Here is a 288358-nt window from a genome sequence, read left to right on the forward strand (position 1 = left end):
AAGTTTAAAGGGGATAAAACAATCACCACCATCAATAGGGACTAATCAATTCCAACTCGAAAAGACCACTTGACTACGACTTACAATTTAAGGGTTTTATTACAAAGCCAAAAATACCTGAACATACAAGCACCTCATAACGAGGTTGAAAAAATACATGGGCACTAATACGAAATTCATTCTACTGACTAACCTAATTCGGTGCAAAGTAATAAGAATAAGCAATTTTAGGAAAATTAAACAAGCAACAATTGCTCCAATATCCAAATTAGTCTTCATCAGTTTTACAGAAAGGAAAAATAATCGGTTAATTGTGTCCCTATTTTAGCGCTAAGATGACATCCCTACATAGCATCTCTCAGGTAAGATTGAGAAAAGGTGTTAGCTCCTGAAGACTTCCTACGAAGTATACTCACGTTGGAAAGGGCCATAAGTCAAAGCTAAGTCTTCATACTAAGAATCGATCCCTTCTCTTACCCTCCTAACAGCTCACTGCTCTCATCTGCCCTCTCTGCCTCGTCTGATTCTCCTCCCCGGGGCACTGTCCATAATACAAAATGATCAACTCAAAGAACACGCCCCGAAACACCTCCTTTGGATGGACATCTTCGGCAGATTGATTTTCCACAAACTTGCGCTTCGTTCAAGAACGATTGAGTTGTCCTTGGGTCCCAGACTTCTCCAGCGAGCATCCAACTATCAAATCCCACTGTAACATTGTAACAGGTCTTCTCCATACCTAACTCCTAAAACAAAGAGCATGAGTCTAACTAACGAGGAAAATGTCCTTGCACCTTCAACGGAAAGCATGTGAACAAATCAACCTTGCATGTACAAATCTGCTGACTACATTAAACTGGGACCCTTCCCAAGGAAAAATACATTTCAGGCCTACTCAATTTTGCTAACATTAGAAAGCACAGACAGGCTTTTCATTGCAAAACGCAAATTTTCATTTCAGGCCTTTACGCACGATTAATAAACATTGCAATTATAAGTACTACATTTCTTCAACTTAAGGCAAAGTTAGTCATGTCTTCACGTGCAGACTTTTATAGTGCACGTCTAAATATAATGCATTACAGTACCCACAAACTGATTCGTTAAGCACTTGCAATAGCAATTACATTTAAATGTTGTTTACACTTTTCTACTAACACAAAGTAATTTCCGAGTTTTGCACATACATTATTCGTTATTACATCCACATTTTCTAATGATTAATAATTAGTTCAACCCAAGATTACATATGGATGTGGACTACCAGTGGTTATGATGCACCCCTACAAATTACAGAATACCATGACGCTCTATCAAATGCACATTGGACTGAACACTGTGACAGAACGTATCAGTCATATTACATTACTTGGACTTCTATTCTTTGGTATGTTTGTTAATTTTTGGCTTTTTCCTTTTCTTGTTCCGCTAGTGGTAGCCCTTCCAGGTGAGTGTGTCATTTTAGTAAGTGCAGTAAACCGCAGAGGAATGTCTCCAGAGCAAGATCTGCTGGGAGTAAAAATACAAAGAGGTGGCAAAGCAAACAAATTGTGTGAAAGATAAATCGAAAACAAACGTAACAAAAGCCAAATTAGCTTTCTCAAAATCATTACAAGTGGTCCCTAAACATTTCGTTCCCCTTCCACCTAATTGGTTTCAGAAAATAGTCCGGGTACCATAAAACAACAGCCAAATTGCTCGTAATTACATTTAATCTGCCATGCTAGTGTGCTGAATAGACAAATGATAACCAGCGCCGTGCAAAACATATGAGCCGAAAATTAACTAACAACAAAGATGGCCGCTCCATTGACAGCTCTGTATCTGTTTAATTGCTTGTAAAGTGCGCTCACGCGCAGCACACACATACTACTACCTAAGCAGCGCAAACCCCGCCCAAAGAGCCCGTTATTATATCCAATAAAAGTGTAATTGAAAATAATAAAAACTGCACGTATGCATGAAAAAAAAATCATATATAAAGCACAACAAATGTGATAGTCAGACACTGGAGTACAGTGATCTAATCTACGACTTTATAAAGACATGCTGTTTACGCCATATCAGCTGGGTTCGATGGATTATAAAAGCGTATTGAAATCTTTCCCAATATTTTATTTAATGGAGTACATCATTATGTTAGTAAGTATTCCTCACTATATAGCACAGCAAAAAAGAAGAAACGATTGAGTTAAACAAGACTAATGCTGCATGAAAAATTCTAATGAAGGGATTTGCACAGTTTCTGCTGCTGTATCAGGCAAAACAAATTCCACTTCTGGATGGAGAACTGTCCAGATAACTAAGATAACATAACTACATCCCCCGTACTGCACTTTTCACTGAGGAATGCTTCAGTTACTTTCTGGTAATTGCAATACTCTTATTTTATTTATTTATTTATTTTAAAAGTTTTATATAGCGCTAGCTTGACACGTGGGTATCAGAGCGCTTCACATATACAGAGGAGAAAAAGGTTGCATTACATAGCATGATCTAAGGAAGCAAAAAAATAAAATATATAATCAAAAGCATAAGAATTAGGCAAAACCAGTGAGAGATAAAGGTTGCATTATATAGCATAAACCAAGGAAGCAAGAGGAATATAAGTACTCCTAGTCCTTATTTCACTTTAATTAATTACAGTGTGAAGCATCTGAGCCTCAGACACACCAATCATTTCCAAACTTCCCCATAAAACCATCTCCCTCCTCACCACATGCTGTTTTAGTGTTTCATGCCACATAATAGAATTGGCCTGGAGTAACAACGAGGGGTAGAGGGAATTTATTAACTGAATGAGATAAGGACCCCGAGTAATGCAGTCACTGGTAAGTAATAGAAGCCTTACCTCCTCGTCTCTCTCGCTTCAATTAATTACATTGTGAATTTTAAAAAAAAACAGAATAACTGTAGGTCACTGCTCAAAACATTTTAAGTGACACTACTTCTCTTACTGTTCAGTCTATAGAAGAAAGAACTTTCAATCCAAAAACATCCTGTACATATACTTTTTGCATTATTCTAAAATGCTTAACAAATGTAGAGGGAGGAACCCACAATGGTGCCTTGCAAATTCCCAAAAGTGGTGAATCACCCTACACCACTGCTAACGCTGCTGACATCCCTCTGGTTGACCAGCCTTGAATTTTAAAGGGAACAGGAAACCTTCACTCTTTGAACGCCTGAGTTATTAAAGAGCAAATCTATCTACTATGACTCAGAGATTTTGGTTTCAATCCTCTTTGAGCTGTTCCAAAATTAACAAAAAGAGAGGAGGGGCCTCCAAACTCCAAGACTGTGTTCAGATAGATACACACAGCCCTTCTGACATCCAGAAAGTGATTTTTAATAAAGCAGTGAGCCTGACCATTAAAACTTTCTCCACTTAGGACTCCACTGACTTTTTTTAAGAACACCCCACTACGCTCACTATTGCACTCCTTATAGGCCCCTCACACCCACACACCCGTTGGCCTCGGAATAGAAGATCTCCGCTAAAGTGCAGCTTCACTCGCTGCCCGACGGGCATTGCACCGCCAGCCTGCCGTAGGAGCAGGATACCAATGATGACGCTGGACGGTCATCGGCTGGGACAACAGTTGTGGTCCTGCCGTGAGCCTGCGTGAGGTATCCTTACATTCTGAAGAGGGTCTACACTCATGCACTAAACCCCCATTTTTTATTTGAGTGAGAGAAAAGAGAGGCTGAGAAAAAAAGAAAAAAAGTTTTTTCTTGATTCTCCCCTGGGGAACTCTGTACAAAACTGTTGGTTGCTGCTATCCAGAAAGTGAAGACTTACCTTTTCTGGAGTCTTAGGATCAGAATAAAAATAAACAAAATAGAAGAATCACTTCCTGATCACTATGGAAGGCTGAATTCACTTTGGGAATAAAGAAGGAACCTAGCTGAAGAAGGAGTCTATCTATGAAAGCTCTATAAAAAATGGGCGTCTACAAGACAGGCAGACCCGTTTCCCCAGCCTCCTGGCAGAAGGTATCACCATTAAAATGAAAGTTTTCAGAGTTACAATTGAAATCTCCACCGATTTCAAAGGCTCAAAGGGATGGTTTTTAAGAGCCTCAAGGACCCCCAGAAGATGTTATGATGGGCATAAAGACTAGATGGGAGGGAAAATATTATTGAACCCCTTTAACAATCTCTGAACCAAGCACTGCTCATCCGATATGTTGTCCCAGGAAGCTCAAAAAGTCTTTATGGCTGCCCAACCTTTACAGTTGTAACTTTAAGGACCAATAAGAATCTTTCATGCACAAAAGATAGGATCTGAACCAACTTTGTTCTTAGGCACCAGCTCCCTGGTCAGACATCACTTACTAAACGTGGCCCAGTGTCTCACATACAAGTTAAGGGTAGAAGACTTTCTGGAAGAGTGTATAGAAATAGCCAACTAGTCCCTTAAGGGTGTGTGCGACTGGAGCCTTCATTGATAGCAGTATGTAGACTTTGCATTATACGTTTGATTTCATGTAACACCATACATGAGTTTAATGGTTCTGTTGGTCCATATTTCCAAAAGTCCCTTTTGACTTTTGGCAGTGAGACCTACATGTACCTTCATAACCAAGTAAATTCTAGGATTCGTGCACTGTACTCTTGTTTTTCGAACAACTGCAACAATGTTCACCTTATCAGCTTCAGTTGTATATCCACCACTTTTCAGGGGCTATGAAGACAAGTTTTCAGCTCTAATGTTTTTTTTTCTTCTTGTGTTGGTACATCTCCTAGGGCAGATGCTCCATTTTAATTACCACCAAGCAATCTGATGTCCCTCTAGAGTAATCTTTATGTCTGCTTTCTGTTTCCATAAAGTTCTCAGTTTGGTGCATTGGATAACACTCACCAGCCCTTGCATTGTGATTACAACCACTTACCCTTCCATGCTACAGTCTATTGTAGCGTTTGGACTTATCACAGTTGCCTCTTTCTAATTGCACAGGTACAAATCCTGCATAATTAGACTGATGTGTAGCTCTAGCCTTCTGTGACCCATTGAGTTACGAACGACACTAGCAGTCTTATGAGCCACTGAACAAACATAAGCTTTCCTAGCGCTAAACTAAGAATTTGTTAACAGCTTAATTATTAAAGGTATTGATTTAGTTTTCTCTTAAAGCCATTCAGGTCACAATTTGATATTACACTTCTGTATATGTGTATGTAGGAACATTTAAGCAGCATGAACCAAGATGCAGAGTAACTGACCACTGTACAAATGTGACTGTAAGAGGAGGGAGATAGATATGGTGGAATTTTGAGGGGCAGTTGGCAGGATAGAGTAGGTTACCAGTTGAGGTCCATCATGAGATAGTTATACGTGGATGAGATGTTGCTTGTAGAGGAGGGTCTTCATTTACTTCCTTGCCAAATCCGGTGGCGAGAGAGTTCAAGATCTGAGAAGCCTAGCATGAAAAGGCTTAGCATTTAGTCTTTCTTGTCCAAACCTGAGGACTTTTCTGCTGTGAATGTTTCATAGCCCACCAGAGATCTTGTTATTGATTGGTTCCCAGATATGGTGGAGTGGTCAAGTGTGGTTGTTTACGGGTTAACTAGTTTTCTGAGTGGGGAGGGGGCACTCCAAATCACAACAACCCAACTTGTTCTTGATGCATGTATGGGGCCACCCATTACTCCTGCCCTTGCAAACCTCCAAAGGCTACAGATCAAAGAAAGTTTCTAATATTAAACTCTTAATGAGGTAATCAAGAATCATCATGGATGAGTGCCTAAATACATCAGCAAACCAATTTACTAGTATAGCCACACAAGTCTTCCGTGCTCAAGAGAAAAAAAAACATCAATACATATAGTCAATATAACAAATGGGGATGCACAGCTCACAAAGTACAACAGGCCAAAATAGGTAGAAAAGTCACTTCTTTATTTGAAATTATTCGTCTTAAAAAACATTCAATTCAAATCATCAGCCAATGCGTTTCGCTCCCACATAGGGAGCTTCCTCAGGGCGAAAACAGTATCAATTGGTAATGTCCCAGTCACAGCTTCTGTCTATCCAAAATGCAAGAGCTCGTTGTCCAGCAGTGCGCCAGTTGACGTACTCAAGACGCATGTAGTATTCACATATGCTCCTGTTTAGGGATAAAGGAATATCCAATTGAATCCGCAACCAAGCACAAGAAATAGATCCAATAGTGATCCGATGTAAATATCTGCTGAGATCAGAAGTCCATAAGCAGCTGTACTCAAACTCGAGCCGCTACAGGATAGGCAGACCCAAGTCACTTGAGGATTGGAAAAAGTGTCCGGTCAGTATGGCAACGATTAACACAGCTCAATTCGGCCAGTATCTGTAGTAATAACCCAATCACTCTTGAGTGGGAAGCGGAAGCAATCCGTAATAGCAATAATAAATGGGAAGAACAGAAAAAGGCGAGTATCTATGGCCGATTCATCTGGTCATCAGAGCATCACTCCCATACAAAAACTGTAAATCAATCAAACCAGGTGTATTGCATCGTGGCTCAAGAATTGTGATAGCTGTGAGTACAGTACAGTATTCCTCAAACTCCGGAAACATGCAGCATACCGTTTTCATATGCAATCAAGGTAGGTGCATCAGAAGAAAGGGAAGAAGGTCTTCTTATTCTTTTATTTTTTTATTTAATTTTGCCTTGAGGAACCTTCCTCTTTCAAAATAGGAAGGTGTAAGTCAAAACCTGGTTGAGGTACTGCTTTTGATTGTCACTGGTTTCCCTTCACACTGGAAGAAATAAGTTCCAGGCAGCAGCGCATATTCTCAATCCATTTTCATCTCACTTACTGACATGATGTTTCAGCCTATATAGAGGACTTTTTCCAGACAGCTCCCTTCCAGGAACCCCATTCACTTGCATTGACTCTGTCACTAATGGCCTGTCTATTTCTCTGAGGACAATTAATACTACTGCTGGAAATGCTGGCTGACATTCTCTTAGCTGCCCCCTTAAAAAGTAGAACCCCCTCACCCCTAGATCAAATCTTATCTGTTGGTGTGGAAGGGCACGTGTTGGTGTCTCATGATGTGCCAAACCAATGGAATCAGGGAATCCAGAACTTGGGTGAGTGTTTCACGGGGCATAGTAATCTGATTTCTTACTACTTGTTCCAACCCTAAAGGCTTCCTTCACCACCTGGATAGTTTTCTGGATAGTTTCCTCTCCTGTGATGGTTATGCGATCTGATGTAAAGACTATGGGGACATGCTTTGTTTAACCGGCCAACTCTCTAACTTTCCAAATCACACTGGCTTCCCACCCAGGAGAGTAGGCCTCTTGGTGGATCACTTTAACTGAGCAGGGTTGGAGTCCACATTTGACAACAGTGTATGTCTACAGTACAAGGTGTATATTCCCACTCTACATGCTGTCAGCTAAACTAGGTACCATAAGACCATTCTTAGAGCACAAAGAGACTTCCATTGTTATTGGAAGCACAGGCTTTAAGACTTAAAACTGCAAGAAAAGCCACCATTCGGATATCTGGGTGTCTCTTAGCAGGAGAGGAAAGTGCAATCTGAACATAAATATGCACAAGAAAATATTTTACTCTGGATATCTTCATGTTATAGAATAGGCCTAAAATGGGCACACATCAGAATACCCAACATGACAATGTAAGAGTTTGCAATTGTAGGTCACAATGCAAACTATCGCAGATGCTTTAAAATCATAGAGCTTGTAAAATAAAACTTTGTTGCTTCCTACGACTGGATAGGCAGCATCACCACCATTTCATTTTTCCTATAATGGTTGCAGTTCCGTATTAAGGTTACGTTGTGTTGCACATTCACAGCACCCAGCTGATGAATTACAGGTTTGGCTCAGGAGCAAGGAGAACTACAGCTCTTCTCTGCCTACATTTTGCAAGCTTTCAATAGGCTAAAAATGTTAATTTCAGCCTTTTCAACTGCTTCTCTCATACTATTGAATTGTACACTGTAAATAAATAGGTTATTAGTTGAGAAGGATGTGAGTCCTTATCAAATTATAACTCCACAACTTTCTTTCTACTGGAACCAAGTACCCCATTGAAGCACTTGATTCTCTCAGAGTAGCGAGGCCTAATCAGGGGAGCTGGTATGGGCTAGTACCACAGTCACAGCCATCCAGCAAAAAACACCCAACAAATCATTGTCCAGACAGTGCTTTTTCTTAGAAAAATGAAAAGTACTTAATTACACACATGCTACTCAGTATCATACATCCATTTAAAAGATGTACATGATGGCAAGTGGAAAATCTATGGTGACGCCCTCCTAACAGTTCACAACCCTAGCAAGTTCTAAACCCTGTACCCACAATAGCCAGACATACACTACACACAATATAATGGGGTGTTGTTATCAAAAGGCAAGCCTACTGGTTTTTAATTAGGGTGCCCCCACAATAATAAAAGAAGAAATATGTCACAATAAACCAATGCAACACTATTAGAATCAGTAATGAGGGTACCTTCTTAAAACAGCATTCATTATTACCTGTAATTATTCAGTACACAGGAAAAGTTACGTTTTGTTCCTGGTGGTGCGCTCTAACCACTAGGAGTGGGTTTGTCAGGGCTCTTGGGCTCTAAATTTTGCCATTTTTGGGGAGTCTCCCTTTTACAGCTCTCTCTCCTTGCACAGGACCTGTCTCTTGTATAGGTGCCTGGCACATCCTCTGGGTATGCGGTCTTTCCCAGCAACATCCCAGAACCCCCAAAGCAGCATGCCTGCTTGCACCATCCATGTCCCACAGTCTCATGTGGCTACCTGCAGAGCACCTGGGTCTGCGGACATCAGGGGCCAACTCCTTCTAGAGATCACACTTCTGCAGGACCTATTCACAGAAGAAACTGGGAAACCGTCAATGGTCTCTCTAAGCATGTCCACCTCTCCATTGTCCCTGCGAGCTCATAGGGGGCACTGGCCCTTGTAAAACAAATCAATTTCAAAAGTGCTGGACTGCTTCTCTTCAGTAGTCGGGGATCTACTCTCTTTCAGCTGGACATTCCTCTGCCATTTCTTCCCACTGAGTCCAGGATGTTCTCAAAAGTCTCTTATTTCTACATGGGCTTTTAAGTGGGGCTGGAAAGTTCCTAAAGGTAAACACCTCTGCCCAGTTCTATAGTGGCACATCATCACTCCACCCCACCTCAACCTCCCTTCCCAGCATTTTTGGAATTTCCAAGATTACACCATCAAGTGATCTACTGGAAGACCTTCCCTCAGAGCCAAAGCCTGGCCCCTAATTGCGAGCTGCCTGTTTGCTTCCATCTAAAATTTCAAAGAGCAGCCCCTCCTGTGACTGGCTTCAAGGTCTGGCTACATTCTTTTTGTAGGTCTCGCCTGGCATTAGCAACACGCATGCGCTGCTCTCGCCATGCGAGGGCCTTTTGGAATCGATACGGATTCTGAAGTAACTTAAAGCCACGCCACTGTTTTTAATTGGCGCACGTCATCGTTTATATTAAACGCTGGTGCGTGATTGAAAATCAGGCTTTGGGGTTACCACCTTGTTCACTTTTAGGATGGCCTATCTGGACAGGCCGACACCATCTTGTTTTGCGTTTTAGTGATCGATGCGCGTGCCCTGTTCTGTTTTCCATCATGTGCCGTTGGATTGACCTGCGCAGCACTTCAACAAGAGATCATGTTGTATCCATGTTTTGGCGAATATTAGCATTTGCATTGATGTGGACTAAACACACAATGATTTTAAAATTAGGCAAATGTATGCATTAAAGTGTCGGGGTCCGATTCACAGAACTAACTTAAGACAAAGTCCTAAACTTGCTACCACTTTGGTATTCACAGAAGTAACTTACTCATTTCGGTATTCACAGAAGGCATTTATTCATTTCGGTATTCACAGAAGTAACTTACTCATTTCGGTATTCGCAGAAGGCATTTATTCATTTCGGTATTCACAGAAGTTAGGAGTCCTAACTTTAGGACTCCTAAATGCCTTCTGTGAATACCGAAAGTCTTAAAGTTAGGATTTTTCTCAGTTTAGGAGTAGTAAAGTTAGGACTCCTAATTTTAGGACTCTTCACACTCCTAACTTCAGTCCTCTTCACAGGCAGCAGCACAGGATTGCTTATTTAAGAAAGGGTGAACTGCGTGCTACTCCAGTCACATTCCTCTGCCTCACAGGACCAGAGTTCAACAAGCATTGGGGAAGGCAATAGGTCTCGCGTTTGGGACCTTATAGGTGTTTAACCACAGCTATTGGCTTTGCCAATGTTTTAGAACTATGTTGTAGACCAGTGTCGCTGCTGTGCAGCATGTTGAAAATTTATAATAAAAAGTGTCCTAAGCATTTTGCTACCTTACATATAACAAAGAAGACATTATGTACAAATGAATGACCCTATTAATCCCTTGGCTGCGACGCTAATTCCACAGCGGCGCGGGGGGGTGAGCCTGGCGCCGCCATGCTCGTCAAGGAACAACGCCGTCATGAGTCACGGGCGAGCTGTGCTCATGACGGCGTGGTTCCATCACGACCCCGTCCACTCACTAATTCGCCCACACAGGCGAGCAATCAGTGCCGTGTGGGCGGAGCGGCCGCAGCATGATGGAACCACGCCTGCATGAGCAAACACCGCCCGTGGCTCATGACGGCGTGGTTCCGTCATGAGCAGGGAAGGGGTTAAAAAAATAATTCACATACAAATATTTATTTTGTCCTTGCAATGCTGGCAAGTTCTCACTGCCTGTTCTAATGCATGTTTGTTATAGTTTTTTTGTTGTTATAGGGGGTGATGAACATAAACAATGGGAGTTTGGAGGTTAGGAAATAGTACCTGAATTACAACACGAGCAGCGGATGGATACTAGGGGAGTATCAACAAATTCCAGATTCCGAGGGCAGGCTTAGGCGGTGCTGAGTGATGCTGAAGTGGTGCTGAGGTGGTGGTGTTCTGGTGCAGAGGTGATGCTTAGGTAATGCTGAATGATACTCAGGTGGTGCTGAGTGATGTTGAGGTGGTGGTGTGCTGGTGTGGAGGTGATGCTCAGATGGTGCTGGGTGATACTGAGGGATACTGAAGTGGTGCTGAGTGATGCTTTGGTGGTGCTCAGGTGATGCTGTGCAAATCTGTATTTATTAGAGGCATTCGAGTAATTGCAAAGGACAGCTTGAAACGGGGATGCTTACATTTGAAGATAATACATTTAACAATAGTGAAAAAATATGTTATTTTTAACAACTAGTGAGCAAACATGATTGCGTTCTTTACTTTGACCGTTTCATGTATAATGGAGAAATCCAGTTTTAGAAAAACAAACGTACTTTTCTTTTGTAAAAAATTAAGTACAATTTACCGAAAGATTGCTCAGGCTGCAGATACCACAGCTGGCGTATGTGACCCAATGGCGGAAGCAGAAAAACAAGGATATGTGCAGAACGGGACATAAACGTTCCAAATGGTAAAATTACATCTCTCAAACTATAAATGAGAAATATTGTTGAATAACCAATGCAAATGCGTGCAAACATTGCACAAAGCCGGGGCGAAACGTTTTTCCCAGTACTGAAAAGTTTGGCCCTGATTCGCCCCCTCTCTCCGCCCCCAGTCAGAAGCAGTATCAGAACATCTGTACCTTGCTATACAATGCAGTTTATTGGTATGACGACTTAGGCAAACATTGCCACGGATGCATGGAATACATCCACAGAGAATACATTATATTTTATTTAATAGAGTGACTTGCCAGATTCACGGTTGTTTCCTGGCCTCTGCATTGTTTAAGGGAGGTTGTGAAAGGCAGTCACACTTCCAAAGGGGTGTTTGCCTCAGGTGCAGAGGACTGCTGGCAGGAGGGGCTATGAAAGGAGAGTGCTGGGGGGTGGGGGCATGGGAGTAACATTAGAGCCCCCTTCGTTCACAGAAGGAAGGGGAATGCAGGGATCAGTCTGGAGATGTAATGCAGGTGTGAGCTGTAAATGAGTACAAAAGGACATGGGAGTAGCAGAACAGACCGCTGGTCTTTTCATGCCCTCTTTAGACACAGTGCTCTAAAACCCGGTTGGGTGAAGTTGGCACTATATAAAACAATAAATAAATAAATCGGTTGTGTAGCTGCAAGCACAGAAAACAGCTGCCCTACTCTGTTCTCACGTCTTAAGAATACCTCCAGCGAAGCTGGGCACTTGCACTTATATCCTCTATTCCACACACGTATTAAAGATTGAGCATGGGTAGAGCTGCGTAGTGTCTGGTACATGTACATGGACATACTGATGTAGCACCAATCATGAGGCGTGCACCAGACCATGCAGACAAGTCTAGGACACATCACGCCTACAGGCTTTCTCTGTATACAGACAGAAATGCTTGAGCGCCCTCCCTTCACATGTCGTTCTTGCTCCTCCCTTGAGGAAATTCAAATCTATCTCTTTCAAATATTCATACCTGGGCTTTAAGTGGAATGAAAAAACTGGGGGGTCTCTCAAAGGTGCCTGGCCGATATAATTGAGGGCGTAGCTTACAATTATCTGTGCTTAGCGTAGTGTGCCGTCCTACTGGTATTTTGCTGCTTCTGTCATTTCCTCTGTAATACAACAAGTAACGTTACACCTACAACAAGCCAGCACAATTGGCTTTGTCAGTGGTTGTTAGGTGCATAAGATGTACACCATGAAAACCTACAACTAATGCTTTGTTGTATATAATATTGAAAATGCTTCAGTTCTTGCATAATGTTTAGAACTGCCGACTTTGGAGCTGGGGAATCAGAGCTGACGAAGCAGGTTGAGTCTCTTCTCAACTTCCTGTGATTCTGCGCAAACCACTTAATCTCCCCATGCCTAAGAAAAGAAAAACAAATAAGTCCTTGCGTAATGTAATTAGTGTTCATGTAAAGCGTTTCGAATTTGTGCAATACAGAACTGCAGAAAAAAAGTGACATCAAAAGCAGTGAACTGTTGCAGAGTTAAGTTTTTTTTTTACCCTGAGGGTGAGGGCGAAAATGGAGAACTTGATAGGAACCTATCTCAGCACCTGATTTTTAGAGCTGCCAGTGCTGAGCACTGGCAGGACCCAGCACACTTCAAGCCCTGGTTCCTACCATCTTAACCCCTTGCGTGCTTGTGACGGAACCATTCCGTCACGAGCCACGGTGGGGCTGTGCTGGTGATGGAATGGTTCTGTCACGGCCCGGCCGCCGCGCCTGCGCGGCGCTGATTCCGCGCCTCCGCTGAGCGTTCCATTGAGCGGGCGGGGCCGTGACGGAGTGGTTCCGTCACGAGCATGGTGGCGCCGCGCGGCCGCCACTGCCCCCTAGCGCCGCGGCGGAATTACCGCCGCGGCCAAGGGGTTAAACCGTATCTTTTTTCTCTTGTCTTCAAGCTGCTCTGAAGCTGTGTTTCCCATCAAATCTGCATTTGTAAGCATTGCCCTCAAACATATTGCTAGCATACTTACATGTCTCTCTAAGGCTAATACACCCATTGTTATCCCACTCATCTGACCCAAAAATAAGTAGTGCTGTGGGAGGGGGTTGCAGAGACAGTGGAAGGAAACAACAATGAAGTCAAAGCAAAACAAGATTCCACCAACACAAGGATATCTATAAAGACTATAGACAGATAAAGCTGACCTCATACTGACTAACGAACCCAACCTCATAATTTTATCGGAAACTTGGCTTAACTAATCATCCTCGCCCTTCCTAGACACACTAGTCTACCCAAACTATCACATCACAAGACTAGATAGAATTGATAGGCTTGGAGGTGGTATTGCCTGCAAACACCGGAACTACCTCTCCGTGAAACGTCCTAACTCCCCGTTTTTAGGTTTTGCCTGGCGAAAAGATGCGCTCTGCGCATCTTTTTCGCGCAGGCGAAAACCTGATGAGAACTGTAGTGTGGCTTGGGTCGGCCCTCGTCATTCATTGGCTGGCTCCATAAATGGAGCCTAGCCATTGGACGAGGGGCCTGTCCGTCAATGCCGGACCAGATTCGGGGGCGTTCCCGAGATTCTTTGGCTTTTGCCGACGTCACGCGACGTCAGCCGAAAGCCGGGAACGCCCCCGAATCTGGTCCGGCATTGCCGGCACTTCTGCGTCTCTCCACCCCCCTTTCCCGCCCCCTCCCGCTTGTTGCCTGATGCTGGCCTCGCGGCTGCGGAGAAGCCTCGGGAACGCCCCCGAATCTGGTTCTCCCTTGAACCCATGGCTAGTGGCTTCATAAGGCGTGACGTGATGCAAGCAGCCTCAGGGCGCCGTCTGGTACCGATAAGAGGGTGGAGGGAATGGGAAGCGCTTCAGGCTTGAAGGCTGAACATCGTGGCGCTACTCGCCTCTACCTGTCAAATTCCCCTCCTCCCTCTCTTCATCTTACCTGCGCCCTTCCCCCCTCCACTGTTGTGCAGCTCGTCTTTGCCAGCTTTAGTTACACAAGTACCACACATGCTCACGGCCTATGTGTGCCAGAACAACTGAAAGCGCCGGGAAGCCGTGCCAGTGTCAGAGTGTGCGCTACAGAAACGCCAGCTGGCAATAGCAGTGTGAGGCCTTCAAAAGGTGGCTGCGCCTTACCACGAGGAGACCCGTGTGTACTGGGAACACGTCCGGATCCGTGACTAACTCTGTCCCAGCCCTACTGGCTTTGTCACAGGCACTGTCGCCTGTCCAGAAGTGTGGCAGGCCAGTCAAGTCACTAGAGAGGATGTCGTGCAAAGAAAGCTCGCTAGAAGCTCGAATTTGGGGACTTGTGGTTTTATTTAACCAGTGTAAAACCAGGACTACAAATCCCAGAATTCTAAGAGAACCCCCGGGAGAGGACTCACTGGAACTGGAAGCTTTGCAGCTCTGTCTGGGGTGTTGCAGCTCATGATGAGGCAGTTATTGATGGCCCCACTGGAATGTCTGGGGGGAGGGGGGTGAGTCGGTGACCCCGCCACCGGGCCCCCAGCAGCGGTGACTCGGTGGGAACGGAGCGGCCAAGGTTGGCCCGGCCCAGGGGACCCCTCGTGGAATCCGGACCGAAAACATAGCCCGGATTCCTGGGAATCCGCCGGGCTGAGAGGGGCAGAGCAGGCGGGCCTCCCCGGGGAGCAAAGGGAAGGGCTGGGGCCGGCACAGCTTGGGCGAGTGAGGGGTGACTGACTGCCCGAGTGAGTGAGGTTACATGAGGTAGGCTGTGCAGGGCACCTCTTGCCACCCCTCACCCACCGTGACACACTGGCCCCAGGCATTGCTTGCACCCGGGGTGGGCGAGTCAGAGCACTCATGGGCGAGCCAGCCTGAGCCGAGCCCGGGCACCGGTCTGGCTCTAGAAGCCGAAGGCCGAGCCGAGCCGCAAAACAGCAGCAAAGGCAGCAGCGGTTACTTTTGTAACAGGTGCGCAAATAAGACACGTTCCTTAACATGTAGAAAATTAATGTTTATTTAATGACCACTTGTGTTTCACCGACAGTTGCCCGAGTATAAGTTTCAGGCAGGGTGTCTGTCCCACCCTCAAACACACTCTTCATGTACGTGTTAACAATAATACACATTAAAGTCACACAGCGCACCTTTCCGCTCGCCCCTGATGCAGTGTTACCACTTTGTTTCTGCACAGCCTCTGTAGCCGTAGCGAGCCCATTTTCACCAGTTTATCTGCTTTGTTTTATTAGTGTTCCCATGGTGGTGGTATGGAGTGTGTGTTTCTGTAGTATTCCCTCGCGTCAGCAATTTTTTCTCTTCGTTGCAGCAGAGTTCTTACTGTGTTTTGGGCACTGTTCCTTCCTTGTTTCATCAGTGCTCTCACTGGGTTTTGGCACTGTTCCTTCCTTGTTTCAGCTGTGTTCTTACTGGGTTTTGGCACTGTTCCTTCCTTGTTTCAGCAGTGTATAATATGGATTTGCATTTTCCTTGTTTTCGATTTGTTGGAACAAAGAGACATAAAGGGAGGGAGGGAAAAGAGGGGAAAATATATTTTTCATTATATTTTTTTTCTCTCTTTTTTCTCTTTCAATCTACCTCCATTTTTGCTCTAATCTTATTTGCTGGATAAGTAATTTATTTTGTCCCCTCGCTTTTGGCTTGTGATGTTAGGTCAGTGGCCCTGTAGGGAGCTGGAAGAAGGCAAAGATCCGAAGCGAGAGATGAGGGTCCTACAGGGGGAACCAGCAGGACAAATAAGAGGTCTGTTCAGGACTGGGAGGGGCAGATGAAAGGCCCGTCAGGGATTGGGAGGGACAGATGAGAGACCTTCAGCAAATGGGAGGCTAGAAAACGACCCAAAGGAGTAGATGAGAAACCAATAAGAATCAATAGAGCAGCGAGCATTTTAACAGCAAAGCTAACAAAGTTTAGATTGACATGTATGAGCCCTAACTAATTCCCAGCGTTTGAATTCATCAAGGCTGCATTTTGCTGAATTCTTAGCTTCCAAATTCTGCCTGGTAGTTAAGTTAAGGAAATATTATAAACCAAATAGATGGCATGTGTTCCCTTCAGTTAGTGCTGCCTTTTTAGCCTACAGCCCATTCTTGCAATGTATAAGCATTAAACTACAAATCTCAGAATGCAGTTGTTGTTGGATAAAAAAGCTGTAATGGTTTAAGGATCCAGGACGGCTCTGCTAGAAAAGAGGAAAAAGGCATGCATGCCCCAATTCCCAATTCAAACTGGAGACTCATATTTTTTTTGCCAGAAACAGGCTTCATTTTAGCATGCAATTGCTTAGAATTCCCACCATCCCATTCTTAACGGAAATTCATTTGAACCAATTTTTTTTCAAATCTCCTTCATAGCCACTCCCAGCCTGCCCTCTCCCAGCCTGTCCTCTCCCAGCCTGCCCACTCCCAGCCTGCCCTCTCCCAGCCTGCCCTCTCCCAGCCTGCTCTCTCGCAGCCTGCCCTCTCGCAGCCTGCCCTCTCGCAGCCTGCCCTCTCGCAGCCTGCCCTCTCGCAGCCTGTCCTCTCGCAGCCTGTCCTCTTGCAGCCTGTCCTCTCGCAGCCTGACCTCTCGCGGCCTGCCCACTCCCAGCCTGTTCTCTCCCAGCCTGTTCTCTCCCAGCCTGCCTTCTCCCAGCCTGTCCCCTCCCTGCCCTTTCCCAGCCTGTCCTCTGCCAGCCTGTCCACTTCCAGCCTGCCCTTTCCCAGCCTGTCCTCTCCCAGCCTGTCCACTTCCAGCCTGAACTTTCACAGCCTGTCAACTTCCAGCCTGCCCTCTCCCAACCTGCCCTCTCCCAGCCTGTCCTCTCCCTGCCCTCTCCCAGCCTGCCCTCTCCCAGCCTGTCCCCTCCCTGCCCTCTCACAGCCTGTCCTCTCCCTGCCTGTTGTCGTGTCCCGGCGGCAGCAGGCAGGAGCGTGCACTGCGTCCCCGAAGTAACAGCTCTAAAGCAAGCAAGAAGTACGCCCCCCTCCCACCAATCCCTGTTAGGTAGTGGAAACTGTCCAAACTGGGGTGCAGACAGCCCCTCTCACCTTTCGGCCTGGTACCACTGCACCAGCCACACTACTTCCCTACTGACCGTTCTCCACTTCAGCCCCGTCTAAATTACAATTCATGCTTGTGACCCTTTTGCCTGCTTGTGCCTCCGTGTGCCCCTGTTGCCTGCTTGTGCCTCCGTGTGCCCCTGTGGCCTGCTTGTGCCTCAGTTTTCGTGCCCCTGTTGCCTGCTTGTAACGGTGCCTGCTTGTACCTCCGTTTTCGTGCCCCTGTTGCCTGCTTGTGCCTCAGTTTTCGTGCCCCTGTTGCCTGCTTGTGCATCCGTTTTCGTGTCCCTGTTGCCTGCTTGTGCCTCTGTGTGCCCCTGTTGCCTGCTTGTGCCTCCGTGTGCCCCTGTTGCCTGCTTGTACCTCCGTGTGCCCCTGTTGCCTGCTTGTGCCTCCGTGTGCCCCTGTTGCCTGCTTGTGCCTCAGTGTGCCCCTGTTGCCTGCTTCTGCCTCCGTTTTCGTGCCCCTGTTGCCTGCTTGTGCCTCCGTGTGCCCCTGTTGCCTGCTTGTGCCTCCGTGTGCCCCTGTTGCCTGCTTGTGCCTCCGTGTGCCCCTGTTGCCTGCTTGTGCTGTGTGGGTGTGTGTGGAGGGCTCTGTGTAGCTGTGTGTGTGGGAAGCTTTGTGTGGCTGTGTGTGTGGGGGGCTGTGTGGGTGTGTGTGTGGGGGGGTCTGTGTGGGTGTGTGTGTGGGGGGGCTCTGTGTGTGTTTGTGTGTGTCATTTGCGAGAGATAAAGCTAGTGGCATTGTAAATGGCAATGCCATTTATTTATGTTAAAAAAACATAAATATAATGTCAAGAGCAATGCCAATAGCTCTAACTTTAACAAAGGCAAAACCATTGCATTGTAAATGCTTGTTCTCATCCTGTGAATACTTATGTCTAGACATCTCTAACAATACCAACCCATTATGCTCACTTCACTCATTTTACCATCCATCAGGAAATAACCAGTGCCTAATTTGTGCCGGTGCTTTCCGGTGCTTAGCACCGGCACTTATTTATCATGGCCGGGTCTAGAGACCTGTGTGCCAACTAACATAAACCACGACTGCCCAACGTGTGTCTGTGTCTCGTCACCCAATAATATTTGTTCACAGTCACTCACTCTGTCTCCTTCTCTTCAACTCCCCGGTGAAGAGCTGAGAGTCGAAAATAAATCCATGCCCCTTTAGTTAGTATTTCCGGTGGGCGGGCCACTGATTGAGCTGGATTTGGTTCTGCTGCAGCCACACAAGCGTGCGTGCTGCAACCTTTATAAAACTTCATGTCGCCGTTCTGTCTTTACTCTCAAGAGGTACACAAGCACGACACACAGGCACCGGCAGTCACATCCGACCGGCACTATTATTTGAAACAGCGTGTTGTGGGGTTAGTGCAGCAGAAGGCCAGGCCTCCTATAATAAAGGCAGTAAACGTAACGTTACGTGACATGACTCGGTAAGTAACGCACGCTGCTTTTTATTGATTGTGTTGGTGGTTGGTATGTTACTGTTCCGTGAGTGAAGAGAGACTGGCTCCGAGCCTTCATGCCCCAGGGCACCATGTGGAATCCCCCAGGCCGAGAGGCTGGAAGGGTGGGGGGACAGGCCAGTTTTGAAACGGGGATTGAATCGTTTTGTACAGTCTTTCTTCCCGTATTGCGGAGCAGTTCCTGATCCCTGTCCTCTGAAGTCTGGATCTATGGCCAAAATGAGGTTCACAGAGCGCCTCTCTGGTAGTCGCTGATTACCTTTTGGGCAGGAAAAGTGAGACATTTAAATTCTCAGAGGAAAAGGAAAGATTTGGAGATGGCGATAGCACTTTGTTGCTCCTTTCCCTTATTTACTTTTAGAACTGTAATTTTCCCTGGATGGTTTCCTAGACTGAGTTGCCCACTTTCCGTGTTGACTTTTTCCCAGCCAGTCTAATACTTGTGGCAAATCCTAGCTTACCGAACTCTTGCTTTGCACAACTTGCTTCTCTGTCCTTAGTTGTCTTGTGGCTTCCAATATGCTCCTAACTGTCCCCTTACAGTAGTTATGACCCTTCAAAAATCTCCTTCCCCATACTGCACTCACGCCAAAATATATGCAGCAAGTGAACCCCTATCCGAACTCCACGCAGGTTTCATCAAGTCAACAGAAGCACACTAAGTAATGGCTGTCTCAGAGTAACATGGTCCATTGTTTATTTTCACAGCCCTTGAGAACCTGTGCCGATGGCTGTCCGTCGGCTTTATTGCTCTATCATGGGCCTTGTTTTCACAGCTCATTCTCATTTTTAAATTAACACACTGTATTATAGGGGTTGATCAATTAGTAGGGAGGAGGGAAGAGGGGTCCATTCATATCCCCATTCTAATAATCAAGTTCATCAATTGAAAGAATGGACACTTGTAGCTTCATAACCATTGGTGATAGTTGAAGCACCCTCATAAACGCTTTGATATTAAATGCAGTGTGTATCTGTTGTCCGCCCCTTATCAGCGTTATGGCATAGTCATCGGGTGTTCAATATTGTGCTATATGCCAGCCTCATCCTGAGGCAACCTCTGGTCTGGGTAGCAGTGCCAAGAAATGGAAAGACTCTCCCAGATGGAGGGTGCAAAAAGAGGTGAAAAGAGGTGTTTATTTTTATAAAAAACACTAGATCTCCACACAAAATTCTTTAATATAAAAGGAGAAGTGGTGTTGTTTAAAATAAATTGCGATATTGTGGTCAATCGAGTTACTAGATCACTTCATATCTATTTCAAAAATGGTCGACACTGTTTCTGCTCTTTGGGCCCAGCCGGGTCTGTAGAGCATTCGTCAGGAAGTTACTTTCGGGGGCAGAGTCAGCACGAGACAGTGAATATCCTCACACACGCGGCTCGGGCACAATTTGGAACCCAGGCACCCCGAGGACGATCAATGTCCAATTAACTAAGAATTCCAATACATTTCAACCAAGTGTTAAGAATGATGACACTCTTGAGAACTACACAAATGGTGTGAGTACTTATATGTTTTTGTATGTCCTGACGAATGCTCTACAGACCTTCGTTCTTCGGCCCAACATCTTTTAGTTGTCCCTCGTTACAGGAAAAAAAAACAGGGTGGCTCTAAATTTTCTTATCTTGCCCCTGTATTCTGGAATTCCCTCCCCTTCCATCTTAGGTCCCTCACCCAGTATGCTACTTTTCGCAAATCCTTGAAAACATTTTTATTTACTCAGGCCTTTCTGTCTTAAACCCTTTGTCCCTTCCCCCAGCATATGTCTCAGCGCTTGACTCTGCCAAGTAGGCTGCTTGCTATCTCAGCGCCAAGAAACCGCACAGGTGTATGTTGCGCTCTATAAATATTTTAAACTTAAACTTAAACTTATGAAGCTACAAGTATCCATTCTTCCAATTGATGAACTTGACACTGTGTTATAGTTCAATTTGTCTTTATTCGATCATATTCAATCATAAAAGACACATATAAACAGTACAATCTGATATAAAACACATAAAATCTCATGCAAATATATTTTTAAAAGAGCATATCATGTTAAAATCCCAAATCTATTTGAAACAATGATTATGTTTAAAAAGGGAGAGTTCAAAATCAAAGGGTGTTAAGGCAGAATTACACAGGGCTTAATTATAGTCGCCCATATTTAAAGTAAATATTTGGTGGGAGAATTGGGAACACCAACATATAAGCAAACAGGTTACATACTGCCTCACAAATTCTTCTAAGGACCCAATTCCAGCTCAGGAACTTAGCAATGGCAATGACTATGACTTCAGTAGTTCCGGTTTTTAGAATACGCAGGGCTGTTTGTCAAGATCTTGTACCAAGCATTCTACAAACCGGCTTGAGCCATTTCTGTCGAGGGCCCTAGTACGCAGGGCACACAAACAGGACATACAATAAAGTCTCATCCTCTGTTAAACAAGTATCACATTTTTATCCCGGTCATCCCCCCACTTATTAGTGAAAGATTCTAGGGGGAGTGTTCCCTCTTTAAATTGGTGGTAGAGTTTTCTATCACCAGGACATGTGATGATGTCCCAATAGGCCTCAAACTCTTAAAATCTAGAAAGAGTCATGTTAGGGAACCACTAGCAACTGAGGACAGAGACTTTACATAAACCTTGTCCCTATATAAGGCTTTCAAATCTTTTTTAGACGGGAATAAATTCCCTCTGGGTCCTCCGACAGGTGAATGAGGCCCATATCTAATACTCGACAACAAAGGGAGAGATAGGGAAAAAGGAGACACTCTCTCAGTCCCCAATCAATTGCACATAAACAAGAAAAGAGAGGTCAGATCAATCTCTGGTCAATCTCTGACAAATCTCTAAAGACCACAAGTAATGGAGTCAAAACAAGGTTAACACACCCGATTTGGGTGGTAAAGAAAGCCCTCACACACCGACCTAGTCAGTGTCATGCTTCATCATCGGGCCCCACCAAAGAGGCCGAGTGCCTCTTTGGTGTGCTACGACGCCAGAAAGACTGCGGAGCTGGTTGTGTGGGGAGGGCATGCTCTAAATTACAGTGAAGTTTTAAAAGTGCCTTAAAAAGGTATCAAAAATAAATTTTAATGAGTGATCCCTAAGGCACAGAACAAAGAGTATTAAGTGTCTGGATTTAATTGCCAAGGTTTAGGGTTGGTTAAATTCAGAATATACTCAAATTAATCTTAGTCAACATGTTTCTGCCATATGGGTGGTTTTTATTTACCAAGGCATTCGTCAGGGCTAAACCCCGGCGGTATGGGCTCTCTAATCACCCACCCTAACCTGGGGACGTGAAAGTGAAAATTATAAAAGTGAAAAAAGTGCTTAAAAAGGGGGGAAGAGTAAATTACTCATTCCAAAAATACTCCATAAATTTTGGAGTGTTACAGCACCTGTAAAGTGAAAGACATAGACAAACAGAAGACAAACATAAACATTATTAATATGAGCCTTTCTGAATTATCATAGTGCTCCATCATGTGTGGCTTAAATAGTGTACCCAAAGTAAACACTGATTTTAAGCACCATCCAGATAGCCCCTAGAGGATGATAGCGGATAACTCTGGGAAGTGACGTGCTAAAGGTGTCTATTTACAAGAAACGTTCTAAAATGGGGAGGTTTAAAAACACAAATGCGTGTACTCCTTATGAAGGGATCAATGGACCTAAAAGGTCTGTGCCCCTCAAGGTGGTATTTAAAGGTAGAACTCTCACTTTAAAATAGGGCGCTACTAGCACCATGGGTCTCGGGAGGGGATCGGAGCGAACCTGGCACATCCTAAAAGAAAAAGAGGTACAATTGCAATTGCATGTGCACGAGTGGACACTTAGCTCCATTTGCAGAAAATTCAGCGACCTCGATTGCAGGATCTACTCACGCCCTCAGTGCTCTCGACCCGCCGTAAACCTGGTTATGGCCTCAATACCGGACCCCGGAGATGGAAAACCGGGGCCGGTAACGTGGTTCTTAAGGGAATGAGTCGCGTGTGCGTCGTACTTCCGGGTGGGCGTGTCCCGCCAAGGTCGAGGCTTGGGACGCACCCGCCCACCCCGGAGGGCTGGGTCTGAATTGGAAACGAGGCTTGGTTGCCGTCATTAACTATCGAACAGAGCCCATCGGTATGGTGATAGTGAATGGGTTGTGCGCATTGAGGGAATAAATTACAACGCTTGTGCCTAATATAAAGAAGTCAAAAGCGCTGGTTTATTATTTGAAATTTGATCGGGAATGAAACTGTCTACATTCCGCTTCGTTAGTCTTTGGGCAATGGTACAGATGAACCTATCATTAAGGAAAACTTAGTATTCAACCAAAGAGCAGGTGAACAGACACAGAGTACCAGGATGGCACTGATTAGGTTTAGATAGCTACTGGGTGAGAGGACCAGAGTCACAAGTTAGGCAATCGCAGGTTCATTACAGGTAAAAAATGCCAAACACTGCATTGGGGAGTTATTCAGACGTAGTGATATCACTGTGGACAGCTAGACAGTATTCTCAAGATAGTATTGAGTTCCATGGGATGTCATCATTCAGCCCATTTACATTGGTGCCCAAACGATACACCCAACGTTGCTCCTTTTCAAACAGTCTGCTGGTTATGTTGGTTGAGCCACTCACCACTTCAATTACCGTCCACCTCATATCATTCGGAGTGTGGTTTCTGTCCAAAAAGTGGCGGCTCAGTTTCGTGGTCAATTTCTTACATCTGACATTGCTCCGATGCTCGCAGATGCGTTGTTTTATCTTGCGCGTGGTCATGCCAACATAGCGTTGCTGGCAGGGACACGTAATCAGGTACACCACGTTCATGGTGTTACAATTTGTATGTTCTCTTTGGGTCCATAATTTTCCTGCTTCAAGCGACAGAGTTTTGGTAGCTTCAGTCAGGTGGCAAACACTACAGTTAGAGCATGGGTAATGCCCTACAACTCTGGGCATACCCCAAACAGCAGTGACTGTAGGTGTGGAATCGGGGGGCTTTTCCTTGGGACGAGTGTGCACCAAGGCATCTCTTAGGCTCCGTCCTTTTTTGAAAGAGAAGAGGGGTTTCTCCCAATTCTCTTTGTAGGAAGTCAATATGTTCCAATGCTTATTGATGGATTTTTTCATCAAATTTGAGAGGCTGCTGTACGTGGTAACACACGTGAGTGGTATTGATTCAGGGTTGGTGACTTTGTCCTCTAGCAGGGCCTCTCTCGGTTGGTTCCTCGCTCTTTTGAAACCCTTGGTCAGGATAGGTGCTGGATAGCCTCTGTCTTTCAATTTTCCAGTAAGACTTAGGGACTGTTCTTTGAAGTCCGAAAGTGAGCTGCAGTTGCGCCTCAGTCTGAGGTATTGCCCATAGGGGAGATTCTCCTTCAGTGGGCGGGGATGGAAGCTGCTAAACTCCAGGAGGTTGTTTTTTGCAGTGGGCTTATGATGGGTCTTAGTTCTGAGGCCAGCTCCATGCACAGAGATTACAACATCGAGGAAGACTATCTCCGATCTGCTCTTGGTATTTGTAAACCGCAGATTGTGGTCTAGAGTATTGATCCATGCTAGGAAGAGTTCAAGATCGGTGTCATTCCCAGTCCATAGTAGTAAAATGTCATCTATGTAGCGCTTCCACAGGAGCATAGATGACGAAAAAGATTGAGTGGTCGGTAGGATGTATTTTGCCTCAAAATCAGCTACGTACAACCCCGCCACGCTTGGAGCAAAAATACTGCCCATGGAAGTACCCGAGCACTGGAGAAAAAGCCTGTCTTTGAAAGAAAAAAAGTTTTGTTTTAGGGCAATGGTGGCACACTCAATGATGAAGGCTTTGGGTGTTTGATGATCCCATTCGATGGAGTCTAATGATTCTGCCAGGACTCTAATCGTGTCATCCTGTGGGATACTCGTGTACAGACTTTCAACGTCCAGAGTAACAAGAGTGACTGAGTTTTCCGGGAAGGTTACATCCGATAGTAGGCGTAAGAGGCTTTTAGTGTCTTTGAGGTAAGTCGTTGTGGATTGTACCAATGGTTTGAGGAAATGGTCACAAAATTGGGATAGGGGCTCCAGGAGAGATCCTATCCCCGAGACGATAGGACGGCCTGGTGGTGGCAGTCTGTTTTTGTGCATTTTCGGTAAAGTATAGAAATATGGTATAACACTGTTGGTGTTCCTCAGAAATGCAGCTTCGTTTTTAGACACATGTCCTTCTTCCTCAGCCTGTTGGACAAGGGTCGTGATTTTACTAGTGAGGGCTGCAGTGGGGTCTGTTGTTAGTGGGGTATAGTTGCGGGTGTCCCCAAGTAGTTGATTACACGTTCTGTCATAGTCGATAGTGTCTTGGATGACGATACCCCCGCCTTTGTCGGCCGGCTTGATAGTAATCGTGCTGTCATTTTGCAGTTGTTGCAGTGCTTGATATTCAGCTGTGCTGAAGTTACCGAATACTGTGGGGTTTTCACAGGACTCTAGGTCTTTGAATACAGCCTGCTCGAAGGTTATGATCGCTGCAGGTGTAGTGTGTGGGGGAGGGGTGAAGGTTGAACTTGGTCTCAGACCTGTATCACCGTTTCTTGTAGCCTCGTTTGGATCATCCTTCCCTTCAAAAAAAGCTTTAAGTTTAAGCTTCCGAAAAAAACCGGCAAGTTCACAGTGAAGCTTGAACTTGTCAGGTCTAGCTTTGGGAACGAATCCCAAGCCTTTCTCAAGTACCTGGATTTCAGTAGATGTTAGTTCTTTAGTAGAGAGGTTGGTCACTAGACTCACATCCCGCTCGTTCCTGGTTGTTGATTGCTGCGAGTGTGGTTCGCTACAGAGTCGTCCTCCTCCCAGGATACTCGGTTGTTGCCTCTCCTCTTTCCTCTGCCTCTCCTGCCGCTCTCTAAAAAAGGCTGCCTTTATTGGTTCTGGAAATTAGGTGGGGGCATGAAACCTGGATTCCAGCCCATGAAAGGAAATTGAGGCTGTTGGAAAGCATAGGGGTTATGGCCCATCATCATTTGTGGTGGTTGCCATTGCTGGTGTTGGCCTTGATTCCCTTGTCTGCCTCTAGCATTTCTATTTCCACGATTACCTCTTCCCCTTGTTTGTTTAAATGAGCTGTTGCTCGATCCACTACTATTGGATGAATCATTGTCAGAATGATCCGATTTGTTGGCATTCCGAGTGGGTGGGGTAAAAGTAGGAGCAGAATAGGGATACACCTTTTCAAAATCAAACTTTTTTTGGTCTTTTTGTAGTTTGGTTGCTTTCGACTGCATCAAGTTGTCTTTGTACTCATTGAGTTCTTTGTTGAGTTCATCCAACCGTTTTTTGAAACCGGTAATAGTAGCTCTGAAGTTTGTTTCGGTTTCCCTTATTTCCACCATTAGCGCTTCAAAGAGTCTAAGCGCTGTTTTAATTATTAGGACTAGCCAGTCGCGTGTGCAATGCCAAGCGATCATGGCCCAGTCTTTACGGAAGGTTGCATCGTTGAGGAAGATGCGAGGGGCATTAGTGACCAGCAGCCCTTTTGGTGCTGAGTTTGACATGAGATATTGTTTCAGGATGGTTCCATGAAGAATGGTGCGGATGTGCTCTCTTTTTTTCTCTGTGAGATTTTCCCATTCAGTGGTGTTAGCTATTGCCTGTGATATTTGTGGATCTGCAAATATTGCTGTGTCCGACATCAGTTCCTCTATTTCTGATTCGGAATATGTCAGGCCCATGTTAGCCATGGTGAAGTAATTCAAGTGAGGAGAAAGGAGTATCAATTTAAAACCCGGCAAAGAGGGGGATTCTCTTGCCTGTAGTAAAACAAGACTCTCACAGCTGTGCGCTGCTCTAATACTCGACAACAAAGGGAGAGATAGGGAAAAAGGAGACACTCTCTCAGTCCCCAATCAATTGCACATAAACAAGAAAAGAGAGGTCAGATCAATCTCTGGTCAATCTCTGAGAAATCTCTAAAGACCACAAGTAATGGAGTCAAAACAAGGTTAACACACCCGATTTGGGTGGTAAAGAAAGCCCTCACACACCGACCTAGTCAGTGTCATGCTTCATCATCGGGCCCCACCAAAGAGGCCGAGTGCCTCTTTGGTGTGCTACGACGCCAGAAAGACTGCGGAGCTGGTTGTGTGGGGAGGGCGTGCTCTAAATTACAGTGAAGTTTTAAAAGTGCCTTAAAAAGGTATCAAAAATAAATTTTAATGAGTGATCCCTAAGGCACAGAACAAAGAGTATTAAGTGTCTGGATTTAATTGCCAAGGTTTAGGGTTGGTTAAATTCAGAATATACTCAAATTAATCTTAGTCAACATGTTTCTGCCATATGGGTGGTTTTTATTTACCAAGGCATTCGTCAGGACTAAACCCCGGCGGTATGGGCTCTCTAATCACCCACCCTAACCTGGGGACGTGAAAGTGAAAATTATAAAAGTGAAAAAAGTGCTTAAAAAGGGGGGAAGAGTAAATTACTCATTCCAAAAATACTCCATAAATTTTGGAGTGTTACAGCACCTGTAAAGTGAAAGACATAGACAAACAGAAGACAAACATAAACATTATTAATATGAGCCTTTCTGAATTATCATAGTGCTCCATCATGTGTGGCTTAAATAGTGTACCCAAAGTAAACACTGATTTTAAGCACCATCCAGATAGCCCCTAGAGGATGATAGCGGATAACTCTGGGAAGTGACGTGCTAAAGGTGTCTATTTACAAGAAACGTTCTAAAATGGGGAGGTTTAAAAACACAAATGCGTGTACTCCTTATGAAGGGATCAATGGACCTAAAAGGTCTGTGCCCCTCAAGGTGGTATTTAAAGGTAGAACTCTCACTTTAAAATAGGGCGCTACTAGCACCATGGGTCTCGGGAGGGGATCGGAGCGAACCTGGCACATCCTAAAAGAAAAAGAGGTACAATTGCAATTGCATGTGCACGAGTGGACACTTAGCTCCATTTGCAGAAAATTCAGCGACCTCGATTGCAGGATCTACTCACGCCCTCAGTGCTCTCGACCCGCCGTAAACCTGGTTATGGCCTCAATACCGGACCCCGGAGATGGAAAACCGGGGCCGGTAACGTGGTTCTTAAGGGAATGAGTCGCATGTGCGTCGTACTTCCGGGTGGGCGTGTCCCGCCAAGGTCGAGGCTTGGGACGCACCCGCCCACCCCGGAGGGCTGGGTCTGAATTGGAAACGAGGCTTGGTTGCCGTCATTAACTATCGAACAGAGCCCATCGGTATGGTGATAGTGAATGGGTTGTGCGCATTGAGGGAATAAATTACAACGCTTGTGCCTAATATAAAGAAGTCAAAAGCGCTGGTTTATTATTTGAAATTTGATCGGGAATGAAACTGTCTACATTCCGCTTCGTTAGTCTTTGGGCAATGGTACAGATGAACCTATCATTAAGGAAAACTTAGTATTCAACCAAAGAGCAGGTGAACAGACACAGAGTACCAGGATGGCACTGATTAGGTTTAGATAGCTACTGGGTGAGAGGACCAGAGTCACAAGTTAGGCAATCGCAGGTTCATTACAGGTAAAAAATGCCAAACACTGCATTGGGGAGTTATTCAGACGTAGTGATATCACTGTGGACAGCTAGACAGTATTCTCAAGATAGTATTGAGTTCCATGGGATGTCATCATTCAGCCCATTTACATTGGTGCCCAAACGATACACCCAACGTTGCTCCTTTTCAAACAGTCTGATGGTTATGTTGGTTGAGCCACTCACCACTTCAATTACTGTCCACCTCATATCATTCGGAGTGTGGTTTCTGTCCAAAAAGTGGCGGCTCAGTTTCGTGGTCAATTTCTTACATCTGACATTGCTCCGATGCTGTTTGAAAAGGAGCAACGTTGGGTGTATCGTTTGGGCACCAATGTAAATGGGCTGAATGATGACATCCCATGGAACTCAATACTATCTTGAGAATACTGTCTAGCTGTCCACAGTGATATCACTACGTCTGAATAACTCCCCAATGCAGTGTTTGGCATTTTTTACCTGTAATGAACCTGCGATTGCCTAACTTGTGACTCTGGTCCTCTCACCCAGTAGCTATCTAAACCTAATCAGTGCCATCCTGGTACTCTGTGTCTGTTCACCTGCTCTTTGGTTGAATACTAAGTTTTCCTTAATGATAGGTTCATCTGTACCATTGCCCAAAGACTAACGAAGCGGAATGTAGACAGTTTCATTCCCGATCAAATTTCAAATAATAAACCAGCGCTTTTGACTTCTTTATATTAGGCACAAGCGTTGTAATTTATTCCCTCAATGCGCACAACCCATTCACTATCACCATACCGATGGGCTCTGTTCGATAGTTAATGACAGCAACCAAGCCTCGTTTCCAATTCAGACCCAGCCCTCCGGGGTGGGCGGGTGCGTCCCAAGCCTCGACCTTGGCGGGACACGCCCACCCAGAATTACGACGCACACGTGACTCATTCCCTTAAGAACCACGTTACCGGCCCCGGTTTTCCATCTCCGGGGTCCGGTATTGAGGCCATAACCAGGTTTACGGCGGGTCGAGAGCACTGAGGGCGTGAGTAGATCCTGCAATCGAGGTCGCTGAATTTTCTGCAAATGGAGCTAAGTGTCCACTCGTGCACATGCAATTGCAATTGTACCTCTTTTTCTTTTAGGATGTGCCAGGTTCGCTCCGATCCCCTCCCGAGACCCATGGTGCTAGTAGCGCCCTATTTTAAAGTGAGAGTTCTACCTTTAAATACCACCTTGAGGGGCACAGACCTTTTAGGTCCATTGATCCCTTCATAAGGAGTACACGCATTTGTTTTTTTAAACCTCCCCATTTTAGAACGTTTCTTGTAAATAGACACCTTTAGCACGTCACTTCCCAGAGTTATCCGCTATCATCCTCTAGGGGCTATCTGGATGGTGCTTAAAATCAGTGTTTACTTTGGGTACACTATTTAAGCCACACATGATGGAGCACTATGATAATTCAGAAAGGCTCATATTAATAATGTTTATGTTTGTCTTCTGTTTGTCTATGTCTTTCACTTTACAGGTGCTGTAACACTCCAAAATTTATGGAGTATTTTTGGAATGAGTAATTTACTCTTCCCCCCTTTTTAAGCACTTTTTTCACTTTTATAATTTTCACTTTCACGTCCCCAGGTTAGGGTGGGTGATTAGAGAGCCCATACCGCCGGGGTTTAGTCCTGACGAATGCCTTGGTAAATAAAAACCACCCATATGGCAGAAACATGTTGACTAAGATTAATTTGAGTATATTCTGAATTTAACCAACCCTAAACCTTGGCAATTAAATCCAGACACTTAATACTCTTTGTTCTGTGCCTTAGGGATCACTCATTAACATTTATTTTTGATACCTTTTTAAGGCACTTTTAAAACTTCACTGTAATTTAGAGCACGCCCTCCCCACACAACCAGCTCCGCAGTCTTTCTGGCGTCGTAGCACACCAAAGAGGCACTCGGCCTCTTTGGTGGGGCCCGATGATGAAGCATGACACTGACTAGGTCGGTGTGTGAGGGCTTTCTTTACCACCCAAATCGGGTGTGTTAACCTTGTTTTGACTCCATTACTTGTGGTCTTTAGAGATTTCTCAGAGATTGACCAGAGATTGATCTGACCTCTCTTTTCTTGTTTATGTGCAATTGATTGGGGACTGAGAGAGTGTCTCCTTTTTCCCTATCTCTCCCTTTGTTGTCGAGTATTAGAGCAGCGCACAGCTGTGAGAGTCTTGTTTTACTACAGGCAAGAGAATCCCCCTCTTTGCCGGGTTTTAAATTGATACTCATTTCTCCTCACTTGAATTACTTCACCATGGCTAACATGGGCCTGACATATTCCGAATCAGAAATAGAGGAACTGATGTCGGACACAGCAATATTTGCAGATCCACAAATATCATAGGCAATAGCTAACACCACTGAATGGGAAAATCTCACAGAGAAAAAAAGAGAGCACATCCGCACCATTCTTCATGGAACCATCCTGAAACAATATCTCATGTCAAACTCAGCACCAAAAGGGCTGCTGGTCACTAATGCCCCTCGCATCTTCCTCAACGATGCAACCTTCCGTAAAGACTGGGCCATGATCGCTTGGCATTGCACACGCGACTGGCTAGTCCTAATAATTAAAACAGCGCTTAGACTCTCTGAAGCGCTAATGTTGGAAATAAGGGAAACCGAAACAAACTTCAGAGCTACTATTACCGGTTTCAAAAAACGGTTGGATGAACTCAACAAAGAACTCAATGAGTACAAAGACAACTTGATGCAGTCGAAAGCAACCAAACTACAAAAAGACCAAAAAAAGTTTGATTTTGAAAAGGTGTATCCCTATTCTGCTCCTACTTTTACCCCACCCACTCGGAATGCCAACAAATCGGATCATTCTGATGATGATTCATCCAATAGTAGTGGATCGAGCAACAGCTCATTTAAACAAACAAGGGGAAGAGGTAATCGTGGAAATAGAAATGCTAGAGGCAGACAAGGGAATCAAGGCCAACACCAGCAATGGCAACCACCACAAATGATGATGGGCCATAACCCCTATGCTTTCCAACAGCCTCAATTTCCTTTCATGGGCTGGAATCCAGGTTTCATGCCCCCACCTAATTTCCAGAACCAATACAGGCAGCCTTTTTTAGAGAGCGGCAGGAGAGGCAGAGGAAAGAGGAGAGGCAACAACCGAGTATCCTGGGAGGAGGACGACTCTGTAGCGAACCACACTCGCAGCAATCAACAACCAGGAACGAGCGGGATGTGAGTCTAGTGACCAACCTCTCTACTAAAGAACTAACATCTACTGAAATCCAGGTACTTGAGAAAGGCTTGGGATTCGTTCCCAAAGCTAGACCTGACAAGTTCAAGCTTCACTGTGAACTTGCCGGTTTTTTTCGGAAGCTTAAACTTAAAGCTTTTTTTGAAGGGAAGGATGATCCAAACGAGGCTACAAGAAACGGTGATACAGGTCTGAGACCAAGTTCAACCTTCACCCCTCCCCCACACACTACACCTGCAGCGATCATAACCTTCGAGCAGGCTGTATTCAAAGACCTAGAGTCCTGTGAAAACCCCACAGTATTCGGTAACTTCAGCACAGCTGAATATCAAGCACTGCAACAACTGCAAAATGACAGCACGATTACTATCAAGCCGGCCGGCAAAGGCGGGGGTATCGTCATCCAAGACACTATCGACTATGACAGAACGTGTAATCAACTACTTGGGGACACCCGCAACTATACCCCACTAACAACAGACCCCACTGCAGCCCTCACTAGTAAAATCACGACCCTTGTCCAACAGGCTGAGGAAGAAGGACATGTGTCTAAAAACTAAGCTGCATTTCTGAGGAACACCAACAGTGTTATACCATATTTCTATACTTTACCGAAAATGCACAAAAACAGACTGCCACCACCAGGCCGTCCTATCGTCTCGGGGATAGGATCTCTCCTGGAGCCCCTATCCCAATTTTGTGACCATTTCCTCAAACCATTGGTACAATCCACTCCGACTTACCTCAAAGACACTAAAAGCCTCTTACGCCTACTATCGGATGTAACCTTCCCGGAAAACTCAGTCACTCTTGTTACTCTGGACGTTGAAAGTCTGTACACGAGTATCCCACAGGATGGCACGATTAGAGTCCTGGCAGAATCATTAGACTCCATCGAATGGGATCATCAAACACCCAAAGCCTTCATCATTGAGTGTGCCACCATTGCCCTAAAAGAAAACTTTTTTTCTTTCAAAGACAGGCTTTTTCTCCAGTGCTCGGGTACTTCCATGGGCAGTATTTTTGCTCCAAGCGTGGCGGGGTTGTACGTAGCTGATTTTGAGGCAAAATACATCCTACCGACCACTCAATCTTTTTCGTCATCTATGCTCCTGTGGAAGCGCTACATAGATGACATTTTACTACTATGGACTGGGAATGACACCGATCTTGAACTCTTCCTAGCATGGATCAATACTCTAGACCACAATCTGCGGTTTACAAATACCAAGAGCAGATCGGAGATAGTCTTCCTCGATGTTGTAATCTCTGTGCATGGAGCTGGCCTCAGAACTAAGACCCATCATAAGCCCACTGCAAAAAACAACCTCCTGGAGTTTAGCAGCTTCCATCCCCGCCCACTGAAGGAGAATCTCCCCTATGGGCAATACCTCAGACTGAGGCGCAACTGCAGCTCACTTTCGGACTTCAAAGAACAGTCCCTAAGTCTTACTGGAAAATTGAAAGACAGAGGCTATCCAGCACCTATCCTGACCAAGGGTTTCAAAAGAGCGAGGAACCAACCGAGAGAGGCCCTGCTAGAGGACAAAGTCACCAACCCTGAATCAATACCACTCACGTGTGTTACCACGTACAGCAGCCTCTCAAATTTGATGAAAAAATCCATCAATAAGCATTGGAACATATTGACTTCCTACAAAGAGAATTGGGAGAAACCCCTCTTCTCTTTCAAAAAAGGACGGAGCCTAAGAGATGCCTTGGTGCACACTCGTCCCAAGGAAAAGCCCCCCGATTCCACACCTACAGTCACTGCTGTTTGGGGTATGCCCAGAGTTGTAGGGCATTACCCGTGCTCTAACTGTAGTGTTTGCCACCTGACTGAAGCTACCAAAACTCTGTCGCTTGAAGCAGGAAAATTATGGACCCAAAGAGAACATACAAATTGTAACACCATGAACGTGGTGTACCTGATTACGTGTCCCTGCCAGCAACGCTATGTTGGCATGACCACGCGCAAGATAAAACAACGCATCTGCGAGCATCGGAGCAATGTCAGATGTAAGAAATTGACCACGAAACTGAGCCGCCACTTTTTGGACAGAAACCACACTCCGAATGATATGAGGTGGACGGTAATTGAAGTGGTGAGTGGCTCAACCAACATAACCAGCAGACTGTTTGAAAAGGAGCAACGTTGGGTGTATCGTTTGGGCACCAATGTAAATGGGCTGAATGATGACATCCCATGGAACTCAATACTATCTTGAGAATACTGTCTAGCTGTCCACAGTGATATCACTACATCTGAATAACTCCCCAATGCAGTGTTTGGCATTTTTTACCTGTAATGAACCTGCGATTGCCTAACTTGTGACTCTGGTCCTCTCACCCAGTAGCTATCTAAACCTAATCAGTGCCATCCTGGTACTCTGTGTCTGTTCACCTGCTCTTTGGTTGAATACTAAGTTTTCCTTAATGATAGGTTCATCTGTACCATTGCCCAAAGACTAACGAAGCGGAATGTAGACAGTTTCATTCCCGATCAAATTTCAAATAATAAACCAGCGCTTTTGACTTCTTTATATTAGGCACAAGCGTTGTAATTTATTCCCTCAATGCGCACAACCCATTCACTATCACCATACCGATGGGCTCTGTTCGATAGTTAATGACGGCAACCAAGCCTCGTTTCCAATTCAGACCCAGCCCTCCGGGGTGGGCGGGTGCGTCCCAAGCCTCGACCTTGGTGGGACACGCCCACCCGGAAGTACGACGCACACGCGACTCATTCCCTTAAGAACCACGTTACCGGCCCCGGTTTTCCATCTCCGGGGTCCGGTATTGAGGCCATAACCAGGTTTACGGCGGGTCGAGAGCACTGAGGGCGTGAGTAGATCCTGCAATCGAGGTCGCTGAATTTTCTGCAAATGGAGCTAAGTGTCCACTCGTGCACATGCAATTGCAATTGTACCTCTTTTTCTTTTAGGATGTGCCAGGTTCGCTCCGATCCCCTCCCGAGACCCATGGTGCTAGTAGCGCCCTATTTTAAAGTGAGAGTTCTACCTTTAAATACCACCTTGAGGGGCACAGACCTTTTAGGTCCATTGATCCCTTCATAAGGAGTACACGCATTTGTGTTTTTAAACCTCCCCATTTTAGAACGTTTCTTGTAAATAGACACCTTTAGCACGTCACTTCCCAGAGTTATCCGCTATCATCCTCTAGGGGCTATCTGGATGGTGCTTAAAATCAGTGTTTACTTTGGGTACACTATTTAAGCCACACATGATGGAGCACTATGATAATTCAGAAAGGCTCATATTAATAATGTTTATGTTTGTCTTCTGTTTGTCTATGTCTTTCACTTTACAGGTGCTGTAACACTCCAAAATTTATGGAGTATTTTTGGAATGAGTAATTTACTCTTCCCCCCTTTTTAAGCACTTTTTTCACTTTTATAATTTTCACTTTCACGTCCCCAGGTTAGGGTGGGTGATTAGAGAGCCCATACCGCCGGGGTTTAGTCCTGACGAATGCCTTGGTAAATAAAAACCACCCATATAGCAGAAACATGTTGACTAAGATTAATTTGAGTATATTCTGAATTTAACCAACCCTAAACCTTGGCAATTAAATCCAGACACTTAATACTCTTTGTTCTGTGCCTTAGGGATCACTCATTAAAATTTATTTTTGATACCTTTTTAAGGCACTTTTAAAACTTCACTGTAATTTAGAGCACGCCCTCCCCACACAACCAGCTCCGCAGTCTTTCTGGCGTCGTAGCACACCAAAGAGGCACTCAGCCTCTTTGGTGGGGCCCGATGATGAAGCATGACACTGACTAGGTCGGTGTGTGAGGGCTTTCTTTACCACCCAAATCGGGTGTGTTAACCTTGTTTTGACTCCATTACTTGTGGTCTTTAGAGATTTCTCAGAGATTGACCAGAGATTGATCTGACCTCTCTTTTCTTGTTTATGTGCCCATATCTAATAACAATGCCTTAATCTTTAATAACCAAGAGATTTTATTTGACTTGTCCGCTTCTCTAATTATCTTAACGGCTCTTGCATAGGGTGCAAGCTCCGGGGTAGTCCAAAGTCTTCGCCAATAGGCAAGTGGTCTAAAACCCGCAGCCTCCTCAAAGAAAATACATCCTAAATCTAAAAGTAGGGGCCTAAGAGGCGAAGATTGAGGAAGGCTGGCCAGTGCCCTCAGAAACATATTCTGGGCTAAGACTAATGGAGCTAAATTTTCGAACCCCCAGAGTACCGCCCCATAAATTATTGAAGCTCTAACCTTCCCTTAGTAAATGGATAGAGCCGGTCCCACTGGTTTGATTTGACACAACCGTGAATTCTTTTAAGAGGGCCCCTGCTAATTGATTATGCTAACTGTGGCTTCCAGTTCAAACGTTTGCCCAAAGTAACAGCCAAAGGAGTATGCAAAGGAGTATGCAAAGTTTGTTCCAGGGGCACGATATTCATTTCCACTCTAGCTTTCACTACTTTGTGTTTGTGCAAGACCATGAACTTCGTCTTATCGACGTTAACTACTAAATCATGGTCATTGCAGAACAAGATGAATCGATCAAGGGCACGTTGCAGACCAGATTGCGTCTTGGACAATATTAAAGTGTTGTCTGAAAACATTAAAAGCGGAACCCTGGATCCAGCAAGAGTAGGTGCGTCCGTGGGATATTCAGTATAGTATGAGATAACATTATTTATGAACAATGAAAAAGGGTAGGGGCCAGAACAAACCCCTGCCTTACTCCCTTGCTTACAGGAAAGCGGTCTGTTAACTCACCCTGCTAACCCCAACGTTCTTGGGCGTATGTTGATTCATGTAGTTTTACAATAAAAGATAAGATCTCAGCAGGCATCCCTGCATCCCTCAGGGTATCCCACATCTTAGGGTGGGGGACTAAGTCAAAAGCAGATTTAAGATCTACGAATGCTGCATAGAGTCTCCCCCCTGCTAAGACCACTGTGTTCCAGTATATCAACATGAATCTAAAGACTTGGTCGATAGTGCTAACATGGGAATGAAATCCTGCTTCATAAGTGGATAGTATTTTGTTCTCATCCATCCACCTGTTTACCCTACTTAGCACTAATCTCGCCATCATTTTTTGAAGAGTGTCTATAATGTTTATGGGCCTGTAATTAGATGGACAGGCGCGATCCCCCTTTTTATAAATGGGGATAATTTCAGCCCCAAGCCAGGATTCTGGAATGGGAGCGCCTCTAGCCAAACCATTTACAAGGATATGGATATATTTTAGCCAGTTCTCCCGATCTCTGATTTATATATATCTGCCCGAATACAGTCCGGTCCAGGTGCTCTGCCTGCAGCCCCTCCATCAAGAGCTCTCTCAATTTCCCCTAGTGTAAAGGATAGGACTGAGTCCGTCTCTTCACAGGGCTGGTGCCCAGTACTTTCTTCGGGTGATGAAAATTGGGCCTGATAGTGTGCGACCCATACTTCTGGAGGGAACGTTATTAACACTGTGTTATATCACGACATGTCGTGTCAGCAATATTTTCATTTGTCATCCTCATTGGTCCTTAATCATAAATGCTGGTGCTTTTCATTAAGGGCAAATTTGTTATAGTAGGCACCGGGAGATGCCTGTTGTTGCCCACCGTCTATTTAAAACGAGCCGAGGGGGACGCGTGCTACCCTAAGCACTCGCGCTGATGATGTTATCTTCCTACAAACTTGCTCCTGAATGTTCTTATTTTTTTTTTAATACTTTGTGATAAATTTTTGCACTTTGCACTTCTGCCATTCTTTGCTTCTGCATTTCGGCGGCGTTTAGCGCTGATTGGTTGCTCAAGGGCCAATCAGACGCAACAGGAGGGGCCTGTTGTTGCCCACCGTCTATTTGAATCCCACCCAATGCAGACGCGAAACGGACGTGCGCCACGGACGCGGGCGCACCACTGACGTGCCGATGGTGTTCCAGAGGCAAGCCCGTCTGCGCCGGGACGCTGCCACCTGACAGTACCTCTGCTCAAAATCTAGGCGACAGGTATGTTTATACGCGTACTGAATTGGTGTCTCTTGATATCAACTGTTCTAGTAGTCTAAAGCACTCCTGGACTCTGTCGGCTGTATTTTTCCTTTGTGATCAATGCTGTTTCGTTTTTAAGACAGATGGTAGTGGGATTTCACTCCTTGATTCCACCGAAGTCAGGTTTCTCAGCCTAAACTGCTGCAGAGATATGTGACCTTTTAACAGAGGAACGGCCGGATGGCTTATTTTTAACTGAGACTTGGTTAACTCAGGATTCTGGTGCAGTGGCCTGGTTGCCCCTTCCCTCCAGGCTTTACTATGTATCAACTTAACCGCCCTGTTAATCGTGGTGGCGGTATTGCATTAATCCTTAAAGAGCCTTTTTCATGCAGTTTCTGAAAGGAGGAGATTCCTGAGTGTGAAAGTGCTTTTTTTAAAATCACTCTCAACCAAAACTTTACGCTTTCTGGGCTGCTTATTTATCGGCCTCCAGAGCCATCAAATAAATGGAGGGTAGACCAAGTGAATAGGGTCACCCTACTTGCGAGTAAAGCGGCAAACTTTACTGTTCTCGGTGATTTAAACCTTCATCTAGAAGACAGTGATAAAACAGACATTGCCTGTTTTCTGGCCGATTTGGAGGTCTGTCAATTGATGCAATGTGTGGCAGATAGCACACACATTGCCGGGCATCTGTTGGACCCTATCTTTTCTAATTTGGGTGCTTTAATTGTGTCACCCTCAGTCCCTCTGATCTGGACTGACCATTTTTTGGTCCCCTTTTCCCTTCGGTTGCCTTGGAAATTTGTTCCAAACCGTTCATGGTCTGTGATGAAACGCCCTTGGCTTAAATGGGACGTTAGGCAATTCTCAGACTCATTATTGAAGCTCAAGTCACAGTTTCCTCTTAATAGAGTGGCATCGGACTCTCTTTTTCAGGATTGGCTGACGCAAGCTCTAGATACCTGTATTCCTGAAAAACGTAGTTTAAGGAAAAAACTTGGACCTTCTAACCCTTGGTTTAATGAAACCCCGGCTGAAGCAAAAAAGGCCTGTAAGCAATTGGAACAAACATGGAGGCGTGCCTAATATAGAAGCTAAAAATAAATATCAGGACTCTATTAAATCATATCATTGGCTGATTCGGAAAGCCAGAGCGGAATATATTGCGGCAAAAATTTTGGAGAGTAATAATCCTCCCAAAAAGATCTTCTCCCTTCTTAAAAAGATGCAACACTCGAACGAAAACATTGATCCCCCAATCTCTTCTAACACTCAACGTGAGGAACTTTCAGATTTCTTTGTGCGCAAGGTGGAGACTATTTATAACAACTTGCCAACTGTCTGCCTCCCTGCAGCCACCTCTAATACCAACCGAATTGCCGAGCTTGAGGACAGGTTAAATCTCTCTAAATTAACATTGTGTTCCTTTCCCCTACTCTCGCTCTCTGAGATTGAATCTCTTTGTCTCAAAATTAAATCAGACTCTCTGGCTGATCCTCTGAGACCAGATCAACTTCGGCAAGTTGTTAATTCAATCTCTACAGCTATTAGGGAATTGGTTAATTTATCACTGTCCTCTGCAACTTGGAAGCATGCAAAAGTTATACCTGTTTTAAAGAAGCCTCCCTTGGAGCAGTCGGAACCAGCTAAGGCTACAGAGTTATATGTTAACTCAGTCTTGGCTGAATTTGTGGAGCATAACAAAACCTTGACCCCTCACAAAATGGTTTTCGTCCTTGCCACAGCACCGAATTGGCGCTGTTGGCAGTGACGGAGGATATCCGTAACAGCCTAGATGTTGGGAACTCCGTGGCCTTAATTCTTTTAGATTTGAGTGCCGCTTGTGAGACTGTTTCCCATGATATTCTTCTAGGCAGACTACACGATAGTGGGGTCAGGGAGTGGCCTTGGTTTGGTTTCGGTCCTTCTTGGAAGGTAGAACTTTTCAAGTGGTGGTGCCACCTTACCATTCACAGATGCATGCTATCAAACATAAGCTCCCACAGGGCTCTATATTGAGCCCTGCGCTTTTTAACAGTTATGTCCAACCCCTATCTTTGTTAGCTAGAAGTAGAAGGTTGTCATTGGTTTCCTATGCCGATGACACCCAGTTAGTTATTGTCTTCTCAAAAAAGTGTCAAGACAAACTTTTGAAATTTAAAGAAGACCTTTTAACTATTTCTGACTGGATGACAGCAAATTGCTTACAGCTTAATGCTGCCAAGTCAGAAATTCTCGTGATGGAGAGAGATAGTGCTCTTTGGTCTGAGGAGTGGTGGCCTGACAAACTAAAACCTGCACCTCTGCCAAAAAAGGAAGTAAAGAACCTAGGCCTTTGGATAGATAGTGAGCTTTCATTCAACACACAATCCAAGGCCTTAGCGGGATCGTGCTTTGGTCTCCTAAGGGGGCTGAAACCTTTACTTGGCTACTTTGCACCAAAGGTCCGCCAAACTATTCTTCAGGCTACAATCTTAGCAAAGTTGGACTATGGTAACTCCCTCTACTTAGGTGCCAATAAATCTTGCATCTCTCACCTCCAAAGTATCCAGAATGCTGCAGCTTGCGCCCTGCTAGCGCTTCCTAAATCCTGTTCGGTTTCGAATTGTCTGCCTAAGCTCCATTGGTTACCGATAGCTAAAATAATTCAATTTAAGTATTTGTGTGTAGCCCACAAAATTTTGACACAACAAGGACCACCAATTTTAGCGGTCTGCTAATTCAATATGTGCCAAATCAACCTCTGCGCTCGGCTAACTCTCGTTTGGGTTTTATTCCTTGATTTCAAAGAGTCAGAGCAGGTGGCCGCTCTTTTAAGGTCCAGGCGGCCCACCTTTGGAATTCCCTCCCATTCTCAATTAGAGGACTTCAAAACCATTTGGCATTACGAAAGGCTATAAAGACCTGGCTTTTTCCAGCATAGTGTGTTTCCATTTGCTGGAGCGGTCTTTTGGCACTTGTGCTTAGGTAGCGATGGGACAACCAGTCACTAGGGCAGCTATGCACTGTACAAATTTCAAAAATAAATAAATAAGGGAGAGTAAGTGATTTGCCCAGAATCACAGGATGTAGGGACACCGAGATTCTAACCTGGCACCCCAGTTGGCAGCTCTAGCCATTGCCCAAATCCTCTCACCCCTTCCATGGTTAGTAGTCGATGCTGTTTTAGGCGGCCCTAACAGGGGACATGGACTGGTGCAAGCTGCTTCCTGAGGAGAGCCCTGGCACTTTTTCTTACATATTAACCACTGGGAATAACCTTACCTTTATTGAACACTTAATGGATATCCTAGCCACAAATGCCGGACACCAGAACACTCGATATTCCTAGGGGACTTCAACCTCCAATGGAATGACCATGACAACCCTGAGATTAATAGCCTCAAAGCTTTCTTGACTGATCTTAACCTGGCCCAAATTTTTGACAGCCCCACCCATGAAAAAGGTTCAACACTAGATCTAGTAATCTCCAAAGTGGACTCCACACAGCTGGATTCGATCCTACCATGTGACTGGTCTAACCATCACATCATCACTTTCCATATCAATGAATCAGTTAAGCTACTCTCTGTCCAACCCAAGAGATCGAAAATCTGGAAGAGAAACCTAAATAACGTCAATTCTATCTCACTTGCAACCGCTAGTCCTATCCTAACGCCCCTACCTGACAGTTTATATGACATAAACGATCTGACTAATCACAACTTGCAGTCTATGAACATGTTATTAGACAATATAGTTCCACTACAATTGAAAAACGTCTCCAATAAAGTATTTAACCCATGGAATGACGGTATGCTAAATGAAGACAGAAAAGCATTAAGAACAATTGAACGTCAGTGGAGAGCAGCACCTTCCTCTACTCACCTTAAATTACAGGAAAATCAGATGATCAAAAACTGACTTCTTCAGTAAACAATTAGATCAATCCAAGAATCATCCCCAAAAACGTTTCAAAATAATCAAAGCGCAATCTCAGGGTGTCTCCCACTCACCTCAAGTTAATCCAGAATCACTCCCCAACTGTGATACATTCGCATCCTATTTCACAACTAAAACTGGAAACATAAAGACAGACCTACTTAACTACCTATTAGCCCTCACTGATCCTCACATGATCGCCACAAGGACCCCCCTCAGGAACCCGCTTAGTTGTTCCGTAAATGTTCGGCCTCAAAAACAATGCCGACTGGGCCTCCTTCAACTTCTAAAGTGAAGAAGATATTCTAAAACGCTCACTGCCTTGAATCCCTCCAATCACTTCTCGGACCCACTCCCAGCATACCACCGAAAAGACTTCATTCGACGTTAGTGCCTCTTTGGACTTGAATCACAAACACTTCTCTGCTGCAAGGAACCATCCCGGACATCCTCAAAGTTGATCAGGTATCCCCATCTTAACCCCTCCCATGCTCATGACGAGCTCAGCTCGTCATGAGCCACGGTTCCCTTGTACTCATGACGAGCTGAGCTCGTCATGACCGTTAGAACGCTCACACGCAGGGCTAATTCTCCTGCTGTGCGAGCGCTCTACAGAAACGGGTGTGGCCGTGACGAGCTCAGCTCGTCATGAGCACACCACCGCCGTGGCTCATGACGAGCTGAGCTCGTCACGAGCACACGGGTGTTGTGCGCGCCCCACTCCCCCCAGCACAGCGGGGGAATCAGCCCCGCAGGCAAGGGTTTAAAGAAACCATCGGCTGACCCAGCAGACCTAAATAACTGGCATCCCTATCCCGGCCAAATGATTAGAAAAATGTGTTCATACGCAGCTCACCAACCACATTGACCACTGGAACCTGCTCGATAAATTCCAATCTGGCTATTGATCAGGGCACAGTACAGAATCGGCAATGACCCACATAATAGACGATGCATTAAAAATATTGCCCCAAAACAAAGCATGTTTACTAATCCTGCTGGACCTATCCTCCGCCTTCAACACCATCAAACGCAACAACCTACTAGACCTCCTGAAACATAGAATTGGTCTATCTGGAACGGTTCTCAACTGGTTCACGTCCTTCCTTCAAAATAGAACACAAAGACGGAAGACAAATCAATCTTGATCCAAACCCAATACAGTAGGAGTGCCATACTAGGAGTACCCCAAGAATCTTCCCTTTCCCCGACACTCTTCATTTTGTTTATGGAACCACTCACCGAGCTTCTCAATTCTTCAAATGGCCAATACCACATGTACGCAGACAACACACAACTCTACATTAAGGTCCACTCACTTGAGGACATCGAGTCCCTCAACACAACGCTCCAAAAAACACAGTCCTGGCAAGCAAATAACCACTTAAAATTAAACATTCTGAAAACAGAATTCCTCCTAATAGCTCCTCCAGACAAACAATCTTCATCTTCGAATGGATGAAGCACCTAACAGCACTCGACGGCCAACCGCATATTATCTACTCAGCCAAATCGCTAAGAATAACTCTGGACGATAAGCTAAATATGCAGAAGCACATCAGCGTAGCAACTAAAGGAGCACATTTTAAATTGAACATCTTAAGAAGACTAAAACCCTTCATACCTGCAAATGACTTTAAACAGACAGTCCAAACTCTAGTAAACCCCAGAGGGGAATATGGGAGTGCCGCTCTCTGTGGCCTTCCTAAATCAACGACAATCCCTCTAAGAGCGACAGTCAACACAGCCGCCAGATTAATCACAGGCTCCAAAAGAAACTGTCATATCTCCCTGGGCCTGGGTGTCCATTTCTGGCTACCCTTTGATGCCAGAATCCACTTGAAAATCGCCTGTATGACACACAAGGCACTGCATCACAAAACCCCACGATACCTTGCAGAGAAATTAGTAATATCGGGTGATAACAGAACCACCAGAAGTTCTTATAACCTGCTAATGAAATCACAACGATTTTCCAAGTAGAAAACTAATAACCGCACCTTCTCAGGAATGGCCCCTAGGATTTGGAATGCTTTGCCCCCAAAAACAAGACAGAACCCTAACACAGCACTCTTCAAAAAAGAAGTGAAATCGATTCGCTTGGCCAAATTCACTTGAACTATTGGATGCAGTCATGTAAATATTTGTTATGCTGTAATAGTCAACACTGTCCAACTAATATTTCTATTAGTATTTTGTATGTATATATCTATTTCCTATATTTATTGTAAAGCACTCTGATACCCACAAGGGTCTTGTGGGCGCTATATAAAACCTTCGAAATATATAAATAAATAAAGTACAGAAAAGGTGCTCAACTCGGAACACACAAGTTGTTTTCACATGTTTGGCCTCACCTTTGATTCTGGTCATTTCGCATGCAAAGTGCGTCCCTCCCATCAGAGGGTCGTTCGTACCACTTACTCTCCTTCGAAGCAATTAATCTTGCAGTCTTTCACTCCAGGAGGCAGGACAAGTACAGCCAGGTCAGATCCTACGAGCAACAGTGATTCTGAGCGCTTTCAGGCAAATTAACAGAAATGGAGGGCGCAGCTTTTTGTCCTGCTGAGTTTTACTTCCCCCCATCCATCAAGGGGCCTGAAAACAAAGGAGAGGGCTGCGGAAAAAGTGGCCTAGAGTTTAGGGGCTGACGCTGCATGGGGGACATGCTGGCATCACGAGTGAATGTTTTACCCATTGAGAATAGTTTTTTTAGCAAGAAAGTAAATAAAGGTCCTCTATATTGCAGAATAGGGCTTTGGGGGGGGCGGCCGACCAGCGGGAGGCCTGCCCCACCCGGGGAGTTTTGGGGCCGGGGAAGGGGGGGTAGTGCCAGCACCGTCCGTGGGCTGGTTTTGGTGGGTTGGTAGCCTTGGGCTGGAGGCGGGCCAATTTTGGGCTGTTTTTGGGCTGGTGCCAACTAAAACCGGCCATTTCATGTTGGCAGGCCACCATTTCGTTTTGGTGTCACAGCTGCCGGGCAGGGGGTGGCGGACAAAATTATTTTGGGCCCGGGTGCGGTGGTTGTCGGCGGGGCGGGGGGGTGTCTGTATCGGGCCGGGAGTAGCAGTGATCGGTGGAGCGAGGAGCGGCACGCATCGAGGGACAGCAGGGCTGGGACGAGGTGGGCCGCGCGGACTGGTGCGGCCCGACGTGGTGGTAGGGTCACTGCGGCGGCCGGGTTGGCGGTAGCGTCGCAAAGGGCGTGACATTGGTAGGTGGTGGGGGGCAGCGCTGGGCCTGGTTGGAGGGCAGCGTGGTCGGGCCGCGGCCGGGATGCGGGGCAGGGGGGTGGGGTGGCGAACGCGTGGTGGCGGAGGCGGCTGGACTTCCTTGACATTACGGGGCGGGAGGGGGCAAGGGAGGCCCTGCGGTGGGGGGGCTCACGGACGGGGGGGGGCGGGGTTGGAAGATGCGGATGGTGTGGGGGGCTCGGCGGGGGGAGGGCTGGGGTGGGGGTCTTGCCTAGTTCTGGAGGAGGCAGAGCGGAAAGGGGGGGTGGTTGGGTCGGGGGGGAGGGGAGAGGGATGGGGCCTCGCTGGGGTGGGCGGAGGTCGAGAGCCTGGGGGGAAAGGGTGGGGTGGGGGGAGCGGTTTTGCGGCGAGTGTGCGATGGGGGGGCGGGGGTCCGGTTTGGGGAGGGAGGGGAGAGTGGGGGGGTGGCGGGCTCCGGCAGGGGCTGGGTGGGGGGGGTTTGCGGCAAAGGGGGGCATTCAGGGGGGGTAGGTTTGTTTTTCCGGCATGCTGGACTGGGACGCAGAAGTAGGCGCTCGGGAGAGCAGGGTGCGGCTCCACGTGGCCGAGAGGATGGGCCGGCTCTGCCTGGTGCGGGCGGTCGCACTCCCACGAGGGACAGTCTTGGAGGCGCGACGAGAAGGGGGCAGTGCACCCCCGCCACCCCCACCCGAAGGGTCAGTACGGCCGCCGGGGCTTGGGGACGTGGAGTATTATGGACTTATGTATTGCATTTTATTATGGCCTATTTAGTGCAATGTGTTGGCGCAAACTTTGACCAAGACTGTGCGAGCTTCCCCTGCCACCCCCACCCGAAGGGTCAGTATGGCCGCCGGCGCTTGGAGACGTGGAGTATTATTAGACTTATGTATTGCATTTTATTATGGCTTATTTAGTGCAATGTGTTGGCGCAAACTTTGACCAAGGCTGTTTGAGGTTCCCCTGCCACCCCCACCCGAAGGGTCGGTACGGCCGCCGGGGCTTGGGGACGTGGAGTATTATGGATTTATGTATTGCATTTTATTATGGCTTATTTAGTGCAATGTGTTGGCGCAAATCTTGACCAAGGCTGTTTGTGCTTCCCCTGCCACCCCACCCGAAGGGTCGGTACGGCCGCCGGGGCTTGGGGACGTGGAGTAGTATGGACTTTCTTATTGCAATTTTGTTTTATGGACTTCGTTATTGCATTGTGATGGCGCAAACTTTGACCAAGGCTGTTGGAGCTTTTCTGGATGAGAATGGACTGGATACGGGGGGCAGTACAGGGGAACGTTGGCATAAGGTACGTTCTAGTACAGGAGGTATGAAGCAATGCAAGAGGGGGATACGGGGGGTAGTAAATGGGTGCGGATTGTGAGGCACCGTTTCTGTTCATGAGGCGGAGTGAAAATCGTGGGAGACAAACATTCAGGAAGGGGCAGGAAAATGGCGAATTGTATGGCAGCGTTCCAATCCTTGAGGTGAAAGTGCCACTTGTGGGCAACCATCGGGCAGGAGACGGCAGGCGGTGCATGCAGGGGAGGGGTGGGGGGACGCGGGGGGGACAGGACATGGAATGTGGTGTGGGGCAACTGTGGGGCTAATGTGACTCTGGTGGGCAGGCGGCATGCAGGAGACGGCAAGCGGGGCGTTACGGGAGGAGTGGCATGATACGGGGGGCAGTGCGGAGGAGCGAATGGTACGGCAGCATTTTGAGACAGGGGGGCGACAGTGACCATCGTGGGGAAACGACGGGTCGACTTGTAAGGCGCCGTTTCAGCGTATGAGGCACAAGGTGACCGTGGGCAGGCCACGGGCAGGAGGCGGAGAGCGGTGGTTACAGGGGACAAAGGGCATGTTGGGGGGGTATGAAGGAACGAAGTGTGTGGCGCCGTTCTGTACATGAGGCGACGGGGACATCCGTGGGCGAACCATTGGCGAGAGGTGGCACGCGGTGCGTGCAGGCACAATAGGGGTCTGGGGTGTAGGTTGTGGGAGCGGGCACGTAGTGAGGAGAGGTGGGATATGGCACTGCGGGACGGACACTCGAATGAGGGGGAGGGATTTCCGTGGGCAGACGTGGCATTTGTGCAGGTATGGAGGCCAGCGTATTGTACGGGTAGCTCACGGTGTTTCCTGGGGACCTGTGCTGCGGGCGGGTCCCGGACAGTCCGATCTCGGGTGACGGGGTATTATGGCACTCTGGGCAGCTCGCAGCTCTTCCATACTCTGTTGGTGGAGTGCCGCGTTGACGGGGAGAATTCGGGGGCAAAGCATGGCCCCTGGGGCTGTAGGGCCCTAGAGAGTAGTTGAGAGTATAAGCAGTGTTTGACAGTTGGTAGAGAGTGCTAGTTTAGTGTTAGAGGTATGCTTGAATAGAGTAGAGGGGATTGAGTGGTAGGCGATAGTAGTTAGTGAGTAGTGTAGATTAGTAGAGAGTAGTATAGAGTGGGTAGTGGATAGGGCGGAGACGAATTACAGGAGGTGCAATGCCATTGGTGGTGTGTAATTACGAGGTAGGGAGTGGAATTCTGTGGCGTGGTGTGGATTATTCTGTTTTGTGAGGTGGAATTATAGGGTGTGGGTTAGAATTATGTGGCATGGAAGGGAGTGGCATGGTGGAACTATGTGTATATCATAAGAATGTGAGTATCATTCCTGGTGGTGTGGGCCTCTGGTGCTCGGTTTGCTAAATCACATGGTTTTGACCCCAGCCCTCCCTTGTCAATTTAAAAGGTGTACTATCCACACAACTATGGATAACAGGTAGATTTCTTTATCATAAGTACAGGTGGTGCTGCTTGGGCGAATTAAAAAAACTCTGGTCTGAGAGTTGGAAGTATTTAGCAATGGAGGAGTCCTCGGCCTGAGGGCCGGTGGAGTTGGGGGGCAATCCTCAGCGCAAGAAGGCTGCTTTGTGGCGCCCAGGGAATGGGCTGTCTGCTGGCCATAGCTTCAGCGTTTGGCTTCGGATGATAAGTACTTAATCAATACGTGTATATTATTTCGTAATGAGTATTTCGGGTCCTCTTTGTACCTTTAGGCACTTATAGTGGAATCTGGCGCTAGGTCTCGGGCGAGCTATAGACTGCAAGAACTCTTCAATAGACTGCTTTTTGTGTAGGGTGCAGTAGAGGATGCAATAGATATTGTAGGTGGATTCAACAGTCACGCAGCGCTTCGGCATTCTTAGGCACCTGGCACGCTAAACACTGGGACAGGCTCTGTGTCAGGCCTTTAGCCCTGTCAAAAGGAGGCTTGGATTCATGGTGTCAGACTGAATTCCTGTTTCTGTGCTTTAGAATTCTAGAGTTTGCGTTAGAATCTTTTATACCATGTGCTTGTATTGGGATGTTACAGACTCAAATGAAGCGCACTATATGAATTACCAATATTAAAGCTTCCATTTGTCATTGGCCGGACATGCGACTGTCTTTGCCCAACGTTACTTGCCTTTCAGATGTACTGGTCATTCTTAAAATCTAGCCTTTCTTGCTGGGCAGCCCGCTTTCAGGTGCGTCGTGGGAGCGAGCAGTTTTTGGTGACGGTGGGGGCTTTGCATGGCGGACAGGCTCGGACGCGGTGACACCTGATCGGGATGACTTCTTGCTGGTGGGACGGCCAGGTTTTGAAGGACTCCCAGCGGCATCTGGTCGGTTTTACGGGCCTTGTGGCTTTCCAGGGGATGCCCCTGGTGCCAGAGAAGACGTGCGGTCCCAGACGGTGCTGTCCTCGCTTTTTGTTGAGCTCGACTCCGGGCCATGGAACCACGCCCGTTGGAGGAGTGGGGGCTGCATGGTTGGCGTGGGGGGCGACGGCGCTGCATATGGGATGTTCGATTTACGGTGCGCGGTGTGTGACATTCAGTGCTTTTGAAGTGGGTTTCCTGGCGGACAGGCTCTGGCGATGGCGCACTATCTGGTGACTTCTTTCTGGTGGGACGGCCGGGTTTCGACGGACTGGATGGTTACGGGCCTTGAGGTTTACCTGGGGGTGCCCAGGGCGCCAGAGAGGAAGCACGGTCCCAGTTCGGTGCTGTCAGTCGTCGGTACAGAGCTCGACTCCATGGCCATGGAAGCACGCCTGCTTGAGCTATAACCGGACGGGGGGGGGGCTTGCGGCGGTAGGGGGCAGTGAAGCAGGGGTGTGGTAGCATCAGCAGGAGCAGGGAGAGTGGGCGCAGGTCGGCGGGGGTCTTGTCCACTGTCGGAATTTAGGGCAAGGGCGTTGGGGTAGGGGGGTTTGAGAGGCCAGCGGCCATAGTGGGCCGGGAGGAAGTTTAGTGGGAATGGTGAGTTGTGAGTAGGACGGTTTTGGCAGGATGGAGCACCCAGACATGGGGTATGGGGCAGTGTTTCGGGGGGGGAGGGGGTACACCTGTCTGCACGGAGCGGATCTGTAGGTGGTACATTGGCTGGAGGCCCTGGAGCAACGCATTGGTGGGCACGGGTGCCCGAAAGTGCAGGAGTCCTAGGGGAGTCCTAGGGGGGGGGGGTCGAGAGTCGTTAGCACGTCCCTCGAGTGGCGGTTTTTTCCTAATATATGTGGGAAGTGTAGGAGATCTGTTTGGATGATCGGGGGTAGGTCAAGCACAAGAAAGTGTGAGCCAGGTGGCGAGCCAAATTGACGTTTTGCTAAGTGTTTACTGTTTTGCGGATTGGGGAACCAGTTTAGGGGAGGGGATGGGGGGTGTGTCAGGAAATTACATATTTAGTGAGGCCTAGTTTTGTGCGGCGCAGGACAAGGGTTTTCATTGTGTAGGATGCACCTGCTTCCAATAAAGCGGCCTTTATCACACCTAATTTTGAGTCTCTGGCCGGTGTTTTGCCTCCCCCCCTTCCCCGATGGGCCCCAACAGCAAGGTGAAATTACGGCTGAAAATGTCAGTTTTCAGTGCAATGCCAGCTATTATGAGACAATCTAAAGTATAATAATACACGTGCATATGAGCGGAATTAGATTTAGTGTCTGCCTGCAACACTAAAAATGCTGTCACTGAGAGCCAAGGGACAAATAACGTACACAATGCTTTTCAAGTGAAAGGATATGGCGTAACCTATAGTTGACTATGGGACTGGAGAACTAGGCTTAAGTCTTGGCGTCGGCTCTACCCGTGTCTACAAACAACATGCAGTTTGGAACAAATAGAATTAAACAATGTCAAAACCAAACAAAATTACAAAAATTACAAATGCCTTATAAATGCTGATTGTACTATGGCAAAGGAGAGGAAAGAAAAAGTAGTGCGCCAAAACGAAACATGTGGCCAATAGTGAAAGGATCCACGTAGCAGCGGCAGTCTCCAGGGCGGAACAAAACAGGCAAGAGGCGGGAAAAATTCATACTATTTACCAGCGAAAACAAAGGAAATTTTAAAGGCAGATGAAAGAACCAATGGTAAGCACTGGGCATGTTCAAACCCATAGACTGAATACCACATGTCTTGAAGACAGCACATGTGCGCTGCCTGGGCTTGATCTAAAGATTTAACATCAGCTGACAGTCAGCTGTAGTCTAGGCTCGACCTTAAAATGTAACATCAGCTGGCAGGCAGCTGTAGTCTCCTTAGCTGATCTGAAAGAGAGGATATGAGCTACTAGTAGCTCACGATCAACCTGTTGGAGACTTATGCTCTATATGCTTCAGTAAAGCACCAGTTGTATACACTCACAATATTAATGCCCACTCATATTTTAAGCCTTTTCTAGGTAAGCACCAATTCATGAAAGGTCTGCTCTGATCTGTGTGCACATACAGGGCTGAGTTAGATGGTCGGCTCACACGTTCAGCCCTATACATGTGCTCATGCATTTGCGAAGGCGTTCAAGTGCAACCATCCCAGTTCCTCTTACCATAGCTGTGCAACAGTGGACTGCATCTTAAAAGGCAGACATTGCTGGTTAGCCCTCCTAATCAATTGTAACAGGGTTTGGAATGAGTGACACTCACGAAGTGAAACGCACTCACTGCAGAAATCAATAAACCATGTAGTCCAAAACGCAAAAAACTCCTGCGTAATTAAATGAGATGCAACCCATTTTTCACATTCACCCACTACAGTTTGGCACTGAACAATGGCAGACGTGTTAACCCAATATAGATAATGGGAGACTGGCCAATTGAATTAAAAGCGTTATGGACGATTTGTTGCTGGTTTATGGCCACTTTACTGCAGATGTATACACTCTTATTAGCATCTCAAAAAGTGCTTTGAAAGCACCTTCTATTCTGCAGTTCCTCTCTCCCATTTACTACATAAACCAATACTACCCCCTCAGATGCAGCTTGTGGTTACAGTTTTTGATTTGAAGAGTCCAAGGCAATCAAACCCCTTTAGTAATATGTAGCAATACCTGCTGCCCTTTGCCCCCAAGAAGGCATTGCTGGGGCCTGGGCGGGCTCCCGTTATACAGCATGCAGAAGGTCCTGTAAGCAGTAAAAAAAATCTGCTAAGACCCTGGGCGAGGAACTCCAGACTTTTCATCTCCATCTGTGTGTGTAGGCATTACAAATGTAACCCCAAAGTGGGGGTACATTGTCAGAGTGCCCCTAACATGCTGGGGGTGGGTGTTTATCAACGTGTAAAGAACACACTTTATCCCATACAATGAAGGTCTGCCAGGTTTTCTGTGGTGCTTAGTCACAGATGTAACTCCACCAGACATTGTGGTGGACGAGTCAGTGTATGTTAGGCATTTAATCTGGCATCATAAATAGCAGAGGTCCCTCCACACCATGAGAGAGGGGATGTCACAGTGGAAGGAATTTCCTCCAGTGGCATAACAACTGCTCCACAAATTTCAGAATTAGCAGTTATTCCAATGGAAGGAGAAACTATAAAATCTATCATTGTTTACTGTGCTGAACTGTCTTGCCGTTTTTTATAATCACATTTAAAACTTGTGCAACGTGCCATTCTTCTTAAACTCCGCCTTATCCAACTAAAAATACTACATAGATCTTACCTCACTGGGGTCAATCTTACAAAGATAGGGCGCAGAACAGATGCACTGTGTCTCAGCCAGTGTCGTGAAGAGGCTACCTTTTATCATATCATAGGGGAATGCCCCGGCATATGGGCCTTATGGGAAGGGGCCACACAACACATGCACAGAGTCATTGGCAAAGAAATCAAAGGGGCGCCACAACTGGGGCTCCTCAACATATGGGAGGCAACAGACCTCACAGGGTTGAAACAACAATGGGTCTATTTGGGCTACACACTGGTAAAACGCACAATAGTGATGCACTGGAGAGCAGCTGAGGTGCCATCCTCCCGGGTTTGGGCAAAGAAAGTAGATAGATGCATGATTGCGGAAAAAGAAGTATTCAAATCTAGAAGGTGTCCCATGAAATGGGATAAGAAGTGGGGCAATTGGAACACGTACAGAGGTGAGCTGTGGACTTCCCCTACGAGTAATTTGGAGCTAATTAAGAGACGATGGAATGAACAATGTAGGTGGCTTGATAGGAAATAAATATTTGTCAACCTTGTACTACTATATACTTTATGATGTGATGTAATATATGCTGAAATGTATATGACTGATATGTTCTTTAAATATTAAAAACATCTTTAAAAAAAACTTGGGCAACGTGAGCAAATGCCCACGCCCCCACCTTTCAAAGAGTCCCTCTTAAATAGATTGGATAGGCACACTGCATGTGTGCATAAAAACAGATTGTTTTTTAATTTGACTGCTTAGCAAGCACACTTCACAGAACTATAGTGCGCATGCCTGGCCTATCCAACTTTGTATCACTGTACCAAATGGAATTACCACTAACCTGAAGTTCATGCCAAGATGTTGGTTTGCAGGAGCAACTTGGATCCCCGAGCTTTTGGAATACTGAAGAATGACGTGCACAGAAGATTCCTTGAGGTGAGCAGGGGAATGGGGCTGAGGAATGATGAAGGAAGCAAGGTGGTTGGGAAGTTTTTGAGGACTTGGCAAAACTCCAGACGATTCTTGAATTAGCCATGGGATAGAAGGAGCAAAGGAAACAATAATCATTCTTCTCTACTACCTTTCATGGTTTCCCTTCCCAGTTCCCTCTCTGACTGTACCTTTGCTTTCTCCCACTCTGGATTGCAAGAATGCCAAGTTTTGAATCTCTCCTCTAAAGCATTGGTTTCTTCTACCTCAAATTTGCGCAATGGGTATAGACATGAATATCTACCTACATAAGGCAAACAGATTAATATTCTCACAGTCCTATAGCTTGCTTATAATTATTTATAACCTAATGTGGGAGTTCGTACATATACCTTTAAACAGGTTGGACTGGCCTGTAGGGCAATCTGTCAGTATTCGACAGGCTGCTCTGAAAGGTCAGTGCATGAGCTGCTTTATTTGGCTATTTGAGGGCCTGATTTATGGTCTGGTGGGCTGATTTTTAGGTCGAACCTAGCATTGCAGCACAAGCGCTGCTCGCTTTGTGAGGCATGCAGTATTCAGTATAGTGTGGAACCTTTGTGGAAGCTCAGCCCACTCTCCGCCCATCTTTTTCATTGGTTTAGGTCCTAAATGCTGCCTTCCAATTGGTTTTTAGGCCTGTTAGTCCCTCTTCATGATGGCCATGTCGTCATTAGTATCCTTCCATGGCTACTGGCCCCTTTACTTCAAAAACTATTTTCTTCTCGTGCCCCGCCCTCTGGCAGTCTGTGATGTCTGGGCCCCCCACCGGCCCCCCCACCGCACTCCTGTTCGTGCCTTCTCCAATGCCCGCACTCCTATTTCCAATGCAATAGGTCTCGCGTAAATGCGAGTTCTATTGCATTACAAATGCTTATTACTGTTGATTTCCCTGCCACTAAAACAAAAATTGCCTGCAGCAAGCCCAAATCAGTGCAGTCTCCCATGGCTTGCAAAAATCAGCATCTCTTTACTGTTCAAAATTGCCCATTGCGAACAGGAGCCAAATTTTTTGCTATCAATTCACTAATGGAGGCCACTTTTATTTTGGTGCCCAGCCTTCTTTTCTGTCTCAGTCCTACCCTGGCTTTGTAGGTTTCTTAAAGACAGGAATTTTTCTTTGTTGAAGTCATTCTCACTGCATAAGTTAGCATGGTTTATCTGTCCTTCCCTCTCACACCGTTCTTAGATTCTAAGATTCCACTCCTAACTTTTATTAACTATAAACTAATTAATGAGCAAGTTTTACTATGCAAGCTTGAAAGTGGGCTATTTAAAAATTTCTCCTGCTGCAGGATTGAATACTATGGTGCTGGGTAAGTTATGCAGTCACCAGAGTCCAAAATGATACATAAAAAAGATACAACCTTTGTAGAGCAGAAATCCAAGGAATTACTCATATCTGTGCTGTGGAATTGAGGGCCAGATTTTACGTACCACAACTGTGGAATCTTGTGTCAGATGTACCCTTAGCCTGTATTGTGGTCGCAAGTTGTAGGTGTCCCTAAACATGTATATAGTGATCTCAAACAGTGGCATCACTATAAAGATATCTTTGAAAAAATCTGGCCCCTTTTTGCATGGGTCATTATTATGGAATCTAGCATCAAGTTACATGTACCATGATTATGCAGTCTGGTAATATGTTATGCGTACTTTTGTTGTTCCTGGTGGGTGCTGGCCTTGCCTGGTAACAATAATCGTGAGACGGTACCCTGTCTAACTGTGCAAAGAATGGTTTGGGCTCAGGTACATTTTGCAGAGTGGGCAGAACAGGCTGGCACTGCCCATCAGATAAAAATTTGTCAACACAGTCAGTGGCGTAGCTCTGACCTGCGCTCGTTGCTTGGTGGCAAACAGAGTGATCGCCAGCTCCCCACAATCCATTACCTACTGCCATCACGGGCTGGCAAATACAGGGACCAACACAGGCAGCAAAGGGACTAGCTGAACACAGTTGAAACAATAGATATTTACCTTTCAGTTGTAATGTTGCCAAACAAGACTAATGTTTCTAAATGTGTAGGTAAATATATTTGAAGACCTTCAAGATGGCTGCGCTATAGTGAGGCTGCACCAGCCTCTACTTTAATCCATCTTTTGTGTGCTCTAATGATGTTTTTTTGAGATTGATACTTAACAAACCATGTCCTTGTGACCTTCCTCAAGACATGAGGCTTTGAAGGATTCAAGAACGTTGGTGAATGACTCAAGTCTCACATTATCCCTCAAACTTGGGCGTGACAACCTACAACTGTCAGGCGCACAGACTCTAGTGACCACTCAAATTAACCACCCGGATGGAAACGCAGTGGATTGGGTGGCTCGGAACCTTTACTGGACAGACACTGGGACAAATCGAATTGAAGTGACCCGATTCCCCATATGACGTGTGTATATGGTATTCTATGCTATAGTAACTCTTGTTACTTTGTTACACTGTTTTGTTTTTTGTCCTATGTGAAACTAGGCTTCTGTAACTGATGTCATTTTGTATCTAGCTAATCCCCATGTAAAGCGCTCTGATACCTCCGGGTCTAGCCAGAGCAATATAAAACTCTGCAAATAAATAAAATAAATAAATTGCTTTCTGACTCCTGTGATGGCCGCGTTGGGACCCATGCCACACCGGGACACGGCAGGGAGTGCCTCCCATGCCTAAATACATGTAGACGACTCGTAGTGGAGAATGGTCCAGGCCTGCACCACCCAGACACCCCTTCTACAAAATGGCAGTCTGGTGGAGGTGGCTGTTCACAGATTGATCTAGCTGCTTTTGTGGTTGTTGCTAGGGACCTGAAGTGGTGATGTACTTGAGTGTATGGCAAACTTGAGGTGGAGTTGGCACTAACTCACTCTGGAACAGTGGTGGTTACCCCATGGAACTGAGATGGCAATGTACTGGAACAGAAGGCTTGGAGACGGGCTGGGCTGTGTGGAACACATCTTGCTGGGGGCATGTGGAGTATATGGACTGCTGAGGAGCCAGCCTGAGGGGACCCCAGGGTAGGTCTACTTATGCCCCCCTTAATTCTGCCAGTGATGCTGTTGCAGCAGAGTGTGGCAGGACCTGTCTCTGCAGTACAGCTGATTCATTGGGTTCTTTGAGGCTTATTTTCTCATTATTGCAAAACCACCAATATGCCCTGCTGAGCTGTGCTGCCCAAAACCCTGATCCCACCTCACAGCTTTGCTTGCTTCTGCTTTGCCTATGATCTACGCTGCTAGCCATTCTGTGGGTTGCCGACCTAACTAGCCTTTGCTGAAATTTTCCTTGGCTTCATAGCTGCCCCTATGCATGATCCATTAACATGGGGAAACAGGATGGCAAACAGCCTAAACAAGCTTTCACACCAAGATGACTACTAGACCTGCTGAACGGAATACCTCACCGGAGGCTTCTAACTCCCTGTCCCCTCGGATTGCCTGCCAGATCAAGATCTATGCTCCCTATTGCAGGACATGAAGTACGCCTGGTGAGGATTGATGCTATAATTGACTCTCTGATCGACAAGTTGGATTGAAGGAAAGAGCAACTTGACAAAATATGACGATCACATCAATCGTCTGGGGCAACATGCGTCTGATGCTGAAGACGCAGCCAGTTGAAGGGACAAGAGATTATCCCAGTTGAAGAGGAGGGTGGTGGCCGTCCAAGTCAACAACGAAGATTTGGAGGCCATATTGTGTTGCAACAATCTCCACATACTGGAGATACCAGAATCCATGGCCCTCGACAAGATGGAAAATTACATCAAGGGCAGGCTGAAAAGTCTATTCAGCAGCGCTGATTTCAGCTTCATGTTTTGGTGGTGAGAACCCACATGCTTCTTAGTCCACGGCCTCCTCTTGGTATGGTTACCCGTCCAATAATTGCCAGACTAATGAACTATAAGGACTACAACCTAATATTGCAGGTGGCCAGGGAGGAAAAAGACTTTACACATGATGGCGACAGTAACTTCATTTACCCAGATTTTGCAGCATTGGTCCAGGCAATGAGGCTCAAATGTATTCTGAAGGAGAAGATCCTCATAAAATACCAGCCTACAAAACTCCTTACCCTACCCACTCAAGCTGCAAACCACCATCAATAGAAAACATAAATCATTCATATGCCTCAAATAGGCTGCCAAGTTCCTCTGTAAGCAGCTTCAATTACACTCAGATCGAGACAAAGACATAAACATCAAAAGACCAGACAATCTTAGCAACGAAGATTAATTGTCGCGGGTGAACTCTCTGCACTCTTCGTGTGGCTGCACCAAGGGTCTACATTATGCACAACGTATGCCACAACAGTTTTACTCAATATCCTCTCTGCCTGTGCTGTGAAGGCTCACACCACAGAGACAGTATTTCAGACCATGGCCTGGCATTTTAAGAAAGCTATCCAGTGTGCCTTCAAGAGTGTGGACGGAATCATTCCCATACAGGATGATCAGAATTCTCTGCATGATATATTTTGTGAAAGACTACACCTAAATAACTTGGCAAAACCATTTCATGGACAACTTGAAATGAACATTTTTACCACACATAAAATAAACTCTAGATATAACTCCCATTGTGCTCTAGTTTCAAATATACGATCACATTAGCTCTTTCCTACAAACTAAGTATCTGACTCATTTTTATCTTTCTGTGTACACAATTTCAGTGTAAACTGCCAAGTTAAGGCCATTGCTCCTGTATTCCCTACTGTGTGATGCTCTAGTTCTTCTTGTGACCATTTAGGTATCTTTGTTAATCCAGTGACATTAGCTAATACTGGTCAAAACCTATCTTTTACTAAATCTAAACATTTCTTCTCAACATCAGTCAACAAGCAGGTTAAATTATGTCTATGGGCATAAGCTGTGTCTAATGTTTTGGCATGGACAAAGTATCTTTAGACTGTGTCACTTATTTGGGACCATGCATGTTTATTCAAATGTTTGGACATAAGGACTTCTGAAAGGACTATATCAGAATAGTAATACTGAAAATGACACTGTATATTAAAAATACTTAATAAAAGATTACAGGAAACACCATACGTTAAAGGTATATGGTGGTAAGTTATGCCTTCAGCCACCAAAGCAGGCAACTGCATACAGACGTAGCAATCCCACGCATATTCGTAAAGCAATCTAGTGTATGCATTCAAAGTGTAATCTACTCTAGATTGATTTGTATGTAAATCTGGATTGTCTAATGAGTAAATGTTTCTATCAGCTACACGTGATGATTTAGGTTTAGACTTAACCTTCTTATCTACTGCACTAGATATAGGAGAATATAATCTATTAAGCAAGGAAATTAATACTGCCACTACGCCTAAGAAGGTAATCCCTAATGTGTTTCTACGTCTATGGTAATATAGATTGGGTTTCATAACTTTTCTAAAATCATCAGAGAAGTGGGTGGAGAACAGCAGCAGCAGAGTCTTCTCTGTAGGTCTCCATCTGGGCAAAGAGCAAAACCAAAGTTCATAGGATATGCAACAACTTTACATACAAATGTTCGTGAGACTTCCCTAGCCCTGCTTCATGTTTTTCTCAGGGCAGCCCTATTTTTTATTCTTTTTCCACTCGGGCCTAGGTAATCTTCATTAATGCCTATTAATTACAAAGTTAATTCAAATTCTCCCAAAATGTAATGTACAAGTTCAGTATTAACTAGTTCCAGTATAAAATGTTTCAGTTCATCAACTGGCACATGGAATTCCCTCGAATCCAGAAAAGGAAATTGAGCAACATCTGAGCATAAGATATCTCAAAGCACTTAACCTTGTCAAGAAAGGAAGTACAAATGTGAGATGAAACTGGAGATCAAGTTCTGGATGTTTCATCTGGATGTTCACTGTTATCCCAGAAATCTCAGAATTCTCCCTCTCGGTCACCTGTAGCAAGATATGTCTATTCACGGGAAGAGTACCTTTGACAGGGCCCTCTTGATATCTTTGATCTCCTCAAAGCAAGTCATATGCCTTCATCACCACACAGATCAGATTCTTCGGACGTCTCTGGAATAGTTGGAAATTCATGTTCAGTCAGCAACTTTAGTCTCCCTCTTTCTTGCCTTCTGGATCTATGTTCTCTTGCTGCTACTCGCGCTTCTAAAGCACTAGGTCTTTCACTAGGATCTGATTCTGTGTCGTTTATCACCGCTGGACAAGTATCTTCTGCTCCAGCGTCACCTCTCGACTCATCAAGTCTCCCCTCAGAACGATCGAGTGCTGTGTCAGGCTCTGACTGGTCCCCTACAGCTTGACTAACCTGCTCTCATGGCCACTGCCGCCACTAGCGCTTCTGGGAAAGGTGCTGTAATTTCATTGAGGGGATACTAAACTCTGTGAGTGTGGACAGCGTGAACCTAATGGGGGGGACCTCTGAACTTCACAGCAGTTGAGGACACAAGAATCAATTGATTCAGACCATGCCAGCAAGGCTCCAGGCAACTCTTCCGGACATGTTTTTTCACCAAGTCCCAGTCACCAGGACTAAGGTCATGGCACTGCTTCTAATGAGGCGGGACTGTGCCCACTTCAACCTGATGAGACACAGAACACGCCACAGCAGCCAATCCCTTGCAGTAATCAAGAATCATCTTCTGTAATGTTCACAAGTGCATTCCCATGCACATCTGGCAGTCGAATAGCCCTGCCCATGATTATTTTGTGGCGCAACAATTGTGTCCTTTGGTCAGGAACAATGCGATGACTCATCAAAACATGAGGCAAAGCATCAGGCCATTTCCATGATGTCAAAGCACACACTTTGACCAGTCTGGGTTTCCGTTTTCCATTGACCTGCTTCACAATTCCAGAAGCCTCAGGTTGATAACTGCAATGCAGTTTCTGCTGCACTTGCAATGCTGTGCACAACATTCTCAGGATCTCATTAATAAAATAAGTTCATCTGTCTGACTTCAGAGAAGTCAGAAATCCGAACCTGGGGATGACTTCGTTCAACAAAAGCTTAGCTACAGTGAGACTGCAATTTCTCCTAGTCAGGTATGCTTAAACCCAACGTGAAAAGATGCATACCGCTACCAAAACGTATCTCAGACTATTACACACGGGCATCTCAATAAAGTCTAGCTGCATCCAGTTAAAGGGACCTCCTGACCTCCCTATGTGACTTAATGTAACTGCAGTAATTTTCCCTGCATTCATCTGTTGACAAACAACACACCTGTGACACAACGCCTCTGCCATCAATCTGAACTTGAGATTAAACAACGTCTGTCGAAACAAACAATACATGGTATCTCTTCCCACATGCATTGGTCCATGATAGTGCCTAGCCATAAGTGGCAACAAACTGTTAGGCAACAAAGGTCTTCCATCTCCTGAAACCCAAATGTCATCATCCCTCTTCACACAATCTGCTTTTACCCAACTCTGCTGTTCTGCCTCGGACACTTCCTCTTGCAACTTCTTAACTTCCTCCCAAGTATCAGCAATTGTTAGCAAAAGGTTGTAATTAGTTTCATCTGCTCCCTCGTTAATATAATATCCATTAAAAGTACAAGCATTATGAGGACAATACTTAGCAAGTTCATCTGCATATCTGTTGCCTACGGTCCCATTATCATCTCTCTTGCAATGTGCAGAACATTTCATGACTGCAAATTGCACAGTCAATTGCAAAGTTTCCAACAGCTTCCATACTTGTTCTCCATTATGAATGGGGGAACCTCAGGGGGCGTGGCTAGGCGCGCAATGAGGACAGCAGCGCCCGGGTAGAGCTCCGAGCTGAGCCTCCCCTTCCCCGGGCTAATTCTCCGTCATTTACCGCCGAAACTGCCTGAAATTGCAGGCGGACCATCAGCTAGCCCTTCTCGGCATTCTGGCTGACTTTCGTTTTTGCGGACCACCACCGAAGCACCGGACTTTCCTGAGGCTCCCAGGCGGGACTCGCTGCTGCGTGACCGGAGAGGACAACCATGAGAGGCCGGGGGCTGAGCCGTGAGTCAGGGCCCCACCACGCGGCCTGAGATCCGGACTTGCCTGCTCCCATTCTCGTCGGGAACCGGACCCCGGGGGGCCCCCAGGCGACTTGCTCCCTGCACCCCCCTCACCCCCTGCTGGAGCGGAGCCAAGCGCAACGAGACGACATCGCAGGTGAGCCGGGGGTCCCGCACTGGCGGCGGCCCGGACCTGGACTGTGGATGCTGGGCTGTCTGCCCAGGCACTACGCAGCGGTCAGACCGGGGAGCTCCTGATGCAACTAGATCAGCAGAGACGACGGCGAAGGCCCGAGGCGGAGGCCCACTGACTTGACCCTGAGACACGGCCTGAGGTGGCGGCCGAGCCTCGGGCCCTGAGTCCGGACATTGCCTGGACCCGCTAGCGGCTACCTCTCTCCCCTCACTTCGGAACGGACACAGGAGACCTAACCAGCTGACACCCGGCGGAGCGCCACGGCTAGGCGGACGGCACCCGGACTTGTGGGGCGGCGGGCAGGCTGACCACCCGAACAACCGTGGAGGCGAAACCAGTGCCCGGGGAGCAGACCAGAGATGGAGGTAAGAGGGCCCCTCCTGCCTGAAAGAAAGACAACATGGTGACCCCCCACCCGCTGACACTCCCTCCACGGGCGAACCCGGGGCCACATAGAGGAACTGATACTCACGACGGCCGAATCACGCCAGCTGTACACACGTGGTGACAGTACTTGTACCCCACCGGGCCCTGCACCCCCTCACTGAACGACCTGGGTGGGGAAAAGCAACTCTACTGGATTGGAACCCCCCACTTTCCCCCCTTAATCCTAACGCAGCAGGCAATCTGCGAGGCGCAGTGCCGGCTGGTTGCCGAACTCCGGGGCGCGACCCACCCTTCGGGAAGCGGGGAACTGCATGAGGTGGACGCTGAGGGTCCGGCCCACTTGCAACACTGTGTATTCTCTGGGGGTCACAACGACACTGCACTACGCGGTTAATGGGCAGTACACACTCACCGCGTTTGATGTTCCTGGACTCCCTGGCGACCACGGACCGCGAGCTGACCCCTCCCGCTGGCCTGGAGGGGACCTGAGGCCCCTACACCTGTGGGATCGGACTAACCTAGGGACTCGGCTACCAGCAAGAAGCGCACAGCACCTAGTATTGACATTGGCAGCCTGCCGCAATGCACCGCTGTACAAGTACACCCCTTACGCTGGAAACGCGCAGAGGGCAGGTTGCGCTGCCCTGTGGAAACAGACACCGAGTGCACCCCCCCTGTGCCCTGACGACATAGCTGGACCTGGGAACGACGGTCACCCCGTCCCCTGCCTTTACCACCGGTGGAGCCGCCCCGCACATGTCCGGAGGGGTGAGAACCCGCACTGGTACCGGAGGAGCCCCGCCGAAGGGAAGGTCTGACAAGTCATCACGCAAGATGGCGGCGGACCAGGTCACATCACGGTTGGACAACATGCTCGCTGCCATGGAACGCTTGGAACAATCCCTTCAACAGACCAGGACGTCCCTGGAATCTAAGATAGACAATGTCGCCATAGACCTTACCCACCTACGAGACGACCACAAGAAACTGGCTGATCGCACTAAAACACTGGAGGGAACGGTAAAAGACCTTGGCCCCGCAGTCTCACAAACTGACAAGCAAGTACAGGATCTCCTGGCTAGAGTAGAATTCCTGGAAGATCGTGCTGAGGATGCGGAAGGGAGGGCGAGACGCAACAACATCAGACTCGTCGGGGTCCCGGAGAAATGGGAAGGCGCCAGACCGACTCAACGTGTGGAGGACTGGATACGTGAGCTGTTACCTGAGGACACACTCTCGCCGCAGTTTGTAGTAGAGCGAGCACATCGCGTGCCCACGAGACCTCACACCACCGGTTCCAACCCAAGGCCGCTACTCTTCAAGGTCCTAAACTACCGGGACAGAGACACCATTTTAAGGGAAACCAGACAACTCGGGGTGGTCCGGATTGATAACGCCACGGTGATGTTCTTCCCAGACTACACCATTCAAGTACAACGCCAACGCCATAATTTCCTGGAAGTGAAACGCCGACTACGAGAAGCAGGCCTCAAGTACTCCCTACTTTTCCCCGCAAAGCTGAGAGTAGTGGCGCGAGACAAAACCTACTTCTTCAACAACCCTGTAGAAGTGAGTGACTGGCTAGACAGCGGAACGGACACGATGCCGAGAAATGTGCAACATCCTGAGACGCGACCCCGAGGTCGCGGACCGCGGCGCAGACGTAGGAACAGAGGCCACGCAAATGACCGCCCAGACGACGCGACTCACCACTCCCCACCGCTGGACCAAATGCTCCAGGAACAACGAGACGCCCTCAGGAGGGTCTCCCAGCTAAGTGCCTCGCCGACCTCAGACAATGCTCAGGCCACAAGCCCGCAGATGGCTCAAAGCGATGATGAAGCTATCTACGGACTTCCAGACTCTCAACTTTCGGTGGAGCTTCCGGAGGTCACGCCACAAACGGCTGACATGCCCCATTGAATCACGACATGTGCAACCAACGGCTGGCACCGGGGCGGCAGAGGTGGGACTCAAGGACGAACAATCGCTGAGATGCTGCGGACACGGCTGCACCTGGAGAAGCCCCTCGCCGCCCTGGAGGCAGTCGGAGAAGCCCTAGCGCAGTGAATACTCACCCAGAGGTATGGACGCTGAAAAGGCGATAAGGGGGTGGGATTGTTAAGTCATCCGTCCATGTCACGTGGACGCACTCCTACCCCACACAACCGGGGAGCACAACTTGCTTCTCTCACTGCTATATACATAGACACCCGGGGGCTGAACCACAGGTGAAGACATGGCCTAATCGGATGCCGCATTTGACTGCATGGTGGGAACCGTTTGTAGCCCGGGGAGGGGCAACAGATCGATCTCACTTGTTTGGACATTGAAGAACTACCTTATTGCTACCTAGCTCAAGCTGCCCCCTAGACTTGAACGTTAATCTTTCGCCCTATTGGCGTGTTTGGACGGCGACATGTTCCGTTGCCGACCTCTTGGTATTTCCTACTGTTTAGCACTGTTGATGAACCCAGTTACATTCCTTCTTCCCCACATCAGAGAACTGCCTATGCCCTTGCTGGAAATGTCGAAGTCTGTGTCTGCGGGGGGTGCGGGGAGGAGATGGGAAACCTTGTGGAAGCGGTCGCCTGGGGGATGGGTGACAGGGGAGGCGGATGCCTCATGCAGAGAAAGCGGTTATGGCTGAGATTAAGATATGCACATGGAATGTGAGAGGAATGCACACACCATCGAGGCGTTACCAAATATACTCATATTTACGCCGCCACAAATTCCATGTAGTTTTATTACAAGAAACACATCTAAATACAGCTGAGGTCCACGCGCTGCGCAGGAGATGGCGCGGACAAATCTATGCCACTGAGTACTCCTCCTATGCCCGCGGGGCGCTCATATGGATAAGGCCGGGTACTCCCTGGGCAGTCATGGACACGCAGATAGATGTGGGAGGCCGGTACGTGATAGCGAGGGGCAGACTTGATGGGCACCCGATAATACTTGCCTCCATATACTTCCCTAACATTGAGCAGGGTGGATTCCTCGACTGCCTCTCCACAGCGCTGGCGCCCTGGCATGGGCTTCCGTGGATACTTGGAGGTGACTACAACAGTGTCCTGGACGTACACTTAGACAGGTCCACTGCTCCCCCGCCTAACGCTCAGGCACATGTCACGACAAAGGCTCTCCTCAACTGGGCCCAACAATGGCGACTGCAAGACGCATGGAGGACCCGCAACCCCACGACACGCACATATTCCTATTGGTCAGGCGCACATGCACTACATGTCCGCCTGGACAGATACATGGTTTCCCCTGACCTCCTCCCGCTGGTCCTAGATTCTCAATACATGGGCCGCACCCACTCGGGTCATAACCCTCACACACTGACCATTGCATGGGACATCACGCTTAATTTACTTGAAACCTTAGGGACAATAGGTTGAGCTCCCGGTTTTCAGACCTAGCTGATGCTAGGCCTCTACAGAGCATTATAGTCATAGTTGTGGGCTCAACTAACCACTGGGTAGCTCCCAATAAAAACATTAAGTTAACAGTATCATTGATAAAGCAGGCATACAAAATAAGGAGTGCAGGATAGATCCTCACAGTGCAGTTTAACTACAGCCCCTAACTACCCTGCACCCACAAAGCACTTTGGATCATGGCGTCTTTTCATGACATAGCAAACCTTACTTTGAATCAAGCAGAAATAAAAGTATATGGATCAGATGAGGCGGCATCGATCTACTCTCTCATAGAACAAGTACGCACATTCAGCACGTCAAAAGGCACTACAACTCAGATGTTAAAGCAATTGGAATACATCATGCGTAAGGAAGTAAACCAACGCTTGCACGCGACAACTCTCATCGAGTATCACAAAGTGAAGAGAATTCCAAGGGGACTTCGAATTGCTCTCAAACCCATGTTGTTTAAATTTAATAAAGCCTTTATCATCAAATGGCAAGCGATTCTAAACAAATGTTCACTCGACCTTATTTTATTGATCATAGAGGAACTGTCACAAATTCTCAATGATTTAAAGGAGGACATTTTCAAACTACATCAAGAACTATCTAAAACCCTTCCGTCAGAAGATTGGACAAAGATACTTGAAGACATTAACAAAAGATTGGATATACATGCGAAAGAAGTTCATGACAGGAAGATAAGGAAGTTTCGTAGAGATACGATTGATTATAAATTGGACGAGGTCTACACATGGGCGGAGGCCTATGCACAGAAGAGATTTACCAGTAAGCCAACCAGGAACACTTCTTCTGAAGAAAGTGTGGTACAGGACGAGGACCTTTCACTACAGAGACCACCAGCGTCTATCCCATCGATCACAGCGACACCACAAGCCACCACGTCTGGAACGTTACAACTCACTCCACCGTCTTTTTTAGCGGAGGGCCCATCAGCAGTTCAGCCACCAGACCAGTCTATAGAATTAAGAACAGACGTACCCGGCGGGGACAAGGCTCCAAAAAAAACCACAGAAACAGGTCGACCACAGAGACAAGTGAAAAAAACTTGATAGTTAACATCTCCAGTAGACAATTGACATCTGAGGAAGTGATTGTACTCAATAAAGGGACATCGTTCGTGCCGACCTATGTGTCTAACAGCTTAGAAACAGAGATTGCTCTCTTCAAATTTTTACGCAAACTTAGACTTAAGTGGTTCTTTTCAACCACAATGACGGATGGCTCGACAATGATCCAACAGAAATTCAAGCCTAAAAGCAAATTTATGTCTCCAACCTCTCACAAAATCTTGGACAACTTTGAGACTCTGGTAAAAAAGGACCTTGAAGCAATCAAATATGTTACTCCGAAGAAACAAAATCTAACTACCAAACAAAAGAGAATCCTCAATGATTTAAGACAGGATAAGTCAATAACATTTCAACCGGCAGATAAGGGCGGAGCTCTGGTGATGATGGATACAAACCATTATGATCGTAAAGTGGATGAACATGTCTTGGATCCTGAGACATATATACAAATGGAACAAGATCCCACTTTTGAATTTAGTCTAATTTTGGAGAAAATCATTACCCAAGCGGAGGAATCAGGCACCATCGACCACAAGACTGGTAAATATCTCAGAACAGACACACCACAGATACCGCACATATATATGCTCCCAAAAATTCACAAGAGCATCACAGATCCACCATTTAGACCCATCGTGGCAGGATGTGGTTCTATTCATGAACCAGTAGGTCGTTTCATTGATCATCATTTACAGCCGTTGGTTCAATCTTGGGATACATATTTAAAAGATACGACAGATTGCCTGCTGAAGTTACAGGCAGTTAACCATTTGATCAAAGAAACAACACTATTGTGCACCATTGACGTGGTGGCACTTTACACCTCAATAGTACACACGGAGGGCTTGGAAGCCATAGAATGGAGGTTACTTCAATCAGATGTGGATCAGACACTAGGGATTTTTCTGTTAGAACTTTTACATTTTTCGTTATATCACAGTTATTTCTCATGGCAATCTAAATACTTCTTGCAAAAGACTGGAACATCGATGGGCTTTGCGGGGGCGCCTGCATACGCCAATACGTTTATGGCATATTTTGAGCAGCAACACATATTGTCTGACAACAGATGGACAGCAAATTTGATTTTATTTTTACGGTTTATTGATGACATTTTGATAATATGGGGCGGCACTAGGAGTCAATTGGAAGAACTGATCCGGGAGCTCAACAACTGCAACCAAAGAATACAATTTACTTTTAACATACAAGACCAATGCATACAATTTTTGGACATTGAAATACGGAAGTCCGCAGATGGGATTTCGACTAGAGTATACCGGAAACCAACAGATGTAAATAATGCCTTACATTATACAAGTGCCCACCCTAAAAATTTGAAAGACCACCTACCCACCTCACAATTGATAAGGATCAAAAGAATATCCTCGGATGACTTTAACTGTAAAATGATGATGGAAGAACAAATTGATAAATACAAGGATCGAGGCTATCCAATTGACGTATTGGAAAAGGCAAAACAAAAGGTTTCCACATTAAACAGAGATACCTTACTGAAAAAAAGGCAGAAATCTGCAAACGACCGCATAGTTTTCGTAATGAAACACTCTACACTATCGCAAAGGATAAAACAAATTCTGAGAAAGCGATGGGAAATGATAGCGAATGAACCAGACTTCGCTAACTTATTCAAGACGTTTCCTATTATAGCACACACCAGAGCCAAAAACATCAGGGAAATATTAAAGAAACCTCAATATCAACCACAAGCACAACATAAAGGCATGAGGAAATGCTTCAATTGTGGTCAATGTAATAACACTATTGTTGGTAGAGAATTCAAACACCCTCATACGGGCAAAGCGATCCAGTTGAAATTCACTGGAGATTGTAACACTACTGGAGTGATATACGCTATACTATGCCCATGTGGACTTACCTATGTGGGGAGAACATCGCGCAAAATCAAAACTCGTATTATCGAGCATAAGAGCACTATACGCAATAAGTCAACTACATCTTGCTTAGCCACACACTGGAATACTTCCAGTCATACCATACCACAACTGAGATTTACCATTCTAGAAGTGGTTGAGAAACATAAGGGTATAAATCACAATACAGCTCTGGCACGTAGAGAGACAAGCTGGATAAAAAAGTTAGGAACACTGACACCAGGTGGGCTTAATGACCAATACGAGATGGTATGTTTCTTATAAACTGTAAAGATTGCACAGTTGTTTATGACATTACCAGGTTTCATATAGATCCCCTGGATCGTTATTGTACAGGATTGACAATCTACCCTTTTTTCACATATGGTGGGGAGCACGTGGTCTTCACTTGTATATAATCACTGGAGGTTGGTTTAACTACTTTATAAAACATTTCCTTAATTGCAACATGCTCTCACCAGCTTATGGTTATTTATTTACACAGGTTTTTTTATTAATTTTTTTATTATTTTTTTGATGCATTTTTACACTAGACACGCGTATTTCACACCATATGCAATTATTAGCTTTTCGGGATACCTCAGTAAACGTTGTGATTTAGATTGTGCAGTTAAGCAGTCTTTTATGTCTATGGTGATAGTCAGCTACGCAGAAAAGCGTTCAGTGCACGCACGACGGTACGGCATTTAATGAGAGGTTGCTGTTTACCGGATGTTTACAGCGGAAGTCATTTTGGAGTCAGAGGTCGGAACACAGAGCGGGAGAGAAGGTAGGCTTCTAGAGGAGCAATGGCGCTTAACTAAACGGCTCACACACTAGCTGTAATACTGGGTCTTAACTGTCTGCTTTCACGTTTTTTTGAATAGAACGGTTAACCAGGGGGCTTTGATACAACGGGAAGAAGAGCTTCGGCATACAGGCAGCTATATTTCCTTCGGTAAGCAAAGCTATCAGTGAAGTTGGTAGAGAGACAATTACACAAGGAATCTTGAATATATCTTTTATAGCGTTTGTTACGCTTTTTGTTGTTTTACAGCTGTCTTTGGTAGCGGCTGAATACACAGCGGTTTCTAGAGTTGGTTAAACTTCTTGCAATAGAGTTGTTGGTAAGACTCGTTTCTTGTTAATACTCTCTCGAGCACGTTATCCATACATAAATTAGTTACCACCTACAATTCTTATGATTTCCACAGGACCGGTCTCGCATTTATTTATATTGAACCCGATAGACAATCCTGAAGTCACGGACAGGTACATTCCCCTTAGCTGCCACGCATGACTTAAGGTGCACAATCATCACCATTACTTATTTCATTTTTCCCATCACTATGGAGGGGCTGCACTTTGCACCAACTTTCTTTTTTATTTTGTTTTATAACCATGACCTTTGATTGCATGGATACATCAGTTACTTAGAACAAGCACATTCGAGTTGAGCGTTTCACCTAAATTCCATTTTCTTTGGAACATGAGCACGGTCTATACTAACACTTGTAATGTCTCCTTGAGGGTATGGTTGTTAATTCTAGGGACACTTTTAAATTGTATATACTCTGTTGTTTCATACTGTAAATCAACTACTGTTATTAATTTTGTAGTGCCCAATATCGGATTGAAGTGCATGAAAGTTTTTTGGAACACATCCGTGCAAGAGTAATTCCCCTGAAGAAGGGTCGAATCGACCCGAAATGCATTGGGAAATGTGGAGATTTTGTTTATTATGTACATTGTGAATATGAATTATTTGAATATCGAACTGTCATTTCAGCATATAAATTTATCTTTTTGAAATGTTATGAATATAACCGAATTAATGGTTAGTGAACCAGTTAATAAAATGGTTTAAATTGAATTGACTGAAATAACTAAGTTGAATTTATGATTGTATGGTATCAAAACGCTTAATTTACTTGAAACCTTAGGGACAATAGGTTGAGCTCCCGGTTTTCAGACCTAGCTGATGCTAGGCCTCTACAGAACATCCCGCATCCCCCCATTCCCACCTGGCGACTCCAACCAGACCTCTTACTCGACGCGACGTTCCGAGAATCCCTGCTCACGCAGTCAGCCCAATACTTTGAACTAAATGCTGACACAGCGTCCTCTCCCCAAACTGAATGGGATGCTTTTAAAGTGGTGACACGGGGGTACTGCCTGGGAACGCAGGGACACATGAGATGCCAAATTGAACGAGATCTGACACGACTGGAATCGGAACTGTTAGACCTCGAAAACCCTGCGGGGGGGGTGCGAACACCCGCCTGACCGCAGCTAAGACGGAACATGACCGCCTGCTAGACCGTCTGAAATGTGTCAACTTTGCGGCACACTCTGCTCGGATGCACAGGCAGGGTGACCGACCGGGCAGACTGCTGGCCTGGCTGATCGCGCGGGAAGACCGATCGGCTCCAATATCGACCATACAAGCCGGAGATGGCAGGTCACTATACTCTCAGCGCCAAATACACGAGGCGTTCACGGAGCATTACACGAACCTGTACCACTCCCGACTCCATGTCTCACTGCCCACCATTGTAGACTATCTCTCTGCCATACGATTACCCACCCTGACAGCGGCACAACAAGATGACCTCGGAGCACCACTAGATCCCGAGGAACTCCGCGACACCATCTTTAACCTCTCGAACGGTAAGACCCTGGGACCGGACGGCTTACCGGCCGAGTTCTATAAGGGGCCTACTCCTTCGACCCGAACGTTCCCGAATGTGACATACGCATCAGGGGTGGAAGGTTGCAGTGGTATCCCAGCACGTTCAGATACCTTGGGATACGCATCTACCGAGACCCAATGGACATTTTGGAAGGCAATCTGATGAGGGCGATCGCCTCTACCAGAGCACAGGTGGGGTTCTGGAACACACTACCACTCAATGTCCCTAGCCGCATAGCCTTAGCTAAGATGATAGTGCTACCACGGCCCAGTATACTATTTTGCGAACTTACCAACATACGTGCCTGCCCGGGTGTTCCGAGACATCGAGGTCCTGCTACGAAACCTGATTTGGAACAAAGGTCGACCCCGGGTCGCGTTGACGAAACTCTATATGCCCACTACAGAGGGCGGGCTAGCAGTTCCGAACATGGAGCTATATTATCTAGCAGCACAAATGCAGTGGGTGTCGTGCTGGTTGGGTGGTAAGAACCTAAGCGACACGGCTACAGATACCACCATTTGGTCCCAGTTCCAGATTCAAGTACTGTTCCACCCGCTGACTCGGACTCCCCGACCACCGCAACTACTGCTCGCAGTGGCGCGCAGATGCTTCCTCCGCTGCTTGCGCCTAACACGAGCAACGACACCGTATGCGCCGATATTGCCGCTGTTAGGCACCCCGACGACGGCAGGGACCCTGACTGCTGTACGACTGAGTAGCTGGATCACCGCAGAAGTGGAAACGATGGGCGACCTTTACTCCGATGGCACCCTCTTGCCCTTTGCGACCCTTGTGGAGGACACATCCCTCCCAGCTGGCCAGTTCCTAACACACGCGTCTCTCGTTCACGCGTTGACCACCGCTTGGGGAGACATGTCTAGCGAGCCACCGACACACCACTTCATACAGTACTTGCATGTCATGAGCAACGGCACTCACATTATTCGTTGGTTGACACAAGCACTCCTCCTGCATACATACCCGGCAACTGTACACCTAAGGGAAAAGTGGGCGACAGACAGAGGGCGGGACTGGACGGACAAGGAGTGGGCTATGATCCTGGCTGGCCCAGTGAACATCCCCCGCAGCCCTCGCTTTAAAATCATACAATTTTATATATTACACCGCGCGTACCTCACCCCTGACAAGATAAATAAATACTTCTCAGTAACAGACACTGCCTGCGGCCGCTGCTCTCTCATAGGCGCAGATCTCCTTCACATGCTCTGGCTCTGCCCCGCCCTCCAGCAGTACTGGGACGGTGTGACCATGATACTCCGACATTGCACTGGGGAACAAGTACCGAGTACGTGGGAAGCCTGTATATTGGGGTTGTATAAGCGCACACACCTAAATAGAGTCCCGACTAGTTACTGGGATCTCGGCCTTATCACAGCCAAAAGACTACTTACCAGGAGATGAAAGGCAGCCACACCCCCCCACCTCCGACACTGGTACCTGTCATTGACGAACTGGGCACGGGCTGAAAGCTCTGTTCTGCAGCGGGAAGAGACAGCAGGGCTCAGAAAGTTCCCTATTGCACAACAATGGGAGGACATACTGCACTCCTTCCTGCAGAAATGCACGGAACAGGGAATCACGTGAAGAAACATATACTGCCACCCTCATTCCCTGATACGGCACCGCACTAGACACACATGATACACCACACGACTTCCCATCGCCATCGGACTCAGCACGCTGTCTGGCTAGTATTTTCATATCTCACACTGTCGCTTACTTACCCCAATCCCGGAGCCGCACCGTCACATGAGACACGGAGGCAGGAGCCTGAACTATACACCGGAATGCCACACCCTCCAACCACTCGGGGGACCCCCCCCCTAATGGCTCCGCTGCACAAGCGACCTGCACTTTCCCGAGCCCCGGCCCCCCCCCCCCGCCTACCTACCCCGCGAGACACGACTGACACGCTGATTCAGACTTCTACCTCTTCGACACTATGGCGAACTCTACATACACCTACCCCTACCCACCTCCTGTGAAACCCATGTCCCTGTTTTGTAGTTAGTTGTCGATTTGGTTTCATCTTCCATTAGACCATGTCCATACACATACAACTTCATGCTTTTACACCATTTCGCGCCGCAGGGCACCCTTGGGTGTGACAGCCGAGGCTTGGACACCCCGCCTGGCTATTGAGGTGCAGAACAACTCTTTCCGCTGAAATGAACACACATGGAGGTTACACGCCACAAATGTACTCAGTCGCTGAACACCCTCTACGCTCCCTCACACGACGCCATACCCGTCTGAGCATCGACCCACACGGAAGCACTCGCAGTTGCAACATATTGGAAGTGACGGGCACGGCCGTCACCGCAGCCACTGAAGAGGGTAGATTCAGCGCAACCACCTCGAGCCACTGAATACATGCCGAAAAACTCATAGACCACACAATTACTAGACACTAAATGTATACATATCATGATGTAATGTGAAATGTTGATATACGCTGCCGGACCCCAGGGTTGCCGGACTTGAAGCTGTGTTCCTTCACTTTATATACCACAAAGTTTATTAACTGCAGCTGGCCCGGCTGGGTTGTAAGCTATGGTGCTGTGTACACTGTATGTTGGACAATAAAGGTCTTTTTCTTTTTTTTTTTTTTTTTTTTTTAATGAATGGGGGAACCTCACCAGGTCATGAACCCCCTTCCAAACCATAACTGTCCGGAGTCATGCATGGCACCAAAGCCATACTGACTATCGGTGAAAATAGTCACATTCAGCTCGTCTGAAACACAGCATGCTCTGGTAAGAGCAATCAATTCAGCCAACTGAGCTGAGAATACTCCATGAAACCAGGGAGCTCCCATCACTCCTGAAACTACAGAATGCATAAGCATCCATGACCCATCCACAAACAGTGCATAGTCAGTTTCAGGTAGTGGTTCATCTTGTATATCTGGTCTTGGCTTTTTGCACAGTTCAGTAACATCGAAACAGTTATGTTCTACTTCATCATCATCACAATTAGGAAGTGGTAGTAACGTGAAAGGGTTTAAAACAGCACAGAACCTTAACATTACTAGAATAACCTGCTCATACTTAGTGAGGCAGCTGTTATTAAGGTGCTGTGCATGTTTTCAGGTCAACAGAATGTGGGACATAGACAGTCAATGGGTGACCCGTCACAATGCTTTCACCCCTCTCAATACTGGCACCTGTGGCTACCATGGATGTCAGACATCTAGACATGTAGGTGAAAAGTAGGCAACAGGTCTTTGGGCACCTCCATGAATTTATGTTAGCACTGAGAGAGCGTACCATCCCTCTCACTGCAGAAAAGTGAAACCGCTTTGTTGTAATCAGGCATTCCCAGTTCCGGGGCATGGCAGAGGCTTTCTCACAACTCTAGGAATGCAACCAAACAGTCATTGCCCCAGGGCACCGCATCCCAAACATCCTTGTGTGTCAGTCCTTGTAAAGGCTTAGCCACTAGGTTAAAGTTGGATATCCACTGGCGATAGTAGCCTACCATTACCAACAACATAATGACTTCCTTCTGTTTCGTTGAGGGATTCATCTGTATGATCACTTGATTCTTTCTTGTGACACCTTCCTTGCACCTCTGACAATGTGATGTCCTAAATATAGTACTTCTGTCAAACAGTACTGCAACCTATTCTGGGGCACTTTATGTCTATTCTCAGCCAAATGGTTCAGCAAGGCAATAGTATCAGTCTTGCAAGCCTCTCGAGTGTTTGATGCAATCAACAGGTGGTCGATATACTGCAGTAGTACTTAATTGCAGAGCATGATCAAGGACTCCAGAGGAACTGACTGTATTCATGAAACGGTACTGAGAAGAATGCCGACAAAGGTCAATGACAGCGAACCATTCAGCTTCACATGGAATTCAAAATGATATCACTCCTGGATTTGGTATCACAGGAGAGCACTGAACCACAATAATATTGATCTTTTGCAGGTCCTGCATGATGCAGTACTTACCGCTTGGCTCCTGCAAGCCCATAATGGGTCAGTTACAGGGACTTTCCATGATCTCCTTCAAAATACCCTATTAAATCATGTTCTCAATCACTGAATTAATACCATCAATCATTTCAGGGGTCAAATTATATTGCAGTGTTCTTGAGTACTCAGCATTTGCAATGTCCTTTCCCGAAAAAGCCGAGACTTCCATCCTCACAGCATCTCTGAGATCTAAAGGCAATTTGACAACTGTCATCATTGGAAACAGAGTAACAGCTACATTTTGATTGGCTCTCTGGAAAGCAATATCCTTGTCATTTGTCTGAAGTTCTATGCCACTGGGTGCAGCATATTATGCAATTTAATTTACACAACAAATCATGTCCCAAAAGACGGTAAGCGACCAAAATATAGAATCCAAAATATTGAATGGATAGAATATCGACTCCAAAATATACATAGGACAGAATATTGAATTACCAAAATATAGTTAGTCAGGATATCGAATTTGAGGTAGGAAATATCGATTTCCATAATATCAAATTTAAAATATCGATTTCCATAATATCAAATTTTTTGTTAGTGTTATGTATGGTAGTATATGTGTTAAAATTATGTATGAATTTTGTAATGTATGAGTAATATTTTTAAAGTGCTGAATGTTATGTAATTACATTTTTGCATAATTTAATTCCGTAGTGGGTTGTGGGTTTATAGGGGAATAGGGTGGGAAGCAATTTATTATAGTAAATTAAATATTATTTTTTATTTATACGTATTGATAATTAATAATTAATTATGACTTGGTAATTACTTTGTATTATTTGGTTATTAATTTGTATTAATTGGTAATTAATATGTATTAATTGATTACTTGATAATTATGTTAATTGTATTCTTTATTTGGAGCGGGTTGTGGGTTTATAGGGGAAAAGGGTGAGAAGTAATTTAATTGTAATAAGTTAATATTTATTTTTATGTATATGTATTGATAATTAATTGCTTGATAATTAATTATTAATTGGTAATTAATTTGTATAAATTGGTAATTCATTTTTATTAATTGATTAATTGATAGTTATGTTAATTGTATTATTTATTATTTGGAGCGGATTGTGGGTTTATAGGGGAATAGGGTGTAGTGTAGTTCCTATATTCCCAATAGGCTCTGCGCATTGGAATAACATAAACTATAGTTTAGACGTAGGACTTAGGTCGACTAGGTCTCTATTGAATATGTTAGACTTAATTATGAATGCCAGCTAGCTCAGAGGTCACTAGAAACTTTCTTGAGTACACAAGAAGGGATTAGTTTCTGACAACCGCATAAACATGACAACTTTGCTCCCCTAGAACAAGGAGTATACCTCCAGAGTCGCGGAAACAATAGATAACTATTTTACTCAGTCAATCATGCATGCTTAGTTTCACCAGAAGTGCAGAGAAACAGAGAGACGGGCGTTTTTAATAGAAGAGGTTATTTATTGAACAGTCTTCTTTCTCATGCAAGAGAAGTGAATTGCCACAATTGCAATACTTGTTATAAAGTAAAGTGCGTACAGTAAAATGAGTATTATAAAATAATACTGTAAAAGCATGGTATGGTTTCTAAGCCATACGGTGTTTAAAATAGATAAAATACATACATTGATAAAATCGTGACTAAACGTACTCAACTGGTGCTTCTAAGAAACGCCTACCCCGGTGTACCTAACCTAAGCCTAGTACAGCGAAGGAGTAAGTGAGCTGCAGTTTGAGTTAAGATAGTTTTTGTCAAGAATCTGAATCAAGAATTCTCTAAGGGTCTAAACAGCTCCGTACCTTGGTTATAGAATGAAGGAGGTCTTGTATCTCTCTCTCAGGACTCGATCTCCCAGCAGCCCGCAAGTGTGACAGGGAAACACTGGAGCTGGATTTCTCGGCAGGAGAAAAGACAGCGCCTCTCTCAGTGCGTCAATGGGAGGGTCGGCTTAATTCGGCACTCGCTACAGCAGGGCGTCGGGCAAGTAGATAGCTGATCTGCTCCAAACCACCGTGTGTTTTGCTAGGGCAGATGCTGGTATATTTATACCTGGAAGGTGCCGAGTTTGAGGTAAGGTTGGACATAAGACGTCACTAAGAACTCACAGTTCTTTGAGGACTCCAGGAGTTCTAGGACAAATCAATACAGAAGCAGGGGGAATTCACGGGCTGCTGGAGGCTTGGTTTGTTTAAGAACGCATTGTGCTTTCTAGGAGTCTATGGGAGTAGCCTTGCCGTATTTGGACTGCATTGGCTATGACTTAATATGGGTATGATTCTTATGCCTTTATAATGATATTATTTGATATAACCACATAAGGGCATAATTCGGGAATATTTAAATAGGGTCCTTTATTCGTTTACAACACCCACTCCACGTATAATGTCCATCATTAATACTAAGCAATTTTAAACATATAACTATGCATGTGTTTTCCATCCCCTCCCAAAATACATAAAATGCATTTGAAATGGTATATACACGAAAATGAGTATTATACTGTACGTTATTCAAGCAGTGGAATCATTCAGATAATGCATATATTGTACATTGGAATGTTGACTGAATGAATCACGAAAATTACATTTATGAAATGGCTTTGAATACAGAAGAGAAGGTCGAGACCATTTCATCACATATTTATACAAGACTGTACATGTGCTAGAGGCTAAGTCAAAATATTGTCTCTAGAGTTTTCAAAAATATAAATCTTGTTCTCTAAGAATAGTTCTACTTTAACCCCTTCCATGCTGGTGGCGAACCCTAGCCGTCACGCTCCACGGTGCTCATGTGCTGATGACGGCTGGGGTTTTCACGGCCCCGCCCTGTTCGGGCCGTGGCCGCACACGGGGGAATCGCGGCCGCACGGAAGGGGTTAAGCAGAGTATCATGTGCCAAAAAGGTAAATATTTTGGGAACGGGGAAAAATAATTTCGCTTACAGGGAAAAAAAATAGTTCCACAGTTTTTTAGAAGTTCTGTTTATCAAAACTGAAGGTCAAATTCAGAGTTCAGGGAACGGTGTGTGCTCGTGTTTTCAAAAGTTATTCTCGTTGTTAGGAGAGAACATTAACTCAGATAGGCTGGCAAAGAATTTGTCTACAACAGTAGGTGAAAGTTGGACCATGTCCGAAAAAGTAGAAATAGTGCATATGTGAGATGCATTGCTGTCATCGGTGTCTAGATCAGCAATGGCCACAGAAGGTTGTACCTGTGTGCCGCTTTCATCTCGTACCTCACCGCTACCTAATAGTAATGGTGAGGTCTCAACGAATGCTGTCATCAGAATAGGTAGCCGCTGGGGACAACACGTTGCATGAGCCGTTACCGAACCAAGCAAAGTATCGATATCCATAGGTACTGCTGATGGAAGTGTGAGACAGTGGAGTGGTGTGGCTCACTGGTTAGAGGCAGCAGACCCGTAAGCAGAGAACGGCCCGGGACCAGGGTTCAATTCCCGACGCGGCAGGGTCGTGGACCAGGGTCAAAGCGGACTCGATAATTCTCGCCTCGGTGCCTACTCTAACCAGGGAACACACTCGGCAACTCTGGGCATTAAGCTTGCCTCATCTCTACAACGGCCCCCCACAGACACCGGGGATGCCTGGTTTCACCTTGGAGATACCCAGAAAGGGACCATCTCACAGGGAAAACCAGGACGGGTTCCCCAGCGGTCTTCAGCGCCAGGATACTCCATGGAGTCGCAGTGCGCTTTACAAGTACACCCACATTTACATTTACATTTACACGCATTCTTCTCCGCAAAGCAGGCATCGTAGAACAGGTAGGATGCAATCTTGCCAGATTGGTCTGAATGAAAGAAACCAAGTCGTATTCAGATCTCTTAGCCGAGCCAAGCCAAGGACTTTAGTAATCCGGTCTCGGTATCTCATCGCTAGGAGCGTTTCTTCCATGGTAGCCTGAGTTTTGTTTGTGGCTGGACTTGCCATATCGGAGCAGAAGGAACAAAAATAAGATTCCTGCTACGAGTCCCAAGATGAGAGGCAGACCGCCGAACACAGAGTGCACGAAATTCGGGAAGATGCTCAGGACTGCTTCAAAAGTTCAAAGGGTGCTAATAGTCCCGAAAAAACTGTCTTAAATGCATGTGCGATGCCACTGGTATCAGACATATTTAAGATTTGACTTAACATTTCTACGAAATGCACGGGGCAATTTGTCGATAATAATGTATGTTTCTCTGCTGCTGTCCTTGCAACTTGCAGATCATACGTTTCTCTAGACGAGGTTAAAGGCACAGTTGTTTGTAAAAGAATGGATTTCATTCTGCTTAAAGTATCAATTCGAATAGAAGAGATATTCAGAGAAGGCCATATCGTTACCTCCTTGTCTGGTTTGCTGTTTGGATATAATACTTGCATACAGCAAGTAACCCTGGAAGTTACACTGACGAGATATGCCCTTCCTGGCACCATGCCACAACAGCTGCGGTCACTTAGTATAACGTAACTGCCGTTGGAAAGTTGTCTGAAAAAAGGCTCTATTTGTGTAGCAGGGGTGCCTTGCAGGTGGCATGAAAGGTTATTTGATGAACCTTCGCAGGCTCCATGCAAGTTAATTCCTTGACACAGAAGTCTACAGCTCAGTGAGTTTTTACAGTTGTTACCACTAAGAAATACCTCTTTCCCCCCCCCACCATGTAACATCTCTGTGTATAAGGTAGATTCCAGGTTGACTTGATGTAACCTTCACCCAACCTTTCATACAGGCCTGATGGTATGTGCTTTTGGCAATATTGAAACTGAAAAGTCGTTATTGGAATTGTAATTGTGCCATGTTTTTTTAATGCTCAGCACGTATAGTCTGCTCCTTTTTGTGCCAAAGAGATATGTTTATCTGTAAGGTTAAAGATAGAAAATAATGACATTGTGTTGATTAGACGCCATGGCACGTAGCCTGAGCTGAGATTTTGTAACATCCAGCCTAACTGTACAATAGAACATAATTGGGACTGGCCATGTTGTAACATTAGCCTATCCTGTTCTATTATATCAATAGCAGATAATACAATGCTGTCCAGTGAATAAATTCTGGAGGACAGAGTCGTTAACCCATTGTCCACTACAGACAGTGATTTTTCCAAATTAATACGCTCAATTTCTCATGTTTTTTCAGCAGTTTCAATTTGCGTTACTTTCCAAGCTTCGTTGTAAGCAGCGTATATACCGGTGTATATGAAACGTTTTTGACGCTGTTTGTGAGGTCCCAATAAGAAATCTTGCAAGTCAGCACCTTCTTTAAGTAAAGTCAAGTGTTGCTTAATTTCAGGCAGTGTGGATTTCTGTAGCCATTCGAGGCATAGTTTTCCTACACTGTATGTTGTAATTATCCCTGGATGTTGTCTCTGGGAATATCTTGGGTCTGGCCTGTTCTGTTTGAACCCCTGTGTTTTGTTCAGGAATCTATCTTGACAGTTATTAGTGTATGTGGGCCAGATCAACCATTTTCTCAAATCAGGATTAGTTCTGTTTTGGTGTAAAATATGGGATATGTCTATTTCCGCATCTGTAGAGCTATTACTATCAGGTATGGGCTTTGGTATAGACGGTTTGTTTAAGTCCTTTATCTTGGCTAGGCCAAGACAGGTTGTTTGTTGAATGGTGTCATTCAGGAACATTATTTGGTCTGGGATTATGCAGGCTCTGAATAATGATTCTAAACCTTGTACCTGCCATTCTTTTGTACCCCAGACTGTTTTTGTCTCAATGTTGTTTTTCCAAAATTCAAAACCAAATGTAGACAGTTTTTCATAAAATTTTGTAGAATATATCAATTTACTGTTTGTCAACATGTTTTTCATTCCTGTCTTATTTAAAATCTTAAACTAAAACGTTTCTGTATCAGTGATATTAAACCCTGAGAAGTATGGGAATTTCTCATAAAATGTTTTCGAGCTGCCTTTTGGCGGTGTTGGACAATATTCCCATTGATTATAAGCAAAAACATTTCTAGGATTAGCAGATTTATGCAAATAGTGATGTCCATAATGATTAAAGCAATACATTTCTTCATAATCTGATGAACCTTCTAAATAATCATGTTCTATAAATTTTGCTGACAGTTCTAAATCTGACATATTATTAATATTTTCAAAGTCCCAATCATCAGAGAAAGTACTAGGTAATACATAGTCACTTAATGAAACCTTGAACTGATGTGGATATTTGAATTGTTCAACCGGGCCATAGATGTTATAATCAGTAGCTTCCCATGCTGCACCACCAGGTATAGGAATGGCTGTGATATTTACTGATGATAGTTCTCTTTTTTCAATGTGAGAGATCTGTGAGGCTTTAGAACCAAGTTGATGTTCTGACTTGCTGTGTCCATTGTACTGTATTTTCCATCAATCATTCTTCCCAAGCTTAAAACCAAAATGAGCCAGAGTAGGAGGAAAAGTACACCTAACACAATCCACAATTCAATCCATGGTGGAAATCAGATATGTTTCTCCAAGTTGGTGAAAGAGTTCAGTTATTTTTTCTTTAAAAGTTTTATTTGCTGGCTTTTCTTCATGTTCACTTGGATCTTCAAAAAAGTCATCGAAATTGATGAAGTAGCCAGATGCAGTTCTATCAATTGTTGGAATTGCTTCTGGATTTTCATTAATCTTTGGATTAGTATAGTCAGAGGCTACATCATTGTAGATTGGTGTTTCTCGACGAACTGTTGTAATTTGGGTTTCAAGAGGCACAAGTTCCATGGCTTTGTTGCATTGTCCTTCTTTATTCACTGCAGGTTTATCAAATGTGATTAGTCTCTCAGTTTGAACCTCTTGAATTGTAGCAAGGTTTTGTCTTCTGCTACTTCTTGGGAGTCCACTGGGCCTACTACTTCCTATTGGCCACATGATTGTGGTTTTACCAGATCGATTGATACAACTCTGTTCTCCTTTTTACCAGCAAGTGGTGGTAGTACTACTGATCTTGTTCCGCTGATAGCTAAGACAGGTACTGCTTTTCTGTAAGAAGGCTCAAATTCCTTCTCCACCGCGATCTTTTCTCTGACCAGATCCCCAGTCTTTGGAATCCAGACAGGTCTTGCTGGGACAGGTGGTTTTTCTTCAGTGGCCGTTGGCTTTAGCTTTGTGTTACTTAGACTTCTTCTTGTTTCATTTAAGTCCTGTAAAACAGCCAAACGATCTTTGATATCAAACGTTTTTTGTTCCACCACTGAAGTCTGACTATCGAGGTCTTCGATTATCATTCTAGTACCAAACAAAAGTTCATACGGACTGATTCCACCCAGAGAATGTCTTGGCAGATTATTAAGACTACGTTGGACACTTATTAGATGTTTGACCCACCCATCACCCGAACCTAATACCCTCGCTGTTATAGATTGCTTTGTGTCACGGTTTTTTCTTTCCACTACCGCATTTCCCTCAGGATGGAATGGACTAGAGTACCGCAATGCAATGCCCAAGCTGGCCATGGCCTCCTTGTAAGCTTAAGAGCTAAACGCACGACCCTGGTCAGAATGTAGCATGGCAATTGCGTATGTGCCGATAAAGACTCACAAATCTTTTATAACAGTTCTGGCGTCAGCCGAGCGCTGGGGTCACATCCAAATGAATCTCGTCTTAATATTTATGGGATCGCATTTTTCCGTGTGGACGTCTGCGTTTAGATAGCCTAATGCTGTCTAATAGAGGTGTCTGGGCTGGTATCTGGTCCGGTTCACAACTGCGATCTCTATTGCAGTCCTGACAATCCATTGCAAAGTTATAAATTTGCACGCTCATCTCCGGCCACCAGTATTGTGATTGCAATTCTATTAGAGATTTCAAGATCTCTTGGTGCCTCAGACCCATTCCCATGTGTGCTTCTTGAATCAAGAAATCCCTCTGGTTCGTGTTTGGAATTACTCTGTCCCCCACTCCAGGGATTCGAGCAAAAGGAACAGAGTTCGCATCAATTATGTATGCATTATTGAGTGGATAATTTAGAGGTAATGCCACATAGTCGCCCTTTAATGAGGCTTTTACTGCCAGCATCGTTTCTCCATCTATTTGTTTTTTAGAACGCTTTTTTGTAGCTACGGAAGCCGGTTGAACAGCTGCCGTTGTGGCTTTGTTAGCCAATGAATTCCCTGCAACGTGAACGCCATCACGTTGAAGACTCTGCGTATGTATCATGTAAGTCTTTTGTAGTTCTTTCTGTAAAAGAACTACTTGTTCCCATAGTTTTTTTTGCTTTATTGTAACACCTGTCTCATCTTTGTAACCGTTTTCAATCCAGGTCTGCATGAAATCATTGTAAGACTGGACGCAGAAATGCGAATCGCATACTATTAGTGTGGGGAATTCGCGATCGGCATTTTCAAGCGCCATCTTTAAAGCTTGTAGTTCAGCTCGCTGAGCTGTACAGTTTCTGAGTGATTCAGTTTTAGTGACCATTGGTCTGAATTTACCTATGTGCCAGCGACCTTTAACAATCGCGCATGCTGCATTGTAAACTTATTTATCCACAACGTAGTGTTGTGCAAATCTTTCTGTGTAGATAACACAGGTGAACTGTTCTAGAGGCAGAATTTCGATCGACAGAGGACATTCATGTTCGTATTCTAGATGTTCTAGCTTTTTCATTTTGGGATCAAATGCATGTATCATGTCTGTTTCAGCAAGAGAATTAACCCATTGTATCCATTTTGGATCTAATGCCATAGCATTTGGAATGCTCGGTCTTGTTACTGCCTCAGGGGCTGATACTGCTGTTAAAACAGATATGCTCTTCCCTTGGGCTAGGGCTCTTTCTTTTGCTACAGCAGTTTGTACCGCAGTTAGAATTCTTTCAGTAGAACTGAATTTCATTTCAGCTTGTGTGTACAAGTGTGATTTATAAGCTATTGGTACCGTTTCTCCCTCATTAGAGGTCATGTACGTAAATCCGCATCTTCCTGGGATGACTCGGATTACAAGGTTGTGTTCGTTCGCGCGTGTTTGCAGTTTTGTTTTAGTTAACATGTCTGCTTGTATTGATCGTAACATTTTTGTGTGTTCTGAGTCCAATTAGTTGGTTTGAAATCAGGTTTTATTAATTCGTAGAGGGGTTTAACCCTCTCTGCGTAGTTTAGAATGTAAGTTCTTCCGAAATTCAGGAAACCTAGAATTGATTGCAAGTTTTTCAGCGTTTTTGGAGCTTGGAGTATTGCACACTTCTCTAAGAAATTGTCTGCTAGGCTTTTGCCTTCACTTGATAACTCATATCCTAAAAATAAGACCATGAGGTGGGCAATTCGTGACTTTTTAAAGTTGAATTTGTACCCTTCAGATGCGAACCCAAGTATAATGGTGTTCACTCTTTTCAAGTGTGTCTCCAGGTCATCGTCTGTAAGATAGATGTCATCGACATAAGATAATGCCTCATTATTATACATTCGTAAAATTTCTGTTACCCTGGCTGAAAATAATCCTGGGCTGTTCTTGAATCCCTGGGGGAAGACAACGAAATTGCCTTTGGGCCCCCATACTGGAGAAAGCGGTCAAGTACCTGCTTTCTGGTGCTATGTTTTGACAGAAGAAACCATTTGAAATATGTAATGTTGTTTTATATTTTTTTGCGCACAATGTTATTCATTAGTGCTGCACTGTGTGAGTTTTGTACTGCAAATGTTTTGCAACAAGAGTTTAGGTGTCTGTAGTCCAAAACTAGAAGATATGAATCGTCTGGTTTGGAGACAGGAAACAAATGGTTGTTCATTTGTGAGGTGCATGTTTCAGTCACTACCTGGTATTCAAGTTGATCTAAGATCTCCCTGACTTGTTTTTTAGCTTCTTGCTTAACAGGATACTGCCTCTGTGCAGTAGGTTGATTTTTTAACTGCATTTTATGGTGAGGAGAATCCTCATCCCATCCTACATGATTTTTATATAATGCAGGGGTTTGGGCCACTGCCCATTTTCTTGCATATGTGTATTTTTTATGAATTGGAATGTGATTTGAGAAGGCAGGCATAATAATTTCTTCGCCATGTGGGCACTCCACGACAAACTCTGGTGGCCAGTCTTTCTCTGCTTCTAGCAGGATATCATAGCCTTTAGATAGATTCTCCCAAAAGAGACCTCTTATTTTCCTAGTTTTGTCCCCTTCTATAAGTAATGTTATTGCATATAATTTATGGGGTACACTAACTCTGGTGTCTGCAGTTTCCACTTGAATGTATTCATTTGTGTCCACTGTCTCTAGAAGATTCATCAGGATCTTGTGAGCTATGGTCACTACAGCAGCGCTGTCTAGTATTGTCTGGGCCCATTCTCCGTTCTTGAGTTGTGTCCTCAGAATCCTCGGCATGTTTTATTTTAATACTGGCTACCTTCTTTTTGGAAAATTTTTATTTTTTACTTTGATGAGCAGGTTCCTTGTCTTTGGACTTGACGCGCTCTTCTTTATGTTCTGACCGTCCTCTTCTTTCCGATTTCTGTGAGGAAGTCTGAAAAGATCGAGAGGGACGTGTATCATTATCTTGATATCTGTCAGGTTTTCTTAAATTATCCCTATTTCTAAGGTTGTATCTTTTTTCAGAGGGCTCCCGTTGTGGAGACCTGTCCCCTTGTCCTGGAGATCTATTTCTCTGTTGAGGAGACCTTCCTCTGGACTGAAACTGTTTTTCTCTGAGAGTGGTTTGTTTATTACCCTACCACTTCTTTTTTGCAGTAATGAGATTATTCTTAATAAAGCTTTTTTCAGGATTTTCGGTTAGTTGTGGTTTTAGTGATTACCCACCCAAACTATCTCTACCTAATACTTCATAGGATTTTTCAGTTATTCTGGCAAGTTCAAAAGGTTGTTCTGCTATATCTGTTTCTTTTAATTTTTGGCGGATCGCCACAGATGCTGCTTCTCCTTTTATGTTGGCTAGTAGTATAGCCGAGACTTGCTTAAAGTCTTTCAGTAATTTCATACCTAGATTTAAAGCAGGCTCCGGACCGTATTCATTTTGAATCTGTCTCAGTACGTCTGGTATAACCGCCATAGATGGAACACCATGTGTTTTTGTGTATATTGAAGCAAAGACTGTTCCCCAAGTGTCACAGTCCTCTACATGTGGTGCGATCCCCATTGGTAGACAGATTGTCAGAATTCTGCGTTTTTCATGAGGTGTAGTATCAGGAAATACTGCCTATATTTGAGTAATTTTTTGAGCTAACCAGAACGGAATTTGTTCCCGTTTTGCGGGTAATTTGCCAATGACTGATTGTATAGTCTGTGGTGTAATTTTATTTGTGTTCCCCTGGTGAGGGGTGTGCTGTGGAATTTTTATTGCTGGTTGGACTGTTAAAGTCCTCATGACATATTCGACCAATTGTCTATGTATTTTAATTAATTGTTTTAGCTGAACTAAAAGTTCTCCGCTTGACATTTTTTCAATGTCAGGATGTGGTGTATAACTGGCTAGAACCGGCCATGTGGCTCCTGGTCTACCTAGTGGACCGAGCCTGGTAATGTGATTTTGATGTTTTAGGGTGCCACCATTAAACCAGAGCTGATGCTCTTGGTATGTTAGTGGAATTTCAACGTCATCGAAAGGGACGTATTCCTCTGGAGGTTCCTCTGCTTTGTAGTAGTGGAACTCGTGTGTCACAGCATTTGCTGCTGGAAAATGTATCCATGAATAGAATACCTCTGTCTGCCGATATTCATGTGCCTCGACAACAAATATGACTGTACCACCTCTTGGTGATACTCCATTATTTATAAGTCTGTAAGCTACACTCTTTCTTACATTTATCGGGATGATTACTGCATCCGGATTGTTTTGTTGGAGACTTGTGTCTTCCTCTAAAAGTTGAGTTGCCAAAGCATTTCTTTCGTCGTCACTTTCCGTAATTTTACTGACTGAAAGTTTGCAAAGCAGGTTTCAAGGAAACCAAGATTAGGTGCACAATATTTTGGAACACTGTATCCTTCAACGTTGACTAAACCAAAAACGAATACATAGGATTCTCGTCCTACTAAGTTTTGGCGGATATTAACCTTTTACCCACTCCAGACGTCTATTGGAGTTTTTACGGGAAAAAGGGGTCTGTGTGAAAAGCACGACTGAGTTACTCTAGTATCTAGCGTTAAATTATCGCCTTACCAAACGTTGGGCGCCATGTAGTGTAGTTCCTATATTCCCAATAGACTCTGCGCATTGGAATAACATAAACGATAGTTTAGACGTAGGACTTAGGTCGACTAGGTCTCTATTGAATATGTTAAACTTAATTATGAATGCCAGCTAGCTCAGAGGTCACTACAAACTTTCTCGAGTGCACAAGAAGGGATTAGTTTCGGACAACCGCATAAACATGACAACTTTGCTCCCCTAGAACAAGGAGTATACCTCCAGAGTCGCGGAAACAATAGATAACTATTTTACTCAGTCAATCGTGCATGCTTAATTTCACCAGAAGTGCAGAGAAACAGAGAGACAGGCGTTTTCAATAAAAGAGGTTATTTATTGGACAGTCTTCTTTCTCATGCAAGAGAAGTGAATTGCCACAATTGCAAAACTTGTTATAAAGTAAAGTGCGTACAGTAAAATGAGTATTATAAAATAATACTGTAAAAGCATGGTATGGTTTCTAAGCCATACGGTGTTTAAAATAGATAAAATACATACATTGATAAAATCGTGACTAAACGTACTCAACTGGTGCTTCTAAGATACGCCTACCCCGGTGTACCTAACCTAAGCCTAGTACAGGGAAGGAGTAAGTGAGCTGCAGTTTGAGTTAAGATAGTTTTTGCCAAAAATCTGAATCAAGAATTCTCTAAGGGTCTAATCAGCTCCGTACCTTGGTTATAGAATGAAGGAGGTCTTGTATCTCTCTGTCAGGACTCGATCTCCCAGCAACCCGCAAGGGTGACAGGGAAACACTGGAGCTGGATTTCTCGGCAGCAGAAAAGACAGCGTCTCTCTCAGTGCGTCAATGGGAGGGTCGGCTTCCTTCGGCACTCGCTACAGCAGGGCGTCGGGCAAGTAGATAGCCGATCTGCTCCAAACCATCGTGTGTTTTGCTAGGGCAGATGCTGGTATATTTATACCTAGAAGGTGCCAAGTTTGACGTAAGGTTGGACATAAGACGTCACTAAGAACTCGCAGTACTTTCAGGACTCCAGGAGTTCTAGGACAAATCAATACAGAAACAGGAGGAATTCCCGGGCTGCTGGAGGCTTGGTTTGTTTAAGAACGTATTGTGCTTTCTAGGAGTCTATGGGAGTAGCCTTGCCATATTTGGACTGCATTGGCTATGACTTAATATGGGTATGATTCTTATGCCTTTATAAGGATATTATTTGATATAACCACATAAGGGCATAGATCGGGAATATTTAAATAGGGTCCTAGAATCATTTACAACAAGGGTGGGAAGTAATTTAATTGTAGTAAAGTAAATATTTATTTTTATTTATATGTATTGATAATTAATTGATAATTATTAATAGGTAATTAATTTGTATTCATTGTAATTAAATATTTTAATTGGTAATACATTTTTATTAATTGGTAATTATTTTAAATTAATTTTTTATTGGTATTGATAATTAATTTTATTTTATTTTAATATTAAATCAATACTTTCCCTACTGTTTCATTCTCTGGAGTGGGAACAGTAATTTTTACCCCCACGCTATCCAAGGCTTTCCCTACTGTTGCACTCTCTGAAGTGGGCATACAAATTTTTACCCCCGGCTATCCAACACTTTTCCTACTGTTGCACTCTTTGGAGTGGGAATAGTAATTTTTACCCTCCCGCTATCCAACAATTTCCCTACTGTTGCACTCTCTGGAGTGGGAATAGTAATTTTTACCCCTACTCTATCCAACGCCTTCCCTACTGTTGCACTCTCTGGAGTGGGAATAATAATTTGTACCCCCGCTATCCAACGCTTTCCATACTGTTGCACTCTTTGGAGTGGAAATAGTAATTTTTACCCTCCCGCTATCCAACACTTTCCCTACTGTTGTACTCTTTGGAGTGGGAATAGTAATTTTTACCCCTACGCTATCCAACGCTTTCCATACTGTTGCACTCACTGGAGTGGGAATAACAATTTTTACCCCTACGCCATCCAACGCTTTCCCTACTGTTGCACTCACTGGAGTGGGAATAGTAATGTTTACCCTCCCGCTACCCAACACTTTCCCTACTGTTGCACTCTCTGGAGTGGGAATAGTAATTTTTATCCCACCGCTATCCAACGCTTTCCCTACTGTTACACTCTTTGGAGTGGGAATAGTAATTTTTACCCCTACGCTATCCAACGTTTACCCTACTGTTGCACTCACTGGAGTGGGAATAGTAATTTTTACCCCTACGCTGTCCAACACTTTCCCTACTGTTGCACTCACTGGAGTGCGAATAGTAATTTTTACCCCTACGCTATCCAAAGTTTCCCTACTGTTGCACTCTCTGGATTTTTGGTAGACCCCAGGATAGATCTTGTGTTTATATATTCAGAGTGGGGCTTATTATCCCATTGAGTCTTTAAACTTTTTGCCTCAGACCCTACCCAAAGTGTGTTGTGTTATATACTTTCTGCTCTTCTCCCACACCTCCGAATAGGAACATTCAATCGACCTTGAGCATCCCTTTCTCTGCCATAAGAACCCGTCTCCAACTTCGTTAGCGTGTCTTTTTCTTGCCAAAACATTTCCCCGTAACTTACTATTGCTACAAAGACACAATGCCTTTTCACTAACTAATGGAGCCTTGAGTTATGCACATGCAGAGGAGAGAACATTCAAGCAAACACTAGCCACGTGAAAGTTTAAAACATTGAAATCCAAAACTGAAGGCCTTTGGTCATGCTAAATTAGTATAGGATTTAAAGCGCACTACATTTAAATATATAATCACAATACAAATACATTAAAATGAATACTCTTTAGAATGGAAAAATCATGATTAACATAAACTAAACATAGGACTGAAAGTTAAATTTACACATTTGGATAACTATGGGTGAGAACTGCATTTTGTAAAATCTTAAACATTAATATGCACGGTTACATGATTCTATCATTCTATCATGTGTGAGGTTCTTGAACAGGGTGTTATAGGCCACTCTAAAGGCACAGGCCTACCCCCTTGAACCACAAGAGATTCTTGCCCATTTATTTATGCCATCGGGCCAAGCCTGGCCCTCGGGTTGTGCGATGGCTACATTGTAGCATAAATGCCGGGTGGCACTCTACATCCCTTCCATCCTTTATTGCTATTAAATTAAAACTAATATAATAAAGCAAAAGTTGACAAGAATAGTTCTCCGACTATGACATCGATAGGTCACACACAAAGCCCTTGAGTCTCTGGCTAAGCGTAGGGTTGGGACGGTGTCTACAACTCTGTCTCTTGCTATATGAAATCTGCCTCCTGGGTTGTTCTTCATCATTGTTCACTTGCTTGGTGATGTTTCCGCTGGACATGAATCAAGGGTGATGTTAAAGTCAGCATTGTCATTATATTCATCTTCACTCCCTTGACATTGACTTGTCAGCTTCTTCGGGGGCAGTGACCAAGCTCGTTTGAACCATGACACATTCCTTGATACGCTGGCTATTTCTACCCTGGGTGGTGGTCTCTCATTCTCACTTTGTCACCTACACAGAGGTTAGATGCTACTGCTCCGCGATCCTTGCTGGCCCTGTCATTGCCAGCTTTGCGCTTTTCTTGGGTGGCTAGAACATCAATCATTGTTGCGTTTCAATTGGACCCTGTCGGAATTATGTCACTTGGGGCACATCCGGTGGTACTATGGGGAGTCTGCCGGTATGCTCTTAGAAACTGATGCAGTCAGCACTCAGTAACTTCACTCCTTTCATCCCCAATCCGGAGTTCATGATTGAGTGTCTGCATAAAGTGCTCCACTTCACCATTGGCCTGCGGCCACAGGGGAGTTATCTTGCGATGCTTGATGTTCAACCTGTGAAAGTATTCCTGGAACTTCTGTCTCTGGAACGGCGGGCCATTGGACATCATCATCTCATCATCTCATCAGGAATTCCCAGCATTGAAATGTCTTTTCTAATGCTGGTTTGACATTAGCAAAGGCTGTCAACTTCACAGGTTTAACACCGGATACATTGTGTGACCGTCAATGATGACTGCCAAAAGTCTCCCATTCAGGAAACTTCCACAGTCCATACTGACGGACGACCATGGATGCAGGCTCACTTCTTCCGTGATGACCGGTGCCACTGATGGGTCACTACTCATGATGGTGCATGAGTGACAGTCTCTTACAAACTCCTCGACTAGCTAGTCCATCCCTGGTAACCACACCTTGTCCCTAAGGCGTGCTTTAGTCTTGGCATTTCCCAGGTGGCCTTGGTGAGCCACCTCAACAATCCTAGCCCACAAGCTTTGAGGGACCACGATCTAGTGACCCTGCAACAGCACACCTCCTTCACTCACACTTAGCACACCATGACCCCGCCTATCTAGCTCATGACTGCATGTCCTTTGGTGGTGGGCTCCATCTAAGAATATTCACAATTGCCTACACCTGAGTGCCTCCTTGGCCGTCGATATGAATTTGTGCCAGGGATAGTGTTTGTGGGCATGCGTCTGCCACAATCATCCTGACGAAGCCTTCTGCTCCTTCATCCTCTTCCACGAATTGGGTTGTCTGCAGCCCCAGGGGATGATGGAAGCGATAGTCAGCCAAGTTGTTCGTACACGGCCGGAACAATGCTTCGAATGAATACTGTTGGAGTTGGAATGCCCATCTCTCAATCCTTGGTGGTCTATTCCCAGCGGTAATTGCAAACACAACAGTGATGGACAGAATGTGGATCAATGTCACACATTCACCCCAGTCAAAAGATCTGGGCCCAAATCCATCGTTTTTCCACTCCACACCACCCTGGGTTAGACAATGGCGATATGCAAATCAGCGCTGACCCTGTGCCCCATGGGAACAGTCCAGTCCGAACTACAAAAGCCATGTCCTTCCCAGAACGGAAACAAGCATCCGAGGACCGGCCCGGTTTCGAGGTAACACCTCTCATCAGCCCGGCTAGCTTGACTCCAGTGGTGTGGAGTGCCTGGGACTCACGTCTGAGCATCCCCAGTACACTTAGAGCGGTAATTGCAAACACAACAGTGATGGACAGAATGTGGATCAATGTCACACATTCAACCCAGTCAAAAGATCTGGGCCCAAATCCATCGTTTTTCCACTCCACACCACTCTGGGTTAGACAATGGCGATATGCAAATCAGCGCTGACCCTGTGCCCCATGGGAACAGTCCAGTCCGAACTACAAAAGCCATGTCCTTCCCAGAACGGAAACAAGCATCCGAGGACCGGCCCGGTTTCGAGGTAACACCTCTCATCAGCCCGGCTAGCTTGACTCCAGTGGTGTGGAGTGCCTGGGACTCACGTCTGAGTATCCCAGTACACTTAGAGCGGTAATTGCAAACACAACAGTGATGGACAGAATGTGGATCAATGTCACACATTCACCCCAGTCAAAAGATCTGGGCCCAAATCCATCGTTTTTCCACTCCACACCACCCTGGGTTAGACAATGGCGATATGCAAATCAGCGCTGACCCTGTGCCCCATGGGAACAGTCCAGTCCGAACTACAAAAGCCATGTCCTTCCCAGAACGGAAACAAGCATCCGAGGACCGGCCCGGTTTCGAGGTAACACCTCTCATCAGCCCGGCTAGCTTGACTCCAGTGGTGTGGAGTGCCTGGGACTCACGTCTGAGCATCCCCAGTACACTTAGAGCGGTAATTGCAAACACAACAGTGATGGACAGAATGTGGATCAATGTCACACATTCACCCCAGTCAAAAGATCTGGGCCCAAATCCATCGTTTTTCCACTCCACACCACCCTGGGTTAGACAATGGCGATATGCAAATCAGCGCTGACCCTGTGCCCCATGGGAACAGTCCAGTCCGAACTACAAAAGCCATGTCCTTCCCAGAACGGAAACAAGCATCCGAGGACTGGCCCGGTTTCGAGGTAGCACCTCTCATCAGCCCGGCTAGCTTGACTCCAGTGGTGTGGAGTGCCTGGGACTCACGTCTGAGCATCCCCAGTACACTTAGAGCGGTAATTGCAAACACAACAGTGATGGACAGAATGTGGATCAATGTCACACATTCACCCCAGTCAAAAGATCTGGGCCCAAATCCATTGTTTTTCCACTCCACACCACCCTGGGTTAGACAATGGCGATATGCAAATCAGCGCTGACCCTGTGCCCCATGGGAACAGTCCAGTCCGAACTACAAAAGCCATGTCCTTCCCAGAACGGAAACAAGCATCCGAGGACCGGCCCGGTTTCGAGGTAACACCTCTCATCAGCCCGGCTAGCTTGACTCCAGTGGTGTGGAGTGCCTAGGACTCACGTCTGAGCATCCCCAGTACACTTAGAGCGGTAATTGCAAACACAACAGTGATGGACAGAATGTGGATCAATGTCACACATTCACCCCAGTCAAAAGATCTGGGCCCAAATCCATCGTTTTTCCACTCCACACCACACCACCCTGGGTTAGACAATGGCGATATGCAAATCAGCGCTGACCCTGTGCCCCATGGGAACAGTCCAGTCCGAACTACAAAAGCCATGTCCTTCCCAGAACGGAAACAAGCATCCGAGGACCGGCCCGGTTTCGAGGTAACACCTCTCATCAGCCCGGCTAGCTTGACTCCAGTGGTGTGGAGTGCCTGGGACTCACGTCTGAGCATCCCCAGTACACTTAGAGCGGTAATTGCAAACACAACAGTGATGGACAGAATGTGGATCAATGTCACACATTCACCCCAGTCAAAAGATCTGGGCCCAAATCCATCGTTTTTCCACTCCACACCACCCTGGGTTAGACAATGGCGATATGCAAATCAGCGCTGACCCTGTGCCCCATGGGAACAGTCCAGTCCGAACTACAAAAGCCATGTCCTTCCCAGAACGGAAACAAGCATCCGAGGACCGGCCCGGTTTCGAGGTAACACCTCTCATCAGCCCGGCTAGCTTGACTCCAGTGGTGTGGAGTGCCTGGGACTCACGTCTGAGCATCCCCAGTACACTTAGAGCGGTAATTGCAAACACAACAGTGATGGAGAGAATGTGGATCAATGTCACACATTCACCCCAGTCAAAAGATCTGGGCCCAAATCCATCGTTTTTCCACTCCACACCACCCTGGGTTAGACAATGGCGATATGCAAATCAGCGCTGACCCTGTGCCCCATGGGAACAGTCCAGTCCGAACTACAAAAGCCATGTCCTTCCCAGAACGGAAACAAGCATCCGAGGACCGGCCCGGTTTCGAGGTAACACCTCTCATCAGCCCGGCTAGCTTGACTCCAGTGGTGTGGAGTGCCTGGGACTCACGTCTGAGCATCCCCAGTACTTTTAGAGCGGTAATTGCAAACACAACAGTGATGGACAGAATGTGGATCAATGTCACACATTCACCCCAGTCAAAAGATCTGGGCCCAAATCCATCGTTTTTCCACTCCACACCACCCTGGGTTAGACAATGGCGATATGCAAATCAGCGCTGACCCTGTGCCCCATGGGAACAGTCCAGTCCGAACTACAAAAGCCATGTCCTTCCCAGAACGGAAACAAGCATCCGAGGACCGGCCCGGTTTCGAGGTAACGCCTCTCATCAGCCCGGCTAGCTTGACTCCAGTGGTGTGGAGTGCCTGGGACTCACGTCTGAGCATCCCCAGTACACTTAGAGCGGCAATTGCAAACACAACAGTGATGGACAGAATGTGGATCAATGTCACACATTCACCCCAGTCAAAAGATCTGGGCCCAAATCCATCGTTTTTCCACTCCACACCACCCTGGGTTAGACAATGGCGATATGCAAATCAGCGCTGACCCTGTGCCCCATGGGAACAGTCCAGTCCGAACTACAAAAGCCATGTCCTTCCCAGAACGGAAACAAGCATCCGAGGACCGGCCCGGTTTCGAGGTAACACCTCTCATCAGCCCGGCTAGCTTGACTCCAGTGGTGTGGAGTGCCTGGGACTCACGTCTGAGCATCCCCAGTACACTTAGAGCGGTAATTGCAAACACAACAGTGATGGACAGAATGTGGATCAATGTCACACATTCACCCCAGTCAAAAGATCTGGGCCCATATCCATCGTTTTTCCACTCCACACCACCCTGGGTTAGACAATGGCGATATGCAAATCAGCGCTGACCCTGTGCCCCATGGGAACAGTCCAGTCCGAACTACAAAAGCCATGTCCTTCCCAGAACGGAAACAAGCATCCGAGGACCGGCCCGGTTTCGAGGTAACACCTCTCATCAGCCCGGCTAGCTTGACTCCAGTGGTGTGGAGTGCCTGGGACTCACGTCTGAGCATCCCCAGTACACTTAGAGCGGTAATTGCAAACACAACAGTGATGGACAGAATGTGGATCAATGTCACACATTCACCCCAGTCAAAAGATCTGGGCCCAAATCCATCGTTTTTCCACTACACACCACCCTGGGTTAGACAATGGCGATATGCAAATCAGCACTGACCCTGTGCCCCATGGGAACAGTCCAGTCCGAACTACAAAAGCCATGTCCTTCCCAGCACGGAAACAAGCATCCTAGGACCGGCCCGGTTTCGAGGTAACACCTCTCATCAGCCCGGCTAGCTTGACTCCAGTGGTGTGGAGTGCCTGGGACTCACGTCTGAGCATCCCCAGTACACTTAGAGCGGTAATTGCAAACACAACAGTGATGGACAGAATGTGGATCAATGTCACACATTCACCCCAGTCAAAAGATCTGGGCCCAAATCCATCGTTTTTCCACTCCACCCTGGGTTAGACAATGGCGATATGCAAATCAGCGCTGACCCTGTGCCCCATGGGAACAGTCCAGTCCGAACTACAAAAGCCATGTCCTTCCCAGAACGGAAACAAGCATCCGAGGACCGGCCCGGTTTCGAGGTAACACCTCTCATCAGCCCGGCTAGCTTGACTCCAGTGGTGTGGAGTGCCTGGGACTCACGTCTGAGCATCCCCAGTAGACTTAGAGCGGTAATTGCAAACACAACAGTGATGGACAGAATGTGGATCAATGTCACACATTCACCCCAGTCAAAAGATCTGGGCCCAAATCCATTGTTTTTCCACTCCACACCACCCTGGGTTAGACAATGGCGATATGCAAATCAGCGCTGACGCTGTGCCCCATGGGAACAGTCCAGTCCGAACTACAAAAGCCATGTCCTTCCCAGAACGGAAACAAGCATCCGAGGACCGGCCCGGTTTCGAGGTAACACCTCTCATCAGCCCGGCTAGCTTGACTCCAGTGGTGTGGGGTGCCTGGGACTCACGTCTGAGCATCCCCAGTACACTTAGAGCGGTAATTGCAAACACAACAGTGATGGACAGAATGTGGATCAATGTCACACATTCACCCCAGTCAAAAGATCTGGGCCCAAATCCATCGTTTTTCCACTCCACACCACCCTGACGTGAGTCCCAGGCACTCCACACCACTGGATTCAAGCTCTCCGGGCTGAAGAGAGGTGTTACCTCGAAACCGGGCCGGTCCTCGGATGCTTGTTTCCGTTCTGGGAAGGACATGGCTTTTGTAGTTCGGACTGGACTGTTCCCATGGGGCACAGGGTCAGCGCTGATTTGCATATCGCCATTGTCTAACCCAGGGTGGTGTGGAGTGGAAAAACGATGGATTTGGGCCCAGATCTTTGGACTGGGGTGAATGTGTGACATTGATCCACATTCTGTCCATTACTGTTGTGTTTGCAATTACCGCTCTAAGTGTACTGGGGATGCTCAGACGTGAGTCCCAGGCACTCCACACCACTGGATTCAAGCTAGCCGGGCTGAAGAGAGGTGTTACCTCGAAACCGGGCCGGTCCTCGGATGCTTGTTTCCGTTCTGGGAAGGACATGGCTTTTGTAGTTCGGACTGGACTGTTCCCATGGGGCACAGGGTCAGCTCTGATTTGCATATCGCCATTGTCTAACCCAGGGTGGTGTGGAGTGGAAAAACGATGGATTTGGGCCCAGATCTTTGGACTGGGGTGAATGTGTGACATTGATCCACATTCTGTCCATCACTGTTGTGTTTGCAATTACCGGTCTATTCCCAGCAGCACAGGAAAGAAGGCACAAGTGGTTTGTGGTCAGTCACCACTACAAACTTCTGCCCACACAGGTAGAGGGGAAGTGCCACCAAACCCACCTAATGGCGAGAACTTTGCACTCTATTCGTGCATAGCTCATCTCCATATCAGTGAGCACCCGACTAGCGTAGGCGATGGGTACTTATGAACCTTGACCTTTCTCCTGAAGCAGGACTGCGCCAAAGCCTACAGGGCATGCGTTGACTACCAGTTCAGTTTGCCGCTTGACCCTGAAGTATGCTATGGTGGCACCATGTATGAGTGCTCCCTTCACCTCCTTGAAAGCATGTGCCACCTCACCACTCCCCTCCCACAGACGTTTATGCTTGATCAGGGCGCTCCGGGGTTCCGACAGAAAATTGGGAATAAAGCATCTACAGTAGTTGGCCATCCTCAGAAACCTCTGCATCTCAGAAGCATTTTGTGGGACTGTGGCAAATATGATGGCTTCCACTTTTTGTGGGTGAACTTGTAGGCCCTCACTGGAAAAATGCTATCCAAAGAACTCCACTGAGTTGATGTAGAACAGACAGTTTTGACGATGCAGAGTCAGGCCGCAATCTGAGAGGCATTTCATGAACACTCTCAGTCTTGTGTGATGCACCTCTAAGGTGTTAGAGAAGATGAGGATGTCATCATTTACACCCACCAGTCCTGACAGTGTCTCCCGAATGGCATTCTGGAAGACCTCTGCTGCCGAAGATATCACAAAGCTGAGACGACAATACCGGTGTAGTCCTACATGGGATGAAAAAGTCGTAATATACCTGCTCAAGTCATCGAGCAGGAGCTGATGGTACTCAGCATTCAAGTCAATTTTAGGAACCCAGCCGGCTTTGTACAAATCTCTCACAATTTCATCACTCTTAGAGGTAATGTGCCTCTCGCTGCAGTTTGCTTTGTTCGGTAATCGTATATCGACACAGAGTCTTATAGCCCTGCTTTGTTTTGGTTTGGGGGAAATCACAAGTGGCGACACCCACGGAGTCGGTCCTGACACCTTTTTGATTACTCCAATATGCTCAAGCTGTTCCAGTTCCTTCTCAGCAAGCGGACACAGGTGAAATGGGACCCATCAGTGTCTCAACGACACCGGGTGTAATGTCTTGTCTCTGTGGTCCTTGATCTTCACCCCTTATGGACATCCAAGACCTGTAAACAGCGCTTGGAATTCATCTACGATGTTGTCAGCATGTGACTGGAGCACTTATTGGGCAAAAAAGAGCAGGCCCAGGCCCTACCCCGTGTGACACCCCAATAGGGTGCCAGTGTTCCCTTTGGTCATGTGGAACTTGGCTCACGTCATCTTACCCTCGTACTTTACAAGCACTTCAATCACTCCCCTTAAGGGAATTGGGTTGTGGCCACCGTAAGTGTAAATCTTTGCTTTGGTGGGCCTGATGGTGGGTCACGGAACCAACTTGTGAAACTGAGATGTTTCCATCACATTTACAGAGGCTCCGGTTTTGATTGGAGCTATGATCTCAACTCCCCCAATTGCCACTTTGCACATAGGTGGCAGTCTTTTGCACTGATTGTTCCACCCAGTGAAGGATATTGTGAACATTTCTTCGTCAATGTCATTTACCAGGCAACCAACAGCGGCAGCCCCTTGCTCAAATCGCCCCTCTTTGTCTTAATCAATGGACAGCTAGGGGAGTGTCAGCCGACCTTGTCGCCGGTAGTTGGAACCTGCCGCCTGACCACCATTACGTCACACTTTCACAAAATAATTTAAGCAGCCACACTTCAGGCAGGGCTTGCCCTCCTCTCGGCACGGATTCGCCATGCAATGCACCACATAGTTTATCACCTGGTCTGGTGTTGCTTGCCAGGCATTGCTTGGCCGGATTGTGTTGGATAGCGATGACATGTTCCTCCTTTATCTCCCTACTTTCGGAGTTGTAGATAAGGAGACCCCTCGATGTAGAGCTGCCCTCTTGTCCTCTGCTCGGCTGACTGCCAATTTGTGGGACTTAGCCAGGATCAGTATTTTGTCTAAGGTTAAGCCAGCTTGGCGCAGAATGAGTTTCCTCAGACTGGATGACTGACATCTCTGTATGATCTGGGCCCTGATTTCTTCAGGCCAGTCAATGTTTGCACAGGTGCTAGCGAGCCAGAGTAGTTGTGCATAGAACGAATCAAGGGACTCGTCTTCCATCTGGCAGACCTGCCACAATTTGAAACTCTCGTAATCTGGATTCAGTTGAGGATCAAAATGCCGATTCAGGGGAGCCACCACCGCATCAAAGTCATTTTCACCTCAAGTGTTGGAGAGGATGTCAAATAAGTCGTACAGTTCTGCACTTCAAAATGTGAAGTATCATAGAATGATTGACTGCATTGACATGAGAAAAAAAATTTCCAGGCACCCTATCCACTGTTGCAACCATGAGGCAACCATTGCAGGATCTGCACACTGACTGAAATGCAGACGCACTGCAGGTGTAGGTGTCATAGTGCACTGGGGCAGGGAGCCACAGCATCTCGTGGCAGGAAAGATATGCTGTCGTCCAGACAGCCTGCCCACTTGCGGCACCTCAGAAACTTCCTGTGTACCTGCACTTATGTGTATGGTTCCAGCAGGGTCTTGTGAGTGCACTTGGTGAAAGAACAGTATTTGTCTCTCTCACAGCAACACGTGATCCCCCATCCACCTTTGCTGTGTTCACAGTAAGGTGTGCCACTTTTTTAGTTTGTTATTACAATTCTTTTTTTTTCTTTCTTTCTTTCTGATGTTGCCACCTCTGTAGTCTTGGCCCCTGCCTCCCAATGCCTGATAGTCACACCAGCCCGCTACAGCTCTCTTCAGGCCCAGAATACACTTGCTTCCACACCCATGCCATGCTGGGTGAAGCTACCAGGTACAAACACGCAGAGCTCTGCTAAAGCGGTACCTTCTGCTCACAGCTGGGTGAGCTGATTTCCACGACGGGGTCTGCACTTGGCCACATGCATCAGCAGGGCCTGGCTCTCAGCCCTGAAATGCAACAGGCAGTCACTTGGGGGCGGGGGGCCACACGCGGCCACCGAGAAACTTCAGCGCAGATCGCCACGCAACCTTCCGTTCTGTTGGGCTTCATCAGAGACGTCGACAGGCAACACGGTGTCGCGTGTCGGGAGGTTGAGGGGCCCCATGCAACTGCTGCAACGGCCACCTGCAGGCTGTCACACATCTCAGTGGTATGCCACACACCAGGATGTGGCAGTGTGAAGACAAATGCTGCACATCACTATGCTCTCCTCACTGAGAGTTGGGCATTCTCGCATGCGTGGGGGACTCCGACCTCGTCGCCAATGTAGGGTTCTAGAACAGTGTGTCATAGCCCACTCTTAGGCCACAGGACTACCCCCATAAATGACAGACACACATACAGCTTGTCACAATCTTGCCGAAGAACCACAAGTGATTCTTGGCTGTTTATTTATACAATTGGGCCGAGTGCAATCCTCTGCTTGTGCAAAGGCTACATTGTGGCATAGGGGCCTGGTGGCACTCCACATCATGAAACATTTCAGAAGTACATTTGAACCTCCATTGTTTATCAATAATGTCAGACTCAAGCAACTAAAATATATGATGTGTAAGAGTGGAGTCAAAATTATACTGGTGCAGCGGTTTTGGTAGTTGGCACACTGATGTTGAATAGTGCTGGCCGCGGGCTTCTGAGCAGAGCTTCCAGCGCTCTTTATTTGACAAATTAAGCACTGCTCCCGTCCCTCAGGGCCGGCTCTAGGCATGTGCAAGCTGTGCACCTGCACAGGGCCACCAAACCCCAGGGGCCACCACGCCAATATATATCCTTAATATATTAATCCTCTGAGGATGGATACATATTTGCGTGGTGGCCCCTGGCAGGGATTTGGCGGCCTCCGGCTCTGTTCCACTTCTAAACACCCTGACCCCCTCCCCTCTTTACTGGCCTGCGCGCTCCACCCCGCCCGGAACCCCTCTTCCGGGCCCCCTACCTATGCTCCTTGCCCAGGGCCACCATGAGCCTAAAGCCGGCCCTGCGTCCCTTAGGACTCAAAGACTTGCTAATGGTCAGAGAGCTTTGATGTTTTATTCAACTCCAAGGTATTGAAGCCCTTTACACAAGAACACATATATTGTTTAAGTGGCAAGGGGAGATTAAGTGATTTGTCCAGAATTCCAGGAAGTTGAGCCGACGCCGAAACTCCAACCTTGATAAACAGTTCCAAAATTGGCAACTCTGACCCCTACACCACATGTTTTCTATTGAAATGAACAGCAGGATGCATGTTGGGATCTGAGGCCAGCCTGAATGTGGCCCCAGGACATATGGAAACAATTTCATCCATATCTCCTGCAGGGCCGGAATGGCCGTAGCAGGCACCAGGCTTTATCCTGGTGGGCGGGAAGGGTGTGGCCGGTTTCGGACCGGTAGGGGCCATATTTGATACAGAGGCAGGTGCTGCAATATCGGCCTCCTGCACCAAAGGCAGCAGCAGTCTTTTCCAGGACCCCACCCCCTCCTCACCCCCGTGGTCAGTCAGACTCAATTGCCAGGGCCGGTTTGCATTCCCAGTACACCCTGTAGTAGTGTGGGGCCCTAGGCCCACATGGTGGAAGAACTGCGACACACACACCAGATATACAGTGGGTTAGTGAGCCACGAGCACGTGCGCTCGGCTCCTTTTATTGACTGATGTCACGTGCCTCGTGACATCAGTGGTGGGTGGGTGTTTAGTGTAGGCTTACATTGTTAACCCTTAACAGTGTCAGCTATGACACTACATTCCTCCCAAACTTTAATAAAAATTAAGGAAAGGCACAAAGTCCGAGCCTGTGGGAGGAAGTACATAAATATACAGTAATTACAAATTTACAGTGAGTCTCTTCAGCTGCTTGCTTGATGACGGTGATGAAAATTGCTGCTGAGACTATTTCTTCTTGGCTCGACGTCCTGGTTCTCGGTGGGCGTGTTCTTCTTTGCTTGCGCCGTGGACGTGTGGTGGTCAGTCCACGAAGATCTTGCTTTTGAGGATGACGTCAAACAGGATGACCAAGAGTTAGACTTGGATGGGGTTGTCTTCAGCTGGTCCATCGGTTTCTTCACTGTAGGCAGCGTGGCTTCACTTTTCAGAGGGTGGAGTGTTCGAAGGACATTCTTCTCACTAGGACGCCCCTCTCGCGGGTGTTCTCCTGCCACGAGATATCACCGGAGGCCCTTTTACCAGGTTTCCACTGGGCCGGGTATTATTCCACAGCGTTGCTCCAACTCCACAGTCTGCGTGTGAATGGAGGAGTCGATGGGGTACTACCTCGCAAAGTCCGTAGCTCCACCTGAAGGGTAGTTGTTGACTCTTGCCTTTGCGCACAAGTTGCTCATCTTCCTGGGACGTGCAGGTTAGACGGCGATGGACTCATCTCTCGTGTTGGGACCCTCTGCCACCGGTGTCCCTGAGGCCTTTGCCCCTTGGATCTCCACGGGCTGGTGTGGATTGGTCAGTTCTCCTTGTTCAGGACATCTGAGCTCCCTCAGCTTCCAGACTTCCGCTCAATCCCAAAGGTGGGTGTTGCCAATGGTCCGGCCTGTGCTCTCCTACCGTCCACGGGTCGTCGGGGTCTTGTGAATAGGTGCCTGTTCTGTTCTTGGTGCTATCAGTGTTCTCCAGGACGTGCGGGTCACTGTACACGATGTTGTAGTGTGTCACCTCTTCTTCTTCTTGTAGGTGTGTGGACTTGTTACACCTCTCTTCACCTTTTCCAGAAGTTGTTGATGATGGCGTCGTGCCACATGACTTCTTCAGTTCTCTTCTTCATGGCATCGTGCCACTCTTCTCCTTTTCACGACACAGTGCGGTCACCTTTTTTCCTTTGTCTTGCTGACCAGGCTTCTTCAAGCAGCGTGCACTCTGCCTGATTCTGTCGGGTCCTGTCATGTCTTTAGGACACTGTCTTCTCTCCACTCTTCGGTGACTGGACCGGTCATTACGATCTTCTCTCTTGTCTCTGATTACTTCCAGTTACTCTTGGTGTTGCGTCCGTCTCTCCGGGTCTTCTGATCTCTCGGTTTACGGACGTCTTCTGGCAGGACATATTCATCCTGTCTTGGCAGAATTTCTTTTTTCATTTCTGGCGATCATTTTGGGTGATCGGGTTTTGTTTGGGCGCCCCTCTGGCTTGTCGGATCATCCTTTTTCCTGGGCGATCTTCTTTGCTACCAGATGGGGTGGACAGCTTGCTCTTCGGGAGTCTTCTTGCTATCCGCGACCGTTGGGATCGCTATTGGTTCTGCTGCAGTGCTTTTAGCGTTGGCGCAGTTTCTCCTGCGCTCTTCGTGTGCTCTGCTTTTCTGGAGGGTTAACTTCACCGCTCCATGGACCTTCTCCAGTGGATGCACTTCTCGTGCTCGCTTCCGGTGAGGTTCTTTAGCTTCTTGGGGCGTTCACCTGCTTGGTTGTTTCGCCTCCTTTTGGCTGCGGGGTAACTTTGCGTTACTCTTCCGGTGCACGTCAGTGTGCAGTGTAGTGGCAAGTTCTTGCTTCACTTGGTACCGTTGTGATACATCTTCAGTGTAGCTTTGTTCCTTGCGGTTCATTAGATTCTTTGGCGTTGTCGCTTTTCCACTTGCGTGTCGCACTTTTCTTCTTCACACTTGGGTACTTGCCTCGCACGTCTTCTGGTGCTTCGGGTGTGGCTTCCTTACTTTCAGGCGCTGTCTTGTACTGTCCGCGTCCGGGGTACACTGGCGCTCTTCCAGTCGGTTGCCTTTGGATCTTGCTGCTTGCGGTAGACGTCTTGACTCTTCCTCTCCGTCCAGCGTGAGGTTGTCTTCTGCGATTGCGGTGATCAGCTGTGGCCACAGGCGTCACTTCTGCCGCGGTGTTGGGTCTCCGTCTTGATCCGCGTCGCTGCAGGCTTGCTTTCCTTGTAGGCTGTCCCTTGTGCTTACTTGTGCTTGTTTCCTTTATGGGTGCTTCTTGTGGTGCTATTCTTCCCAGTGTCCACTAGATGGCAGTGCAGTGTGTGGGTTTCCTTCTGCAGCAGTTTCCAGCTCTTGGTAACTTTCTTTTCTGTTTCTTTGTAGTCCCAGACTTGCAGGAGTGTGCAGGACAGGAGGGGCTGGAGTTCCTGCTGGGCAGAGGTAAGTCTTAACTTCTATTTTTTTCAATGGGCAGTGGGGCACCAGTATTGCAGTCCCTGGAGCTAAGGGGGTGAAGGGAGATTCCCAGTCTCCTGCAGTGTCCAGGGCATAGTGGAGTTGCTGCGGGGTGCATTTTGGCAGCTTGTATCACCAGTTCATACCTGCCATGAGATGGGGCACATTTGCATTTGGCAGGCGGCAGCCAGTTCCCTTTGTGTTTAGCGGCGCCGGCAGGCATTTCTGCACTTCTGCTGGGGGCCCGGGGGTGAAGGCATTCTTGGGCCTCGCCGGCAGCGGCGATTCTCCGCAGTTCCTTTGCTCTCCCTACCCGCCAGCCTCTCATAGTCCTAGCGCGGGCAGGGGAGCTGGGGGCCATGTCCGGTCGTGCGGGGCTGGTGTGCGGTAGTCTCCGCTGAATGTTCTCAGCGCCGGCAGCTCTTCACACGCTGCCGGTTGCTCCCCGCTTCACTCGGGCAGCATCCCTCATTGCAGCGGGTGGGCTCCGCTTAATCACTTTTTTTAACTCTCCCCGCCCGCCGCAGCTCCTATGCTTGCACGCTGCGCAGGCCGGGGGAGAGATGACGAGTCCGGCAGGCCGCGGGTGGGCTCCGCCGGCGCTGCTTCGTTTTACTGTCTTTTACCCTCGCCGCGGCCGCCTCTCATCACTCACGCGGCGCGGCGGGGGACAGCAGATGCCGCAGGCAGGCCGCGGGTGGGCTCCGCTGGCACTGCTTTAATTAAGGTTTACTTGCGGCTCATTTATACGCCCAGCAGGGCGCTTTACCAAGCGGGTGGGCACCGCGTCAGTGTTCCACACGGGGGTCGCCTCTGGCAGGCCGCGGGTAGGCTCCGCTGGTCTTGCCTTCTTTAAAGGTTCATTGTCGGCCGTCTCGCGCTCTGGGCATGCGGGTGAGCTCCGCTTTGCGCAATCGATGAGGGGGGTCGCTTCTGGCATACACGACTCCTCCGGGCCATTCACATCTCCGCGGCTCACCTCCGGCCTACGGGCCTTGCAGTCGGGCTCCGGCCGCGGCGGGTGGGCTCCATCCGGTCTCTCCTCACCGGGGCAGTCGTGGCCGATGCGGGTGGGCACCGCACGGTCCGCTTGGCGCAGAGTTGCGGCCGGTGCAGGTGGGCTCTGGCCGGTCCGCTTTTCTAGGCCCGGGGCAAAAACACACGCTCCTCAGGCCTCTCGGCGGCCGGCGCCGCTTCACCAGGGGGTGCCCTTCACACGGGCAGCATTCTCCTCCCCTTTTGCAGTGGCTGTGTCGCGTGGAGTTCGAAACACTCCCTCGTCGCCATTGTAGTAGTGTGGGGCCCTAGGCCCACATGGTGGAAGAACTGCGACACACACACCAGATATACAGTGGGTTAGTGAGCCACGAGCACGTGCGCTCGGCTCCTTTTATTGACTGACGTGCCTCGTGACATCAGTGGTGGGTGGGTGTTTAGTGTAGGCTTACATTGTTAACCCTTGACAGTGTCAGCTATGACACTACACACCCTTGATGTCCTGAAACGCTCAGGAGTTGGTGGTTGCGCCTGGGACGGCAGTGGAAGACACAACAGCTCTGGATTTTTCCAATGATGCAGGGGTAGTACTGGTTTGCCTCGCGTCGCGTTTCTGGGCCTGCTTACCTTGCTGGCTATGGCGTACTATGACAATAGTGCCACATGGGGTCGTGCTGTGAATTTGCTGAATCCTACTGATGTTGTGTGCCTCATTGCTCCAGTTGCTTTTACTGTAATTGACCCTTATACTGTTCCAAGTATTCCCTGCTGTGGCTGGGAGTTATTTTTTCATGTATTTCGAAAAGTCAATAAATACGAAAATATATATATATGTTTCTTCCGAGTCTTTTTTTACTAAGCTCCCACTTCGTCATCAATGCACATTTTTTAATCCGGGGCATCGCTGTCTAATACTAACACTATCCAGGGTCTGAAGTGATGTCTCTTTGCATTGAAGTCCGAAATTAACATTTTTTAAGCTTGTTAATTCAGCTCGTAAATTATTCATTTTAAATAGATATTTTGCATTCATTCCTAACGAAAAAAACAGCTTATCAAACTAATCTACCTAAGTCATAACAGAAACAAATTCATTTGCCCAGTTTCCTTAAATGATTATTATACGGCAAAAACAACAATATGACTTTTATCGCATGTTATTAACTGTTTTAGCCATAAGATATTGAATTTTGAGTACATTAAAAATGCTGTGCTGATATCGCCCAGTTTAAAAAAATATTTGTATCCGTTTTTGCAAGATTAAGAGGCAGATACACAATTAAATAGAACAATAAAATTAAGGACTCTTAAGAGGAGAAAAGAATCTTAAGTATAACAATCAAAGTCGAAATGAACATATCTCATGTAACCAGCGAGACAACGAGCATGTAATTAATTCAGTTCCCTTATGAATAATGGTAATGGGTCTAGGGAGGTCGGGTTGGGGGGAGGGGGGATTGTTGAGGTGAAAGAAGATTTAGCTGCATTATACAAAAGTGTGGGGAGGGCGTATCACAATGACTGGTCCCTAGGGCTTCATGAATGGGAAGCTTGTAGGCAAGGAGCCAAGCTCTTATTAAATGTGACTTTGCGATCTTTCAGCTTTTACCATATAGGTTAATGTGCAGCTAGTATGATAAGTTCCAGGCATTGTTCGGTGTGAGAATGCACTGTAACCGCTTGCCAATGCCAGAGGATACATACAGTAGCAGTGGAAAATACCATGGCCGTTCACCCCTGTCAATGTGAGCATGAGGTGGTCATCAACATCTGATGTATCATGGAGGAATGCGTGTTTGCTTTATGGGATGGGCTAAATATATATGGGTTTTTAGAAGCTAATGTATCCTAGACTTCCCTCCAGTAGCGTATCTAGTGGGACACAAACTCAATCTGTGTATCAAATTGCAGTTTGGGGCCTTACATTTCTATCAGGAACTGTTTATCCTCAGTTTTGTCATATGCAATATAACTAGTGTTCAATACCAATCTGCTGTGTTTTGAAATAAGCAAATTTAAATTTGGTCTTGTATAGTTTTTTCATGCCTATAGAATAAGGAGGCCCACTCTTCTACAGCAGATTCAACCAAGAGTCTCGTCTTTCTATAGGTTTGGAAAAGACTCCTTAAATTGGATTATCATAAAAGCTTCACACCGCAATTTGCATTCCATCTTGTTTGGGCACAACACGCAGACAACTCATCACATCAGACAAATCAAAGTACTATACCATCTTCATCAGTGAAGCAACCAACAGAAGCAGAAAACTGTTCAATGCAATCAAGCACTGCATCAACCCTCTGCTGGACCCACCTATTCCTCACTCCACAGAAAAGTGCAGTGCCATCTACCTTGACTTTGCTGAAAAAATACACAAGATCCGACATCTCTTATACCCACCACCCCTTCCAGTAGAACCCTGCAATGATCAGCCTTAGCCATATCTCTACCAGATCTAGCCAATATACTCATCTCCCCAAAGCCATTCCTTTTGAAGATGAGGTATTACGATTGTTCATTTTCAGAGCTCTGTCTGGGGGTGCTTTCTTATCCTTAACATTCTGAATGCCTCCCTCACTCAAGGCATCTTCCCAGCAGTTCTCAAGACTGGCCAGATACTACCATTCCTAAAGATACCTATGCTACACCCCGATAACCTCGCCAACTACCAGCCCCTCACTCACCTACCCTTCATCTGCAAGATCATTGAAAAAGCAGTATATGTCCAACTCCAAGATCCCATTGATGCTAACCATGTCCTGCACAATTGCCAGTCTGGCTTCAGCACACCATAGGCAATGCTCTCTTGACCACAGTTGAAGACGACCGCTGCCTCCTAATATTGATAAACCTCTCAGCTGACTTCGTCATAGTCGACCATCCCACCCTCATACACATCCTTGATTTGCAAATGGGATTCACCAGCAATGCCCTTCACTAGTTCTCTTACTACCATTCGAAGAGACACCAGTGTGATCACACAGACAGTTGGGGTTCCCCAGGGTTCCATACTGTCTCCTGACATCTTCAATCTCTACATAAAGCCACTTGGTCTCCTACTCACAGGTAACAAATTCAAGATTCACCAATATGCCGATTATACAAACTGTACTTGAAAGTCTCCTCTGCTTCAGACATCCAGTGCCTCAAACACTGCTTGTACAGCATCCAGACTTGGATGTCCAGTGTCTACCTGAAGCTCAACCCAACCAGGACAGAATTCCTATTATTTACCATGAACAACAATCAAAATACAGGGCATAAAATAAACAAAGAAAATAACAGATAGAGGGGTATAGCAGTAACCATCACATCACTGAGTGGATGAGAGGTAGAGATGCCTGAGAGAAGAAGTGAGCGGGGAAGTGGTAAGGCCGGAAGAGAGAGAGATTTGGGCTGAAAAGATCCGATCAGCCTTAGAAGAGACTTAGTAGAGACTCCTGAGCTGCTTCCTGTAGATGAGATGGAATGCATGGATTCTCATATTGCTAGTACGTTTCAAGGTCATATTTTCGCACAGGAGAAAACAGGGATTTTGAGTGAATGCTGTTTCAGGTTTGGCAACACGATCCATTGGGCGTTCTGGCTATGTAAACATGAAACAACACTACCAAGGAGTAATGAACACTGAGCATAAGAAGAACTATTCAAAAGTACGCCAAAGCAATAGTAACAGAAACAAAGGTGATACATACAACTAAAATAAAAATAACAACACAGAGATTGCACAGAAAAGCTACGCCAAAAACATCAAAAATACAGTGACTAGGTAGATCTAAAGAGAGGGGTCTTAAAACATGTCCCTCAGCATTAAGAAATAGAAGAAGCAACATTTCCACAATCAGATAATGCTATACCCTTGTCACTAAAACTGGGAAGCTCTGTGCCAGGTCACACTTTACATGCCTTCATGTACACTTTTGCACTTATGTTGTATCTCACCGCATATATTTATCCCCTTCTGATTGGGTTTTACTTTTAAAGTTTATTCAGTCGCACTGAAAGAGTCACTGACATAAGTTTTCCTATTCACTTGCCTTCTTGGCCCAAATAAACATAGTTCCTAAAGAGCAAATGCAAGCCTTAAAGACAGTCTGCCAGAGAATACTGAGATGGCAGAAAGAAAGACATTTGTGGGAGGAGAGGTAGATAACACAGCAAGAGCGAGCAATGACCCAAACCTATGAGGCCCAGGGACATAAAAAGTTTGATTCTGGTGAGAAAAATGTATGAAAACACACATACACACACACACACACACACGCAAACACAAACACAAACTATTTTTTGCATATGTTAGCTCATTAATAGTCAGTCAGTCAAAAAACTTTATTTCGGCTATACAGCTATAAAAGCACAATACATGTTACATTCCATAAAATAAAGTTAATTTTTACAAAAAGCGATGAAGTCAAAGATAAGTATTCAAAACATCGAGGAGGAGCTTGGCGGGCATCCGAGATGGCCGCGTGAGCACAGCGCTCCCCGGACCCCCGCCACTCCCGGCATGATATCCTGAACTTATCCTGACTTTTTACGAGGATTTGTGTAGAGGACACTGGGCTGATTGCCCTGGACTTTCTGGAATTCGATTTGGACCCGGGGTTCCGGAGTTCCGTCCGTTCGAACTTTTGGGCTCCACTCTCGAGGTACGCCCGGGACTGGGTGAGGCTCAGTGGCCGTCTTGGAGTTGAACAACAACGGCAGGGGGATTCGACCTGTGGGTCCCCCTCTTAAGTTTCGGTTTCGTTTCTGCCTCAGACTGAGCCATCTGGCAGAGGAGCCTGGCCTGGGCTGCGGTCTGGACACGGAACGGCTGTCGGGCCTTTGGCTAGCTTATTCTCCTATCTGTTGGCCCTTCTGCTAGTGGCGCCCTAGCTGCGGTTCTTTGGTCCCGAGGCCCTACTTTCCTGTGGCCATTCCATCCAGCCTGGTTATTCACCTGGTGACGCAGTTCTGACATGGCGGGCAGAGGGGACCGAGAGACTCGGAAGACCAAGACGCCCCTGCGTGGGGGCCCGGTCCAGTCTAACGTGATGGACCGCTACACCCATTCCAAGGGGTCCCCCGGAACCGCCCTGCCCGGAGCAGGTAATGCTGATCTCTCTGTGGACGCGTCGACGGAGCCTTCTTTGCAGGACATCATGGGCGCCATTTCAGCTATGAAGGAGACGATAGGCCAACATTATGAAGCTTTGGCCCACAAAATCGACACCGTGGCCATTGATGTAAACTTGATTCGTGCTGACCTGTCGAAAACCAATGAGAAGGTGAAGTCACTGGATCTTAAGTCATCCAGTCTCACGGAGGACGTTTCGGAGATACAGACGGAGGTCGGCAACCTTCGCAGGGTGAACGACTTCATGACCCGGCGCTTGGATGATTTTGAGAACAGGGCACGTCGCTGTAATGTGCGCGTGGTCGGGGTTCCGGAGAATCCATAACCTCACTCTGTTGATCTCCTTGTTGAGGACTTGATCCAGAACCACCTCATTCCGTCTGGTCTGACGAAGTTTTTCGCTGTGGAACGTGCCCATCGTGTTCCGGGGGGCAAGGGTAAACCAGGCGCCCCGCCGAGGCCTATTGTTGCGAAACTCTTCCATTATAGGGATCGGGACGCTATCCTGCAAGCATCGCGTGTGAAGGGCCCGGTGGCCTTTGAGAACGCCACGGTGAACTTCTATCCGGACTTTTCTCAACAGGTCCAGAGACAGCGTATGGGCTTCCGTGATGTCAAGAAACGTCTCCGAGACATGGGGCTTCGCTACGCCATGCTTTTTCCGACCAGGCTGCGCGTTGAGTACAACGACCGAACTTTCTTCTTTGATCGGCCTGATTCTGTGAATGACTGGATGGACTCTCTGCCTGATCGATCTCCTGGGACTGAGTCCGCCGCCCACCCGGGTGGTGCTGAGGGTGGTGTGGAGAGCTGAACAATTCGCTTACGCCTGGGCCCTCGAATAGAGTAAACTTTTCAGGGATTTACTGCCTCAGTGCCTCTGCTGTTTTGGTATTCTCCTCCTTATCTGCTTTACTTGGGGTGGCGGGTGGGCCGGAGCCTTTCCTCCTCCGGGGTTCTTTTTGTAGAATGGGGGTTCTTGGGCGACAGGCACACTGCATGTTGGGATGGCTATTTAGCATTTTGCAGGGGTGCAGGGTGGGGGGTGTTTTCTTGGTTGTTGGGGGGTGGGTGGTTGGGATGTTCGATGTTTTTGTGTTATGTTTTCAAGGCGAATCAATCTGGCTTCTGCTCCTTCTTATGTCATGCTCATTGCGGGGGGGTTTTGGGGTTGCTGTGTGGGATGGGGGGTAGCGGGTTGAGGCTTGTTTCGTGGAATGTTAACGGTCTGGGAGATCACATTAAGCGGAGTGTGGTGTTAAAATGTCTACGCCGTTTATCTCCCGATATTGTTTTCTTGCAGGAAACTCATTTGGTGGGCAATACTTGTCGTGCGATGAATAGGTGGGGGTATCGCCTTGCTGCTCATTCGGGGTTTACCACGGGTTCCAGGGGGGTGGGTATCCTTGTTCGGGCTTCCCTCCCCCTAGCTATTGATGATGTGATCCTTGATGATCGGGGGCGTTATGCAGTCCTCGTGGGTCGCTATGAAGGTCGTACCCTCTCCTTGTTTACAGTTTATGTGCCCCCCGGCCTACAGACTTCTACCTTTGCCGATTTGGGCCGTGTGTTGTTGGACCTTCCTGATAGTACTCTTTTTCTTGCAGGAGATTTTAACTCTGTGATCTCCGGTCTACAAGATCGCTACCCCCCTAGGGACACTCCTTTAGCCCAACAGTGGTTAGGTGGGTTTTTGGATACATTTGGTTTGGTGGATTGCTGGAGGCTCCTGCATCCTACCCAGCTTCAATACACTTTCCATTCGGGGGCCCACGGGAGTCTGTCTAGACTGGATTATTTCCTGATGCCCGCGGCGCAGACGCCGGCGGTACGTGAGATCAGACACCTCCCCCGGGGCATCTCCGATCATTCTCCGCTCTGGCTTTATTTTGAGTTAGGGGTGGAGGCGGTGGGCCGAGTGGCTCCGATTAACCCCTGGTATATTGCCTCCCCTGAGACCCGAGACCTTTTGACTAAGTCTTTAGATGCTTACTTTTTGGACAACGAGGGGTCGGTTTCCTCGGCGGTATCCCTGTGGGAGGCCTTTAAAACAGTGATTCGTGGGCAGGCCCTTTCTCTAATTGCTGAATCCAAGAAGGCTAGGAATCGGGAGGTGGTGGACCTTGAGATGGAGATTGCTGAGAGGGAGGCCGACTTAGAGTCTGAGATTACCTCTGATAAACTCCACGCCCTGGGTCTGAAGCAATTTGCTTATAAATCCTTGGTCACAGATGCGGCTAGACTGATGTTCCGGGAACAGCAGGGTCGTTTGTATGATGTGGGGGACAAGGCGGGTAAATTGTTGGCCTGGTTGGATAAGAAAGAGAGAGCGAATCGTGTAGTGCCTGTGATTCAGTCGTCGACTGGTGTCGGAGTGACAGACCCGGTTGAAATAGTTGAATGTTTTGCTGAGTATTTTCGTGTGGTATATACCCCTGTGTCTGAACGAGATGTGGCAGACTCTCGCCTTTTGTTGCGAGACATAGCTTTGCCCAGTGTTTCCGATCTGGACCGTATCTCGTTGGAGTCCCCTTTTACGACTGATGAAATAGCGACTGCCATTCGTTCGCTCCGTTCGGGCAAGGCCTTGGGCCCGAATGGGTTGCCAATTGAGCTCTACAAGCTCCGCCCTGACAAGGTAGCGCCCTATCTCCGTGCCATGTTTTTGGAGTCCCGGGAACGGGGTATTCTCCCGTATGACCAGCGTCTTGCTACGATAGTCGTAATTCCCAAGGACGGGAAACCGCGGGACCTTTGTTCGTCTTATAGGCCCATTTCCCTGTTAAATGTTGAGCCTAAGGTCCTGGCTAAGCTCCTGGCGACCCGCCTGCTGACGGTCATTAGCGACTTGGTTCATCCGGATCAGTCCGGATTTATCCCGCATCGCAATACGGCTCTTAACCTACGTCGTCTTCACGGCGCGGTTGCGAGGGCGGGGCTTCTGACGGAGCCGGCCATTTTGGCCTCGTTAGACGCCTCGATGGCTTTTGACACGGTTGAGTGGCCCTATCTTTGGGCAGCTCTCGAAAAATTTGGTTTTGGACCTGAATTTATTGGATGGGTGAAGTTGTTGTATGTGGAACCCTTAGCGCAAGTGGTGGTGAACGGTAGAGTTTCTGTCCCCTTTAGCCTTGGTAGAGGGACCCGTCAGGGTTGCCCCCTGTCTCCATTGCTTTTCGCGCTAGCCTTGGAACCGTTAGCTGCGTGGCTTCGATGGGAACCCTCCCTCAAAGGGATCCGCTGGTCACCGGACTTTGAAGACCGCGTTTCTCTCTACGCGGACGACATTCTTCTTTATTTGACATCCCCGCGTACATCTCTGAACGTCTTATTTGATGTTCTTACTTCGTTCGGTGCTAACTCGGGCCTTGTTATTAATTGGGCTAAGTCCTGTGTGTATGTTCTCTCGGGTGTGTTGCCCTCTTTGCCGGCCAGATTCCCTATCCAGGTGGTCCAATCTGGCTTCAAGTATTTAGGGATTTTTATTACCCGGGATTCCTCTCTCCGGTATGAGCGTAATCTCCTCCCCCCGCTTCTTAGATTGCGACTGGATGTGGTCCGTTGGCGTAAGCTGCCCCTGTCTCCTCTGGGTAGGGCTGCTCTCTTTAAAATGATGTCTTTGCCGCGGTTCCTTTACGCCCTACAGAACTCTTTTGACGATGTTCCTGCTACTTATTTCAGAGAAATCGAGAGTCTGCAAAGACAATTGATATGGGATGGGCGTCCACGTATAGCCCTTGCGAAACTTACCATCCCTTGGTATGACGGGGGCATTGCACTCCCCGACATCAAGAGGTACTATTGGGCAGCCCAGCTATCGGCCATTAACCATGCGATGTACTCGCCGGGTCGTGATCCGGCGTTTGAGATGGATAAGCTCCAGTTGCCGGGAGGGGACTTTAATAGAGCGCTATATTCCAGATCGGCCGGGCGCCATCTTGTGGGCCCGACCAGGGCAGCGGTCAACGTATGGCGCGCAGCGAATGTGAGTTTGGGATGGGAGAATCGGCTGACGCTGGTGACTCCGCTTTATGCTTCTGAACGTTTGGGATGTCTTTGGTCTTCTAAGGGCTTTGACCGCTGGGATGTGATTGGGATTTGTAAAGTGGGTGACGTTTGTGTGAATGGTTGCGTGAAGTCATTCCAGGCCCTTAAGACAGAATACGACTTGAGTGATAGAGAGTTTTTCCGGTATCTGCAGGTCCGACATGCCTTGGCCTCGGTTCTGACTCCTGATGTGGCTCTGCCCGAGTCTTCCCCCCTTGAAGATCGTATACTAGATGGACACTTGCCCGACAGCACCATCTCTCTCATCTACAAGAAGTTGATTCATAATCGCGCTGATTTGTTGGTCCGACTCCGAGAGATGTGGGTAGGTGATGGATTGGAACTAGATGACGAGGACTGGCAGTCGGCTCTCTCCTCCCCGAAGGAGGTCGCCATTCCCGCCCGTCTTCGTTTGGTGCAACTTAAGATCCTCCACCGGGTGTATGTGACTGGTCCGCGTTTGGTCGTGATGGGTTTTCCCCGGATAGTTTGTGTAAGCGTGGCTGTGGGATGAGCGCTACCTTTCTGCACATACTTTGGGAGTGTCCTGTGGTGGCAGCTTATTGGGTGGATGTGCTGGCGTTGATGACTGAGGTGACTGGTGTTGACCTGCGGCCTGAGGCCCGTCGATGTCTGCTGAATGTGTGGGAACCTTCCGATTACTCTGTGGCCCAGACTAGATGGGCGACCCTGGGATACATGGTCGCGAAGCGTGACATTGCGCAACTCTGGGGCGCATCCCGACCTCCTGATGTTTCAGTGTGGGAGGACAACATGGACTGGTCCATGTTCCGTGAGAAGACAGTCTACGTGGCTAGGGGCAGGCCGGGGGCGTGGGCGAAAATTTGGGGTCAATGGAATGCATACCGTGGAGAAATCTGTACCCCTCCCTTGATTGCCACCTCCGATGTTACCCTGTCTCCTTAGGCTGACGTTCCCGAAATTTCTCGTTCTGTTCTAGGATTTTCCTGTCCTCCCTGCTCCCCCCCCCCATCACGGCCTTCCCGACTCTCATTGATGTATTTCTGTTCTCCTGTTTCGTGACCTCCCCCTCTGCTATTTGGGCTGACTTGACTATTGCACTCGCCTTATGTTTGTGTTGGTTATTTTCATGTTTTTTTATAGAAAATTGTTGTATCCTGTTCTAAGTTTTTTGAGCAATTTCGTTCTACGATTTGGCCTGACCTAGGAAATGATTGCTTATTTCATGTGTCGTATTATGCGACTTAGCGGCCAGCCCGTGTGGTTGTGGGCCCATCTATGTAATTTTATGTGATTGCTCAATAAAAGTTTTTAACCAAAAAAAAAAAAAAAAAAACATCAATAAATTAAGATAAGTATTCAAAACATCAACAGCTAGCTTATTAACACTTCTGCCAGTGCTGTATACCAGGGAAGCTTGTACCACTGCTGCACAAGCTGTGCATGTGTGTGTTTGTGTCTGAGCAAATATGCACTACTCCTGTGTTGCACCAGTACTTCATGTGAGATGATTTTGAATTTCGCTGTAGCCACATGTCCTTTACCTGTACTTTGTGTTACTACTGGTATTCCTTGTTGGGGTGGAACCATTGGTTAGTTAAATTTGATGTACAGCTAGGTTCTAGTTTTGTAAAGCGAGTTTCCATGTAAAGTCTGTGATGTGACCCTGTTTCAATAAAGCGGTCTATTTTACCCAACAAAGTGGTCAGTTATGTGCTGCACCCCTCTCTCCCATAGGGGGTTTAGGGGACAGCATTCCAAGAACTGCCATTTATTTTGGGCTACATGTATAGCCCAGTATAACCCAAGTTATATAAGGGGTCAAATGCGGCTCCCTGCTACCACTTTTGGTTCAGGTGACGTGGTGGCTGGTGACAGGTCGAGATTTAGGCGTTTTTCTTCGCCCACCCGTCCCTTTAGTTGTGCATGTTGTCACTTGGACCAAGTGCTTACCGGGGACCTGGAAAGTTTTGCAGTTGGGGAAACTGGTGCAAAGGGAGGGCTAGCAGCTAATTCAAGCTTCAATTTAAGACGTTAGGTTGCTCAGGGTTTCATACAGGCAGTCATAGGCTGTAGTCAAAATATAAAGTTGAAATGCAATACAGATAAATGCGATAGCGGTGGGGTGGGCATGTGGGGGATATGTAGGGGTGAGTAAATTGGATAGTTCAATTTGATGTATAGCTAATAAAGTAGTTTACCAGGTAAAGTTTGTGATGATCACCTGTTTCAAGAAAGCAGCCTTTTTCATACAACAAAGTCATCAGTTATATGTGTTGCGCCCCTCTCTCCCAATAAGAAAGCTGTTGGACTGCAGGAAGGTAAAGATGAGACCTGCTCTGCACTTGTCATTAGGAATTTAACATCCTTCCCACCTCTGCCCCTCGAGTACAAGTACATGTTTATCATAACTCAATCTTGTGACAAAATTAGTTTAGGAGATTGCCTTTGGCTTGTGTTTATATGGCCCACTGAGGCCCCTTACATGTACATCTTGGTGGCAGTGGATTCATACTTCAGATTCTTGTGGGTTTGGCAGCAGAGATCTGCATTAGTTCTCGTTTAAATGTCTTCACCTTCTTGTGCTGTTTAATATGTATTATTAAGCTAAATAATGTTAACACCCATTGTGTAAATCATCAATGCCGTTATTAGGGGTAAAAGGTCATTTATTTGTCCAAAATCCAGTTTATTGTTTAATTGGGATTATGAGTACAATGGAGAATCCTTACCTTTGTGTTTTTGTAGGACAGTTTGAATCTCTCTCCTTAGTGACTCTACAACGTATACATTTCCTTTTCTGCTAGTTGTATCTCTTCTTTGTGGACTCTTCAACTCGCTGTCTCCCTCCCTTTGTCCCCCCTGACCCTTGCCCTTTTGTGGATTTTGTCTTTTTCTGGATCATGAATTTATCCTGGCATTGAATATGTTACCTTTTTGTAATTAATGTGATTTTTTCTTTCTTTTGCTGTTTGTTCCCCCTCTGTTGACCTGCCAGTTCCGAACCACCTCCTAGCCCCCTGTCCCTCGTTGCCCTTTGACTAATCACTCCTTCTCCCCTTGTTGGGGAAATATCCAATATTCATACTCTGGAGTCTCAGTGAACCCTTTGAGAGAGTCCACAGTGTCAAGGGAGCCACGCACATTTGAGGTATGGTATGGCGCCCTTTACCAAAGCACTCTCTCTCCCCTTGTTGGGGAAGGATCCTGTAGGTAGGCCTTCGAGTCTCAGAGACCCCTCTGAGAGAGTCAACTGTGTAAAGGGAACCTCACGCAGCGGAGATGTGGGAATGATACCACTTCCCCTGGGAGCACAGCTTACTGGACCTTGGACGTGGCTTTTACTCGTCTACCGGTTTGTACCCCCTTACGTACCCCTCCTCTTTCATGCTCTGTCTCTCACCCTCCCCCACCACTTTCCCTCTGTCATTCTTTGTCTACTTCCTCTGCTCCTATCCCATCTCCCCAGAATCTCTCCCCCTGCCTGCTTCGCCGCCCAGCCCCCTGTCCCTTGTGCCCTTTAACTAAGCACTCCTTCTCTCCTTGTTGGGGAAAGATCCAATATTTATGCTCTGGAGTCTCAGCGAACCCGCTGAGAGAGTCCACAGCGCTAAGGGAGCCACTCACAGTTGAGGTTTGGTATGGTGCCCCTTGCCAAAGCACTCCCTCTCCCCTTTTTGGGGTAGGATCCAGTAGGTAGGTCTTGGAGTCTCAGAGACCCCTCTGAGAGAATCCACTGCGTAATAGGGAGCCTCTCACAACCGAGATAGGGGAACGATTTCACTTCCCCTGGGATCACAGTTTACTGGACTTTGGACGCAGCTATTTCACGTCTACTGGTTTGTGCCCCTTCACCCTTCACCCTCCCCCTCTTCTTTCTAGCTGTGTCTTTCACCCTCCTCCTCCTCTTTCCCCCTTCATTCTCGGTCTTCTTCCCCTGCTCCTACCCCCTCTCCGCTTGAATCTCTCCCCTTACCTGCTTGTTTTCCTTACATATATTTCCTTATTGTCTGTCTCGACCTAACATGTAACCATGTAGCTATGCTCTAATAACTGTGTAAGGTTTGTAACAATGTAACCTGTAACTATGGTCTGATACTCATGTAAAGCGCTCTGATACCTCTGGGTCTAGTCAGCTCTATATAAAACCTTTCAAATAAGCTTCCAAGGCTAACCTTTGTTTGTTACTGATGATTGCTAAAAGCCATCTCGCTATATATAAAAATAAAAATGGTAAACCCTGTCAGTGCTAGTTCAGGAGAGTGGGGTTGTGTAGTCCTAGTGTGGTGAAGCTCCTCTTTTTAGATTTCCTACCTCATGGTGCAGTGAACCCCTGCTTTGGCAGCTTAAGTGTGGGGGGGAGGGGTAACTACTGAAAGTGTAATAGTTCTACACTGGCCTCTGCCGGGCTTCAGACAAAGCCGAGGCTGAGCTACAAAGTGGGGGCTGAACGCTGTGAGACACATTCGGCAGAAGTGAGGAAAATAAATGTTGCAAATAAAGATCTAAGGGGCATATTAGCAAGCTGAAGTATCGCCGCTTTTTTGGCGAATTGTGCCGAGAAAGCGGCGATACTTCCAGCGCCCTATTAACAAGGGCATGCTAACGCCTGCCTCAAGCCCACTTTGCATGTCAGCGAGAAACATCGCTAAAGACATGCAAAGTGGGCGTTCCCACGTCCAACCACATGTAAAATGTGGTTGGAGGTGGGAACATCCTATTACCAAGGCAGGCGTTGGGAGAAGAAGACCTGCGATAAACTCGTTTATCGCAGGTCTCCCAACGCCTGCTCTGACCAGGTGTTAAGGCATTGATAACATGGGGGTGTGGATTATAACGCTGAATCCACCCCCCCATATTATCAAGGCACACATTAGCGCTTGAAAACAACGTTTGTTTTCATGTGCTAATGTTCCATATCGCCGACTATCGCCGGATTTAATTTCGCCTATGTGTTGCGCATTGATAATTACGCGCTAACACGGCAAAAAAAATCTGGCAATAGCCGGCGATATGGAAATGTGCGATGTGCGTTATATAATGCACATCTAGATAATATGCTCCACAGTTACAAAGAGAACAGAAAATAGCGTTTTGGAATGGTTTGTAAGAAAAATGTAATATGAGAAAATAAAGAATTGTTGCAGTTAGAAACTGTAAAGGTCGAATGCAGAAGGTGAAAGTAATGAAAGGTGCAAAGAAGGAAGGAAATAGTAAAGCGGAAAAGGAATAGTTGGTTGAAAGGATGAATGGATGGATAGAAGAGGAAAGGTTCAGTTGGTGCAAGGAAAGAAAGGATTGATAGAGGGATGGATAAGTGGATGGAAAGGTGGACAGAAGAGTGAAAGGATGAATGGCTAGAACAGTGGAAGGATCACAGGTCTTCGAGTGAAGTGAATTGTCATTGATTGGATGGACGGGTGGATGGATGGATTGATGGATGGAAAGGTCAAAAGGTGGATGGATGGGTGAAAGGATTGATGAATATGTGATAGATGTCATTTCAGTAGCTGTTAGAATAATGAAATAATGGATGGAAAAGTGAAAGACTGATGGAAGGGTGCGAGAGTGGCAGGATGGATGGACAGATGAGTGAATGCAAGGGTACAAATATATGAAAGACCAGGCTTACTTTAGTCGCTCCCTCGGTGTCATTAGAGGTTTGGTTCAAAGTGGAAGGTATTTGAATTTTCTGGCTGCGTCCTTGGCCCCAGACATATGTCTGGGCTAGTATATGAACATGGGGTTGTGCTGCCCTAGTGTGGTGAAGTTTCTCTTTTTAGATATCCTACCTAGTTAAATAAGAGCCCCCCACACCCAGACACGACTGTTTATCCTAGATCTCTGCAGAGAAAAGCGCAACAGGCAGATACTTTCCACCCCATGTTTTGGACTCCAACCTATTACAGGTAAAATTAGAAATACTATATATCACGTAGGACCCAACCACTACCTGGTCCGAGGGAGTGGGAGAGGGTTTGTCTTATGGCAGGATACTGTCATTCAACCAATCAATCAATCAATTAAGACACTTATAAAGCGCATTACATACCCGCGAGGGTCTCAAGGTATTGGGAGGGAGGTGCCGGTACTGATCGAAGAGCCAGTCTTGAGGAGTTTTCTGAAGGCCAGTAGGTCTTGGGTCTGCCGTAGGTTGGTGGGGAGGGTGTTCCAGGTCTTGGCAGCGAGGTTTGAGAAGGATCCGCCGCTGGTGGTCGTTCTTCAGATGCGTGGGACTGTGGGAAGGGCAAGGCCGGCGGAGCGGAGCTGGCGGGTGGGGGTGTAGAAGCTGAGTCGTCTGTTGAGGTATGCTGTGCCGGTGTTGTGAAGAGCTTTGTGCGCATGGAGGCAGGGGCGGCCTTAAGCATGTGCAAGCTGTGCACCTGCACAGGGCCTCCAAACCCCAGGGGCCACCACGCCAATATATATCCTTAATATAATAATCCTCTGAGGATGGATACATATTTGCGTGGGCGCCCCTGGCAGGGATTTGGCGGCCACCAGCTCTGTTCCACTTCCAAACACCCTGAAACCCCCCCCTCTAAACTGGCCCCGGTTCCTCCGGGGGCCCCCTACCTGTTCCTCCGGGGGGGCCCTACCTACGCTCCCTGCCCAGGGCCGCCATGAGCCTAGAGCCGCCCTGATGGAGGAGATTACCCTCTTGTTGACAGGGAGCCAGTGCAGGTCTCTCAGGTGGGGTGTGATGTGGCTGCGGCGGGTGATGTCGAGGATCAGGCGTGCAGAGGCGTTCTGGATGCGCTGCAGCCGTCTCAGGAGCTAGGCTGACGTTCCTGCATAGAGGGCGTTTCCGTAGTCCAGCCTGCTTGTGACGAGGGCCTTGGTTACTGGTTTTCTCGTTTCTGTGGGGATCCACTTGAAGATCCTGTGGAGCATTCGTAGGGTATTGAAGCAGGATGAGGAGACGGCGTTGACCTGCTTAGTCATGGAGAGGGTGGAGTCGAGGATGACCCCTAGGTTGCGTGCGTGGTCGGTGGGTGTCGGTGCTGTTCCCAGTGTTGTCGGCCCCCAGCAATCGTCCCAGGCTGAGGAGGTGGGGCCGAGGATGAGGACCTCCATCTTGACTGAGTTCAGCTTCAGTCGGCTGTTCTTCATCCATTCGGCGACGTCCTTCATTCCTTCGTGGAGGTTCATTTTGGCGGTGTGAGAGTCTTTAGTGAGGGAGAGGATCAGCTGGGTGTCGTCGACATAGGAGATGATGTTGAGGTCGTGCTGTTGGGCGACGTGGGCGAGGGGTGCCATGTAGATGTTGAACAGCTTCGGGCTGAGGGAGGAGCCCTGGGCTATGCCGCAGATGATCTCGGTGGCCTTGGAGCAGAAGGGGGGAGGTGGACGCTCTGAGTTCTGCCGGAGAGGAAGGATGTGGTCCAGTCCAAGGCCTTCTCTTGGATTCTGGCGTCATGAAGGCGTGTTCGTAGTGTGTGGTGGCAGACAGTGTCAAAGGCGGCTGACAGGTCCAGGAGGATGAGGGCCGCTGCTTCTCTGTTGTCGAGCAGGGTCCTGATGTCATCGGTGGCGGCGATAAGGGTGGTTTCGGTGCTGTGGTTGCTGCGGAAACTGGACTGGGATGGGTCCAGCATGTTGTTCTCCTCGAGGTAGCGGGTCAGTTGCTTGTTGACGATTTTCTCGGTGATCTTCGCCGGGAACGGGAGCAGTGAGATGGGTCGGAAGTTCTTGATGTCCTTGGGGTCTGCCTTGGGTTTCTTGAGTAAGGCGTTGATCTTGGCGTACTTCCAGCTTTCCGGGAAGGTTGCTGTCTCGAAGGAGATGTTGATTATTCTCCGGAGATGGGGTGCGATGGCTGTGCTGGTTTTGTTGAAGATGTGGTGAAAGCATGTGTCTAACGGGGATTCGGAGTGGGTGGTGTTCATGATCTTGCTGGTGTCATCGTCATTGACACTGGTCCAGGAGAGCAGGCGGTTGTTGCAGGTGGTGGTCGTGGGGGCTGTGGTTATCGGGGTGGTTGTGGCGCTGAAGCTGTCGTGGATGTCCGTGATCTTGCGGTGGAAGAAGGTGGCCAGGGAGTCGCACAGGTCTTGCAAAGGCGGGATGTCGGTGTTGGAGCTGGGGTTGGAGAGTTCCTTCACAATGTTGAAGAGCTCTTTGCTGTTGTGTGCGTTGTTATCTAGGCGGTCCTTGAAGGAGGCCCTCTTGGCGGCTCTGATGAGTTGATGGTGTCTGCGGGTGGCATTCTTGTGGGCCGTGTGGCTGTCCGTTGATCGTTCGCGGAGCCAGTTCTTCTCATTTGTGCTCTCACTTACAATACAGCTTCCACCAAAGAAACAAATGGGCCCCTATGTTACTAGCCCAACCTTGTTGGGTTTTCACCTTATAATGCAGGTGTTCCGTCACCGAGTAATAACTCTAGCTGCTCTGTTCTTCCAATACTCTTGACCTACACAATTGTGCAAAAAAATTGATGGGATGGCCTCACACATCACCCAGGTGTCAGGCTTCATCGTCGGCCATCCCACGTTTTCCAAAGAATCCTCTAATGGCAAACAAGCCCATATTAGGGCTGTAGTAGCATTAGACAGAAACTGAGGAGAAAAAGAAGAAAAGTAAAGGGGGTCCAATAAAAATCCCTACCGCCTGCCAGTTCAATTTTATAAACTTTATTCATTGGTGGAGGAGGGATGGTTAAAAACAGAACAGCACTCTGTATCATATATCTTGGTTGTGGGAACAACCATGGCGCCCCCCCTTATCTGCCAGTTTTATGACGATATCTTGTTTTTTTTCCCAGTGTCTCTAAGGCATTTCTTTCTTTCGTTGACATGTTATCAAAACCCGTGTTGATATGCATAGCTTCTACTTCTCCAAAGACAACCGCTTCAAAGGTTTGTATTGCCACTGGGGTCACTTGCGTTGGAGGTAGAAAGGTTGATTTTACCCTTAAGCCTGTATTTTATGCTCTCCCTGTGTGCTCTTCAATTGTCTCGCGAAATAATGATTTCAATCTTATTTTTCTGAAGAACTCAGACAGTTCTGTCCTGAGTTGGAACTTATCAATTCTTTAAGTTTCCATGTGGAAATTGCTCTGTGTGCCCATATACAAAACAACAAAAAGAAGTGGATATTGGGACAGACCCCTCTAGGGTACTAACACAACAACATACTAATTACAACACAGAAAATGTGGTCTATATGATCACCTGTCCATGTAATAAAAGGTATATTGACATGACAACATGTAAGTTTCGTTTGGGAATCAATGAACATTGTAGCACTATAAGATGCAAGAAGACATCTACATGCCTAACAAAACACTACCTGAATCGCCATCACACAGACAAAGAATTGCAATGGGTCATACTGGAAGTTCTTAGACACAGACTGAGAATCGACATGAGCAAAATACTATTTGAAAGAGAACAGAGATGGGTCTATCAGTTGAAAACACATATTAATGGCCTGAATGATGACATCCCGTGGTTGCAAGTGTAGTTCATCACATCACGCACTCCAGCTTTTTATAACTCTCTCATAAAACAAAATAAAATAGAACAATTCCTCAATAGACAGAATAGGTAACCACTGATAATAAGGCCTAAGTAGTATGAGGAACCATACTCCCCGTTTATGAAAATGAGGCTCACAACTATATTTCTGATGTTGCCAAGCACAATGTCCAGCAATTTGCAATATGTTCCATACATAATGACACTTCTCGCACTTCGGATCACATTTGACCCTTAGCAGTGTGGTTATAATACAGAGGTACTTTTTCCTTTCGCGCTCCCTTCCACCCTTCCTCCACCCCCCCACAGCCCGATCTAAGAAACAGAAAATCCAGTCATATATATTTTGGCTCACACAGAATGATGAAAGATATTCTTTTACGTGGGCTGTATTTCCTGGGACTACATTTCCCATGATGCCTAGCCTTTCTACCCCGAAATATCAGTAATATAGCTTCATACTTAATGTTGAAGAAAAGGTTTTCTGCTGGCTAATAGGCCTAGGATGCAATATTTCTGTAATATCTATCCCTTCAAGCAATCAATCAATCAGGGAATTTTAAAGCGCGCTACTCATCCATGAGTTTCTCAAGGCGCTGGGGGAGAGGAAGGGGAGCAGCTCTGAGTCAGCCAAAAGCCCGGTCTTGAGGCTTTTCCTGAAGGTGAGCAAAGTAGGGGAGCGTCTGATGTTGACTGGGAGCTTGTTCCAGGCCTTGGCCGCGACGTAGGAGAAGGCTCTTCCACCCGCTCTGGTTCAGTGGGTACGCTGGGTTTCTGCTAGGGCATGGTCAGCAGAGCAGAGGTTTCTTTTGGGTACGTGGAAGGGGGCTCTTTCGTTGAGGTATTTTGGTCCAGTGTTGTGGAGGGATTTGTAGGCATGGGTGAGTAGCTTGAAAGTTACTCTCTTCTCGACGGGGAGCCAGTGGAGGTTTTGTAGGTGTTGGGTGATATGCTCAACGTGGGATGGTGAGGACGAGTCTGGCTGCGGTGTTCTGGATGGTCTGGAGATTGCGTAGCAGGGATTTGTTGATTCCAGCATAGAGGGTGTTTCCGTAGTTCAGTTTTATGGTTATGAGTGCATGGGTGACGTTCTTTCTGGCTTCAGGGGTATCCACTTGAAGGTCTCGTAGGATGCGGAGGGAGTTGAAGCAGGTGGAGACAAAGGCGTTGATCTGGCGAGTAATGGTGAGGGAGGTGTTGAGTATGATGCCGAGCTTCCGGGCATGGTCCGTAGGGGTGGGGGGGTTACCGAGGGCGATGGGTCACTAGCTGTTCTCCCAAGCTGAGGGATTGGGTCCAAGAACGAGGACTTCTGTCTTCTCCGAGTTGAGCTTCAGACAGCTGCTGCTAATCATGGCTGCAATGTCTTTCATTCCTTCCTGGAAGCTGAGTCTGGTGGTTTTAGGGTTCTTTGTGAGGGAGAAGATGAGCTGGGTGTCTTTGGCGTAGGATACTATGCTGAGTCCATGCTGTCTGAAGTTGGCGGCAAGGGGGGCATGTAGATGTTGAAGAGCGTGGGACTGAGTGATGATCCTTTGGGTACTCCACAGTTGATCTCGACCTTCATACTGCTTTTGGGAAACTAGGCCACACCTAAGGATGAACTACACACTCTTTAGCGAGCTAGAAGTCTCGGGACTATGACATCATCGACCGGTGCATCAAGCATTACAATAGACGTGCCGCATACATGAGACGGTAGTGCCAGGAGGAGGATAGGGATACACTGCCGGTGATCTGGTGAAGGAGATCCTTGATGAAGCAAGGCACATAAGTTGCATATGCTTCTCTCAACTTGCGCACAACCGTACAACCATGTAACCTTTTTTCTCTGCTCCTCATGACACTTAATGCATTTAACACGTATACCATTGCACCGTTTTAGGGTGTGACTACAGGATTTCCTCCCCCACCCCTCCATGAGACACATGATCTAGTTACACATGGTAAGATCCTGGTATATACATATATATATATATATATATATATTACCTACTGGCGGTCGCCAGTAGGTATATATAGTTAGGATTTTTTCTCTATGGGATTTTTGAAAATTCTATGTCTAATAACTTTGGCGTTTGTGGACGGAATTGGCTGAAATATTCAGGAAAATGGCACATTTTGTTTCTGAGCAGCCCTTGAAAATTTGGGGGGGGTTCGTCAAGGGGGGGCCGAGAAAAAAGGGGGGTCCCAAAACGTGTTTTTAACATTGAGTTTTCCATAGGGCGGTTGGCCTCACTTTTAGCCCGAACGGCTGAATGAATTTGCACGAAACTTGGCAAAATTGTAGGGACTGGTAGCCCGATGTGCCTTTGCTAGGTCTCAATATATGTGCTCCAGTGGATTTTGAGAAATTAACGTTCAAAAAAAGATATATATCTGTAACAGCGGACCGGGCAGCGCTCCGGTTCGCGGACTTTACGCGTAACGGAACTTCGCGTAGCGAAGCTGATTGGCTCTCCGGCGTCTGTGAACATTCCAAACAGTCCGTAGCGGCCGCCATCTTGTCTCTCGGTAGGATCGAGAGACAAGAGGAGGCCAAAGCGAAGGGGCAAATTACCATAAGGGGGCATAGTAGATCCTCGCTGACCCCCTAGGTTTGATGTGGAGGTTTTAAAAGGGTCCCGCGGGGCAAAAAAAAATAATAATAATAATAATCGAACGGCTGAATGGATTTGCACGAAACTTGGTAAAATATTAGGGACTGGTAGCCCGATGTGCCTTTGCTAGGTCTCAATATATGTGCTCCAGTGGATTTTGAGAAATTAACGTTCAAAAAAAGATATATATCTGTAACAGCGCTCCGCTTCGCGTAACGGAGGTTTGCGAAGCTGATTAGTTCTCCGGCGTCTGTAAACATTGCAAACAGTCCGTAGCGGCCGCCATCTTGTCTCTCGGTAGGATCGAGAGACAAGAGGAGGCCAAAGCGAAGGGGCAAATGACCATAAGGGGGCATAGTAGATCCTCCTTGACCTCTTAGGTTTGATGTGGAGGTTTTAAAAGGGCCCCGCGGGGCAAAAAAAAATAATAATAATAATCGAACGGCTGAATGGATTTGCACGAAACTTGGCAAAATTGTAGGGACTGGTAGCTCGATGTGCCTTTGCTAGGTCTCAATATATGTGCTTCAGTGGATTTTGAGAAATTAACGTTCAAAAACAAGATATATATTTGTAACAGCGCTCCGCTTCGCGGAGATAAAATTATATCTGTATTACCTAGCTGTTGCTAACACCAGTTAGCGACGGCTAGTAGGAGATAGCGACCATCTTGGGCCCCACTTTGCATGTGAGTGATATTTATCACTAATGACATGCAAAGTGGGCATGCCAAGATGTTAGCGACTGGAAACAGTCGCTAACATCGCTATCTCCTATTATCAACTTTTGGAAATATTCGAGATAAGCGCGAATATCTCCAAAAGCTAGCACCTGCCCTGAGCAGTTCTTAGCCATGTTATCCAATGGGAGGTGGATAACATGGCTAAGAGCATTAGCTCGGTAATGCATGAATATCGCTGAGTTTTCAGCGATATTAATGCATTGCGGTCGTTTATTATCGTATTTGCGATAAACCTTGATAATAGCAAGGTTTATCTGCGATAATTTCTGACGATGCTTAGCGGTAAAAAAAATCGTTGCTAAGCATCGTTAGGGATAAATATCGCTTAACTTTGGTAATATGCCCCAACGTCTGTTAACGTTCGATTCGAAGGAAATCAGGAAGTGTTGAAAAACATTGTCTGCGCCATCTTGTCTTTTTTCAAATGCCACACTTTTGTCGTGCACGGCAGCCATTTTAGATGCCTTGACCAGACCCACTCTGTGCACGCTGTCGATCCTTAGCATGGCTCCCCACCCTCGCAAGCATCTCCCCCAGGCAGTGGTCACCCCCGCTCTCTGTCTTATGCATGGGTAATAAACCTCCCCCCATCTGCGCTGCTCTTCCCTGAGAATCACACCCTGTGCCCGCCCGACACCTCCCTTTCGCCCTATTCACTACCGCACCCTCTGACACTCCTTTTCCTCTGTGTCCGATTGTCCAGGCTGGTCCTAGGGTATCAGCTAGCCCTGCAGATGTAGTTTATGGCCCCAGCTGTAAAGAATCACCCCTCTTCAAAGGAGTTATAGTAGATCAAGGCCCACACTCGATGAGATCCGTCACAGCAGACGCGTTCCTATTATCTGAAAACCATCCTGTATTGTGATTGGGGAGGGGACCGAGCCTGAAGCGGAAGATTCCAGGGATGACTCTTTGTACATCAAAGTTTTTACAATTATGTGTCACATTAAAAATATATAGCACTCCGACAAAGTAGTAAGATTATAAAACTTTAATAACTTATAAATATATACAAGAAAACAAAAATAGTAATAACATATAAACATTTTTAGGGAAAAACAACGAAGTAGCGGTCGGCTGTGCGAATAGTCCCAACGCAGCACAACGTCCAGATTTCCGGCGTGGGGCGTCGTGGGGGGTGGGTCATCAGTAGCAAACTGTTGAGCGAATAGTTCCAAGGCAGCAGAACGATGGCACCAAGGTGATGTCCAGTAAGTTGCCGCACTGGTTTTGGTATCCTACAATGCTGCTCCGAATAACGGCGTGGGGCGCCCCGGGGGAGGCGGCGTGAACGGGCCTCTCCAGGTGGAGTGTCATCTGTTGTAGTGGGGCGCCCCTTTACCGTTTCAGTTGCCATTCCGTCCGTTTTTGGTCCACTGTGTCAAAAGCCGCAATGCAGCTGAGTTGCGCCCACTCTTGCGGTGCAGCGATAGGCGGCTGTCACAGGGCTCTCAAAATGGCGGCAGGCTCTTTCCTTTTTGGGCCTGGTCCACTGAAATGGCCCTGGGACACCTTGGAAATCGGACGCTTGTCTGCTAGGTCTTGGACCCCATTCTCGAAAGCGTCCCCTCCGCCTTGAGGATTCATCAAAAGTTTTGGGGGCCCCCGACTCCTGTAGGCTTCTGGTGGGGAGCGGTTGCCATGATTGCTCGCGGAATGACCACGACGGAGCTACGAGATGGTGGTGCTCTCTAGCTGACGCCAGCTTCAGTCTGAAACATCCAGAAACAAGGTGGGGCTTTCATCGTTTGGGAAAAAAAAAAGTTTTCATCCAATGAAAAGTGTTGTTTTTAGGTCATATGATCAAGCCTTCCATCATTAGGAAACCAAAAGTAAAATGAACCAATGAAAAGTTTTATAAACAAGTCACATGACCTGTTATGCGGCATAGGGTATAAAATGCGGAGAAAATACGTTGGCACGTGAGGCGGCGTCAGTAGCGGACCGATGTGCGAATAGGCCGAAGGCAATACAACGCGCCAAGATCCGGATGGCACCGAGGTGGTGTCCAGCAAGTTGCAGCACTGGTGTGGCCATCCTACAATGCTGAAAGTCGGCGTGGGGCGCCCCGTTGGCCTGTGAGTTTGCGTCAGTAGCGGACCGATGTGCGAATAGGCCGAAGGCAGCACAACGCGCCAAGATCCGGTTGGCACCGAGGTGGTGTCTAGTAAGTTGCCGCACTGGTGTGGCCATCCTACAATGTTGAAAGTCGGCGTGGGGCGCCCCGTTGGCCTGTGAGATGGCGGCAGTAGCGGACCGATGTGCGAATGGGGCCAAAGGCAGCGCAACAATATTTTCGGAATAGAAGACACCACAAGGCGCTGAGATGCCAAGATCCGGATGGCACCGAGGTGGTGTCTAGCAAGTTGTGGCACTGGTGTGGCCATCCTACAATGGTAAAAGTCGGCGTGGGGCGCCCTGTTGGCCTGTGAGATGGTGTCAGTAGCGGACTGATGTGCGAATGGGGCCAAAGGCAGCGCAACAATATTTTCTGACTGACACCACAAGGCGCTGAGATGCCAAGATCCGGATGGCACCGAGGTGATGTCTAAGTTGCGGACCGATGTGCGAATGGGGCCAAAGGCAGCGCAACAATATTTTCTGTATGGAAGATACCACTAGGCGTTGAGATGCCAAGATCCGGATGGCACCGAGGTGATGTCTAGCAAGTTGCTGTACTGGTGTGGTCATCCTACAATGCTGAAACTCGGCGTGGGGCGCCCTATTAGCCTGTGAGATGGCGTCAGTAGCGGACCGATGTGTGAATGGGGCAAAGGTAGCGCAAGAATATTTTCTGAATAGAAGACACCACAAGGCGTTGAGATGCCAAGATCCGGATGGCACCGAGGTGATGTCTAGCAAGTTGCTGTACTGGTGTGGTCATCCTACAATGCTGAAACTCGGCGTGGGGCGCCCCATTAGTCTGTGAGATGGCGTCAGTAGCGGACCGATGTGCGAATAGGCCGAAGGCAGCACAACGCGCCAAGATCCGGATGTCACCGTGGTGGTTTCATAGTTGAGAGGCACTTCATCTGCAGTGGGGCGCCGAGATCCGGATGGCACCGAGGTGATGTCTAGCAAGTTGCTGTACTGGTGTGGTCATCCTACAATGCTGAAACTCGGCGTGGGGCGCCCCATTAGCCTGTGAGATGGCGTCAGTAGCGGACCGATGTGCGAATAGGCCGAAGGCAGCACAACGCGCCAAGATCCGGATGTCACCGTGGTGGTTTCATAGTTGAGAGGCACTTCATCTGCAGTGGGGCGCCGAGATCCGGATGGCACCGAGGTGATGTCTAGCAAGTTGCTGTACTGGTGTGGTCATCCTACAATGCTGAAAGTCGGCGTGGGGCGCCCCATTAGCCTGTGAGATGGCGTCAGTAGCGGACCGATGTGCGAATGGGGCCAAAGGCAGCGCAACAATATTTTCTGAAGAGAAGACACCAAAAGGCGCTGAGATTCCAAGATTCCGATGGCATCGAGGTGGTGTCTAGCAAGCTATGCAGTTGAGTTGTGTGCGCACTTGCGGCGAATAGGTCGAAGGCAGCATAACAATGTTTTCTGAATAGAAGACACCACAAGGCGTTGAGATTCGGTTACCACCGAGGTGATGTCTAGCAAGTTGCCGCACTGGTGTGGCCATCCTACAATACTGCTCCGAATAACGGCGTGGGGTGCCCGAAGGGGGGGGGGAGGCGGCGTGAACGGGCCTTCCTAGGTGGAGGCTCGTCTGCTGTAGTGGGGCGCCCCTTTACCGTTTCAGTTGCCATTCGGCTGAGTTTCGGCTGCTCTTGATGCTACAGCGACAGGCGGCTGCAACAGGACTCTCAAAATGGCGGCCTGTTCTTTGGATTTGGGCCTGGTCCACTAAAATGGCCCTGGGACACCTTAGAACTCGGACGCTCGATTTTTTTTTCGTTTCCTGTACATGCAAAAAAAGGTAAATGCCCGGTACGTTACACGCTTCATCTGCCACGATGAACTCTCCAGAGGAACCGAAAAAAAATATAGTTATGGTAACTATACCATGCATCGTCATATGGAGAGGTGGCACCAATTAATTATAGTGCTGCATAAAAGAGAGATTTGGAGGAGAACCCCTGACCTGCTAGTACATTCATCAAAGAAGTGGCACTGACAGCATCAGAGGCAAGGGAAACGGTCCCAAATATTTAGAAGAACTTTGGAAAGATTAAAATGACATGTTTAGATTGTGGCAAATTAATTTCATGTGGACAGATGAGTGTTACTCTAATAAATACAGCATATGAACATCATCATAGTCGATGGTTGGTAGAGACATTTTGACTATATCCTGGACCTGCCCGTCCTCGCCCAAAATGGCGCCGGAATAAATGGGACTCGTAACTCCTTGTTGTGTACTGGTTGCAGAACCTTGAAATCACGAGATACGTATGCAGTTTTGAAGCACATGGCGGGCGGGGACGAGAATTGATTGAATATTTCGACATCCCTATTGATATTAAGTTCTGATGTGTTATTGATTACTGTACTATTGAAAGTTCGAATTAACGTCACCCATGGTACTTGCCCACAAATGTATATCTAGATAATTTTATTGTAACTGGCCCTGTCGTATTTTAATTATAAAATGTACGTCCACCGATTCCGTAACTGTTAGACACCTTAGTTCTTGCAACCTAATGGCCCGCCCGTTACGTTCCTCTACAGTGTAAATGTCTACTCATCATATACGATTACAGTTTGCTCCGTGGCAGGCCCACGTGGTTATAGGCTCGTATTTGTATAATGAAATTTTCACAATAAAGGTTTTTAAAAGAAAACATGGTAGTAGTATATACATTGGTAAAGTTTTTAATAATAGTCACTGTTTTAGAATCATTAAAAGGCAAGTGAAATAAAGCAGACCAATTACATGAAGGGTAAAAGGTATAATACGAAGGAACGCAGTAAAGATAAATGGTCAAGGGCTGTTGTGTTTTCTATTCCTGCAACATAAAGTGATCGATAAGAATCTCATATTCAGGCGTATCGGCGACTAAGACAGCAGGTCGACCCTCTTTTGCTCTACGGCTCCGTCATGGGACGAAGAAACGCTCTTTTTCTCGAAAAAAGAATATATTTTACTTGCAGGACAGTTGTAAATTTTCCGGGAAAGTACATTAGCCTGGAACATTATAACATATATTTAAGAAAAAATAATGTTCGGAAGTAATAAAAAGCGTAATTTTTAGGTCATATGACCAAGCCTTTCATCATTAGAATAAGAAAAGTAAAATGAACCAATGAAAAGTTTTATTAACAAGTCACATGACTTGTTATGCTTACGTTACGCGCTGCGCGCCCCGGATGACTTCCGGATGCGCTAACGCGGCGCGTCATATGACGCATTACGTGACAACGCAGGTCCAGAATATAGTCAAAATGTCTCCACCAACCAGCGGTCGGAACACAACCCCTTTCAGCAGGCTAAATAGTTCTGTTAAATGACAACAGAAGGGACAGGCAACAAGAACCATCAGTCAAAGAGGGGAGGGCTAGTTCTTCTCTACCGGGTTACATTGGGGCGCTACCGGAACTGATCGAATTGGTAGTCTACAGTGTTTCTGGATGTTTCAGACTGAAGCTGGGGTTAGCATGAGAGCAGTACCATTTCGTAGCTCCGTCGTGGCCATTCCGCAACCAATCATGGCAGCCGCTCTTTATCGTTATTTTGGGCGGGGTGGGTGGCGGAGCCGAGCTGTTTTGCAGCCATCATTGTGTGGAGTTCAGTTCATTTCACTAGTTTTGTATTTGTCATGAGGGGTTGTTCCTAATGTTTCTATTTTAGCGAGGTCAAAAAGAGATCCCGTTAGTGGCCTACTGATTTTGCTCGATTCCTTTTCTTTTTTTTTTTACACGATTTTTCGTTATCTGCAAAGACTAAACAGAGTATTGCGACTCTGTGTTTGTTTGTAAATAGAGAATGAACCAAAGAGAACCAATTCTAAAACAGTAAATACTTGGATAACAATCAATCAAATGGAGAGAGAAGCAGGCACGACGTATTACAATGGGGGCAAAGGCCTGCGTTAACTACCCTTCACTATGTGCAAAGAGAGAGTACTCCTAATAGAAATGAGGGGGGGGGGCACCATTCAAAGCAGATCAGTGTGCATAAACACGAAAATGTTTCACTTACCACGTACTTGACATTCGACAGCTTATGATATTTGCTATTAAAAAACCATTGAAATTCACTGAAAAAACCATAGGTTATAGATCATATATAGTTAGGAATTAGCATTTACAAAACCTTGAAAATTCACTGAAAAAACCATAGGTTATAGACCATATATAGTTAGGAATTAGCATTTAAAAAACCTTATTTTACTCACACAAAACCATTGAAATTCCATATATAGTTAGTTGCACTAACTATATATCGCGCACCCGCAATCCACTGCTGATGATGTCACATATTACATCATTCATGACATGGTCAGTGACATCACTGATGACATCACTGATGACATCTCAAATGACATCACTGATGACATCACTGATGACATCTCATTTGACATTACTGATCACATCACTGATGACATCATTCATGTGATGATACGATGAACCTCTTCAGACTCTAATATAACCTTAGATACACTCAGTGTAAACAGACACTCACAGACTGTCACTCATCCATGGAGTTACTCACACACCTAGTCAGTCTTGCAAAGAATCAATCACACCTCCATTTCCTCAACTATATAGTTATACACACCTTACTTATTGGAACATATAATAACACATATTTACTCTGTTATACAATCCCTGATACAAGTTCACAATAATCCATACAGCCACTCACACATTCACTGGCTCTTATGCACAGTTATTTATATATGTCAACTATCACATGTACTGTGTTTTACATATGTACTTACTTTGACATGTAGCACTGAGATATCCATTCACTCACCAATACACTCATGCACACAGTCAACCGCCCATACAGCTGTTTCCACATGCACTTTTGAACCCATACATCTAGTGAATCAACTGCTCACACATCTATGCACAGAGTCATACACCTCCCAGACACCCACACACACACTCAGTCTCCCATACAAATACTTGGGCAACTAATCAATAACCCATATAGTTAGTCATATAGCTAATGATCAACACATGCATCAGATTACAAAACAACAGACACAATGATGCACAATTTAAAACAGTTTAGTCACTAACCCATGCACTCAGTGAGACACATTTAATCAGTCACTTATACAGTCAGTCATGCACCTACTAAATCCTTCATCCAGACACTTATACATCCACTCATTCTTCAATATGTAAGACATATTTTAACTTTACAGAAACATACAGTCACTGGATGTTGTCATCAGTGATGTCATCAGTGATGTCATTTGAGATGTCATCAGTGATGTCATCAGTGATGTCACTGACCATGTCATGAATGATGTAATATGTGACATCATCAGCAGTGGATTGCGGGTGCGCGATATATAGTTAGTGCAACTAACTATATATGGAATTTCAATGGTTTTGTGTGAGTAAAATAAGGTTTTTTAAATGCTAATTCCTAACTATATATGGTGTATAACCTATGGTTTTTTGAGTGAATTTTCAAGGTTTTGTAAATGCTAATTCCTAACTATATATGGTCTATAACCTATGGTTTTTTCAGTGAATATATATATATTCACTGAAAAAACCATAGGTTATAGACCATATATAGTTAGGAATTAGCATTTACAAAACCTTGAAAATTCACTGAAAAAAACATAGGTTATACACCATATATAGTTAGGAATTAGCATTTAAAAAACCTTATTTTACTCACACAAAACCATTGAAATCCCTGCAATATATATATATTCACTGAAAAAACCATAGGTTATAGACCATATATAGTTAGGAATTAGCATTTACAAAACCTTGAAAATTCACTGAAAAAAACATAGGTTATACACCATATATAGTTAGGAATTAGCATTTAAAAAACCTTATTTTACTCACACAAAACCATTGAAATTCCATATATAGTTAGTTGCACTAACTATATATCGCGCACCCGCAATCCACTGCTGATCATGTCACATATTACATCATTCATGACATGTGTCTGACTGTATTTTTCTGTAAAGTTAAAATATGTCTTACATATTGAAGAATGAGTGGATGTATAAGTGTCTGGATGAAGGATTTAGTAGGGGCATGACTGACTGTATGAGTGAGTGATTAAATGTGTCTCACTGAGTGCATGGGTTAGTGACTAAACTGTATTAATTTGGGCATCATTATGTCTGTTGTTCTGTAAACTGCTGCACGTGTTGATCAGTAGCTATATGAGTAACTATATGGGTTATTGATTGGTTGCCCAAGTATTTGTATGGGAGACTGAGTGTGTGTGTGGGTGGCTGGGAGGTGTATGACTCTGTGCATAGATGTGTGAGCAGTTGATTCACTAGATGTATGGGTTCAAAAGTGCATGTGGAAACAGCTGTATGGGCGGTTGACTGTGTGCATGAGTGTATTGGTGAGTGAATGGATATCTCAGTGCTACATGTCAAAGTAAGTACATATGTAAAATACAGTACATGTGAGAGTTGACATATATAAATAACTGTGCATAAGAGCCAGTGAATGTGTGAGTGGCTGTATAGATCATTGTGAACTTGTATCCAGGATTGTATAAGTGAGTAAATATGTTTTAGTATATGTTTGAATAAGTACGGTGTGTATAACTGTATAGTTGAGGAAATGGAGGTCTGATTGATTCTTTGCATGACTGACTAGGTGTGTGAGTAACTCCATGGATGAGTGACAGTCTGTGAGTGTATGTTTATACTGAGTGTATCTAAGGTGATATAAGAGTCTGAAGAGGTTCATCATAATATCACATGAATGATGTCATCAGTGATGTGATCAGTAATGTCAAATGAGATGTCATCAGTGATGTCATTTGAGATGTCATTTGAGATGTCATCAGTGATGTCATCAGTGATGTCATTAGTGATGTCATCAGTGATGTCATTTGAGATGTCATCAGTGATGTCATCAGTGATGTCACTGACCATGTCATGAATGATGTAATATGTGACATGATCAGCAGTGGATTGCGGGTGCGCGATATATAGTTAGTACAACTAACTATATATGGAATTTCAATGGTTTTGTGTGAGTAAAATAAGGTTTTTTAAATGCTAATTCCTAACTATATATGGTGTATAACCTATGGTTTTTTCAGTGAATTTTCAAGGTTTTGTAAATGCTAATTCCTAACTATATATGGTCTATAACCTATGGTTTTTTCAGTGAATTTCATTGGTTTTTTAAAAGCTAATATCTATAGCTAAAATGTATTCTTCTTTAAATCCAAAATATTTTATATGTTTATTAATAATTTTTTTAAAATATTTTTTTTGTTTCGCTCCCGGTCCGCGAACCGGGAAGCTTCCCGTTAGCTCAATTTGATAACGCGACCCGGTCCGCGAACCAGTAAGAAATCAACATAGTGACGGTATCGCGTTGCCGCGTAATGCGTCTTATGACCGAGGCGCGAAGCTCAGCGACCCGGAAGCTAACCGGGGCGCGTTGCGAAAGCGCAACGTATCGCGTTGCCGCGTAATGCGTCTTGTGACGTACCGCGTTAGCGCACCCGGAAGTGCCCCGGGGCGGGGACCGAGGCGCGAAGCGCAGCGACCCGGAAGCTATCCGGGGCGCGGACCGGAGCGCGTAACGTAAGCATAACAGGTCATGTGACTTGTTAATAACACTTTTCATTGGTTCATTTCACTTTTGGTTTCATAATCATGTAAGGCTAGGTCAGGTGACCTAAAAATAACACTTTTCATTGGTTGAGAAGTATTGTTTTTCCCAAATGATGAAAACCCCTCCTTCTTTCCTCACTCTGACTTTCATCATTGTGAGAGGAAGACCTTTACTACTATATGAGAAATGGCTTCATTGGTAGCTTCAGCTGGTGGACCCCCACCACCACCTCCACCTCCTCATGGGAAGAGAGGACCACCTCCCAAGGTCATTACCAACACTGAGGAGGAAGAGGAAGAAATGGATGAGGAGGGAGAAGAACCACAGTTCTTAGAAGAGGTGCCCCGGGTTTCCAGAAAGAAAGCCAGTTTCATCTGGCAGTTTTATTCGATCCCTCGTGGCCAAAAAAAAGTCAATGCGAGGTACGTCACCTGCCTGATATGCAAAGAACAATTATCCAGAGGGACGGACAAGAAATATAGTTACGGAAATCACACAATGCACAGGCACATGACAAGGAAGCATCCACTCAATTACAGCCGGGCGGAAATAAGGGATATGCAGGACAATCCAAGACCAACTCCTATGGCCAGACCAAGAATACCAATTTCATTAACACCATAAGAGGCACGGGAAACTGTGCCAAATATACAAGAAAATTTTGGCCACATGATCCACACATGTATGCACTGTCGTGCGTTGTTAGCATGTGGCAACATGAGCATAAATGCTATAAACCTGGCGTATGAACACCATAATTGCCCTAACCGCCCCCAGTAATTTTTTTTTTGCTCCTGTTGAGCCCTTTTCAACGCCTGTTTTTTGTTGTTCCCCCCCCCCCAAAAACCCCAAAAAATATAAAATCGTTCAAAAAAAAAAAAATATATATATATAAAAAAAAAAGTTCTTTTCAGAACTACCTTCCCTTTCAAAAAAATTGCTAGAATGTTTAGCACTCTGGCAAGCTCTATTTCTTTTGGTTCGCTCCCCGGTTAGCTTCCCGGTAAGCGGACCGGGAGCTAACCAAAAAAAAAAAAAAAAAAAAAAAAGAGTAAGTATAAGGAAAGTAAAGAGAGAGTGATGTTAAAAGAAAGACAGCTATAGGGAGTAAAGAAGACATACTGTTTAATAGATCTATTTACCGAAGAAAAGACGGATGAGGGTATAATTGTGAAAAACAAAATAGATAACGAAGTGAAAGAAAAAAAAAGAGAGTATAACATTAACAAAGAAGAGTTTCTTGGAGAATGTGAGTGAATGTTCAAAATAAGATTAAAATATGAGGAATAACAGAGAGAAAAAATAGAAAACAGAAAACAAAAAATAACAGAAAAAGATTAATTGAAACAGCAAAGAAATGTAAGTAACATAGAGCCATATCATCAACATAGGCAATAAAAGTTTTGCAGCTTTTATTGGCAGAAATGTGTCGCTAAAGCTGCTTTTGCGGCAGAAAACTGCCGCTAAAACCACTTTTGCACCAGTTTTCTGCCAATAAAAAGAGCAATAATTTTATTGGCTGTGTTCATAATATGCCCCTTAGTGTGCTTCAACTACACAGAGAAAGCATTATGAACAAGTAGTGATAGAGTGATCAGTCAAAGACACTAAGAGTAATAGAGACGGAGTGAGTGAACAAGAGTGAGGAACTATGAGAAGAGAGGGACTGAGAAAAAGAGTGGAAGGAGTTGAGTAAGTAGGTAATAGAGAAAGGAATGAGGGAAGTAGCAAAGGCAGGAAACTGAGGGTTAAAGAAATGAAGCAGTGGAACTAATAGTAGGTGAATGTGATAGAAATGTAACGAAAAGAGTACAAAGCATTTACCTTATAATTGTCGTTAAATTACTCACTTTTTGTTTTTATACTTTCAATCTGTGAAAGAGAGAACAAACATTTCAAAAATATTAAAACATGTATTTAAAAATTACAAAAGACAAGGGAAAAGATTGAAGGACAAACAGTTTTTCAACAACTTTGACACTTACAGAAGCTTCTGCTTCTCCAGGCCCCCTACACAGTCCTAAAGATATACATTTTAAACTAACAGTATCTTGATGCAGATGAAGTGAGGCCTATCTTAAAACATGGTGCATCTTTTGCATTGCTGTTGTCTCAGAAAAGTGTCGCAAGACACTAAAATTTTAAATAATTGCTTCAGGATGCCAATAAGATGTGTCCTATCCAGAGGTTTGTTTCAGGTGAGGCCTACTCAGGGTTGCAGATGAAATTTCGAGTTGTTGAAGAGAATAGAGGACATAATACATGTGAAGGTCTACCAATGAAGTGAGTCATGTCCACTGCACTCTTGAACAAAGTCCAAACCTCCTATGTTTCCCTGGACAGACCTAAACTTGATCTGCACAATGTGATTCATAATGATAGGAAACACAGGTGATGTAATTGAAATACGTGCAATTTATTTTGCTCATTTCACAATCACATCACTTGTGTTTCCTTTGCTTAGGTATCTCATTGTGCAGATGTAGTCTAGCATATGAAAGAATACGCAGAAGTGCAGCACTGCATGCAACAACTTTGACACTTACAGAAGCCTCACCTTCTCCATGCCTCCTACACAGTTCTACATATACATCATAAATGCAAACAGTACAGAATTAATTATACATGTTAAATGGTTTATTTTTGCTGTTCTCAGAATGTATCAAAATTCACTAAAAACAGTGACTTGAAGGTATTCATCATATAACAGCGGGGAAAAAAAAACACAATCAAAATGATTGTGTTTAAAAAACCCATACAACATAAGAAATCAGAATTCAGAACTCCTTAAAGTTAACTTACTTTCCATGACGTCAAAGGATGTCCTATGAACAGCTTACACTCTTTTGTGCTGTTATTACTTTCAGCCCGCCACTTTCTGAAAGAAAATCTCCATCGTTTTTAAAAACATGTTACATGCAATAAATGACTTCTTGCTCTCTACCACAAGTTTCCACAAGGCCAAATCTTGTCAGACCCATTTATAACTCTTGGATTTCTTGTAAGCCAATCCCGTCATTTGGCATTTCCGCAACTTTCAGAATTAAAATGTTGAAGATCATTTTCACAATCCTGGAATAGTAATATCTTCCCCTTCTTGCTCAGTCATGTTCTACATTTCCTATGACACTGATACTGCTTACTATGAAGCAGACTTACACTAACTCTATGACTACTACAATTATTTAATTCTCTACATCACTTTCAATCACAAAGCAATGTAAAACAGTAGACAGCGTTGCAGACTTACATTCCCTCTACTTTATGTTATGATTGGCTGCTTCAATTAGCTTATAAAAAGAAATAGTTTTTCTGAACTCATTCAAATTGCACTTATTTCTCCATCACGTCCAGTCTTATGGTTAGAAGTTATGTCTCTGAACTACACTTATCCTCAAGGCCAAATCGTGTAGGAGCCATTAGAACTTCTTGAAATTCCACAGAGCACATCCCGAGATTATTTCCCTAAAATTTTGGTTTTAAAAACACCAGGTAAGAGTTTTTAAGGTCATACGGCAATTTTTTTTTGAAAATTAAAACAGAATCGTTGCAGAATGACCAGCCATTTCTAGACTTTAAATAAGCTGTGTAATGTCCTGATGTTATTGAAGGACCGTCATGATATATAATTGCTGCAGTTACAAAAGTCCTTCCTGATATTGACAACTGCGAAGCTACAAAATTTTTAATTAAAGTTGTCAATTTTGTTCCATCAGGCCTACATCGTTGGAACATTAAAATGACATACTGGCCATATGTTCGTATAAATAATGTGGACATCATTTCAGATTTACATTGGCTACACTCCATGTTGTGATCAGCTGCTTTTACTAGCTTATTAAAGGAGACTGATTTACTGTCTGGCAAAGTTAAATATATAAATCTTTCTGAGTCTACACTAGTAGTACTTGATACCATACAGTTCTCGCAGTCATGCTGCCATTGATAAGAAAGGCCAAACAGCTGATCTACATCTACACCTTCAGCATGCAATACATCAAGCATATACATTAAAAACTCCTGACAATCTTGCTGAATATTTTGAGAGAATTGTGTTTGGCCTGAACATCTGTCTAACAGATTTCGAATTTCAGACACACTTTCTATGTTTGTTCTATCAGTGCTACATTTCTCTAACACAGAATTTATCAAACTGCAAAATGTTTGATCAGAATTGACCACAATCTCTTCTTTTACATTTTCTAGAGAAAACAAAACATTAACCACTACATTAGCATAGCAGTTGACACCAGAACTGTTTTCAAACTGAAAACCAACAACATCTTCAACAGAATCCTTTTTGTTTCTGCTTGTAATTTTAGGTTCATTTACTTTTTGTCTTTTTGCTACAACCTCCCCAGTATTGGTCACATTTCTTCGTTTCTGGCCTACCACACGTTTCTCAAACAAAGGATACTGAGGCAAATGTGGCGCATACTCTCTTCTTAACCTATTGTATTCCTTAACACAATCTAGATCCGCACAAATGTTTGTGACATCACACTCAATCAAGTACAATCCCGATAAAGTTCTAACTCTTGACAATGCCACATATGCCATACCCTCCTTGAACACAGAACTGCCAATATTCACCAATGCACTGTCTACACTTAAACCTTGCGATTTATGGATTGTCACCGCATATGCCAAGCAAACAGGAAACTGCTTACGGCGAACATATAAGTCTTTTACAAGCAAAAATCTAGCAGAGCAACGACCAATTAGCTGTACTTCCTCAATGCCATCAAATTTAATTTTTAAAAATTCAATTCCATCTCTATTTCTGTATTTTACAAAATCAACAACATTACCCATTGATCCATTTACCAGACCTCTTTCAACATGTAAATTCCTTCTTAAAATTATACGGCAGTTCAAGCACACATTCAGAGTCTTTTCAAAACCTGCAGTTTTAGATATACTCTTCTCTAATGAATCCAATTTTGTTTTCAAATTCTCAGACAAAATAATTGTTGATCCCATATGCTCTACTCTGTCAATAGCTTCCAGTTTCACAATCTCTTGCTTTTCTAAATGCAACATTTTGTTGTTAAATTTGGCACATTCTGCAAGAGTTGGCATCAAACATAATCCAGATTTCTTCTCAGTAATTTTCTGAAAAATATTCTCAGGCACAACATCTTGTTCTGGATATAAATTTGACAGTAATCGTGCATGTAAAGCTTCTTTCCCATGCTCGGTCACTTTTCCAATTCTAACATCTTGTAGAATAGTCTTGTAAACTTCATCCTTCGCCTGACGCATATTTTCATGCAGTTCAGCATAATTGAAGTTTAACCATATATTGACGTTGCCAATGCTGCCTAGGCACTTCCTGGTATCTTCATGCGTGAGCATTTTGAACACAGGTTGCCCTTTCACTGGTGTCAGCTGCAGAAGATCTCCGAAAACAATGATGTGTTTGCCACCAAATAACACATCATACTCTGTTTTGAGAACTTCTTGCATTCTCAAATGCACAAAGGCAAGCATGACATTGGAAACCATGCTTACTTCGTCAATGATAAGAAGTTTCATTTTCCTCAAGATTCTTGAAACTTCAAAACAAGCATCTCCAGATAGCTTGTGATATTGTAATTTGTTGTCATGCTCCACTGGCAGCATCAGTAAACGATGTAAAGTAATCCCTTTAATATTATGTGCTGCCAGTCCAGTTGGAGCAGTGACAACACAAGACAGCGATGACTCTGTCCTTTCCTGCAAATAGCATGAAATTGCTTTAATGAGGAAACTTTTTCCAGTTCCCGCTTCTCCACTCACGTACAGTCGGACAGGCTTCAACGACGTACATGAGCACTCTTTCTTATCATGACTTAATCCATGATCAATTTGCATGGTAACTTCGTCATATATTTTCCTCTGCTCAACGTTGAGTTGTCTTTCCAACTCTTCTAAGTTAACCGCATCCTCTTGAGCATGTGCCATGGCTCTTTCCACTTCATTCATAGCAGTGGCAGCTTCATTTTCAATAACAGGTCCTCCTAGTGGATCCTGACTCAATGAAGCAGAACTCTGACTGTCCTGAGAACTGTCTCTGGCAATCTCGGCTGCAATCGTTGCTTCCTGCTCAATTTCCGCATTCAACATTTCTACATATTTGGGAAAAGCAGGACATTCTATGGTCTCCTTGGCGGCATTGAAAGAGTCTTCGTAACAGAGGAAATCTCCAAGCAGTTCCTCTTCTGCACGCCAAGGCTTGAAAAGTTGCAAAAGTGCTAAATAGAAAAACTCCTTTTTTTCAGGAGATTCGCCACTCAATTTTCGATGGTTTACCAAGTGGCATTTTCTTTGCTTGACCAGACATCCCTCACTTCCTATTACAGCATACACTCCTTTCTCAGTATCTTCTTTGATGTTCCTCTTGAATATGTAATTTTGAAGAACCTCATACAGACAAACATTCTCGAGGTGACTGCTTCGATTTGGATAATATGTATCCAACATGTTGGTCTTCAAAATGTCGGTACTGTTTGGCTCCTTTTCCGCCAAATACTCAATTTCCCGGACAGGTTTGAGAACTCGATTACGCGTTGCAGCAAGACCAAGACTCGCCCAAACGATACTCCTGGACTTGGCATAGAGACTTACTGAAGACAACCGGTCAGAACATTCGTACGCTCCAATTTCTCGATGCGACAACATCTTCAGACTGAAACTGTACAACTTCTTGCTGAGGCTCTTTTCATGGGAACTTTCCTCCCACATATCCTTCAATTCTGTCTTCTCTTTTTTGGTGATGTAAGACGTCACATACCGAGCCACAGCCATACAGTTATCAGCCACAAACTGTATATCCATGTTAGCATTCCACATGGACAAAATCACCGGGTTGTAGTCATTGATGTACTTGGACTCTTCGTTCCTCTTCAAATTGTATGTGTTTTTAGGTGATTTCTTCATGACATTGTGTCGCAGCGAAGACATCAAACTGTTTACTCTTCCTTTAGAAATCACCGGTCGTGGAAAGCCGAAATGACATTTGGTGTAGAACTTGTCCTTGTTTCGGAATTTACGACGGCAGTACTTTCCACATCGATGGCTTTGGAAACGCAGAACTTTTTCTCTTAGGCTTTTCTTCTCCTTTGCGTTTGGAACAGCACACGTAGAATACTGTTGGATGAAACTCATCACTGAGTCTTCTGGATCCGTTCCAAATTTAGGTGCATCCTTGATCCACAGCAACATATGTATATGAGGAGCACCTCTTGCTTGGTACTCCTTTCTCCAGAAGAAATCCAACACCTCTCCAAGAGGTGGATTCTTCTTATTCATGATGAAAGACATCATAGCTTCAAATCTATGATTGAAGTACCTACATACATTGACTGGATCCAAAGAGCACAGTTCTCCGGGTGTCTTGAATTCGATGTTATCTACGTTAGCATTTGCCTCTCGTAGAAATTCAAGTAAGTCTTCCCAGCCATACTCGGCACAGCTCAGAGTGAGGAACCATGTGGGAGTACCGAAGTTCCTCAGCATACATTTTAAATCACCATGACGACGGTACCAGTACTCATTAGTACCACGCTGACACGCCATGAGATTAATCAGGTGAGAATCCAAAATACTGTCTTGGACATTGACTTTATCCATAAAGTCACTTGTCGAGATGTTTTGCATGTGTATACCACTTTTCAAGATGTGGTTCACTGCATATGACAGTCCAGACAGATCGCTTTCAAACAAGAGATGAAACAAATAAGGAATGCATTGTCGAAACCTAGCATCTCCTGCATACAATCGCAAAGTCCGGTATTCAGAAGCAGGAATTTGATGAGGTCGCTCATCATATCTTCCTCCCTGACCTGTTGGAAAAAGCTGTGGGAAACACCGAGCTTCCAAACTTTCCTCCCAAACACTAATGGGACTCCCTTTGGCTTGTTTCATTTGAAACAACTCAATAGCATTCCCCATGACTTCCTTGGAATGCAAAGGATGAACACTATAATGTTCATATATTTCTTCACTAGTAGAGGGTTCTACTTTCTCAATTTGACCAGCACACAAATCGCTATCCTCTTCCTCACTTACTTCCTCTTCTGCAACATATACATTCTTATAGTATTTATTATTTTTTTTCAAATACAATGTTGCCTTTTTAACTTTCCTAACATCTACTAAATCTTGCCATATTTTCTTACTCTTTGTCGGAACCCCATTAACTAAGATAACCAGAGGTTCCTCGTCCACTTTTTCTACTCTGATTGTGTTAATGTTTTTCTTCAAATCTAGAGGCAAATAAACAACTCTTCCCTTTAATCCTCTCTGTAAATCTGATGGAGGCAATTTCCCTGTCTTTGGCTCCATTCTTACAATAGCCTGAAAGGGATGGATACTTTGAATCAAAATAGATTCATAAGTATTTAAATCCTTCAATTCAGAAGGAATCTCAACCAATTCCAGATTATTATGAACTGCTCTAGCAGGCATCTGGTTTTGATTTAATTTGCAACAACAATAAATACACACACGTTGATCGAATCCCAAATCAAAACAATTTTCTACCATCAAGTATGTTGCAAAATCCTTCCATTCACTATTATTTTCCCTTTCACTTTTCGCATATAAATCCACTAACTTAGTCTGATTCTTATAATAAGTGCGTCGACAACACACACAAGTGAAATTAGGCCTCTCACTTGATTTCACCTGAAACGTCGCAATTTCCTTCAGAAAATTATCTGTACTGGAAACCTGTACACTATCTTCCACATTACCCTCTTCTTCTTGGTCAATTTCAACATTCTCCTCTTTACTTCCAAAGTAACAAAACTCAATTTCTTCACATATATTCTTCACATCTATTTCAGAACCATGCAAAAGAGCAGCGCATAATTGTTTAAGCATAATTGCTGGACTCTTAGCATAATACAACATTCTAACTAATTTCCTCACTTTATTATGATGCACTGCTAGCAACCTGAAATGATGAAAAACACTCTGGCATACTCTCCTGGAAAGACAAGCCAGTGAATGACCATGCAAACCTGTCACTTCTCTCACTCTGCAAGGATCTAATTCTTGCAACAACCATATTTTCTGCTTCAAACTTTTCTTATTAAATGACCGTACAAAATCACAAAGCAAATTGATGGAATCCTGTCGCACACTACAAATACTACTACACTTCCAGGTGTACACAGGACCCTTAGCACGTCTTCCTAAAACCTCATTACCTAACACCTCTTCTGTCTCTGTTGTCACAAGTTTTTCTTTTTCAACTGGACAACCATCTTTCACTTCATAAGCACGACCACTGGTGTCAACTGCATGCACCAAATCATTATCCTGGAAATAACTCTCCTCATTAAAAAATGCCTCACAGCTTGAACTATGCATCCATTCTCCAGAAAAAACTTCACAAAAATTACTACGATTAACTATTCTCTTCCATCTACTATTTCTTTTGAAATCATAAATTGCCTTGTTTAGCTTCCTAATTCTATTGATTATCAAAATAAATAACTTACGTTTAATTTCAAATGCCTGATCAATAACTTTCTCAAGTTTTTTTTTTCTGTTATAAAAAACCAGTTTCTGTTGACCTTTCTTAATATTTTTTAACAAATTGCCAATTATCCTGTTGCGGAACATTCGTTTACGAATGTCCCTAAACTGTTGTTTCCTTCTACTATCATGCACAGAGTTATCTCTTGCTCTAGCAGTAACATTTTTGATTGGCCTTTCCTTTCCATTTGATTTGCTTCTCTTTTTATGGACTGAAACATTTTCTGTAGTAATATTTTTTTTACTACACATATTTCTTATGAAATATTTTGTGCTCTTACCCGGTGCTTTCTTCGTGACTTGACAAATCTTTTTGTTAGAGGACTGCTGCTTATTTTGTTTCACCTGCTGTCTTTGACGTTTTGCAGCCTTTCTCTGTCTTTCTATTGTTGGCATGGTGAAATCTTGAAATGATCTGCAGTTGAATCTGTGGTAAAATATAATAAAAAATGTTATTAACCATTATTACCAAACAGTAAATCAATAACAGTGATCAAAAACTTAACACACTACTTGACATTTTAAATAGAAGATTTTTTAGTCCTTGGCAAATTTACAATACAGAAATAGCAGAAAAGAAATGACATTTATATTTATGTTACCTGTGCTATTTTATATGTGAATCTGATCTAATTTTATGAGCATATTTTAATATTTTATTGAAGACACTACACATAACCTGTTTTTGAAGGTGTCTTTATTTTTAAATTAAACGGTTTACATTTTTACTTTTTATTAATTATACATTTTAAAAATAAATGTTTATATTTCCATAGGCTCAAGCAGGTCAGCTTCCCACCCTATGTCATATAATTCGGACAAATCTGCATCCTCATCACGCTCTTCTTCATCCTCAGGATTTAAATCATCCAATGGATCAACATCCACTGATGTTTCAATTACAAGTTCAATGATGAGGTCAAAATCAACTGATTGCAGATTGTCGCTCATGTTGATGTTGTCTTTATCTTTAAAGAAAGATAACAACAATGAGATGTTGCAGAGTAAGAGACAAATCTCAGAGATTATAATAGTAAAATTGTTTAACAAGAGTAATATTTTGCAGCTATTATTTAGCCATGTCCAGCGATGCTGATCAGGTGAAGACTATGTCTAATTTTTCAGTGAACAGGACTCATCTCTTCTTAACCTTGGATAAGCCTCACCGACTCTGTGTGTCCTGCACATACTTAAATGTAAAGGGGCAGATTTATGTTAAATGGCACATCCCCAGGCATGCACCAGTTAACGTGCACCGCTGCTCTGCCACCCATGGTGTGCCGTATTTACAATCAGATAGGAGAAAGCTGCGTCAAAACCCTGCGCCTGCTTTAAGCAGGCATAGGTCTTGACACAACATTGTGGAGATGGGGCACCCCTGAGCCTTGCTTGAGCTGCATCGCACTTGCGATACAACTCCAGCAATCACTACCTTTACAGCACAGATACATCACGCATCTGTGCCATTTTTGACCCATGATGCCCCGCATTGTAAATGCAGCACACCATGGGTGGCGGAACAGCGGCGCAGGATGACTGACACATCCCTGGTGATGCACCAGTCATCATAAATCTATCCCTAAGCTTCTTATCTTGTTATAGATGAACCGCCATATGTACCATCAAACTATTTAGCATTTCCTAAATAGCGAATTTTAAGGAATAAATAGCAATTCTTTACCATTCCTAATTTGCAATGAGCAAATTGCTAATTGCAAGTTACCCATTCATTTCCATGGGCTAGGAGCCTCATAGGAATGAAGGTTTAATTTGCGATTAGCAATTTGCTCATCACAAATTAGGAATTTTTCCAAGGGTGCAGGGGTGTCTCAAGAACACCCTGCTGCACCCCCTGAAAAAGAAATTTGGGGGCATATGGCGCACATACATGCCCTAAGGGCATGTATGGGCGTCATATGGCACCTTTTGTTTTTTGGAAAAAATGCTTTTTGAAAAGAATTCACAAATTACCACCAACTAGAAGTTGGTGGTAGTTTCCAAATCCTTAATGTCATTTTTTTACATATTTTTTGTTTGATACATTGCATTTAAGGAATCGCAAAATTTGCAAATCCTTCAGTGCAATCGCAAAATAAGGAATAGCAAATTTTGAATTAAGGACATTTTAAGTCATTTCCACATGTGCAGTGTTTTCAAATTATGATTTGAAAATCGTTTTTGGGGAAAAGTAATGGTTTGCAAATTTATGACAAGGACATAATGGTGTATGCTTCTCTATAAGGCATTTCAGTGTCTCTGATGTCATTTTTCCCATATTACATTATAAGACCTTTCCCCATGGAGCACATTCCTTGTAAATATGCTCCCACCTGTGCATGGTGAATTTAGATTTTGACTGTTTGAGTCACATACCCATGTTAAAAGTGACCCAAAAAAATTGGAAACGCTTTAAAAAAACACATTCATGTGTCCTAAGGACATTTTAAGTCATTTCCCCGTGGACAGTGTTTTTTAAGTGGCGCAAAAGAGTCATACACCTATCATAAATCTGTCCCTAGCATTTTAAATGATTAATTCATGATGACGATAAGGTGTGGCCTATCCAGAGGTTTGTTTAAGGTGAGGCCTACTCAGGATTGCAGATTAAAGTTACGCTTGATGAAGAATACAGAGGAGATAATACATGTAAAGGCCTACCAATGAAGTAAGTGATGTCCACTTCATTGCGCCAGTCATCATAAATGTATCCCTAAGCTTCTTATCTTGTTACAGATGAACCGCCATATGTACCATCAAACTATTTTACATTTCCTAAATAGCGAATTTTAAGGAATAAATAGCAATTCTTTACCATTCCTAATTTGCAATGAACAAATTGCTAATTGCAAATTACCCATTCATTTCCATGGGCTAGGAGGCTCATAGGAATGAAGGTACAATTTGCGATTAGCAATTAGCTCATCACAAATTAGGAATTTTTCCAAGGGTGCAGGGGTGTCTCAAGAACACCCTGCTGCACCCCTGAAAAAGAAATTTGGGGGCATATTGCGCACATACATGCCCTAAGGACATGTATTGGCGTCATATGGCACCTTTTGTTTTTTGGAAAAAAATGCTTTTTGAAAAGAATTCGCAAATTACCACAAACTAGAAGTTGGTGGTAGTTTCCAAATCCTTAATGTCATTTTTTACATATTTTTTGTTCGATACATTGCATTTAAGTAATCGCAAAATTTGCAAATCCTTCAGTGCAATCGCAAAATAAGGAATAGCAAATTTTGAATTAAGGACATTTTAAGTCATTTCCACATGTGCAGTGTTTTCAAATTATGATTTGAAAATCGTTTTTGGGGAAAAGGAATGGTTTGCAAATTTATGACAAGGACATAATGGTGTATGCTTCTCTATAAGGCATTTCAGTGTCTCTGATGTCATTTTTCCCATATTACATTATAAGACCTTTCCCCATGGAGCACATTCCTTGTAAATATGCTCCCACCTGTGCATGGTGAATTTAGATTTTGACTGTTTGAGTCACATAGCCATGTTAAAAGTGACCCAAAAAAATTGCAAACGCTTTAAAAAAACACATTCATGTGTCTTAAGGACATTTTAAGTCATTTCCCCGTGGACAGTGTTTTGTAAGTGGCGCAAAAGAGGCATACACCTATCATAAATCTGTCCCTAGCATTTTAAATGATTAATTCATGATGACGATAAGGTGTGGCCTATCCAGAGGTTTGTTTAAGGTGAGGCCTACTCAGGATTGCAGATTAAAGTTACGCTTGATGAAGAATACAGAGGACATAATACATGTAAAGCTCTACCAATGAAGTAAGTGATGTCCACTTCATTGCGCCAGTCATCATAAATGTATCCCTAAGCTTCTTATCTTGTTAGACATCAACCGCCATATGTATCATATAACTATTTTGCATTTCCAAAATAGCGAATTTTAAGGAATAAATAGCGATTCTTTACCATTCCAAATTTGCGATGAGCAAATTGCTAATTGCAAATTACCCATTCATTTTCATGGGCCAGGATGCCCATATGAATGAAGGTGCAATTTGCGATTAGCAATTAGCTCATCGCAAATTAGGAATTTTTCCAAAGGTGCAGGGGTGTCTCAAGAACACCCTGCTGCACCCCTGAAAAATAAATTTGGGGGCATATGGCGCACATAAATTTTAACAACATTCCATTACCTCAAAAACGATTTTCAATTCATAATTTGAAAACACTGCCCACAGGGAAATTACTTAAAATGTCCTTAAGACACATGAAAGTTTTTTTTAAAGCCTTTGCAAGTTTTTGGGTCACTTTTAACATGGCTATGTAACTCAAACAGTCAAAATCTAAATTTACCATGCACAGGTGGGAGCATATTTACAAGGAATGTGCTCCACAGGGAAAGGTCTTTTAATGTAATATGTGAAAAATGACATCAGAGACACTGAAATGCCTTATAAAGAATCATACACCATTATGTCCTTGTCATAAATTTACAAACCATTCCTTTTCCCCAAAAACGATTTTCAAATCATAATTTGAAAACACTGCACATGAGGAAATGACTTAAAATGTCCTTAAGACACATGAAAGTGTTTTTTGATTGCCTTTCCAGCATGGTTGGGTCACTTTTAACATGGCTGTGTAACACAAACATTTAAAATCTAAATTTGCCATGCACAGGTGGGACCATATTTACAAGCAATTTGCGCCACAGAGAAAGGTCTTACATTAAAATGGGAAAAATAACATCAGGGACAGTCAATTGCCGTATAAAGAAGCATACACCATTATGTCCTTGTCATATATTTAAAAACTATTCCTTTTCCCCAAAAACGATTTTCAAATCATAATTTCAAAACACTGCACATGGGAAAATTACTTAAAATGTCCTTAAGACACATAAAAGCGTTTTTAATTGCCTTTGCAGCATGTTTGTATCACTTTTAACATGGCTATGTAACACAAACATTCAAAATCTAAATTTTCCATGCACAGGTGGGAGCATATTTACAAGCAATTTGCGCCACATAATTCATAATTTTTTCCTTAAAGCACACTATTCTCTATCTAAATTAAAGAAATATTTTCTCACCTTAGCAAATACTTTGAGTTTGAAAACAGTCTCAGAAACACACCAATTTGTCTTCAGCAGAGCAAAAGGTATGCACTCCAGAGTATGCAGCTATCAAAAGCACAGAAATGCTGTAATTCTTCACACATATCTCTCATGTCACCCAATCAAAACTCTTCCCTCACTTTTTTTCAAATGAAAAACCTTCCCCCCTCTGCCCTTTCTGCCTTTTCTGCATGGCAACCACCTCTTGGAAGACTTCTGGTGTTTGCAAGTTCACACAACAATGTTGCAATTGAACTCTGAACTCTCAGTGCACCTGCATATCCAGTGCATTCTTTCATTTAATGATTTTTTATTGACCATTCAAAATACATCTTTCAAATAACTCATCCGTGCACCCTAACTTTCTGTTTTCAGCAATCAAAATCCACCAATCACTGTTACTGCTTCATGAACACAGAAACTCCACAGTTTTTTTCATTTTAAACTCTCATTTTTTCAACTGCCATTTCATTGCCACACTTCATCTGACTGCAGGAGAACCTTCTCTCACCATGTTTTCTGTCTGGATTGTTGGACATAGTTATATTCACTGGGCTCAAAGGTACGCTGAAAACAGGAATTTACCTAACCTCAATTTACAAGATGTGGAAATTAAGTGGTTTGGCCACAGAGGATTAAAATGTCACCAATTGATACCATTGGTGAAAGCCTTTATGCATTTGCCCAAACCTGACCTGTTAATTGTGCACTGTGGAGGTAATGACTTGGGCACTTTGACTGGGGTAGGTCTGGAAATGCTTTTAAAGGACACCTTTGAGCAATTGATGGCACTTTTTCCTCAGACTGCCTTGGTATATTCAAATATATGCCAAAGACAGAAATGGAGGTGGTCAAACCAATTTTGTCCACAAATTGAGAAGTCGAGGAAGCATGTAAACAAATCTGTTTCAGCTTACATGAGAGACCATGGAATGGGCTCCCTGTACAACAATAACTTGCGTTACTACATGCAAGATATCTACAGAGGAGATGGAGTTCACTTCTCAGATGAGGGCAACAGAGTTTTCACTCTGAATTTAAGAATGTGCATTGGTACCTACTTATAAGTACCTAAATGTACCATAAACCCAAAAGCTCTTCTCAGAGCTACCCTACATCTGATCACTCACAATTATTATTTTACTCTAACATTTTTCACTAATTTTCAACAAAGTACGCTCCCTGGGGCGCTACCCGGTACGCGAACCGGGAGCTAACCTCGCGAAATTTAAAAAAAAAATGGTTTTTTTTCGCACATATAAGCCTCCTCAGCCACCCTCAGAAAACCTAGGGGGTCAAGATAAGTCTACCGTGCCCCCTTCTACCCATTCTGAACATTATTTGCCCTCCATCTTGTATCTTAATTCGACCGAAACACAAAATGGTGGACTCCCGTAACGCTTAAGGTTCGCGTACCGGGGCGCTCACCGGTTCGCGTACCGGGTCGCTCCCTGGGAAGCGCACCATCAAAAAAGGTGGGAAAGTAGTTTACAGAAAAGTTACTGGAGACAATTTCACCAAATATAGATTAGCTCATACTACATACCAATCCCTACCATTTTCACAAATTTGATTGGAATTCCATTTAGCCATTTAGCCTGTAGACCTCTCTAAATACCCTGAGGTAAATTACTTCACAAAACACATCTGAAGTGTTGGAATTGACAACCAATTAATATGTTACTTTCATTTTCTACTTTTTTTACCTGACATTTCATTGGTTATATACCTGAATATATATAAAGGAAGAGAAGGAAACACAGCCATTTTGACTACTACTTCTTGGTGTACATTTCAATAGTATTTTCACTAATTCCTTCAACTTCTTTCTAAAAGTAAGTTTTTATTTTTAAAACTGAAGTATATTGTGCACTATAAGTTAATATGGTAAACTTTTTCTGATAGTTATATACTATCCCTCTTTAGTAGTTATAGATTTAGATAGACTTCTCTGTTATAGTTATGGATGGAGTTAGGTTTCTCTTGTATAATTATGAAATTACTTACGTTAAATCACATACACTTTTTTTATATTCCTACTTCCACTCTGATACTATACACTGCCCAAAGATAAATTCACTGATAAAAACTGCCTATCTAAAATTAATCCCAACAGTGCCCTATCTCTACTAATATATATTTTTTTAATCTAAATTTCAGGCAAAATGGAAGGCGAACAGAAAGTTGAATTTCAAATTGTCCTGCAAGAGAGCAGCCAAGAAATCATTGATGAAAATGATATTGAATTTTTCGATGAAACTTGGGACAAAGAACTACTGCAATGTGTACAAGCAGTAGATAACCTCCTTGAAAATGAGGACATTTTACACCCTCAGAGACTACAATGTATATTCAATGATAATTATGAAATTTCTGACAATGAAATGTTAGAAAGTTTAATAAATTATGAAACACAATCACAATAAAAAAAATGCTTAAAAAATAAAGAAAATAAAAAATAATCAACAAAACCAACAATCAATTAACATACAGCATTTGAAAAGTCTATCATTCATTTTTCATTGCAGTACGCTGCCCAGAACGCTTCCCGGTTCGCGTACCGGGCGCTACCCACGCAAAAAAACAAAAAAAAAAATTTTTTTTTTTGCCCCGCGGGGCCCTTTTAAAGCCTCCACATTAAACCTAGGGGGTCAGGGAGGATCTACTATGCCCCCTTATGGTTATTTCCCCCTTTGTTTTGGCCTCCTCTTGTCTCTCAATCCTACCGAGAGACAAGATGGCGGCCGCTCCGGACTGTTTAGAATGTTGACAGACACCGGAGAACCAATCAGCTTCGCTACGCGAAGTTCCGGTACGCGCCCCGGTCCGCGAACCGGGGCGCTGCCCGGAGCGCGCTTACAGATATATATCTTTTTTTAAACGTTAATTTCTCAAAATCCACTGTAGCACATATATTGAGACCTACAAAAGGCACATCGGGCTACCAGTCCCTACAATTTTGCCAAGTTTCGTGCAAATCCATTCAGCCGTTCGGGCTAAAAGTGAGGCCAACCGCCCTATGGAAAACTCAATGTTAAAAACACGTTTTGGGACCCCCCTTTTTTCTCGGCCCCCCCTTAACGAACCCCCCCCCAAATTTCCAGGGGCTGCTCAGAAACAAAATGTTCCATTTTCCAGAAAATTTCAGCCAATTCCGTCCACAAACGCCAAAGTTATTAGACATAGAATTTTCAAAAATCCCATAGGGAAAAAATCCTAACTATATATACCTACTGGCGACCGCCAGTAGGTAATATATATATATATATATATATATATATATATATATATATATATGTATACATATATATTGATATGTTGAAGGTCTTAAAATTCAAACTTTAGTGGTGTGTAAATAACAGTGTTGACAAGGGCACAACACAGACAATATATGTATTAGAAGTTGAGCGTGCATGTACACGGGTGAATAATAGTACTTGTAATATCCACAGTACTGGTAAACGGTGACTATATTTTGGTATGAAAGTGGTACGCACATGAGTTGGATTTATAAATACACTCTGGCCACTCTGAAAATATTTCATTTTTCGTTAATGCATGAATGTTGATGTTTGTATTGTGTTAATTGAACTGTATATCTTTATGTCTTTTAGATAGGTACCTCCTGGCACAGAAGGACCCGGATTGGACCAAGTGTAAATCGGGTACTGTATGCATGTATTCCTTACGCATGCAATAGGGAAGCACTGTAGGGGCATATAGAGCTCAACTCAGTCCCGAAGAAAGCCCAGGACCCCTAAGGGGTCGATGTGGGGCTGAAACATGTTGACCTGATTGATTAACAGACCTGGTTGATTAAAACCAGACAACTAGCACTATCACAGGGCTATAGTTGGCCTATTTTGTAAATATTTTTTCAGTTTTTAACCATGCCTTCTCCACTGATGAATAACGTTTAGAAAATTAAACAGGCAGGCGATAGGGATTTTTATTGGACGTCCTTCCCTTTCCTTTTTTTCTCCTCAGTTTCCTGCTAATACTTGAACCACAGCTCTAATATGGGTTCGTTGATAATTTGAAGATTCTTTGGCGAACGTGGGATGGCCAATGATGAAGCCTGACACTTGGGTTGTGTGGGAGGCCATCCTGTCAATGTTTTCGCACAATTGTGTGGGTCCATAGTATAGGAAGAACAGAATGGCTAGAGTTATTCCTCAGTGAAGGAACACCTACATTATAAAGTGAAAAGACCCAAAAGTTTGTGCTAGTAACCTATGGGCCTGTTCATTTCTTTGGATTAAGCGAAATTAGAAATATGACAGACAGAGTAGCTCTTGAAGTGTATCGTTGTACAGTTCAGAAGCTGTAACCAGGACTCATCCATCCCTTTATTTTGTTTTATTTACTTTTGTCTGTTGATAAGAAAAACAAAATATATACAATCCCTTAAGCAGTAGCAGTTGATTAGACACATACAGTTCTTACAATTTAAAAGCAGGATATAACGACCATAAAATAGATGACTTTACAGATAGACAATATCATGACAGTAAGCAAACCTGTAATCAATTGTGGCAACAGAGGTGTACAATTCAACAGTGACATTGGCAATCAATTATCATTTACAGTCAGTAGATATCCAGTAAGTGGGACCCAAATGTCGCCGGGCTTGGAGGCGCTAGGCAATACCTCAGCATAGCATGTGAATTGATCTCTGCAATATACCAGGTCCTGTAACCATTGTTTTGTTGTTGATGCTGGCCTACCACCCCAGCAGATCGAGACTCTACGTTTAGCAATCAGCAGCGCCACTCCTACTAACTTCCTATGAGAGACTTCGATATCATTAACCTTTCCCAGTAAACATAATTGGGGGGTAGAGGATATAGGTAGACCTACCATCAATTGGATAGTGTTTGTGACAGATTCCCAAAATGAGAAAGCCCCTGGACAGGCCCAGGCCAAATGGTAGAATTCAGCGTCGGCAGAACCACATCGTATGCAATTGTCAGCATCCTGCAATCCATATTTATAAAGTTGGGCTGGTTTGTAGTACATTTGATGTAGATATTTAAAATGCACTAGTCTCAAGTTCCCATTCGCTGTGAGTTGCCCTGTCATTTGGCAGCAGCTAAACCAGTCCTCCTCCGAGAGCGGATCAGGAAGGACTGCATTCCATTTGTCCCTTGCCATCATCCCCGGAGTAGTCCCTTCCTTCTGTGTAGCATGATATAAGCGCATGACCAGTCTAACACGTGAAGGCGTGATATAGGACTCATCCATCAATTCGCCCTAAGTTGGCAGGGTATGCTCAGACACGAGTCCCTTGCTCACTTTGCCACTGGATTCAAGTAAGCCCGGCTGAAGACAGCTGTAATGCCAGAAACCGGTCCTGGAAGGCTTGATTCCGGTCCAGGGAAGACATGGCCAGCCAGTTCGGGCTGGACTGTTCCCATGAGGCACAGGGTCAGACTGATTTGCATATGGCCATGTCTGAACTGGGGTGGCGGAGTGAGCTAAGGAACGGTGATGGATTGAACCCAGATCAGTTGACTGGGGGTGAGTGTTTGTATTGTCAACGCTCCATCCATCACCACCTTTGGTTTTTCTTTGTTCGCCCTAAGTTGGCAGGGTATGCTCAGACGTGAGTCCCTTGCTCACTTTGCCACTGGATTCAAGCAAGCCCGGCTGAAGACGGCTGTAATGCCAGAAACCGGTCCTGGGAGGCTTGATTCCGTCCAGGGAAGACATGGCCTGGCAGTTCGGGCTGGACTGTTCCCATGAGGCACAGGGTCAGACTCATTTGCATATGGCCATGTCTGAACTGGGGTGGCGGAGTGAGCTAAGGAATGGTGATGGATTGAACCCAGATCAGTTGACTGGGGGTGAGTGTTTGTATTGTCAACGCTCCGTCCATCACCACCTTTGGTTTTTCTTTGTTCGCCCTAAGTTGGCAGGGTATGCTCAGACGTGAGTCCCTTGCTCACTTTGCCACTGGATTCAAGCAAGCCCGGCTGAAGACGGCTGTAATGCCAGAAACCGGTCCTGGGAGGCTTGATTCCGGTCCAGGGAAGACATGGCCTGGCAGTTCGGGCTGGACTGTTCCCATGAGGCACAGGGTCAGACTGATTTGCATATGGCCATGTCTGAACTGGGGTGGCGGAGTGAGCTAAGGAGCGGTGATGGATTGAACCCAGATCAGTTGACTGGGGGTGAGTGTTTTTATTGTCAACGCTCCGTCCATCACCACCTTTGGTTTTTCTTTGTTCGCCCTAAGTTGGCAGGGTATGCTCAGACGTGAGTCCCTTGCTCACTTTGCCACTGGATTCAAGCAAGCCCGGCTGAAGACGGCTGTAATGCCAGAAACCGGTCCTGGGAGGCTTGATTCCGGTCCAGGGAAGACATGGCCTGGCAGTTCGGGCTGGACTGTTCCCATGAGGCACAGGGTCAGACTGATTTGCATGTGGCCATGTCTGAACTGGGGTGGCGGAGTGAGCTAAGGAACGGTGATGGATTGAACCCAGATCAGTTGACTGGGGGTGAGTGTTTGTATTGTCAACGCTCCGTCCATCACCACCTTTAGTTTCTCATCCATCCCTTGAACCGTAAACACACACCATTGTAGTATATAAGAATTAGCGTTTATTATTTGGGAATCATATGTATTAGAATCACCAGTGTAATAACAGATAACACAGCAAAATGAAATATTATTATAAACAGAAGTTATATCCTAAACATCATATAATAACTTGTTAGTCTAACCTCCTTATTTGCCTTTTTGCATCTTATGCCTACCACACCATGCATACCCGCTTATGACTTGCTGTTCTTTAGCATATATGTATGTATGTATGAGGCTAATGTAGCTGAAGACAGGGGTGTACTGTACATGATCAAAAGGAAGGTATATTGTCCCATCGGACAGACTCCCTTCCAGCATTCGCTCTCTCTCTCTTTCCTGACTGATGGAGGGGAGCTTACATACATTATCCTTAAGAAGCAGTTCCTTCCACTCTGAACAGCTTACTTGGCAAAATCTGCCTGCCAACATATGACAGACAAAATACTTTTGTTCAAAGCTTTGGAAATCTTAGTATATGTTGCTTCAAAAAACAGTAGTATGAAAACCGGAAATGTAACGTGGGCCTTTGTAAGAAGGAACGTTTGGCCTTCAAGCCACAGATAACGATCAGCATTGCAGAAGCAAAAAGTGTTCACTTCAAGCTGCTGTTCATATCAAGCAGTGAGGGAAAAGAATGTGTGCAGCAAACTGCACCCACATAATAAACTATTCAGCCATAGTCTGCACAAGAAACAAAGATTTATGTTACATGAAGCACTTGTATTAAGTGAGGTTATACAGTTATTATACATGGATACAGGGAATAAAGTACCCCTGACGTATATTACAAGGATATTGCAAGTCACTGAGATGTTCCATGATCATGTACAGGAACGAGGCTTAGAACGAGTTCTTTTATAAAGTCACGGCACTACAAGGTGATTTTCAGTATCTTTTTAATACACAGCAGGGTTTTTTGTTCCATATAAAACATGGTCACAACATTGCCCTTCCTATAAAATGCTTAAATCTTTTACCATTAAGTCTCACCTTGTCCTAGTGTGCTTTTAAAACTACTTCCAATTGTTACAATTACCGAAATAAAAATGAACTCCACGGTTCGGGAGGTTGTTGCTTCAACTGATTCAGTTCTTTGGTATACAAGAAAACTTTCACAGTTCAACAAAATATTTGGCTTTTGTCTTGAATAGTTTTCAATAGTGCACTAACCTTTTGTGGCAGGTATTGTCCGGTTCTTCGATTGCTCATCGATAATTGCTCTTACCGGTTGACCAGGAATCAGTTTCTTGAACAACCCTTTTTAGGTCTCGCCTACACAGCGCGCATGCGCTGGATAGGCACAGAGACCTTTAGCGATCGATTTGGCTTTTCAGCCAAAAACGTGCATGCGTTCAATTGCCTTCAATGGCAACGTGTGCACGTGTGGCGATTCACTTGCGTAAGCGCACAGCACAATATGATAGCAATTATCGCTCCTGGCGCTGCTCGCTCTCGGAAGTGAGACGCTTTCACTTTTTTTTATCCAGCACTCGCACCCTCCTCTCGCCTCTCCCCCTGCTGCCTCCTTTTAGTGCGAGGAACGCTCTTATTTTTTAGTTATCTAATTCACCGAGAGACACTTTTATTTGGGGTCAGGGTCGATTTCTGTCCCAGTCCTACCGTACTATGAATTATTTTACAACTGCGCCAGGATTCGCTTTCCAGAGCCTTTTCGTGAAGTCTTGGAGCCCGGGTTTCGACATTCCTGCCCAGCTTTATCTGAGCTTTGTTGTTAAGTGCCAAGGCGACCATATTCTGGAATCAACATGGAGAGCTCGCATCACAAATTGCCTCCTGCCAAGCAAAATACAAAAGTTGCTCCCAAAATGAGTTTCTTTGTGCTGAACTCGAGTATTGAAAGCATTAAAGGTGACTGGATAAATACCTCTGCAATTTGCCCAGTTTCATCGCCTTTTTCCATTTTGTCCATCATGGTCACAGACAAGGAAAATAAACATTTGAATTGCTTTCCTTTCTCTAGCCGCTCGCTTTTTAAACGCATGGATGTGATTCCTCTGTTTAACATTCTCTGCGCGGAGTTATTTATTTTATAGGGGTTTTAAATAAACCTTTTGTCAGCCCCAGCCGTACCGTCATGCAAACAGGGAAGGTGAGAGAGCCATGGAAAGAAAGAACAGCAGTGCCTCTGAATGGAATCGGCTGCTTTGTCTTCCGCAGCTGCGTTGGTTCAGTGCTTCAGGACTGACCCAGCTTTCAGAGGAATTTTTTTTGTAATCTCTTGTAGGGGGTTAAAAAGAGAATTTGGCTTCTGGCTGCGTCCCATTCTGGCTTTGAATGTGATCCACCGACATGTTCGGGCATTGTTTTGATTGGGCAATGGTTTATTAACCCATTTCTCAATATTTCACCACAGGATGCTGTAGAACGCCTTTAAGACTTCTTGGTAAGTCAAATACTCCAACCATGGAAAATTTCAGTTAAAGAGACTCTCTCCCTACTCCCAGTAGCAAGAGTGTTCTAGGCCATGCGAGAAAAGACACGCATTGGCAAAGCCAATAGGGCAGGTGTTAGTTGTCAGCCTTTTGGCTTTTTCAATGCTTGTTTTGTGTGGTCATGGTTTTTGTAGAATTTGATTGCTTGAGAAGCTACCATGCCTTTTTCAACTTAACAAACAAGCATTGGCATAGCCAATAGGTCTCGCCTTTGGGACCTTATAAGTGTTTAGAAATGTAACAGTTGTTGCACCAAGGATATTGTGCTGGATAACTAAACACTTATAAGGTCCCAAAGGCGAGACCTATTGGCTATGCAAATGCTTGTACTTTTCCAGCACGTGTTTTAGGAAGGCGCATCTCCAAGGAAGGTCTGCAGCAAGGAGTCCAGAGGTCTTCCCGAGGTGGATCATGACAGGATTCACAGCAGTTAAGGAGCATGACGCCTTTGCAAGGTATTCTATCACTGGTTTCTCGAAGCCATGTGGAACTTACTAGTTTGGGCACAGTCTTTATAGATAGGGCCACGCCCATGATGGTCACCACTTATGAAATCCCTAGAGATCTCGAGGGACTTGGTTGTTCTTAAAAAAGCAATCTCCAGAATGGAGGGCTTTACTTAAAGAGCGGAGGGGTAATTTGGAGTAGCTCAGTATTTGCCATTGGTTCAATTATTAAATCTGCTAAGTGAGGCCCACGAGGGTTTACAGCTCAGTTGGGAGCGCAGAGGGGCATGGTCAGCAATGAGCACACCTTGCTACTAGACCAGGTTGTGTCTAAGATACAGCATTTTTTAAAACTGAATATATGAAATTGATTCTAATATCTTATTGCAACAAATATCGTACTGCCTTTTGATGTGCTTAATTTGGCACTTCTCGTCTGCAAACACACTAGCTCTTTCATATGAAAGAGCAGCACTCCAAGGATTTAGGCACTTTGTGGGATGTGTGACCATGTATAATAAGTAATAAAGCACCCCCATTGTACATTATAAGGATAATGCAAGTCCCTTGGAGTCCCATGACTTTATATAGGAACTCCTCGATGACCTGTAATTGTACTACACAAGAGTATTTTGTCCCATATATTATATGGTAAGGCTACCTAAGGCAAAACACATAAAATACATAGGAGCCTTGAGACATACCTCACTAGCTTGAAAGGATGATAGTTCCATAAGCGATAGCTGCCCTTTCCCGTGATCCTTTTTCCTTATCTGGTTGCATACACTTATTATTACATCGTCTTGAAATGGATAAGATATTGGAGGAGAGAATTGTAACATCCATTAATAGAGCACTTTTTAAGCATTGTTTATTCAAATGAGACACTACTGTCTATTTTTTATTATTTGCTTAATGGTTGCACATGGATAAACCTAGTATCTTGCTGATGCATGGAGATACTTTCAGCACTTGGCATGAAAGTGTAGTTAAATGTACTGCTACAAGAATCCAGTAGTGGTTTTGGCTAAGTGGATAAATAAGCTGTCTATACTTTTGAACAAGAGTTAAGGGCTATTTCCAACCTGTTTCACTGCTTTTGAGAAATACAAATGTAGCACATTGCTAATGTTAGGATGCTAAAATTAGCATGACTTCACAGCTAGATTATTCTTTCCTCTGGAGAAAAACTGTACAGTAATAAGAGCATTGTAATGGGAGGGGGGCTTAATTATGTTAATGCAGCAGGATGAATCAGTGATGTGTATCAGTCAATGGCTACCTCTTTAAGATCATGAAATTGGCTGCCTATCCCGGAAAATGTGCCAGATCCCAAAATATTTGAAAGTATAAATTGAACAGTACTTAAAGCTTGAACTTGCACTCGTCCCAGCAAGGGCTGCACAAGATTTGCATTGAAATTAATAGAATATGGCGACAGATATCTATCAGAACTTCGTCCTAGGTCTAGAACTCGCAACTTAATGAGATAGGCCCCGCCTTTGGAAACGTTTCACAAGCTGGCTTTAAAATAATTGAAAGAATGTACTACATTCGTATCTTATTTCAAATGCTGTATGTTCTGCTGGTAGAAGTAGGGCAATGTTTTCCTATCCCTCGTCTGAGATAAATTAATTGTTTAAGGAAATTGGGACAATTTGTGTTTCTAAATGTTTCTAGATGTTCATTAAGCAGTCATCAACCAACTGACCTTCTTTGTTTTGGTACAATAGCAAGAATGAAAATACATAAATGAACTAACATTTAAGACGACCAACAGAAAATATGTTCAAATTACATGCCAGAGAACACTTGCCAGAGACAAAGATAAATCTGTAGTAGAATCATCTCAAAAAGATGAAAAAATGTATCCAGTGATAAGGGAAGGGATTGGCTGGAAAGGAAATAAGCATTTGCAAAAGGGCTTCTAAAATGACAAATGGACCACAGCAGGAACATTTTTCTGCCCCCTGCAATGGTTAACTGCCGTTTCTCTGCCAAGCGCCCTGAGACCTTTTTGGTGATTTGTTGCGCTATATAAAAGTTTTTGACATTTGACATTTGACATTGTAAATAGCAAACCACTAGTTAGCAGTTGTCCCCTGTATGATGTACAGTTGTGCCCCTTGCCCTGTGTGCCCAATTGTGAATATCTGCCATCCCAGTTTTTGTCTTTTTAGCCTCAGCCTCACACAAATTTTGCATGTGTGTGAAGACCCAGACCTACCCTGTGTCAAGAATATAGTCCTGGATTTTTCCTAGACTTGGAGGGGCCCTCCACGCCTGCCCTCGATAGTGGCAGAGGGCTACTATATCTGTCAACGGTTCATGCGTGTGGCACAGTGGTGGCAGCATACCATGCTTTGTAGAGATCCTAGCGTGACCAAGCCATCATACTTATGTAAAAGGAGTGGGAGCCTACTGGCCCATTTATATTAATTTTTGCCTCTAACAGTGAACGCAGAATCCTAACAAGAGATCTCAACCGTATGGATGTATGTGTGTGGTTCATGAGGAGCGAGCTACACACTGTATGTTGGCATAAGTAAACCTGAGAGAAACCGTCCTGTGGGTTTCATTTTGTATATTCTGCCCTGTCCCTGTGAATAAGATGGAGTTTAGGTTGCTTTCCCAGACAGTGGAATTGTATTGCTGAAATTCCTGATCCTGGAGGGAGGAAAGACAGACACAAAAGTGGGAAAAGAGGAGACAGACTTCCCCCACAAATTCTATTAGATCCTTTAATACAGAAGATCTGCTGATTAGTCTTCCTGGTGGATGGCAGGAGTAAAGGCTGGGACTGGAGTTCCTGTTGGCAAATTGTGAAGGGTCTTTTGAGAAGGGTCATCCTTTTGTGTCTCTTCCTGATCACTGTCAGGTGTGGCTTTGATAGTCAGGTGCAAAATGCTCACACCTCTTTGTGCCTCGGCTGTGGGAGCTCCATCTGGAGGTGACTCACCTGTGTAGAGGATTACACAAGACAAAGGCTGAGTCTGGAAAACAACCTGAAAGGATAACCATCCCAAAACAGTGCTGCAAGAGCAGATTAAGATTTTACATCTCTTGTCTGCTGTTCCTGTATAAGAGTGAGAACTGGTTGTTCCAGTTCCAAGTTCTCCCTGACTATTGAGGGGTGTTGCGTAAACTGAGTCTCTCGTTTAGCTCTACAAGGTTTTCTTTCCCAACAATGGGTAACACCAAGGAACTTAATTCAATGCACCAACATTGTAGCTCTGTAGAACTTGACCCAATACATAGTTGAAGTGGTGTCAATGCTTTTGGGTTACTAATAGTCCCTAAACAGGGATCAAGGGTTACCGTGGTGATCAGAAACAAACCTTTTTTACTCTCCTCAATCACACATACAGAAGATGCCTTAAGAAAAACACACTTTAAATAAGAAGCACATTTATTTCAATACGGGCACTATGTTGCTCAGCTCATCTAAAATAGCCACACGGAATATGATTAAACTGCACAAACGTACCTGCGGACGACTACAATAAAATGAACATTTATAAAATGGTATAACAATCAAACACTCTAAAATCTACTTTAATGTACTGTGCTAGGAGTTCATTGGAATTAGAACAACTTGCATCTAGATTTTCTTAGGCAGAATGAGCGCATTTGTCATCCCAAGTGGGACGCATATGCCCAGATGTGGGACCCGTGCTCTCCATGCCACTGGAGTCAAGCTATCCTGGCTGTTGAGGTCTGAAAGCTCGAAACCGGACCTAGGATGCTTGTTTCCAGTCCAGGCAGGACCTGGACTGGCAGTTCAGTCTGGACTGTTCCCATTGGGCGCAGGGTCAAGAGTGATTTGCATATGGCTAGGTCCAAACTGGAATGGCATGGTGAGCAAAAAAATGATGGATTTAGGCCCAGATCTCTGTACTGGGGTGAATGTATGACATTGTTCTGCATTCTGTCCATCAATTGGTCTTTTTGTATTTGTCACCCCGAGTGGGAAGGGTATGCCCAGACAGGGGTCCCGTGCTCTCCATGCCACTGGAGTCAAGCTACCCTGGTTGATGAGGGCTGGAAGCCCGAAACCAGTCTTAGGATGCTCGTTTCCAGTTCAGGGAGGACCTGGCCTGGCAGTTCGGGCTGGACTGTTCCCATTGGGTGCAGGGGCAAGTCTGATTTGCATATGGCTGGGTCCAAACTGGAATGGTATGGTCAGCAAAAAAAAAATGGATTTAGGCCCAGATCTCTGTACTGGGGTGAATGTATGACATCGTTCTGCATCATGTCTATCAATTGTTCTTGTTGCACTTGACAGAATGTGCCTTTTCTGCTTGCCTGACAGAAGAAGGGATTGAGGCTGTGCTGCAGCACGTGTTTGTGTGACTCAAGTGACTCTAGTCACTTGAATCACACAACCCTAACTAATAATAAACCATTTGTAGAGCGCATGGTTACACTATGACAGTGTGTCCCCGAGTTATGGGAGCAGTCCATCCAGCAAGCAAGACCATCTGTACTTAGCATCACAACTAGGGCACTGGTCAATCCATGCTGAGCGGTCTTGCTCACTGATGAAGAAGTCTGCAACCTGTGGCTTCTGATGGAGCGAGGGTGACAACAAAAAGTTGTGTATATCCCTCGTAAAATCTCTTTCCCATAACAGTAATATATATTAATCGTGTAGTTTTGAAATTAACCAACGTAGAATAGAATGCACACACACAAATACACTTGGGATACTAATTTGCTTATGTTGCAAATCATAATATACTAAGTAAGTGAACTGGTTATACTAACATAGTACGCAAATGTCATAAATAACTAGTGTATGTATGCTTCCTATATGTATTATTGTGGCAGAAATGATGGAGAATGGTAGGAAAACAATGCTTATTTGTAGCTTAAAATGCTAGGTAATAACTAACAGGGTTACCTTAGAAGGGGTGTGGTAAACAGAAGGGCTATACTTCGAAATTTAATGTTTAAATGTGTTTGTTTCAATAATAGTTCCCATTATGGCCCGTGAGGCCTAGTCAAAGATGGAAAGTTTGCGAGACTCCGAGAATGTATTTCAATATGCATGCGCGACTATGCTCGAGAGCTGTGCAAGCAGTCTGTGCCTGTGCAGCGTGGGTCAAGGTCAGCGTGGCCTGGAAGTGCAGAAGGGTGCGAAGATTTGTATGACCGTGAGCCTGAGAACTTCTCCCGAAGTGACAATTTAAAGGACACACGTAAAAAAATACAAGGATGAACAATCGGAACCTTATTTTTGATTGTATTGATGACTTGGCGGAAATATGGACAATGAGGAGATGAGGTGATGCTCATCCACCCCTTACATGGACAAATGAGAGTGAGCGAGGACCCTAAAAGTTTCAAATTTTAGATAGATAGTTAGGAAAAAAGGGTATAAAAGAGGACTTTGGAAATAAGAAAAGGCTTGCTTTTGATGTTATTTTCGCACCACAACATGCTGTTGGACTGACAAACTTTTTCTATGTTGCAAAGACTTTAAACTTTTCTTGACTTTAACTTTTGATGGGAACGGAGTCCGCATGGGAGGTGAACTGCAAGAAAGAATAGAGAGGCAGGTTTTGGGGAATTTTCCTAATCTAACCCTGATTTCCATTTGCTGAAATCTTGGTAAAATGATTTTAACTTATTTTCTGAATTATTCTGCTAATAAATGTAAACTGTTTGAATTTAAACTTCTTTTTCATTAGGTGAATTAAAAATGTCTGATTACTGAATTAAGGCTAAATAAAGAAGGTCATGTTAGGAGATTAAGTCTTTAAATAAAAATTACATAAATGGAGAATTAATCCAGTCTTGTTGTCCATTAGTTAACTTTTAGTAGCTGACCCATTGACCAAATTGTGGGGTGTTTTTAATATTTCCTAGAGGTAAAACCATGGTAAATTCGATAAACTGCAGATGTATACAGTGTATAAAATTTTAGATTGGTTAGATGAAATAAGACACTACGCTAAAATCCAGCACCTCCTCCTCTAGTCTTCACTGACCCTAGGAGCAGGGTGATTTGTGTCAATGAGTGACTCGCGGTGTTAAGGGCCCCACCGACAAGTAATGTGTGATAGCTCCTAGGAAATATAGTGATGGTTTGGAGGTTTGGTTTGGAGTAGCACTGGATACGTTTTTCTTGGCAGCAGGAGTCTGGTTGCTATAGGTTAACTAGGATAGGTAATGTATAGAATTTGTAGATTAATGTATATAGAGTTTGATGTACACAAATTATGAGTAACAATATATGTTGAGTCTGTATTATGGTATGTGTAGTCTGAAATTTGAAGCTTCTGGGAAGTAGGAAGCTGGTTACTCTGCCTAGGAAGAGGAACATGTGGCATGTAAGTCGCACACGTGTGGCATGTAAGTCACACATCACATAGTCTGTTTCAAAGTGGTGACATCGTTACAAGTTAGGTACATTTACGTGTAAAAGTGGTGAATGTATAGCGAAGGACACCTGTAAAATCTTGGCTCTAAGCACAGGAGTCAGATGTACTCTGCCTAAAACTTAGCCCTAAGAGAGTAACAGAGTTGATACCGGAGCTGGAGAGAAGGGTAAGATAGAGGGATGTGCTACTTTATCGTCTAAACTAAAATTCTGTGGTAGAGAAGAGGTAAGCGCTGTCTACTGGAAATACAGAATACTTGTGAGTTTTAGGAAACTATCACTTTGGTTTTAGCGAAACAGACAAATGGAGATATTTTATGTGGTTACTAACAGATTTTAGTTGTATAAAGGTGTAAATACAGTGTGCCCATAATTTTTGTAAAGGAGGGGTCAGTCGAAGTTGCAGAAACCGGAGCAGGGCTGACGTAAGAAGGGTCGCTCTGGGATAGTTCTGTGTGACTAGTACGGAGTGAGCGCTGATTGGTGCGCTAGCAAAGGCTGTGTAAGCATTGGTTGAGGGAGAACAGAACGTATCTTGTTCTGATTGGTGCGTTAGTGTGAACCGCGCTGTGATAGGTTGGTGCAGCGAAGCAGTTTGCGGAAGAGTGCTCGAGTGTTTGAAAGTCAGGAAACTATCGAAAAATAGATTTTTATTATGGAGAAGAAAAGGAAAAACCTACATGGTTTAAGAAATTAAAGAATTTGTTCAAGAAGGATAAGCAAAGAGTGACGAGAGAGGGAAAATTACTTCCTCCGCCTAAAACGCCTGCATCGTACATGATGACAAAATATGGCTACCATACATGTATTTGGTTAGAAAATTGGGCTAGATATACTAAGAATGATGGCGTATTAGCATTTCCAGAAGTAGGTTCTTTTAGCATTGCTGTACTGCGAAATTTGAGAGAAAAAAATGACTAAGCTTGAACAAAGACCGAGACCAACTCAATTTGAGGCATTGGCAGAGTGGGAAGATGAGATGCATGAATTAGAGCGAGAAAGGTTTGAGGAGTTCAGAGGACCAAGAGGTAGATTGCGAGGTTTATGGGGAACGACTCATGAGAGTAGAATGCGGAGATGGAGAAACGCTGATATGTGTGATGGAATGTATCCCGAAAGAACAGTTGATGAAACGGTAGGACGGAAGTCTACAGAAAAGAGAAATAATGTAGAACCAGAAAGGAAGAGTTATGGGGATTGTGAGTTAGAGGATGAAGTGCTGGAGGAAATATTAAGTAGAAAACCTCCTCCATATCAACCGAATTCTGTAACCGTGACTCCAAATGCTCTGCCAATGGAGACCAGATTTACTGGTACCCCAAGACGATTTTCTGAAATTAAAGACAGTACTGAGAGAGAGTAAATGAGATATGATTCTAATGTCCCATGAATGGAAACCAGACTTACTGGCACTCCCAGACAAAATTGTGAAATTAGAGGTAGTGCAGATAGAGCAGAGAGGAGATTTGAAGGAAACCCAAGTACGTCTAAATATGTGCGGTCTACTAATGAATTGACTGAAAAGATACGGGAACTCACTAAAAATATAGAAGCTGTGTATGTCCCAGTAACAATAGGTCCTGTAATTCCAGTGTTTGAAAACCAGAAAATAAAAGAACCATCGTTAACTATCCCTTTGAATCAAAGTTTACAAAAAGAAAGAGAAAAGTTTAATCCCAACTTATCTGAAGTTAGACCTACTAGTCAGACGACACCGCCTGATTTGACCTTTAATCAAAGTCTCCCATATAAGTTTCCAGCAGGTGCGGAATCAGATTCTGCAACACCCGAAAGAAGTATTGAGAAAATCGATGTGTCGCAAACTCCTGTAGGACCAACAGAGCAGGAATTAAGTGATTGGCTTAAAACATTAAAAGTAAAAGATCAAGAACCTAAAGTATTAGATGCGGTCAGATTGAAAATTGACATGGAAGAATTGAAAATTGGAATGATTGGAACAGATAGGTTAAAAGCATTCCAAGATGATGAATTAATGTTCATGTGTAAAAGCATTACGTGGAGAGCTAAAAATCTGCCCAATCGACTAGAAGGGTTGGCAAATGAACTCAATATAGACTTTGCAAAGACTAAAATATTACAAAAGCCTTACAGAGTAGATTTTACTGAAGAGGATATTGACAATATGAATACTGCTGGAAGCTTAACCCAGATAAAAGAATTAATTGTGTTACTGAGGAAATGGGGAGATGTAGAACGATGGAAGACTAAATGGACAAAGAAAAGGGAAGAAAATAATGATAAAACATCATTAGCGTTTCCAGTTAGAGTAAAGGAGCCTGTAGTGAATGAATTTCCTATGAGAGAGATACCAGGAGGAGGGTATGTGCATGTTCCTTGGACTAGACAGGATATATTGTCATTCACAAATGATTTCCCCAGGTTGCAAGAGAAACCAGTGGAATGGTACCAACAAGTGGATCGATTTGTAAAGGTCTCAAAAGTATTATGGGAAGATTTAGATGGATTGTTTGACATAGTAGTACCAGCAGACCTATGGTCTGAGTGCAAGATAACAGTGGACTGGCCAAAGGCTGAGTATCCACGGGATCCTAGAACAGGTGCTCCTGGACCTGAGGTAATGCGAAAGTATGAACAGGTAATAGTATTCTTGAAGAATAAAATTCCTCCAAAAGAAACAGATTGGGTAAAGATTGACAGGTCATTGCAAGAACCTGAAGAATCAGTACATTCATTCTATGAAAGATTGTTGCTAGTGTTTAAACAATACAGTGGATATGAGGAGTTAAGTGAAAAGGATATGATTCATTATGTGTATCGTTTTGTCTTTGGATTAAGACCAGAGATAGGAGATATAATCAAGCATAACTTGATGGGATGGCAATCATGTTCCGTTGATGAAGTACTGAGGCATGCAAAATATTGCAGTGATGAGATTGAGGTTAAGCAAAGAAAACTTAAAGAGAAAGCCATGTGGGCACAGGTAAAAGTGCCCGAACATCAAGTAGCTCAGTTAGAGAATAAAAGTACAGAAGGAGATCAAGTAAGAATGAAGGGACATTTTAATAAAGGAAAAGGAATGGGTAATTTGGATGAGGCAAAGAAAAAGTTTCCATGTCACAATTGTGGCAGGTTAGGGCATTGGAATAAAGAGTGTTATTTGCCACCAAGAGTTAATCCCGAAAATACATCATTGAATCCGCAGGTGTAGAATGAGGTAATTCAACTGCCATCGCCACAGCAGCAGGTAGTTACCCTACAGAGTCAGGTGCCACAACCACCACTTCCACACAATGTAAATCTACAGAAATACAGTGCAGAGACAGGATTCTTCGGAGGAGAACAGGTAACAAGATCACCTAGAGTGAATGTGAGTTCACAGTATTGGCTGAAGGAAGATGGGAGTGAGTCTGATGATAGCTTCTGACAGTGCCTAAGAGAGGGAGAAGAGTGCGTACTTGGCGCAACTCTAGAGGTAGATCAATCTGGTCCTTTTGTGAATGGAAATGTGAATGATGGAAATGTGACTTTCCTAGTGGACACAGGTACTACCCGTTCTACTGTTAGATCAGTAGAAGTTCAAAATCTTCCTCTCTCTGAAGACAGTATCCTAGTAGTAGGTGTAGCGAATAGACAGTTAAAACATCCCTGACAGAAGTGGAAATTGGAAATTTTAAAGATATGCATCGATTTGTAGTGTGTGACAGTAGTCCTGTTAACCTTCTTGGAAGGGACATACTGTGTAAGATGAATTGTGCCATTTACTGTTCACCTGATGGTATTGAACTTCAAACTTCAGACGAAGATAGATTGTATAAAATGATATTGTCACTGATAGACTCAGAACAAAATAGCATGTTTCCTGTATTTGATTGAGAAAAGATACCTGGTGAGTTGAAAAAGTCAGTTAAAGAACAAGTGTGGGATTTCACAGGAAAGGATATTGGACTAATGAAAGGTGTGGATCCTGTGAAAGTTTCTGTAAAGGAAGGAGTGAGTTACTCAAATATTCCCCAATAAAAAATGACAGCAAAAATAATTGAAGGAATACCTCCAGTGATAAACAAGATGATAGAACAAGGAATTTTGAGAGAAATAGCAAGCCGTCCATGTAATTCACCTATAATGGGATTGAAAAAGCCTAATGGAACATTTAGGATAGTGCAGGATTTACGAAGAATTAATAAAATTGTTGTCCCTTGTTGTATTGTTGTACCAAACCCCGCAGTAATACTGTACCACATTCCACATGATGCAGAATAGTATACAGTCATTGATCTATGTAATGAGTTCTTTACAGTTCCATTACACACAGATAGCCAGCCAATATTTGCTTTCCAGTTTGGAGACCGTATTTTGGCATGGTGCCGAATTCCTCAGGGGTATACTGAGAGTCCCTCCATCTTTAATCAGTTTCTAAAGAAATCATTGGAGAGGTTGAACATGCCTGGAAACTCAGTATTGGTTCAATATATTAATGACCTGTTAGTGGCATCAAGAACCAAGGATGCATGTGTTTCAGATACCATTGCATTACTGAACCATTTGGCAGATGGAGGACATAAGGTGTCACCATCAAAGTTGCAGTTTTGTCAGAAAGAAGTACAGTATTTAGGTCACAAGATTGCCCAAGGAATCAGACAAGTTACCAAAGAAAGAATCAGAATGATACAGGGAATGCAACCTCCTAAAACTCAGAAACAGGTGAGAATGTTCCTAGGAATGGTAGGTTAATGTCGACAATGTATTAGTGGATTTTCTCTGATAGCAAAACCATGCAGAGATTGACAAGAGAAGATGTAAGAGACCCAATTGTGCTGAACCAAACAGAAATGAAAGCTTTTGGATGATTAAAAACCAGTCTGTGTGAAGCACCAGCGTTGGAAATGCCTGATTATGAGAAAGAGTTTGAACTGTATTGCAGTGAACGAGAGGAATGTGCATTATCAGTTCTAATTCAGAGACATGTAAAACTGAGAAAGCCAATTGCATATTTCTCAGCTGTTTTGGATCCAGTTGCTAAAGCATTGCCAGGATGTTTGAAAGCAGTAGCTGCTACAAGTGTGAGTTTGGAACAAAGTGAAGGTATAGTGATGGGATATCCGTTGAGGGTATATGTACCTCATTGAGTGGAGATTCTCCTCACTAGGTCCAGAACACAGTTCCTCACCAATAACAGGATGACAAAGTATGAAAAGGTAATTTTGGGTGCAGATAATGTGACAATTGCACGATGTGTGAATGTAAATCCATCTACTTTGTTACCGGGTGTTATGGATGTGGAGGTGAGAAATAAAGTTGATCATAAGTGTTTGGATGCTCTTGAATATTGTACCAAACCAAGACCTGACATTAAAGATGAACCATTACCTGAATCTGATTATGTAATGTTTGTAGATGGTTTATGTTTGAGAACGAATGAGGGTGCTCTGAGTGCTGCATATGCTGTATGTACAGTGACTGATGTTCTGGAAGCATCTTGTCTGAAAGGAATTCGTTCTGCTCAAATAGCAAAATTGATTGCTTTGATTCGAGCATGTGAACTGGGAAAAGAAATAAGAGTTACCATAGTGACTGACAGTCAGTGTGGTTTTGGGGTTGTCCATGATTATGGTCAACTGTGGTCCCAAAGAGGTTATTTAACTTCTGCAGGATCACCCATCAGAAATGCTGAGTTTGTGAAAATGTTGATTGAAGCAATCCAGTTACCTGAGAAAATTGCTGTTGTAAAATGTGCAGCTCACAAGAAAGGAGATGATTATGTCACCAGAGGCAACCGCTTTGTTGACTCTATTGCTAAGTACTGTGCAAAAAATCTTGCATCTATAAATCGGGACATAAAAGCTGAATATGTTTCAAGTCCTTTAATGCTAACACCAGTAGCTTAGACTTGGCAGGAAGTAAAACAGATGCAGGAGGAAGCAAGTGAGGAAGAGAAAGACATCTGGTTAAAAGCAGGATGTAGACAAAGAATAGAAGATGAAATTTGGATATATAAAGATGAAAGACCAGTAATGCCTGATAACATGATTTCCAATATGGCCCGAATGTACCATGGTCAAACCCATATTGGGAGGGACGCCATGATTAGGATGTTTAGGCAGACATGGTGAGGAAAATGATATTTTGCCTGACCAAATATGTCCACTACATATACCCTATGTTACATGTCATGTGCATGTCACCCATGCATATTTTCCCGTAGTGGCCTGAATCACTAGGCCTCTGCAATCATGTCCTGCATTAGAAATGCCAGTCATCAAAGTCTCCCAAACATTAAGTTAGCATAAGGCCCATGTATTTGCATTGCATTGTGCACTTTTAAAATAAATATTGTAATGAACCCATTTTGTGGCGCAGCCCGAGCCACTTTTCTGAAATAAGGGTGTTTCATGACTCCTGACACACTGAAGCTGCAGTTACGTCCCTCTGACCTCGCATACTTCTAGCTCAGCCGAGAGAAGCCCAGCAAGAGGCCTGCCAAGACTGTATTATGTATAACTGTTATCCGAGGGAGATAGGGCCTAGCCATTCTGACTCCATTTAAGTAAATCACGGTGCTTGCATCCATAGAAGAGCTCACAGCCCTCATGCAATGAACGAATAAATATGCCCTCTCTGTCTTATAGAGACGAACAACCTTTGCTTCTTTTGCTTGCTGACTCTAGATATCAGTTGTACTAGATGTGCTGGTCGCCTTGACATAAAAGATCTCTCTGCTAGGTTGAAAGTCAGCCTCCTCCCAGTTACACGTCAATTGCACGTCATGCTCAAAGTTGCACAATTAGGGCACAGTTCGAGCTGGTCATGCAAACTCCTCCTAAGTACCCACCCACCTATGACACCTACCTATCACACAGCTATGACTCATCAAAGTACACACCCTCATGTACACCCACATGTTCTTATCTCATTTTCTGTCTTGCGCCTGCTCCTATGTACAAGGAGTGAAAAGTATATAATATAATGTTTTGTTATTAAATGTTAGAAGACTCTTCCTGAACCTCTGTGGTGATGGAACTAATTCTCCCTTTGACTCGAGTTATTGGAATAAAGCCCATTTTAACTCAGATACCACGGACTCTGCTTCTCACTTGATGCATGCTAATTGTTAATGCCTAGAAATTCAGCCAGGGTAATATTTTATTTACCACAATGGTATAATCCCAAGTTCAGGATGATCGCTGGAAGCCTTTGTCAGCGATGTCTTGTTTGTCAGCAGTTGAATCCAAGAAGAAAAACATTTGTGAGTTTGGGAACCATAGGACGGGAGGGAGGTCCATTTACACGAATGCAATTAGATTTTATCGAGTTGCCACCTTGTAATCGGCTTCGATATGTACTTGTGATTATTTGTCTATTTTCTCGGTGGGTGGAGGCCTTCCCTACCAGAAGGAATGATGGAGTAACTGTTGCAAAACTGTTGTTGTGAGAAATCATTCCGCTCTTTGGTTTCCCAGTAACAATTGAAACTGACCGTGGAACACATTTCCAAAATGAGTTAATGCAGATGATTTGTGAACCACTGGACATTCATCAGAAATTGCATTGTGCTTACAGACCAGAGGCTTCTGGGGTGGTTAAACAAGTAAATGGAACCATAAAGAACAGAATTGCAAAAATGTGTTTGGCCACTGGACTGAAATGGCCTGATTCTTTACCACTTGTTCTGATGACCCTCAGGAGCATACCTGATAAAAAGACAGGATTAAGTCCACATGAGATTCTGATGGGAAGAGTAATAAGACAAGAATTTGTGCCAGTTGATAAACTATTGACTATTAATGATGACATCATACTGGATTACTGCAAAAATCTGTCTGACGTGGTGACTTCTGTGTTTCATCAGGTGGGAAATGAGGCAAACTCGAAAGAGAAACATCCAGCTCATGATCTAGTCCCTGGAGATTGGGTTCAGATAAAGGTACACAGGAGAAGAAACTGCCTAGTTCCTCATTGGCAGAAGCCCAGACAAGTCATTTTGGTTAGCACAACTGCAGTTAAATGTGCTGGTGTAAAGAGATGGGTGCACGCCAGCCACACAATCCCTGTGCCTGAGCCTGAAAATTCACAGGGCGAAGCAGAAAGCACAACTGACTCAGGTTCTGAAGGTGAACCAGATAGAAATCCAGATACTGAAGCTCGACCTGTTCGTCGACATCTGGAAATATCAGATGCAAGCTCTGCGTCTGAAGGAGAGAGTGAAAACAACATAATACCAAATTCTGAAGATCGACCTGAAAGTCGAGATTTGGTAAGGTCTGATACCAGCGTGGACACTGATCACAAAGTACAGACAAAACTGGTAGTCAAATAAGCTCTGAAGGACAGTCTGAAAGCTCTGAAAGCAGAAACCGGAATCACGAAACTGGTGAAAAGGAAATAACTCACGAGGAGGATGAGCTTCCAAGTACCAGCTATGGAGAAGTTCCTAACAGAGTGAAAGAACTGACCAAAGAAAAAACAGATTCTGTAAAGAAAACAGATATTATAAAGTTCATTATAAATGAAACTAATGAGAAATCTGAAACTGAATCTGATGACCGTGAGGACGAAACTCAATTGAGGAGAAGCTCAAGAAAGAGAGGTTGGAGAGTGGAACGTAACACTGTTGGACCTGAAATTGAGAAACCACGTAAAGGAGATAATTGGCCGAAGGAAAATGATGGTCTGAGATTTAAACTGGTTAATAAAACAAAGACTCAAGAAGATCAAGTAAATGAAAAAAACAGTCAAAAGGAGTTGTTGGGTGAAAAGATAGAAATTGTGCAAAGGCCAAAAAGAGTAAGAAGACCAAATCAAAAATGCAAGTCACCTGAGTGGGACATACATTGCTCTGCCTCCAATAAAGGAAGTGAATAGCAGTCAAGAAAATTTAAATTGTCAAGTTAGAGAAAAAGAAAGTGAGTGAACTTTAGAGTGAAAATAAGTACCTAAAGTGGGAAACCAAAGAAGAGAAAAGGTGAAGGAACATTTGTTGAAATTATTGGTGGTAAGGACCCTTTTTAGTGAAAAAGAGATTTGAAAGAGACAATATAGGGACAGAAAAGATTGCGGAAAGCGCTGTGTTAAAAAAAAATGGCTACTACTGATAGAACGAAATGTACAATCTTTAGAAAATAGTGTAGAATGTGGTTAATATGTACAGGATTATTAATGTTGGTGTGGTTGATTTTAGCTATTATGATTCCTTTTAGGCCGAATTTTGAAAAAGCAAAGGCAAATGAGAGTATGAAAGAAAAGGCCTATGAGTCAAAGGGTGAAATGATGCATGTGTATAGACCTGAAATATATCAAGCTAGCTCGATAAGCGACTTCTCGAGAAACACGTTTTCAAAGTTATTGTCTGAATATGTGGAACAATGGATGCAAGTGATTGTTACGTCTGTGTGAAATTACCAGCATCTGTATCAAAAGGTGTGACTTATCATCACCTTCTATTAACATATGGGGTTACATGTAGTGTGTTAGCTAGTTTGTTTTATAGAACAAGGAAATTAGGCCCACATGCATCAAAGGGTGAGAATGCGATTTCTTATTTGCGATTTTTAAGGAATCGCAAATAAGAAATCGCAAAATGCTATGCATGAATTTTTCCGCTAATTTTTTGCGATTAGCAAAAAATCGCAATTTTATGCGAATCGCGCATATTTCTACGAATTCGCATTTTGCGAATTCGCGAAATGCGAATTCGCATTTTGCGAATTCGCAAAATGCGAAAAAAGCACAGTTGATGAATTGAAGCAGTCTGATTACAGGAAAGCAAAGGAAGGCAATCAGGTACACCTGAGAACTCCTTTGAATGTAGCTCTGGCAGTTGGTCTCAGAGCATGTTGTGGAAGGTTGCTGGTGCTGCAGTCTGTGCTATTCACTAGGAAGGAGATGGAAAACCAAGAGGCAGAGGGGCCCTCCAGGAAAAGGAAAGTGAAATTTTCTGAAAAAGAGCTTGAACTCCTCATTGAAGAGGTGACTGACAGGCATGATCAGTTATTTGGAAAGTTGTCTCATAAAGTGCCTGATTCTGTGAAAAGAAATGTGTGGCTCAACATACAGTCCAAGGTGAATGCAGTTGGTGTGGCTCACCGGGAAATCAGCAATTTACAGAAGAGGTGGTATGACTTGCGTAGTCGCGCTAAGGAGAAGATTGCGTCAAGAGTGAAATCTGCAAACAAAACAGGAGGTGGTCCCCCCAAGGACATACCCACAACCCCTTTGGAAGACCTTGTTGAAGGGACACTTTTGACTGAGGCAGTTGTGGGTGTCATGAACATAGACACGTCTGATCTTATCACTCCTTCTGAAGGTAAGTGGACATGTGTTTGGTTATGCAAGTGGGTTTATTTAAAACATGGTTTTCTTTTAACATAGTCAAGTCATGAGAAGGAAGCTTCTTACAACACCAAATAACAGGTCTATTACATTTACTGTACTCCTTGCCTCATTAAAGGGAACTTAACATGCTCTGAGCAATGTATCATGGGTAATGTAGTTCTTATTTGGCATTTTTTTTTTAAATTGAAAACCAACACACAAAATATTTGTAAAGAAGCAATATTTATTTCTAAATTAACCATCAAACAAAATTATTTTATTTGTAATTCATAGCAAAACATTTTCCACACTAAATATCTGTTTCCACTTTTCAAACAGAATTGCTTCAAGAATTAATTGAACAAGACTTGCGAGATTTCAGTAACTTAGATATTGATGTAAATGAGGCTGCCAATATTCCAAATACATCTACTGCAAATGTGACATTACATGAAAGGCAAAGAGTTCGCCAATTACTGCAAAGTGATTCAGAGGAGGAAAATACTCCAACAAATGCAGTTTCAAGACCAGACCCCACACCAACAGCCACAAATGCCAGGCCTTGTAGGCGAAGGAGGCAAAGTCAATTTTATAGAAGGCGTCCAAGAACCTCAACGCTGTCCATGTTAGAGGAGGGGTCCACCACTGGAAGTGTTGTAGAGGACAAAATATTGAAGATACAGCGTCTGCAAGGCAAAGATATTAGAATTATGAAAGGCAAAATGGTATCTATGTGCAAAGAAATTGCAGGCATTCACACCACTATGAATAAGATGGCAGATGAATTCAAACATAGCCATGAGGCTACTGCAGGAAAACTGGACAGTATAGCAAAGTCTTTGGAATCAATGTGCACAGTCATGAAAATACAACATAAGCAAAGTGTAAATAGGCACCTTAGGCAACAGACAAGCTTACATGCTCAGAACAGACTGTTGTCAAGAATTTCAAATACTGCATCCAAAATGTGCAAACAAAATGTAGATATATATGAAAAAATTAATGCAGCTTTTGTTGAAATAACAAGGGGAATGGTGAGAGAGATTAACTTACAGCATGCTTCTAACAGTGGTAACATACCTGCAATTACTTTATCAAAGGAAGACAGTGCTATGGGTGGGATAAATGTAAATCCACCAGATGGGACCATTGCTGGGTCTAGACGGAGTATTAGATTTGTTAAGGAAGGGTGCCAGATGTTGATGGATAAAGGAAACAAAGGTTCAAAGGCTTTGGGTGTGCGTGGGCGTAAAAAATAATATGAAAGCAATGCATTTCTCAAAGGTGCTCTTCCAGACAAAATTTATTTCTTTGATAATTTACTGAGAGCAAGTACATTTTTTGTGACACATGTCTGGAACATTTTTTGAATAATGATAGACAATTACTTTGGATCATCCTCAATTGTTTTTGGTTACTTGCAAGACACTATCATTATGTATGGAGAAATACAAATAAAGCATGGTACCTTTCTCAAAAATAATTCTGTGTAATTTCTGCTCTTCTTAGCCGTCCTTCTGCTGCTTCTGGTCCATGTTGTCTTGCTGGGGGTTGCTGTGGGTCATTGTCATTTGGTGGCAAAAGATCTTCCTCCTCCAAAGGTATGCCTCTCTCTGTTGCCATGTTGTGAAGCATTGCGCAGGCTGCTACAATTTTACAGCATACTTTGGGATTGTACTGCAAAGTACCACCAGTTTTATGCAGTATGCGGAACCTTGATTTAAGTACTCCAAAAGTCCTCTCAATGACATTACGAGTGGATTTGTGAGATTGGTTGTAATGTTGCTCCTTTCTACTGGCTGGGTTTAAGTATGGAGTCAATATGTACGACCTAACACCATAGGCACTGTCACCTTTAAAAAAATATAGACACAAAAAGTTACATTATCACAATTTATGAATCAGAAAAGGTGCATTAATGTGATGGTGAAAAATAAAACCATATACACCTAGTAAATACCCATCTCCAAACTCACCAGCAAGAAGTCTTCCATGTATTGCACTGTGCTTAAAGATGTAAGAATCATGGGCACTGCCAGGGTAACTAGCAACTATGTCAGTGATTATGGTCTTAGAGTTACATATCACTTGAATATTCAGTGAGTGAAAACTTTTCCTATTACGGAATATGTACTCATTTTCTGAGGGAGGACAAATAGGTACATGTGTCCCATCCACACATCCAATCACATGTGGGAATTGAGCCATACTATAAAAGTCAACTTTAGTTTACTGCAAATCTTGAGGTGTAGATGGAAACATTATATAATTACCTATTCTACACAACATCGCATCCAAAAATGAATTAAAAAATCTGGACAGTGAGCTCTGGGATACACCGCCAGCAATAGCTACTACTCCCTAGAAAGAACCAGAAGCAAGTAGGTGTAGACAACACAGAACTTGAACATGAGTAGGGATAGCATTTGTCCTGCGAGTCTCCCTCTGCAAAATGGGATCCAAATCATTAATTAAATCAATTATTAAATTACCAGTAAGCCTGTACCTATCATAAATCTGGTCATCTGTTTGCCCAAGCAAGGTGATCCTAACTCTAAAAATTCTCTCTTGCATCTGCCTTCCCCTCAAACCTGCACCTAACCTCAATCTGTGGCGGCGCGCCAAAAAGAAAAGTGCTGCCATTCTGCTAAGCTCCTGGTTATTCTCTGAAAGCCAGCAACAGTGGTAAAAAGAAACCCCAGCCTTAAATACCATAGCTGCTAATTAGCAAGCCATTTACAACATCTGATGTGCCCTAACTAGCAGTGCAGGTGGCTTACTGGGTGAAAACTAACTGCAATCTCTCTTTTTTCACAGAAGCAGCATTTGAAGTGTTCACAGCACAATTTGGAAACATATACATGATTTTTTTTTTTTTAAACTTCCAAAATTAAATGTGCACACTTGGCAGCAACCTTTGTGACAAAAAAATGTGTATGCTACGTTGTTTTCATTTTAAAATACCTCCAGATACATATACCAATAATAACAGGTCAGAGGTCATATATCCACAGACCCTGACACGACATGTCACATCAATTTACATATTACGTATTGAAAACGACCATTTATTATGCCTTCCACAACTTCCTAAAGGGCCACAATGCAATGTCCCAAAGACTGCGACCAAATACCACCATCTCTGACTTGTTCTAAAAATAGGAAATGCAAAATTGGAAATTCCACAGACTTCGCAAAGTAAAACCAATGATGCATTGACACTTTCCAATGCAAAAAACGAATCGCACCCATTGCGACTGTTTTAAGAATTCGCACATGTCTATGCGAATTCTTAAACAAGGAAAAACCAAAAAATAAATGATGCATCTCAAGAAGGTGGATTGCATTCACAATCGGACTAATTCTGCGAATCATGCCGATTGCGAATGCAATCTACTTTGATGCATGTGGGCCTTAGAGTATTATTATTCTAATTCTGATGATGTTTTTGCGAAATTGAAAATTGTAGCTGAATTGAATCACATCAAACCTGTAAAGGTTTTTTTGGGAATATTTTTGGGAAACACAAGAACTGACCCATGATTATGCGTTCAAACATAATTTGACTTGTAAAATGAGAAATGGGGAGAAAGTCTTTTTGGACATGTTAGAGGAAAGAAGGAATCCGTACGAAAGGAGAGAAAAAGCAAAATAATCTAAATCTACACTGTGGACATTTGAGGATGATAATATAGAATGATATAATTTGAATGTGGCTATAAATATAGATACACCATTATTAGGGAAACTATGTATTCGAAGAGACAACACTGGGTATGATAATTATTTTGTGGGAGCAAGTCAATGTGAAGATACATACATTATAAAAGGGGGTTGGGGATTTAAAGGAGGTAACAATCCAGTTTTCCCTGGAATTTATTATTTATGTGGGAACAAAGCTTATTATAGATTGTCTGATCACTGGTATGGGTCCTGTAATATAGGTCTGGTCTTTACTAAAAATGTTCATGTAGATAGAGTAACTAATGGAATTCACGAGATAGGTATCAATGCTCCAAAAACATCACCTATTATTTCTATTACACTTTCCCTTCTTCTAGGACTTAAAGGTCCTAGAAGAAGGGAAAGTGTAATAGAAATAATAGGTGATGTTTTTGGAGCATTGATACCAGCAGTGGGTATATCTTTTAATGCAAACAGAATTCGGAAATTGTCAATGATAGTAGATCGTTTGTCAACAGATACTGCAGGGGATTTCTAATGGAAATACTGAAATGGTTGCTATGAGAGCTATGGTGATGCAAAATCGACTTGCTCTTGATATAATTTTGGCAAAAGAAGGAGTCGTCTGTGGAATTTTGAAAGTACAACACTGTTGTACCTATATTCCTGACAAAAGTCAGAACATTGAAAGATATATTACAAATCTTACAGAGTTGCATAAAGAAATTATACCACTGGAGGTTGACAGTGTTCTTGAGAAGCTTGGTAGAAGTTTTTCAGCTGTTAAGAAATGGTTTTATGAAATAGGTAGATCCATAATAGGGAAAATATTATTTCCAGTAACACTAATAATAGTGATATTTTTAGTCTTAAGATTAGGTTGTAAACTTAGAAAAAGAAGAAACCTTAAAATGTCTATAAGAAAGGAATTTGAAGAAAGACAAGAAAGAGAATGTGAAAAGGGGGACATTGAAATGGCAGAGTTTAAAGAGAAATGTTACCAAGATAGAAAGAAACTAGACTATAATATATACTAATTAAAATAATTTGAAACATGTTATGAGAAAAGTTACAACATTTTTGGGAGTTATTTGGTGATAAATCACTAAGGGCGGAGTTGATGAAGCGAGGGTGAAAACAAAAATGTTTGTATACCCCTCGTAAAATCTCTTTCCCATAACAGTAATATGTATTAATTGTGTGGTTTTGAAATTAACCAACGTAGAATAGAATGCACACACACAAATATACGTGGGATACTAATTTGCTTATGTTGCAAATCATAATATACTAAGTAAGTGAAATTGTAATACTAACTATGGGGCCGATTATGACCCCCTGAGCAGGAGGGAACGTCCGCAAAGGCTGCGGCGTTCCCTCCGAGCAGATTAGGATGTGACCGCCAGGGTGGCGGTCACATCCTCTATCTTTAACATTGCGGCGGGTGCAGCTTCAAGCTGTACCCGCCGCAAGGTTAAAAATGCATGCATCGCATTTGCATGCACAAAGCGGCAGGCACCACGTGGTGAAAGTCCGTATGCTTTTCCACAGCGGACAAGCCACCGCGGAAAAGCATGCCTTTTACACCATCCTAATATGGCTGGCGGTGTCTGATAGACACCGCCAGCCATGTTAAAGCTTTTCCGCCACGGTCGGAAGGCGACCGCGGCGGAAAAGCTGCGACAGAATGCCAGACACACCAGCCATCCTAATATGGGGGTGGGTCTTTCGAGGCTCTGCGGCGGTTTTCCTGCATCCTCCTGGCCAGCGGTGGCTTCCGCCGGCCCGGAGGATACGGGAAAACCGCAATCATAATAGGCCCCATAGTACGCAAATGTCATAATCTAATGAAAACTTGTGTATGCATGCTTCCTATATGTATTATTGTGGCAGAAATGATGGAGAATGGTAAGAAAACATTGCTTATTTGTAGCCTCAAATGCTAGGTAACAACTAATGGGGTGACCTTAGAATAGGGGGAGGTAAACTGAAGGGCTATACTTCGAGATATAACGTTTAATTGTGTTTGTTTCTATAATAGTTCCCATTATGGCCTGTGCGGCCTAGTTAAAGATGGAAGGTTTTCGAGACTCCGAGAATGTATTTTAATACGCATGCGCGACTATGCTCGAGGGATGTGCAAGCAGTCTGTGCCTGTGCAGCGTGGGTCAAGGTCAGCGTGGCCTGGAAGTGCAGAAGGGTGCCAAGATTTGTATAACCGCGTTGTGAGCCTGAGAACTTCTCCCGAAGTGACAATTTAAAGGACACAAGTTAAAGAATACAAGTATGAACAATCAGAACCTTATTTTTGATTGTAATGATGACTTGGCGGAAATATGGACAAGGAGGAGATGAGGTGATGCTCATCCACCCCTTATATGGACCAATGAGAGTGAGCGAGGACCCTTAAAGTTTCAAATTTTAGATAGTTAGGAAAAAAGGGTATAAAAGAGGATATTTGGAAGTAAGAAAAGGCTTGCTTTTGATTTTATTTTCGCACCACAACATGCTGTCGGACTGACAAACTTTTTCTATGGTGCAAAGACTTTAAACTTTTCTTGACTTTAACTTTTGATGGGAACGGAGTCCGCATAGGAGGTGAACAGCAAGAAAGACTAGAGAGGCGGGTTTTTAGGAATTTTCCTGCGCTAAACCTGTTGTTCATTTGCTGAAATCTTGGTAATATGGTTTTGACTTATTTTCTGAATTATTCTGCTCATAAATGTAAACTGTTTGAATTTAAACTTCTTTTTCTTTAGGCGAATTAAAAATGCCTGATTACTGAATTAAGGCTAAATAAAGAAGGTCATGCTAGGAGATTAAGTCTTTAAATAAAAATTAAATAAATGGAGAATTAAGCCGTCTTGTAGGCCATTAGTTAACTTTTACTAGCTGATCCATTGACCAAATGGTGGGGTGTTTTTAATGTCTCCTGAAGGTAAACATGGTAAATCCGATAAACTGCAGTTGTATATAGTGTATAAAATGTTAGATTGGTTAAAGAAATAAGACACTCTGCTAAAATCCAGCATCTCCTCCTCTAGTCTTCGCTGATCCTGGCAGCAGGGTGATTTCTGTGAATGAGTGACTCGCGGTGTTATGGGCCCCACTGACGAGTAATGCGTGATAGCTCCTAGAAAATATAGTGATGGTTTGGAGGTTTGGTTTGGAGTAGCGCTGGATCACTTCCAACTGGGTTAAGCCACAATTACATAAAATGCCTAGAAGCTGCCAGGGTGCAGCCCCGGGACCTACACCTGGAAGGAGGACTGCCTCATTTTCATATCCCACGGAGGTCCAAGCAACCAAAATCAAGACTCACTATTTCAGAGGACAGGGGCCACTGCAACTGTAAGCCTGCCTGTTGCTGACATTGTGAAGCCCGGAAGAAGGCCCTGATATGAAGATAGTCACTGGCACTGCTGCCTCTGTCACACTGCTGTGCAACCTCCAAGCGCTGCCGGCATACCTCCAGTGAGTACAGACTATGAGCAGGAGGCTGACAGGAGGCCTGCTGCTACACACAGCTGTGTAAGAAACTGAACCGAGCTGCTAATATAGATTCATCTCAGCCGGCTGTACAATCACACTAACCTCCTTTAGAAGCCTGAGACTGCTGGCAATAACTACGACTGAGAATCATATGCTGAAGGGATTAGGTGAAACCTGTAGACAAGCCCTTTTCCATCATCCATGAGCTCCAAGAAGCAGTACATTTGTGTGTGTGTGTGTGTATACAAATAACAAATGAATGTTGGGCCAGGTCATACGGATTGACATCTAAGAAAGAGACAGACTGGCATGTATGAATGGGCGTTCAGTATTATTCTTGTACCCTGTTAACCAGTGCAGGCTTGTGAATCAAACTCAGAGGAACGGCGGTGGTGGCGACATTGTGGATGGATCAGGGAATTTAATGGCAAAGATAAAAGAATGATGTTTTTTTTTTTTTTTTTTTTTATTTAGAATTTTTTTTATTGGCATACAAAGAAAGCCGTACAAAAAAATATATATATACAGTGTGCGTACAATGATGGCGGATGTTCACGATGGCGAGGCAAATGAATAGGAACTGTGCAAATCTCGCTCTAGGACCAAACTAGCACTGATGTGAAGAGACTCTCTCATCCTTTCCACATTCCCTCCACAGCTGGCGTGGAGCCACCAGACCACGGGCAAAGTTACTTACATCTGTGGTCGTCGTCAAGTGGTAAATGAATACAGTGAGTTAACGTATACAAAAACAAAACCTCACGAAAAGAATAATACCCTCATGTTGCGGAAATACAACACTACTGCTTTTAGCATTTTCCCACAAAATCGAGAAGTTTCTGTAAGGTCTAATTCCGGACGGCTGCAAGAAGTCACAGTTTTCACAGCGAAACAGACTCCTCCCCCACCCCGCGGCCAGTGGAATGCATCATCGACCGAACAATGAGTCTTTATCAGGCAGGTCTGCCCAGGTTTTAAATTACTCTCGTGCTACATTCGCTACAAGCAGAAGATTAAAGAGCGATATTTATGAGGATTTCCCAATCCTGGGCTGGGCGCTGAGAAAATGGTGCCTGCAAACCTCGAGTCTTAAAACCATCCGACTCAGTGGGAAATCATTTCAATGTACTTGGTGTGCATTACATAAATGAAATACTAGATATACGAACATACAGAGGAAATTAAAACTAAACTTAAAGAAACGCATGTTGAGGGAAAAGAGAGACCACATGGCATTCAGCGAGCACTGGTCCTCACAGCTGTAGGAAGCTGGGTTATTTCTTCTATTTCTAATACATAAGGCCACAGGCTCCAGGGGAGCCTATCACCACCCATCCCCCCATCCATGATCAGGATTTCTCCCAATGTAGACAACAGCAAAATAGTTTTGCATTCGCCTTAACAACAGACTGGATCCCAGCTGCAGCATTCCAGGCCTGGGTCGATTGTTTAATGAGAATGTCTCAGAAAACAATAGAGACTGGAATCTGTGAGTATGTGTCACAATTTGTGACTCTGAGAGACATATTTACTAACTCCTATCGACACCGGAGCATCACCTTTTCCATATTTACACCACGCCATAAATATACTTCTTTCTGCTGCAGTCCTCTGCGCCAAGGGGGCATGTAATTGGTGTTGCTGTAGGCGTTCTACCACAACACTCATTGCTTTTTTACGCAGCCCCAGATTTACAAGGCTGAGGCCGCGCCAAAAACTAACAGAATGGAATACCAAGTGCTAGACTGGCAATACAAGGATACATTTTTAATTTCTCCTCGTTTTTTGCTCTTTCCATGTGTGCTGCATTTTGTAACACACATAGAAAGAGCAAATCGCCATTATTGATTGTTTAAATAATCGTCCCTGCAGCACAGGGACCCTTGCAACATGGCGGCAGAGTGCTTTTTTTGCCCCAGCGCTAGAGGAAACACGAGTGCACCGTATTCTTGTGAATACGGCGCGAGCCAGCATTTTAAAAATGTCAGACGCGATGCTGTCAAATTTGGGGTTGTTCTGAGCTAAGGTACATATGCCCCCAAATGCACAGTCAGTACTGGTTGTATACAAAAACCCCACTGAAATAGGCAGCTATCCCTCTTAATATTCTACAAGCATGCATACAATGATGTGGGACCAAAGAGGCTTGAAAAGGAGGAGTCCTGGCACGTTTGTGGTATTCAAAGTCGGACCTAGCTCTGATTTAATTCACAACACAGCACACAGTTGGATGGGACATTTTTCACACATTGAATTTAGAAATTGAGAAGCCTAAAAACATATCTTACGCATAGGTATTTCTTACAACTCTAGACAGAACTCACAATGTTGGCATATAAATGTAGATGTTCAGTATTTACTTCCCCTGTAAGGGGCGGGCCCAACGGCCAAGTAGCATTTGAAGTAGAAATAAGAAAAAAATGGCCACCTGAATGCAGAGGTTCATATTTACAGAACTAGCAACTAAAGAACCGCTTTCCACATCACCCCTGCTAGAGAGAGCGCGTGAAAAGCTCTGGTCACACCCTGTAAAAGATGACATGGGAGACGACTCTGGGGTAGGGCTAGAAGATTAGGACTACTAGCAAATAAGTCCGTCTTCTAACAAGCCCTGTACCAAGTTCAAACCCTCATGAGGAGGGTTGAGATACATCAAAGAAGTGTTCTAGGTCATAAAAAGTATATGTTTACCAAAATTACCGCCACAAGGTGAGGCGGTCAAGGGCAACGTGCTATCCCCTGCAAACATTCAGCACTAAGTCATGTTTTAGAAACATGACCCCGAGAACATTCTTCAAGAATACTGGGAGACCATTTCCTTTGGTACTGACATTACATACCCAGGGAACGCTTTGTTGCGCTATCCCTGCAAGGGGTCCTTCTTTGTCCATCGTACCAAACCTCCGCAGCTCTCAAAGCAGTAGAAGACCCTAAGCAAGAGCGGCAGGGTCTGGAGCACCATTAGCAGCCGTGGTCCGTGCAGTTAACAGCAGAGGAGAGGTGAGGCCGGGTAAGGGGGGATTTTGAGGGACAATGTTAAGGTAAAATTAATTATTTATTTAATTTTACCCCGGCAACGTCCCTCGAAATCCCCCCATACCCAGCCCCACCGTTGTTACCTGCATGGACCATGGCATAAGGCAGCCCTCACCATCTGCGTGCCCCAGCATAACATGATATGCTGTGTTAGAGCTCAAACCTAGATGTGATGTTAGGGGAACGCTTTCTGGAAATGCCCCTAGGAGGGGCCCTCATGGTCGATCGTGGCCACACCCCTGTAGCTGTCAAGGCACTAGGCAGTCCTGAGGAAAAGCTAGAGTGTCTGAACCACCAGTAGGTCCTTCCAACCGGCCTTGTGCCACAGTGTAACATGACATACCAAGCTGGCACGTATAGCTATATATTACATAACAAACTAATGCTTTGTTGCCACGTCCCTGGTAGGGGACCATCAAAGTCCAATGTGGATATACCCCCATAGCTGTCAGAGCAGTCATCAATCCCTAGAAAGAGCTGGAGGGTTTCATACACCAGCAGGTCGTACCCCCCAATGCCCCACCCAGACCTGTGCCCCAGCATACCATGACATTCCGAGGCAGAGCTCAAACTCATGTATTACATAACCAGGAACCCACTTTGTTGCAGCATCCCTGATATGGACTCCTTGTGGCCTATAATGGCCACACCCTGAAACTGGCCAATTAACAGCCAGGTCCGTGGTACACCTGAAGGATCTGAAACACTAGCATAGCAGCCCACTGTCAACCAACCTTGCGCCCAGCCTCAGCTGAAGGTCTGTCCCCCAAGAACAGATGAATCCATTGTCATCCAGCGAGTCTCATTTTGGGACAAACACTCTCCCTACTAAAGCAAGAGGATGCCCACTGACTGGATAATGATTGAAAGCCCTCAAATGCACCAAGCACCCCCAACTCTGCCTCCTGATGAGACAGACCCCAGGCGGTCACAGTGCGCTCCGACCAGTGCATTCCTTGACTTAGCGCCCTCCCATACAGCAGCAGCTCAGACCAGCCTAAGCCTATTCGGCCATGAGAGTGACCACCTTCCTAAAAATCTGAGTGAGTCACTTAATGCCCCAGAACTGGGCATTATAGTTGAATTGTATGTTTCGGACACAGCTTGCTCACTACCAACAGGAATACACAAGGATTTCCACTAGCATCCAACTATCCCAAGTGAGATCCCTCAGTCTCGTCTCCCAATGACAATACATCAGTCTGTGACATGCCCACATGGTAGCGACTACCCTAACTATCGAGGTGCGCCAGTGCGTAGTGCCCAGTGCCCACCCCCTGTGCAGAGGAATGCTCCTAGCCACCATTAATGGACAGCTATTGGGAGGCTTGCCAATAACGTTGCTGGCTTTTTGGTTACATGTGTCCCTATATATACTCTGCAACTGGGATTATAAGCTTATGGCTATGCCACGCCAAGAACTTGGCCCACAGAGTTTTGTCAGACTCGGCCATCAAGTCTGGCTAGATTGCCTACCTTCTTGCTTATGCCCGTCCTTCACTGGCGCAAATGTGGCATTCTTTGTCTGCTAGCAGTTGTGAGGTAGGTGGCAATGACCATCCAGCTAGCTTTGAAGTACCGAAAAACTAAATAACCTATGGAGCTATACTTACCAATAGCCCCCCATTACCAATTACCAATAATCAGTCAGTTGGCAGTGAAGAAAGTTCAATCGTTTATTATACAAAGCACTTAGAAGTGGAGCCTCTATCAACCTCACCCCTCGAGGCTCGCAGAGAAGACCACCGACACATAATCAGGAGGCAACATATATACTGTTACAGTCTCAAGTTATTACCCTAGAAAGGAAAAATATAAGTTGGTACAGGTGGTTCATAGGAAAGACCATATATGGCACACAAAGCAGAATTAAAATAGCTCTGTTCATTATAGCAAGGTCAAAGAAGTTGACTCCCTTCTGCCTAACGGTCGGGAGGACTCGCCCGGCACCTCCAGGAATGTGCTGATCAGGCTCGCACCCACTTGCAACCTTGAAGGTTCTAACGCAGAGGAGAAGCAACCCACCTTCAGCTGCCTCTCCATAACTCAAAACCGGGGATTTTGCTTACTGGACAGAAAGTCACGTGTTACTGGCCTAAAGTCAAGCTAAGGCCACAAATGGAGTCGAATTTTCCACTGAATAACTAACATGGAATATACGCGAATAATGTATATTTTCCCATACGAAGATAACTAATCGATATACTCATCATACAAACAAACTAACTATATAGATACATCATGCTAACAAATATATATATATATATATATATATATGTACAGGCCTATAATAAGGGGGAAATTCTGACATTTATCCTTCAGCTCCCAGTCTGACCATCAGGTGCTGAATTAATTTGTTAGCATTACGAGCGCTGTTCTATGCCTTCTATAGTCACACAGCATGCTCCCCCTGCTTCCTGGGAAGTTCACCACCCATTACAGTAGATAAGAGGTGCGTTTGGACAGTCACATCCCACATACCTGCAATGAATACCTCAGCAATGTACACTTTTCACCTGCCCCTACACAATCAGCTACTAGCACGAGAGGCAGTGCCTATCACTTCAGGAATAAAACATCTGCTGTAAGGCCAGGTAAGGGGATACCCCTGGCTATCAACTCTTGTTGGCCTGATCCAGACTAAATCACCCTGCTGTGGTGCCGTTTTTTAACTGTCTTTTTTACAACTAATTTGAGGTAGATGTTTTGGGATGTCTTAAAGAATTACAAGCTTGGTGAACAACTCTATAGCTGCACTAGCCGCCCACCGTAAGGCACCCACTGGTTACTCATTATGTGAAGACTTACACTGCCTATCTAGGTACCAGGCATGGAGTAAGTAGGATACAGTTGTTATCACTGGGTGCCTGAGGTGTTCTTTGGTTCTCCCTTTAACACCAAAGCCTGTTTATGGTGTATATCATGTGTCCTCTGGCATTACTCTTTCTTACTCCCCCTAGTGAAATCAGAAATTATTCTTCCAGACATTCCATTCACAAATTTAATGCGAATTATCCTTATCCAGGGCTTTAGAACCACCTTGATAGCCCACATGTGGCTGTTGTATTCAATAGAGCTTGATTCTAGAACCATTTTGGATCTAAGTGGATTACTATCTCTGATATAGCTTGATTATAGACCCATTTTGGATATATGGGAGTAGCTAGCATACAATGACTGTGGAGACAAGGGGAGAGGAACCATTGGTCACCTGAGTGAGGAGGAAGTCCTACCCGAGAAAGCACCACGACCAGGTGTGGTGTGTACGTTTCAAGTATTTTAAGAAGCAAGAAATAATTAGTTATCCTCCCGATGCCAGCCAGCATTGGTGCCACATTAATACATCCTTTTCATATCTGATATTAAATATGGTATTTATTGAAGGTCAGTCGTATTAAGGTTGTCTTGCGATAGTGAATTCTGCAGCATCTATTGGGCAGTTGATATACCGCTAAAAAAACTCTGGTAACAACACCACTGCCAATTTCTGGTTCTGTATCGAGAAAATGCAGGGCCGGACAGGGAACCACAACCGGCCCTGGCAAAGTGCTCGTCCCCCCTCCCCACTCGGGGGAGGGAGGTTGAAGGTGCCGCCGAGCTCTCTGCCGGGGCCGGGTTTCGGACGATTTTGGTACAGGGACTGCCCGGTGCCCACTATGGCCGGCACTGAGAAAATGCTATTATATGTGTTCCTGGCAGGCCAATTCCTCATCTTGAATGAATAGGAAATGATCTCCACTCAACCGCTGCCTGTGCAGGTAAGAGTGGTGGGGCCTACTGGGAGGGGGTGGAGGGAGGGGATATCGACAAATGATGAAGAGGGAAAATTAATTATTTCATTTTCCTTCGTCTGTCGAAATCGCAATGGAGTAAAATACTCCATTGCCCTGACTGAGTGCCCACCCTCCACATTTAAAGATGTTCATCGACCCTGCGAGCATCTCCTAACATTGGCACGAACCACAGTTCCTGTCATTGTGTTAAAAGTTGGGTCCAACCAACAGGACGGCACCCGTGAAACTTTAAAAATATTTTTGTTTTTTCAAAAACAAAATTCCTAAGCGGGATTTTGTGATCGAAAAAACAAAAAAGAATGACCCCACTCCATGGGCGATTTCCCCCATCAGGTGGGGGTTATTTAAACGTTTTCACATGACCTTACCACCACGTTGATTCACTGTAGTAAGGGAAAGTGAAAACAGGTCATTAATCTGCCCACTCTAAATTGGGCTGGCGGTCAAGTGGCCAAAACTGTGATGGCCCGTACACTTTTGGCCCATTTGGTGCAGTATGTGGGTGGCATATCCACAGTAGGCTTTATCGCAGATAATTTTTAAAGTCCACCGACCTGTAAATCAGGTAGGCCGCCTGAGGGGTTGGTTAACGGGCTGATTTAAAGTGAGGAGTACATTATTTACTCCATCAGGGCGATAGAGCACCTGTACTCCGCATTTAGAGATGTTTATTGGTCCTGCAGGCATTTCTTAGCATTAACAGGAATCGCCATCAATCTGTTAAAAGTTTTACATTCAACTCACTCAAACACAACTGCCGCCTGTCATACTTTTAACAGACTGTTGCTGATTTTTTTTAAACAAAATCTTTGAAATGGGATTTTGTTTTAAAAGAAATGCAAATTTTGTTTGTACTATCCCTCACTGCCAAGTTTTACCTAGAGGTAAAGAACTGCAAAATAAACAAATAACACGTGTAATCTAATCAAGTGATAGCGTTATATGTGAACCTCTGACAACCCATACTCTGTTGAGCCATTGGAGGAGCATGTCAGCAATGGGGTAGGATTTGGGGCTCCATTGTTTAAGGTCCACCTGCCTGTAAATCAGACAGACAAACTGAGGGTTTTGCGGAAAGGGTACTCCATCTAAGTTACGCCAATGTATGCTCTCTGCCGAACTCTAAATCAGGCCCTTAGTAACGACGGTGATGGAGCCTCGAGGTATCTCAGGACCAGTGACAAAGAGCCACAATCAGGAGAAGAGTTTTCCTGCTGGGGGTGGGACACTAGGGCCAGTTACAATCTGCAACCATTGCTGAATTGCCTATGTTTCTCGCCCTGTTGCTATGGCTGTTACTACTGCTGCTAAAATATTTGACAAGTGATGAAGAACAATCACAAACTATTTATTTAACACTGCAATAAGCACATAATACACCCAATCACACCACGCAATCCTTTATATTAGAATAGATATAGGCTACTGAATCCAAAGGCCTCATGAAATGAAAGAAATTTTTGTTAAGCGCGAACAGCTGCCCTGAGGCGTCCAGGCGCTAGGGAATAGAATGGACCTTCTACTGAAGTTGATCGCAGGGAGTAAGTTTGTTTTTAGTTAAAGAGGAAGGTTTTTAATTGTTTGCAGAAGGTTAGTAGATTAGAGTTAGACCTTAGATGTAGGGGGAGAGAGTTCCACAGTTTGGATGCATTGTAGGAGAAAGATCGACCTCCTGCTCTGGATCTTTGTATTGCGGGACAACGGCTAGGAAGGCTTGAGAGGAGCGAAGCTCTTTCTTGGGGTGGTAGGGAGTGACCAGAGAGTGGTTGATTACAGGACCGGTTTTCCAAAAGGCTTGGTGGGTGATGCACATGGCCTTGAACTTAATTCTTTCCCTGACAGGAAGCCAGTGAAGAATTTTTAATCCCGGCCCTATCGGAGTTCTGCGGGGGATTCCAAGAAGTGTACGGGCTGCACAGTTTTGGATCCGCTGTAGTTTGTTCAGGCAGTATTCAGGAGCCCCTAAACACAGGGCGTTACTAAAGTCAATACAGGACTGAATCAGGCCCTGAATGACTACCTGTTTGGCCTCAAAAGGAAGAAGTGGGAGGATTTTTTTCATCATCCTGATGAGACCAAAGCATGTTGCTGATAGTTTGGTGACTTGTGTACTGAATGTTAGGGATTTGTCTAGCCATATTCCAAGACTTTTTATGTTATCTCTGGGTGTAGGGGGGCACCTAGGCTGGGGGGCCACAATAGCTCTAAGGTGGAGGGGGCAGATGGACCGAGGAGCATGAGTTCGGTTTTATCCCCATTGAGCTTTAAGCATGACTTCGTCATCCAGCTCTTTACCTGCTCCAGACAGGGAATCAAGCTGGTCTGTGCTTGCTGACTGTTCTTATGCGCAAGGGAGACCACTAGCTGGGTGTCGTCCGCATAAGTGATGATCTTAATGCCATGCGGATGGACTATCCCTGCCAGTGGTCTCATGTATGCGTTGAATAACGTGGGGCTTAGTGAGGAGCCCTGCGGTACCCCACATTCCAGAGGCTTGCTTGAGGAGACTGAGGCTCCTTCAAAGACTCGGAAGGTACGGTCTTTTAGAAAGGACTTGAGCCAAGCTAGGGCTTCTCCTGATATTCCCAAGCGAAGGAGGCGGCGAAGGAGGATTTTATGGTTCACCGTATCAAAGGCGGCGCTCAGGTCAAGGAGGATCACTGCCACTGATCCCCCCTGATCTAGGATCCGCCTCGCTTCCTCTGTGACTGCCAACAAAGCCGTCTCCGTACCATGTTTGGGACGGAAGCCCGTCTGGGTGGTGTCAAGCAGATGGTTGCTCTCGAAAAACCTGGTTAGAGAGGTGTTAATGTGTTTTTCGAGGACTTTGCTTGCCCAGGGGAGCAATGAGATAGGGCGATAGCTGTTGAGGTCGCCAGGATCGAGGTTGGGTTTCTTCAAGAGTGCTCGAACCCTGGCATGTTTCCAGGTTGATGGAACTGTGCTAGTCACTATCGAGGAGTTCAATAACTCCAATAGTGTGGGAAGAATCACCTGACTAGCGGGGACCAGCATATTCGGTGGTGCAGGGTCGCATGGGGAGCCAGATTTTATTTGGTGCATCAGAGACTCGAGTGTTACTGAGTCTAACTGTGGGAAGTGGGCTAGGGTGTTGTGAGGCGACTCCTCTACTTCAGCTGATGGATAATGTCCTTGGGGGAGTGGGTCCGAGTCAATGTCCAGAAAAGATGTGTAGATTTTGTTTACTTTAAGGAAGAAATCAGCCAGATTGTTACATCGGGAGGGCACATTGGGGATGGCGATTAGTGGGGGTGTAAGCGTAGTTAGGCTTTTTACCGTTTGGTACATTTCTTTGGGTTTACATTTGGCCGACATTATTTTGTCATTGTAATAAATCGATTGTGTCAGTTTTATTGCCAATTTGTAGGCTCCAATGGCCTCCCTGTAAGTGGCTTTGTCCACTTTCTTTCCTGCCTCTTACAGATGCGCTTTTTGTCTCTGAGTTCTTCTGAGTACCAGGGCGCTAATTTCTGATGTCTTTTTGAGGTAGTAGTGCGGAGGGGTAATATTGAGCGGGCGATCTGGTAGCCTGGTATAAGGGCTTGTACCAGGTCAGGCTCTGAGTCCTGAGTGAGCCATGTTGCAGTCAAAAAGACTATGTCCGGCATGTGCTCACCCAGCAGCATTGATATTTCCAAACTGTGTTTGGGTAGGGATCTGCAGTTTAAGAGAAACATGTGGTAGTCCCGCAATTCATCTTTGTGAGGAGGGCTGATAAGCTCTGTCTTACAATGAGGGTACAGGTGAGGGATCTCCAGGGGGTGAAACTCTTGGCAACATTTAGTTGTTGCAATGTTCCTCAATTGGTAAAGAGAATCAAAGCTATAGTGCCTCTCTATTCCTAGTGAAGGGGGGAAAGGGTTGGGGGGTGGCCCCTAGCCCCGGCCTGCCGCGGACGGGCGCAGACGGGCTTGCCTTTGGCGTGCCCTCGGCGCGCTGGCGGCGCGCCCGCTGCGCGCGTCCGTTGCGCAGCCAGGGAAAGCACATTGTTTTAAGGGAGAGGGAGGCGTAGCCTCACGGCAGTGGGCGTGGCCTGTGGGCTTCCCCAGGAATGGCGGCAATCGATTCTCCGACCCGCAGCAGCGCTTTAATCGGGTGCGCGGGGAGAACCGAACAGGTTAGGAGGGGGAGTGTCCAGGGGCAAGTGAAACACCACACAGATTAAAAAGCGGTCACAAATACAATACAAATACAATACATAGAGGGAGTAATAAGAGTTACTATAGCATAGAATACCATATACACACCTCATATGGGGAATAGAATGTAGAGGGGGAAAAGTAAAAAGGGGTGGGGACAAGATCAGGCTGTTTTTTTTTCCTATGTGAAACTAGGCTTCTGTAACTGATTTAATTTTGTATCTCTCTAATCCTCATGTAAAGCGCTCTGATACCTCCGGGTCTAGCCAGCACTATATAAAACTCTGCAAATAGAATAAATAAATAAATAAATAAATAAGATGGGTTTCCTGAGTGGAGGCACGAACTGAGAACAAATAAACTGATTCTCATGCGCCCATGTCTGAAGAAAAGAGCTCAAAACACTGAAATATGAATCAAAAAGCTTAGGCACGTAAAGACGCCGTGTGGCATTTTTGTCTCCAGGCACTCACATCTGTTTGTGCAGTCTAATGACGCTGCTGGTCCGGGAACTTCATCACTACATGAATTTCAAACAGTGCTAACAATTCACGGCAATCAAGGTCAAATATCCTGCGGTGGCACCAAGCATTCTAAATGTATTAATTCTAATAAGCAAATGTCTGCCCATTTGCCTGACTATTATATCTGCTTTATTTCATGTTGCACTTCAATGTCTGCTGTCCTTGCTGTTCTTATTTCTCATTGTCATTTCATAAGGTTTTATTTCGATATAAAAGATATCATAAAGATATCATAAAAGATATCATAAAAGCATCGCATATTTAAAAAACACATTTGTACATAAGGGAAAGTTTTCAAAAATGCATATACACCAAGTTTTTGTTTTTTCTGGGCTTTAAAAACAAGGAAAATAGGGCAATAAATAAGAATTTAAAAAAACGAATTAAACACATTGAATAAGCCTTTTTGCTCTAATAGACCATGCCCAAGATAAAAACTTTGCAAGTCCACAAGCAAACAACGGGCATGTATCTGAAGTTAAAATACGAAGTGCCTCATTAGAGTGCCTCGTGCCCAAAAGTCGACATATAGGTTTAAGCCACATTTTCCTCGAGTTCACGTATGCTGGGCAAGCAAATAGGATGTGGGCTACAGATTCAATTTTGGTTGGACAGATAGGGCAAAAAGGTGTTGTTTGGGTCGGGGGTTTCCTGTGAGCAGTTAGGGCGCGCACTGGGAGAACCCCCGCCCTAAACCTGAAATACAAGGCCCTATCTGCTGGTTTGCATATAATATCTAGGTAGGGTTCCCGGGATGGCAGATCTTAAAACCTCAGGAACTCTACCGTTGACCTACCAATAGTGGGATCACTGCTGATTCTAGAGGCAAACCATTTCCAATATAGAATCTTTAGGGTTGCCTTCGTGGGGAGGACCGGCTATCCCAGGCTTCATTGAGGCCTAATTTACCAAGCAGGGATCTCACATCTTTTAGCCACTTTATTTTATGCCATCCCGTCATTGCCATGACTTCTGTTAGCCCCTTTGCATACTTAGCGAGCTCTGGTACTCGCCACAGCCGGGCCCATAGTAGCAGCGGCCATAGTTTTGCCAGATCCTTGATACAATGGCAACCTAGATCTAGCAACAGGGTAGCATTGGGGTGCTCTGCAGGAGTGACATTAGGTCCCTTAGAAACTTATTTTCTGACCTTGTCAAGTGGTCTATGTTGGAAGTACCCCATAGTTCTGCCCCGTAGAGAGCTGAACTAACTCCCTTCGCTTTATAAATGTCAATGACAGGGGCAATCGGTCTTAAAAAAGAGGACCGCTGTTCCTTAAGGAGCCCCGTTACCCTCTTGTGGCTTAGCAACATTTTACAAAGATGTGGGGTCCACTGCATGGTATCTGAAATTCGAATACCTAGATAGTCGAAAACAGTGACCCTTTCCAGGACTGCCTGGTTTAACACTGGTGGACGACCAAGTTTTTTGGGGGGATTCAAGACCAGGTACTTTGTTTTATCTGTATTTATTACTAAGCCTCGTTGAGTACAAAAGTCCTGGAAGTTGTCTAAAAGGCTTTGGAGTCCCATTGGGGTCTTAGATATTAAAAGCGTATCATCGGCAAATAGGAGGGTTGGGATTCGCTCCCCCGCCAGGGATGGGGAGTCTGATGGTTTTTTCAACAAATGCTCAACCACACCATTCACATAAAGTGAAAAAATAGTGGGAGCAAGAACGCATCCCTGGCGGACCCCTCTCTCCACCGGAATTCTGTTGGTTTTTTGACCCTCAGTGCCCCACCTCACTTGCGCAAAGTTACCTTCATGGAGCCTCAATAGAATGGACAAGATATTAGGATGAATCCCCATATCAGCCAACACTCCCCACAAGCGTTCTCTGGGCACAAGGTCAAAGGCAGTCCTTAGATCTATAAATGCGAAATAAAGACTGCCTTTGCCTATGACAACCACTTTCCAATAGATTAGCAATAATCTAAAGGCCTGCTCAATAGTCCCAGTGCCAGCCCTAAAGCCCACTTGGTAGTCAGAGAGAATCTCGTTATCTTTAGCCCATTGCAAGATTCTCTTGAGTACCACCTTTCCAACTACCTTTTGAGTGGTGTCTAGTAAACTTATTGGACGGTAATTGGAAGGGTCGTCCCTAAGCCCCTTTTTAAAAATGGGGACGACCTCAGCCCCCTTCCATGATTCGGGGATGGCGGCACCATTGTCAATAGCAATGAGGATAGAATGGATGAGCATTCCCCATTTGGACAGATCGGAGCGGAGCAGATCCCCAGGGATTCCGTCCGGTCCAGCTGTCTTTTGGGGCACTATACAACTGATCGCATGTTCTACTTCCTTGATTGTAAACGGGAACAAGATTTTTTCTCGTGGAAGTATAAGGGGACTACACTGTGCAGGACCAGTAGAGACTCCTGTTTGGCATGTATACAATTTGGAAAAGTGGCGAACCATACCTCACCAGTGATGTTACATGTGATAAGATCGCTAGCAAGCCTATTCCTATTTCGTATGGTGCTCCAGAAGCAACCCGCATCCCTCCTAGCGCTAGCCTCTTTTAGTGTTTGCCAGTACAGATCCTCCCACTCCTTTTTTGCATTTGCTGTCACCTGGTTATATTCTTTCCTAGCTTGTTTAATCAGGGGTTGAAGTTTTGCCTTAACTGTCTTAATTAAAGCAGACTTCTTTTGTCTGCATTTAGGTGTATACCACCCCGCTTCGTCTTGGGCTTCTGGTGCTTTTCCATCCTGCCCCCTCTTATCTTTAGCTGGAACAACCTTCCTATTGATTTAACGGTGTCCTGGAATACTACAGTTACTCTAGAGGAGTCTAGGTGTTCGAGAGAGATCTTATCTAGCTCACTTTGTGAGGCTTCCAACAGAGTTGCTATAGTCAGGAGTTTATTTTCATCTAGAGCTACTTTGCTCCACTTAAGGCGCCTACCGCAATTAGAGGGCAAAACCTTATAGGTGTACTTGACCTCCCTTGGGACAGCTGGGCCATTTTTACTTGGCCACACATTTTTTAAGATAAGCGAGAGTGAATTGTGGTCGCTATCGACAGTAGGTAGTATTACCATGTCCTGGACACTTTGCCAAAGCATTATGTCCAGGAGGATATAATCGATCCTTGACGTATGGTTGGTCCTATTGTATGTATGAGCGCCTAAGGGGTCAGAGGCTGTTCTTCCATTTGCTGCTCTTAGGCCAAACTCAATGGTCAGGGCATTCATTTGAATTGCCCTTTGTGACCATCTTTTTATAGCATCGATTACTAATGTTGGTATGCCCCTCCTTTCATCGTCCTCGGTAAGGTCCAGGATATCTTCTGACGCGAGGGGCTCGAATGTACAGTTAAAGTCCCCCGCGACCAAAACCTCCGTACCCTCACGGCAGTCTCTAAGTAGCCCTTCTAATAGTGCAATTGTGGGGGAAAGGGAGCCACCTTTAGTGCCTCTAGCATATATGTTAAATATATCAAGGGTTCTCCCTCTACCTGGTCCTCTTAGTGAGATCCCTAGAATATCCAACGAATTACACTGTTTTTGCATAATGCTACAACCCAAAGAAATATTTACCCAAATAAGGAGCCCGCCTGAGGGTCGGCCCCTCCCAGACACCGGCAGGACTGCGGGTAGGAAATACGTGGTGTAACCAACTCTGTGATTGGGTTCCAGGCTCCAAGTCTCCTGGAAAATACAGATAATGTGGGACTCCACCAGAGCATTCCAGTCAGGGAGATCTATCTTTTTGGCAATACCTGCTAAATTCCAACTAATGATCTTCATCGTTAGTCCATCAGCCACTGCTGGGTCCTGAGGACAAGTTGTCCATTCACCAGATGGTATCTGGTCCTCCCCTGCAGACTCAGTCACCAAAGACAATGGCGAAGGGGCATGCTGCGGAGAAGCGTTGGCTGGGTCGAAAGATGGAACTGCTGAGAGCGTATGGGTGCCCATAAGGACATTATATGCGACCCATCCGTTGGCTACAGCAGGCTTGGACATAGGATGTTTGTCTACTTCCTCCCCAATGGCAGACCAGCAATCGGCCTCCTCGATTTGGGGTGGTAACCCGATCCTTTCCCCTAAGTATATTGTTTCCACAGCAGATAGATTAAGGGGAGTAAAAGAGTTCCCAGGGGACATAGTTGGAAAGCTATTCCAATGGGGCCTTTTATTACCAGCAGGGGCAGACAAATGGTTAATATGGAGATAGACGCTACGTCAATATCCATTATCAGTTCCATAGCGTACAGGACCTCTAAAAAAATCTGAATTTGGGAAGACAGGATTTGGATAAGAATAGAAGTCACCACCAAACCCTCCCCATAAATGGTTTTCTTCTCTCCGCCCCTGACACCAACCAGCTGATCGTGGATAAAAATAGCCCAAACCATGGGTGCTGATGCCTCCATCACCATATAGACTCTGCTGGTTGCAAATAAAGCTTGCAACTCGTACATCCCTAAAATTAACCAGGATACAATCACCTGGAATATCCTTGGTCCTGCTTCCCACCCAGCTAACTCGCCTGACAGAAAGAATATAGCCATCCAATTGCCTCGGGAGTGGCCTGTTTTTATTTAGCCAGAATGTGGTTTTGTTTCTGAGTTCAAAAAGAGACTCTGATTTACCTGGCATTAGCCCAGGAACTCCCTCCAAGACAACTACATAAGGCATGCAGGCTGGAGGCAGATGAGGATAAGAAGAACAAGTATCAGGGTTATGAACTAAGTCTGATTTATGAGATGGGTCTTTTCTCTGTGTCTCTGCATTGCTATTAGTGTGATCACCTTTCTGTCTATGTGCGAATACACTTTCGCTAGCTCTTTTGTCCCCTTTAGTCAAAGGTTGTTTTGCAATTTTGCTGGCCTTTGATGTTGCTATTTTGCTGGCTTTTGGTGTCGCTATTGGCGCCGGGGATTTAGTTCCAGTCAAGATCCCTGGAGGACCTTGTTGGTTTGGGGACAGATGGGTACCTATCTGTGACAATTCCACCAATGGGTTTTTCTTCTGAACAACTATTTCAGGGCTATTCTTAGCTTGAAGCTTGATCAAGGCTTTTACAGAGAGGAAATTATCAAGTGTCCCTTGCTCAAAGCGATCCAGTCTTTCTGATAGGGTTTTAATTCTTTCAAGTACTGGTAATATGAAAGACTTCATAATTTGCTCAATGTGAGTAATGAGTGGGATTTCTTTTGCAGAATTTGGAAAGTGCACTGGATTTAGGCTGATGTTCGGTGCCGTGGCAGTATTGCTACTAGTTGGACCACTGCTTACTAAGTTATTAAGGGATTTCTCCATGAGAGACTCCAAAGCGGTCCCAGATCTTTCCCATGCTTGTGCATCGGCTGGTGGGCGTATATCATTTATTTTAGTAGTTTTGGTGCCCGTTGCATTACTGCTAGCATTCTTCTCCTTTGTCGTGTTATGCTTAACAACCACTTTCTTACATTTAATCCCTCCTGTGTTTCCCTTGCTATTTTTTGCGGCTGGGCATGCCTTAATGTCGTGCCTAGACTTTCGCCTAGCCAGCTGCCCTCTAGTTGTTACAGATGGGCCATCGCTGCTTATACTAAGATGTGAATCAGTGGCCGAGTAATTATTTAAAGACAAGTCCATGACAGCTTCATTAGAAAAGATAGAAGGGATCAATGACAGTCTTGCTGGGGGGGAGAATGTCACAGGAGATGGGGTCACGGAAGGTAAATTTTCCCCCGTTTGTGCTTTATCTTGGGGTATTGAAATGTACCCGGCCCCAGGAAGAGCAACAAAAGATGGCCCCAAAATCGAATCCTGGGAATTTGTAGTAAATGTCGATATATTAGAGGAGGGCAAAGGAGGAAGGGAGCTCGCTGGGAGCGAAAAACAACGCTCTGTGTTTTCAATGGCAGTAGCCACCACCCTTATAGTTTTTTGCAGCATACGGTCTATTGCTGTCAAACTTGGAAGGTGGGGATTCCCAGCTACATTTGTCTTGAGAGCAGGGGCAAGCAATGCAGGGTTACGTTTCCCCATTTTAAAAAAAAATGTTTTTGCTGTCGGTAGAAGAATAGAAGAACCCAAGCAGCAAGCGTATACACAAATGCTAGCTAATCGGCTAGCGCCTGCACATACTACACATGAAGCACCTCAATAAGGAGCAATAGAGGATATCACCACCCACACAAAGAGTGCTAAATAAATAATGCAAATACACAAACCCAAGCCCAAGAGGGGTGGCCCAGCCCGGCCTCCAGCGGCCACCAATGGCCACAAACGGCCACAAACGGTCCCGCGATTGTCCCGGGACGCTTCCGCGCGCTTCCGCGCAGCGGGTGTTTGTGTTTCTTATGAGGCCGTGATAACGTCCTCATGTGGGCGTGGCTGGCGGCACAACGCGGGACCAGGTGTGCGTGCTGAAGCAGGGACTCCTGGTAGATCGAGTCCCTGCTAGCGTTATGTGCCCAGTACTTCTTCAGCACACTGCAGTTAGCAGCGTTCCCTCAGGTCAGTGCTCCCTCCTGACGGCGATGCGGCACCCGCGAAGCGGGTGCGGCGAGCTGTGGCGCTAAGTCACTCCAGGGGCGCTTGATCTCTCCAAAGGTCAAAGGTTCTCCTCACCAGTTCGCAAGGTCTCTCCCAAAGGATTAGAGCGCCAGAAGGATTTATCCTTGTTCAGGCGTCCTGTGGGCGTGGCTGGCGGCACAATGCGGGACCAGGTGTGCGTGGTGAAGCAGGGACTCCTGGTAGATCGAGTCCCTGCTAGCGTTATGTGCCCAGTTCTTCTTCAGCACACTACCACCCCAGGTTGCAGTTAGCAGAGTTCCCTCAGGTCAGTGCTCCCTCCTGACGGCGATGCGGCACCCGCGAAGTGGGTGCAGCGAGCTGTGGAGCTAAGTCACTCCAGGGGCGCTTAATCTCTCCAAAGGTCAAAGGTTCTCCTCACTAGTTCGCAAGGTCTCTCCCAAAGGATTAGAGCGCCAGAAGGATTTATCCTTGTTCAGGCGTCCTGTGGGCGTGGCTGGCGGCACAACGCGGGACCAGGTGTGCGTGGTGAAGCAGGGACTCCTGGTAGATCGAGTCCCTGCTAGCGTTATGTGCCCAGTTCTTCTTCAGCACACTATCACCCCAGGTTGCAGTTAGCAGCGTTCCCTCAGGTCAGTGCTCCCTCCTGACGGCGATGCGGCACCCGCGAAGGGGGTTCGGCGAGCTTTGGCGCTAAGTCACTCCAGGGGCGCTTGATCTCTCCAAAGGTCATAAGTTCTCCTTACCAGTTCGCAAGGTCTCTCCCAAAGTATTAGAGCACCAGAAGGATTTATTCTTGTTCAGGCGTCCTGTGGGAGTGGCTGGCGGCACAATGTGGGACCAGGTGTGCGTGGTGAAGCAGGGACTCCTGGTAGATCGAGTCCCTGCTAGCGTTATGTGCCCAGTTCTTCTTCAGCACACTACCACCCCAGGTTGCAGTTAGCAGCGTTCCCTCAGGTCAGTGCTCCCTCCTGACAGTGATGCGGCACCCGCGAAGCGGGTGCGGCGAGCTGTGGTGCTAAGTCACTCCAGGGGCGCTTGATCTCTCCAAAGGTCAAAGGATCTCCCCCCAGTTCGCAAGGTTCTTATATCTATATATTGTTGTTAGAGATATATCAATTACAATTGTACTGTTTTTTGCACATTTTTTCTATCAGTTTACTGCTCTGTGTACCATATAAAATGTGTCCTGTTGTAAAACGTTTTCCATTGAAATGTTAAAAACTGCTGTAAATACCTAACAGTATATATCAGTGACAGGTCTGTTGTTAGCCAAGATCTTTTGATGTTATGAAAAATAATAAATATAATACATTTGCTTATAAAGGTTTTTGCCAGTCTTGTTCTTAAATTGTTTTTGTCTTTTGTCATACACATTTTTCTTCCACCCACTACAACATCGAGCATGGGGAAGTAGGCAATACTACTTCAGCCACAGGATAATTTGACTTTGTGTGACAACATGTTGCTATTTCACAAGGAACGCATCTACACATAAAGTAGTTTACTTCAGTGAGAGGTATTACTATAGCAAGGTGTGTGTTTTTTAATAGACCAAACATCATTTATTGTGTTTAACCAATGTATTTTATGTATATTAGTTGTTGTGTAGTCAGCGGTCTAGTAGCTGGGTGGGTGGAGCTAGTGGGGTGGAGGGGAAGAGGCGGAGTATCGACAGGATGGGGTTAGTTAGAGTAGGGACGGGGACTGGGTAAGAAGCACGTAATAAAGCTCTGTGTAAGAAGTACCTATCGTGTCTGTGGTTATTGGGTCGAAGACACGACAACTGGCGACGAGGGTGGGATGGTGCAGTCAGCCACCCACAGGACCCCAAGGAGAAGCGTCCCTGTCCCAAACAGCGTGAAGAGAGAAGACGCTGTTGAGCCATGTGTGGTGGAAGCAAGTCCGCCGCCCAGGACGAGGCCAGCGGCTATTGCCCCTGCTCCGCGACCTGTCCGTCGCGTGGAGCCCCGAAGAAGAACGCGCCACTGAGCGCTGAGGGATCTCAAAGCGGTGCGCTGCTTTGCGCCATAACCGCAACTCACCCCCAAGGCGTGCAAATCGGCACGCGTTCCAAAGACGGAAGTCGGGTGCTCACCCCGACTCCATCGACCGCTCCGGTGACCAGGGAGCCCTGGAGGTGCCGCCCGAGACCCGAGAAAGCGTTCCGAAGAAAGAATGCTGCTGCGCGCCAAGAGAGAAGCCGGCAAAGGGAAAGGCCCACCCCGATGCATGAGGAATGGCACGCTAGTGACGGAGTGCAGTCGAGAGCCCACCTCGACCCTACCCGATCGCTCCTCTGCAACAGAACGCAGGAGGAAGCAAAGAAACGTTGCTGCCTGCGAGCGACCGACTGCTGGTGAGTGGCAGCTGAAGCCCTGTGAGCCTGTTGGGGAGCACGATCGAACCTCGTGGGGGCGGCCATCTTTGAGTCAGGCAGCCTAGAGGGACACCCCTATGAAACCTATGGGCGGCCATATTGGAGTCAGGCACCAGCAGGCCTATGCATGAAAGAGTAAACGAACACAAGGCAAGACAAATAAGAGTGACAAACAAACCCCGACTGCTGTAAATGTGATTGAATAAACAAGCATGAGTAAAGGCAAATAACTTTGAGTACAAGGTGACCGCGACGAACCAGCCAAAGCACCTGCGAGTGAGAAGCGACAGGTCGTGCCGAGTCAGAGAACAGGGTGAGAAACACGTGACATCACGATGGTGACCCCAAATGTATCCCCACAGTGAAATGAAGTCAAGCCCGTCATTGCTGGGGTGTCACATCTGCGGGCTCCGGAACCATTAACACTGACCACAGGAGGAAGCATGGGCCCCAAATGGCAAGAATGGCTTGAAGATTTCGAAGACTACATTGAAGGGTCCAAGGTAACTGTTGACAAAGAGGAACTGATTGCCCTCCGCAATCTAGCAGGCCGAGAAATAAGTAAGATAATTAAAGACCTCCCACCTGCAGACGCTGGAACCTATGACAAGGTACGTGAGGCATTGAACAAAAAATTCCTTCATAAAAGAAATGTGGACTATGAACGTCATGCGTTTCATCAAGCACGCCATGGAAAGGACGAAGCGATGAGTGCGTTCATCACCCGACTGAGGCGACTATCGAGACACTGTGAATTCGATACCTTCTCAACCGATGCCGCCATAAAGTCACAAATCATTGACGGATGCCACTCAGAAACCCTCAGGAGGCGGTTGCTGAGAAAACCTCATGAATTAGACGACATTGAAGAAATGACTCGTGTCTATGATCAAGCTGAGGAACATGCCACCACCATTGAGACGGGACGAAATGTGAGTCATGAACAAGTGCGTCGAGTCCAAGCCAAAGGCAGCAGCCGAAGGACCTCGAAAGAAAGACAATGGCAACCCCGACCGTCATCTCGTCGAAGACATCCAGAGTACAGGAGGCGAGAACCCGGGTGGAGAGAAAGGAGACCAGAAAGAACAAAACGATGCTACCGGTGTGGATATGACTATCCTCATGTGGACACCTGTCCTGCCATGGGTCAGCGATTTAGAAAATGTGGGTGAACGAATCACTTCGAAGCGATGTGTGGGGACTATCACAAGGAGAGACGAAGCGACACGAGGAGGTCATCCTGCTCTGACACCGGAAAACATCACATTCGGGCTGTCCAAGGAAAGGCTGCATTGTCCTCCAGCTCCTCACACTCCAGCAGAGAGTCACGCAGATCCAGATGGGAGCGCAGATCACCGTCCCGGGACTCCAGATAGTCGTCCAAAGACTCTGAATATACGGTGGAATACGTGAACATGATCGCGGATCCTGACCAACTCAAGAAATATCCACGCTTAGATATAAAAGTGGGGAACCATGACACTAAGTTCGTGTTGGACAGCGGAGCTTCGCTGAACTATATCCCAGTCACAGAATACGAGAGAATGAATCCTAAGTCCACATTGACTTATGCACCGGTCCGAGTCTTTACTTGGATGTCCAAGAAGCCACTCCTTTGTCTGGGAAAATTCCCGACTACCCTCACACACGACAACACCTCCATTCCAGCTGTCATACATGTCATCAAAGGCCCAGAAGCCGACTGCCTACTCAGCTTACCAACGGCTGAGGGTCTTCACCTCGTTGAAATCCTATTCAAAGTCAGTGATGACCAAGACATCGTCAGCAAGTTCCCCAGGCTGTTCCAAGGGCTCGGGAAGATGATGGGATGTCAAATACATCTGCACATCAATGAACAGGTCAGGCCTGTGGCACAGCACCCTCGCCGGGTACCATTTCATCTCCAGAAAGCTGTTGACGATGAACTTCAAGATCTCCTGTCTGCAGACATCATTGAACGGACGGATGGTCCAACCCCGTGGGTATCGCCAGTGGTCATCGTACCAAAGAAAGGCACCACCAGCAAGGTGAGACTGTGCGTTGACATGCGCCTACCTAACACAGCGATAGAAAGGGAGCATCACCCTGGGCCACACCTAAGTGACATGATCTCTGCATTGAACGGGGCGAGAGTATTCTCGAAGCTGGATTTAAACAAAGGTTACCACCAGCTGGAGTTGGATGTCAAGTCCCGCTACATTACAACATTTGCAACTCACATGGTGCTCTTCAGATACAAGAGGCTGAGTTTCGGGGTCTCGTCGGCCGCAGAAATTTTTCAAGAGGCAATCCGGCAAATCATTCAGCACATCCCCAACACTCTAAATTATACTGACGATATCCTTGTATTCAGCTCCGATGTCCGTGAGCATGATATGGCACTTGACCGCGTCTGTCACGCCCTGCTAAACGCAAACCTGACACTAAACAAAGAGAAGTGTGAGCTCCACCAGTCCTCTTTAAAATTCTTTGGACGCATTTTCTCAGCTGCTGGCATGAAACCTGACCCGGACAAGATAGCGACTCTGAACGACACCAAGAGCCCACAGGATGTCAGTGAACTGAGATCGTTCCTAGGGATGGCCAGCTACTGTGCCCGTTACATCAGGGACTATGCGACCATCAGCCATCCCCTTCGCATCCTTATCAAGCAAGGCCAGCCATTTGACTGGACACCCCAGTGTGATCAAGCCTTCAGAGAGATCAAGCGAGCGGTGGAGTCAGCTGACAACCTCTCGTACTTCAATCCTCATCGTAAGACCGAAATCACCGTAGATGCCAGCCCTGTGGGATTAGGGGCCATCTTGGCGCAATACGACAATGACTCCGACCAGAGACGCATCGTTGCCTATGCCAGTCGCAGTTTGTCTGATCCTGAAAAAGCATATTCACAACCTGAGAAGGAGAGTCTTGCGGTGGTTTGGGCATGTGAAAATTTTCATGTCTTTGTTTATGGCAAGCACTTTACTCTGATCACGGATCATCAGGCGCTAGTTACCATCTACGGCAAGCCCCGATCCAAGATGCCTCCGAGATTTGAGAGATGGGGCCTGAGACTGCAGGAGTATACTTTCACTATTGTCCACATACCCGGAAAGGCGGAGAACCCGGCTGATTACATGTCACGACACCCTCATGCATCGTCGGACTCCAACCCTTCCATTGCCGAGGAGTACATCCACTTCGTGGCTGATCAAGCATTGCCACCGGCCATTCCCATGGAAGTCATTCGAGAAGTCACCACGCAAGATGTCGTCTTGCAGAAAGTACTTCATAGGATTCGAACCAACCGGTGGAGACACAATCCTCAAGAAGATGACAACGATCTGGCTGTCAAGCAGGAGATGCAAGCCTTCCGACACGTCTGTGACGAGCTGTCTGTTACTGCTGATGGAGTGATATTGCGAGGCCAACGGATCGTGGTTCCCAGCCAACTACGGCAAGGCGTCATCAACCTTGCACATGAAGGCCACAGAGGAGTAGTGGCAACAAAACGAGCCCTCCGAGAACGTGTGTGGTTTCCTCTCCTCGACCAAATGGTAGAGTCTACCCTGAAAGACTGTCATCTATGCCAGCTAACCAACAAAGGTGATCCACCGGCCCCACTACAAATGACTGCCCTGCCCAGTGGAGTATGACAAGAACTGGCCATGGATTTCTACGGACCACTCCAATCCGGGAAATACGTGGTAGCCATAATTGATGAGTATTCGCCATTCCCCATCGCACAATATGTGTCATCCACAAGTGCATCCAGCACTCTCAAAGTGCTAGATGAAGTGTTCGCAACATGGGGTGTTCCCAGAGAGGTGAAAACGGACAATGGTCCCCCATTCAATGGACATGAGTTCAGTGCCTTTGCAAAGCACCTGGATTTCACTCACAGGAAGATTACGCCCCTCTGGCCACAAGCGAACGGCACCATAGAAAGATTTATGGCTACTCTCAAGAAGACTTTCCAACAAGCCACTGCTGAAAAGAAAGATTTGCAAGTAGCCCTCAATGAGGTTCTCAGAGCCTATAGGACAACTCCTCACTCAACCACCGGAAAGTGCCCTGCAACACTGATGTTGGAGCGCCCCATGAGAAATCGCATCCCGACCTGGGAAGGGGCTCTGCGGGCAGTGTCGCCGCTCTGCAGTCATCAAGAGATAATGGCGACCGATAGATGCAACAAGGACAAAATTAAATCATATGCCGACGCCAAAAGGAGAGCGAGATCACCATCTGTGCATGAAGGAGACTATGTTATTGTCAAACAAGACCAGCAATGTAAGACTGACTGTCGGTTCCGAGATGAACCCCTGCTGGTTACCCACCAGAAGGGCACCATGCTGACCGCGGAATCTGATCAAAGGCGAGTTACCAGGAATGTATCACACTTCAAGAAATGTCCTCGAGACTCGACAAGACCCCTGCTGAATGTGAATGAACTGCTTACTCCTGAAGAGCCTGACCAAGTTAACCAAGGGAGTCGGGGTCCACCAAGTGAATCCTTGATTGATGATATCACTGGAGGCATGTCCATGCGACCCCGCCGAGATATCCAGCGACCAAAGAGACTTATTGAAGAAATAAGAGTCTTTTGCTGTTTTGCTATTTTGTTAAGAAAGGGGGAGGTGTTGTGTAGTCAGCGGTCTAGTAGCTGGGTGGGTGGAGCTAGTGGGGTGGAGGGGAAGAGGCGGAGTATCGACAGGATGGGGTTAGTTAGAGTAGGGACGGGGACTGGGTAAGAAGCACGTAATAAAGCTCTGTGTAAGAAGTACCTATCGTGTCTGTGGTTATTGGGTCGAAGACACGACATTAGTGAGGGCCCAGCAACTCCCCCAACAATAAAGGTTTGTGAAAATTATGTCTACCAAAATATGCATTGACAAAGCCAACAGGGCTACTAGCCCGTGGAGTGTTGTACAAGCTCAAAGGCACAAACACAATTAACATATAGTTAGAGGGGTAGCTGGTTTCCGAAATGAGCTATTACTGAATCATGAAGTAGGTGTGCTTTACATTTTTAAAGAGGTTTAAATGTTAGAATTGGGGCACTCCCGGTGGATACAGAATGTTGTTCCAGATCCCGGGTACCCAGAGGGAGGAGGACAATTGTCCACCACTACGGGACCTATTGGGAGGAGGGGGCCGAGGGGAAATGCACTCCCCACATCTCAGCTCCGGAGATCATAGGTCACAGACGGCGTGTCCGGCGCAAATAGGATGCATAAATACCTCCCCACCTCCTCTACGTGCTGGAAGTGACGCGTCTGGTAAGGGGACTCCTCTTCGAGCCCTGCATTATTAGTAGGGGTGGGGAAGTGCCCAAATGGCACTAACGGGGCCGCCCATGTAGGGTGGCCCCCTGAGGGGGCCGTGGGCAGCCGCAGAGTCCTGGTTGCTAGTGTGGTGGGAGCCACGAGAGGTGATGAGCTTGTGAACCAAATAGGCAGGGTTGTCTGTCGTGATGTCTATGTAGGTAATGAGGCTGGTTTTGAACATGGTGTGGAACAGATAGCAAAGTTCCATCTAGGGGTGGATGGGGTCATATTTCCTCGATGAAGTCTTGCTGTGGTGTGTAGGGTCTTTAATGTAAGCTGGTGGGGAGTCTTGCAGGCACTGCCACCATCCACATGTGGGAGTAGTTGGGTTTGAGTGGTAGTTATGAAGTCCCTTTCTGTAAAGAGTGGTTTCATTTTCTTTAGATGAAGCCCTGCCATTTAAAGGTACCTCTATGACAGTGATCATAAGACAGAAATACATAAATGGATTCAGGTATCTGCGTGAAACTTGTAGGTCACAAGCCCCAGTCCTAGAAACAGAGGAACACTAACTGAGGAGAAGTGGAAGGACTAATCATCTGAATAAGATGCACACAAAATGTGCTCTCTGCAGAGTGCTCTATGCAAACCTCAGGTCAGAACTTCCAGTCTTAGATTCAGCTCTCACCTGTTGAGAGGAATGCTGGAGGAGCATAAGATGATGGATGGGAATGTGAAAAAAGAGAAGCAACATGTTCTGTGTGAAATACAAAACGTACAGTAATTGGCAGGGGATAATAATACAGTTATCACAATTCGGAAATAGATGTCTGGGCTTATTCAGCTGTTGTAGAGAGCTGGGTGTGACCTGTGAGTCACATAAACTATTTTTGAAACAGCAGGTTGCTCTTTAGGGAGATGTTGTGCGGAATATATACTTTTTGAGAGATAGATGTAGTGCCCCATAGATGTGGTTGAGATGGTTAGTACATAGTAAAAGTTTCTACCCGTTTCACAGACCTGCACGGAATTAAAAAATAAATATTTTGTTTATTTGCGGATGCACAGAGTGTAATAAAGGGAGGATTATTCGAAGAAGTACTGTTGTGCTTTCAGGATCGAGGGGCATGCTTACCTCTGCATCAGGGGCGGCCTTAGGCATGTGCAAGCTGTGGACCTGCACAGGTCCGCCACGCCAATATATATCCTTAATATAATAATCCTCTGAGGATGGATACATATTTGCGTGGCGGCCCCTGGCAGGGATTTGGTGGCCTCCGGCTCTGTTCCACTTCCAAACACCCTGACCCCCCCTATTCACTGGCCTCCGTGCCTGCGTTCCTCTGGGGGCCCCCTACCTACGCTCCCTGCCCAGGGCCGCCATGAGCCTAGATCCCCCCTGTCTGCATGCCGGTCTCATGTAGAGACGTGCTACTCTGAATCTCCTGAACATATGTATCTTTTGGCGCAGAAGAGGTTTGTGAGGAGTACAGAGTGTAGTCACCCCCTAGAAAGAGGCTTTGTGCCTTAGATGGACATGCTACGCTAAACACCTGTGTGAAAACAAAAATGACTACATGCCCCACAGTGCTACAGTAATATCACAATACTTGTAAATGGTGGTGGCCACCTTGGACTCTTAGAGTATATTTTCCTTGTAGTCGATACCATCCTTTGAAGGCAATCTCGATACACAGTTTCCGAAGACAGGAGATGTTGTTCAGACATTTGAAATCCTCACAATCTGTTATTCTTGGAAGTTGATGAAAGACATAACTTGAGTCATAGAATTATTCTAACACAGCCCTCAAATAAAAGGAAATAGACATAGCCCTTGAACATTATTTCAAGACTTCTTCTTTAAAAAAAGTTAAACTTTTATTGCAATTGTTTGTATTTTCACAAGGAGTCATCAATTAGGACTATGGACTCTATGTTGCTCTTGTTATTTACCCAATGAGTCATACATTAGGATTATGAGCTCCATATTGCACTTGCATTGTTCATAATACATGAGATGTTATAGGTTATTTAGTACGATTTATTTGGTTAGTTTTCTTGATTCAGAGAATATTATGGAATTTGTGCAACCTCTTTCAACTAATTATTCACTTAATCGTTGTTATTGATTATTTTTGTCTTTTACAGGTATTTCAAAATCCAGGCAAAGTTGTTGGAGTACTTTGGTTTACATCTGTTCATTATTTACTTCAATCATTCCATCCTGGAGCCATCTTTAAAGGTCTCACGTGCAGGATTCAGCTTCTACTCTAGAGGCTAATTGCTTTGGCACCTTCCAATTTTTCTCACCATCATAACCTGTTCTTCAGGGGTGCCTGTGGATGTTCTATCAATGCATACTGTCTTCTTGGGAACCCAGGCAATTGGCCAGGCGTGACAATAAGTTATGACTGATTTGTAAGTTTTGGCTCATAGCCATAATACCACTTTAAGTGAACTTATTTTAGTGGATTTGTAACACTTTATTACATTGAAAAATAATAATGTATTTCCAAGCTTTCGTGGCCGACAGATCTCTCATTCAGGATGCAAATGAGTCTTTGAACATGTATACATCACAGGCTTCTCTTTGTGCCTGTGATTCATGGGAAGATATTCCAGCCAGCAAACTAGGCGTGGTTGAATTTTGCTCTGCGGAGTCAGACTTGGCAGAGCAAGGAATGAATAGTCCATTTCATAGATACTAAAAAAGCATCACTTTTGCAGTCTATAGGGATTTCAAGCATCCTGGTTATCAAGTCTCCTAAGGGGCTGCTCTGTATGGCTTTAGAACGCCTGAGGTGGTATCTATGTGGGAGAAACTCTTCAGTCTCCTTCTCAACGGGCAGTAGGAAATGGGGATAGACAGTTCTCCACAATTATCATGTATATGGAGAACAATTACGCATACAGTGTGGCACGTGCATGTACGAACACTCAAAACTAAAGTGACATTGACAGTTAATCCTTTGTGTGATTAATGAGTATTTAACCCTTTAGCCACTTAATTTTTGAGGTTACCAGCTCTCGACTAAACCCTAGAATCTTTTACCAATCAGAGCCACACCCATTATTTTAATAGCCATTCCTGGCATCGGTTTCTGTATGAACAGTGCTCGTTGGCTACCACCTGTAAAACACAGTGAAAATATCACATTTGTAGAGAAATAAGGGGCTATCCTTTAAATAATGCACGAGTTACCGGCAAGAGAGCAGCGTTCTTAAGTAGTGTTTAAAGACCACAGTCACTCAAAGAAAGTTCCTGTTTAGGTAATTCCTGTGAAAACAAATGGACAGAAAGTTACTGTTACCAGCTCAAAGCGCTCTAATTCCTCTGTTATTATCAGTTTTCAATTCTGAGTAGAAATGATAACGATGAGAATGTTTTTTATACATGCCAACATCTATGAGTCTCCAGATTGGACAAATAGTTAAATGAACAAGTGACTATCTTAAGCTACTGAGACAAGGCAGAGTGCTAAGGTCAGAGGAACGCCACTAATGGTGCGGTCTAACATTGGTGGAGGAGCTGGTTTTACTCAGCATTTGCCAAGTACCACTGCAAGCACCCTTAGAAGGTATCCTACCAACCTTCAAGAAATTCCATGGCTCCCTGTAAACAACGAAGGGCAGATTTACAAGAACTGACGCATCTCTGCAATTTAGCAGAGATACATCAGTTCAATTGCGTGACGTAAAAAAAACCTTGCGCCACCATGGATGAGTCACATTTACAATGCGGGGCACCGTGGTGCAAGGATTGACAGATGTGTCACGCATCTGTTGTCGTAAAGGCAACCCATTGCTGGAGTCATGTCGCAAGTGCGACGCAACTCCAGCAAGGCTCAGGAATACCTATTACTATTGCGCTGCTTCACTCCCTACACCTGCTACAAGCTTTCGTAAGGTTTTGACGCAGTGGCGTCATAGAAGTGACGCAGTGAAATCTTGTAGATTTCACTGCGTCACTTTTACGAGGCTGTCATACGTGGGAACACCCACCAAGCATACATTACACCTGATGCAGGTATAATATGACGTAGGGCTTTACAACGTGATGCATCTCCCTTGATGCGTCACGTTGTAAATGTGTCGCAACGTGGTGCATTGTTTACGACGCCGCTGCATCAAAAAAAGTGATGCAACGGCGGCGTAAATGTGTCGCAAGGGGCTTGTAAATCTGCCCCTTACGCTGTAAGATTTGCTACTGGTTCATAAGTTGTTTTATAGCGACACTTCTCGGTACCTGAAATAAATTTGACTGATAGCGCCTTTCAGGACATTTCACTTCCTCAGTTACATTTTCTTGATGATAGCATGAATCAGATAAGCCCAGGCATATTTTATTTGTATTACCAAACTTTTGGAATTCTATTTTCAAATATCAGAGGTTATCCAAAGGCTAAAGAAATTATCCACTATTTTGTGGAAAGGGGAGAGAATGAAATATTTATCCAATTAATGACGTAGTCTCTTCCAGTTCCAACAGTTTCCTGGGGCTTATTATTTTCTTAAACGCAAAACATCTTCGAGGCTCAGTAGCATTCCTGTAAGTTCTGTTAGGTGTTGCATTATGGTGGTGGGGATACTGTATTACACAATTGTTTATTGACACGTAAACCATCCTGATTATATGAAATGAACCGAAAACGTCTACATCTGCTGCATAATTGGGCTGCATAAGTCCTTTGAAAAAGGTTAAATAAAAATAAAAAATTCTGAAGTTTTCATGATTGCTCGAGAAAGAAAGTAATATGCAATGTTCTTGCGACATACTTTTTATGGTAGCTTAGTGCTTTAAATCTCCACCAAATTTATTGCATCTTATCAATAATGCTTTTGTCAGCTTTGTTAAGCTTTGGAATCACTGGTACAACTCTCGCTTAGCTTACTTGTTCCTCTGTGGACTTCTCTGTCCAAGCTCCTACCCAGCTCGGTGCCCTCCTTGCTACTAGAGTGCATGACGCTATGCTCTGCGCTGGACTCCCTCCTGTTCTCCCATTGCAGAACCTCACATGGTGAGATGATACCCCTTAGGATGCCATCAAGACAGGCTGAGGAAGTGGACAATAGAAGCAGAGCCCCAAACACCGCATTGGAGGTGCACGCTGGTGGTTAGGTTGGCATTGAGCTGGATGATGGTCCAGACATTCATCATCAGTCATCTTTCCTCCTTTTCCACAGCTTTTATTCCATCTCCTCATCAAGACATGTACATATTAGAACACCATTGCTGTTCTTCCTCACCCCTTCTCACTCCTCATCCCTCACATGAGAGTACTCCCCTCCTTCGTAGTCTTCACTGGCTCCCGGTCTCTAAGCGCTGCACCTTTAAGCTGGCATGCTCAGTTTTTAAGGCCCTCTCTGAGGCAGCCCCAGCCTTTATTTCATCCGCCTTGACACGTCACATCCCCCTCAGAGCTCTTCGCTCTGCATCCCTCAACCTCCTGGTGGTCCCCAAATTCAAACGTAAAAAGCACGGCGGCTTGAGTTTTTCTGTTTTGGCCCCCTCCACTTGGAACTCCCTGCCATCTACACTTCGTTTATGTCCCAGCTATGACTGCTTTCGCAGCTCATTAAAAACCCGGCTCTTTCAGTCTGCCTACGAATAACCCCCCACCCTTGATCACTGTACTTGTCAAGAGCGCCATGAAACCGTTGGTGAAAGTGCGCGGTATAAATAATTTTAACGTAACGTAACGTAACGTACTTTCTAAAGAGTGCAGACTCAGACATATTCCTGCGCGAGAAGGGCCATTGGTCGCCCCATATGATGATGTCAGCCCAGAGTTCTTCCCTTCACCCTTGAGCTCTTGATCATCACTCCAACCAGTGCCTCTTGGTGAAGCCTCTAAGTGCCCTTGAGGCTCAGGCAGGACCTAAAACAATCATTGTTTTATTTTCATTTATAACACTTTCATACAAAGTGACTGAGACAAACGGTATAAGAATGTAGGAAGGTTTAAGAGCCATCTAGAAAGAAAATAATGTGAGCATGTTCCAAACAGCTCCCTAATGTTGCCTCCTTCTAGTTGAAGATCACCCTCAGCTCAAAATGTCAGTAATTTCTGGACACTCATGTATTTATTGTGTAATGTCTTACCCTCTGCTGCTTCCCAATTGCTCACTTTTTGTTACATCTTCCACTAACTCCTTTTGGATATTTTGAAGTTCATTAACCTCTGTACAGTGCCCTTACTCAGGGCACCCAAAGTGCAAATGCAAATGAAAACAAATGAACACAAGACTATAACGCTTACATTTATAGTGAGACGGGAATTGATGTATTTGTTCTGTTTCAAATAATGTTCTATGACACTGCCTCACAATGACAGTCAATTTTACAGCTGTGCTTACGAGATAAGGTGTTTGGTTCACACGCAAACACATTATCTCATATGGATAAGGATGTAAGATTTTATGATTTCTTGCACTGCACTTCCACATTTTAAAGTGTTTCTCAGAAATCGTGTTTTGGGTTCGGAAGTATTTCTCAGAATTTTTGGGTTTGAATGTTATAATACAATTATTAATTCAGCCTGCAGCTAAGCGTTGTTCTTCACCCAACCTCTACTTACACAAGCTTAGTTTTTTCCTCAGTGGTGGGCTGCGTGTTTTAGCTTCCATGCACTGTGATTATATTTATCCAGTTGCTATCATCAAAGTGTGGGTAACTCAGTAACTTCTAAAAAGACAGATTGGGTAACTAATTGGGGAATTGTGTGGGAAAAGATCCATGCATCTGCCAGGACACATGAGCAGGCAGGGTTTCTTGGTGTGCTACTTTTTATACAAAGTCAGCTAAATGGTGCACGTGGGAAACTAATGAGGCATATGCTTCCTCCTCATATTGCTGTTCTGCGACTATCACCACAGACACAAGAAGAAGAGCAGTAGTTGACTTATCATTCTAATCCAAGGTGCAGGACCATAGGTGACTGGCCAGGGCTATTGGTTGCTTCGGTGCTGCAGGTGAATCGGCAGTGCTGGCAGGAGAGCCGCCCTCTGGTGGTGCATGGGAATGTGCGTTACCAGTGGTAATTGTTGATGTGTCTGGAATCTAGGGTTTGGAGGTTCGCGATGGTGTAGCTGCATGGGGTGAAAGAGCCAGGGTTCATGGCGCTGGGCGTAGGTCAGGTGCATATTGGCACAGATAGCAGCGCGGCCGTACAGCGGCCTCCAAAAGTAATTCTGGGAGGTGGGCGGGGCTGGTATGGAGGCGGGATGGTAGGGAATGGGAAAACGGCAGGATCGGGTGGTGAAAAAACAGCAGTCTACAGATATGCGAATGAAGCACATTAGAACCGCATGGGAAAAGCAAAAGGATAAACAAAGTAAAGATATACAAAGTGAAGGAAATAACAACAGAAAGCAAAAAGAATATACGAAGTGCAATGCCGGAAATGCAGTCAACCCAAACAGTAGGTCTGATGTTGGCTTGAGGACTGTGAAAGAGTCACAGTACCTGTGGGCTAGAACAGCAGCAGCGAGGCAGCGGCACGCTTGACCCTGGAAGTCGAGGGCTACTCCCTATTAAGCAAACATGCCACGGAGATCTGGGACACGATCTCATCCTTGACCCCAGACATCATCTTTCTCACAGAGACCTGGCTGAACCCCGCCACCTTACCAGACATCACCATCGCCACCCCTGAAGGCAACAAGATAACACACCAGGATTGAACCAACAAACCTGACAGTGGAATTGCCATCATCTACGAGGACAACATCTGCTGCAGACCCGACCCTGATAATAGCCCATCTCAACTTCCAACTCCACACAGACGGAAAGGCACCATCAGAGCCAGGATCACGCCCCAGCTTCTGCAATGCCATCCCTGACTTCATCGGCATGATCGCCAACACCTCCTAGCACTACATCTTCCTAGGTGAACTGAACTTCCATCTCAATGCCCCAGTGATATCTACTCAACCGACTGTAGAGTCCGTCGCAGTATAGACACACACGGACACCGAGTTGATATTCAAGCCCTTCTTTATTCACGTCCTTCTCCTTCATGGGCTAACGGCTAACTGCCGTCCCTAGCCCCAGCTCCTCCCTTTCCGCCCGCCCTCATCCCACCTCGGGCATGCCCTTCTGCCTTACTGCTATGGGCATCATTACGTCTCCCCCCTCTGTAAACAAACATAAAAAAGCAAAACCCCAAAAAAACAAAACACAGCAAACGGTTTGCACCCTTTCTTTCTCGTCGTCAACTGTCTCTGCTTATAGTTCTTCAATCAGGTGAGACGGTTTTGTGATGACCCGTCTGGGGCGCGACTGGAGGTCAAGACTGTCACGCTCACGCTCGTCAGTGATTCATATCAGTGCCTGGTTGTGACTGGGTAGTGTCTCTGGTTCTCTTTTCTCTACTCTTGGTTCAGTCAGTAGTTCCTTGACATTGGGGCTGCACTTCTTAAAGTACGTCACGTTACAGGTAATTCGCCTTCATTCGGCCTCCGCAGTGATCATAGTTCTATTTTGTTGTATCACTTTCAGAGGCACCTCATAATATTGGCAGTCAGTCTTTCGGTGTTGTTCTTGCCGTGCTAGCACCCAGTCTCCTTCGTGGATTTGAGTGGGAGCGGCATGTCGCCGTTCATCCGCATAGTCTTTCATTTTTTCTTTCTTTACCTTATCCTTGGCCACCATCTCCTCATGGTCGGAGTCGGGATATTGTTCACTCGCTGCGGGACTCATCATTGGTAGCCTGGTACGCACTGGTCGTCCTAACATGATGGTGGCAGGACACTTGCCTGTGGTGGAGTGTGGCGTGTTTCGGTAAGCTCGCAGTACCTCATTTAGTGCTGTCTGAATGTTCTTCCGGGTGAGATCCGCTTGCTGAATGGCTCTCTTGGTTGTGGCCATGAAGCGTTCGACCATTCCGTTCACCTGAGGCCATAGCAGTGTGATTTTCCGGTGCTTGAAGGTTGAGATGTTGAGCAAAATAAGCGAAGTCATGGCTGTTGAATGGAGGCCCGTTGTCTGACTTCACCACTTGAGGAATGCCCCACGCAGCAAAAACCTCTTCTAAAATCGGTATGGTGCTAGATGCTTTCGTGGATGTGCATAGTTGTGCGAAGGGGAATCGGGAGTATTCGTCCATGATGACCAGGACATATTGGCCCGACTTGATTGGCCCAAAGAAGTCAATGGCAATGTGTTGCCAGACACCTTCCGGTAGTGGAGACAGTTGACATTGTGGGCAGTCTTTCAGTGTTGTTTCCACCATCAGGTCCAGTGTTGGGAACCAGACTCTCTCACGGAGTGCTCTTTTCGTGGCTACAATGCCCCTGTGTCCTTCGTGCGCTAGATTTATGACCCCTTGTCTAAGCTGTCGTGGGACCACAATTCGGGTGTCTCTTAGGATGAGACCATGTGCCGCTATTGACAGTTCATCGTGGACATGTTTGAATGCTGCCATCTCTTGGTCGCTGTGTTCACAGGTTTGTGAGTGCCGCCAGCTGTTGGTTTGAATCCGACGTTTCACTTCTTGTAGGGTGAGTTCTGCATGTGTCGCTTCACATATAGCTTCCAGCGGAACAGCCGGAGGTCTAGCTTGGTCCACTACGAAGTGAATGTATTCGTCTGCAATTGATTGTTCTCATTTGCTGGATCTGATGGGGTGTCTGGACATGTAATCAGCGGGGTTTGCAGCTTTTCCAGGCTTGTGTATGATGGTGTATATGTATTCCTGTAGCCTGAGCCCCCACCGCTCTATCCGTGGTGGCATTTTTGCTCGAGGGTTTCCAAAAATTGTGGTCAGGGCCTGATGGTCCATGACTAGGGTGAAGTGTTTTCCAAAGATGAATATGTGGAAGTGCTCACATGCCCATACCACAGCCATGCTTTCCTTTTCTGGCTGGGAGTATGCTCTCTCCGTGTCTGTTAGACTCCTGCTGGCGTATGCTACTATGTGTCTCTGTCGTATTGTGCTAGGATGGCTCCTAGTCCTACGGGGCTGGCATCTACTGTTATTTCAGTTTTCTTTTTTGGATTGAAGTAGGCCAAGTTTTTGGCCGACTCCACAGCTTTCTTGATTTCTCTGAACGCCTCTTCACATTGGGTGGACCACTGAAATGGCTGTCCTTGTTTAGTGAGCATTCTCAGGGGGTGACTTATTGTGGCATAGTCTGGTATATATCTGGAGCAGTAGTTGGCCATGCCTAGGAACGATCATACATCGCCAACGTCATCTGGGCTCGGTGTGTCATTTAGTGCTGCTACCTTTTCCGGGTCTGGTTTCATACCCTTTCCAAAGAATATGTGTCCAAAGAATTTCAGCGTTGGCTTGTGGAATTCGCACTTGTCCTTGTTGAGTGTGAGGTTTGCTTCCATTAGTGCATGACAGACACGATCTAGCGCCCTGTCATGGTTTTGGGTGGTTGCTCCATATACTAGGATGTCATCACTGTAATTTAGTACATGAGGGATATGATGAATTGCTCTCCTGATTGTTTCTCGAAATATTTCTGCTGCCGAGGACACCCCAAAGTGTAATCGTTTATATCTGAACAGCCCTAGATGCGTCGAGAATGTTGTGATATATCTTGACCGCTCATGCAGTTCTAGTTGGTGATATCCTTTGTTGAGGTCTAGTTTCGAAAATGTTTTGGCTCCGTTGAGTGACGTGATCATGTCACTGATGTGGGGGCCTGGATGTCTCTCTCTCTCTATTGCCGTGTTGGGCGCTCTCATGTCCACACATAGACAGACTCGGCTGGCTTCTCTTTTCTTTGGGACTACCACAACCGGGGAGACCCATGGTGTGGGTCCATCCGTTCTCTCTATGATATCGGCCTCTAGTAGTTCTTGCAGCTCTTTCTCCACGGCTTCTTGCAGGTGAAATATGATTTTCCGATGGTGTTGCGCCAATGGGGAGATTTGTTCATTGATATGAAGTCTTATTTGACAGTTTTTCATTTTTCCAAGGCCTTGGAAAAGCTTGGGGAACCTTTGGATGATGTCTGGCTCGTCGTCCACTTTGTATAATAGGTTGATCAGTTTTAGTTGTTCTGCCGTGGGCAGGCTTAGGAGGCAGTCTGCCTCAGGCCCCTCGATTACATGAATGTACGCTTGTATCGTGTGATCTTGGTATGACAGATCAGTTGCAAACTTCCCAAGACCCAGTAGTGGTTTCTTAGACATCCACATATATACCTGCACGTGGGCGTTTACTAGTTTGGGAGGCGGCCTCAATCTTCGATATTCCGCTACAGGTAGGTAGTTTAGTGATGCCCCGCTGTCTAGCACGAACTTGGTATGATGAGAGCCAATTCTGATGTCTAGCCGGGGATATTCTTTCATCCGATCCGGATCCACCACAAAGTAGATATACTCGTTTCGGTCTTGTGAAATGGGTGAGAGGGATCTGGATTCTCTGGATGATGACCGTCGAGATTAATATGTCTGGCAGGATTGGCAGCTGGATTGTGACGACCCAGTGGATGAGTCTCGTCTATCCTGGACTGCTCTGACATGGTGACGACTGCCAGAGGGACGATGTTGCCGGGACTGTCCCCGTTGATCACTCTTGTGCAATGTCCCGCACATGCTTTCAAAGTGATTCTCTCTACCACACTACCGACATTGTTGTCCTAGTGCTGGGCATTCGTCTGCATGCGGGAAGTCGTAGCCGCATCGGTAGCATTTCATTTGTCTGTCTGATCATCTCGTGGTGCGGCTTGAGCTTTTGTGTCCATTACTTGACTGGTGGTATTGTTTCTTTGATCTGGAGGAGCGCACTTGAGGCGGGGACCTTCCATGCGCTTGTCGAGATTGCACCCTGAATGCTTGTTCCCGTCTCTCACTTCTCCCGGCTTCCATTTTCTTTGCGTGTTCATCGCCTTGCTCATCTACTCTCGTCATTTCCTCTATCTCGTCCAGCGAGTAACTTTTCTTGAGCAGTTTGCGTCTAAGCGGTTCTGAGAGACAACCTTCTATAATCTGTAGTCGCAGGGCGTCGTCAGTGGAGAACTTGTCGAAGTCACAATATTTCGCTAAACGCCTCAGGCGTGTGACGAATACACCCATTTGTTCACCTTTCTCTTGGGTGGCCCGGTTGAAGGTGTACCGCTCATAGTCAACGTTCCTTTTGGGTAGGAACTTGCGATTTAGTGCTTCACAGACTTTTTCGTAGGACTCGGTAGACTCAGTAGGTAGTTCTTTTATGACATGTCCAACTTCTTTGACAATCAGGTTCTTGAGTGCAAGCAATTTTTCTTCGGCATCTGATACTTTCGACCCTTTCATGAAGGCCATGAAATCCTCTATCCATTCTTGCCATCGCATGCCCATACCCCCGCCATATTCAAGAGCAAGGGTCTCGGGGCGGTGCAGGAATGAGGCCCCCAGTATACTTGTGGGAGCTGGGTCCGTCATTGTGCAATTTTTTTTTTTTAGTTCTTGAATGTTCTTAACAACTCTTTCTTGCTATTCGTTGCACTCACCAGTGCTTGTTTACTATGTTTGTTGCACTAGCCAGTGCTTGTTTGTTGTCTTCGTTGCACTCGCCAGTGCTTGTTTACTATGTTCGTTGCACTCACCAGTGCTTGTTTGCTATATTCATTGCACTCACCAGTGCTTGTTTACTATATTCATTGCACTCACCAGTGCTTGTTTGTTGGCCCTATTGCACTCGCCAGTGTTTGTTTGCAGTTCAGGTCCTCTGCCTGACTTCAAAATGGCCGCCGATGGTCCCTCACAGGGGATTGTACAATGCTGCCTGACTCCAAAATGGCCGCGCGTGAATCTCTTGTTCAACGAGTTTTCGGTCGTTTTTTTCTTTCCTTTCACCGGAGCCGCTCTATTTCTCGGCGCTTTCACTCCCCACTCACCGCTTGCCGGTTGCAGCCAGGATTCACTGCCGGAGTCACCGCTTCAGGTAGGGCAGCTTTCTTCTTCGTGTTTCCTTTTCTTTCGTGTCTTTTGCCACCGGGGTGAGCTCCCGGTGGGCAGTTTAGACAGCGCGCTCTAGTCCCCGCACGCGGGGCGAGCTCCGATTGCTCCGCCGCCGGGGTGGGCTCCCGGTAGGCAGGCGCAGCAGCACACTCCAACCCCCACACGTGGGGCGAGCTCCGGGCGGGTCGAGCACCGCTGGGGTGGGCCCCCAGCTCGCGAGGACGCTCACGTTTGTACCTGGTGACCACGCGGTCTCTCTCTCCACTGGTGGACGCTTCCTCTCTGGGGACGTGCAATGAGTTAGCCATCCTCACACATGTGTGAGTTTGAGGCACCCTCGTCGCCAGTTGTAGTGTCCGTCGCAGTCTAGACACACACGGACACCGAGTTGATATTCAAGCCCTTCTTTATTCACGTCCTTCTCCTTCATGGGCTAACGGCTAACTGCCGTCCCTAGCCCCAGCTCCTCCCTTTCCGCCCGCCCTCGTCACACCTCGGGCATGCCCTAGTGCCTTATTGCCATGGGCATCATTACACCGACCTCCAGGAAAGCATGAGAAATACCGGCCTCAAGCAACTTGTCACCAACTTTACCCACATCGCAGGACACACACTCAACCCTATCTCACCTCCAGAGACAGACTCAAGTACAACCACGTCACACAGCTCACCTGGACCGACCACTACAGCGTTCACTTTTCCATCTCAGGACCCATCAACACCGGCTTCGTGTCCCCCAGCTTCATGCGCAGAGTCTAGAAAAAGATATCAGAGGACCAATGGAACAACGCTTTCAACTCTCATCTCCCAGACACATCACCCAACCCAGAATAGGCTGCTAAGAATTTCTCCCAGTGGATCACATAATGCGCCAACACAATCGCCCCCGCCAAGCCAACCAAACACAGAGGACCTACCAGAAGAGCCACCTGGTTCACAGAGGAGCTGAAATCTACCAAATGGAACTGTCGGCAACTAGAAAGGAAGTGGCGCACCAGCAAAGAGACAGGAGACCATACCATACCAGCACTTAACCAGTACCACCGCCTCCTGAAAGAAACAAAGAAACACCCTATCAAACTACATAGAAGCCAGCACAAACAAAACCAAGGAACTCTTCACCATCGCAACGGAGTACTCCAACCCTACAGCCACTGAGAACTACAGTACCCCCCTACCAAGAACTGTGTGACACCCTGGCAGACTTCTTCCAGGGCAAGATCTCAGCCATCTACAAAAACTTCAAACTCCAACCCCTACCCCCAACAGCACCACCTTGCTCATGCTCACAAACCCCAAACATCTGCTCACCCATTGGGACCCTCTCACAACTTAAGCCACAATCTCCATCATGAACTTTGTGCAATCAGAAAAGCCATGGATCCCTGTCCCCACCACATCTTCAACATCGGAACCGAGATGATTGGCGGCAAGCTCAAGAAAGTCCTGAACACCTCCATAACTTTGGTCTCTTTGTCAGAGGACTGGTAACACGCTGAAATGAGGGCTTCTCCTGAAGAAACCATCCACCATACCAGCAGAACCGAAGAACTATGGACCCATCTCTCTGCTCCCCTTTCTAGCGAAGTTTCTCAGAAGGCAATCAATCAGCAATTCACCAAACACCTGGAACACAAAACCCTTCTAGACGGCTCTCAATCTGGATTTCGAGCCAACCATAGCACCAAGACAGCCCTGATCCCAGTCACAGATTACATCAGGGCTCTCCTGGACCGCTGTGAAACAGCACCTCTTATCCCTCGTGTTCTGTTAGGTGCCTTTGACACCGTCTCCCATCAAATCTAGATCAACAGACTTCATCACATCGGGATTCAGGGAGATGCCCTCAAATGGATTGCCTCATACCTCACCGGAAGAACCCAGAGAATCCATCTTCCACCGCACACTTTGGAAACCATGAAGATCATCTGCGGCACCCGCAAGGAGTGTCCCTCAGCCCCACCCTCTTCAACAACTACATGACTCCCCTTGCCAACACCACCAGATCGCATGGACTTAACATCATATACTATGCTGGCAACACCTAGCTAATCCTCTCACTATCAGAACACCCCTCCACCACCAGAGCCAACTTCCACAGTGTATGATGAGCGTTGCAAACTAGATGAAGGACAACTGTCTCAAGCCCAACACAGACAAAATGGAAGTCTTTATCTTTGGGAATAACATCTCACCATGGACCGGCACATGGTGGCCCGCAAAACTCGGTCCACCACCTACCCTGACAGACCACGCCCAAAACCTCTGCATCATCTTGGACAGCAAGCTGTTTATGAAGAAATAGGTAAAAGCAGTCTCATCCACCTGTTTCTACACCTACGCATGCTCTGCAAGATTTTCAGGTGGCTTCCAGTCAACACCAGAAAGACCGTCAATGCAGGCCCTCATCACCAGCAGGCTGGAGCATGGAAACCCACTCTTTGTAGGAATCACTGCACGCCTCTGAAGAGACTGCAGGCAATACAAAACTCAGCAGCAAGACTCATCCTTGTCCTCCCTAGAACGACCCACATCCCACCCCACCTCAAGAAGCTAAACTGGCTTCCGATCCAGAAGAGATGCCAGTTTAAGATGCTGACCCACGCATGCAAAGTCATGCACAATGAAGGACCAGCATACATCAACAAACGCTTGACCTTCCACCAACTGACCAGACACCTACGATCTGCCTCTCTCTTCCTCATAGACACACCCCAGATCTGCTGAACCAACAATGAAGGACACTCCTCCTCCCACCTGGTGGCGAAATTTAGTACAACCTTCCCCTGCACCTCAGGACCGACCCATCGCTACAGCAATTCAGGAAAGGACTCAAGACCTGGCTGTTCAAATGAACCAATCACCAAGAGGTAGCTAGCAACTCCTGCGCCATGAGACTCTCATGGGTGATTTTTCGTGTTTTATAAAGAACTGATTGATTGATAGATTGGCCCACAGGAATACATTGGAGCAACTTCTCTTTTCAAAATAATGAGCAAACACACCAAAGACGCCAGAAAGCAGAATATCTGCATCTGACAACAGGAGCCTTGTCACACCAAGATATAGAATTTTGAGGAAAAAAATTAGCATTACAGGTTGTGCATGTTTCTGGAAGAGCAGCTGTTTAAAGCATGCTAGGCTACTTTTATCCCATTTAGCATCGATCTCCCCTTAGTGTCAGTGTCCCTGAACAAGATATTTGTCTGGATGGATTTTTAGAACAATATACGGAGATTTTCAGTAGAATATTTTTGCAGAAATAAGAGTGCTGGTAACTGTGGTCTGAGTTAGAAGATTTATAAGAGGGATGTGTGTGTGGATCGCTTGCCGTGCAGCCAATGGAATTAATCTCATTAATCTCTTCTATGTGGCCAGGGTGGACCCATGATATAACCCAGGTTAAAAATCTATGTAATCCGGTTAGCAATCTTTAACTATAGTTTCAATAAGGAAAACACATTTTAGGTAACCAACTGAAACTAAAAGTGCAAAAAGATGTATATTAAACTAGATGCTATCGATCTTTGTCATATAGAAAATCAACAACATTCGCATCAAAAGCATTCAAATGTCTCTTAGGTAACAGGCATACTACTTTACAGCACACAGATAATTTGATGCTCATCACATATGCATGCCAGTTTATTTATCATTTAGTATGAAAAAAATACCGCAAACGATTAAGCATGCAAAGTGCCCACTCAATAATCAACCACAATAATCCTTTTGATGAAGTACATTTTCGGTAGTAGATGGTTATATAGCTGCATCAATTCCTTTCCCACCAGAGAGTACACGTCGACGTTCGGAGCTCTTTAAGTTATAACCCTAAATAAAGATGAATTAATTGGCAACGTTTTATGCACTTTCTATATCTTCAACGGATAATATCCAGTGCACATTTACATACACTTATATACAAGAATTTATAATAGTCCCAAAATTAATGTTACACTGTCTGATACTAGGGTTCTGGCCGCACTACATTTAGAAAGAAAATCGAGCTGAAATAATTACTTTTACTATTATCAGGGCATGATAAGTGTAGAATAAGAGATAACTCACTAATAATATCAATAATTATGTTTCCCCTCATGTGTATGTACCATCTTTGCAAAAATATTGAAGAGAGTGTTACTTCATTACATACACCTACATTTCTTTCATGCGTTCTGTGATGGCCCATTACACGGTTAGGAATGGTAGCCTTTACTACTCATTGGGATCCCAGGGATGGGGCAGGTGCATACGTAAAGAGACATAACATTCTGCCAGACACATCCTTGATCCCCTCTTCCTCATCTTGTCTGTGTGTTCACACATACATCTGAGAGATTGACTGTGTCAATGGTCAAGGTCATTGACACAAGGCCTTGGGACCTTTTATGTGTCAGGGGACCAGCATGTGCCGCTAGGACGCTTATTCTCCCTAGTAACCACTCTCTTAACCTCTCACCTTTTCATCCATGGTGGACCAGGAGAGTAGGAACGCACAGATGGTTAGTATGGCAGTGATCAAAGGAATGGCAGTGATCAGGATAGCTGTGCAAAACATTATGACTGTGCCCATTTCAATTGGTGACAAGACTCATCAAAGTTAGCAGTCTAACAGTCCTTTCGATGCTCCAATGAGAAGAAATTTAAAACAGTAAGCATTTGTGAGCACTGGAAATAAAGATGTGCAAAAGGTATGGACCTTTACAAAGAAGCATCTGTGGGGCAGCAAGGCAGGGAAACATCTGAAGATCGAAGTCACTAGATGGAACAAAAGTATAGGTGCAGCCACTGAATGACAGACAGGAGCACTTTTCTTCTCTTCTGTTATGCATTGAGCATTTTCTGAGCATCTGAGCACTATTGATTGAGCATCTGGACTCTTCTGGGAATTCCAACATGGCTGACTGCATTACCTGCGCTAAACTCCAGTCATGGGCTGGAGCTGCTGCAGCTTCAAGAGCCGCACGGCAGACGCATCAGACGTGAGACACCGGACAGAGGATGAGTAGACCTGGCAGAGGAGTCGCTCCACTCTGGACCTTCTACAGCAGCTGCAATTCAGGCCAGTGGATTCTGCAGAAATCCTGAGTAAAGCAGCAAGCAGCATCGCTTGCGCCAGCAACTTGAGGAGCAAGAGAAGCCAACCAGGGTTTCTGACCCTAATGCCAGTTTACCACATGCTCCCAATCAGGAAGTCTTTTAAAGACAAAGTAAGGCAGAAAAATAACAACAAGGAGAAAAAAGACATAAAACGAAGACATACTAGAAGGCTCACAAAAAAGACCAAGCCTTTAACGTCATTTAGAAACATGCTTGAGAGTCAGATCATTGAATCTCAGTTGGGTGAAGATTCCAAAGAATGATGTACATGTCACTTATTCACCATAGCCTTGAGGCTAACAAAGGAATGTCCATTCCCACTGGAATCATAAAGAGCTTTTATATGTACACAAACAACTAGACCTGTAAGTGACTCAAGGTGTGCATGCAGGAAACGCCCCCACAAATGGATTGAGCATTGGGAGAACATGAGTTCCAATGGTAAGAGATGTGGGATGCCATGGTCTCTCTTGTTCCTGGGCAGGCAGACTTGTCGGTTGAAGAGGGCATGACTATGAGGTTGACAAATGCAAGGTGACTACATGGCCAGAGCATGGGCTGGTAGAATGATTTGGTGAAATGGGTGCACAGTCTAAATATCGAATCCTAAATATCGACCTACAGAAATATCGAGTTGGTAATATCGAAGGGACAGAATATCGAGGTCAAGAATATCGATGGACAGAATATCCAACCTAAGGTAAGTAATATCAATTTGTTTTGTATCGATGTTAGTAATATCGAAGTTAGTAATATCGATATCAAATATATCGATGCTACTAATCTCGATGTTACTAATATCGATATTTATATTATTGTTATGTATTTTATTATGTATTTATTATGTATGTGTTATATGTTTTTTGTTAAGTATTCTACTGGTTTTAAATTATATGTATATTATTTTTATATGTTAATAATGTTTTTTTAAGTCAATTTTGTGTTTTAGTACCGGAGCGGGTTGTGCGTTTATAGGGGAATAGGGTGGGAAGTAAATTAATTATACTAAATTATTTATAAATTTTTAGGAAATATAAATTAATTTAAATTAATTTTTGCGTTTAAGTTCTGTAGCGGGTTGTGGGTTTATAGAGGAATGGGTGGGAAGTAATTTAATTGTAATTAAGTAATGATTTATTTGTATTTATTGGTATTGATAATTATTTTATTTTTAATTAATTATTAATTGCTAATTCATTTTTCAATTGGTAATTATTTTGTATTAATTATTAATACATTTTTATTAATTGTTAATACATTTTTATTAATTGGTAATTAATTTGTATCAATTGGTAATTAACTTTTATTAATTGATTAATTGATAATTATGTTAAATGTATTATTTTATTATTGGATTTTGTTGTGCGTTTATAGGGGAATAGTGTTCGAAGTAATTAAAATCTAATTAAGTAATTATTACATGTATTGTTGTGTATTGATGATTAATTTATTCAACATTAATTATTAATTGGTAATTATTTGACATTATAATGTTTTGGTTATGAAAATTAATTTATTGTTGAATAATCATTAATTGGTAACTAAATATTATTAAATATTATGTATTGATATTTTTTATTAGTATATTAAAAAGTAATTATTAATTGGTAAATAATGTTTAATAAATATAATGTTTGGGTATAAAAATCATTTGATTGTTCAATATTTTTAATTGTTAATCACTTTTTAATAATTAATGTGTTTTTTGTTATGAAAAATATGTTATTGTTCAATATTTATTATTTGGTAGTTAATATTTATTAATTAATATTTATTGGTATTTGTTATTGATTGATTGTTAAATAATTATTCATTGGTTATTATGTTTTTAATAATTATTAATGGGTATTTGTAAGTAATTTAGAGTGATTTAAAAATTAAATCATTAATTATTTTAAATACAAAAATTATTTATAAGTATGTTATATTTAACTTCTACGCTATCCAACACTTTGCCTACTGTTCCATCCTCTGGAGTTGGAATAGGAATTTTTACCCCTACGCTATCCAACTCTTTCCCTACTGTTCCACTCTCTGGAGTTGGAATAGTAATTTTTGGAACAGTAATTTTTACCCCTTCGCTATCCAACACTTTCCCTACTGTTCCACTCTCTGGAGTGGGAATAGTAATTTTTACCCCTACGCTATCCAACACTTTCCCTACTGTTGCACTCTTTGGAGTGGGAGTATTAATTTTTACTCCTAGGTTATCCAACACTTTCCTTACTGTTGCACTCTCTGGAGTTTGAATAGTAATTTTTACCCCTACGCTATCCAACACTTTCCCTACTGTTCCACTCTCACCCCTACGCTATCCAACATTTTCCCTACTGTTGCACTGTTTGGAGTGGGAATAGTAATTTTTACCCCTACGCTATCCAACACTTTCCTTACTGTTGCACTCCCTGGAGTGGGAATATTAATTTATTTCCCTACGCTATCCAACAATTTTCCTACTGTTGTACTCTCTGGAGTTGGAATAGTAATTTTTACCCCTACGCTATCTAACTCTTTCCCTAGTTTTCCACTTTCTGGAGTTGGAATAGCAATTTTTACCCCTATGCTATCCAACATGTTCCAAACTGTTGCACTCTTTGGAGTGGGAATAGTAATTTTTACCCCTACGCTATCCAACACTTTGCCTACTGTCACACTCTCTGGACAGCCACGGCCCGTGGAGGGAGTTTCAATGGGGCGGAGAGGCGAGGCGGGGGAAGGGCAGGGTGGGGGGTGCTAAAAACCGGAGTATGTATAATTGAAGGTAAACGAATTTCGTAGCGCACCCTGCATCACATTTTGCGATGCAGGGCGCGCTACGTTTTATTAATTAAATTGTTTACTTACCTTCAATTATCCATACTCCGGTTTTTAGCATCCCCCTCCCTGTCCCTCCCCCGCCACGCCTCTCCGCCCCACCGAAACTCCCTCCACGGGCCGTGGCTGTCTCTGGAGTGGGAATAGTAATTTTAAGCCGTATGCTATCCAACATTTTCCTTACTGTCGTTTTTTCGGGAGTTCGAATAGTAGTTTTATTTCTTCTGCTATTTATTATTGTTTGTATTTTTTTAGATAATTAATTTTAAGACTATTGAAAGTAAATTACATTTTTTATATTTATTAAGCATAATTATCAGTTTTTATTTATGTTATTGTTTTATGTGTATAGATGGATTTGTAATTTATATTATTTTTAAATAATTTATAAGTTATTAAAATAATTAATCAAACTGATTAGTAAGTAAGTATATATAGTATATATTTTATGTATATGTTTAATTAATGTTTTATTATTATATTTGTATTACTTATTAATTTTAAACATTATTAAATATGTTTAACTATGTTAATTTTTTTATAAGTATTATTTAGTTTATTTTACATATTTCTTTAACAAAAAAACCCAATATTTTTAATAATGATATATATATATTTTTTTTATTAGAAATTATTATTGGTATACAAAAGAAGGTCGTACAAAAATATATATATACAGATATAGGTACACAGACGACGGTCATATATATCTATTGTTCTCCCTCCACTGGAGAAGAAAAGAGAAGAGAGGGGGGGGGGGGTGCGCACGTAGTTGTCTTTGATTGTCCTTTATTGGGTCGTCCTCAGGAGCTCATCAAGCGGGTCCCACATGTGCAGCTTGGCTTTGTGTTCTCTCGAGAATGTGCCTGTGATGTTGTCAGCTCCCCTCAGGAAGGTAATCCAGTTGATCCATGTTTTAAAGCTTGCTTTGGCTGTGTTTTTCCAGTTCGTTAGGATCATTTTGAGGGCTGCTGTGAGAAGTAGGTCTAGGAGTTCTCTTTCTTCTTTACTTTTTAGGTTCGCTGTTAGGTGCTCAGTCGCCAGGCTGCCGAAGCTGATCTCCAGATCTGTTTTGAGCATATCGTTCAGGAAAGTGTTGATTTGTGCCCAGAACTTCCTGACTTTCACGCAGGTGAAGATAAGGTGTTCGAGGGTCCCTTCCTCTTTCAGACAGTTCCAGCATTTGTCTGAGTCTGCTATGCCGACCTTGTGGAGTTTGGATGGCGTCCAGTATGCGTTGTGGAGCAGCCAGTATTTTGTTTGCGCTAGTTGTGGGGTGATTTTGTTTGTTGTCGCTGAACTCCACATTATCGCTCGCTCCTTTTCATTTAATTGCCTGCCCAGGCGCATCTCCCATGTGTTGGTTGCTTTTTTGTTCTGCGCCATCTTGGATGGGCTGAGTAGTTTATAGATTTTTGCCGTTTGATGACCTGCTGAGTCGATGAGCTGCAGATACTTGATGATCCCCGGCTCTCCTCCGCATAGGTTAGCCTTTGTTATTGCTGTCTTAATTTTTAGGAAGTTGTAGAACTCTTGGTTCGGGAGGTCATGTAGCTGCTGCACGTTCTGGAACGTCAGCGGTTTTTTCTTTGTTTCCAATTGACTGGGCGTGCTGATACCTTCTCCAATCCACGTATCATTGTGCAGTGTCGCCCCTTGGTAGGTCACTTTAGTGTTGAACCAGATGGATTCCCAAGCAGTGCCCTTCAGTTTCTGCGCCATGTGCCTGTCCACTTTCAGCAGGGCATCTCTGGTGTGTTTTAGTATGGCGCTCGTTTTCAGTGGGTGCCGGTTCGCTGTTAGGAGTGCTATTGGCTTGAGTCCTCCTAGGATGTCTTGTTCGACCTCCAGCCATACTGGCCTGTACGTTTGTGTGGCATCTACCCAGGCGATACCCTGTCTCGCCAGACAAGCCGTCTGGTATGTCTTGAAGTTCGCCAGGTTAAGGCCCCCGAGGTCTCTTGACAGTCTTAGTTTTTGTAGGCTTATCCTTGGCTTCTTGTTTTTCCACAGGAAGATGTTTATCAGCTGGTCCAATTTTTTGTGAAATGTCTCTGTCATTGGGAGTGGTAGCATTGATAGCGTGTAGTTTATTACCGGTGTTATCATCATTTTGATCGTTTCAATGCGTCCCCACCAGCTGATGAACTTTGGTGACCATAACTCCAGTCTCTCCTTTATCTTCTTCAGCGTGAGGTCCTCGTTGTGTTGCAGGGTTGACGTGAGATCTCTCCCAAAGTGGAGCCCTAGGTATTTCAGAGGTTTCGTTTGCCATGCTAGGCCGGAATCGCCTAGGACTTCTCTTGTGGTATGGACATTCATCGGCTTACACTCCGATTTCTCCTTATTGAGTTTGTAGCCTGAGGCTTCTGCGTATTCACCTATTGTGGCCATCAGAGCTTTTATCGACGTGGAGGGGTTCGCTGTTGTGATTAGGATGTCGTCGGCGTATGCTGCTAGTTTGACGGTCTTTCTCTTGAGCTTTACGCCTGTTATCTCGGTGTTGTCCCTGATTCTGGCTAGCAGGGGCTCTAGTGCGAGCAGGAATAGTCCGGGGGAGAGGGGGCATCCTTGTCTGGTTCCTCTGCCCAGCGTGAGCGTTTCGGATGCGCTCCCGTTTACCACTATTTTCGCCTTCGGTTTGTTGTAGAGGGCCATGACCATCGCCGTGTACTTCCTGCCTAGGCCAAACGCTCCCAGACAGTTACCCAGGAAGGGCCACGAGACTCTGTCAAACGCCTTCTCCGCATCCAGCGCTATCATGACTGCCTGCTCGTTGCTGCTTGCTGTGTGGTTGATCAGGTGGCACAGTAACCTTGTGTTGTCCTGCGACAGTCTGTTCTTTATATATCCCACTTGTGAGGGGTGGATGATGTTCGGCAGGATCCTGTTTAGTCTGTTGGCTAAGACTTTTGCGTAGATCTTGCAGTCGACGTTTATTAGCGATATTGGTCTGTAGTTCTGGGGATATTGTGGGTTTTTCCCCTCCTTGGGAATTATGGTGATGTTGGCCTCGCACATGGACTCCGTCATCCTCCCTTTCTGGATGCATGTGGAGTATGTTTGTGCCATCAGTGTCTTGATGTGTTCGCTGAAGATTTTATAGAATGTCGCCGAGTAACCATCTGGTCCTGGCGCCTTGTTCCGTTTCAGTTGGCTTATGGCAATTCCAATCTCTTCCTCCGAGATATCAGCTTCGAGCGATTCCCTTTCCGCCTCGTCCAGCTTCGGCAGATTGGTTTTACTGAGTAGGTCACGTCCTGCATCTTTGCTCAAGTTTTGATCCTCAGTGTACAGTTCTTGGTAAAATTGTCTGAAAACCTCTAGTATTCTTTTGTTCGTTGTTTGGGATTTGTTCGTGCGGTCCGTTATCGCTGCTATCGTGTGTTGCCTTTGTTTTGCCTTCAAGTAGGACGCCAGCTGTTTCCCTGCTTTGTTTGCTGCACATAGGTTGACCGACTTGAACTTCGTCAACCAGGAGCCCGCTCTTTCGCTTAGGATCTTGTTCAGCTCGTACTTCTTTTTTGTGAGCAAAGTGAGCGTGTTTTTGTCCGTTATGTTAGCACAGTGACCTCTCTCCAGTGCTGTTATTTCCTCCTCGAGCTCACGGAGTTTTTTGTTCCGCCCTCTGTTCATCCTGGCCTTGATGTTTATCAAATTCCCCCTTATTGTCGCTTTGAGGGCATCCCATACAGTGTCTTTCCCTACCTCGCCATTGTCGTTGTGTTCGAGGTACTCTTTGATTGTGGCTTCAATTTCTTTGACGTTCTCTCTGTTCTGGAGGATGTCATCGTTCAGTCTCCACCTCCTCGTTGGGTTCTCATTGTGTTTCCCACTTAGAGTGAGTGTTATGTGAGCGTGGTCTGAGACGGTGATTGCGGCTATCTCCGTGTCTTCTATGAGGTGCGTGTGTGTGTTGGACATCAGTATGTAGTCGATCCTGCTGTAGGAGTTATGTGGGTGTGAGTAGAAGGTATATTCTCGCGCTGTCGGGTGTTGGAGCCTCCACGGGTCTGCCAGTTGATGTTTGGTGCATAAGTCTTTCAGGGTGTTGTTGTTGTTGTTGGAGTTGTGACTCGGTCTGTTTGGGTGTCTGTCTGTTGCCTGGTCCATCGTCTTGTTCATATCCCCGGCTGTGATCAGGAGGTCCTCTTGGGGGAGATCTGATAGCTTGCTGTCCACTCCCAGCCAGAATTGCTTGTCTTCCGAGTTCGGACCATAGATATTGACCATGTGGATTGTGTCGCCTCCTCTCTGGACGCTTGCTATGAGCATGCGGCCATCATCATCAGTGTCTACTGCTAGTGTTGTCATGTTGGCCTTCTTGCTCAGGATAGTTATTACTCCTCTTTTTTTCCCTTTTGCCGGTGAGCAGAGTACCTCCCCTATCCATCTGGCTTTGAGTAGGTTCCCCTCCTCTTTGGAGAGCTTGGTCTCTTGGAGCATGTACACATCTCCCTTTAGTTTGGACAAGTAGTCTAGGATTTTCCTACGTTTGACTGGGTGGTTCAGTCCTTTAACATTCATGGACACTCCCTTCAAGTCAGTGGACAGGCCCGCTCTAGTTGGATTTGTCATGGTGGTTTGGCTTCGTCGCTTGTGCTTTGCGTTCTGCGGCCCCCCCCGGGGTGCTGGATGGGAAAAAAGAAATAGGAAAAGTATAGGGTGCCTGTGGAGAAAGGCAAGATTCTAGGTCCTTTGTTCATGACGCGACCGGCGGCTCTGCCATGTACTATCATATCCGCCGACTTCACTCCCCCCCATGGCCCGACCCCCTCCCTCCCTCCCCCCTCCCCCCCGTCAGTAGTAAACCGGGTGTGCGACAGCAAGGGTCCTCACACTCCCCCCCCCCCCAAGTTCTTCCTGAGTCTTTTAGTCCTTAGCATGTTAGCCAAACAAAAAAAAGAAAACCCCCGCCCCTCATGGTCAATTTCAAAAGAAAAGGATATGGTCAGCGGATTGCCCGCCCGTTCTTCCCCTGACCGCCGTGGCCTTGCTGAGGTAGGTATGGTTGTTCTTGCTGTTTGGTGGCTTACGGCATGTTCTGTATCCCGGTGGCTGTGGCCAAACTCGTTCTGCGGCCCTCTGAGGTAGTATGTTGATATCGTATGAGGTAGATTCTCTTTTTTTTTTTTTTTTGAGGTAAGTTGTTGTTACTGTCAGAGTCTCCTTGCATGGTTGCGCATGCTTGGTACTCCAGGCTATTGTTCGTAGCAGTCAAGAGTCTCGGTGGTTGCTGTTGCTCCTGTGTATGGTTGTCTGCGATACACGTGTTCCTTCAAAAGCACTCCTTCTTATTCACCTCCTTCGTGTGTTTCGTCAGAGGATGCCCTTCTCTTTGCCCCTGGGCTCGGCAGCTCCATCTCCTCTGGTTCCGGGTCTCGTAGGTATCGGTGCAGGTCGTTGGGGTCGTCGAAGATTCTGCTTCCGTGTCTGTCTGTCACTCTCATCCTGGACGGGCCTGCAAATGTAAAAGCAATGTTCTTTTTTCGCAAATGTTCCCTTTGGGCTAGGAAGCCTTTCCTCACCTCGACTGTTAGTTTGGAGAAGTCCTGGGTGATGGTTACTTTGCTCCCGTTTATCATCATCGGGCGGCCCTTCCTGGCTACCGCAAATATCGCCTCTGTTTGGTTTTCTCTTAGGGGTTTGCATATAATGGGCCTAGGGGCATTGCTGTTCATCTGCTTCCTGGCCGGTATGCGGTAAGCTTTGGTAATCTCCAGCGGTTTGTCGAAGCTGAGTCCCGTTATTTTAGGTATTAAAGCCTCCAGCATCAGGGCGCATGCCCCCGGTGTGTCTTCTTCCTCCTCGGGAACTCCCAGGAGTCTTATGTTCCCCTTGCGGCTCCTGTCCTCCTGCTCCGCCATGGCCTTTTGTAGCGCCGTTGTTCTCTTTATCACAAGGCCCATGTCCTTATGCGTTATGTTTGCGCTGTCCTCCAGCATGCCTACTCTCTTCTCTACCTCGTCTATTCTGCCATTGGCTCTGCTTTGCTCAGCTCTGATTGCTATTAGCTCCATTTGGATGCTGTCTACTGTCTTTTTCGTGGCTTTCGCCAGCTCGTTCCCTTCGGTTATTTTCTTTAGGAGCGTGTCCAGCGTGATTGTGCCTTCCCCATGGTTGTTTCGCTCCTTTCCCGGGGACGGTGGGATTTCATTCTTGCTCTTCTTCGGGTCATTTGTGCCTTGTTTCCCATCTCTGCCTGCCATGGCCTCGGTCCCTCTTTTGACCTGGTTGATCTTGGGCTTCCCTTCTGTTGGTGGGCGTCCTCTTGCGGCTTTGTCTCCCCCTTTACCCTCTTTGAGCCTCAGGGTGTTTATCAACGTCGTGGTGTCGTCTCTAAACCTGGGTGGCCACTTGACCACTCTGGTTTTCGTTCTATACTCCGCCAGCCTCCTGCACCGTGCTCTCTGGTCCTTTTGCCTTTGTTCCGGTGGTCGTTTGTTGTGGTTTGTATGGTCACGTTGTTATCAGCGCCCCTGCTTGCCTGGCGCTGCTTGAGTTGCGCTTGAGTGATTGCCCCCCTTTAAATGCCGGCCTTAGTTCTGAGTAGCGCTCATCTGTTTGCGCTGTTTGTTGGGTTGTAGTGCGCTGTTCGGGTGCTTTGGCAGGATGGCCACCTTGTGCTTCCTCCCCCTCACCAAGATGGCCGCCTTGTTGTTGGCTTCACTACTGCCTTGGCTCCGCTTTGTAAATGTCAGCCTTAGTTCTGAGTTGCGGGTTGAGGGAAAACTGCCAGTGCGTTAACTGCGCTGATCTGTCTGCGCTGTTCACTATGGGCTGTGCTTGACTGATTGCCCCCTTATTTTTAAATTTGAGATCTGAGTCGTGGGCTGTAGGGATCTCGTTTGCTGCGTTGATCTTTTTTTACACTGGGGGTGTACCGCTGTGTGGTGCTTTGGCAAGGTGGCCGCCCTGTGCTTCTTTCTCCTCACCAAGATGGCTGCCTGGCGCTGCTTGGGCTGTACTTGAGTGATTGCCCTTTTTCAGCCTTAGTTCTGAGCTGCGGGTTATAGGAAGTAACAAGGCTGCCGGCGCGCTTGTTTGCGCTGATCTGCTGTGCTGTTCCGCTATGCCGGGGCTTGCTTACTTGCTTGGTAGAGCGATGCTTCGGCAAGATGGCCGCCCTATGCTTCCTCCCCTCACAAAGATGGCCGCCTTGTTGTTGGTTCCCCTGCTGACGTGACGCTGCTTGGCCTTGGCCTTAGTTCCGAGTCTCGGGTTGTGAAAGATATGGCCAGCGCGCTCGCCGGTCTGTTTCGTGCTGTTCGCTGTGGGCTGTGCTTGAGAGAGCGCCTTTTTTTGAAGTTTTACACTTCCGAGTTTTGGCTCGCGAGTTGGTAGAGGGCAGCCGGTGCGTTCTCTGCGACGATGTCTTCGCGTGTTTCCTGCGCTGGTATCTTTTGCGCTATTGCTGTTCTTTACCTTGTATTTGCGCTGTTCGTTGGGCTGAACATACACTGCGGGGCGTACCACTGTAGGGTGCTTTGGCAAGATGGCCGCCCCTGTGCTTCTTCCCCCCTCACCAAGATGGCCGCCTTGTTGTTGGCTTCCCCTGCTGGCCAGACGCTGCTTGGGCTGTGCTTAAGTGACTGTCCCCTTTTTTTAAAATTTCCAGCCTTAGTTCTGGGTTGCGGGTTGTAAGCAGTAAGGGGGCGACTAGCGCGCTTGTTGCGCTGTTCTGCTCGCGCTGTCTCGCTATGCCGGGGCTTGTCTGCTTACTTGGTTGTCCCTCCCGGCGGTTGCTTCTGCTGCACCGATCGCTCGCCTTGACTGCCTCTCTCTTCTACTGGGGCGGTAGGATCGGGGCAGTCGTGTGTTGTGTCTCCGGGCTGGCTTGCTCGTCGTCAGTGTGGCTTGTTATCTTCCCCGGGTCTGCTTGGTCACGCCGCCATCTTGGGGTCGCTCCTCTTTTCCCCCTGGCAGCTCGTCTTCTCCTCCGTCATCGCCTCGTTCCTGCACTTTTCCTTCCACTGAGCCTCGCACGGGGTGCCTGATCGGTTCCTACACACCTCCCTAGCTTTGGGGCCCGTTTCTCTCGCGTTGAACTATGATGCGCGCCGCTCGTTGGACTTGGGGGTCGGGAGCTCCGGACTTAGGTCTCTAGCCTCCTTGCCATCCAAGCCACGCCCCCTTAATAATGATATTTTTAACATCGATATTTTATTTTCGATATTATTGTAATTACCATGTTGTAGATAGGATGTTGATATTTTTGACATCGATATTGTTGCTCCGATATTTTTGTAGGTCGATTTTTGGACCTTCGATATTTTGTCAGTGATTCCATCTGCTTGTTTAGAGTTAGGAGGCAGTGGTTATAGTTTATCTGCACGTATAAACATGTACAATATACTGTGAGTAAGCATAGAAATGAGCTTGCTTGGTTTGCAAGATTTATTTCATTTTATTTAAAAGCAGCTTTTATAGTACTTTTCACTCTACTCAGGGGGTGACATAGCTCTTCACACCAGGACAGGTTACACTTTGCAGCAAAGACAAAAACAAAAACATAAAACATATAATCTAATAGCAACACAATTGAGAGTATGTTGGAGAATTCTTCACATCACATTAAGAGTGCTCTTGATCCTGACTTATGTTTACAACTGGATAACATAATACATACAGCACAGCAACACGTCCTGCGGTTAGGAATTTAGTGTCTCTTCTCCAATAAACGAGACCTCGAAGCTAACAATAAATACGATTTGATTTGCAGCACTTTAACAGCTGTTATGATGTCCTCCTTGGGTTTCAAGCACTGTGGTGGGATTGACTGAGCGCTGCTGGTCGCATCAGTCTGCACTATTTGATTGTCAGCAAGAGATTTGCAGGTCATAACTGAGAGAGCGCAAACTGATTTAAATGTATGAGTACATCACACTTACCTGTAGTAAGCACAAATCATGAAGAGAAATGCCATGAGTGCTAATAGTATCTGCAAATATATTCTGAATGTATAGTTAATATAGAGATTTAAGTAGAAGTGGAACTAATACAGAAATGTGTGACATTATATGACTTTATTAGACGTGATTATTTTTGAATCCATGTCGTGAAGCTGCTAAAACATAAGATGGTATGTGGTTAAAAGCAGAACGTGGTAGGCCTCAGAGCCAGAGCTGGAGGGAAAGGGAAGGTGGTTCTTTTCACGACACAGATTATATTAATGGTTTGGTCATTGCATTAATGGGCCAGGATTTATAAAATGTTTACTGAATAATAGAATAAGAGTATTAACATGCTTTAATTAAATGAAGAAGTTGAATGTTATAATCATAATGAGAAATATTGTAGGCCTGAAATGTTTTAGCATTGATTTACACGTACATGTCTGGGCTGAGAAATGTTGCAAGCCTTTTTAGAAGTATATGAGAGTTGGGTTCTTGGCGGCAGATATCTGTCTGCAACAGGAAAGGGGGGATCCAATTATAAATGAATGAATAGAGGTCTGTTCAGTAGCCGGCCCAGACATGGAGGAGGGTTCTGGAATGTTTAAGGGGTATCAGCGGGCCGGAGAAGAGTCTGAGAAGCAAGGTCAACTCTAACGTCTGAGGCCCAATACAAAGCATCATGGAAAAAGCCTGAAGTTGCACCACGTGAGAGGCGTTTCGCAAGGGGCGTCTCAAATGTTGTTGACTGTTTTGTATTAGGGACAGCACCCCTGGGTGGAGTTAGAGCAGAGACCTGAGGACCCTTTAGAGAGCGGATGGGTAGGCAGTGAGGGGTCATGACTGGAGAACTATAGGTTTTCACCAAGAGACTTAGAGTGGGTGACTTCCCTTGGGGGTCATTCATTGCTGACACCTTTGTTAGGTTGGGATTTGGTTAAGTAGGGATACCATCTAGAACAGGGTAGGGACGCCTAACCTGTGTTTGTTTTCCTCCAACCTAAATGAAGGAGAGATATGCGTCTATGCTGATAGCTTTACTATTCTTAGAACTTGTGTTAGTGATTTCTGTTGCTCGTCTGAGGGCTTTTCGAGAGCACATGTATGTAATTGGACCTGTGTATCTCGTGAATCTCATTCTGAGATGCCTGTATTTGCAGCTCATTATATCTTTACAATAAACTTTTGAAAACTAGAAGTTGTCCGTGATCTTTGAGAGTAGAGTCCTTTCTTGGGTGAACTGGCTTGGAAATGGGTGTACTGTTTTCCTCCTAGACAGGCAACAAAGGTTCAGTCGACCAGATCGAGGTTTGGATCAATAGATATAAGGTATCGATCAAAATCTCGCCCTTTCAGTTGGTAGCAGAGGATGGTTGCCTTCTTGAGGACGGTGACCTAGGCCAGGTTAGCTTACCCCAAGGCCCCTAGAAATCGATGATCGGAAGAACAGCCCGCAGATGAAGATCCGGATGACGTGAGACAGAAAAAGCAGCAGTATCGGTCGAGAGTGAGTATAAAGGGTTATGCGTGTTAGATTGCGGTGTTTTTGTATTGTATCTATGTTGTAATGTCTGGCGGAGTTGAATGTCTGTAGAGTGACTGTGGAACAGGTTGTGAGCGCGCGCAACCGGTGGAAATCTTAAGTTCAAGGAGAGCTTAAGTGGTTCGGGTGTATCGGACACTCAGAGTAATTGTCAACTAGTGTGAAGGGGGTCATGAGGTACCATTGATCACCCGAGAGACCGAGATAGGGGGAACGTAAGAGTGAGTGCGTGAGTAACGGACGCTGGTCGGAAGTTACTGTGTGTGTAAGCAACCTATCAGAGAGACGATAGACATCTCGTCAGTTGTGTTGACAATTACAGATAGACTGTGGACGTACAGTCGAGAGAAGTGACCGCTTGGTCGGAAGTAGTCATTTTTCGGTGTATGAATGGGACGCATGCATAACCGGGAGACGAGTTGAGAAAGGAGGGGTGCTGCTGCGAAGCGGAGAAAAGTGACGTCAGGTGGTGTCGCGCAGTGATTGGCTGACCGGAGAAAGACCGCGCTGTGGTAGGCCAGCTAGCGAACACGTCAGACAGGGTCGCGACGTGATTGGCCGACAGAAGAAAGACCGCGCTGTGATAGGCCAAGCTAGCAAAGCCGCGACAGGATTGGTGGATTGTCATCAGGAAGTAAACAGAGTAGCGAGGCTGGATTTTGTGCGCATAATTATGAAGTGTTTTAAATGGTTGAAAGCGCTGTTTAAAAAAGAGAAGCGGGGATCGTATGAAGGGGAAGAAGCCCCGCCGGAGGGTACGCCAGCTCGTTATATGGCAGTAAATGTTGGGTTGCATACGATCCTTTGGATATCAGAGTGGAGTAAGATTACTGAAGGAAATGAGGAACTGACGTTCCCGAAGTACGGGACGTTCAGATTGGAGGTGTTACATCGATTGAAATCAGTCATGACCTCAAAGAGACCCTTGCCTAGACCAACCCAGTTTGAAGCTCTTGAAGCATGGATTAGGGCAGCGCATGAAAAGAATATGAACAGACGACAAGAAAGGGTGAAACGCTCGGTAAGGGCAGTGCAGGATGCCAGGTGGGATGCGGATGCTAAAAGATGGAGAGTGCATAACCTGGAAGTGAATAAACTGTACCCAGTGTTAGAGGCGCCAGTAAATAAAAGTCCCCTGGAAGAAGATGATGAGAGCGAAACAGAGGACAGCCTGATAAACAGATTACTGACAGACAGGCCACCCCCGTATAATAGAGCAGGGGGAGAGGTCGAGAATACTGAAGGAGCAAAGGGGGGCAATGCAGGAGAGCATAGACCGCTTTCCAGTTCAGAGTGGGATCCTGAGCCAAAGAAAGAGTTGTTCCAGCCTAGTCAGGTGCAACAGGTAGTCGGTAGGTTTGTGGTACAAAGAGCGCCGGAAACGGAAAGCGCCACATCCTACCCATTACCAGATGCACTACAGGTACCTGTTACCATAGGTCCTATAATATCGATATATGACCAAGAGAGAGCAAAAGGGGAAGAACGGAAACGGAAAGACAGAGAAAGAGCAGAGGAGGCAAGGAGGAACGATACCACTAATTCCCCAAGTCAGATGCCGATACCCAGAGAGTGGAGCACCCCGATGCACACAGCAGGGGACCCAGGAGGAGATCCTGGGGGCCCTAGATGGCCAATGGATCTGAGGGGATCGGGACGAAAATCCTTTCAAGAGCTAAATGAGTACATGAAGCAGTGGGATGAGGCAGTGAAGGCTCAAAAGTGCATCAATGCTGCGGAAGCTGAAAGAGAAAGTCAGGACAGCAGAGCACGGACTCACTGCGGGGCTGGGGAGAGTAGCCCGGAGTGGGACTGTAGAGGGAGTAGGGGAGTCACCCATTGGGCCCGGAGTGGAGGTAGAATAGACCTGGAAAACGGGGGCCCCGGGAGTGGAGGGGTGGCGCGCCCAATACTCAGTGAAGGGGAGAAGAGAGCACAAGAGTACAGAAACAGCTTTAAGTGTCCACACTGTGTGCCCGGCACCAGAGAACTGAATGGGAGTTGTGAGAGGTCGCACCATAGTCCCTGTGATGACAGAAATGAGCGCAGCCCAGGGAATATGGGGAACCAGGAAGGATCGTATCGGATACTGAGCGATACGAGGCAAAGGGAGTGTAGCGACCAGAGAGAAAATAACAGAGAGGTGTGCAGTGAGAGGAGAGAAGAAGAAGAGAATGGGCAGAGCCAGAATAGGGGTAACAGGCCCGTGTTCCATCACCTTCCAAGATCGGATGGCCGAGCATGGGACCTGGAGAGATGGGAGCAAGGGAGGCCACCCATTAACTCTCCTGAGCCCAAACGCAGAGCTCGAAGTTGGGATGGTAGGGAGACCAGCGAGCCCCCTTCGAAAGACATATTGCGAGCTGAGATAAGAGCCAAGAGACTTGATGTCTCCAGCTTAAGGTCAGATCTGGATGACATGGTAGATGGTACCCTGCCTTTAGAAAGAATGGAAATGTATGAACAGGATGAAATACTGTATATGGCAAAGGACATCACTCGAAAGGCGAGAGCAGTCCATGAGAAGTTAGTCGAACTAGCAGGCAAATATATGGTGGACTTGTCAAGAACCAAAGCATTACAGGGTAACCACAGGCTACATTACTCAGATCGAGACCTAGATGAGAGGAGAACGATTGGGCTGAAAACACACATAAGGGAACTGATCACTGGAATAAGGACATGGAGGGCACTAGATAAGTGGGAAGAGAGGTGGTCCAAGAAAGGGACCGGCAGGAGAAGCATGATTGGTATGACACCCGGACAGCAGGGAATAGAAGCTTACCCTTTGCGGGAAGTTGCAAATGGGAACTATGTACATGTCCCTTGGAGTAGGGGAGATTTAGCTGCTTTTACCACCTCTTTCCCCAAGTTACGAGAGAACCCTGTGGAGTGGTACAAGCAAGTGGAGAGATTTGTGAAAATCTCAAAAGTCCTATGGATAGATCTGAACACGTTGTTTGACATTGTAGTACCAGGCGATCTGTGGACAGCATGCAAGGTTAGCGCTGAGTGGCCCACAACGGAGCCAGAGAGAGATGCCAAGACTAATGGGCCGTCCGAGATTGTGATGGCAAAATTCGAGAGAGTGATGACTTGGCTGAAAGAGAAGGTGCCAATGCAAGACATAGATTGGGTCAGAATAGACCGAACAAGACAGGAACCCAAAGAGACAGTTCATGAATATTACGAGAGATTGCTGAAGGCGTTTAAACAGTATAGCGGCTTGGATGTAATGGATCCAAAAGATATAGGGCAATTCGTGTCCAAGTTCGTCCTGGGACTGAGACCGGATATTAGTTTAATGATTCAGCAACACTCGATTTGTTGGCAAACTAAACCCCTAGATGAAATACTGAGATATGCCAGGTACTGTTGTGATGAGATAGATTCCAAGGCTAAGAAACTAAAGGAAAAGTTGATGGTGGTACAGATGCAAGCAGCAGGGAAGGGGGGGCCGCAGCAACAGCAGCAAGGAACAGGTACAGGAGGAAAGAAGCAGTACAGTCAGAACAAGGGTAATGAGGAGAGTTCCACCTTTAGACCCAGAATAGACATAGCTACCTTGAAGAAAACGACTAGGTGCCACCAGTGTAACGAGCTGGGGCATTGGAAACGCGAGTGCCCTTACAATGTAGAGATAGGAGAGCAAGAGGAAGAGGAGGAAGAGGTCCAAAGCGCGCCTACAAGAGGGGTAACGCCATACCAAGGAAAGGTGCTCAAAGGGGGGGCTCCTCCCCGAGCCCAGTTCCCGCAACCTCCTCGAGTAGGGAGTATGGGTAAGACCTATAGACAAATGCCCCTGTTTGTGGAAGGGGAAGAGTGCTATTATGTGGACCCATTAACCGGACAGAGAGTGGAAAGAGAAGACTGCACCCTTGGGGCAGCCTTAGAGGTAGATCAGAGGGGACCCTATGTGGAAGCAGAAGTAGCAGGGTGCCCTACGACATTTCTGGTGGACACAGGAGCCACTAGATCCACAATCAGATCAGCTGCAGTTCCAGACCTGCCCATGTCTGGAGAGACTATACAGGTGGTAGGGGTTGCAAACAGAAGAATAACCAGCCAATTGACAGAACCGGTGCAGGTGAAAATAGGGAAGTACAGTGATGAGCACCAGTTTGTGGTTTGCGATTCAAGCCCTGTGTGTCTGCTAGGAAGAGACCTGTTGTGTAAATTGAATTGTACTATATATTGTACACCTCAGGGGGTGGAGGTATTGACCAATGATGATGACGCAGATTTCAAAGTTGCAAACTCTAGAATATGCGTGGAATTGTACCCTACTTTAACAGTAGAGGAGCTTCCCTGGGACTTGAGAGAGACAGTGGCATCAGAAGTATGGGATTTCACTGGGGAAGAGATTGGATTGGTCAAAGGGGTGGACCCAGTGAAAATAGTAGTGAAACCGCATGCTGAGTTCCCAAGAACACCCCAATACAAATTGACTCCAGAAACGATTGCAGGCATAAAACCCGTGATCGAGTCCATGATTAAACAGGGAATACTGAAAGAAATCGTGGGTAGTCCATGCAACTCCCCGATTATGGGTCTGCAGAAACCCAATGGGAAATTTCGGATAGTACAGGACCTGCGAAAGATTAATAACATAGTCGTTTCGTGTTGTCCAGTGGTACCGAATCCATCAGTGATACTGTTTCAGATTCCATTCCAAGCAGAGTGGTTCACAGTGATCGATCTTTGTCAGGCTTTCTTTTCGATCCCTTTGGACGAAGATAGCCATTTTCTTTTCGCATTTAAGCTGGAAAATCGCGTCCTAACATGGTGTCGTATCCCTCAGGGGTATACAGAGAGTCCATCGATCTTTAACCAGCTTTTGAAGAAAAATCTTGAAAGTCTAGTGCTGCCCCAGAAGTCAGTTCTGGTCCAGTACATAGACGACCTCCTTGTGGCGTCAGAAACAGAAGAAGCTTGCAGAGAAGACTCCATTGCTTTGTTAAATCACCTAGCTGCCAATGGGCATAAGGTGTCCCCGGGAAAATTGCAGTACTGCCTGACAGAAGTGCAGTACTTAGGACACAGAATTGAGAAAGGCAAACGAAAAGTGTCACCAGACAGGATAGAGGCGATCATGAAAATGAATGCGCCTAAGACACAGAGAGAGGTCAGGATGTTTCTAGGGATGGTGGGTTATTGCCGACAGTGGATCGTGAACTTTTCACTGAAAGCAAAGCCCTTGCAAAAACTGACGCACAAAGAGGTGAGTGATCCGGTACCATGGGACAAAGACTGTTTGATGGCGTTCCTACAGCTGAGAGAGGACCTGTGTCGTGCTCCGGCATTGGGAATGCCAGATTACAATAAACAATTTTTTCTTTACTGTTGTGAGAGAGAAGGTTGTGCGTTGTCTGTGTTGGTCCAAATCCATGGGAATGCCCGTAGACCAGTTGCTTATTTCTCGGCTACTTTAGACCCAGTAGCCGCAGCGTTGCCCGGATGTCTCAAGTCCGTTGCTGCAACGGGTGTCAGCATTGAAAGATGTGAAAATATCGTTATGGGGCACCCGTTAGAGGTGTGCGTGCCACATTCTGTTGAACTGTTAATGACCAGGACCAAAACACAGCATCTGACCAACAGCAGGCTCACGCGCTATGAGCAAATTATTCTTGCTGCAGAGAACGTGACCCTCAAGAGATGCTCTGTTTTGAACCCTGCTACATTGATGCCACTTCCAAATGATATAGATGATGATGATGAATGTACAGACCATGACTGTCTCGATGTGACTGAACTATGCACCAAACCCAGACCCGACATCGTAGATGAGCCACTGACCGACCCAGACGAAGTTTTCTTTGTTGATGGCTCATGTGTAAGAGACGAAGTTGGGCAGTTGAGAGCAGCTTATGCTGTTTGCACAATTGAAGGAGTTGTGGAAGCAGGGTGCCTGGAAGGAGTACACTCCGCTCAGGTAGCCGAGATTATTGCCCTGACACGTGCTTGCTTAGCAGGCAATCAAATTCGAGTCACCATATACACCGACAGCCAGTATGGCTATGGGGTAGTTCATGATTACGGGCAGTTATGGTCTCAAAGAGGGTTCATGACTTCTTCAGGCTCTCCCATTCGCAATGGAGAGTTTGTGCGCCTGTTGTTAGAAGCATTGCAATGCCCAGCAAGTATCGCAGTTGTAAAGTGCATCGCACATACCAGAAATGAGGACTTTGTTTCGAAAGGCAATAGATATGCTGATGAAGTTGCGCGGTATTGCGCGGAACAAGGTTACTCTTTCACAGAGGTGGATGTGGGTGGAATAAATGTAAGAACTGAATTAGCTATGATATTGGAAACTGTTGATACTTGGGATGAACTGTCAACCATGCAAGAAAATGCTCCTGATTCTGAAAAAGAAACATGGGAAAAGGCAGGATGTGTAATGGGTGAGACCCATTTTTGGGTCTCGGCAGACGGTAGAGCAGTGTTGCCCAATGAGATGGTGAGTCCAATGGCTAGACTCATACATGGTCCCGTACACTTAGGGAGAGATGCTATGCTGAGAGTGTTTAGACAGACTTGGTACAATCCTAAGTTTAGAATAGCAGCAGAAGCAGTGTGCCAGCGTTGTGTGACCTGCCAGCAGCTGAATGTAGGGAAAAGAACACCAGTTGCACTAAGTCACATAGGAAGGTCTGGAGGTCCATTCAATAGAATGCAGATAGATTTCATTGAAATGCCAAGGTGCAACCGCCTCCGCTATGTCCTGGTGGTTGTTTGTGTGTTCTCCAGATGGGTTGAGGCATACCCTACACGTAGGTGCGACACCCTCACAGTGGCTAAGTTACTGCTTCGAGAACTCATTCCTCGCTTCGGGGTGCCGGCCTTTTTGGAATCAGATAGGGGAACACATTTTAACAGCGAGCTTGTGAAGATGATCTGTGTAGCACTAAATATTGACCAAAAGCTGCATTGCAGTTACCGACCAGAAGCCTCAGGAATTGTGGAACAGATCAATGGAACAATCAAGGCCAGAATAGCGAAAGTGTGCTCCTCAACGACCCTGAGTTGGCCTGATGCCCTGCCATTAGTCCTCATGAGCCTTCGTAGTACCCCAGACAGAAGAACAGGGTTGTCACCACATGAGGTGTTAATGGGGAGAGCAATGAGGCTGCCATCTATTCCAGCTACTGCACTGTTAAATATCACAGATGATATGATCCTGGACTATTGTAAGGGGCTGTCTGACGCCATGCGTTCTGTGTCCCTTCAGGTGCAGGCTGCAGAGGTTCCAGCGTGCCAGGGCCCGTGCCATGACCTGAACCCTGGGGACTGGGTCCTGGTAAGAAAACACGTGAGAAGAAGCTGTCTGGATATTCGTTGGCGTGGGCCCTTCCAGGTCATCCTGATCACAAACACAGCTGTAAAGGTGGGAGGCCTGCCCAATTGGATCCACGCGTCACATACGAAAAGGGTTCCAGCACCTCTGGAAACAGCTCCTCTCTCGGATAGACGTCCAGCTGAGGACCGAGAAGCCATAGAGGGGGCTAGCCAAGCTGTAGAGGTGCCAGCGGAAGCAGGGAACGAGTCTGACCAAGCTGAGGACGGTCAGTACAACAGCGAAACAGAAGACGCTACAGAAGGAGAAAGTAGCTGGGAGTACGAGTCTGACCCTGACAGGTCTGAAAGAGAGCGAGAACAGACCAGAAGGAGAAGGAGTAGAAGGGCACGTGGAGAAGCTAATTGGCCGCAAAGAAGGAGCTCTAGCCTGAGGTCAACTCCAGAGTTAACCCTTCCTCCGATATCAGAAGACTCAGATACAGAAGAAGGTGCTCAGGGCGCTGAAGCACCGGACCGAAGAAGGTCAAGAAGAGTGCGAGTGCCTAACAGAAGATACTCCACACCTGAGTGGACATATCTGGCGACAAATGTCTGTGAAACCGGAGACAGGGAGGATCCGAGCGGTGGTGGTGTCCAGTTCTGAGCCCATTATCACCGTGGAAATACGACTGTTGGTACCCGGTGTCGAACAAGAAGGGTCACTAACATTCGTGCTCCCCAGACCTCCCCGCCTCAGCAAGTTAAAACACATGTTTCTTACAGAATTGCAATTCCCCGACTTTGGTACAACGATAACAGCACATGAAGAGCACAATCTTCGTTTGGAAATACTGAACTATGCTATTGAAGCTGCAACCACAAATCTGATAGTAGACTGTTAAAGGACTTTGTAAATAAAGCAAGCAGAAAAAGAAGATTACCTAGCGCCCAGGAAGCAGAGAATTTTAGGGAACTTCCCTTGAGTTGATGGAGAAGGGCTAGGGTTGTCTTTTTGAACTGTTAAAGGACTTTTGCGAAGAAGGTTGTCAGCCTCCAGTTGTGTGGATTCTAAAGACAAAAGGATTGAAAAGAGACTGTAAAGGAACGAGAGGAAAATAACTTTTTGCAAAGATAAAGAGAGAGCTAGATTATCTGACGAAATGGAGGCCGGCACCCCGAACCGCAGAGCTAAATGTATAATAGGTACACTAATAGTAGGAGTGATAATATTAATAGCTTTAGTGGTAACAATTTCTTATGTAAAGGGAAATGAAGAAGAGGTAAAGGTAACTGATGTGAGTTCTGTAGTAACGCTTACACCTATTGTTGCTGGTGAGAAAAGGGAAAACACTCAAGAGAAAGCGTTATTAGCTGCAGAAGCCCGCAGGTTACATGTAGACGAGTCCCAAGGAGACTTTAGGTCAAATGCTTATGCTAAACTTTTATATGAATACGTGGATGCCATGGAGGTTAAGGATTGCTACGTCTGCATGCAGTTGCCTGCGTCTGTAGATGAAGGAATTCGCTATCATCACCTCCCTCTGACATATGGCATTACATGTAGCTTATTGCTTAGTATATTTTATGAGAGAGATAGTTTTGAATACTATTTCTCTAATTATGATTCAGTGTTGCCAGAAGTCCCGAATTATAAGCAGATGAATAAATGGGATTACTGGAAGAGTGAAGACAGATTGGCCAAATTCTTCATTCCTTGGATTACCTTAGATACTTCACATGCCCGTAGAAATAACCTGACATGCAAGGTGTCAGAAGTCGAGAAGAAGTTCATAGGGCAGGTGGATGATCGATACAGGAGACAAAAGATTTTGAAAAAATCAGGACAAGGGAAAATAGATTGGACCGAGGAAGAGAAGTCACACAAGAGAAAGGGTAGTAGTGGTCCAATAGCTTTAGATAAAGCACAGAGAGGAAAGTTATGTCTTCACCGAGCCAAAACGTATTATGAAAATGTATACGTGGGTGAAGTTGACTGTGAGCATGCTTTTAATTTAGAGTACTACACTAAGGATTTCCTGAAGGGAATGCAAGTGATTCCAAATGTGTATTTTGTATGTGGAAGAAATGCTTACGTGAGACTACCTGACAACTGGTATGGATCATGTTACTTGGCAATTGTCTTCCCCAAAATATATCATGCACACGATTTAGTGATCATTGAGGGTCAGACATCATCGAGGGGAAGGAGAGATGTAGGTGATGCCGAAATGGTTGGAGATGTCTTTGGAGCTATGTTCCCTCTTTTGGGAATAATCCTTAATGATGTTAAAATTAGACGACTGGCAACAGTTGTCGACAGGTTGTCTGCCAGCACTGCTCAGTCCTTAATGCTGGTAGAAGGAGAGATGCAATCGATAAGGGCTATGGTTCTTCAAAATCGTCTTGCATTAGATGTCCTACTAGCAAAAGAGGGCGGAGTCTGTAAGGCTTTGAAGGTCCAGGAATGTTGCACTTACATTCCAGACAATTCGAAGCCCCTTGAGAAAGTTATTAGGAACATAACTAGTATTCACAAGGAGATCGAAGACTTGAGTAGAGAAAATGTCTGGGAAAAGGTGGGCCACGGAATGAGTACAGTTGGAGGGTGGTTTTCCGCCTTAGGCAAAAGCTTTGTATGGTACATCCTAAAGCCTATCATCATAATATTGATCTGTGGGATAGTATTGTGGGGATTGGTGAGGGTATTCAAATGGTACAGAGCAAGAAGGTCAGAAAGGGCCCAAAGAGAGCAGCTGCAGAGATTGGCTGCCATACAAGATAATCAGTACAGGAGCCTGAGAGCTCTGGAAGCGCAGAGAATGCCAGCAATAACTGCAGTTTAAATGTTAGTGATGACCCCGAGAGGTCATCAAAGGGGGGAACTGAGAGAGCGCAAACTGATTTAAATGTATGAGTACATCACACTTACCTGTAGTAAGCACAAATCATGAAGAGAAATGCCATGAGTGCTAATAGTATCTGCAAATATATTCTGAATGTATAGTTAATATAGAGATTTAAGTAGAAGTGGAACTAATACAGAAATGTGTGACATTATATGACTTTATTAGACGTGATTATTTTTGAATCCATGTCGTGAAGCTGCTAAAACATAAGATGGTATGTGGTTAAAAGCAGAACGTGGTAGGCCTCAGAGCCAGAGCTGGAGGGAAAGGGAAGGTGGTTCTTTTCACGACACAGATTATATTAATGGTTTGGTCATTGCATTAATGGGCCAGGATTTATAAAATGTTTACTGAATAATAGAATAAGAGTATTAACATGCTTTAATTAAATGAAGAAGTTGAATGTTATAATCATAATGAGAAATATTGTAGGCCTGAAATGTTTTAGCATTGATTTACACGTACATGTCTGGGCTGAGAAATGTTGCAAGCCTTTTTAGAAGTATATGAGAGTTGGGTTCTTGGCGGCAGATATCTGTCTGCAACAGGAAAGGGGGGATCCAATTATAAATGAATGAATAGAGGTCTGTTCAGTAGCCGGCCCAGACATGGAGGAGGGTTCTGGAATGTTTAAGGGGTATCAGCGGGCCGGAGAAGAGTCTGAGAAGCAAGGTCAACTCTAACGTCTGAGGCCCAATACAAAGCATCATGGAAAAAGCCTGAAGTTGCACCACGTGAGAGGCGTTTCGCAAGGGGCGTCTCAAATGTTGTTGACTGTTTTGTATTAGGGACAGCACCCCTGGGTGGAGTTAGAGCAGAGACCTGAGGACCCTTTAGAGAGCGGATGGGTAGGCAGTGAGGGGTCATGACTGGAGAACTATAGGTTTTCACCAAGAGACTTAGAGTGGGTGACTTCCCTTGGGGGTCATTCATTGCTGACACCTTTGTTAGGTTGGGATTTGGTTAAGTAGGGATACCATCTAGAACAGGGTAGGGACGCCTAACCTGTGTTTGTTTTCCTCCAACCTAAATGAAGGAGAGATATGCGTCTATGCTGATAGCTTTACTATTCTTAGAACTTGTGTTAGTGATTTCTGTTGCTCGTCTGAGGGCTTTTCGAGAGCACATGTATGTAATTGGACCTGTGTATCTCGTGAATCTCATTCTGAGATGCCTGTATTTGCAGCTCATTATATCTTTACAATAAACTTTTGAAAACTAGAAGTTGTCCGTGATCTTTGAGAGTAGAGTCCTTTCTTGGGTGAACTGGCTTGGAAATGGGTGTACTGTTTTCCTCCTAGACAGGCAACAAAGGTTCAGTCGACCAGATCGAGGTTTGGATCAATAGATATAAGGTATCGATCAAAATCTCGCCCTTTCATGGCTTTCCATCAAATTAAAACGGTTTATCTCCAGGCAACCAGCTGCAGCAAGGGCACGAGGAAGGAGAAGAAACACTCGAGAGCTAGCATCACAAGAAAAGGGTCTGTGATGTCAACAACCTTAGCGCGCTGCTCGCTTATAGAGCAACGGAGAGCACCCCGGGCCCGCGCGAACAATCTGTGCTCTGCAAAAAAGCAATAAAAAGACTCCTCAGCGGGATGCTTGATCACTTGCATGTTAATGATGCTAACATGGAGCAGTCTGTATCTAAGCAAAAGCTCATCTGAAACACGTGGCATAACATGCACAGCACACCAGCACAGAAAACACCAAAATAAACATACAGGAGAGTTCCAGAGGCACAAATGTCAATACAATTAACATAAATACAAATAAACACAAATACAAATGAACACAAATACAAACAGATTAGTATTACAATGCGCACATCCGTTTGCATGTAAGCATTTAAGCTAGATCTCTGGTCACACCCAACAAACCTTTACTACTCTAATTTGTTGGGCCCGGAATGTTCTCTGCATGGTAAAGAGGCGTGTACCCTGCCCTGAGTACTCGACTGAATGTGAAACCGGCATGCTGACTTTTATTTTACCCATGGGTCACACGTATCTAATGTGCACAGAAGTCTAGGCCTGCCCCAGGTAATGCTCTGCCCTCATAGTAGGCATTGGACTACTGATCATGCCCTGGGCACATCACATTAAGGAGTGGTGGCAGCATATTGTGTTCTTTGAATCTTTAGTGTGACTAGAACTTTTTCTCAGTGTTACAGAGAGGTGACCCTACTAGCCCTTCTCATGTAAAGTTCCGCTGGTATGTGGCACCTAGAACCGTACACTGGAATCATCTCGTGTGCAAGTCGAGTGCATGTATGTGGAGAGAGTAAGTAGCATAAGTATGGTAGTAGGGCACATTGATCCTTTGTGCCATTGAGTAGGGCATATTGAGTCTGATTATCTGAATCAGGCGGTTCGGAATTACATCATGGAATTCTGCTGTCCCTGATTCCGAGTAGTTAGGTTTTTCCACGCAACCTAACTTGATTTTTCTGGTCAGGTGGAAAAATCTCTAGAACTCTTGGCTGGAGTCAAGTCTAGTTCAATTTTGTTTTGACAATGCGCCCTCTGCCTGAAAACATGTTGCCCATCCTTCTCCTGCCCTCCTCATCCCTGCCTCAGCACCCCCAACCCTGACGCAGCCCCGCACATACACTGCCTGCCTGGCTACTGTAAGGGAAGGAGTGTGCCTGGCACTGCAGTGAGAGAAACTGTCCAAGAGGAGAAGCCCACCATGTTCCTGGTGTGCAGCACCCAGAGAAATTTGAGCTGCACTAGGGCGAAGCCAGGAGTGACAAGTGTCATGGAGGGGCCATCCAGTCGCTCTGCAGTTTCCATGTGAGCTGAATAGGTCTGTACCACAACAATTACACCATGACGCCTGGCAGTATGCCATGTGCTTAAAAGATTGGTGCTGCCAATGGCACGGGTGAAAGCCGTGTGTTTGCCTCAGTGGGAAGCCGTGATCCGCTTTGCAGGCAGCAGCTACCAGAAGGACACCACCACAAGGGATTCTGCAAGGAGGCTGAATTTGCCACACTAGAACACCTGTCTGCAGTTGGACTGGTGGGTCTCCAACACCAAAGACATGTGCTGTTGAGCAGATCTGCCTCACTGATGAATTCCCACCACACAGCTCGAGTTCCTACATCAACCAGCAGGTAACTGGCAGACGTAGCTGGCACCGGGGACAAAAGACTGAACAAGATTGCTGCTCACGCCAAGACTTTTTGTCAAGGGGGTAACATTACATTAAGCTGATCTGCACATTTGATCTTTGAGAGTATTCAAGCCACCTGCACCTGTGCCTAATCCTGACAGTAAATATGGGAATTCAACCATAGTGGAAGGGAAGGGGATACTGAGAGGACATCAGGAAGAAGGGGGTGTAGCGCTTCCCTGGTTAATGCAACTTTAGTTTGCAACCCTGTTTGTCATGGCATTTGAATTGCTGCCTCCATTTTCTCCCTGAAAAGCCAGTGACTGCTTGCCCTTGCTACCCTGAGTGTGAAGTCCATAAAGGATTGCACCTGGTCCAGTTTGCACAGCTGAAGTAAGAGAGACCCAGGACAATAGTGGCAAATGATCTCAACCACCACAGTTAGGGGTCAATAGCTCGTCTGTTCTGCGGCCCCCACGATGCTATAAAAAACACAAAACATCAAGGGGCACATTCATCAAAAAAGTCAAGCAAGGCAGGGCAGCAAGCCATCTTACTGCTCTGTGCTACATCATAGGTAAAAGGCAAGAATGCTCCGTATTTAACATTATTCAGCGTATTCCTGTCTTTTCCCTGCGCTGATGCACAATGTGCTGCCTAGCGCCAACACAAGCACCCTTGCACCATGGTGCACGGTGCCTGTGTTGTAAGCAGGATTGGTTTTGTGCAGGAAAGGACACATTACTTCACAAAACCAATCCTCTGAGGTTAAAAAACAATGAGTAATACAGATATTGCTCCTTGTTATGTCTCAAAATCCATAGGTGGATGTGTGGGAACACCTACGGTCCACACATGGAACACCTCCCCGGGGCAGAGTAACACAATGCAGAGATTTGCACTGCGTTACTCTAGATTTATCAAGCCATGCAGGGCCACGCAAGGTGGCCTTGGATTGCTTGATAAATCTTACTAAGTAGGTGGTTGCTCTTGAGCCCCCCATTCCATGGTGCAAGAGTGACGCACTGCAAGATAAATATGCCCCCAAATATACTCACTTTGCTTGCTACTTTCTGATGCTCACCAGCAACACTACATTTTGGTCAGTGATGAAATAATCAAAAGCTTTAGGGATGAGCTATATGCCATTAATTTCAGTAAGCAGATATGAAAGTGCAACCGATTTGCACATCATATGAAATCCTCATTCCACACAGTGAGAAATGCACGGAAAAAGGAATTCTTGTGCTATCAAGCTCTGTCAGAAGCTGAACATTGCCATTAACTTAATGCCCTCTCCAGACCAACTTCCCAGGAGTGAAGCTTGTGTATGGCACCCGCCTGCTAGAGTATCAGAAGGTCCTTGCAGGCAGGAGCGGCACATACTGCTGTGGAAGCTGCTTTGAATACAAGGGTCTGACGGACAGGTCTGCCTTGGCAGTGGGCATTGCTTTTTAGAAATAGACTGGCTTAAGGAAGCAAATCCATGTTATACTGTTGAATTACTCTAGTTCCCGATGTGCCTGAGAGACCGCTCAGCTTTCATTGTTTAAATCTATCTTTGATTTTTTTACCCAACAGAGATAGCAATAAAAATCCAACTGTATATGTATGTTACTGCTTGTTACAAGAGACTGTTAACTACATTCATCACCAGGATAAAGACGGCCCCTTGCCTTGAGGCACTATCCACCTCACCTATATGTGTAATTTCTATTAATAGTTTCTTTTGAGCTTGTAGTGAACCATGAATAAGAGTATGGGGCTAAATTACTGATTTAGAGTTTAGAGTGTGGCGGATGTTGATGCGATTCGTCCATCCTCTGCCATAATATACCAGCCTTTGTATTTGGAGTTTTGTGGCATGGGGATGAGTATCCCCCATCCTTTATGCGCCTCCATCACGTTCCACCCCTCCATTCATGGTTTTTAGGATAAAAATGTAATAAAGTGTAGGAGGGATTCTGCTCCTACACAGTACTGTGCATAGAGACTTGGAACCTCAGTGAATTAGGGTATGCCAAAACTCACCTTAGTAGCCAAAATCCTCTACCAGACTAGCAATCAGTGTCTCATTGGTTCTTCCATAACCCCAATGATTAGACAACCCAGAACATGGAACTTAGAATACCTCAGGCAATGTGGAACACATGAACACTCTTTCATTATACTCTCATACCAGTCCAGAACAGGGAGTAAATAGAGACACATGCACGTTTGAAATATTTATTTCTAATGCCGTGTTCTCATGTACAGTATTTTAGCTAATACAAGCAGACATATCATAATCAACAAGATTATCAGCATAGTTACTATTCCATAAAATACAAAGGGAGAAAGCATGTTACAATGCTAAATGGAAAACAGGTTAGAATAACCTATACCTCACCCTCCCTAGCTAGTAGGTTATTTTATATCTACAGAAGGTCTCTTGGGATTACAAGGGCGGCCCCAGACCTCTGGTCCTAGCAGAAATGGATCATATCAGTTTCTGCAAAAGCTATCTGCATGCAAATGTTCTCCAAGTGTGTGTGTCCATGCCTACGCACTGCATTATTAAACAAGCCAAAATCAGAGATGGCCACAGCTGCATATATGTTATGTCTAGAACGTGCGTTGATCAGTCCGAACAACAACCACTGTGTTGAAATAACCTTGAAGGCCTTGGCACTCACTGTTCAGACAAAGCTTACCAAGCAAGGCTGCTAATATAGAAAAACAAATTCTCGTGTGAAGGAAATCACTCTGCTAACTCTGAACATTTATAATAATGTGTGCCGTGTGCAAAGGCAGCAGAAAGGAAAAATGGTGTTTTAAACTTCTAATAAGCTCATGCCAACTTAACACAGTGTAAATGCAAGGCTCATCCCCATGACACCCTCCCTTGATCTGAGCACGGATAAGAAAGGGGCAAATTTGGAAAGCAGAGTTCAAGAACAACAGTCAGAACCAAGTTCAAATTGCTGCAGTGAAAAAACGGGAACAAAAACCTCATAAATTGAATGTACTTCAAATCCAGAATTTCTAGCCACGGACATAGAGAAGTCAATAGGCCTGGGTAGAAAGAAATGAAGAAGAAAAAAAAAGAAAAAATATCCGATGTCCAACATGTGACCTCGGTCATGGAAGAGAGAGAAGCGATGACACATCTCAATCCAACAATGGATATGCAAAATATGTAGCAACAGCCTCCAATAGGAAGTCACTGTTCTCATCTGAAAACATTTCAGCCATCCAATTCAGCAAAGGAAAAGAATACACATGTTCTTCAATTATCAGAGCCTCTAGCACCATCAGAGGGCAACTCGGTGTGTCTTCAATTAAGCTGCGTGCCAAGAAATCTTGCGCCGCTGTGAAAACATTCCAATGTCCCAGGACTCCATGTATCGCTGCAAAGGCCATAATCCCTCTGCCAGAACAAAACAATTCATGAGCAACTAAGGGGCTCATCAGTTGATCATAATCCACATTGGGAGACACCGTATTGCAGAGACACAAATCCAGAGCCTAGTCAAAATCTCAACTCAGGCAATGAAAGACAGGCTGGATGCATGTAAAGAAGGAAAATCGAAACGATAATCCATAAACTGCACTCAATGTAGCAAGAGGCAGCGCACCATAATATTCAAGCATTCGATCGCGGAGCAGAAACATCTGCAACAGATCTTTGTGCAACACAGGACGTGCATCCATTTTGAAATAAACAAAACAACAGAAGTATGCCTGCAAACAGAGTGAGCATTAAGGTAAATCCACCAAACAGGCTGGAAAAAATCGAATGAAAAAATGCCGGGAACACACCAAATATAGTTTGTAAAGAAGTCACAAGGCCACTGCTAACAACTTTGAAAAAATGAGCCAGCCATGTGGTGGAGGACGCATTAAAGATAGTGTGAAATAATTCACCAAAATGCAAAGGCAAATCCGTATTTAATAAAGCATGCACCTTCGTGCGGGTGTTTGCCACGTGAAGGACAAATGTTTCACGAGCAGATGTGAGGGAGACTTCTTTCTGAGACAATAGAACTCTTATACGCCTCATCTTGTTGAACTCTGCTTTCAAGGTCGTAATCGTCGTCCAGATGGAAACATCAAGCTTCCTATGCGGAGGAGGAAACATTACATTTTTACAACAAACTACACGCTCACTGACCGTAACCACGTAAGGAATTCCGGCTACCAGCCCACAATAATCTTCATTATTTAAAAGTAAATAACTCCAGTTTGCCAGTAATGTGAATGTGGGTATGATAGCAGGTGCTGGTGTACCTTTTAAAATACAGGCTAGATTCGGTTTGTTCTGGTTACAAGAGCCATGTAATTGGATATTTCTACACAATAATGAGTGATCTGGTGTTGTAGTGCAATCCTACGGGTTTGGTAACAAGATTACTTGAATTTTGAAAAGACGAATTATAAATGCCTTGGAACTATTCAAAATCCCCACTGGCCTTCCGAGGACTTGTGATTTCGTGTGTTCAAAAAAGTATTCAATAAAGTTGGTCGATTTGTTCTTTCACGGAACATTGTTGCACGTAGCCCCTTTAAGAAAAACATCGAGTGCATGTCACGTGTTCGGCAATACTGACACGTCATCTGCATTCGCCGGTAGCGTAAAAAGCTTTTATTAGTGTTTGTTACCGAGGTCCCTGTATTTGCGGGCCGCGGATGTGGTAACAAGCAGGTTGAGAGGTGGAGAGCCGCCGGGAGATTGGTAAGCGGGGAGGGGTGTGGCGGTGTGGTTCTATGCTGGCTTTTTTGGGCCGTCATCCCCGACGGCTCACTAAGAGGCATTTTGCTATCCTTACATGCCCCCCTCTTGCATGCAACCAGACTCCTAATAGGGTTGCTTTCTCCCTTTCCCTTTATGTTTACAGAATGCCGGGCGTGAAGATTTTTCCCCTGCCGCGAGCTCATGGCACATTTCTCACTAGACGAATGTGTGAGTATTTGTGCCAGTATGTTCGTATTTCCTCTGGTCTTCCATGTGTTAATTAAGGTGTATTTTATGATTTCGTCAACCAAGGTTGCCGATTTGTTTTATTAATGGTCATTTGGTCAACAATACGGTTTGAGATAATTTCTCAATTGCGCTTCTTTTCTAATCTTGAATTGAATGCGCTTAAAATAGGGTTTAAGTGAAAACTTTTCCTTTTCCCTTGGTCTAAAAAAGAATTTATAAACGAACTTAGGGGTCAAAGGTGGCACTTTAGTTGCACATGTATCAAAAAAAAAATTGTGTTCAGGTTGCATGCTAGACAATGGGTGCCGCATGAATAGAGTTGTGGCCTCTTTATAACTTTTTCACCTCATGTTTTTCGAACTAAATGTGGCTGTTTTGCACTAGAGATACACTTTTCTTCATATTGTTTGAAACGTGATACCCGAGTGGTTTTTAATCACAAAATTTTTTTGTGTTTTGTTTATATGTTTTTACAGACGAATTCCTCACATATAGGAGGTGAAGCACTAGAAATTTCCAGTGCTCTTGGATACACACAAGGTTGTATTCCTTTTATAACATTTGTTCCTTGCTTCAGGTGACAGTGAAGCCTTAGTGTGCTTCACTCATGTGACGCAATTGTAATGGTCCTGATGAATGCTGAGCCAAGTTGGGCTCCTAATAGCAGAAACATGTTGACCTAGTATTGTTTTCACTCTTAGGACTGGGTGGTTCAAATTAACATAATCACCAATCCGTCCGACTTTTCACTTATTTTAATGAAGTTAGAGCTACTCCCTTAATAAAGTAATTTTGTCTGGGGAGTAACATACTTCTTTTAAATCACTGACTCACTTTTTCTTAAAGAAGAGAACCCAATGAAGACAAATGGCAACCAACTGTCTTGTTGGTGCCTGAGGGCTCTTTTTCTTTACTCTGTGCATGCCACACGATTCTGTATGAATGGTCAAAGCCTACGGTATTTTTTCTTGTAATGCTAATAACTGACTAACCCCCCTTTTTTTCTCTTTTTTCACTTTCTTTTAGTCACTCTTTTGTTGATTTACATGTAAATTCCTAAAGGGGTATAAGAGTGGCCTTTGAGCCCTTTCTGTCTTGTTGATTATATAGGTAGTGCAATCCTCACCATTCAAATAAACCTCTTTTCAATCCCTAAGGCACCTATAGGTAAAAGGTAGTGACCAAGCTTCATGAAGATAAGCGGTGCCCAGAGGTTCAAATCTACCTATTGCATAGTACTTCATACAGGCCTCGAATTTGAAAAGGAGAACAGGTAAAGTTATTAACCCGTGGATAAGCCACGTAGCAGAATTTGTCTCAGCCACAGAAAAGGGTAATGGTTCTAATTTTTCAATATATAACATAGAAAAAGTTGCATCTTTCATAGACATAAAACGTTGCTTTTCAGTCAAATTAAAAGGGGCAAATAATGATGAAGTATTCATGTAGTGCCATGGCACTTTTGCAGATTTCAAGGTCTGCAAGGTCCATGCAAACTGCATAATAGAACGCAATTGATTTTGGCCATGGTACAAAACAGATACATCTTCTTGCACAATATCAACAACAGATGAAACAATATTATCTAACGTGTAAATGCAGGAAGAAAGCGTGTTAATGCTGTTATCTACAACTGCTGGCACCTTTTCTTAAATTTGCTTGATCTATTGCTCTAATGCGGGAAGCCGCCTCAATTTGGGACAGTTTCCAGACTTCGTTGTAAATAGCATATATCCACCTTTTAGATCTGCCGGAAGCCGGGCCTTTCAGAACATCATTTAGAACAACATCATCAGTCAATTTAGATAAATGCAGCTTAACTGATGCCAAAGTGGAATGCTTGAGCCAATTCTGACATAATTTGCCTGCCGAATAGGTAGTCACAGAATGGCCACTTTCAAAACGGGGATCCACCCTGACCTGTGTGTAGCCTGGAGCTAAATCCAGAAAATGATGCTGGCAAGAATCTGCACTTTTGTGCCACAGCAACCAACCCTTAGGATCCAAACTGGATATGTTAAAGGTAGAATTCCGTAACAGAGTCTGTAATTCTCTGATGGAAAACTTGGTATTATTATCCCAACCAGAATATTCTTCTAACTCAGGAAAAGAAGGAGCATTTAATTTTTTTGTAGTAGCCAATCCAAAGCAAGTTGTTTGTGAAATTGTAGAATTCAAAAACAACATATGGTTCGGAATAAGGCACGCATGATGTAAAGCCTCGGTGCCTTGCACTTGCCAATCTCTAGAACCCCAAACAGATTTAAGATCAATAGTATATTTCCACAGCTCATAGCTCTCTTCAGCCAATTGGTCTAAAAAGGACCTTGAATACAATAATTTTGTGTGGGTAAGTCTAAACTTGGAAGTGGACTTTTCAGTCATTTAAAATAAAATGCATTGGGATTTGACTGATTAAAATCAGTAAAATAAGTGAATCTCTTTAAAAGAGAAGCGGAACTGCCTTGTACAGGAGCGGGACAATGTTCCCATTGTGAATAATTAACAGTATTCCTCCTGGTATTAGGTTAATGCAGGTAGTGATTGCCAAAGTGTTGATAGCAAAACAAATCACCATAATTTGCAGAATCTAGGTACAGATCTTCAGCATCAAAGGCAGCATAATATTTCATCTCAGAAAACAAAGCCTCTACGGCCTGAACATTCCAATCATCAGAATGTATATTTTGTTTAATTATATCCCCCATAGAAACCCTTAGGACATTTGGGACATTTATAAACTCTGTGGGCCCACTAAGATCATCTTTGGGGGTTATGTTCAGGTCCATGTTAGTGGGAGTGGATATTCCACCAAACGGATTTCTATTCAAGTTTGGAGATATGAAATACTTCAAGAAAGTGAGACTAAAGACCTTACAGTCTGCCGTAATAAATTGGGTGCAGATTAAAAAGAAAGTCGGGTTACATTATTACTCTAACTTTGCCCCGGTGTGGGAGTCTCCAGGACAGCCACCTTGTATGCAGGACAGTCTGGCAATCCCGTTAAAGGAAACTGGGATACTCAGATGGGGAGAGCTATTGGTTGATGGGAGGGCACAGGACTGGGAGGGGTTGAGGTTTAGGTTGGGCCCGACCTTTTCTAGGTTCAAATTTATACAGCTGGACAGCTGGGCTCGAGCAGTAAGTAGGAGGGGTCCCCAACTGGGGAAACACAGCTACCTTGAACAACAATTGGTAGAAAAGCGAGAGGGGATAAAGAGGTGGCAACCTGGTATTGGAGTATAGTGGAGGAGGCGGATAGAGATTTAACTTTGCCAGACGAGCTATGGGGAAACGAGTTGGCCCTTCAGTGCGAGGATTTATGGACGAGATCCTTCACTTTCCTGTACAGAATAGTGAAGCCAGCATGGTTAAGGCGCAATCATTTGTTTACTCTGCATTGCGCTTACTTTTCACCCTTAAGGCTCTCCGAATTTTCTCCCGGGGAAGAAATGTAATAAGAGTAACCTTGTGGCAGCTTCAGACATACACATGTTTAAGGATTGTCCTGCTATCACGTTCTTTTGGGAGGAAGTAAAGGCTACCTTGGAATCAATCTTAAGTATGCCCCTGAACATCACTCTTCCATTAATAATTTTTGGATTGGAGGAAAGTGTAACTGGCCAGTCAAAGACTTTTCTTTTTTACTCTATTATTCTGGCAAGACGGCAAATATGTAAATATTGGGTGGACTCTAATGCTCCAACGCACGAAGCATGGTTAATGTCGTTGTATGAAACCTCAAAGACGGACTTGGCCAGATCGTGTAGTAAAAGAAATCTGTCCTTCTGGAACTTGTTAATTAACTGGAGATAGGAATTCCGTTTTTTTTTTTTAGGTTTTTTTTCTTTTTTCCCCGGGTCCTATGATTATGCCGATTATGCTCTAGGGACCTTGGGATGTGCCCCCCTCCGAAACAAAATCCCGGGTCTGTCAGGTTGAACACCGTTGGCTAGAGCAAAAGGGCTGCGCCCATCTCTCCGCTTCCACCTTTGAGGCCTGGTCTCCCGCCTACCAATAAATCGTGCCTGTGAAAGTACATGAAGGAGGAAAGATCTCCAAGTTTCTCAAGGCAGACACGCATGGTGGTTGGCTCGTCTTGGTGGATGGAGGTTATGGCAAATGAGGACTAAAAAAAAAAAAACCTCTGTGGGCCCGTGGATTTGAAATCTAATATCATCCCACACAATCCCATCTAAGACGGGCCAATGTTTACAAAAGCCAGGTCCCTCTTCAATATGTGTGATGAGGAATGGGGAGCCAATGTTCCATTAATATGTTGAATGCATGTTCTCTCTTCAACATAGTGTCCGTTGACAAGGTGGAAAAAATACACCACAAATCCAATAGACATGAACAGGTAAATCAAAAAAAGCACCAACCAAATGTAGGTCCAAGGAGGAATAAAAAAATGTTTTTTAAACCATGTTGCAAAAACTGAAATTTTTGAAGGGGTCTCCGATGTTTGAGAGTCAGAGTCAAATGAAAATCTGGATTGAGTAGCCAAACAGGTTTGCAAATCAGGCATTGATAAGTCAGTGGGGTAAGTATATTCAGTCTCATCGAGGTGAGCATCAGGTGGTGAACTCAATAAAGGACTTGAAACGGCAGGCATCTCGAGGGCAACATCAGGCCTGGGGTTAAGAGACGAGGCCAAAACCGAATTTCTCAAAATTGATGGACATGAGACTGCCGGAGTCATACTAAGAAGAATCGGCCACTCTGTGTAGTTTGACATTGTTAATGGAGATTTATCTTTTTTCTTCACGACCTGGAAGTGGTAGTAAAATGACTGTTCTTGTGCCCTTCACGCCAAGCACTGGAACTGGAGCTCGATATGAGGGACCAAATTCTTTCTTGTTTTCGATTTTCTCTCGAACCAGTTCTCCAACTTGGGGTAGCCAGCCAACTACCGGAATCTGCGACGCAGCATCAGATGTGGAGGGCAAATGTTCCTTTGCAAGACTGTCTCTCGTCTTTGTAGATCCTGTAAAACATGACAATGTTCATCTACGTCAAAGGAGGCAGCAACCGCCCCCTGGTCTAGACCGTCAAGGTCCGGGACGAACATTTTGTATAGGGACCGCCCACCCAGAGACCTTCTAGGGACATTATTAAGGGCACACTGTATGCTATTGAGATGGGCCAGCCAGTTCCTGCCAGTCCCTATAACCCTAGCTGTCAAAGACTGCATTAAATCTTGGTTCATTCGATCCACAACACTATTACCCTCAGGTCTGAATGGAGACGAAAACTTGACTTGGACCCCCAACGAACTCATGGCATCCCTGTACACTTTAGAGGAGAAAGCAGGACCCTGATCCGAATGGAAGGTACCACAGGCAAAAATCCCTACAAAGACACGCAAGTCTCTTATGACAGTTCGCGAATCAGCGCTGCGGTGTGGCCACACCCATACAAAGCGCGTGCAAGAATCAACTGCAACTAAGATGTACTTATACGCAGTATCAGAGGAAAAAGGACTGCAGTGATCTAAACAAAGAAAACCAAGTGGTCTATTAGAAATGTACAACTGTGTCTGGGGCAGACGCGTAGCAGTTGAAGGCTTAATCTGATGGCAAATGTCACATTGAAGGACATAATCTCGCGTCTGTTTGTACAGTCCCCACCACCAGAAACGTTGTTGCAACTGAGACACATTAGCCGAAATGCCTGCATATGCAGACGCAATACCCTCATGGGCAGCTGTAATCAGCGTGGACCTGCGGTCCGCGTTGGGAATCAATCTTTCACCAACGTCCGGTATTTTCACATAAGGAACTTTATCAGGACTTGAGTGATATGAATACTGTGAAGGGAATTCCTTGGGATATTTACTTCCCTTCTCAGTAACGGCAACAGCCGCCAGGATGTCATCATCAATCTTACTTTTGGAACGTGTAACTGCTGCTATCAAATATGTCAATACTGCTGATTTTACGGCCTCATCGGCCAAACTATTGCCAACAGCGTGAACTCCTACGCACTGATGACCGAGAGTATGAATTACATGCACGATTGGCAACTGCTCTTTAAGCTCAGCCACTCGAACCCAGATCATTTTATGTTTTATCATGCTACTCTTGGAATCACGAAAATCATTCTGAACCCAAAAGAACAGGTTTTCATTGTAAGACTGGACACAATAGTAAGAATCACAGGATTGACAGTGTGCACGCGGTTGTTGGGTCCTGAGGCGGAAGCTGGGACTGTTGTGCTAATGATTTGCTAATGTACTGCTTTTAAAAGAATCAATTTTTAAAAGTGTTATTGTGTACTTTGTTTTTAAAAACTCACCGAACGCTCACTCTGGGCACTTATTTTGATTTCTCCTGTTCCCGCCCCACAAATTCTGCCCGCCCATCGCAGCCGATTAGGCGCTGCCGGGGACTAACACGTAAGCCATCATCTTAGGTGAGGAGCAGGGGAGCGGCACAGTGCTCGGCCCCTCCCACCTCTACGGCCACAAATGAACCCCCCGCCCAAGAAGCGCAGCGGACGAGCGCAGTGGGCGCGTCGACGGCGCGTCGAAGACGCACTAAAGACAAGCCCGTCTGCGCCCGTCCGCGACCTGCCGGGACCAGGGGCATACCATGCCGCCTGTCTTATCCACTACCCCAGGTCCGACCTTATGGACTACAGAAATAACGCCCAGGGCCTTCTTCCGAGGGAGACACTCAGTCGGCTCTGCAAGTATGGCATTCTGAGTCAAGGCTGTCATCTGACAACCCCTGCAAACAACCAGGTACAGTCTGTTCCACTTCCCCCCTCGCTTACCATCCTCTACCTAAACACCCATTCCCTTGTCAAACACCAGATGGATATTTTCCTGCTGTTGGACATGGAGAAACCGGACATCCTCCTACTCACGGAGACGTGGCTAACCCCCGACTCGGCCCCCGATATAATAGCGGCCCTTCCACCTAACTATTATATTATCCATGCAGACCGTGCCACGGGGAAAGGAGGGGGAGGAGTTGCGGCAATTATCCGCTCTAATCTGGTCGTTACTACCCTGACCTGCCTCTCGTTGGAAAACACAGACAATCTAGTGCTAAAAATCACCACCCCCCGCACGACGATAGCTTGTGTTCTCCTGTATAGACCCCCAAACTCGATCTTATCGTTCCCTATGTCCCTGAGCGACCAAGTTGCTAATCTAGCACTCGAACATGTCAGGGTCTTCCTAGTAGGAGATCTAAACTACTGGTATAAAGATACCTTGGAGGGCCCCCAATCAGCCAAACTGACTGATCTAATGACCAACTTAAATTTCACTCAACTAGTGCTTTCCCCTACCCACTGCAAAGGTCATATTCTAGACCAGGTGTGGTCTAACACCACTTGCGTAACCACACCGACCATTCTGCCATGCCTCTGGTCAGACCATTTCTTCCTTAAATTCAAACTATGTACTATTCCCGCTACAACTACCGCACCAGTCGCTGGCGGGTTAGCTAGGAATTGGAACGCAATGGATGAAACCGCCTTTTTACAGTCACTAGCTAATACCATCCCCCCGCTCCAGAGCGAGATCAACTCTTCAGTATGCACTCTTACAAGCTGGCTACAAGCGGCCAGCGATCTTCATGCCCCTTATAAAAAAGTCAGACTGGCCCGGCGAGCCAATGCTAACAGATGGTTCTCCTCCGATCTAAAAACCATGAAATCGGCTCTGCGACAGTTAGAACGCCAATGGCGCCGCGAATACAACCCTGAGTTAAAACTGAACTATACAAGGGCCAGGAAGGAGTACATGACCGCCATCTCCGCTGCCAAGGCAGCTTACTTCTCGTCCCGAATCCTAGAATCTTCAAATAAATCTAAGGATCTCTTTTTTTATCCTTAATGAACTGACAAATCTGGACAATGTCCGCCCCAAGCTAATTCCCACCCAGCCTCTCTGTGACTCACTCAACATCTATTTCACCGATAAAATTACAGATATCAAAGCCAGCATTCCCCAACCGTCTTCCCTTCTTACCACCGGTATGACAATCAAGCCTAACAGTGGCACCCTTAGTATGTTCTCACCTATAACCCAGGACCAACTCCAGGAACTGCTGACAAGAGTAAAATCCGGCGCACCCTCAGATAGCTGCCCCCTCCACATCTTGAAAGAGTGTTTTTCCACATACCCGGCCCCTGCCCTTACACTCCTGAATGACTCTCTGACCTCCAGCTTAGTCCCTTCAGCGTTTAAAGAGGCCACGGTCATCCCGCTCTTAAAAAAACCTGGGGCTGACCCAGCTTGTAAAGCTAACTACAGACCCATCTCCTTACTGCCTTACCTGGCTAAAGTCCTGGAGGCTCATGTGGCTAAATGCCTCTCGAACTTCCTTGAGGAGTCCTCCTGCTTTGATTCTCACCAGGCAGGTTTCCGGCCGGCACACTCAACAGAGGCAGTAGTCACCACAGTTCTGGATACGTTGCGAGATTGTGCTGATAGATGCTCCCCACAGGCCTTGGTGCCCCTGGGCTTGTCGGCCGCATTCGACACGGTCGACCACAACATCTTGATCGATCGTGTCGGACAGGCCAGCATACGAGACACGGCGGCCTGTTGGTTGAGGTCCTTCCTGGAAAACCGCAGTCAAGCAGTACGTCTTGGAGACCTAACAGGCGCCAAACAACCCATCACATGTGGAGTGCCTCAGGGCTCCTCCCTATCACCCCACCTATTCAACTTATACATACTTCCTTTGATTCAGACCCATAGAGACGAACAGGTGAGGGTTTTCAACTATGCCGATGACTTACAACTACTTTTCACCATCGACAACACCGAAAACTCCATCCTGTATTTTCAGTCAACCATGCGATTCATCAAATCTTGGATGGACCAAAACCAGCTGAAACTGAACCCAGGAAAAACCGAGTTGGTTGTTACTGGGGACAGCGTCAAGCACTGGGGCCCACACTACTGGCCTCCGGAGTTAGGTCAAGCTCCAACACCCTCTTCATCGGCCAAAACACTTTGTGTCATCGTGGACTGCGAACTTTCATTGAAAGCACAAGTAGGCCAGGTGGTCTCCAAGTACTCCTACTCACGCCCGAGGCAATCATCCAGGTCGTGATCTGTACCGTTCTGTCACACTTGGATTACGCGAATGCCATTTATTTAGGTCTTCCCAACTACCTATCTAAGCGTCTCCAGATGGTACAGAACTATGCCGCAAGGCTAATTCTAAATCAGCCGAGGCAGCAAGCAGCTACCCACCTACTTAGGAAACTGCACTGGCTCCCCGTCACTCAGCGCTGTATCTTCAAAACTGGCTGTCTGATATTTAAATCCCTGCACTGCAAAAGCCCTAAATTCATTGACCAACTAATCACTAGATACATACCATCGCGAAACCTACGCTCACTCCATCAGAGCCTCCTGCAGACGCCTCCTTTCAAACTCAAGCGCGCTGGAGGCCGTAGGTTCGCAGTACTCGCCCCTTGCTTATGGAACACCTTCCCTCTGGAGATTCGGAACTGCCAAGATCTTCTCTCCTTCCGGAAAGCCTTGAAAACCTGGCTTTTCAGACAAGCACTTCAATAACTCTCCACCCCTCATCCACGCTTATGTTACTGTTGACTTCAGCGCCAAGAAACCAATCGGTGATAGCGCGCTTAATAAATACCTTAATAACATAACATAACATAACAATCACTAACAATAAGAGTGGTCACACTCGGAACAGCATACTCCAATGCAAACATCAGAGCACGGAGCTCAGCCAATTGTCCTGTACAGTTCCCTAATGTCTGCGTATGCACGACATTGGACTTGAATTCATCATTCACCATGGTACCTACCACAATGGCGCAAGCTGAGACGTATGCATGTTTAGACCCATGCGCAACTTGGCTGAACCGTCAGTGTAAATGATAAAATGGAAATCCTCCAAAGCTCACATAGTCAATGGCGCAGGATTAACAAACTCATACTGCAGATACTCCTGTGACTGTAAGGAGGCATCTAAAATAAACATGCTGCCCATTGTATCCACCGTGGGTGCAAAGCTTTAGAATTTGGTACACTGGCTTTCGTCACTGCCTCTGGTGCAGGATACAGGGTAACAACCAACATGTGTTTTCCCTGCGAAGGTGCACGTTCCTTAAGAATCGCCATTTGCACTGCTGTCAAAACGTTTTCCACAGTGGAAAATCGCATTTCAGCCGAAGTGTACAAGTGTGACTTGTAAGCGATAAGCACTGTGTCACCTTCGTTAAAACTAAGGTAAGTGAAACCCACCGCCCCAGGGATGATTCTTATCACCAGGTTGGTGTGGTTTCATGAGTCAGTAAGAATTTAGATTCTAGAAGATCAGCCTGCAAAAATTGCAAAACGGCTGAATGTTCAGGTAGCCAGCATGATTTGGTAAAAGTAGGTTGTGTCAAAGCATACAAAGGCTTGATACGCTGGGCATATTCGGGAATGTAAGTACGCCCGAAATTCAAAAATCCCAGCAAGGACTGGAATTTTTTCAGAGTTGTAGGAGCGCGCAGCTGTGCGCATTTCTCCAAGAAGTGAGGAGCCAATCCTCGACCTTCATTGTTGAGTTCGTAGCCCAGGAACAACACTGTGTACTCTGCAATATGAGACTTTGCAAAGTTGAATTTGTAACCGAAGTCCGCAAAGTTACAAATAATGCGGTCAACACCAGACAGATGCGCCCAAATTTCGTCGTCTGTGAGATAGATATCATCCACATATGAACACGCATCTGGATCAACTCTCTCTAAGAGAGAGACGATACGGGCGGCAAAAACACCTGGACTATTCTTATAGCCCATGGCCAGGCATTTAAATCGCCGTTGTTTGCCGCCACTGGTAAAACTGGTACATTGGGAACTTAGACCATCCAAATTGTGGGCAAAAAAAACGTTGGATATGTCAAGTGTGGTCTTAAACCGTTTTCGCACAAGGCCATCCACTAAAGCATAGCCGTGGGAATTCTATACTGCACAGGTACGGCAATGCGAGTTCAAATGCCGGCAATCCAATACCAAACGGTACAAACCGTCAGGCTTGGTCACAGTAAAAAGTGGGTTATTCATCGGTGACACACAAGTTTCAATCACTCCTTGATATTCTAATTGTTCAAGGATTTCCGCAACGGAAGCCCTAGCTTCCCGCCGGATGGGATACTGAGGTTGAGGCTGTGGCAAAGACCGTAAGGGAATCTCGTGGTGCAGGGAAAATTTATCCCAACCACAGTGAGTACGGTAAATAGCCGGCACAAGGGCCTTAGCCCACTCTTCTGCAAAATTCAGCGCATGCTCCTTAGACACTGTTTGTATGAAACTAGGGAGGATTACCTCCTCCCCTCTCGGAGCTGCGAGAACAAACGGTGGGGGCCAGTCAGCCTCCGCTAACAAAATGTCATAGGTAGTTGTAAGATTTTCCCAAAATACCCCTTTTATGGTATGTTGTATGTCACCTTCAATTAAAAGGACAATTTCAAAAAGCCTATCAGCGGGAGCTACTCTAGTATCAGCTGTCTCTACAACAACATATTGGTCAGTCGCTGTCACCTTCAGTACTGGATGCAGGGCCTCTCGCACTATTTTAATCTCCGCCGGGCTGTCCAACAATGTCCGCGCCCATGTCTGATTCCGAAGCTGCATTCTCACTATCTGTGGCATATCTCCCTGTTAAAGCGGCAACTTTCTTTTTCTGAAACTGGGGTCTTTTCTGTGAAGAATCGTCCTGCTTGCCTTTTCTGTTTTTAGGGATGGGCTGGTCGTGACTCTGCTGGCCACCCCTACCTCTTCTGCTGCCTCCACCACTGGAAGAAGAGGCCGATGTGTCCTGTAAAGAACAAGGAGAGCGTTGATCAGGAACCTGAAATCTATCAGGCAACTTAATCGTAGTGCGGTCGCGTAACTCATAAACTTGCTTAGTAGATGCAGGCACGGGTGACGGGGACGGGACTCCTGTTTCTGTTGCTGTTTCCCCTGTTTTTTATTTCTGTTTCATTTTTTCTTTGGAGCAGTGGGTTGAACGTCCGTTTCAGACTTCGAACACTGACGTTGTTTTTTATCTTTAGCAGAAAAGGGCTTGACACCTAAACTATTGCGGCCAATGGTTTTATAAGCCGCCGTAATAATTCTCGGTGACTGTTGGGGTTTGTCGGCATCGGGGACATCGCGTAAGGCATTAGCCACTTGAAAGTTAACCACATCTCCCTTTATATTAGAAAGGACCAGATCAGAAACTACGTCAAATGTGCCAACGAGTCTCATTCCCAATTCAACCGCAGCCTCAGGTCCGTGTTCTTCCTGAACACGTTTAATGACCGTCGGAAGGACTGACATTGACGGAGTGCCAAAGCACCTCGTGTACACTGCCGCAAAAATACTACCCCATTACTCACAGTCACTGGCTTCTGGTACCAAGTTCTTGCCCATTACTGCATTGACCATCACGGGACTAAGCTTCATTCCGCTCAGTTCAGCTGGAAGTGCCGCAACAACAGTGGCCCCGCCCTGGAAATTGCGGGTAATATATTGAACTAGGGCCCGAATAACACTAATAGAAGAGTTATACAGGGTCCGTAATTCAGCAACGGGGACTTGCCCCGCATGAGGATGCGGGGTGAATCCAGCCAAAACTGGCCAAGAAGTGCCCGGAATGGAGAAAGGACCCAATCTGATCACCGTTACACTGTGGGGAAAGGCTCAATTAAACAAAACACAGTGCTGCCATGCAGAAATCGGAATCTCCTGTGTCCTATAAGGAACATATTCCAAGTGCAAAGTGCAGAAAGACGAAGTAAGGAACAGCCAAATGAGTATGAGCGTTCTGCACATGAATTAATTCAAAATCTTACTAGGTATATGGAAGCTGTAACTGTACCAGTAACGATAGGACCTGTAATACCGGTATTTGAAGATCAGAAAATAAAAGAGCCAAGATTAACCATTCCATTGCAGCAAAGTTTACAAAAAGCCAGAGAGAGTACTTGCCCTGATTTATCAGAAATAAGACAGAATATAAGCGTAAATCCACCAGAGATAACTTTTAATAAAAATTTGACATGCGGATTCCCGACAGGAGCAGAATCTGGTTCTGCAACTCCAGAGAGGAGTGCGGACAAAATAGACTTAACAGAAACACCCATGGGTCCATCAGACACAGAATTAAGTGAATGGATAAAAACTTTAAAATTAAAAGAACAGGAAACAAAAATACTGGATGTGGCCAAATTGAAAATAGACATGGAGGAATTGATAATTGGGACAATAGGGACAGATAGATTGAAAACTTACCAGGATGATGAGCTCATGTTTTTATGTAAAAGTATAACATGGAGAGCAAAAACAATGTATGATGAATTGGAAGAAGTGGCAAGCGAAAATGGAATAGATTTTTCCAAAATAAAGTCATTACAGAAATCTTATCGAGTAGATTTTGCAGAAAGAGACATTGAGAATATGAACACTGCAGGGAGACAAGTTCAGATAAAAGACTTGATTGTGTTGTTGCGCAAATGGGGTGATGTAGGCAAATGGAGGGTCAAGTGGGCAAAGAAGAAAGAAGAAAATAGTGATAAGTCTACTTTAGCTTTCCCCATTAGAGAGAAGGGAAAAGTGGCAACTGAATTCCCTATGAGAGAAATTCCTGGAGGAGGATATGTACATGTGCCCTGGAGCAGAGAAGATATATTGTCATTTACAAATGATTTCCCCAGATTGAGAGAGAAGCCAGTAGAATGGTATCAACAAGTTGAAAGATTTGTAAAAGTGTCAAAGGTACTGTGGATTGATTTGGATGAATTGTTTGACATAGTAGTGCCAACCGATTTATGGACAGAATGTAAAATATCTGTGGATTGGCCAAGGGAGGAATATCCTAGAGATGAGAAAACAGGAGCTCCTTCACCAGATGTAATGAGAAAATATGAGCAAGTGATAGTATGGTTGAAAAACAAAATACCTCCAAAAGAAACTGATTGGGTGAAGATAGACAGAACAACACAGGAGCCTAAAGAAACTGTGCATTCGTTTTACGAAAGGTTGTTGTTAGTTTTCAAACAGTACAGTGGTTATGAGGAATTAAATGAGAAGGATATGAGTCATTTTGTTTATAGATTTGTATATGGATTGAGATCAGAAATTTCAGACATGATTAGACATAGCATGAAGGATTGGCAGTCAAGTTCAGTAGATAAGGTTCTGAGGCAAGCAAAATATTGTAGTGAGGAGATTGATGCAAAACAAAAGAAGCTAAAAGAGAAAGCCATGTGGGCACAAGTGAAAGTAGCTGAACAACAAGTAGCACAAATGGAGAATAAAAATGCAGGGAATCAAGGTGGGTTTAAAGGTAAACCTAAAATAGTGGGAAATATTGACGAAATGAAAAAGAAAATGCCATGTTTCAATTGCGGCCAGATAGGGCATTGGAAACGCGAGTGTAAGTGTCCACCTAGAGTTAATGAGGTCAATACATCTTTGAATTCGCAGGTGCAGTTTGAGGTAAATCAGCAGCAGCCACAGCAACAGCAGATAGCAAATCAGCAAAGTCAGGAGCCGCAACCGCCACTGCTACAGTAGGAATCAACAAAGATACAGTGCAGAGACCGGATTCAGCGGAGGTGAACAGGTAAAAAGACCACAGAGAGCAAGTGCGTGTTCTCAATATTGGTTGCAAGAAGAGAATGGCAGTGAGCCGGATGAAAGTTTCTAACGGTGCCTGAGAGAGGAAGAAGAGTGTGTGCTTGGAACCACTCTTGAGGTAGATCAGTCAGGTCCATTTGTGAGTGGAAAAGTGAATGATGTGGAAATAACTTTCCTAGTGGACACTGGTGCTACCCGTTCTACTGTTAGATCAGTGGAAATTCAAAATTTTCCTCTCTCGGGTGAGACAATCCAGGTTGTAGGTGTAGCTAACAGACAGATACATACTCTTTTGACAAAACCAGTTGAAATAGAGATTGGAACGTATAAAGATATGCATCGGTTTGTGGTATGTGACAGCAGTCCTGTTAATTTGTTAGGCAGGGATATATTGAGTAAAATTAACTGTGCCATATACTGTTCACCAGATGGCATAGAATTGCAGACTCCAGATGAAGATAGTTTGTACAAATTGACAATGCTCATGATTGAGGCAGGACAGGACAAACTGTTTCCTGTTTTTGATAAAGAGAAAATTCCAGTTGAACTGAAAGAGGCAGTGAAAGAGAGTGTGTGGGACTTGACTGGAAAAGATATAGGTTTAATGAGAGGAGCAGATCCTGTGAAAGTGTCCATAAAAGAAGGTGCAAGATATCCAAATATACCGCAGTGTAAGATGACTGCCGAAGTAATTGAAGGAATTACTCCAGTGATCGACAAGATGATTGAGCAGGGAATTTTGCGAGAAATTGGGAGCAGTCCTTGTAATTCACCAATTATGGGATTGAAGAAGCCAAATGGAACATTTAGAATTGTGTAGGACCTGAGAAAAGTTAATAAAATTGTTGTCCCATGTTGTCCAATTGTCCCGAAGTCAGCAGTGATTCTGTACCAAATACCACATGATGCAGAGTGGTATACTGTGATTGACCTATGCAATGCGTTCTTTACTGTTCCATTGCATCCAGAAAGCCAACAAATGTTTGCGTTTCGGTTCCAAAATCGTATCCTAGCATGGTGTAGGATTCCACAAGGGTACACTGAGAGTCCATCGATTTTTAATCAGTTGCTAAAGAAATCATTGGAAAATTTGAGCATGCCTGGAGAATCTGTGTTGGTACAGTATATTGATGATCTTTTAGTTGCATCAAAAACAAAGGATGCCTGTGTGACTGACACAGTGGCATTGTTGAATCATTTGGCAGAGGAGGGACATAAAGTGTCTCCATCAAAATTGCAGTTTTGCCAGAAAGAAGTACAGTATTTAGGCCACAAGATTGCAAAGGGAATCATACAAGTTACAATTGAGAGGATTAAAATGATACAAGGAATGCAGCCCCCTAAAACTCAAAGACAGGTGAGAATGTTCCTAGGAATGGTGGGTTACTGCAGACAGTGGATAAGTGGATTTTCATTGATTGCAAAACCATTGCAGAGATTGACAAAGGCAGACATCAAAGACCCTATTGTTTTAACAAAGACAGAGATGGAAGCATTTGAACAGCTCAAGACAAAATTGTGTGAGTCACCAGCTTTGGGAATGCCTGATTATGAAAAAGAATTTGAACTGTACTGTAGTGGGCGAGAAGGATGTGCTCTGTCAGTATTAATTCAGAGGCATGGAAGAATGAGAATGCCAATTGCGTATTTCTCTGCTGTTTTGGACCCTGTTGCAAAGACATTGCCAGGTTGTCTGAAAGCAGTAGCAGCAACCATTGTAAGTTTGGAGCAAAGTGAAGGAATTGTGATGGGATTTCCGGGGAGAGTCTATGTACCTCATTCAGTGGAGATTCTCCTCACAAGAGCAAAGACTCAGTACATGACTAACAGCAGAATGACAAAATATGAGAAAATAATTCTGGGAGCTGCAAATGTGACAATTGTCAGATGTGTGAATGTAAATCCAGAGACACTGTTACCTGATACAGTTGAAGCAGAAGTAAAGGGTGAGCTTGATCACAAGTGTTTGGATGTTCTGGAATATTGCACAAAGCCTCGTCCAGACATTAAAGATGAACCTTTGCATGAATCAGACTTCGTAATGTTTGTGGATGGATCTTGTTTGAGAACAGAGAGTGGTGTTATAAGTGCTGCATATTCTGTTTGTACAGTGGCAGAAGTGTTGGAAGCATCTTGTCTGAAAGGAATTCATTCTGCTCAGATAGCGGAGTTAATTGCTTTGATACGAGCATGTGAGTTGGGAAAAGAAGTGAAAGTAACCATAGTGACCGATAGTCAATATGGTTATGGAGTTGTGCATGATTATGGGCAACTTTGGTCCCAAAGAGGCTATTTGACCTCTGCAGGAACACCCATTCGGAATGCTGAATTTGTGCAAACATTGATCGATGTGATACAGCTGCCTGAAAAATTAGCTGTGGTAAAATGTGCAACCCACAAGAAAGGTGATGATTATATCACCAGAGGAAACAGTTACGCTGATGCAATTGCAAAGCATTGTGCCAAAAATCCAATTTTAATCAATCGGGAGAAAACTGAAGAACATGTTTCAAGTCCTTTAATGCTAACAACTTTAGTAGAAACTTGGCAGGAAGTGAAGCAGATGCAGGAATAGGCAGGAACAGAGGAAAAATATATTTGGTTAAAATCAGCTTGCAGACAAAGGGAGGAAGATGAAATTTGGGTTTACAAAGATGAAAGACCAGTAATGCCTGATAGCATGATTTCAGATATGGCCCGAATGTACCATGGTCAAGCACATATTGGCAGAGACGCCATGATCCGTCTCTTTAGGCAGACTTGGTATAATTCAAAATTCAGAATGATTGCTGAAAGTTTGTGTCAAAGATGCTTGGTCTGCCAGCAATTTAATCCAAACAGAAAAACTGTTGTAAGTTTGGGAACTATAGGACGGGAGGGTGGCCCATTTACAAGAGTCCAGATGGATTTTATTGAATTACCTCCATGTAACAGACTTAGATATGTTCTTGTGATAATCTGTTTGTTCTCTCGATGGGTAGAAGCTTTCCCCATGAGAAGAAATGATGGAATAACTATTGCTAAACTGTTCTTACGTGAGATAATACCACGTTTCGGGTTCCCGGTCACGATTGAATCGGACAGAGGCCCGCATTTCCAAAATGATTTACTGCAGATGATATGTGAAGCTTTGGACATTCGCCAGAGACTACATTGTGCATATAGACCTGAGGCTTCTGGAGTAGTTGAACAGGTAAATAGAACGATTAAAAACAGAATTGCAAAAATGTGTTTGGCAACAGGAATGAAGTGGCCTGACGCCTTGCCACTTGTGTTGATGAAATTGAGAAGCATACCTGAACGAAAAACTGGATTAAGCCCTCACGAAATTTTAATGGGTAGAGTGATGAGGCATGCTTTTGTACCAGTTAATAGGTTGCTAGCTATAAATGATGACATCGTGCTGGATTACTGCAAAAACCTGTCTGATGTTATAACTTCTGTGCTCCACCAGGTGGGAACTGAATCAAATCCCAAAGAGAAAACTCCAGCTCATGATCTAGTCCCTGGGGACTGGGTAAGAGTGAAAGTTCATCGCAGAAGAAATTGTTTGGTACCAAGGTGGCAAAGACCACGCCAGGTGATCTTGATCAGCAATACTGCAGTTAAGTGTGCTGGATTGAAGAGGTGGGTTCAGGCTAGTCACACCATTCGTGTGCCTGAACGTGAATACCCATACGATGGTGAAAGTACAACTGACTCTGATTCTGAATCAGAAAAAGATCCAGATACTGAAGATCGACAAGAACGTCGACATCTGGAAGTATCAGAAGCCAGTTCTGCATCTGAAGGTGAAGGTGAAAGGGAGATTATTGAAATACCAGATTCAGAAGATCAACTTGAAGATCGAGAATCGGTAAAGGCAAGCACCAGTAAGGACGCAAAAGGAAGTGAAGAGAGAGATGTAGAAAAGGAGAAAGCTGAAACGCAAACTGAAAACTCTGGAAGTAGGAACAGAGATCCTGAAACTGGGGAAAAGGAAGTGACTCAGGACAAGGATGAGATTTCAAGTACCAGTTATGAAAGAGTTCCTGATGGAGTGACAGTAGAGAAAACTAAAACTGATGAAGACAAAGATATTGTGAAAATCATAATAAATGATACAGTAGAAGACACTGAAAGTGAAACCGATGACAGTGCAGACGAGACTCCATTAAGAAAAAGCACAAGAAAAAGAGCTTGGAGAGTGGAGCATAACACTGTAGAATCAAAGACTAAGAAAGTCTGTAAAGGAGACAATTGGCCTAAAGGAGCAGGAGGATTGAAATTCAAAATAGTTAATACAACTAAGGAACAAGAAGAGCAAGTAAATGAAATCACCAGTCAGAAAGAGACACTGGGCAAGAAAATAGAGACAATACAAAGGCCGAAAAGAGTAAGACGTCCAAATCAGAGGTACAAGTCACCTGAGTGGACCTATATAGTTCTTCCACCTATTGTTGAAGTCAATAGCAGTCAAGAAAACCTATACGACCCAAAGCCAATTGGGAAAAGTGAGTAAAGAAGTCAATTAAGAAATGAAAAGTTAGGTGCTCAAAGTATATGATATTAAAGTAAAAAGTTCAGAAGTCCTGTGAGACTTTTTTTGTAAATTTAGAAGAGGTCAGAGTTGACATAAGGGCGAAGAAAACTTGTTAGAAAAACTAATCATAGCAAAATTTAGAATAGAAATTGACACAAGGTCGAAGAAAACTTGTTAGGGTGTTGTGTGAGTTGAAAAATTATAGGTGACACAAGGTCGAAGAAACAGTGTTAGAGAAAATGGCAATGAACAATCACAAGACGAAATGCTCTATATTTAGAAAATGGTGCAGGTGTTGCTCAATATGCATGGGGTTATTGACTATATTATGGATCATTTTAGCTATTGTGATTCCTTTCCAAACTCATTTAACAAAATTGAAATCGAATGTGAGTACCAGTAAGCCAAATGAGAAAGTAAATGTACATGAAACAAATGTGTATAAGCCTGAGTTGCATCAAGATAAGTCAATTAGTGACTTCACCTAAATACTTTTTCAAAGTTATTGCTTGAGTACATTAAGACTATGAATGTTGATGACTGTTATGTTTGTGTAAAGTTGCCAGCATCAGTGTCAGAAGGGGTGACTTATCACCACCTTCCTCTTACTTATGGAGTTACTTGTAGTGTAATATCAAGTTTGTTTTACAAGACTGGAAAATTGGAGTATCAATATTCTAATGTGGGGGGAGGAGCCAAGCCGGCGTCTAAGATGGCCGCCCAGCCCCTCGGCTCCGAGTACCATCTCCTCCCGGGTGTACATTCTGCTTGATATCCTGATTCCCAATGGTACACACGGGTACATGAACAGTTCCGGCTACTTATGGCGCAATCCCGAGGTTCGTGCCTGCTTCCTACGGGGAGAAACAGCCAACGGCGTTTGCGGCCCGTGGCAGCCCACAGACTGGGGACTCGACTAGATTGAAGGGCCGGTCACCGAGAGAACAACAGCGGCCACCTGTGGCAGGAAAGGGCCGGTCGGCTCCAGCGCGAAAAGGAACGGCCGATTTTTGGCACACTCACCCGGATCGATTGGGGGCAGGAATCGGGGATAAGCCTGTCTTTGTGCCCCTGAGTAAAGTGTATATTTGCTGGAACTTTGCTCGCTTGCCGCCGGGGAGTGTTCGGAGACCCCGTCCCGCTAACGACGGGAGAATCCCGAATTTTTGCCGAGCCGCGACCAAACAGTGCTAATTCCACCGGTGGCTGCGATCTGGTTGCACTTTAACGATTTCGGCGGCCCTGATGTTGGTTCCATGACGCCCGATGCCCCACTGCGTGTGTCTCGGCCCCGATCCAGGATGGTGCTGCCCCGGAGCATAGCGAGGGGAGCAGAGTGCAGCTTCTGGAAGACCGAAACCCGACCTAATGCGCATCATATGGAGACAGAGAGCATGACAAAAGGGGGGCACGGAGCAGAGCTACACCTTGGCGATCTTCTGGCGGCTTTAGCTGACCTTCGCGACTCTCTGGAGCAGGCTGCCCGATCACTGGGGAGCAAAATGGATGATGTGCTTTCTGCGGCGGAGCGAATGAGACCGGATGGTTCGTGGACGCATATCGAGCTGCCTTATTTAGTACCCAGATGCAACAACATGGCGTCGGACACTGATATCGATGAGTCCGAGACCCATACTCTCAAGCCATTTCCAGTTAGTGATGTCGGAGACCTGGGACTATCTGTGGGCCTTAGCCTGGAACCGAGTGATGGACTTTCTCTCCATGTCATGCTGTTGGTATCTCTGGTTCTGCTCCAGCCGTGCTTGGACATTGAGACATTCTCCCCCTGCTCTGTTTTGCCGATCGAAGTGTGGCAGTCATGTTTTTGTGCCAGGTTGGGACCATCGTACTGGCAGGGAATGGGCTTGGCTGAGGTCCGGTCACATCGCCGCACTGCAGACTTGCTGCTTTTTGGGTTTGCTTTGGTATTCCGATTCCCTATGACTATGGATTTAGAGTGTGATAATTTGGTGGGCCATCGCGGTATGAGCAAGACTGGACAAGGATAAATGCTGTTTCCTCCGTGTTGATATTTGCTGATTATGGGTTCGTGAGGGATGGGCGACGTATTGTTTTACTTCATGACAAAGTGGGCTGCTTCTGTACCTAGTGAATTGTTCTATTGTACTGACTTGAGCAAATGTAGTTTACATCCTGGGCACACACAATTCTTGCATGAGGGAGAGGCCGGGGGTTTGCTAGGGGGCTCCTCTCCGTTTTTCACTTCCTTCCTAGTAGTTGTAGATTAGAACCCCCTGTTCTTCTCTTTCTCTTCCTCTCCCTTTCATAGACTTCGGGGTTCATCCTTTCTTTCTTCCCTCTCTTGGGTTCTTCTTTTAGTTTCGGTGGGTGGTAGCTCTCTTTCTCTTTCTTCTAAATTTCGGGTTCCATACAATGGGCGACAGGCACGCTGCTGAGGGGGAGGCCGTAGCCGGAGGCAGGGGTGCAGGGTGGGGGGTTGGGGGAGGGGTACTCTCTGTTTTCTTTCTCTATTTCAGTTTCTAGGGCCCCTTTTTCTCTCTTGTTCTGCTTGGCTTTTTCCTTTCTTTTTCTCTTATTCCTATCCTTTGGGATTCCGAGTGGTAAGGGGATTGCTGTATGTTCCTATGGTTCAAATTACAAGGATGGATGTCATCATAAAGTTCTCAGTTACAGCGGGCATGCTGCATTGGGGGGCGTAATGTACTATTTACTGTCTATTCTGTTTACTGTGCGTTAGTGCTAACGCCCTGCCTGCAATGGTCCCGATTGTGCATATCTTGCTTACTGACGTCCCCTTGTTTCGGCATTATTGATTGTACGACGTCGGATCCTGCTCTTCCTTAAAAATTCTTAAAAGAAACCTCTTATATCCTGGTACCAATGTGGTGCGGACATTATCCTGGACTTCGATAGGGCAGTGAGGAGGCGGAATGTTGCATATGTTTGGCTTCATTGATTTGCACTGGCCGTCTCTGTACTAATTATTGGCTGTGATTATTCTGGATCTGATATTGTATTTGCCTTAAGTGAAAATAAAGGTTTACAAAAAAAAAAAAAAAAAAAAAATTCTAATGTGGATGAGATATTTGCAAAGTTGAAGATCGATGCCAAATTAAACAAAAGGAGACATGCAGAAGTGATGGGAGAATATTTTATAGAAGTAGATGAGATAACACATGAGTATGCATTTAATAATAATTTGACCTGTAAAATGAGAATTGAAGAGAAAACGTTTTTGAATATGGTCGAGGAAAGGAGAGTTGCTTATAAAAGAAAAGAGAAGATGAAACATGCAAAATCAAAGTATTATACATTTGATGATGAGAATAATAAAGATAAAAATGTGAATGTGGCATTAAACCTAGATGCACCAATGTTGGGAAAATTGTGTATCAGAAGAGATAATTCTATTTTGTGGGTGCAAGTCAATGTGAAGACACTTATAGAATTTTAGGAGGTTGGGGATTCAAAGGGGGAAATGATCCTGTTTTCCCTGGAATTTATTTTATATGTGGGAATAAAGCTTATTATAGGCTGCCTGACCACTGGTATGGGACATGTTATGTAGGTTTGGTCTTTCCTAAAATTTTCCATGTAGATAGAGGTACTAATGGAAAGCATGAGGTAGGTAAGGTCCTAAGTAGAAAAAGGAGAGAAACTGTGTTAGAAATAATAGGTGATGTATTTGGAGCACTGATACCAACAGTAGGAATTTTGTTAAATTCAAATAGAATCAGAAAATTGTCCACAATTGTTGATAAATTGTCAACAGATACCGCAGGAGGATTCCTGATGGTAGACACTGAAATGGTTGCTATGAGAGCTATGGTTATGCAGAATCGACTTGCCCTTGATATAATTTGAGCAAAAGAGGGAGGAGTCTGTGGAATTTTGAAAGTTCAACATTGTTGTACTTATATTCCAGACAAAGGTCAGAATATTGAAAAGTAAATTATAAATATTACAGACTTGCATAAGGAAATTGAACCACTGGAGGTTGAAGGTGTCCTTGTAAGGCTGGGTAAAAGTTTCTCAGCAATTAAACATTGGTTTCAAGAAATAGGTAGTTCAATTATAGGTAAAATACTAATTCCAATAACAGTTATAGTGATAGTGATTTTCTTAATAAGGTTAGGTTGTATATACAGAGGTAGAAGAGATTTTAGAAACGTGATGAAGAAAAGGAATGAAGAAAGATTGGCAAGGATAAGAGAAAATAATGAGATAGAAATGGAAGAAATTAAAGATAAAGTTTTCAAAAATTGAAGAGAAAAAGAGACAAAAGTATAGATGTCATTAATAAAAAGAAGTTGAAACATTTTCTATTAAGTTTTCAAAAATTTTGAGGGTTATTTGGTGATAAATCCCCAGATGAGGAAATTGATGGAGCGAGGTGGCGAACGCAAATTTTTGTGTACCCCTCGTGAAGTTAATGTCCCATAACAATAACATTGACTAATTGCATGTTTTGTGGAAATTAACCAACCATAGAGTAAAGTGCACACATTTTTTTTATTTTACACATGGGGAGAACTAACGTTGCTTGCATGTTGCAAAAATAAACCCAGCTAATATGTACTGTTATCGTATTGTGAACTAATGTGCAGCTTATTTGTAATCAAACGCAATATAAACGTGCTTTTTGTATTCATTTATGTGATGGAGAGGTTGATTTGTAAGTATAAAACGCTTTTATGTGGCTTATGTGCTAGATAACAACTAATTGGGAAACATTAGTAAGGTGGGAGGTAAACAGAATGGGTTTAAATTCATAATTTAACATGAATTTGTGTTTGTTTCTATGATAGTTCCAAAAGTGGCCTCTGAGGCCTGTGCAAAAATGGTTGCCTGGGTAAAACTGTGAGCAAGAGCTGGACAGCGCAGGCGCGACAAAACATACAAGTCAGAGTGAACTGCCTGTGCTCGAGGAGGTTCAAGGCTGATGTGGCCCGGAACCTAGGATGTGTGCCAAGCAAGGATGATGTCGTGCTCTGAGCCTTGGAAGAAGTATGGATGTTGCCACTAAAAGAAATGCCTAGGCCAAAGACTGTCCTAAAACAAAATCCCTTTATTTTATCGCTGACACATTGAAAATTGAATGCTGTAATGGTGAGATGATGCTCACCCACCCCGAAACTGTCCAATGAACAACCAAATAAGAAATGTTAGATACTTTTTAGATAGATTAAGTTAGGGAATTAGGGTATAAAAACCCCTGGATTTGTCTAGTTGGGGGTCGCTTTTTCCATTTCCATCAGAGATGCTGCCCGATTGCTAACCGATTCCTAGATGTAAGACTCTTATGAATTTGCTTGTTTGCTTTGCAGGATTGTAGGATAAGATGAGGGTGTTAGTTAGGGATGTTAGGAGAGAATGACTTTGGAATTATTTGTTCTTTGCTAATTCTAACTGTCTTCTAAAATATAGCGATTTTTCTTGAGCTCAAATAAAATGATCATTATGAAATAAAGTTTAAGATTTTACTGAATAAAAATGTATTAATGCCTAGATGTCAGACATGTTAACGCTTTGGCTTTGAATAAAAATTAGAGAAAAGAAGATGTAAGAGCTGGTCTTTGAATTCTACCTACGCCTAATTTTCATTCTAACAGATCCATTGCCATTATGGTGGTGTGTCTGAATAATTTAAGTCTGAATAAAACCATGGTAAAATGTCTTTAAATCTGCAGGTGTAAATAATAGTTAAATAGGTTTAGATGTTCCACCTAAATACAACAGCGTTTCTCCAGTGTGATTCACCAGAGCCTTGAAGCCAAGTGTAAGTGATCAGGGTAAATGCGCAGTGTTATGGGCCCCACTGATGCATGAGTGTGTGTTTTAAGGTTTCAGGGAAATGGTGAGTATTGATTAGAAATGATTTCTGGAGCCGCGCTGTAGCAGCTTTAATGCCACTCACACTTCCTTCCAACTGTTGTTGTTGCTCCAATGCATCCTTAGATAATGAGCGAGCCTGCTTCTTCCAAAGAATGTGCTAAAGATTCTACTATTACAAACATAAAAGTAATGAAAATATGTGACACAATAACTTGTTACAAGTTAGCCAAATGTACTATTATCATTAATCTGACAATCACATGCGCAAAACACTTTCAATTCACAGGATTGGAAAAGAAATGTATTTAACTAGTTTTATTGATCTACTTGGTCTAACATACTATGGGCCTAAGTACAATGTCGGTTGAAAAGCATTTTCTAACCAACATTGTAGGTCTAAAGTTTGACCGCCGTATCATGATGGCGGTCAGAGTTTAAACTGGCTGGGGAATCAGACACGGTTCCAACAGGCTCAAAGAGCCCCTTGGCCAATCAGAAAGGCCTCATAATCCCTTAAGAACAACGTTTCTGCCGTCAGGATTATGATGTCGGTTTTCGACAGCCAATCCAAGTTGGCCATTCAGACTTGGATTGGCTGTCAGAGCCTGACTTTGAGGGCCTCTAACAGGGCCCTCTTGCCCTCTGGCCCTCTGCATTTGTCCCTAGGGGTGCCTGCACACGGTGCAGGGATGTTTGGAAACATCCATTATTTAATGGGATCTTATGCTGCAGGCATTTTCCCGCCCGCCTCACAAGCTCCTGTAGAAAAATGTATGCGTGTCAACTATTCACATAATCAATAAAGAGAGTCCTTATTTTGTTCTGCTTGTACAGTCACTCTAAGCCTTAGAGTTTGTTGAACGAGGACTCCATCACAAATGTGACAGATATTCCGTCTGCCACATTACAAGACATTGACTATAATGCACCGGTATAATGTCAGACTGGACATCTGCCACGTTTGTGACAGAGTACCCTGTCTGTTATGCTCTAAATAAGGTCCTGTGTCACAAATGTGGTTACTATTCAATGCCCTACATTGCAAATAGCATTCACTACAATGCTCTTATAGGGCCACAAGTACGACCATTTCCTTCTACGAGTCACACATTGTGATTTTTTGTGACTCGCAATTAGCGAGTTGCAAAATTAAATATACAACAGTGTCTCAGACACTGTTTGCGATTCCCAAATGAGTTGCAAAGGACCTGCCTCATTAATATTCACGATGCAGGTCTCAATTTGCGACCCATTGGGAATGGCTAGCACTCACAAGGATGGTGGCCTGCTGGAGTCAGCAGACCATCATGTCTGTGATTGCTTTTTCAATAAAGTCGTTTTTTAAAATAAATTGCAGACTGCTTTCTTTGAGCTTGCCCTCCTCCTGTGCCTATCCAGCTTCGGCGCTGCTCCGGCTCCTCCATGTGGCTCTGGATGATGTGGGACAGCTTTGGGGCGTGTTCTCCCCTCTTCCTGGGACAGCGTGGCGTCTTTGCTGATGCCCAGTGGAGCCACCTGGTTCGGCTATTGGGGAGTCCGGCATGGGTTCTATCGCGACCGTCTCCTACCCAGCTGGACATTGGAGAAAGACATTCCACGTCCCGCTGCCGCGGCTGTTCTCTGCTTCTGCCTCGGGCCGAGTCGCCACTGTTGAGGGTGGCGCCAGCCTTGGCGCAGCTTTGCCCCCACGGGCTGCCTGCCAGTCTCACCGCCGCCTCGCTGCCTCCCCATGCAGGCTGTCTTCCTGGATTTCCCCTCGCCTCGTCATCGACTTTGGAAACCCCAGTGAACTTTTCCCAGGTGTGGGGGCGTGGGAGCCACGACCGGCTGATTGTCTTCAGCGTTGCTCCAGTGGACCCGAGCCTACATGCCTTCTCTCCCTTCCTGACTTTGATTTTTGAACTATGTACCGCCCTGACTTCTTCTGGCACTTTAATTCATACTCATTGGGTCACTCTCATGGTCTTCTTTACGTTTTTCTTTTGTCCTGCCCACCATTTTGCTGCTGTTCTCGGCCCCTTTTCTCCGGACCCTGACCTGCCATCTTGTCCATTCCCTCGTCCTTTACCCTTTTCCCCGTTTCCCCCTTGACGATCCTCAAATGTTTCTTCCTTTTTCTGATTTGCCTTTTCTCCATACCCTTGTATTCCTCCCACCCTCCCTTGGTACTGTGACTGCGTCCGCCCCCGACCCCACTTGATGGAACTCTGCTCTCCTGGTTTTTTGGGTCTTGACCTGAGAAAATCTACTATTTGTATATATATGTATATAGAGATAACTCTAAACACTAGTATATGTAGTAGACCTTTGTACTCTCTACCATTCCTATGTGATACTTAGAGTTTATCCATTTTTATCTCTTCCTTGAGTGACTTTACAACCTGTACATTTGCAATTTTTTTTTCTGTTTCTATCTCTTCCTTGTGTGATTCTACAACTTGTACATTTGCAATTTTTTTCTGTTTCTATCTCTTCCTTGTGTGACTTTACAACTTGTACATTTGCAATTTTTTCTGTTTGTATCTTTTATGTAACTCATGTAATCCTAATTCCTTATGTATCGCAACTGGTTCTTATGTAAAGTGCTCCGACACCTTTGGGTAATGTTCGCGCTATATAAAATCACATTAAATAAATAAAGAAAGAAAAAGAAAAGAAAAAAGAAAAATGAAATGCTTCTGTTGAATTTTTTAAGAGTAGGCAGTGGTCCGCGGAACCACTGCCTGCTCTTAAAAAACATTTTCGCTGCCAATCACAAAGGGGAAGGAGTCCCCTGAGGGTCCCTTCCCATTTGCGACTGGCATACCACCTACTTGTAGTAGGTGGTAAACTGCAATTGTTTTGCAACTGCATTCTGGTCACAAAAGAATCATACATCCCCCTGCGACTCGCAATTAGTATGGGACGCCCTTGGCACGCCCCTTCCTAACAGCGACTACAATCCCTATTTTGTGAGCCTGTAACAGGTTACCGACTTGCAAAATAGGGTTGATACATGCTAAAGGCCATTTTAGTGGTCGCAAACGGCATGATTCGTTGTCTGCCACTGCTAAAACCGGTCGTAGATGTTGCCCATAGTATGGTGATTAGTACAACTGCATGTTTGTTACACAAAATATGTCGGTCAATCTCAAGAGAATGCACAATGTGGAATTATGCTTTATGATAAAAACACACAGCTTGGTGGTCTGTCCTTCATTCTGCTAAGCCAGCAGAGGGATGTACTCTTCCGACCGAGCAGACTACAGTATGCCATATTCAGAGATCTCTGTCTGTCTAGTGGAGATCTCTGTGCCTTCAGAGGTGCTACCACCCTCCACAATGGCTACTCTGCAGGCACTGAAAGTTTGCTCAGTGGCCAACATTTGCTTTTGTGAACAAAAAAACTAACGTCCATTGTGTATTTTTGAGTGGGCGCATGGCTGTCTTGCAATGGGCCAGTAGTCAGAAAATCCTGGTGGGATAATGACATAGACATTAAAATGTCAACTTTAGGATGCTGGACATTTCATTGCTTTGGATGTAGCAGAGCCCGTGGCATATCCTTTCACTCCTCTTATATTTATACATGTGCATTTTATTCAGTGAAGATTATTTTCATAAATGTTTTAATTTGCTAGTAAACAATTTTCAAAAATATAGATTTTTTATGAAAAAATTATATATTAGGCATGATTAACAACAATTAATTTTAACACGGTGTTTAAATCATTGATTATGCAGAATGGAAGGAACCTCGGTTGATGACATAAAGTTACACAGAGCTAAACAGTATTAGATTTGCCTTCTTCATCATTGATAATGACCATTACATTATTTATATATTTTTTATTTTGTTAATGTATCAAAATATTTATTTTCAACTTTCTTTACTCATTAAATGAATATAAAGGGTGTTTAAATAAACTTTTATTTTTTCTTGTTTGATACTTACCTCCCTGCTGCTGTGCTCTGGCCTGCAGCTGCTCCACCAAGTAACGATAGGCCA

This window comes from Lissotriton helveticus, chromosome 3_1 (assembly GCF_964261635.1).
Source record: "Lissotriton helveticus chromosome 3_1, aLisHel1.1, whole genome shotgun sequence".
NCBI lineage: Eukaryota > Metazoa > Chordata > Amphibia > Caudata > Salamandridae > Lissotriton > Lissotriton helveticus.